Below are 288358 nucleotides of genomic sequence, written 5' to 3' on the forward strand. Positions count from 1 at the left end.
TCCAGCAAATAACAGGAATGAAATGGCAAAATCTGTTTCCAAATACCACAGTCCTGGAGTGTTTCAATATCCCAAGCACTGAATATTTTATAGTGAGAGTGCCTCTGAGATCGTGTGGTCATTTGGTCTGAATGTAGACTAGCAAAGTCTGTTGTCTACAGAGAATTGCAGACTGGAACTCATTTTAGGGACAGACCAAGGAAGTGTTACAAAGACACTCTCCAGTCTCGGCCGCAATATCTTGGAGCTCTTGGCCCAGGACTAGATCCAATGGTGGCAACTCTGTCACCTTGGACTGAAAGGCTTTGAGAGTTTGTGGGTTGCAGCAATCAAGGAGAGACATTGAGGCATACAGCTAAAAGCAGCACACATTCATCTACAGTTGTCCTCACTTGTGGCACTTGTGGATGGGGCTGCAGGTCCAAAAGTGGTCTTTGGTTCCATCTAAGGACTTATAATAAGTGACTGTAGTTCATCTGTTGAACTCAATGGGAGGCCCCATCATCAACATCAATTGTTCTTAACACAGAATCAGACTCATGAGCTGCAACAGATGAAGCTCTTATTCACATGAAAGTTCAAAAGTACAGTCCAAGTGTCCTGTTACTTCCCTATAGTGCCCCCTGATGGCTGAGTGTAGCACTGCAGTCACTCTCTGCCTCAGTTTCCTCCTCTCCAGAGTTATTGACTATCCAAAGATTCATGTGTCCAAGTCCTCTGGCTGGTCACTCTGAGTTCAATCCCTTGGGTAACAAGTCTGAATAAAAGTTTCTCTGGCCTTCAGGGCTTCTCCAAACCCTGCCCTCTAGGTTACCTTTCAGTCTCCACCTTTCCTTAAAGAGGATCCCCAGCCCTCCTGCTGTAGCTGGGTAAGTCAAGGAGTTATTAATCTTTCCTTAGGTCAGAGTCCCCAGCTCTCCCGGGTGTAATTTAGCCAGCTATAAAATGTTAGTCTGCTTCTCCTTCAGCTGGCCTGTTTTTCCTCAATTAGCCCTCAAACTTCCACTGTTGGTGTCCATCCTACTGGGAGGGAGGAGACAGCACATATGGTGGTCCCTTCTCCCAGTTGGTTGGAAGAGAAGGGAGACTTGCCTGTCCACTCTGCAAGGCTCCTGTCCACAGACCTTTAGAGACACAGTGACATTTCCTCCCAAGCACCACTTATTCTCAAGCTTCTTCCTCTCCATCAGTATCTCCTAGGTCCTTGTATGTATATTGGACTTCTCAAAACCTTAAAGAGCCCATGCCACATGAGAGGGTTGGACTGACCACTAGGAACCACTACCCTTAAGGAAGCAGAACAACCTGTCACACCATGATTGCATGGACTGTTTGATTCCATTTCAATAAATGGAATCGCTAATGAATTAATCCTCATCAAGCTGGTCATCTGCATGACAGATTTCAGAGCTTCTTTACCCCATTCCTTCTATGGATATAGTACAGCCAGATTACTACAAATGCCACTATTCTATGGCATAAATATTATGAGGAGGTAAAATAGGCAGATGTAAATAGAAATGATTGAGTACTTGCTTTCTATAAATGACATAGATGGAAGCCAAATACAGGCAGGACACTAGAGTTTGAAAAAAGTGAAAAAATGAGGCCAAACTGTTTATTAAAACTCTTAATACAGATGGGACCATGCCACTAAGTTTGAATCTGAACTGAGGTTTGAACTTTCAAGCCTGAATATGTTACCTAATATTTGCATTTGTGTCACTTTCTCATGTAGACTGGCCTCTCAAGCTCACTTGGGACATAGACATGTTTGTACAATCATTCTCCCACTCCTTCCAATACTTAAGAAACACAAACCCAATTTTACATTGGGCAATATCCCTTCTGTTAATCACACCCTATATTCAAGCTTTATCATTCAGAAACTATTAAAATATTATCTTGGATCATTTCAGTGATGTGTACCAACATGAGGGCTGTGTTTGTACAACAGAAGAGCAGTGAAAATTTACCTATTAATACAAAACTGCAGAAGGGGGGCACATTTCCCTACTGAGTTCTAATGTTGAAAGAGTTCATATTCTTGTTCAAGATAGGAAAGGCAAGAAAAAGAGAAATCCTAAGCTATTTAAGGACAGTGTCTTTCATGACACTTAACTCTCTTTCATTCCATAGGGCAAAAGCTCTGAAGGTGAAATTCTGAAAGCTGAGGTCACAGTGTGAAAAAGTATAATGCAACTTTCTTTGGGTCAGTGGCATCAAAGATGAAATTAGTAAACACATTCCTTATGATAATATCCCTATCTTGAGAGATTGTCTTGGGGGACAATTTAAAATTTCTCTGAAGTGAGACTTATTTTTGAAAATAATAGGACAGATCCTCAGCTGATGTAAATCACAGTTCCATGGACTTAAGAACTATACTGATTGACAGCTGAAGATCTTCCCCAGTGTTTACAATTATACTTAAAGTACGCTCAGTAGTGTGACTTGGTATGGTATTGAACATCTAAAATGATTGTTTACATTACAGAAGCACCTCCAGGCTGAAAACAAAATGAATTATTTGTATAACCCTGGTGCCTAGGAGCCCTAATCATGGACCAGGACCCTGTTATGCTAGGTGCTTTACAAACAGAATCAAAAGATGGTCCTAACTTCAAAGGGGTTGTAAGACAAGAGACAGCAGATGGATACCAACTGATGGGGGAACACAAGCAAACGATATTGGTCAGTATGATAGGCAGTGATCTTTGCACTCTAGTAGCCTCATTGTGCTAGGCATTGTGTATATAGACAAAGAACGAGCCAGTCACTGGCCTAAAGACTTTACAATCTAAACACACAAAAGAAGGATTCTGATCAACATTTCACCAATGGGGAACTGAGGGACAGAGTATAGTGATTTGCCCAAGGTAACAGAGTAAGTCTGTGGAAGTCTGGAATCCAGTCCAGATCTTCTGAATCTGAGTCCAGTACCTTAACCTGATGATTACCCTTCCTCACCGAGAGAAGGTCTAAGATACAATGCAGTGCACAAAAAGGAACGTGTTGATTTTCTGGCATAGGGATGAAAAAAGACCCATGTGCTAATGTATTATTTGCTCATGGCAGTGCCTATGAAGCTCCACTACATTCCTTTTTCACTATTCTCTACATCTGGTGCATCTGCACCCTTCTGGGAAATAGGGAAGGGAAATACATTCATTCCTTAGAATGGAGCAAATAAATGTCAATGACCAAAAATGGAATGACCAAAATAGAAAGTTACTGTTAGTGTAAAATGAAAATGTTGTCATAATATTTCACATAATTTTGCTCAAGATATCAACACTTTACAGGATATTTGTCAATTCGGTGTGTGTATAAATATCAATCATGCAAGGAGAAATATTGAGTGATGACAGAAAACCCAAGCTGAAATTGACCTTACTCACACAAGTGATAATATTTCATTTCGACTAGATGAACAATGTTACAGTGTTCCCCAGAAACATACATGGATATCCTTCAGTATTTGACATCCATGTCTCTCTTTAGCTCTTTGTCTATTTAGCAAATATTTACTCTTCCCATATCACATTTCTCTATTAGGAAAGTGCATCACTGCCTTGGTATAACATATTTTTCTAACCCTGTGCTTGTGTTACTAGGACACCATTTAAGACATGCCCTTTAAGAGAAAATGGTAATGTATGACCTTCTGCACAGGTGTTTTGAAGACAGAAATAGATATTTGCATTGTACCAGTTGCACACATCATCCACAAGTGTGCTGAAACAGCGGAGAATATTCCATCAACAGCTGTGATGGGACTAGTTATAGAGTAAGGTACAACTAAATGTCAGTAAGGGCAGTAGACTAGGGTTCTTATTGGGTGACTGTCCTATTTCACATTAATATAAATGACATTTTTTTTCCATAGCTAACCAGTGAATCATAAGATGTTCTTGCACTGATCACAAAGTTCTCAGTGTGGCAATCCATGTCTCAGAAATCCATATCCTTCCTATGCTACTCTTGAATTAATGAAGCAGTCTTCCTTAGCAGTAAGTCTCCTATTGTGCAATGAACATGAAATTTCATTTTCACAGAATCCAAGTATATTGTTCCTAGAGAAATAATAAAGTACATTAATTCCACTTTTGCCCAGGGAAAAATATTTCCAAAAAGACATCTTGAGACTGGAAAAGAGGGCAGCAATGCGTGCAGATTTAATACAGTAATACAGAGATAAAAAGTCACAACTGAGTTTTCCACTCCTGTGCAACAGAAATAGCATTAGAAGCAATATTTTAGGCAGGGGATAGATGTCCTCTATTACAATGGGTCCTCTAAACTTAAAAACATAAGGGGCAGATTTTCTTCTATCTTCACAAGTGGAGAAGAGCAAGAACTGAGAATGTAGCCAGGGGAACTAGTCATGCAGTAAGGAAATAATCAGTGTGTGTAAGGGGAGCGGTATCTGGCCTAAAGGATCCAATCCTTTACTCGTATAAATAATCATTTCAGTGATACTAGTGCAGAGTAGTTCATGGGAATACTCATGTATGTAAGGCCCATGCCTGTGAATAAGGGCTTGCAGGACTTTTGGGCCCCTGACAAATTGCCAAATAGACCCCTTCCATCACAAAGTGGGGAATTTGTGACATGTAGTTACTTGTAATGCAGAAGAAAGTTAAAAAAAAAGATTTGACAGATTTAAGATTTTCATTTTAGACACTGGACTCAATCCTGCCACTCTTTTTTATGCAAACAACCCATCTCACAAGTATAATCCCATTAAAGACAACAGGACTACTTCCCCAAATAATACAACATCTGAGCCCTTTTTGAGTGAAATAATGGCCCTGTCTCAGAAAATTGCTCATTCTCAAAGCAATTAGAAGTGTTCCTGTAATGACAGTGTAGCACTCTAGTACTAAAATACAGTACTTTATATAAAGCAATATCATTTTTCACGATTGTTACTTGAAGTTCTGTGTCAGATTTATATTTTTCCTGGTTGTGTGGAAAGACAGATGTATTTACCAAATGATATCAGCTATTATGTCTTAAATTTGACACTATTAAAAGTAACTCATAATAGTGCTGAAATGTTTAAGATAAGACCATATTTGTTCTTTTCTTTCTTTAAAGTAGGGCAATTTTCTGTATAATCTTGTGTCAGTTTCTAAATGTACTTAGGCTACATTTTGTTTTAGTGTCAATAGCTATGCTACTATGTTAATGGTACTCTGTTTGTAGATGTGTCTGTGCCATTATGGTCTGATACTGGCCACATTAAAGTCAATGTAAAATTCACACTGATTTAGATTTGTATACATGTAGGGCTGGAAGGGACCTTGAGAAGTCATCTTGTCCATCCCTCCATGAGGGAGCAGGATTAAGTACTTACACCAGCCCAAAGAGGAACAGTTTAGACAAACACCTAAAAGCCTCCAATGACAGGAATTCCACAGCCTCCGTAGATAGCCTGTTTCAGATCTTAACTATCCTTATAGTTAGAAAGCTTTTTCTAGTATCTAACCTAAATCTCCCTTGCTGACAATTACTTTTTGTCCTGTCCTTGGTAGGGCTTCAATAGAAGCAGGATGATAGTATGATGGGGTCCCCAGGGTGTAACCTGGACTATGGGACTGCTGAGACCTCCAAACCCACCAACCTGGGTGACCTCTCACACTGTGATGCTGATCTCAAGCTACAAACCTCTGACAGGCACTGCACTTACACAGACATCCACATGCAGGGACACACCCAACTGAGTTAAATGAATGATCTCCCAGCCACTCATGAACCATCAATAGGGAGGCCTCAGCCAATTCCCCCTAGTTCCCCAGCCTTCCACCCAAGAACTGTACTGTCTTGTACTGGTCAGAAGCCATGCCTGTGTAAACTCATTACTCACCACTTTTTCATAGGAAATTGGAAAGGCACCAGCCTTTGTAACCTGAACTGAGATTCCTTTAGCTCTTTAACAAAAAAAAATTTAGGTAAAATATAAAACAGATTGACAAAAAAAAGATAGATTTTAAATGATTATAAATAGCAGGCATAGCTAAGGATCAAAAAGAAAAATATAGCCTATTCTAATTTAAACAGACTAAGCAAGATTTGAATCAAGTAATGTCTCACCTGACCAGATGGTACAAGCAGGTTATAGTTCCTCAATACACAGACTGGACCACTTTCCAGCCTGGGACCAAAATTCCCCAGTTCAAAGTCTTTTTCTTGCAGACATTCTTCCAGGTGTTGAGATGGGTGGGAGAGGGGAGAGTCCAAGTGATGATGTTCCTGTCTCTCATTTATACTTTCTTTCAGCTTGCTGGAAAGATCTTTGCTGTGATATGGGTTAGTCCATCCCCATCGCACATGTGCCTTTTCCAAGAAATATCTGGGATAGTAGATGGGGTATTGATGAGCCATTAATGCCCATCTGGCTGGTGATAGCTATTCCTTTGTTGTAACTGAAAGGCTGGTTGTGGGTGTTCCCAACCTCACAACATATTTCAGCAATACTTAACCTCACATGTAGGGATAGCATATACAGTCCAACAGGATATTACTCTTCAACAGATTAAGACTTTTAAAACAATAACCTTACAAGGCATACTTTGTGCAAATCATATCATAATTATCTGACAGAGGTGAATATGGGTTTCCAGGGTGCTACTTTGAGATACAGAGTGTCACTGATGCCCTTTACCTGTCTGTGTTTCTAGCAAAAATGCTAGAGTTTCCTTCCTTCCCTCCTACTTCTTCTTCCGAGAATCATCGTAATCTGTATGAGCAGCGAGGTGACGGAGGGTGATTTGGTACTAAAATATCTATAGTAATACTCAGGGGAGAGCTTGTGGTGCTTCACTAAGTCTCCTACTATATGGCCTTTTGGGTGGGTAAAAGTAAATTTGGGAATTTGGCAGGGTCCAAAAAAATTATCCCAGGCAGGCCACCAATAGGCCAAATTTTCCTCTTGGTTACACCTATATAATGCCATTCTTGAAGCTCTCAGATAATGCAAACTCATTTAACTCATTAAACTCATTTAAGAAAAGCAAGTCATGCTGTTTAATCATTTCAGCAAAATTTTAAAGCTGCTTAAAGAAAACACAAAAGGAACTGTTAAAATTTAATGTGCAGTGCTTTAGCTTAAAGGGTAGGAGAGGGAGAGAATGAGATGCTTATTCTACAAAAATTGAAGAACTTATCTCTTGTGTCAGAAGAGAACCTTCTAGAAACTCCTGCCAACATTTTATATAAAAAAATCATCAAATATAGCTATCATTTTCTTCATTTCATTTTCCCCCTATATTTTTCATGTTTCTGAACACTTTTTCCAGAAGTACCTAATGGAGTTTGGAGCAGGTCCCAAATGACTTGAAAATCCCACTCTAAGTTCTGAGAGAAAGAAAGGCAAAAATATTGATTTTTTAAATCATACAGTGTCTCAGACAAAGTCTTAAAATTAATGGGAATTGGGTATCCAAGTCTCTTAGGCATCTGAAAATCTCAGTTTTATTATTTCCTTGGGTGCTAGGAACAGATTTGTGTAATCAGGGATTCTAGTGTTCCGTGATAAAAAAAACATAATTATCCTATAGAAAACCATAAAAATCCTTTGTTTTCCCGCAATTAAAATTAAATCCAGATCTTTAGTTTCCCTAGCTGCAATATATATAGGCACCAATTGAACACAATGTCTTATTGATGTACAATAGAACCCACTTTAAGTGAGTCTCCATTATTCAGCTCTCTGTATTAACTGAACTGGGGCTGACAGTCTCAGCCCTGGGTGGTGGGGCTCAGGCTGTCTGTCCTGGCAGCAGATCTCCCACCGTCAGCCCCAGGTGTTGAGGTTCAGGCTTCAGCTGAAGCCCCACTGGCCAGGGGTGACAGCCTGAGCCCCGGTTTGGTTTGTATAGAGCTCTGGATAATGGATAAATCTGGAGACTCAGATAAATAGGGTCCTACTGTATATATTTTTATATTTTCACAAAATGTAAAAACTAAAAATACTATGTAAAAATGCAAATGCCATGTTTTCCCACATTTTTCCATGGCAAAGGGATTTCTAGGATCCCTCGTAGTCCTAGAATTGTGTGGCTTTCCCTGGGCCCTGTTATTTGGCTGGGAGAATGGCCATCCTCCTGGTATCTTCACACACATTCTGGCAACAGCAGCAGCAACAGCAACTAGCTGGGAGAAGATATTGCCCTCTTTGGACAAACAATAAGGAGCACTACAAAGTACATTGCTTCCCTGAGCTGACGTGCCTGGCAGCATTGCTCAGTGACATTGCACTATCCCTCTTCCCACCCACCCAGCACACCTAACTCATAAGTTACATAGTAGGGAGCAAGTGTTGCCAACTGTCTCAATTTTGTCACAAGTCTTGTGATATTTAGCAGTTTTTTCTGCAGTCCCAGCTCTTGAAATCAGTTGACTGCCTGAGAATCGCAGCTTGCTTTCTTTTTCTAAAGTAACTTTCTAGTGCTCATGGTTGTAGAGAAACTTCAAAATGTGAATCTTACAAAGGCTCATAAACCAGAAAGCAAATATAAAGCACCCAGCATGTATATATGTTTTTTTAATCTCTTGATATGTTTTAGCCAGTCCTAGGATTTTCAGAGTTGGGGCAGTCTGAACCATGATTGTGAATGCTTGTGGTTAGGAATACCAGGGATCACACACTGATGGAACATAAAAAAAACCAACAATTTTGGCCACCCTTGGGTAAAGTGGTTATAAAAAAGAATACATATCTTTGGTAATAAGGTTTTGCTTAACTAAAGCTCTACATACATTCTTGAAACATTTCCTGAAACTATATTTTTGTAAACAGTGCATTTGCACATTGGGTTGAGTCAATATACACTAAATGCAGAAAGTGATCCAAAGGACAGAGTCCTGTTACAACACATTTCAAACAATACGTCTTATATTATTGATTCAATCTTGTGTCTGATTTACTGTACAAAGATTGCAAGAATATATACACGGTTTCTTTGGATCTGTCGCTGGCAGGCAGGCAGGAGGGGATGGGAAGATTCTAAGCAGAAGCTCTACAATGAGACAGAAAGTCTCAGAAAGTGTAGTTGAAGGGCTAATATTGTCTTCCATTATCTAAAGGTGTGTGCTCAGTGTTCGAAGATAAAGACTCTGTGATTCTTTACCATTTTTCACATGACATGGTGTCAGAAATTGAATAATTTTCAACTGGCATAAATAAGAGGTGAAAAATAAGCTGATGTTCAACCTTCCATGAGACATGAATTTATTAAATTCCCAGAATCATCGGAGGGGAAGGAGCATTTCATCAGGAACTGAAGAAACAAAAAAATGATGAAGAACACAGAATGATGAAGAACAAATCACCTCATTAAGTTATTCAATGAGGAGTGAAGATAATATTTATAGATCAAGCACCTTTGCTGAGGAAGAAAATAAGAGGAACTATGGTATCAGTCTTTAAAAACCTTATTAGTGTTCCATTCTAAACAGGTATGTAATACACAAACAGGTATGCTTTGACCAGAGAGAAAAGGAGTACTTGTGGCACCTTAGAGACTAACCAATTTATTTGAGCATGAGCTTTCGTGAGCTATAGCTCACGAAAGCTCATGCTCAAATAAATTGGTTAGTCTCTAAGGTGCCACAAGTACTCCTTTTCTTTTTGCGAATACAGACTAACACGGCTGTTCCTCTGAAACCTTTGACCAGAGAATACAAAAAGCCAGAGAAAGAGTAGAAGCATTTATAAGAGCCATAATCAAAGAAGTGCAATGTGGCTTTGGTATCAGTAAGTAAGGAACATTAAACATTGTTTAGTAGTTGGGATCTTATACAAAGAATCTATCTATCTATCTATCTATAATTAATGGCTGAGCTAACTCTGAAACTATTGGTGTAGATGCATGACTGTCTGACCTACTAAAAATGCAGATCATCCAGAAAGAGAGTAGGAGGGAAGTGGCTCAAAAATGAGCAAAGAAAGAATTCCTATGGGCCACAAAGAATCACCTTAAAGATCCTTCTTAGGGGATATTACTTCCCAGGGTAGAAATATGGTTGGCATAAGCAAAGGAGAACACAGGAAACTTGGTCGGTTGAGCTAGTGGAAGCATTTACAGGAATGTAAAGTAAAAATAAAAGGACACTGAGATTCTGTCAAAGCAGAGAAATTGGTGAGATAACCCACCCAAGAATGAGTGATGGCTGTTTATTGGGATCTGCTTCCAAAAAACAGCATCCATGGACAAGTTGGGGTGCTAATCTCAAGATTGCAAAACTGCTTTTAAGTTTAAAATTGATTCAAGGCTAGCGGTGATGGATTTGTAAGGAGACTTTACTAAAGATGATCCATCGTCCCAAAGTAGATCAGTTTGTAGACCGGAGGAAAGATCAGTTGCCTGGTTCAGTTCAAAGCCTGTACTAGTTACAAAGGGAAGGTGAGTGTATCTGACACAGTATTTGTGAGTATCTGACTGGCAGTTTCCTCCCAATTTCATGTAATCTTTTAATCTTATCACTGTTCTGTTTAATCCCTCCTCTAGATCATTAATGTTAATGCTAAACAATGCTGGGCCTAACACAGATACTTGCAGTACAAACCTAACTACTTTCTGCTAATTCATTACTCTGCCATTTGTCACAACTCTATGGTGTATACACCATTTTCCAGTCCAAATATCTACGCCCATATCTAACCCAATTTGGCCTAATTTTGAGTGTGATATTTTATGAGATACTGTGTCAAATGATGGGTAAAATCCTGCTATTTGCCACCTATTACTTTCCTTTATCAATTTTTTATTTCTAATTCTGTCAAAAAAAACCAAACACTTACACCTGGCAAGGTCTGTTCTTTGGAGATTGTAGCTGCATATTGTTCAGTTACCTTACCAACCTGACATTTAGAACTTTTTCCCCCGTCAATATTTGTTTCATTAGTTCACTGGGGATCGTGGCTATGCTAAGTAGACGGTTTATTTTTATTTTCATTACTTTTAAATTTTCCATGTTTTTTCAAAAATAATTATCAGTGGTAAAGTATTGGCTAATTCCTTAGGCTGCATCTGATCTGGACTAGCCAACTTGTAAGAGTATTTTTGTGACTGCTTGTCATCAATAGCTAAACCTCCTTTTAATTTCCTTTGCTCGTTGGTCACTCATGCAGCATTTTTTTGCTGCCCTAATATTTTTCCAGAAAGTCCTAAGTGACTCAATGCAGTCTTGGTTGGATGATCATCAGCTGGTGCCTAGAAAAATAAATCCCTACTTATAGTACTGCACAGTTAAGTCCAATGTGTTTGGGATTGTATGGGAGAGGGTAGTTCACTTTCCTTTCCTGGCATTGATTAGATAACCATTGGCCATACCAGTACCTATGTGGTTGTCCTCACCACAATTCTTGAACAATTTTATAGCCCTTTAGTGAGTGGTGATCAGTGGGGAGAGATTTTAAAGTATCCTTCAGAAATGTTAATAATGTTTATTGTAAGCAAAATGGAACAGCAAACCTGCTTCCGACCGATGCCCCATCTCACAAGCCTACTGTACGAGGTTGGGTTCCTTTAGAAACTTGGCTGCACAGCTCGCCACGCTGTTTTAGTCTAGGCTTACTGTGCATTGCAAGCCCAGAGAAAAATATGGGTAAAGTCTGCAAGTTTTATTTTCTGTGAGATCAGTACAGCCTGAATTTCACTCTTGAAGACATTGGAACCATAATTTCAGCCCAGTCTCTGGTAAATTTATTGAAGTTCTAGTTAACACTAGGAATAAAAGAGTCCATAATACTTTTGCTTCAAAGGCAGTTGCTTTGTTGTCTGGTTTGTCCTAATGACAACACAATTATTCATGGTGTGCTATACTATTTTCCTTATGCAATTCTGTTGGTAGTGTGAGCATGGATGTTTGGTTACATTGAAACCCATACTTGCACTTCTAAATTAACCATTTGACTTTTCAGTTACTTTTGTTCAATTGTTTCACAATTAACTGGTTCAAGGTTTTGAGCAAAAAATTATGTTACTGCTTTAGAATTGAGCTAAGATATGAAAACAAACTTCCTTAATGAATATTGACAGTTATTACTACAAATATACAGACTTAATCTAATAAAGGCTTCAAAAGAAAAAGGCTGGAAAAAAATGCTAGTGGTTTTCAGAACTGAAATTTGCTATTTTTCTGCAGTCAGAGCTTGAATTGCAGGACGTAAAAATGTCCCAAGGTGAAGTTAATAAAGTGTCTACACTTTTAGAATTACACTGCTACAATTGCTGTTGTCTGATTCCCAAGGTGAGTTTGGATAACTTATCAGAAATCCATCAAACAAAAATCTCCTTTCTTGTTATGGATTCAATGTATGGAACAAACATGCAAATGATCAGCGTGACACCTCCGGAATAGGCACGAAAGGACTGAGTATGCATTAGTAGTTAGTGGGAAACCAAACATATAAAGATGATTTAAGAAATGTCAGCCTTGTGCTTTTTGATATTGTCCAGGCATGAGAGCTTATATTGCTCCTTCTGCATATCTGTCCATCTAGCTGCCTCTGTTATTCATCCCTGTCTCCTGTTCTGCAGATGAACAGGAAACAGTTTGCTCTGCAGTCGAGGTCATGTATTAAACTAACCTGAGCATAATTTATGGTACTTGCCATGTTTGCCAATCTACAGGCATTGTTGACACCTCCCAGTTCAATATGCTTCAATGTATTTTCAACTATTTACTGTAGCTTGCATGCCTACCATTAAAATGGATAGCAAATACATTAGCCAGGATAACAAAATAAGACTATATTCTGTAAGTGCTAGTACGCTATATGAAATTTACAAGTAAAAATAAAATGGCTGTGCTAAGAGGACAGTTTCTTTAAATCACTTATTAAATACATTCGATGAATGAGGATTTATTATTTCAATGGTTTTATTTTCTTTATTGGAAATATATTGCAAGTCTAAAGCTGAAGTAACATACAGTGCAGAGAGGAGAAATATAAAAGAATTAAATTGGAGCACATTACAGCTGTCCTATCAATTTATCTTAGGCAAGTCCTTACATTTCAAACCCAGCAACAACAGAATGGTCATGCTGATCCACAACAGAAAACACTAATGGGAAGTTCAGCTAAAACAATTGTGGCATGTTAGCACAAACTTCACAAAATGAGAATCCAAAAAGACAGTGGAGTTTAAAGGATTATGGGGCTGGTTCACCACTGTAAAACTGCAGGTTTCAGAGTAGCAGCCGTGTTAGTCTGTATCCGTAAAAAGAAAAGGAGTACTTGTGGTACCTTAGAGACTAATAAATTTATTTGAGCATAAGCTTTCGTGAGCTACAGCTCACTTCATCAGATGCATTCAGTGGGGAGATTTATATACATAGAGAACATGAAACAATGGGTGTTACCAAACACACTGTAACGAGAGTGATCACTTAAGGTGAGCTATTACCAGCAGGAGAGTGGGGGGAGGAAAAAACTTTTTGTAGTGATAATCAAGGTGGGCCAATTCCAGGAGTTGGCTATGTAGACTCCCTCTTCAGGCCCTACGCTACCAGCACTCCCAGCTATCTTCGAGACACCACTGACTTCCTGAGGAAACTACAATCCATCGATGATCTTCCTGAAAACACCATCCTGGCCACTATGGATGTAGAAGCCCTCTACACCAACATTCCACACAAAGATGGACTACAAGCCGTCAGGAACAGTGTCCCCGATAATATCACGGCAAACCTGGTGGCTGAACTTTGTGACTTTGTCCTCACTCATAACTATTTCACATTTGGTGACAATGTGTACCTTCAAATCAGCGGCACTGCCATGGGTACCCACATGGCCCCACAGTATGCCAACATTTTTATGACTGACTTAGAACAACTCTTCCTCAGCTCTCGTCCCCTAATGCCCCTATTCTACTTGGGCTACATTGATGACATCTTCATCATCTGGACCCATGCAAAAGAAGCCCTTGAGGAATTCCACCATGATTTCAACAATTTCCGTCCCACCATCAACCTCAGCCTGGACCAGTCCACACAAGAGATCCACTTTCTGGACACTACGGTGCTAATAAGCGATGGTCACATAAACACCACCCTATACCGGAAACCTACTGACCACTATTCCTACCTACACGCCTTCAGCTTTCATCCAGACCACACCACATGATCCATCGTCTACAGCCAAGCTGTACGATACAACCGCATTTGCTCCAGCCCCTCAGACAGAGACAAACACCTACAGGATCTCTATCAAGCATTCTTACAACTACAATACCCACCTGCTGAAGTGAAGAAACAGATTGACAGAGCCAGAAGAGTACCCAGAAGTCACCTACTGCAGGACAGGCCCAACAAAGAAAATAACAGAACGCCACTAGCCGTCACCTTCAGTCCCCAACTAAAACCTCTCCAACGCATCATCAAGGATCTACAACCTATCCTGAAGGACAACCCATCACTCTCACAGATCTTGGGAGACAGGCGAGTCCTTGCTTACAGACAGCCCCCCAACTTGAAGCAAATACTCACCAGCAACCACACACCACACAACAGAACCACTAACCCAGGAACCTAGACTTGCAACAAAGCCCGTTGCCAACTGTGTCCACATATCTATTCAGGAGACACCATCACAGGGCCTAATAACATCAGCCACACTATCGGAGGCTTGTTCACCTGCACATCTACCAATGTGATATTTGCCATCATGTGCCAGTAGTGCCCCTCTGCCATGTACATCAGTCAAACTGGACAGTCTCTATGTAAAAGAATAAATGGACACAAATCAGACGTCAAGAACTATAACATTCAAAAACCAGTGGGAGAACATTTCAATCTCTTTGGTCACTCGATTACAGACCTAAAAGTTGTAATTCTTCAACAAAGAACTTCAAAAACAGACTCCAAGGAGAGACTGATGAATTGGAATTAATTTGCAAACTGGATACAATTAACTTAGGCTTGAATAAAGACTGGGAGTGGATGGGTCATTACACAAAGTAAAACTATTTCCCCATGTTTATTCCCCCCATGCCCCACTGTTACTCAGACGTTCTTGTCAACTGCTGGAAATGCCCCACCTTGATCATCACTACAAAAAGTCCTGCTGGTAATAGCTCACCTTAAGTGATTACTCTGGTTACAGTGTGTATGGTAACACCCGTTGTTTCATGTTCTCTATGTATATAAATCTCCCCACTGTATTTTTCACTGAATGCATCCGATGAAGTGAGCTGTAGCTCACAAAAGCTTATGCTCAAATAAATCGGTTAGTCTCTAAGGTGGCACAAGTACTCCTTTTCTTTTTTTGTAAAACTGCAGTAACTCAGTGGTGGATTAGGCCCTTCAATAAAGTAGGTTATGTCAGTTAGCCAAATACTATGCAGTAAGCCAAATTCAAGAAACCTACACAAGAATTCTGCTCCAGGAAGGAAAACTGCACATGGTTCTCTAAGGTTCAGTGAACATTGTGCTGTAAGGACACTATAAAAGGGGCTTCACAAGAATTAACATTAGCTTCCCACAGCAAGCTTCCAATGCAAACTCTAAAAGAAAGCAAGCCGATGCACAACGTAGACTAGAAGTGCGAGCCATAGTGCTAAGTGAATACTGCAGTTTCCCAGAAATGTTATTGCAAATAGAGGAATTCTGCTGCTATTGTTTTTGCTCACTTTCCCTGTCTTTCTGTGCTCATCTTCTGAGTTTTCTAGCTAAGAAGTTACGTAATACTTGCAGACATATTCACAGAGATTCTGTGATGTTTAAATTGAAAGCAAATGTTACAGAATATGTTTGAAAAGAGATTTTAAACCTGACTTTGAATGTTTGTGGGCAGAGACTTATCAGTGAGTATTCACATTGGAAACCTGACCCTCTATCACAAGCTTCAGTACTCACTGCTGGGGTATCTCCTTGTGGCTCATCGGGGATTAGCTAAGAACCAGTCCGATACCCCTCCTTTGGTTTCTCATCCCATGGCCTTGCTCTCTCGCTCTCTCTGGAGTCAGGTAGCTCCCTCTTCATCACTCAGCCCTGGTCTATACTAGGACTTTAGGTCGAATTTAGCAGCGTTACATTGATGTAAACCTGCACCTGTCACTGTGTTCTCTTATATTAAACAGCAACACTGTTGAATTTTTCTACTGAAGGATTGTAGCCGGAAAGTAACTGTTTCAGAATATAAAGCCCTCATGTGAAATCCCAATGTAGTGTGAGATTTTTGAGACCACTTCCAAAAGTAAAAAACCACGATACTGCAGAAGTTGGTGTTAACGGTTTCTGCTTTGACACTATAAAAAATGATTCCAAATGTGATGAAAGCCTTGTGAGGTGATGACTGTCAAGCTCTGAAATACTTAATTAAAATAGGATGCTCTCTCATGAACATTCTCCAGAACCTGATATGAGACACATGGACACAGAAAAGATATGCAGTTTGAAGCCGACTTATGGAAGAAGAGGATAAGACTAGGAATTAATAGAAGCAAAAGCATAAGCTCTGTCTGCAGGAGATAATAAAGCTACATTTCCACATAGCAGGATAGTTTATTACTTAAACAGTATGTACAAATTCTAAACATGAAAATACCGAGTAACAGAATATCATACTCTATTTACAATTACATTTGTTTTTTACAAAATGTTTTTACAAGAAGCATTTTTGCTCTAAATAACATGACAGACACACACATACATAAATAAATATTGACTTTAAATGACAGTTATAGGAACATAATTTCTACAGCCAATTTGGGCAACAGACAAGTAGTTCTGTCATCTCTGCATTATAATATCATTAAGTAAAAAGGAAAAATTATTTCACATATAGACCTCTGTTAATTACTTTGTAAATTGTACCTTACTAATATATTCAGTAGAGCTAAGACAGTCATTACACTTCATGCCTATAACTGAACAATGAGTTTGGGCATGCAAAACCATATATAACCACCATCCACATCTGCAGGTATTCATTTACATTTTTAAATAAAGTTTTTAGTTATTTATTTAAACTACATGCAACAGCTTATTAGCATCAGATTCCAGGTTACAATGCACAAGTTTGCATAACAGTATTTATACTAATTGATGTTCACAGGTACTGATAAAAATGTCAGAATATACTTGGCATACAGGGAAAGAAAAGGAATTAATAAATATGTCACTATCACAGCTACCTTTACAGATACATAGGGCAAAAATAAATTTTCTAAGAGTGTTGTACAAGGGATTTAAAACAGTCTGGACCTTATCCTTTGTTCTTTAAGGCGCTGATTTAGGACAGCACTTAAGGGAGTGCTTAAATCCATTCCTATTCAAGACAGAAATTAAGCACATGTTTAATTTAAACATGTGCTTATGTTCTATTAACATCAATGCAGTTAAACATGTGCTTAAGTTCTGTCCTGAATAGCAATGCTTTCCTGAAGCAGGACCTCTATATCCAGAACTCTGATTGATTTCAGTGAGAGTCTTGGGTAGGAAAGGAATTCAGATTAGGCTCATGGAGTATGTCAGCCTCAATCCTGCTTCCACTGAAGGCAATAGTAAAATTTCCATTTGCATTCATGGCGCAAGACCAGACCAGTGTTTCTTTGATTTTGTGCGTGATCTTGCAAGGTACTAGTGCCACCTGTGAGTCGCTGCATTGTGCCCTCAACTCCAGATGAATGCTATGAAAGTTGAGGGTGTTTAGTATCTTGCAATGCAGCCCTTTTATTTGTAAGAAGTTCTTGTCTCCTTCAGCCATATTCCCAGTGAACACCACCTGGCACCCTATTAGTATGGTTCTACCTTTCTCCTTTTAAGTTTTAAGACAGAAATATTTTCTAGTTCTTGATCTGCTCTATCAAAAATTAACTGCCATAAGAAAAAAAATTCTCATTCTTAAACAGTATTCAATGTAAAAACTAGTTTCATATGCATAAAAAAATGTTAGAGCAAAAATGGAATAATCCTATAATTTTCCATTAGCAAACAAAATATATGACATCCAGGATTTAACTGATAAATCAATCAGAATAGTATGCTAAGTAAGTTAGTAATATATGGGTGTAAAAGTGCAGCATACCTAGAAATATCCCACTATCCATATTTGATCTTTATTACTGAGAAACTGAGAAAAACTGAGAAAAAAAATCTTTAACTAAAAATCTCAAGTAGTGATTTCAAACTCCATTGCTGAATGCAATGTTAGCATGATTTAGGCTAGTCAAATAGGTGAACTGTAATATACCCTGTGCAATTAAGTAAATGAGGATTTATGAATTAGACACTAAGACCCACATCCTCAAGGTACTGAGGTGCCTAACTCCAACTGGATCTAGGCATAAAAGTCTTCAAATATATGATGTTAAATTCAAATAATTATATGAAAATGGCTGATATTTAAGAACAAACAAGATATAATCTAATGTCCCATTTGTTGATGGTTTGGTTGACTCTTATAATTTCAGGATCATTTATTCCCATGAAATTTCTATAGCTGAATGTTGAGTTGAGGAACTGATTATTAAAGAGCAAGATTAAAGTCTTAATCTGTTTATAAACTATAATCTGTTCATTCCACTCCCATGCCCTTCACCTTTTTCTCCAAGATATAAAGAGTCAAATCCTACTGGCCTTACTCAGGCAAAATTCAATAGCAGTTCTTCAATGACAGTTTTGCCTGAGTTCGGCTGACTGGTCCTATAATAAATAATTTATCTTTATATAAATATATAAAAACCTCCAGACTATTTTATAAATATTTGAATGAACTTTAGTCTCCTCCTGAAACATCCAATTAAGAAAAAATAACAAATCTAGCAAGCAGCTCAAACCATTTTGAGGAATATGGCATTCCACTCAATAATCAAGACCTTTCATATAATAATCAAGAGCTGTTAATTTGCCAATTTCTATCTTCTTGAATCCAAGGTTTGTCATAGATGTTGGCTTAAAAAAGACAGAGACACAAATTCTGCACTCAGTTGCATCAATGTGAATTCAGCATAACTTCGTTAACATCAGTCAATTTATTCTAGATTTATTCCAGCATTACTGAGAAGAGAGTCTGGCCAAAAAGTTTAGGCTGAATGTTTCAGAGAAACCTAGGGGAATTAGGTGCCACAATCTAACTCCCATAGCACTTTCCTAGCCTTACTTATGTCCTATGTAATTTAAATGTATAAGTGGTGCCAGGCATTGGTCCTATTCAAATTGCATAGACTTAGTAATTTATGTCTGAAGACCTGTGTACCTAGATGCATGTCAGATTTCAGCTGGGTGAAAATAGTTGACCTTCTGTCTACTGTCAGTTCCAGTTCCCTTCAAAGCTTGCTCACATTATGTAATAGGGAAGAGAAGTTGTGGTATGTGGGGTGGGTTTCTTTTTTTCGTTTGTTTGTTTTTTTGTAGTTCCAAAGTATGAACAGCTCTTAATACCTCATAAAGTAACTATCCAAGGCCCAAGACTTGTACCCTAAAGACAGCTTTGTGAAGTTATTTGCTCCATGGGTGCATAAATCAAAAAGGTACCAGGGAAAATAGAAAGAGAATGGTAGAATTAATGCAGTAATCTGAGTTGTCTTTTTTTTAAAAAAAAAAATTCGAATGCTGGAAAAATTGAAGGAAAAAAATAGTCAGAAATTGCAATGGGGCTCTTGACTCTTGGTATCGTCAGCCTGGTCAAACCTTTTCTATATAGATGATCTGTATTTGAATTTCTTCTGTGCTATGCTATACTGAGCATAACCATGCTCTTTCAGTTTCAAGCACATATGTTTATCTTTTTATTTGGTGTTCTTCAGAATATTTATTGTTGTTGTGACAAAGAGTATTTCCACTTCTTGGGGTATCTCAGGAAGAAGTCAAGTACAGAAACTTTATCTTTAGTCAGATTTGGGTTCATTTTTGTGGTGCTTGTTGTTGGGGGATTCCATGAAAGTATTTGTGAATTTCAAGTTACAGAAAGCTTGAGATGTATTATCCTCATTTAAAGATGGGTAATAGAATTTGCACATGAGAATGCACAGACAGCAATTTTTTGGACAAGAGGTTGCGTCATCAGGATTATTTGTAGAGAGAAATTTCCCATCATTCTGATTATAAATCCAAGCAGTTTCTCTTTACTATTAAAGACTGTCTCTCTGTGTGGCAAATTACTCTGTTTACATTTCACAATAAGGTCATCTGCATTCCCTTATGGTTAAAAAACAGGGTAACCTTCATGCTTGAATTTGAAAAATGCATTCAAATAAATTACAAGCCAATGACTTCCAGACATCAATGTATTGTCACTTAATTCTATGAGCGGAGTACCATGTAGCCAGCACATCCATTCTGCTGTTCAAAAGATCCTCGGGGAAAATAGATATGCACATCAAAAAGCCAAAGAAACCCCAAAGTAACATAACATGTGCCTTGGAACGTTCATGTCTAAAATGTGAACATTCACTATTTAGTTCTCTAACAGGGAAAATACAGAGTTCTCTTCAAAATATTAAAAAAAAAAAATGGGGGAGATTTTCAAAGGCATGTGTCCAGCTACTACAGAACGTCAATGGAAGTCAGGCACCAACTGCCATTTGTGCCTTTGAAAATCTCCCTTGTTAACACATTTTGTTAAGGAGAGAACTTCATGGTACCATTTCCACACAAAATATAGATATATTACTAATGAAATACATCAGCTAGTATGATCTACTTTTTTTGTTGCTAAGTTAATAGTAGTTTCCATTGCAGACTGAACTGCGTGCATCTATTATTGCTACTTATTTGGTTGTGCACTTATTTTAGGTAAATGGAGATCTCCTTTAATGGCAAACTGCATTTACTGTATAGGTTTAGCTGACATAAATTGGCTCAGCTCCACTGAGTTCAAGTGACAGATGCTAATTTACCCCAGCTGAAGATCTGGCCTCTGGCTTTCAAAGCTATGTATATATAAAAGAACAATGTCTCAGATATTGTTATAAAGATTAGCAAAACAAAACCCTCTGCTATTCACTGCACCCTTTCAATCTACTTTAAACCTAGGAAATAAAATGTTATTACAACAAACATACATTTGATGTTTCTCAGATGTGTTGAATTGGATGCAATCTTCACTTAGCAGAATAGGGGTGGTACTGTCAGGATAGTTGCTGTACATTTCATCCTGGCATTGGTACAAATACTATTCTTCATGCTTAAACTATGTAGAAGTAGTTACAAATCATACAGGATGATAACTTCCACTGGAAAAAAACGATTTATTATTCCTACAGATGTGAATTTTTCTGGTCTTCTTGTGAGAGCTCAGTTTTTCTCTCAGTGATTTGTTTAATTATGTGAAGCAGTCTAGTATTTTTCTGGGGGTGGCTTGTAGTGATGTGGATGGTGCTGTTTCAGATGAGACCCTAAGTAAAGAAGAAAGGGAATTCACCTTTGCTGTATAGACAATAAAATAATTAGGCCTTCATCACCGTACTATTTGAGAACCTCCCAATCTTTGACGCTTTTATCCCCACAACCCCTCTATAAGGCAGGGCCGTGCTGTTAGCCCCCTTTTACAGGCAGAGAACTGAAAGACCAGGTGACTTACACAGAATGTCTGCAGCAGAGCAAGACTAGAAGCGGAGTCTCTTACAGCCCAGTTTGCCACTGGACCATCCATCCTTTCAGTGGAGTAATTGCATACAAGGCCCTGAACCTGCAAAACACTCTGCCTGTGCTGACACACGCCCACGCACTGTTCATATGACTTCAGTGGAATTCTGCAAGGGTGGAAGGATCCAAGCAGGTCAATTATTTTGTCGGATCAGGACGAATTTCTTCGATATTTCTTGGGTTCCCATAAAATTAAGCTGCCTTATTCTAAATGCTCAGAAAATAGTATTTTGTTGTAAGCAGCTTCTTAAAATCTAACTGCATTAAAATGTGGGCAAAAATAAATGTAGGTAGCATTTATTGTCTAATGAGTAATATAATTTGCCTTTTTTGTTTATATTGTGCAATCAATTTACAATATTAACTGAAATAATGTGCAATGGCTTGGGGGCATAGTCTTTGTGGGGGAGAAGAAAATAACCACAGTTCATATATTACTATGTAAACTTCAGTTGAAATCAGTGGCAAATACTCTACAACTCAGGGCTTTGACTGGAAACATTGATAAGAACTAATTGTGCACCTCTTAAGTGTTGCATATAGGTCATCAGAAAGCCAGGACACGGTACAGGCTTTGGATCACTTCTAATCTAGTCTGGATTTCAAGATAACCAAGAAGTCAGATACTCTGTATTCTAAACCTTTGATTGCTGTAGAACCCTTCATTCCTAAATTCAGCCAGCGATTTACTGCTTGCATTTCTCTCTACAGCACCTCTGTATCCCAGATTTCTTATCCACAGATTTCTCACAAAGCAATGCACTGGCTGTGCACACGTGTAGTTTCTTCGCTACAATACTTTGCAATGGCCTCGACATGACCCTGAAGTAATATCACCAGATCACTTAAACTACCTTTTTGCAGTTTCTCCCCTCCCCCCGAAAGAAAGAAAGAAAGAAAGAAAGAAAGAAAGAAAGAAAGAAAGAAAGAAAGAAAGAAAGAAAGAAAGAAAGAAAGAAAGAAAGAAAGAAAGAAACCTGGATTTAACAGGTTTTGGAGACTGATAATCTGAGCTACCATTTTAGCCTATAATACCAAATAGGCAGATTGTTTGTTTTTAACCTGAACCAATATTTGTGTAACTGAGCATTAGATATCATAACAGAGTATTTACCAATGTCCCTTGGTTAGCAGTTTGTGGCTCTGAATTTTTTTTAAGCCATTGTTTGTAGTAAACCTTGTGCAAATTTGCAGTGTTACATTAGAGGGAAGAAAGTGATTATGAGAAACACTAGCATTATTTACGCGCTAAATATTTTAAAATTATTGGGTTCACTTTCCTTTTATATGTATTTATATATGGGGGAAATACAACAAAAACTGTGCAGTAAATATACAGTGGATGCAATTAAGAAGTTCATTCTGGTTTCAGAGCCATTAAATGTTCCAGCAGGATTCTCCATTTTAGTTATAGGGAATATCCCTGGAATCCATAATATCTCTAAAAACAGAACAGTTTAAGACTACTCACTGTATAAAGGGTTAGAGCAGTAGAACCCCAGGACTTTGTTTTAATTGTTGCGGTAGACAATGTTTTAAGAGCCTTTCTCTGCATATACATAGTCCAAATACTTTTATGTCAGGTCACAACACTTACTGTGGGATGAAGATGGCAGCAGATCAGGTGTTCGGAAAGATTTTATTGTAGCTGGCCCCTCCCCGCCTGTTGTCAGCACTTGCACTTCTAATCGGTAAAGTGTTGATGGCCTCAGGTTGGGGACAGTCAGCACATAATGATCCTAAAAATGTATGAATAGAATAAATTCTTATGTCTACCAGAAATAATAGACAATTGCTCCATCCGGAAATTGTACATTAAGTAGATACTTTTTTTTCCTCACATACATACTTTTTTAAAAACCGTGTTGCAATTCCCACAGCTTGTTTTCTTAAGGTTTTATATTAAAGATTTTGTACATTTATTATTTAGTTCACTACTCTTTTGGTTTGGTTAGCATATTCCTAAAGAGTTGGTATCAAAAAATACTTGGCAGAGCAAGAATTGGAAATAAAGCCAGTTCTCTGGTCTGGTCTACACATAGATCTTAGGTCAACCTAGCTACATTCATACCAATGAGAGAGGTAGTTAAGCCAACCGTGACCCTAGTGTAGACTCAGCTAGGTCAACGGAAGAACCCTTTGTCACTGTAGTAAGAGTCAGTGCTACCGTGGCACAGCTGTAGCCCTGAAGCTGTGATGTTTCTAGTGTAAACATATCCGTTGAGTTCACCTTTAGGATATTCCCCCCCTTTCCCTTAAAATACAGCTCTCCCTATAGTTAAGATTTCACTTGTACATTTTGTGATTCCACTTCCAGATACTTCCAACTTCAATTTTCTAGTCGGTTTCCTGAAATTAAAGTGTCAGTGCCATGAATGGAGTTTATTTCTAGGTTTTATGGTTTTCTTTCAGTTAACAAGTACATTGTACATCTCATAAAATATTTTATAGAAGCCAATGTCTGACTTTGGTTGCCATTGATTTGTAAACTCATGCCCTTTTTGAGTCAAGGGCAAGAGCCTCAGCTGGTGAAAATTAGTATAGATCCACTCAGCTACCCAGACTAATGATCTGGCCCCTAATTTTTAATCCCATTTTTGAAGTGGTGAGAGATGGAATATTAATTAACTCTGGGCCAGACTTTTTACTGCTTTGCAGCTTGTACGATCATTTACAGCCAGACAAATAAGTGCAGATTAGGTGTAAAATGAGAATGCACACTTGTAAATGACTCAAGGAAATACAGTGGAGAATCAGACCTTCAATTCAACTTCTTCCCAAGTTAGTTTGGCTGCTGAATCACCAGACAGCCATCCATCGGACTAGTCCTAGGACTGGACTAGTGGCATTAAACTAAGATCTGTGGAACCAAACACTGTACAAACACAAAGTAAGCTCCACCTGATAGCTACACCTAGCATTCCAGGAACTGGCACAGAAATATCTTCTGGCAGGCAACAGACAGAGCATTTAAAGTGTACTCAGCTACTTGTCCTGATCTAGCTCACTGAAGTCAATGTAAAGACCACTGTCTTTCTTGGGCTTTGGATCAGGCCCTAGTTGCTTAGTAGCAATCTCTGCCTCTGGTGGAGTTGGCAACACCTCTTGAATATCCTCCCTCCTGCTGCTGCTACCATGGGAGGAACTGAAGCCAGCAAAGGAGCCCTTCCAAAGAAAAGGGGGAATAGTGCAAGTTAAGTCTTCTCCCACTTTATATGAGGAGAGATCTAGTTCTATTTTGAATTGCCATTATTTAACTGTTCCTATAAGGGGGGCAGGAATCCCCTCAAGTCCCCACCAGACCCTGCTTCAGGTCCTTGCAATGTCTTTCTCCCACCTCCTGAGAGATGTCCAAGGGGCTTCTTGGAGCAAACAAACTAAAGAAAAGTTCCCTCCCTTCTTTCTTCCCTTCTGGGAGAGGGGAGTCTGTGGGAAATTAAAGAGAAGGGAGGGTGACCTTGATCTCAGTCAGTCTTCCAGAGTCAGCCCTTTCAGCTTAGTCTAAACAGGGTCTACCTCCAGCCCCTCCATGGGACATGCTGCTCTGAGGCTGGGTTGCATAGCTTCAGGAGCAATGAGGCTTATTGATATCTCCCTCTCAGCTGGGCAGCCTTTTCCTCTTCCCCCAGCCCTTCCTGAGGCAGCTTTTCCCTTTTAAGCTCCTCCCTCCCTTTCCCCGCCCACTCCAGCAGAACAAGTCTCACAGCTGCATCTTGTTAGTGTTGAACAGGTCCTGAGAAACTTGTTAGTCCCCTCTCTGTTAGTGTGAGGATGTGTCCCTTTATACCTTGGTACACATTTGCAGAAAAGGGAGAAGAGCTTTATTTTCCATGAAGCATATATCCAGATGGAGCAGAGAGAAGGTTAATACAAAGGAGAGAGAAATTATCTTGCATTCAGGGTAACTCCACTAATTTTCTCATCCTGGAGAACAAAGAATTAACAAATCCTTACTATCCTGTGAACAGAGCAGCCTGATCATCAAAAGAAAAATATCTTCTGCTGCCTAGACGATCTTTGCCTTCATTAAGGTATATCTCAAATTTGGTTGCTAATTTGACAATCACACACATTACAATGTTTGATGTGTCATCAAGATGAGCAGTTGTACCGGACATGTATCCCAAACAAGGGGGAAAAGTGAACCCATTTCCTGCTCAGACACATATGCGGAACCAGAGAAAGCAATGGTGCCTGGCAGCTAAATCATGACTAAAAATACAAAATTAGCCATGCACACAAACATGCAATGCCCCCAGCAATGAAAAGAAAACAGACTTACTGCTGGCAGTATCTGTGATTGGGAAATGATGCTGTTGGGTAAGCTGTTTTGTCTGCTCTCTGTAGTAACCTCTGCCCAGGTGACTTGAAACCCTGTCATGGGCTGATGAAGATTTGCCTTTGATATCTTCCATGAAAAGTGACCAGTAATATTTACTTCCTGAACAATGAAAGAGGCAGATAGATTCTCGGGTTTGGCCAGCACTTTAGGGAGAACTGATGCTGCAAAAATTTGAGGCAAGAGGATGAGTTAAATTTTGAGGAACAGCTGAAATATTTCAGAGTAACAACCGTGTTAGTCTGTATTCGCAAAAAGAAAAGGAGTACTTGTGGCACCTTAGAGACTAACCAATTTATTTGAGCATGAGCTTTCGTGAGCTACAGCTCACTTCATCAGATGCATACCGTGGAAACTGCAGCAGACTTTATATACACACAGAGATCATAAAACAATACCTCCTCCCACCCCACTGTCCTGCTGGTAATATTGTTAATATAGCTTGAGATCCCAGAGTCACAGTCTGCTTCTTGATGTGCATTTCTTTTGCATTTCTTTATCTAGTTTACTCAGGACTCTGCCAACTTGTTGCAACCTCTTTTCTTAAAGGTAAAGATACTTCTGAAGAGGGAACAGCATAAACTCTAATTTAGGAGAGTTTTAAGGTAACTTCTCATTATTGCATCTGGTAAAAAGTATAGTATAGTCCCATGGCTTGATTATTAACTGACTTGTATTTTGTCTGGTCACTTACCTGTGCAAAGTGAATGCAAAGTAGTATACAATCTGCCAATTCAAAATGGGAGCATTTTACACTCACTTTGGAAAGGTGTAAATAACTACATAAGGTGCAAAGCACTGGCAATTAAAACATACAGCCTTAGGCCTTGTCAGCACAGGAAAATAGTTTTGGATATAACCTAGGGTTTGAATTTAAACTGATACAGTTATTCCAGTATAACTCTCTGTGTGGACATTTATACCAGTATAAAAGTGCTTTGTTAATTTTAATTTTATTTTATTTTTATATAGCTTATTTGGGAAAGGGGTTAAGTTAAACCAAAAACAGCCACTCTTACACTGGAATAAGAGTATTCACAAGGTGGATTATAAAGGTATAACTAACATTTGTATAATTATATCTGTATAACTGATAAAACTTTCCAGCACAAACAAGTCCTTAAAAAAAGAATAGCAATATAAATCATAATACTGCTACAATATATACTTGAATAATCCCCTGAAATTCTTATCTAAGTGACAGGTTTCAGAGTAACAGCCGTGTTAGTCTGTATTCGCAAAAAGAAAAGGAGTACTTGTGGCACCTTAGAGACTAACCAATTTATTTGAGCATGAGCTTTCGTGAGCTACAGCTGTAGCTCACGAAAGCTCATGCTCAAATAAATTGGTTAGTCTCTAAGGTGCCACAAGTACTCCTTTTCTTATCTAAGTGATCAACCAATACTATGATAACCTTGTCATGTTGGTAAAACTACACCCCTATGTATTTAATTTGATTGCATTTGTAACAAGGAAAATTTTTGAAAGTGTTTGTTAGACGAATTTCCTACTAAAAGAATTCAATGACTCTTTAATGTTGAAAAACATTACTTACCAGGATATCCTGGTAATTACCTGGACATCCAGAGACACAAAAATAAGTCTCCCCTACTTATTCTGAGTCTTTCAAAACACATTTGAGAATTGCTTTACAAAACTTGTTTTTGAGTGCCTAGAAGTGCACTTGAAATCTACTCTGCAAGTGCTTCAGACCGTGACTTACCTCCTTCAGCAGGACAACTAATGTGCTTGTGGTTTTTTCCTTTAAGAGCAGAGCAAGGTGGTGTGGTAAAGAAAATACTTTCAGCCTTCAAACGACCTTTAGATCTTGCTGGCTGAATGGTCACTTTATATTTACATGAAAATGACAGGTCCTGAAGAATTATGTAGTTTTCCTAGACCAAGAAAAACAGTATATGCTGCGAATAAACCTTTTCTTAAAACCATAATGTTGGCATAAGATTAAATGGTTTTTTTTCCTAGTCAAGTGTATTTTTCTCTACATGATTAGCACATGCAAATGTGGTTTTTATTCAGAGAACAAAGCAAATATTGCCTATATTATTATTCAATTATAATCAGAAAACATTATTATGGTGGTTGGATACTTTCTTCAATCCTATACAATACCTTAGTCATGCTGCATCAAAGTAGCTAACTTCTAACACAAGGAACACTCCCTTGACATGATGGCAGTGGGGAATGGCAGTGTGAGGATGAAAAATGCTAATCCAATTAAATAAATGTAAGGAAGATTATTTAAGCTGAGATGAAAGACAGGTTTAGTCTACATTTAAGAACTCCTTTTAATGTGCATACAAATCCCAAGAAGGCCTTATACATCTTTCCTTGAGGACATCCTATTTCCACCCTTTGATATAGCACGTTATTCCTCTAAGCAGAAAAGGATCCACAACTGAGCAATAAAACACTGTTATATGTAGAATGATATCTTTAAGGTAACAACTAAACAAGAGCCCTGATACTTTTGAAAATCCCCGCCTACATGTTTTTGTTCAAAGCAAGTTTAATAAGAGAAATTCTAGCCTCTGGTAAAATTTCCAAAAGTCACCTAAGTGACTTAGGATCTCCAAGTCTCATTGATTTTCAGTTCTTTACAGTACTTAGGTGTTTCTAAAATTTTTGTACTCTGTGTTTGAAAACAGCTGAAGAGTGTTAGAGCTAAACTAAGTAAATTTTCTCATAACTGACATGGAAAGTGCATTAGAGAGACAAGGTGGGTGAGGTAATATCATTTATTGGACCAACTTCTGTTGGTGAGAGAGACAAGCTTATGCGCTTACACAAAGCTCTTCTTCAGGTCTGGGAAACTATCTCAAAGTGTCATAGCTAAATACAAGCTTTGAACAGATTGTTTAGCATAAGTAGTTAACACATATTTCAACATATTTTAACAGGCCACTTCACCTTGAATGATCCCTTAAAATATGCGTTAGCTACTTATGCTAAACAATCTGTTCAAACCTTGTATTTAGCTGTGACACTGTGAGTTCCTTTCCCAGACCTGAAGAAGAGCTCTGTGTAAGCTCGAACACTTGTCTCTCTCATCAACAGAAGTTGGGCCAATAAAAGATATTTCCTCACCCACCTTGTCTCTCTAATATCCTGGGACCAGCACGGCTACAGGAACACTGCATACATGAAAAGTGCATGAATAATGGATTACTCAAACATTCCAGTGCAGTCCTTTTAGAACAGCACTTGTAAACAAATCTCCACTTTGATGCTGAGGTAACTATTGGCATGAGTAAGTACTGTAGGACTAGGCCCCTTATTTATCACATCAGATTGCTCAGAATATATCGGAAGTAGAATATTACAGTATTAGAAGCTGATCCTGCAAACCTGACTCCTGTATTTCCTACTTAAGATTATTCAAGAGCCAGATTGTACATCTAGTAAAGTCTATGGGAGTTTTGCCATTGACATCACCGGAAGCAGGATCAGACCCAAAGGAAGTATGGTTTTCAGCATCAGGCCCTTTGCAACCATGTGTTTATTGAAGGTAGTTTCTTAACTATTTTAGCATAATATTCAATATCTCAATGTATTGATTGGAACTTACAAATAAACACAGGGTTTGCCAAATCAGACTAGACTAATCACTGTAAAATAATTTACAGGAAAACCAAAAAACCATAATGCACCTGGCCAGTTGTGCAATGCTATTCATGGAGAGAAAAAAATCTTTCCTGACCTCTAGTGGCAATAAAACTTATTTAATTATATTAGCTTTCCCTTACCTTAGCATGCATAACTCCAAATGTTGTTACTGATTACAAAATTATCTATCCTCTTTTTAAATCCATGTACAGTATTTGACTCTCTGACAGCAGTAAATTACAACTATTCCCTTTGATTTAGTCTCACTTTACTTGCCATTAACTTCAGTGAGTTGACTTCTTATTATAGCACAGGGTAAAAAAGAAAGGCTGATCACGTTTTCTTATATTGAGTTTCCTTCATTATTCACTGACTTGACATTTCAGTAATGTAATATTTGTATAACATATTACTTGAGTAGAGTGATACTAGATTGGATAATACATTCAGTAGGAAGAAATGCCATTGCTAAAATATAATTGGGATATAATATTTAATTATAGAGAACTATAGTAATTTAGAATCTTTCTCTCTTCTATTCAGGTTCTTATACTGCACCACTCATCGACTGTAAGGCCAGACGGGACCACTGTGATCATCTAGTGTGACTTACTGCATAATACAGGCCATAAGACTTCCCCTAATTTAATTCCTGTTTGAACTAAAGCATACATTTTAAAAAAATCCAATCTTCATTTTAAAATTGCTAGTGATGGAGAATCACTGTGATATCTTTGCATCTTCCAGCGTTAATGTCTAGCATCTATAATGTGAGGCTCTTTTCTTCATCTCTTGCTCTTCTCAGGGGGAGCCTTGCATATGGATCCTCTCTATGTCTGAAAACAAGCCTAGCTGCTTATTTAGATTAATATTCAGTAATTGTATAGTAGTGGTTCCCGGGGTGCTAATCATGGATCAGGTCCCTGTTGACCTAGATACTGATAAGCATATATGCATTGTACAAACAGGTTTGCCTTGTAGTGTAATATGAACACTTCAGATACCCACGTAAAGCATTTGAATGCAGTACATTCATTTAGATTACCTTTCATGTTGGTTAAATCAACAAAGCCAAATATATCACTACTCTGCAGTGAAGTAAAAAAAACCCACTCCTACTGTAGCAATGACAGGTATAAAACATTCTGCATGCTATTACATATCACTTCCCTCTTCCTTTCCCACCATACCCAATGACTGAAAACCACTTCAAGTTAAGCAAGGGACTGAATTTCAACTTACATAGGTCAGGCCAGTTGCTTTTTCAGGCCCTTTAGTTTCATTGTGCACACAGGATTCTGGGAACCACTGGACGTGATATCGACTCATACTAGTGTCTAAATGAACAAAACAGCAATACAAAAAGGAAAATATACATTACAGTAATGCTTTAGCCATCTGCAGCTTTCCTGGCTTTTCTGGATATAAAACGAAGGGATTTTAAGAACTTTGGAAGTGTCAGTTCCTTGCTGCTCAAAAGCACTTAAAGTGCCCATGAACAAAAAGAAGAGAATATTAAACATGTCAATAACTTAATCCATGTGTGAGCACAGTAAGGATGAACTAAAAAAAAAAAAGGGGGGGGGGGGTTAGCAGAAATTTAAGTGTTGATGAGAGGGAGAAAAAATCCCCATGGTATATGCTGCCAAATATCTTGGGAATGATGGGAATGACTCAGTGCCAACCATCTGTAACTGTTTACATTGTCAGAACATTGCAACGCTGCTGCATGGCACCATTCGGTAAAGCTGAGTTTGGACATGTGTGAAAATTTCCCTGAACCTTATACTTTCAGAATGTATCATGAAACCGCCTCCACATGTAGCCAACTGAAAATCTAGTCACAGCTCTTAGGAACAATACTAAAGGCTTGATCTTGCTCTCATTGAAACCAGTGGCAAAACTTCCGTGACTTCAATGGTGCAGACTTTACAACAGAAATTCCCTAATTATCAGAGTGATTTCTAGTAAAAATTCTTTGAGAGCTCCATACAGAATTGTAGTGGCAGGCATAAAATTTATAACCAATCCTCTCAATGCAGACTGTATGATAAAGCAGACTGGGGCAAAACAAAGAAAAATGAAGAACTGAGAAAGAAAACGCAACATGGTGGTACAAATGCATCTTGTTGTTTTCCTGGAGTATTCATATTTCTATGTATAGTGGATATAAACATTAAATGTCTATTATAGTAATTAACTTGTTATGCCAGAGTTACTCATGTCAAGTGCATGATTATGGTTTTCTGGAAGGGAAAAGAAATACCTTTGATGGCGTTAGGGTTGATCTGGCAATAGACTGCTATGAGCAATTTGGAAGCAGAAGAGAGGAATTACAAATTAAAGACAAAATAAGTGATCTTTGAAGCTAGCACAAATGGAGTTTGGTAAGAAAGACTGATTGGAAGTTTGCTCAAAATGGATTTTTGTAGCTGTTGTCTTCATAACAACATATATGTTAATTATTTTCATGACTGCTCTCGAAGCCCAAAAAGTTTTCAATAAGAAATGAATGAAGAAATAATCAACTGTGTTCTAATTATTTTCTTGCATATTTTTTTAAAAGGTAGGTGTTCTCACTTGAATCTGACCGTTGTGGCTTTGCCATTAGACGTACCTGTCAGAGGGAGATACACACTCACAATGCATCGGCAAGTAGGTCTCATCTGATTTCATCTGTTCTGAGTTATTCAATTATTTCCTATTCTCTGTTCGCTCCCTCTCCTGAGACAAACACATAGGACATGCAGTCCATCATCTGGCATCTAGAGACCTGAAAACTCAGTGCTATTCTATTAACCATCTAAAGTCTCTGCTGAATGACTGTATAGTGAATCTTCTTATTGATCTACTTTCTGATCATCAAAAATTTACTCTTTTAAAGTATACTTACACAAGGCAGACCACTTATAGAGCCATTCAAACTTTAAATTCAATACACTCTCTAGTCATTAGATAAAAGTATTGCTGTAGGCTTTGTCACAGATTGAGGGAGGACTGGTCACCTGTCCACCAAGAACCAGAGAAGACCACTAATATTTCAAATAGACCATTGAACACCTCCATATGAACAACCAGTGAAAGATGGAGCTGGACTTGGTGACCTCTCAAAGTTCCTGTCAGTCTTACATTTCTCTGATTCTATGAACCTTGAGGTTTCAAAAGTTTGCTTTGGTTAAGTATCCTAACTGACCAGTCTCGAGTTTAGCTAATCATCAGACTGGAAATCTCATGAAATTAGGCTTTCAACGCAATATTTAAATATCTTTCCAGGTTTTGGCCAGATAGGAAATTCTATGGGAACTGTGGGACTCTGTCCAGCTCCCCACCTGTTATCTGATCTTTCCACCTGGGCATACACGTACCCTGCTCACACCTCGTTCCTTCCTTCCTTCTTGCCTATCCATTCAGGCAGTGGCAACCTCTTTGTCTCTCTACATGGGTGGGGAAGCTAAGAAGTGAACTCAAAACACAACTTCCCAAGAGGCTTCCTGCTGCTGGATTCAAATGAGATTGTTGTTGGGCTGGTGTGAAGAAAGTCTGTAATATCTCTAATTACTACTCATGTTTTCTGTTGTTGTTTTTTTATCATTCACATTTCATATCCCAGTAACAACCTGATCACCTAGACATAACTGCCACACCAAAACCATATTCCTTTATTTTTTTTTAGTTTTACAAACAGTTATAATTACTTCAAAAACTTATCTCAACATATATATAACCAGTCATGGCTGGAATGCATGAATAGTAATAGATACAGTTAAGGTTACTCACTGTATTTCCATTCTAAAGGGCCTTTTTCATTGAGCTGATTTTCCTAAACTTGTTCGTTTGGGGATAAAACTTTCCAGGTCTTGTTTCTGGACATTTTTAGAGAGTTTGAGCAAAAAAAGAGTTCAGGCATTTTGGCTAGCAAGAAGATTGAAAGGAAATAGAAAATAATAACCCCCAAACCCACCAACACAAACCACAACTCTATAGCACATCCATGATTTCGGATAGAAAACTGAAATGTGGGAGGGAAAAACAGTCTCTAGGTTAGCAATGCACTTTTTCAATGGTTGGAGGGATGTTTTTGCTTTGGCAGAGTAACAGATATAAAAAAAAATCATGCTTTGTTTATGCAGGATACACGTTTTGTAACAACATCACCTTTAAAAATAACTATATCCTAATATATTTGAAAACAAATAGATCTAGCATAGCTGAGATATGAAAGCCAAAGTTTCTAGTGAGAAACTTTTCTAAACCTCTGAAAATACATTTCCTTTTTCTTTATTAGGGTGCTAACTGTGAGTGTAAATTGTATGACTCTAGGGTTTTTATCTATGGGTAGTATAAATCTGTGAGATTTAAACAATGCAAAAGAAATACCTAGTGTAGCTTTTCCCATCAGCAATGTGGATTGGTCCCTACTGAGATCACTACTGTACTTTTCTTTGGATTTTTTTGTTCATCTATCAGCTATAAACATGGAAGTAGTAATTCTAACTGATAATGCAATGGGCAACCAATTCAAGCTGCTTTTTAGTGTAATGGCAGAGTCACCAAGGCTCATGATTATAGACAGTTGAAGTTAATTCACTATAATCTATAGGCATGCCTGGAAGTCACATATGAAAAGTTGTTTGTGAAGTTAAAATTAGTAAGAATATCCAATATGCAGTAGGATTATTTCATTATCATAGCTAGTTTTAGCAGAAAGCCTTGCTATTCCTTGTAACTATAACTTCTGAAATTAAAGAGACTAACAAAAAGACTGCTGCCTTGCTACCTTGAATTGGGATGGATTTAAGCATGTGCTTAAAAGCTTTCCTAAATAGGTGCCCTATATCCATACCTAGATGCCTGAATAGAAGTGAGTTGATTTTCAGAGGTGCCACTGAAAAGTTTTAGATGAAAAGTCATTTAGATTTTTGCAAAAAGGCAAAAAACAAACCAACCAACCAAAGACATAACTTTCTGGGGTTTTTTTACATAAAACAAACAGAAAACAAATTTTTAACATTTTTAAACCCAAAAATGTCAGGGTTTTTTTCATTAAAAAAACTGAGTAATCAATGGGAAATTGTGACAAAAATGAAAAGAAGATTTTTTTATTTAAATTCCCAATGCCAAATAATTGGCATTTTTCAAACATCTTTACCAAGTACCCTTAACTCCTACTGAAGTCCTGGAGAGCTCCAGGAGCTCAGCAACTTTCAGACTCAGGTCATTTTTCTTCAGGAGCATAAATATGGATTTAGAATCCCAACTTTAGGCACCCAGGTTGGAATGCTTTGCCTAAACCATTAAAACCTTATTTAAATAAGGCTAGATATGGGTAACTCCAGACCTGTAGGCATATATCCTACATCTGCTAAATCTTGTAATCTCAAAACAGTGTTTGAAGCTCTTAGTTTTACTTTGAATACCAAAAGCAATTTTAGTTGATATTGTTACTACTCCTCAGCTGGGATTTTTGGTTAAAATGATTCTAAAGTTTATTGTAAAATAAACAAAATAATAGTAAAAAAAAACATACTAAAATAGTAAAACCTTAGTAAAATAGTAAAAAACCTTAACAAAATAAGTAACCTCTACTCATTTTCTCTGCCAACATATTCCATGTTTCTGTTCTGATGTGTTTTCCTCCTGACACTGGCTATGTGAATAATTTATCAAATGTGGTTTATTTTTTCTATCATGTTACTACAGACAACTTCTTTCTTTGCCTCAAATGCTTTTTTCCCTATGGTACAGTGTATGTTTTGCTGCTGAAGGGTGTCAGGTCAACAATCTAGGAAACTGAAGTCTTTTGCATAGCTAGAATAGGTATTGGGGTATAGCTTGGGCAGTAGCAGTATGACAGTCCCACCCCACCAAGTGGCCTCACTATTGTGCTGAGAGATGGCCTATAGAGTTAAAAGGGTATTTATCTCCTTGTATTTGAGCTCATGTGACCTCGTGGATACAGCACTGGACTGGGACTTGGAAATGCTGTGTTCTACTACCAGTGGTGACACTGGACTGCTGGGAGATCTTGGGCATGTCAGTTCATCTATGTGCCCTCTAGTTTACTCATCTGTAAAATGGGGTTAATGATAATGACCTCCTAGGTAAGGAACTTGGAGCTGTGTGGCTGAAAAGCATTATATATGAGGTGGGGCTTAGTATTATTATTATTTAGTTCTGTGCATGTTTGTTGACACATGTTGGTGCAAGAGTACTAATGAGTGCCAACCAGGATACTGTTGCTCTCCATGTGAGGATATTTGTTTATGAGCAAATGGACTGTGAAAACTTATTTGAAAGAGTCCATCAGACAAGGCTTGCTTGAACACAATGAACTTAGTGACAGGCTACGGCTTGTATGGCTAGCACCTCCAAAACTTTCACCTTAAGTTTTCAGAGTTTCACCAAAGCCAGTCGTAGTTTTCTGCAGACTTTTCTTTGAATTCCAATTGTCCCTGCATACCAAACTTCAATTGCCAAGTTTGCACACATTTAATGTAAATCTGTACAAAAGATTTACATAAAATTTGTTCAAATTTGGCAATTGAAGTTTGGTGCACAGGGAGAATTTGGCCCATTATATAGTTCAAAGCAGATTTCAACAAGAATAGCATAGTCTAGGATTTAAATCCAATGAAAACTCAAGCTTCAGCTACAGATCCCCCTTGTACACTAACACTGAACTGATCTCTGTGTTTGCCAGAGAATTTGGAACAATGTGGTGTGGGTGATAATTCACAGTGGAAAGAAATGTGCCTACATGTAGTTTAAAAAAAAAAGATCAAATGAAGACTATGAAACTAGAAATAAAGCAGCTTTTATTGGGGTAGCATGAAAAAATCTGATTTGGAATGTTTCAAGTACAAGTAAGAAATTTAAGCCAAATTAGTGTTTTAGTATATGATAATACTGTTGTGTCTTTCATCACAAAGGACCCCAACAAATTAGACAAATGTAACTAGCTAAATATACAGACTGTGTTGCTAAAGGGATATTTATCAGAGCTGAGCAAATTATTTACATTGAATAATGTAAAAATAAATTCAGTCTACTTTTGGAAAGAGGCAGACTGTAATTTCCTTTAATTTATTCCGTATTCAAAATTACTCAAGTCATTTGTTGTGTGTGTACCTTACTCTATAGATAGATGACAAATAGTTTGCTTCAAGTATTCCATATTATTTGAAAGGTGTTGATTGGTTGTGATTAGCCACATAAATGATGTGGTTTGGTTTTTGTTCCCTTATTAGGGGTTTGATCCTACAAGATTCTGAGCACTTTGGCCCTGATTCAATAAAGCACTTAAGTATGTGAGCAGTCCTGTTGACTTCAATAGTTAAGCATGTGCTTAAGTGGATCATGGCCAAAATGCTTGGCCTCTGGCAGGATCACGTCATGGAGGAGTATGCATCTTATTAACAGGAGAAGGGCTTGAACATGTCTCTAGGGCTTTGAGTCTCTTAGAAAGAGGTAGAAGATAAACAGGATGAGGGAAGTTAAACAATTTCCTTTCTGGATCATGCAGACCTATGCCAAGGCATTATTTCTACACAAATTAGATGACTGCAAGATTTATTGACTGGCTAAAGTTTTTAAATTTAACTGCACATCACAAAATTACATTCACACCAAGCTGGTGAAGTCTTAGTTGAAAGGGGCTTGTCTAAAGACTTCTCTAGCTTATTTAACTGTCTCTGTGGCAAGTGCTATAGCAAGAGATTTGGGGAGCTGCATACATATGCTGTGATGAGCAGTATTCCACCATCCTATATAGAATGTACTATTTTCACAGGGCTGATGGTAATATGATGATCTGCCCAGCATCAAGAGCAACACAGTGTTATGCTGCCCTTGGAGCAGCCTAGGAGGGTGATTCTGAATCTCCAAGTCATAGACTCTCTTCTTGACTTTCTGCCACTTGAGGGAGGGAGAAAACTGTGCCAGGTCCATTCCCTCACAGTATACAACCTTTGGTAAGCCAAGGCAGCTACATTGCTGAGTGGGCTGGAGGGAGTAGAGCCAAGGTTCTTCTCACTGCCCAACCCCTCCTGCACAGGGAGGAGGCATAGTGGCACCGTGGAACCTGCTTCCACACCCACATCACTACCCATGATATCAGTAGCTGGTGCATAGGCGAAAGGAGACATCTTTTACCTTTGTGACACCATGGTAGCTGGGCCATGCTTCAGCCCTGGGTGAATACTGAAACATGCAAGCTTAAAATTTACTTTTCATGAGCATTTGTATAAGTAAAACTCAACTGCTGTAATGCGCCTGGAAAGCAAATGTAAAGAAGAGGCATGAACATGGATAAAGTTCAAGTAAATACATGTGATTTTATGTATTTATTTATTCATTTATGTTGTTCCTCTTATCTACTTTTCTCTCCACTGCTAAAAGCAGCTAAATCTATGGTGACCCACACAGTCGCAACTACTTGACAGAACATAGAAACGCTATAAAATGGCTTAAGAAAGAGAGTGAAGAAACTGAAGACAGGCAGAATGTGATTACTGGTATCTAATCTGGAATTTGACTACTGTCCTACTAAAGTTTACAACACTCTTCTTGCAAAAAGTGCTGTGGGTTTTTTAGAGACTGCAAGCAAACAGGCCTTTTTATGTCTCCTGTGAAATGGTGTATTTTGCAAACATTATAAACTCTATTCCAAAGCTAGGGAACTGAAACTCAGAGGGAAAAATGAATCTATTCACTGGCTGAATTCTCAATGGCATTTCCGGTAATATTCAGGACATCCCCCTGTGGAACATATCTCAGGATGAGATCCTAATCTTAATATTCAAGTAACAAAAACTCTTTTCCTTTAGGTGTGTCCTATACTGTCCTAATGGTTTAGAGTGTGTGTGGGGGGGGGAGAGGGGGAGATCCCCATAAAAGTCCTTTACATTCCTGCAAAAATTTTGCTGCTCCTCTCCTCTTTTTTCACCTCCTATGTAGTCCTAGGTATGTTTTCTCCTGCAATTGCATTTACATGACAGTTTATCTGTTTGTTCCTTTACCCATCCAATGGCATAAGAAGAAAAGATTCCAAAATGCCAAGCAGTGGATTTTATTGTTACGTAGTTATGGTTCTCATGACAGCTCTGAAAAAAACACTCCACCTTTAATGATCACTTATTCATACAGCACAATTAAAATAAACACCAAAAGAACCCTTGGCTGGCATTTAAACTTCATTCAAATAAACAGTTCTTTCAAAAGGTAATCTATAGTTTCCTGCTCTAATATGGAATATTAGTGTTTGTGTTTAAATTGTTAAGAATTTGGTTCTGAACTCTCTGCCATTTAAAACACTCTCTCTCTCTCACACATATCATTTGGATAATAAAATGGTAATTCCCTTCAAAGAATGGCATTAATGGAAAGTGTGTAATTTAAAGATGGGCCCAAGCTACAATGTGTGTATCCACATCTGGACACATACTGCACTGATGATTAACAGTATTTGTATTCAGGAATTTGGTGTGAGCTCGGTAGAGTACACAAAACAATATATTTTACTGAGAGTTCTGTTTGCCAGCAATGTCCACAGGCACCCCACATTTTTAAAGGGAAATTTTGCCGATTGTAGAAACTATAATGCCACACTTTTCCATGTCTGGTACCATATGAAGCTAAGATTCAGGCTAACTACTCAGGGCCAAATTTTCAAAGGTATTTAGGTGCCTAAAGATACAGATGGATACTTTTGAAAATCTCACTAGGCACATAACTCTCATTGCTTAGGTGCTTTTGAAAATCCCACTAGGGAACTATCTGTATTTTTAAGTGCCTAAACACCTTTGAAAATCTGCCCTTTAGTCAAGGTGGTTAGTTAACTGCTACTGATAGGCCAAGTCTCCAAATGAGTGAAATGTTAATATCTTCATATGTGGCTTAACAGTGATTAGAAGAATTCACTTTATAGAGAGACCTGATCATGGTTAACTAGACAAGAATGAATCTGAAAAAGTGAAAAATGTAAACTGTATAAACAGATGTTACTGCGGCAAAAGAAAGATGATGTTTTTGGAAACATACCCATCTTTCTTGAACAGTAGAAAAAACTAACTAATTTGGGCAAACAGTTTGTTCAATGGTTAGCCAATACATAGGTTTTTTTTTTAATTCCTTGTTAAAATGAGTCTTCTCTGGAAATTTCCCAGCTAATGTTACATTGCATGTCTTGTCAGCAATCTTATAAAATTCCACAGTATGGTAAGCACACCCTGGACTACACTCATGGCATGTTTTGTTTTGTTTTTAATTTGCCCTCTGTTTTCTATTTGATCTTTTAATGTAAACTTGAAAGAAATTGTGCTGTTCAAACTTCTACTCAAAACAAATTATATTCTTGAAGTTGGTAGCAATAGAGATCCTTGGAAATATGTAAAAGAAATCAACAGGACTACTACACTCGGGAGCATAGGTGCCAACTCCATGGGTTTTCCAAGGCTGGAGCACCCATGGAAAAGAAATAGTGGGTGCTCAGCACTCACCAGCCACTGCTGTTTGCCACCCCTGCTTATCAGCTGATAGGAGGCAGTGCTGTTGCCAAACAGCTGTTTGGCAGCTTAGGGAGGGGCTTGAGGGAGAGTGGAGGAAGGCCTCCAGGAGGGGGCAGAGTGGGGTCGTGAAGAGGCGGAGTGAGGGTGGGGTCTTGGAGAAATGGGCAGAACAGGGGCAGGAAGAGGCAGCATGAAGGCGGGGCTTTAGGGAATGTGCAGAATGGGGACGGGGCCTCGGGGTGGAACGGGGGTGGAGCACCCCCAGGGAAAAGGAAAAGTTGGTGCTCAGGAGTGAAGTTAAATATGGGCAAAGGGTTGAAGGATTGACGCCTATGGTCTTTCACAACTACTTATAGTTTGGGGTGAGGTTCAGTCTCATGGAGGACTGGAGAAGAGTCATTATACAAGGAAGCCACAGTTGAAACAGACATGCACAGAGCATCTATATCCATGCTGAATATGCAGGCAGGGATGAGAGGTGTGCTATGTAGGTATGGACGAGAGGTTTGGGATTGAATCATGGGCAAGGGGCACTGTTTCCATGTAGGGGGTATCGAAATCTGAAGACACTATTCCAGCCCACTGTGGCCATGAAGAGATTTTGCTGCAGTCCTGGGGACTGTCTGTTTGGTGGGTGTATTGCATTCAGTGTTTCCCACCTGGGAAGCATGAATTTCACCATTATTGTTCATCTCATCCATCAATTACACATCCAACTTATATACTATATGTTTTACTATTAATTCTCTTATATGTTATTGTTTCATGGCTTTCACCAGGTGGATCTTAAATTTTGCCAGCACTTAAAGTTTAGGGATAGGCACCCAGAATTTAAGCATATAGGAAATAAATACTTTAAGTGTTGTTTAGCTTATAAAAGTATAACCAATATAACCAGAGTTGGCTGAATGCTCCCCTTTCCTTCCTCCGAATGGAGGGCAGCAAAAGGCCAGCGAGGGGAGGGTCGCTGTGCGAGTGCCGCATATGCCTCATATACCCACACTCAAAGAAGTCCCTCAACACCAGTAACATACAGGAGGGGCTCTGCACTTGTTCTGGAACTATGCAACACCAATGCCCACCCAGAGCTAGGCAGAAGCTGCTCAATGATGAATACCCCTCTGGCCCAGGTTGTTTAAATGCCCTAGCAATTTCCCACTGAGATTAATGCTGGTAAATGAGCATTGATTTCCCCATCATCACATTAGCTCCTCCTGGAAAAGGTAGGATTGCTCAGCAGTGATGAGGAAGCCAAAAGCACCATGTAAGCCAATTGGGAAACAAATTATTCAATGTGGACGGGAAATTTCTACACAGCTGGTCTCAGTGATCCCTGTAGTTGGGGCAACCTCCCCTTCCCCCCCGTTTAGTGGTGCTGGAGGTTCCTCACACAGACACACACACACACTTATTCCATAGGATCACTGTCCCCATGCTCTCATGGGGATGATGTGAGGGAAATGTGCTGCCCTAAACTTTGCTGTTATTTCACAGGGATATTTTCCTGTTGGAGGGAAGTATCTGGACCAATGTGATACTTTAAAGTGAAACTGTGTAATTGTTTGAGGAAATATAATAAAGTATCATGATAAATTAGTAAATAGCCATGTACTCAAACACTGATCTCCCTCCTGTATTAATTCTTACTAACTGAAATAATTCCTCGATGCATGGGCAACACTGCTGATTTCTCCACACTAACAAATGTATTGTCCAGTGGGTCAGATCCGGCAATCCTTACTCACTTTGCATAGTCCCATTAATTTAATGGAACTGCTTGCATATAGAAGGGTTGCAGGACTGGACCCAATGCCTGGTAGAGATCATTCTGGGAAGCATTCACATTATTTTTAACCCTACAGGATGAAAATGACCTGTTACAAACAAACCGTCTAAGCAAACAGTCACTTCATTTATCTTCCTGCACTAAGAAAGAGCTAGTTTTGTTTTCCAGTGATCTGGTTATAAAATCTTTTGTGGCAGCTTTCTATCTGCTTTGCCTTGCCCTGTGTTTTATTCTTCCCTGTAATTTAATTGATTATTCCTGTTCAGTTGATTTATCAGACAGTGCAGGAGAGATTTTTTGCCCCTCCCTGCTTCAATCCCTCTTAAGACATGCTTTGCTTTGCATTTCTGGTAAGAAAGCAAAGAATCAAATCTGAAGCCAAGTACAAATATTTTTTAAACATCTATACTTTCAAGCAAAAGTAAGAGGTAAAAAATTAAACACTAAGTGGAAACACTGATGAACTCAATAAAATGATGTTTAATATGGGGCAAATGCTATAGTCATGACTCAGGCAGAATACTAATAGAATGGGAGTTTGCCTAAGTAAAAATAGCTGTATTATCCCTAAATAAGAGTCACTAAAACATCAATTGTGTTGCAGCAATGGGTTTAGGACACAGTACTGCGACATTTTGCATTGGAAGGAAATCATTGCACTAAATTACAGTATGTTATTCTCACTGATGAGAATTACTGCAGTAAGCGATGAGACTTATGAAGTACATCTATAGCAGGGGTTCTCCAACTGGGGCTCATGACCCTTCAGGGGGTCACAAGGTGGTTACATGGGGGTTGGGAGCTGTCAACTCCCTGCCCCCATTAAATTAAATTACCCCCCCGACACACACCATTTTTAATGTATAAGGGGAGGGTCACACTCAGAGCCTTGCTGTGTGAAAGGGGTCACAAATACAAAAAGTTTGAAAACCACTGATCTATAGAGAATAAAGTTCCTCTTTTTTGATTCCATGGGAGTTATTCCCATTAACACACATCCTGAAGTGCATGTATAATTGCCATCATAAAACGGCATTCAGCCTGAATATTATTGCAAAAAGTGATCTATTTTAACACAGAAGGACAGATCCTACATTGCTTGCATGCCCCAAGTTCAGTGATATTAATGGAACATTCAGAATGAGGCCCATAAAGAGGAGAAGATCGAGTCCAGAGAAGTCAATCTGGCCTTCCAACCTCTGGCATTCACTGGCATGCATATATGTGTATATATATATATATATATATATGTATATATATATACACACACACACACACACACATATATATATAATTAGATGCTCTGAATCATAAATAGAAATATGTACTGGAGGGTGTAGTAAAGCCATCAATAAATGTGTTGTAAAATAATATATTATCCCCTACACTTCCTGGAATGGACAGAACAGAAGTCAAGTTATGGAAGGAGGCTGTCTAGTCTTCATTGCATCTTTCCTCTCTTCCCTTGGCCCACAAAGACTCTTTTGAAAGTGCCACAGAGTGATATAGGTTTTCTGTGTGGGGTTATGGTGGGCTAGTTTGGGGCTGCAGGGACAGCTGCAACAACATCACCAGAAAGTTAGAGGGTCTCTGTGTCGACGGCCTGTGCCTCCAGGAAACCACAGGACTAGTGTTGAAAACCCCTGCCGTTCATAAAAACAATTTTCTCAACACCGGCACTCCCATCTAGCACTTCCCCCCGTGGGAACAACAACAACAAATCCAAAATTCAAAGACAAAACAAAAAGACCTGAAACAAACAAATCAACAACAAAAAAACAATCCTAAGAAAGGAGAAGAGCCAGAGACACTATAAAAACCACTAGGGACTCTACTGTTGCTAAGCTATTTCACATAGAAAATATTCAGATACTACAGTCATGGGCAGCAGTAGCAATTCTTAGATAGATCGATCCATGGTTGAAGAATAAACCTGGTTTCCAGACAGAAATCCAAGGAAACTTCACAAGTCCAAAGCTGTGGTTGCCCCGCATCTACACATCAGTAACCTGCCCCGCAGAATGGTCTAGCTCATTGTAACCACGTATACAAAAACAATTTCTTAACGATTATTAATATACTGCATGAACAACATTTCATTGTTTTAAGTTTTATTGAGAGAAGATTTAATGTAATTATTTATTTAAAATAAAAGGGTTTCTTACAGATAAAAATAGTCTTTATACCAATATTTTACTTCAGTTTAACTGTCTTTCAATTCAAAGGATCCACAAAGCACCCTATATAGTAGGCACTTCATCCATCATTAAAACACAATCATCACAAACATAAAACACATTAAACACAATCATCTCTGATTTGGAGCATGAGAGCTGTTTAATATAGGTCACTGCAACACTTCACAACTTCATGATAATAAGTGAAGAAGAATACCACAGCCACTTGCACCTGCAGCGGTAAATTTCTTCTCTTATTTGTTATCTGGCCAAGACATCAGTACTAAGATCAAAATTCTTGTTAAAGTCATGAGACCTCTATTTTTACTGAATTTGTTATGCTCCTTGAATAAATTAAAATGTTAGATTTAGAATATTTAAAAAAAAAACATGCACCCAAAACCAATACAGAGTTTTGAGGGGGAGTAGAAAACTTCTGATCTATACTTACTTTAACATTTCATTCCACCGTGTGTTCCATTTCATGTCTTTTAGGGATAGACATGAGCATGATTTCTACAACTCTTTTCATTGTTATTTGTATTAAAGTAGCAGAGGCCATTCAGGAGTAAGGCACTATCATAGTGGGTAACTGCAAAACAAGATCGAATCCCTGCCCCCAAAGAACTTTCAGTTTAATTTTAAAAACAAGGAGTGATTATAATCATCAGAGCGAGGACAACAGTAACAGTGATAAGCTGTAGGTGTGCTGTGGGTGAAATAGGTCATTTAAAGCCATTATTTATTTATTTTAAATACTAAGATATAAATTCATAGGCATCCCTGACAGACAAGATGCTAGAATCTGCTGTGGTGAAGAAGAGGGAGCCATGATCACACTCACAGGTCAGGAAGATGATTTTAACCATCGCATTTTGAATTAATCTGAATGGGGGGCAAGGTGGATATTGTACAGCCAAAGAAGAGTAGGTTGACATGATCAAGTCAGGAGATGATGAACAGTTTAATTGTGGGCATAGAGTGGAACAGCCAGATCTTTTAAATGTCGTGCAGAAATAAGCACCAAGATTTGAAAGCGCCTGGATGTGAGGAGCTAAGATAAGGGTAATTTCAATGATGAATTGAAGAATCTTCAGGGTTCCTAAAAATCACTTGCAAAAGTCAAGAGGAAAAGGGATCATTCCTTTGGTAGGATGTGACTTCAGACCTGGTATTTATTTTAATGTATTTTTATGTGGACATTAATTTGAGATGCACATTTATAGATAGCTACAAGGCAAAACCACTATCATTGTTAGCATATATTCAAGTAACTGCACGTGGGGATATTGATCATCGTACTAAACCAGAGGTGGGCAAACTACGGCCCTCGAGCTCCTGCTGGGGAGCAGGGTTAAGGGCTTGCCCCACTCCGGTGCTCCAGCCGGGGAGCAGGGTCGGGGGCTGGCCCCCCCAGTGCATACTGTGACTCCGAACAGCTCCTGGAAGCAGCGTCATATCCCACCTCTGGCTCCTACATGTAGGGGCAGCCAGGGGGCTCCACACGTTGCCCCCGCCCCAAGTTCTGCCTCCAGACTCCTGTGGACTGGGCAGCACGCAGAGCCACCTGGCCGCACCTCCATGTAGGAGCTGGAGGGGGGACATGCTGCTGCTTCTGGGAACTGCTTGAGGTAAGTGCCATCCGGAGCCTGCACCCCAACCCCCTGCCCAAGTCCAGAGCCCCCTCCTGTGCTCCAACCCGCTGCCCCAGCCCAGAGCCCCCTCCCGCCCTGAACTCCTCATTTCTGGCCCCACCCCAGAGCCCTCACCATCAGCCGGAGCACTCACCCTCTCCCACACCCCAACCTCCAATTTTGTGAGCATTCATGGCCCGCCATACAATTTCCATACCCAGAGGTGACCCTCGGGCCAAAAGGTTTGCCTACCCCTGTACTAAACTGATACACTGTGTAACAATCCCTACTTGATTCTGGAAGGCAGTGAAAGCTAAGCCCTTTTTGGCTTCCAAACCTAATTAGACACTTACATTTTATGGCATTTGTCTTTTAGGAAAGATGAAAACATAAAAGAAGTTGTTAGGCGCTATATTTACTGAGAAGCAGGGGATCATAAAACACATGAAGCCAGTAAAGATTTTTCCTGCTATCAGAATGTATTGCTCACCCACATTTACTCCAGTGCATATGCTGGCAGATATTATGTTGAATCCTGGTGCATGACCTCTGTTGACAATCAGTACAGTCCCAAACTTAGGTGGAGGCAGGCCAGAAAATGGGCATATGCAGGGCAGCCAGGAAGCCCTATTCTCTCTCCATTTACATTCATTTTCTGGTTTTACTTTCTTATAATCCTGATATTAGGCCCAATCCTACAGAGAGGTCCCACTGGCTTCAATGGGAATGCCACATGCAGATTGAGGCCTTTTGGCCTCACTCAACCAAACCACTATCTACTTCAATGGGAGTTTTGCATAAGGCCAAATTCTACCCCCCGGCAGAAAATCTTACAAAGGGCACTTTAAGGGGGTGTGGAATCCTCTCCGCACCCTCAGGATGTGGAGTACAAGCAGGAGTGCCAGAACCTCGGTAGAATTGGAGGGGGGGAGGGCACAAGGCCCCACCTATCTCTGTGGCCCTTCCCCCTGCTCCTCTTCTCCCCCCCAAGACCCTGCCCCCTGGCCAGGCCGGAAGTCAGAGCCGGGCAGTGGTAAGAGCCACCTGGGGAGTCCTGGACCCTCCACCTGCCCTGGGTGGGGGGCTGGGGTGTCCCTGGCTTGTGTTCCCACCCTCTGGGGCATGCCACGCAGAGCAGGTGGAGGGTCCAGTGCTTCCCACAGCAGCCTGAGCTCCCTGGGCAGCTCTTACCACTGCCCAGATCCAGCTTCCGGCTTGGCCACGGGGCAAGAGGAGGAACAGGGATGGGGCCATGGAGAGGGGCCTGGATTCATGTCGAGGGGGGACTAAGGCCCACCTCCCTCCTCCTCCTCATCACTTTTCTTCTCACAATACATTGCATCCCTGAAACCTGTGCCCTAAAGCCCTTCCTTATATACCACCACATAGCACTGCTCTGGAGATGTGCATTCTCTCTGTGTATCCTTTCACCATCCAGGAAGAATGATCAGCAGTGGTTTCTCTGTATTTGGGCTTGCCAAGCAAATAGGATATTTTGGGGGCAGAACTGCTTGATGGGGTTCACTGTAAATATATCAGTGTTAGAGCTTCTCCACCTTTGACATAGATGGGTTCATTGTAGTCCCTGCTTAAAGACAGAACTTTCAACAAACCTTCTGTCTTCTTCCAGTAGACTTTGATCTGAAGGTGATTGTCTTGATAGAAAGGAGCTCCAATTTCAAGACGACGAGCTGGTCTTCTTCTTTGAAAGGGTGGAAGAGGATCAGCTAGTCCTTTCCGGGTTTTCCCAATTGGAGAGGTCTGTTCTTCTGCAACATACAACACCATCAGGAAATATCTTGGTTTAATACAGTGCAACCTAAACACTGAAGCATTGTGCTAATAGTGTTTGAGAGTCAGAAAATGAAACTGACAGAAACTAACCATTCTTATTTCATTGCCCAAACTGAGTGAAATAAATGCAAAAAATAAACAAAACATCAAGGATAAAGAAGCAAATTAGTTCTTTAATATTCTTTCAGTTTTAAGAGTATTTTAAATCTATTTTAATGTAAGAATGTTCCATAGTTCTATATTCCCTTCCTTCAAAGTTCTACTGTATTTATACTTAGATTTAATTTAATTTAATAAAAGTATTTACTACTTAGTCCTGCCATGAGTGCAGAGGATTGGCCTAGATGACCACTAAAGGTCCTTTCCAGTCCTACGATTCTATAATCCTAGGAGCAAGAAATGTTGATATTTGATACTTTGAGATTCTAATGGGCATTATATGTAGTTGTAGTTTTGTATAACATTTTGGGTGCTATATTTTCAAACAGTAGTTAAATACACACAAACACAGTATACAATACACAAGTACAGTATAGAATATAACCTACAGGGTGTAGGTGCTACGTTAAAATAAATATGCCTTTTTATATTGAAACAGCTTACTAACATATGTCAGTATTTAGGAACAGAATTTAAAAATACCCCAGGCATCTGCAGTTTAAAAACAGTAGTATTGTATCCAAGCTTTGAATCAACACTTTCACTACCTGAAAGTTGCAAATTCGAATTTAGGGGACAATATTTACATCTGATTATGAAACATGATGTATTTAATTAATTACAGTACTTAAATGGAAAGTAAAGATGCAAACAACCAAAAAGCTGCTGAGAAAGGAGAGGAGACTCAGGTTTGATTTATTAACTAAAATAATTGGATAAAATGTAAATTTGAAGGTTCTGCCTTATTTACAACTAGTTCTTCCCTTTCGTCTATCCATTCTTGGGAACAATCAGGGGCTTGAATAAGACTATCCCTACATATCTATCACTTCAGAAAGAGGTGTTCATGTTGTATGTTTCACAAGAATGAAGCAGACAAGCAGAGTGGAATGATAAAATAATATGTTCCTGAGCACGGAAAAACCCCTTAGGGTCTGATCCAAAGCCCACTGAAGTCAATGATAATCTTTCCGTTAACTTCAATTACCTTACTGGGCTTTGGATCAAGTCCTTTGTTTTCTGTAGTTGGTGGAACCAAAAAGATTTTCAAGATTATGAGGCTGTGGTGGGGTATCTGCCCCATACTGCCAGAAGAGGGGTTATAGCAGGTCTGGGAGGCTATACAGGAGGCAGCCAATTAGGCAAGGGCTTGTAGAGACAGCCAATCGGGAGAAGGTTTAGAGAGACAGCCAATCAGGGCCAGGCTGGGCCATATAAGAAGGGCTGCTGAACAGACCAGCTTGAGTCACTCCCTGGAGTTTGAAGAGGGAGGACAGCACCATGGTCAGAGCAGTGCTGGACAGGTCAGGGGAGCATAAGTGAGCTCCTGGCCAACCCCTGCCAGACTGAGGCCCTGATACAAGGGTGGAGAAGGTGCTAGAGCAGTGGGGAAAATGGCCCAGGGGAAAAGATGGTGGGGGTTGGAGGTGTTGCAGAGCGTGACTGCCGCCCGCCCCCCACCTTTGGCCCCAGTTGCCACTGACACAGGTGGATAGACCCTGGACTGCAGCCTGCCACTGAGGCAAGTGGCTGGTCAGAGAACTGCCGGCCCTCCTGGAAGATGGGGGGGGGGGGGACTGAGTGGGGCACAGCTGGACGGCTGTGTCCAGAAGAGGACACCGCAGTCCTGAGGGTGACATAGGTCCTGACAACAGAAATGACAGCAGCAAGATGCCACTAGATGAAAGCGCACTGGCAAACCAGAGCTAATTGCCAGGATGGCCAACAGGAGGTGCTGTGGTGTTGAGTGATGCGCTCCATTACAGAGGCATGCTCTAATGTGTCATAAATAGGTAAAATTTGGCTTGTCATCCTTGAAAAGTTATTTGCAGTGTTGGTCCGGTGATGTTAGAAAGCCAAGGTGAGTGAGGTAATATCTACTGGACCAACTTCTGTCAGTGAAAGAGACAAGTTTTAGAGCTACAGTGCTGTGTAGCTCAAAAGCTTGTCTCTTTCACCAACAAAAGTTGGACCAGTAAAAGATATTATCTCAGCCACCCTATCTCTCTAAATATCCTTGAAAAGTGTCTCTCTGGCAATGAGCAATTATAATATTTATTTAGCAAAAATACTCTGTAAATTAATGATATCTCCTTTAGAATCAGGCACTAGTGATATACCCTATAATGGGCACAGGCTGAATTTAAGGGAATGAAGCGCCAAATTCCCGCTGAAATTCAGCTCTGCTTTCTTAGTTTCATCGATTCCAAGGCTAGAAAGGACCATTGTGATCATCTAGTCTTACCTGCTGTATAACACAGACCATAGAACTTCTCCAAAATAATTCCTAGAGAATATATTTTAGAAAAAAGCATCCAATCTTGACATTTCATCCAATCTTCATTTACCTCTTCTCAGTGAATTTAGAGTAGAATACTAACAAACAACAGGAAGGGAAAATAATGCTCACAACCAAATTATAGAGGCTTTGAATATCATACAGTGGTGTTTGCTGGATCACTTTACAGTGTGGGAATAAATGGTCTGGAATAGATATTTTTCTGGCATTTTACGTACTGATTACTTTCATACACAACAGCAACTACGATATATAGTGCAAAAATCTCTGGGCTAGATTCTCAGTTGATGCAAATTGATGTAGCTCCACTTAAGTCACGAATGACTAAATAACAGCTAATCATAATATTCATGCAATATTTCACTTTCCATGAATATCCTCACACACACGTGCATGCAAGCTGTTTATGCAACTGTTCATGAAAAAAATGAATAAAGAGTTGTGAATCAAAGTGAATTGAATTGATTTGTGGTCAAAATGAAATCACAGGCTTTAATTTAATTAATGTTCTTGAATATTTGTGTGCAAATCTACTAAGGTCAACATTACTAAAGACAATAACAGAGATTTGAGACCAACCAGAAGTATAGCTCTGTCATGTACTTGGATTTAAAAAACCCTATAAAACCAGTCAAAGCAATTGCCTAAAAATTCACCAAAGTAATATGAAATAGATCATGACTAAAAAGAAATGAGATGAGATCGATAGACTTCACAGAAATATAATCCAGTCTATTTTCTGAAGCTATAGAGGGTAAAAGAGTCCAGGAGAGATTAGACTATCCCAAAGAAACTGTAGAAGAGAATTTAAAGTTAGTTGTGGTGATGAGTGCCGTTGAAGTGAACAGTAACTGATGAAACCACAAAACTCACATATGCAGTTTAGGATAAATGAACCCCTGTTGGTAAAGATTTTGTTAGTCAGTCAAATATGATCATGGGGCCGGACGAGTTGCATCCAAGAGTGCTGAAGGAATTGGCGGCTGTGATTGCAGAGCCACTGGCCATTATCTTTGAAAACTCGTGGCGAACCGGGGAAGTCCCGGATGACTGGAAAAAGGCTAATGTAGTGCCAATCTTTAAAAAAGGGAAGAAGGAAGATCCTGGGAACTACAGGCCAGTCAGCCTCACCTCAGTCCCTGGAAAAATCATGGAGCAGGTCCTCAAAGAATCAATCCTGAAGCACTTGCATGAGAGGAAAGTGATCAGGAACAGCCAGCATGGATTCACCAAGGGAAGGTCATGCCTGACTAATCTAATCGCCTTTTATGATGAGATTACTGGTTCTGTGGATGAAGGGAAAGCAGTGGATGTATTGTTTCTTGACTTTAGCAAAGCTTTTGACACGGTCTCCCATAGTATTCTTGTCAGCAAGTTAAGGAAGTATGGGCTGGATGAATGCACTATAAGGTGGGTAGAAAGCTGGCTAAATTGTCGGGCTCAACGGGTAGTGATCAATGGCTCCATGTCTAGTTGGCAGCCAGTATCAAGTGGAGTGCCCCAAGGGTCGGTCCTGGGGCCGGTTTTATTCAATATCTTCATAAATGATCTGGAGGATGGTGTGGATTGCACTCTCAGCAAATTTGCGGATGATACTAAACTGGGAGGAGTGGTAGATACGCTGGAGGGGAGGGATAGGATACAGAAGGACCTAGACCAATTGGAAGATTGGGCCAAAAGGAATCTGATGAGGTTCAATAAGGATAAGTGCAGGGTCCTGCACTTAGGACGGAAGAACCCAATGCACAGCTACAGACTAGGGACCAAATGGCTAGGCAGCAGTTCTGCGGAAAAGGACCTAGGGGTGACAGTGGACGAGAAGCTGGATATGAGTCAGCAGTGTGCCCTTGTTGCCAAGAAGGCCAATGGCATTTTGGGATGTATAAGTAGGGGCATAGCGAGCAGATCGAGGGACGTGATCGTTCCCCTCTATTCGACATTGGTGAGGCCTCATCTGGAGTACTGTGTCCAGTTTTGGGCCCCACACTTCAAGAAGGATGTGGATAAATTGGAGAGAGTCCAGCGAAGGGCAACAAAAATGATTAGGGGACTGGAACACATGAGTTATGAGGAGAGGCTGAGGGAGCTGGGATTGTTTAGCCTGCAGAAGAGAAGAATGAGGGGGGATTTGATAGCTGCTTTCAACTACCTGAAAGGGGGTTCCAAAGAGGATGGCTCTAGACTGTTCTCAATGGTAGCAGATGACAGAACGAGGAGTAATGGTCTCAAGTTGCAGTGGGGGAGGTTTAGATTGGATATTAGGAAAAACTTTTTCACTAAGAGGGTGGTGAAACACTGGAATGCGTTACCTAGGGAGGTGGTAGAATCTCCTTCCTTAGAGGTTTTTAAGGTCAGGCTTGACAAAGCCCTGGCTGGGATGATTTAACTGGGAATTGGTCCTGCTTTGAGCAGGGGGTTGGACTAGATGACCTTCTGGGGTCCCTTCCAACCCTGATATTCTATGATTCTATGATTCTATGATCTGCATTGGAATCTGAAAGCAGAAAAGTGTCAAAGCATAAAAAAGGAAAGTGAAGCAAACATTCCGCTTTCCCTTCCTCCTCAGCAACACGACCTGTTAGTGAACTCAGCAGTGAGATTGCAGAGGCTCAGTGCAACACAAACTCTAGAAGCATTTTTGGGCGCTGGTGATGTGGCAACAGTGCCCAAAACAGTGAGCCAGATTCTGACGTTAGTGAAACCAGTCTGAATCCACAAGAGGATCCACTAAACAAAAAGGAGATACTCCAGATTTACACCAATGGAAGAGAGATCACAATCTGCCCAGTGACTGTGCTGAAAACTATCTAACAACATTAAATACTAATTCATAGCATTGATATACCAACTTTCTTCAAAGAACCTCAAAGTTCTTATGAAACATAACTGACTAACAAGATGCCTCTGAAGTAGACAAGTAGATGTTATTATCCCCATTTTATAGATGGGGAAAGAAGTTTCTTGTGCAAAGTCACTCGGTGATCAAGTATCCGAGGACAGGACTTTTAGTCCCTAATCTCAGTTCAATATTCTAACTACTTGATCATGTATCATTGTGTCTATAGTTTACATGGTTAACACTGTTCTATAAAGTTTTTACTTTAATTCAAGCTCACTTGATTAGTTTTATGATCAAAATCTACTTATTATCTGCAACAGATCTGCTAAGTCTTACATAGTTGGGGTTAATTTTAAAAGCATTTTTAACCAGAATTTCACTATGATGATAATGAATTGTGAAATGTGTTTCAATTACACATTGCCAGTCCCATATTTTCTTAGAATCTTGCTCATATCAAATAATGCCACTATGAGCCTTGCTTCAGGGGACAGATAGCACAATAACTCAGAGCATTTGGCTTTTGAAGTTCTGCATTCATGCCTTTGCTATAAGACAAGCAATATTCTGCTTACATTTGAACTACCCAGTTTTGTGATCTGTTACTACAATCTGAATAACAGGTAAAGAGATTTTGCTAACAAATTCTGGGCTGATTCTGCTCCCATGAAAATAAATAGTAAAAGTTCTACTGAATTCAATGGGAGAAAGACTAAGCCCTTAATTTGCTGTGCTTTGCTAACTTCATCCAGAGTTAGCCTAAGCATTTTCATATGTTTCAGTGTTGCCTGTTCTCATGATTTTATGGCAAGTCTCACAATATTTGTTGATTTTCTTTAAAAAGCCTTAGAATCATAATATTGTGTGAGAATCTCTGCTTTCATTTTTTAAAAAAGTAAGGCCCAGATCCTCAAAGGCAGTGATTTCAATGGGAGTTAGGCACCCAAATGCCTTTGAGGATCTGGGTGTAAGTTTCTAACCCTCATGGTTGCGGAGAAAAGCTTAAAAACATGAACTCTAACAGCTCAAAAACCGGAATGGAAAAAAAACAATCCTCCCACCCCCAAATAATTACTATTAATCTCATGATTTTTAAGATAATCTTTAGAGCCTGGCATATACTTTTTGAAAGCTTGGGGCTGGCAGTTCTGGGGCCTGCTGAACAATTTTTCAACCCTTCCCCGTACCCACCCACATACACACACCAAGCACAACTTACTGGTACTCACAGCAATGACACTTTTATAACCAGATTTAGCCTGAGGGCTTGAAGAAAGATAGCAAAATAATCCTTTGGGGTATATCCAAATGTAACTGACTCATTTCATATAAAAATAATGTGTGTGTGTGTTGCAGGCAGAAGGGGAAGGAAACTCAGTTCTGTCTCTCCCTCCTGTTTCAGGAAAAGGAAAGCACCATTGCTTATAATGGGAGTTCTTGCATAGTTGTCAACCTTTATATCTCAGTATACATAGAATATATCTTATTTGCATCCAAAATGGACTGAACATGCTTGCAGAGCGGTCCACCTACATTAGCAATCAGAATATTCAGTACTGGAATACAGAATGATATAAGAGTTAGAAAAACTGTTGCAATTAATTTTCATTTTGCTTATAACATAAAAGGGAAACTAATGCAAAAGGAATGAAAGATGGGGAAAGCAAAGATGGGTAAAATGGCAAACTTTGGAAACTGTTTGTGGTCTAATCCTGAAAACTATTACTGTCATAAGCATCAGTGGTTGTATTTGGTTAATCAGATGACACATCGGCAGTTGGAAGGGCAGATCAATCTTGACCTTGACCTTAGACAAATTATTATTCAAAGAGTATTTAACTAAGATTGAGTGTCACAGTATAGGCCCCTCGGGATTTGAAGAATTTTTCCACTGTATTGTTTAGCACGTGAGTTTAGTTTTAGAAAGAACTTAATACCTCAAGACTTCATCTTGAAGGTAAGTGCTGTGCATGTGATACAAGTTTGGGATTAACTTCTTGCTAACCAGGACACTGTTTTATATTTTAAGATCCTAGTAGGAGAATCAATTCTTTGTCCGAATCCACAGGATATATAAATTTGCGCTAAGATCTGAATTTATGGGCTACTTGAAGTTGCCAACATTTTAAAAACTTTTGCAAGGGAAAATTGTACAGTTAAGCCAGTGGTCTGGGATTTGCTTCTGCTCTGTTTATTGGGAAGTTTAATGTGTATTTCAGGGAATTTTAGCACTAATATAACACTATGACCCTGATCTTGCAAATATGCACATGCTTAACATGTTTATTTTTTAAAGTAATTTTCAAAACAGGCAAGGTAGATAAGACTTATTATCCCCAATTTACAGATGAGGAAATGAAGACAGAAAACTTAAGTGACTTGACCAAGACCACAGAGGCATGCTATAATACAGCCACCTATAATGGGTGATGTATTTATTTTTTGAAATCTGAGAAATCATCAGTTAAAACAGAGCGTAAGAGGACTTTGGATGCAGTTACTTACTATTAATAGTTGTTTGAGTTGAGCTGAAATAGAGAGACACCTTGGCGCTTTTTAGTCGTACTTGTCCCCAGTATGTTACTGCCTGCAGTTCCACCATGTAGTTGCTGTTGGGTTGCAGTCCCTCCAGGACCACATAATTTTGGGACTATAGTGAAAGAGAATATACACGCAGAATAGTTATGGGATTGCTGGCTCTTATTAAATTAAAAGCAGGCCTGTTGTCTTAGGCACACAAAATTCTTCTTGGAATGAGAAAGAATTTATAAATTTCACCAGAACTCAACTTGCTTTCTTCTTTGATTTTTATTTCATACTCTCTTTCATTTGGACTCTGTTCTGTGTGTAGTTTTTAAAATGCTAAACTTAGTGATGTCTACAGAACTTGCCTGTCTTTAGTAAATATAGGCATCTGCTGTTTTAAGCCAAGACTAAATTTCTTTTTATATGTATAACCAGTTTTTCTGATGCCAAAAAGATTTTGGCCAGTGAAATCTAAACTTTGTGTTTCCCAGCTCCTGGACAGACTCAATTAGCTAAGCAACAGGAAGCTTTGTCTAGAGACAGCTAGTCTGAGGACAGATAGAACATACTGTGCAGTATATTGAACAATATTTTTCTATTTGCTTCTGTTGTTGCTAAAATACCAACAAGAGTGCTTTTCATCTTTGTTAGAGAAAGAAAAGAAACAAACAAACAACCCACAACAACTCAGTTCTCCAATGTCACCGCATGGAGAGGCTCATGAACTGGATTTTCATTCTCTAGTTAACAATCCACAAAGTAAAACAAATCCCATAAGACTGCAAACAAGAGACATAGCCTTTCTGAATTCTTTGCATTTATTTATAGATTTATTCCTAAAAATGCACCATTGTATATTATGTCAAGCACAAATTTGACTCTGCTTTTTTACTCTGAATTCCTTTCAGAGTAACAGGTTTCAGAGTGGTAGCCGTGTTAATCTGTATCAGCAAAAATAATGAGGAGTCCTTGTGGCACCTTAGAGACTAACAAATTTATTTGGGCATAAGCTTTCGTGGGCTAAAACCCACTTCATCAGATGCATGAAGTGGAAAATACATTAGAGAGGTATAAATACACAGCATATGAAAAGATGGGAGTTGCCTTAGCAAGTGGGTGGTCAGTGTTAACGAGCCAATTCTCAACAGTTGACAAGAAGGGAGGAAAAATAACTTTTGTAGTGCTAATGAGTTCAATGTAATCAAGGTGGCCCATTTCAAACAGATGACAAGAAGGTGTGAGTATCAGCAGGGGAAAATTAGTTTTTGTAGTGACCCACCCACAAGGTGCCACAAGGACTCCTCTGAATTCCTTGTTACTTGTCTAGCTTTCTTGTGTCAACTAGGAGTGGCGTGTCAACCATGCAGTGTCATATTTAACACCAAATAGTATGTTAGTACATCTAAAAATATTCAAATTAACAATCATTACTTGGTTTGTTCTGAGAGCGATTTATAAAATTGATTAAGCCTCTTGATTTCCCCAGTTCATGTAGTGGCATTGTTCATTGTAAAATATTGTAGGCCAAATTCTCTGCTGGCAATTCCACTGACTTCATATAGATTTAGTCATAAAAGCATGGACTGGGTTACTTCTAAAAGCAAAATTGGTTAAAAAGTTTGAGTGATCTTATCAAATCAGGGGAATACATCTCTCCATGTCTAGAAATGTGCAATTTTGGTTTTTGGAAAAGTTGTTCTAATATTTAATGGATCATTGATTGGAACTGACTTCAGTGGAGTTCCATCAGGGAATTTCCCCCTTTACTACTATCATTTTATAGCTTTCACAGTATGCTGTAAAAGAACAAAGCACAATGAGATACTTCTCCTCAGAGTAAAAGTAAAGTTATTCTAGGGGCTAATCTCTGCTTTTGGATGTATGTGCTTGGTTGTCATAAGACATGTTCACAGCTCTCATTGAAGCCTAAGGCCAGAACTTGGACCTACTAACATAAAAACGTGTCATCTTGTATGATGGAAAACTGAGATAATGATACTTAATCCTTTGTAAAGTTCTTTTGGATATAAGAGCAAGGTTTTATTTATTATCTGTTTTTAAAACATCTTGATGTTATACACCTTCTACTCATACATCTAAAGTGGTTTTAATTCAAACTAAGGATCCATTTCTATTTCGAATTTCCTTCCTTTTGTGATTTAAAGGACAGCCTTACTACATACCTGGGTAGGGATCCCTGGGATTTGGGGCCTCTTTGGTTGAAGATCTCTGACCTATAGTACTTTACCTGGGAACTTCAGACTTCACTACCTGCCTTTTATATGCCAGCTCTACTCCTGTGTCACCCAGTGGAATACACAGTGGTTATAAGAAAGCAGAGATACCCTGGAATGCTACCCTCATTTTCAATGTGTTTTTAACATGGGGCTTTGAAAGTGAATTTTTAATTGAAGAACACCACATAAAACCAGAGTCTCTGGTCCACTAAGTCCACTTTATGTCATGTAAAACATGGCTGGAAATAGCTAGTGAACTGCCCTTGCATAGGGGAACTCTCTGCTGGTGGAACTCTGGTGCCCCCCAATCTGCAGTGTGAGGGGAATGGGGCATGTGTCAATGGTGTTCCAGAGAGTGATTCCAGGGAAAAGAGCTCCAATATGCGTGATCCTCTGTCATAGCGGAAATTAGAGTAGGCCCCCTGCTGCTTTCACTTCCACTAGGGCCAGGTGGCTGAGGATCAGAGAGCTGAAATCACCTCCTTGTGGCCCAACACTCTGCACTACGTTCTCAGATGTAGTGAAGAATCAGGAATGTAATGTATTGCTAATATGTTGCTCAGACAAGAGTCTGTCCCATGGCCTTTAGTGGTTTCTATTTTATTACCTATAAAGCTATTTATAAAAAGAAAATGCAATGTGCCTAAGGGGACTACGGCAGCTAGTTTTTCGTTAAACCAATGCGTTACATATCAATTCAGAAGCTGACATTAATCTTTTCCTATGGAAATATTTCAGCGTATTAGTACAGTAGGATTATTTAAGAAGGATTTTGTTATTATCTTAGACCTACATGGTAACTAACCCATCATAAATTTCTCTGATATGAGCAAACATCACTTCCAGAGTTCCCTTGATATAATGAAAACTATGCTATAGATGACATTTTATTGAATGAGCATTCCATCATTCAGAGGCTTCCAGTAAAATAAGCCTTATGTTAGAGAAATAATTAGTGTTATATATTAATTGTACATCTACAATAGATTCCAGTTTATCTGGATTTAGACACTTAAAATATTTCCATCTGTATATATGGTTCAATTCTGCTGTCAATCAACACTTGCTCCTCCCTTTGACTTCTACAGAACAATAGCAATGCTTATTTCTAAAGAAAACTGGCTATAAAACTATCAGAGTGATCTTCTTGTAAATTAAAAAGGAATACACCTTTCCATCCTATTTATTTATGTGACTTCACATTTATTTGGTACAGCACAATTTTGTTTTTTAAACCAGAAATATGTTTTCATATGCCATGACTGAGTAGGAGCATTTGTGCCTCATTTTCCAGTTTGCTCCTTACCCCATCAGTAGTCTTTCTTCTTTTCTTCTTAGCTGGGATGACAGACTTGCTGCTGACTGTCCAGCTCCAGAAGACTTTGTAGTGATGCACTGGGATATCAGGTTCTTCCGGGAGATCCCAAACAATCCTCACAGTTACACTTCCATCACTATTTGTAGTGGAGTTGGCAATTCTGAGATTAGCTGGGGCTGGTGGAGCAGATGGGTCTGGAGTAAACAAAAACAAAAACACCCCCCCCCAAGAATATGAAGTAATATGGATTAAGTAAAGATGACCTTTCTCAGTAACTATTCTACAGATTTAACTGCTGAACTCATAACACCAGCTATCATCACAGTTTGCTTCATTCTTAAGAAACAACTGAATATGTTTCACCAACTTTTGTAAATTATAACACTTGGAATCCAAACTCTTTTCAAATGTACATTCTGGGATTAGGTTTAGTTGTGCCATTATTCTGCAAGTCTTGTTGAACATTTATTATGATGTTCAATAAAAAAAAAATATATTACAGATTTTACTTCTGGCTGAGATGAAAAACACATGTAAGGAACTGTATAAGACAAAAATGTTTTATAGATGGTCCAAGAGAAAAATTAACTTCCTTCCAGGAATGAAGAGTAGAATACTGAATTTTTCTCTTCAGTATCCTAAGGGAATTCTCAGGAGATAAGATCTATGTATGCCCCTATCTGTCCATCCTTCCAGGTTCTCATATCAGTGCCCAGCACCATAGTATTTGAGCATTTCCTTAGAGTAAAAACAACAAAGATACATCTCTCTTCCTTTCCTGCCAGCCAGAGGGAGTCCAAACCCAGAAAGCTAATAATACTCTATATGCTCATCATTATAATCTATGCATTCTATTTCAAATAAATAAGACCAATGAACAAATCCTTGCATCTTACAAGGCCTACTATTTTAATTTCTGGTAAGTAATGTGGATCCTGCAACTGCCTCTGTATTTGTGGAACCAAGAACCATCTCAATGATTTATATAGCCAACACGATTCTAATGTGCCTATCACCTTAAAATCTAGGCAGCAATAGCATCTTCATTCAAGGATCTCAAAGAGCTTTATGAATATAAATTAAGTCTCACAATACTTTGAGGTAGGGAAGTGCTATTCTAGCCATTTTATAGATTTGGATTTGTAATACAAATAATTTAAATAATTTAAAACAAAAAGACAATTTTAAAAATACAGCCAAAAAACAGCCTCCCCAAAACCCGAAAATAACCACAGAAATAACTATAACAATCCTTCCAATATTGTCACATTCCTTTCTCTCCAAAAACATCCTGAGTAAAGAGGGCATGCCTCAAGATTTACCTCAAGGTCAATATATGGACTATTCCTCACCACGCAGGAGAATGAATTCAAAAGCTGAATTCAAAAGCTCAAAGCATGTCCTACCAACACCACCCCCAATTTCATGCAGAGGAGGCGTCCAGCATTGGCAGTTCTGCTGTCTGCAACTAGGACAGTATGGCACGGAGAGAGTGTCAAACTATGGCCTAGGCCAGGAAGTCAGTGACAGATCCTGGAAGAGAATTAGGAGGAGGTCCTGATTAGGAGGACCCTATACTACAGGTTGGGCTGATAGCACAGCTTATTATTGAGCTTGCCTGACACTTCTCATTATAAGCAATTAAAAAGTAGGATCCTATAACTTTCCCAAACTAAGTGTTTGGGCTGAAATTTTCCATGTGAAGTGTCTGCCTCAGCCTGAATAGTTTTGCGAAATTTCAGCCCAAATGGTCCAGATGTTTCCAAGATTGAGACTAGGGGAAAATACATTGTTTAACCCTGGTTAAACAATTCTGGTAATCTTTACTTTGAAATGATTTCTTTGAACTCCCAAAGAGCAAGTGATCATGTTTGTGCTTAGGGTGGCAGTGGCTCAGAAGTACATTCCCTATAAGGTGTGCCCTAGCTGCTCAGGGGCAGTGTAAGGCCTAGCACTGAAAATGATAGGAGGGAACCGGTCTCTCCTGTACATCCAGTGACACTCCTATTGGCACCCAGGCAGCAAGAATAGTGAAGTCATATGATTTGAATTCAAAAGATAACCTTAATTCTGACATTTCCTATCTGTGCAACCTTAATTTGGCTCCCTTGTGTGTATGCATTACAAGATAGTTTTTAATTACATGATCATATACTGTTGTTTCCACAGGACTCCTGCCTCAGTCAGTGTACAGGATGGTTCTAGACTCATAAAACCCTTGGTATTATCTCCCTTTATTCTCTGAGGCACAGAGAGATTAAAGTCAAAAGTATCCATTAATTTTGGACGCCCTATTTGAGATACCTACGAACTATTTTTCACAGTACTTAGCATCACATAGTACCTTATAACTTCAAAGTACAACTCCCATTGACTTCAGTTGCAGCTGTGAATGCTCAGCACTTCTGTAAACCAGACCCCAGAGTCTCAAGTCAGGGAGCCAGAAAATGAGGAACACACAATTAGTGACCACCTGTGAAAAGTTTGGTTGAAGTGATTTGTCCAGCATCACATAGGAACTCTGAGCCACAGGGTGGGATAAAATCCAATTCACCAGGGCAGCAATCAGCTCCCTTAACCAGAAAGCCCTCCTTTTTCTTCCTGCAATCCCATCTCATTCACTACATGCTTCCCAACTTCTGCAAGGGTTAGGGCAACCATATTTCCCTATACTGAATACAGGACACGAGGTAACTTACTCGTATTCAAACAACTTCAACGGCAATCAGAACTATGCAGTACAAGCATTCAAATTAACATCGAGTTGACAGAGCACCTGTTAAAAAGAAACACTGCATAGTTGGATTCTTTTTATTTACCTTCCTTAAGGCTTTAGGGTTCACACAGGGAGGGGTCACACACACACACTCTCCCATACCCTTCTCTCACACAGGGGGGTGACTGACCGATGCAACTCTTCCTGACCAGTGCTCTCTTCCCTACATGCCTGGCTGGGCCCCTGGGACGGACCTAGCTCTCTGGGTACCTGGCACCGCATCTTCCTGAGACAACACGTGTGTGTGTGGCGGGGAGGCACGCAGGATTCTATGATAAGAATGTGGCCAGCAGCAGCCTTTCGGCACCGTGCGGGAGGGAAGGGATAGAAGCGGTTTCCAGCTGCAAGAGAGGGGAGGGGGAGAACGAAATGACCTGGCCCATGTCTTTCCAGAGTTCATCTCTTCTCCCCACATCCCCTTGGCTGGAAGCAGCTTGTCCCTTCCTGCCCGCAGTGTCAAAAGGCAGCTAACACCTCCAGGCTGCTGCTGGCCACTGACATAATCCAGCCGCCTCCTGTCCCCCGGCTACAGTGTGGGCAGAAAGGGGTTAATGCCCTAAGGATGCATTGTGCACCAGGGCCCAGGGAACCTGACTGCAGGGGCTTCAGTAAACCCAGTCAGAAGTGACTCAGCAGGTGAAGGTACCTAGGGGATGGAGCAGCCCCGTGCTCCCTGAGGTCAGGACCCAGTGTGTGTGTGGAGGGGGGGAAAATGGGTGAAGAGGGTGCTAAGTCCCTGCCCCAGGGGTTGTTGTGGAGCCTGCAGGTTCAGGGCAGGAACAGGCTGGAAATCGCTTTCCCCCACCACTCCAGAGCTTAGCTGAGGGTGGAGAGGCTCACCCATGCCAGCACTGTGTGGGGCTTTGGCACATGCAGGGCTCAGCTCCTCCTGGCCAGCGCCCTGGGCAGAGGGTCTTGGGCTTTCCCGGGGCACTGGGCCAGCTGGAAATGGGACGGGGGCAGGACCCTGCAGGCCAAGAGCCGGCACACAGTGGGGGCTGCACTGACGGACCAGCAGGGGGAGTGGCCGGCCCTGCATACTACGTCTTCGCCACACCACAAGCCTTGCATACCCACCCCCTTGTCAGCCACTGCACGCCCACACACACCGCTGGTGGGCAGGCGGCTGGTGAGCAGGGATCAGGCTAGCAACAGGACCCGCCAGTACTGATGGCGGGAGGAGGGAACTGAAAATATGGGACAATTTGCCCATTTTTAAGAAAAAGTAGGCTACCTGCAGGAGGGCTTAAATATGGGACTGTCCCATTAAAAACGGGACATCTGATCACCCTAGCTGGGGTCCTACACAAAACAACTTCCCTTACTACACACCCCAATTCATCTCCAGAGCAGGTCCATCCTGTGCACTGAATGAGGCAGAGATCCTGTGGAAAAAAAAGTGTGTGATCATGGAATTAAAGACTGTGTCATAATGCATGGGCACAAGGGGACTGAATTAAGGGAAACGACATCATAATGAAGATAATCGACTTATACAAGGAGTGAATTTGGCCAATATTTTAAATGGCAAACTCTAGTAAAACAAGACAATTTTTCCTTCGTTTTTTATGCTTGTTCTAGCCCAACATCATCAGCATCAAAACACTATGGAACTGTAAAAAGAGAAGTTCTTGATCCAGAGTAAAGCAGTGAAACAAGAAAGATTTACACAAATTTAAAAGCATATCAGCTAGAATAACACAGTTTGCCAAACGTCAAGGTATATTACTAGCTTATAACAAACAAAGTAATATGTTTGAAAAGACTCATTTTACACGTGAACTGTAAGCCTAATGAACCATCCCTTATTAGCAGAAATAAAGCTGGAGGTGTGTAAAAGGGACACCAGACATTCATTTACTGCATGATTCACCTGAGTGTTTTTATAATGGTAAATGAGCTGTTAAATGAACTTTCCAGGCACAGAAAGTTCATCAGATAATCCCCAGGATAAATGGTTTTACTGAAAAATTCCATCACTTAGGGGATGCAAACTGACATGATCACAATTAATAAGGACAGCATTTCCTATTTAAAGACTAGCAGATGTGAAATAATGAATGGCTTATTAATGTCACTAAAAAGGAATTTCAAATAATAATGGCTGCTCCTGTTCCTCACATATTTCACTCAACCACATTTTTGGTTATAAAAATTACCAAGCATACTTGAGTTATTGGACTTGGGCAATTCAAGCTGACTTTCCCCAGTAATGAGGATTCCTCATTTCTTCACGCTTGCTCAAAATCTTTCAGCTCTCTTGGAAACCAGTTTCCTTTTTTCCCTCAGGTGAAGTGTTGCCCTTATAGTCACTTCCTTAACTGTGAAGAATCCACTGCCTCAGTCTTAAGTACATAATTAATCTAGCTATGTATATTGGAAGAACAACTATGAGTGATGTATTTCCGTAGTTAATCTTAAACTAATGTCGGGGACTGTGCTCTAGTATAGTTTATTGTCTACTTTCTACATATGTTAAAACAATCTGTACATGACAACTGTCATATCACAAGGAAATTTATTGAAATCAATTAAAATATATGGTTCACAAATATACGTTTCATGATTTGAGTGCTATGTGCCAAATTCTGAATTTGTTACTAAGGACAAATATTTGATTGACTTAAAGTTTTCGCTATTTATTTGTAACTACATATTTTGTAGATTGTATGGTAGTGTGAGAAACAAATATTTTATCAGCATGAATGCTGGATGCCCTCCAAGGCACTATGATAATACCAATAAATCAACATCATCATCATCATATTGCCCATGATGGCAAAGCCATAGGTGAATTATACAGGTCATCTCATGTGAGTGTCAAGTAAACCACATGACACCATTGTATATGTTACAGAAGAATTATTTTAAGAGTATTTTAAACAGTATGTCTTTGCAGGTGGAAGGATACAAAAAAGTTATTGAGGCTATTTTTTCATCCCTTTACCTATAAAGACTGGTGGCTTCGTTTTTATAGTGCAATTGTAGAGGGCTCAGGGAGCTCATAAAAAAATTCTAAAAATGAACTGAAATAGCTTCTCTAGATGTATAACTCTGACAACTTTAAAATCTGTCATCTCGGGCTCATTAAGGGCTAGAAACAAGTGCTGTGTGTCCCTTTGGGAAGCTGGGACTCTCCCCTTCCCAATTGGATAAAGCTTCTGCTTTTAGCCTGGCAGGACTGCTGGTAATGGATATTTTTATGTATAGAAAAATGCCCGGTACCCCAAACTGAATCTGGTCAATCCTGTAAAGTGACTATGTTGTTTTTTCTTATACCACCTCCTGGGAACTTTCAGGAAACCTGAAATGTCCCTATTTTTTTTCATTTCATCAGTGAAAACATATGGGGTGAAATCCAGGCCCACTGAAGCCAAAGGCAAAACTCCCATTGAATCACAGGGTCGGGATTTCACCCAGAGTATTTTTTATAACTACAAAACCCTGGTGGAAGACATTGCTATACCAAGTAACATTTGCTCTGGCTTTACCGAAACCAACACTCCAGCTGGACAAACATGCACTGTGATGAAAAGCATTTGGTAAGAAGTGAAGAGTTGAATGGGAATAGATGCTACCAGAGCTGTTCTTTTGCTGAAATGGAATGTTAACACCATTCTTCAGAGTTCCATGAAAAACTCATTCAGAACGCTAAGTCCTAGATCCTAACTCCATTTAGGTGCCTAAATTCCTTTGAGGATCCGATCCTACGTTCCTTGAAAAAATTCTTCTTTTCTAAGGGATTTATATGTCACCCTTCTGAGTCACATGCCAGCAGTAGTGACAACACCACATATTTTCAGAGTATTCTCTTTTGTGTACCTATTTGTGGTCCTAAAAAAAAATAAACGGAGGTGACATTTTTAATTGTTATCATCCTGGACCTTGGACTTTTGGTTGGAGAAATTTCACATTTGAGGGAGAAAGAGGTAAAAATTCTCTAGACTGGTGATTTTTTAAAAAATCTAGCACTGTTTGAAGTTACTTAAAAATTTGGACTATTAGAATAAATCCTGTGAAGACAGATTAGCAAGCGGAAGGCAATATGAATACTGTTTGTTTGGACAGTAGCAATAAAATATTGCCTGGAGGTGGGGAATATTTCCTGAGATTGTGATGTAGGTACAGAACTCCAGCTGGTATAAATTGTCATACCTCCATTTAAGTCAATGGAGTCCACTGAAATTAATGGAACTATGACAATTTACACCAGCAGAGGATCTGTTCCATTTTATCTAAAGCTAACGTATCATTACTTTCTCTAATGTCTTTACATGCAAATACTGGTACCTAATTTTATTTATAGACATTTCTATGACACTCATCGCCACGACAACTGACAAAACTACCTCCATAAAAGTCTAAATATTTTGGAATCTCCCGTTTTTCTGTGATTTAAAAAATTTTTATTTCAGACAAAAGTCACAAGTGAGAACCAATAGAGGATAAGCCAGACATAGTGTACTGTGGACACAAAGAAAGTGTCATGTGAAATTTCTTAAATATCAAATACAGAACATTGTAATTAACCAGCCAGAGTGTTCTTCCCTAATAATGTGTTCCCCAATTATCTGATAACACTTTTTTCATATTCTTGCTTTTACTATTGCATTATTGAATGAAAAAGTTGTTTCTACCGGACACTGACAAGTCATATCATGGTTTGTACATCAAGGCAAATGCTAGTGGCAAAGAAATTTTGTATCAAAATAATGCAAAAAGCTTATAGAGTTCTACAGAAACAAAATACTGATTAATGTGACTACAGTGATAACCTGTTATCATATTTTACCCAAAGGGTAAAAAAGCCCCTCTCTCCTCCCCACGTGCTGGACTGACCCGACCCCCCTCCCACCCTACCCCGTTATCTGCCTGTGCGGGGCTGGCCTGGCCCAGCCCAGCCGCTCTCCCGAGCCCTCCCTCTCACACAGGGCTGGCATTGCTGCTTGCCCCCTCTCTCTCCTGAAGGTTCCTCTGCACCCTGCTAGGGGTCACACCCCACTTTTTTGCCAAAACTGTGGGTTTGTCCAGTTTGCTCTTGCCAACTGATCATCAGTTGGCAAGAGCAAGTGGGACAAACGCCCAGTTTTGCCAAAAATGTGGGGATGGCCAGGACAGGACAGGACACCCTACATGTTACCTTATAGTTACACTTCATTAACCCCTTTTACTGATCACCTTAAAATATAAATTAGTTAGGTGCACTTTGTCTTGATACCTTTTTCGAAGATGACACTATTTTATAATTCCAGTTCTGGAGTTTCTCAAATGCTTATTTTTGTTACTGTTGTTGTTGCAGAGCCTTGTGCTTACCTGAGGGTACAATCATATCTTTTGGTTGCAGAAACATTGATATCAGTGTTTGCAACGCTTTCCTTTGTGGTTAGTACTGTAGTTCAAGTAAAAAAAAAATCATCATATATACTTCAATTTGGCACACAGACCTGTCCTCGATCTGGAAATAATTCTGGGCTAAGCAACATGACAAGTAAATCACTTCTCACCTCAAGAAATGATAGCTTCATTAGGTCAAGGTTGAGGTCACCGTCACAGCACATTGGGCAAATGCTGCATTTGTCTGCACCATATCTGGCCTGTGTATCCCCAAAGAAGTTAAATTCCTGTGTTGCTGGTTACTCTGCCATCACATGCAAAACTTTGTCCCCATATCCCCCAAAAGAGGAATCCTTGCTGTTTAACTACCTCCTCCCCCATATCCTCGACAATTTTAAAAAAATTAATGTATTGCTATATTAATTATCTTTACTATATTGAAAACCACCTTACATCCAAAAGCACTTTGCAACCTTAACAAACCAATACATACAAACCATGCAGCGGGATCATTTAATCCATTACCAAAATGCAACCATTTCTTGGTCAAAACTTGGAAACTGCTTAATGTGTAATGAGCATAACGAATAAATGAATTCTACTGTCTGCCATAATGTAAAAAGGACACTAGAACTTGGAATTCTCCTTCTGACTTGTAATAATCAGAGCAAGTTTGGTTCTAATTTAGGATCTTTTTTCACTTCACATATTATATAAAATGGATCACCAAACACTGTCTTTTAAACATTTTACCTTATAAGTCTTTACAAAACTGTTGAAGCTGCATCACAGACAAGTTTCTAGCTATTAAACAGTTCCAAGGCATATGCCGAGGGATCCGTTTTGCCCATTGGAAATGGCACACATAAACCAGCTGTGCAACAGTATAAAAAAATCATTGGTCTCATAGGAGCAACAGAAGGAGTTTTATTGCTGGGAGTGGGTGTCTGTTCTGGTTTTACTAACACTCAGTAATGTATGCATGAAATCACATCCAGTATGGTACTAATGTGCTGTGAAAACAATGTTGTCTGCTTCCTTTTCTTTGGTAATTTATACTGTGTATGCTAGTAACTGCCTTCATGCTGAAGACAAAAGCCTCTAGCAGAGGGAGAGTGTTTTGGCTGTTTGTGTGTGTTTGATGACCTATATAGCCTCTTTTTGCTTAGGAAAATGGCACATTAATCTAGGAATAGGCTTGAAAAATAAATGCATTACATGACAATGTTTAATGTTGATCCCTCCAGTTAACTGCAGACCCTGTTCTTGAGAGACTAAACCTCCATTATATACAAAGCTGGATTAGGTTAATACTACACGACTAGAGCCTCAAAACACTGACCTAAATGCACTTTTGTTACTTCTGAATAAGTGAATTTCATACTGTGTCATACTAACAAGTCATATCATTGGCATCAAGCACCTTTCAGGCAGGTAACTGATCATCCACACGAGTTGGGGTTGGGCACAAGTAGCTTTCTACAATCTTCTGCACCCAGACACACACAGTAATGGAGCACAGGGATTGCTGCCTCCCAAGGAGCCCTCCTCCTTCCCATTCCAGAGCCCATTGGCACAGATTGGGGAATAGAACCAGTAAACGTGTGAGGGGAAAAAAAAATTATTGGTTTTTTTTGTTTATGATTTTGTTTATTTGTGAAAATCTTTTGTTTTGGAAAATATTAGCCGCTCAAATGAGCAAAAGATTGCAAAAAAAGTAAGTCAAAAATTCAAGATCTCTAAATCAGCTCTCTTGGGGAGCATCATTCTGATTGTTATTATTTGTATTGCAGCACCCCAGTCATGGACCGAGACCCCACAGTGCTAAGTGCTGTACAAAATGACAGTCCTTGTCCCAAAGAGCTGGGCATTCTCTCACGCGGACAAGTACCTCAGGGAGGGATTTTTTTTTTCTTTCTGTGGCACAGTCCCTTAAGGAGTTCCCCCTGGGGCAGTGCAGCTTGACTCCACTCCCAATGCAACGCCATGCATATTGGCCACACTTGAACCCTTTATCTGAGAAAAAAACCAAACCAAGCACACAAAAAACAGCTGCTCCTTTGTAACATTCTGAATATTTTATGATTGTTGTTCTCTCCAATGAGGTCACTGATTATCTGAGTGTAATAAGAAGTATTTATTTATATAGTGTTACAAACAAATAAGTGAGCTCGTGCCAAACTACCAAGTTTCTCAAATCCTTACAATATAAAGGCAGCAGGGACTACACTGTGTTAAAAAAAATCAAACCAAATAGACTCAGAATGGTCTAGAGCAGGGGTTCCCAAACTTGGTTCGCAGCTTGATTAGGGTAAGCCCCTGGCGGGCTGTGAGACACTTTGCTTACCTGAGCATGAGCAGGTATGGCTGCTCACAGCTCCCATTGGCCGGGAACGGTGAACCGCGGCCACTGGAAGCGGCCTACCTGCGGACGCTCAGGTAAACAAAGTGTCTCGCAGCCCACCGGAGCTTACCCTGAACAATCTGCAAGCCAAGTTTGGGAACTCCTGGTCTAGGGTCATTATCATTGGAACGCTTCACGAAATAAGCAGTTTGTTGTGGTTTGGTTTGGTTTTTTAAGAACAAGAAGATGGAGAACACCAGGGTGGATGCGACTCAGGTGGATGCAGTTTGCTTGAACTCTGAAGTGTCCCCCGGGGAATCCCCAAACATGGTCCCCTAAAGCCCCTAAGAAATATTGCACCCAACTATTGTGACCCCCAAGGTGCCCTCTAGCACCACATTATCTTCTCCAAATCCAAAAGCACCAAAGAAAGCACCAAAGAAAGCAAGAAAGCAAGAAAGCAAGAAAGCAAGAAAGCAAGAAAGAAAGAAAGAAAGAAAGAAAGAAAGAAAGAGAAGATCCGCCTGCCCTCCTTCTACAAACAAGATGGTGCCTGAGCCCGATGGAACACAGGTGATAACTATACTGCAACAGGTGACCATGGATACTGTTGAAATTAAATCTACATTTTCCACCCTACAGGCCACCATGACTGAAATTGAGAGTGCACTACAGCTGTAACCAGAAGGATGAGTGAAGCAGAACACAGAATTTCTGAAGGGAAAGATGATTTCAGAGAGAACAAATTACAGATTATGAAGAACTGTTATGGTATCAGGACCATTAAGACCAAGCTATTGGATCTAGAAAGCCACTCACAATGATGTAACATCAGGATTGTAGGTGTCCCTGGGGGAATAGACAAGTAAACCCTCCATATTTGTCCCTAAACTATTAAATTGTTGTATCTGCCAGTAGAGTTTTGGTTTGATATACAAGGGGCACACCAGACCCTTGCCCCCAAGCCAGCTCCAGGAAGTCAGTCTGGAGCATTGATTGTGAAGTTCATGAAGTTTACCACTAAGGGACTTATCTTGCAGAAATCCAGAGAAAAAAGAAGCTGTTATAGGGAGAACCAGCAATTAAAATACTGCTCTTTCATGATTATGCCTGTGATGTGGTTGCAATGATGTCAGCTTTTAACCAAAAAAAACCATTGGCCAGGAAGATGGACTTGAAGTATTTTGTTAATTACATGAAAACACTCCATATTAACAGTGGTGAGAAGACAGTATCATTCAGTTCCCCTCAGGAGGCAGAAAAATGCAAGCTCTTTTCTTGCAAGAGGAGACATCTACGGAATGATCTGATTATACAGAATTTATGTTTTGCTCTCTGAGATCTTATATGGCTGCTCTAAAAATGTTGATGGACAGTGGTTGATATTGATGTTAGTTCTTGTTTTTTCTTTCTCTCTGGAGTTGAAGAGTTAAAGGGTTATTATCAATTTACTACCTATTGCCTTAACTCATGGGAAAGGAACTTCAATGTAAAATTTATCATTTCATTAGTTTATATATATAAAATCATTGTTTTATTAGATGGTGCTTCTTTATGGACTAATGTATCAAGATTCTATTGGTAATAAGGGATTACTATATTAATGTTTGGGGCCCCAGGGGCTGTGAAGATCTCCAAGTTTCACCTGATCCAGCAGCCCCCTCTGGGTGTCAAGTGTGTGGTTTTGGGCTGTTTACACAGATTCTTCTTTTTTGATTGTATAGTACTAATGTGTATTTCTCTCTCCACTATCTTTTCCATGTTATTTTACTTATTTAATTTCTCTGCCACCATCCTGTTACTGTCCCATGCTAGGAATTTCATTCCTACTCTTGTAGAATAGGTACTGGGAAGTGACAACCTACCCCTAGATTATATAACTTTTGCTGCCCAGCTATGCAAGAACTATATGGCACTCAGGAAATGTTGCTATTTCATTTATTCACAAAGTGACCTTATATTTTACCCAGTATATTTTAACAATGATGGCTCTGATAATTAAATGTGTCTCCTGGAATTTAAAGGATTTTAATAACCCCGTTCAAAGAGGGGGAAAAAATATTCAATGCTTAAAAAAAGAGAATGTTGCCTTTGTTATGCTCCAGGAGACACATCTGACAGAACATGAAGCTTGTAAACTGAATAAAGCTTGGGTAGGCTTCTCAGTTTCTGGTTTGCTTTTATTCTAAAGCTAAGGCTGTTGTCATACTAATACATCAAAAGTTTAATATTAATATTCTGAGGATAATATCTGACAGTGAGGTCAGATTTGTTGTTCTCATGGATGAAATTGGCAATTCTAAAATCATCTTTGCCAATCTCCACAGGACAAAGCAGGATGATCCCAAATACTTTCATGAGTGTAAATGACATGGGCCTCCATCCTATTATTATAGTTGGAGACTTTAATGAAACTCTAGATCTAGTCCTTGATAAATCTTATAAAACCACTAATACTTATCAGGTACTTCATACATACATGGTTGATTTAGGCTGATTTAGACAAGATGTGAGGAGACTGGGCAATCCTATAGCCAAAGACTATAGGGTTTTGTTTTTTTCTTCAGCTCATCCAACAAATTCAATATTGGACTATTTCTTAGTGGCACAAGATGATTCATTCTGTCACCGATTGTGGTATTTGTACTATTATTATATATGACAGTGTTCCTATACATATGTCTTTCTTATGGAGGGAGACATAAAATATTTCAAAATAAATACCCAATAGCTGAACCAATCCGCTGAACACTAGGGTTATGTAACAATTATTTCATTCTAGACATGTTTCATCTTACTGGACTTGTGAATGTGGCACAGATGTTGTCACAGCCACAAAAAGTGCCAGCAGCCCTGAAAAATTATATAAATTCCTGAAGAGAGGTAAATTTGACTATGGAGTTGATCAGCTAACTATTCTCTACTGCTTGCATGACAATTCACATTTCTTTGTTGAGGGCTGCAGTTTAGCCTTGAAAACAGTTACTTGTGAGGGTTACAGTAACCTTTTGAACAAGGTTGATTATACTTTTTGCTGCTATAAAGATGCAAATTATTTTAGTTTCTTCTGCAACAGAATGTAAAAAGTACTCCAGGCTTTCGCTGTCCTTGTCATAGAATTCTTAGGGCTTTTTCTGCCAACAAACCAACCAGGAATAGTAGGTTATACATGCAAGCGCCGGGGAGGGGCAGAAGGGTAGGCTGCAGAAAATAGGAGGCTCCAAATATCTAAAATGTGGTCATTTTCCATGTGGGTATTTAGAGCCATATGTTCCTGGGGGTAGCACACTATGGAGTGAAGAAACATGTTAGAACTTACTACAAATCCTGCCTGAAAATGCCATGCAAAAGCCAAAACTTCATGGTTAATATGTTACATCTCTACACAATTACAGTTTTAAATTGCATCCAGACAGAATATTTGTCTCAGACTAACAAAATCCAAACAAATAATTGAGGTGTGGTGTAAAGCAGCATGAATGTAGCCAGAGAAAAGTCAACATGTTACATTTGCTACCCCAGGGGGGAAAAAAAACATTTACTTCAGAACACAGAACAAGTTACTGCTGTTCTGGCCACTAGTAGTTTGCTCCTGACAGACATCTGCACCTTGATGAGATGGCATGACTTTTAGACGTAGTCTACACTGAAAAAGATTTGTTGGTACAACTATAGCCACACAGAAAAATCCTAATGTGGATGCAGTTATACCAGCAAAAAAGTGCCCATGCCAGTATAATTTATACCAGTTCAGCAAGTAAATTAAGCTAGACCAGCACTTTCATGCCCGTATAACTACATCTGCATGAAGAAAATTTGCTGGTATAGAAATGTTGCAAAAAAATCAAAAGCAAACACACACACACGCACGCACACACACACATACACACCCCAAACAACACTGTAATACTGGCAAAAGTTTCTAGTGTATACCTTGGCCTTAGTCTCATGTTAGTGGATGTTCAATCACACAAGGGACACCTCCAAAGCATCAAGACCTTCGGATAGTTATAATGAACAACATCACTTCTCCAGTAGTTAAATTAATTGAGAACTTTTGACTATTGTCTGTTTATCCATCTGTCTAGGTATACATAGCCCTCATTACAATAGACTCTGTGCACATCTATAAATCCAAGGTATCCAACACAACAGCATATCTCCTCTTATAGTACACATAGCAGTTTATGCTAAAAGAAAAACAGAAAAAGTCGTCTTCTCGTTATTTTTTTAATTTAAACTTTCTTATGGGTGAACTCAAAAGGTGTCAGAACTAGAAAATGAACTCTTGTTTATTCACAGAATGGTGAGGATGGGCAGTGGCTTTGAAAACTATCAATATGCCTCAACCCTGACAGGCAGTAATAACGTATTCATTCAGTCCTCATACCCTTTCACTCTGATTTATTTACCAAAATTGCCAGCAATAGTACATGCCCTTGTTAACTGTGACCATGTTGGTCGCTGCTGGGCTTTATTAAGCTATACTTATTCCAGACCAGAGTCCAAAAATTAAAAGCTCCATTAGCAATGGCCCATATCAGCTATTTCTTTTATACAACTACCTTTACGTTATATAGAACACTCCAGAGTCCATTGGTAAAACACTGCATAAGTTACACATGCAAAAGCCCCATTTACTCTAAAGGGAGTCAGAAAAGAACATTAATTAACATGCCCCTTTTCATAGCATTTTATTAAACTTCCTAATGTGTTTTGTAAAATTACAATTAAAGTTAAGGAGGACTTGTGGCACCTTAGAGACAAACAAATTTATTTGAGCATAAGTTTTCGTGAGCTACAGCTCACTTCATCGGATGCATGCATAATTAAACTTAATTCATCTTCAGAAAATAGTATAACAATTGAGAGTTTGTAGTAGGTTGTGTTGGGATAAGCTGATACTTACTGACTTTGGACCAGGGGCCAAATTCCAGCTTGGGGGACATCGCCAAGAGCCACACTAGTCAATGGGGGTAAATGGAAGCATGACATCCTCTCTCTCGTTTTCTCAATTGACCCTCATTCTTCCATCTATCTTTCATTCCAATTTTTAAATTCCATTTCTCCTCCTCCTGGAGGCTTTTTCTCCTATTCCTCAGAGCATGTCTGTATTTCCATTATTCCTACCAAAGTTACCATCACAGATGAGACATCTTCCTTTTCCCTGTCCCCATTCCTCAATGTTCTCACACCTCTTCCCTTCATTTCTCTAATCAGGTTTAGCCCACCATATGCAGAAGAGAGGTGAATCCTGAAACTAAACCTGTTCAGGAACTCTTCATGCATTTAACATGTTAGCTCTACATTTACTCTTTTAGCTCACGGGGGAAAGGGATGCCATTTCTGTTGTCTGCTGAAAGCTGCTGAGCTGTGGCTAGGAAGGATCTGGACTGAGCAGTTTACCTGTGTGGTATACAATGAGTGTCAAAGTGGCAAGTAATAAAAAATGTCTAAAAAATGTCTCAGACATTGAGACATTGAGTAATAGCCAATTACTGTGACCATAATTGCTTGATTATGTCTCCATGTAACATGCTGAATATTTGCCCCACCTTCTTCATTGGAGTTCTGATGCCTTCAGAATGTTGACGCTCAGAGGACATACAGAAATAGAAAAGTATATGGTTCTTGAAGTGTGCTGCATCAAACATCACTAAAGATTTGTGTCACCTATTTCCAAAATGAACAAAAAGTCTGTCTATCTTAGGGATTTATACTGCCATGCATCACCACGTGAGTGCCTTCTATATAAAAGCAAATAGAAACCACAAAGTCTCTAGTTGAGTTCATGAAATTTCTAGCACTTCTTCCTCTTCAGAGTAAAAAGTTTGCTTGATTTATGTTTTTGATGGTGCCAGAGACCTTGTGATCCCTGCTAGGAGGTGGAAGGGCATGCACAGAGAAGCAGAACTAAGTCAAATTACTGGTGCTATAATTGCTTGAACACAACCAACAAAATTATGTGATACCGTCTGTCCAGCAAATGGCAGGAATATATTCCCTATGAAAATAACAAATATTGAGACTACTTGCAACAGCATATGCTGAGATCTCAGTTCTTTCATATTTGACTTTCAGTATCATGTGGTCAGGAGAACTTCAGTTCTCTTACTAGCAGTGTTGAAAGAACCCAAAAGGATGTTCATTAATTCTGAGACCCCCTTGCAGATAAAAGAATAATGGCATCATTAACCTTTAATCTATGTAATAACTTCAGTCAAACCTGGGCCATTCCTTAAGCTAATGACTAAATGCAGACAACCCACCCATTGAAAATCCAGAACAAAAACATTAAGAAGATTGGGTTGCATTCCATGTGTAGCCAAGATGAGGGTGAGATGGAGGAAATGAATACTAACCTTTAGAGGAGCGGAAGTGCTTACTGGGTGCTGTGAAGCCTCTTGTCCCATGCACATTAACGGCAGCCACTCGGAACTGGTACCACCTGCTGGGTCTTATGTCAGACAGTTGTACTCTTTCCTCTGTAGTCTGGTGGGAAAAATGTCATAACACACTGACTCCTTTTATTCTGAAATGTTAATCTTACTGTCTCACATCTTCTGACATACACTAGCTTATTCAGTAGGGTTTTTGAGGTTGGGGACACTGGAGAAATTGTTTTAAGTACACATAAAATTGTGAAATCATAAGTGCCGGCAGATTCCAACTACTGCACATTACTCTGGCAGCCCACCTTAGTTGTGAACTGCAACACATCTACGATTCTTAGCAAAGGCTTCTGACCATGCTAAACTGTACAAAATAGTGTGGATTTTTATTATTATTTTTTTAAAATATCCCTCAAAAAATCAGCTTAAGTGACAAAGCTTACTTTCACTTGTGACTTAAGTGGGCAAGATTCTGGTCTCCCCTTCACCTGTATACATTCAGGAGAACTGGATGGAAATGTTTTCCAATTATAATTACTGTGGAAATCAATTCAGGGGGAGGAAATCTCTATAAGGATCTCCTTGCAGAGACAGAGCAAGGATTTGTTTCCAGCAGAATACACTTTAAGGCCTATCCAAAAACACTACAGATCCTTAGGAATGCATAGGAGGCAGAGCCTTCTCTCTGTGTGGAAATGTGGCCATCCACCTGGTTCCTGAAAGTGAGGCTCCACTGTAACCATCCTGGATATGGCTGCATCCTGGACCCATTTTTAAAGAGGATCTTCACAGAATCACAGATTATAATGTCAGAAGGGACCACTGCAATTATCTAGTCTGACCTCCTGCATAACACAAACCATAGAAATTCCTTGGATTAATTCTTGTTTAAATAGACCATATCCTTTAGAAAAACATCCAATCTTGATTTAAAAATTTCCAGTGATGGAGTACTCACCACAACCCTTGATAAGTTGTTCAAATGATTAATTACCCTTAAAATATACCTTTACTCTTAAAAAGCTTGCACCTTATTTCAAGTCTAGCTTCAACTTCCAGTCATTGGATCTTGTTATATCTTTGTCTGTTAGAGTGAAGAGACCAGAAGTGGACACAGTATTCCAGCAGCGGTCACACCAGTGCCAAATACATGGGTAAAATAACCTCTCTATTCCTACTAAAGATTCCCCTATTTATTCATCCAAGGATTGCATTAGTCCTTTTGGCCACAGTATAGCATGGGAAGCTCATGTTCAGCTGATCACAAACCATGACTCCCAAGTCTCTTTCAGAGTCACCCTTTCCCTGGATTGAGTACCCCACCATGTAAGTATGGCCTGCATTCTCTATGCCTAGATCTATAAGTTTCCATTGGACCGTACTGAAACACATATTGTTTGCTTGTACCCAACTTACCAAACAGTATGTATTGCTCTGTGTCAGTGACCTCTCCTCTTCATTATTTACCACTCGGCTCCCCCAGTCTTTGTGTTATCTGCAAACTCTGTTATGGGCTTTTTTTCCAGGTCATTGATAAAAATGTTAAAGAGTGTAGGGCCAAGAAGTGATCCCTATGAGATTCACCTAGAAACACACCCATTCAATGATGATTCCTTGTTTACATTCACATTTTGAGACCTATCATTTGGCCAGTTTTAATCCACTTAATGCATGCTGTTTTGAATTTGTATCATTCTAATTTCTTAATCAAAATGTGCGGTGTCAAATAAAATACCTTGTAGAAATCTTACATCAACACTGTTGCCTTTGTCAACCAAACTCGTAATCTAATTTTAAAAAAGGGGTATAAAATTAGTTTGACAAGATCTATTTCCCATTAATCTATCTTCCCAGTATCAGATCCATTGCTGAGTTGCTGTGAAACCTGGGGTATCAAGTGCCCCAGAGGAGGTAAAGTCTGTGTGTGTTTGCTCCATGTCTCCTCAAGCTTCATAGATTCCGAGGCCAGAGGGAAACATTGTGATCATCTGGTCTGGGCTCCTGTGTAACACAGGCCAAATAACTTCCTCCAAAATAACTACTAGAGTAGCGGTTTTCAAACTTTTTGAGGCGAGCTCCCCCTACCCGCTTTGAGTTAAAATTTTTAGTTTTATCCCTCTCCGCCCCCGCTCCCCCCCCCAACCCAGACAAAAATAGACACAATACCTTCCCTTCCCAACTCGGGTTTTCAGAGTGTAAGAAGGTGCGTGTGACGGTCTCTGGGGACGGAGCCAGAGCTGCGTGTGGACGCTGCCAGAGCAGAAATAGGTGCGGCCACAGCAGATGTTGACACCCACAGGCTGGGTGGCCCGCTGAGTAAGTCAGGGGGTGCAGATGGTGCTCCCGTCCCACCGTGCAGGGCTTGTCCCAGTCCTGCCTGGGATTGCCGCATGCCCCACAGTTTGAAAACCTGTGTCCTAGAGCAGATCTTTTAGAAAAACTTTCAGTCTTGATTTAAAAATTGTCAGTGATAGAGAATCCACCACGACTCTTGGTAAATTGTCCTAGTGGTTAACTACACTCACTGTTTAAAATGAATGCTTTATTTCCAGTCTGAATTTGTCTAGCTTCAAATTGCAGCCATTAGATGGTATTATACCTTTTTCTGTTCAAATGAAGGGCCCATTATTACATATTTATTCCTCATGTCAATACTATATAAGGAATAAATGAACGAGTTGTGCTGCACACTGCCTCATATAGATACTCCTGATACCTGTGAATGTCCCAGGCCTAGTGAGCCAGCCTGAACTTTTGAGAGATGCTCTATCTATCCAGCAAAATTATTTTTAGATCACTGATCTAAATGATCAGTAATGATCACTTAAGTTTTCAGGTGGTGCCTGCACTTAAGGTGTCTACCTGTAACCAGACCTGGTAAGAGGCTACGGTCAGAGAAATTGAGATATTTGATGTTGGGGATGCGGAGCGGGCTGTCTTCTCTCCTCTCTTGCCTTATTGTTTGCCTCTCCAGTCTCTGTTTTAAGCTATTGTGGCTGTGGTACACTCCAGGCCCAGCCAGCTGCTGCTGCTGCCAGCTTTTTCCTCCATCTGCACAAATCTAGGACTCCCTTATTAACTACTGCAGCCTATGAGGGGGCTACAGACCTTTCCCTTCATAGTCTTCCTCTGCATCTTCGTCCCTCCATGATCTGCTTCTTTATTATGTAGAGAGGGACTGAATTATTCAATCAAATGAGCACCTTGAGGGCTTGAACATAGTTGAACCAGCCTTTAATGTTATCTTAATTTTATAGAGCTCAAAGGTGTGCCATTATTTCACAGGAGACAGAAAGACAGTTACTGACCCAAAAAGCTTAGAATCTAAATAGTGGCACAGGGAATGGCAGCAACAGTAGGAAAGAGATGAGGATTACAATCAATGGAAATCAGTGGGTTATTCAAGATTTACACTGGTGTAACTGGGATCAGAGATTGGACCAGTGTCTCTAGAGGTAATACATTAGTGGCAATACTGTTGAGTATTAATACCGTAATAAATACCGTTTATTTTTTAAACGTTCTGGTGAATTGAGTGGTCATAATAAGACAGTCATAGTACAGGCAGACATAACACAAAATTTCTCAGTTTCTCAGCCAAGACTTCCTGGCTCTTATCAGTAACAGTCCTGCTATTCCAACCTAGGAATGTTGGAAACAAAGACTACACAGTGATGGCACAATTAGTATTAATTATGAGAAAGAGAGAAACTGTGTCTAGGCTGAGACTGCCAACCTCATTCTAATTTGTGACTTGATCGCAGACCTACTCCTCTTCCCATTGGTTTCAGTGGCAAAACTCCTATTAGGTGCATATACAGTGCATGTAACTGGAGCTTGAGAGGTGTGATGTTGGAGCACTAAACCACTGAACCACTCAGCAACCATTCACCATTTCAACAAACTTTAACAAAATGTTAAATGCTTATGGGATATTTTACAGTAAGTTGCATTTAAAAAAAAAAAATCATGTTAACTGTGTTTGGAGCCCAGATCATAATATTCAGCATCATTTTACCAGATGTCCTATATATTAGGTAAATAAAATAGTGTGCCGTACAATATTAAATACTGTTTGGCTGAACTTCATTACACACCTGCAACACTGCCAGTGTATATGAGAGACCAACAAACAACAATGATCCTAACGCTATTATATTATATTGGACCTGTCACCCCTTAACATTCTCTTTGTGAAACTAACTAGACTGATCTCCTTGAGTCTATCCTATAAAGCATGTTTGCTACTCAGATGGTATTATTCTGCAATACCTAAGTGCAGGTGGTTAAGTTGTGAAAATGAGTAGTATAAGGTACCTTAACACATTTATGTATAATATATTTTATATGGTAATTGATCCCTGAGCATCACTTTGGTGCATTGTGTCAATCTTCTACACATCTGAAATATATTTTTCCAAAAAATATGTCCTATTATACTGTGGCAGTTTTAGAATGGTACTAGGGAAAAGATATTAAAAATATTAAAGAAAATAAAGCTCCTACATTAGTGCAATGACCAATTTGCATATGTTAAATAATGTAATTCAGCTTTGGTTTTTTGTTTGTTTGTTACGCACATTGTATGCTAATGGTTTGCAAAATGTCTTTTTTTTTTGAAGAGCAGTTTTAAAAAAATTAGTATCACACAAAACCATATGCAAAAGCAGACAACCTACATTTACAAAATTATCTTTTGCACAATTAAACTAAGAATACACACAAGGGAACAAGATACAATACATACAAATTGACTGTCATGCTGAGTCTTTCTACAACAGGCTAGAGCAAATGTTGGGGAACCCAAAACCTAGAGAAACATAGCTCAAAACTGATAGACCCTCCATTACCCTTGCTCCGCTAGTAAAAAACATGAAAAGAGATTTTTAATTAGCCAGAAGAAATACTGTAAAACTGTTTGTAATAATGTGGAAGCAGTTATCCAATACATTTTACTGCCACAAGCACACACAGGTCCGGATCCTTGGCTATGGCCTCAGTGACCTTCCATGTGCATTGAGCATATCTTCCTCACCCCATCAAGCCTGAGCTCCAAAAAGGATACCTCAACAAGCAGCAGCACCCACAACTTTCGACTAGAGGAAGACGTGCTGGGCTGGGAGCCAGGAAAAACCATGAATTCTGAGCTTTTCCACTGACTCGTGTAAATAACTCTGTTCAGGTTTCAGAGTAGCAGCCGTGTTAGTCTGTATTTGCAAAAAGAAAAGGAGGACTTGTGGCACCTTAGAGACTAACCAATTTATTTGAGCACGAGCTTTCGTAAGCTACATCCGATGAAGTGAACTGTAGCTCACGAAAGCTCATGCTCAAATAAATTGGTTAGTCTCTAAAGTGCCACAAGTACTCCTTTTCTTTTAACTCTGTTCACTTCGTCACCCAGATTATTGATCAAGGCCTCACACCCCAAATTTAGGAGGCAGACAAATATAATTCCTTCATTTTATAGCTAGAGTGAGACTAGGGCTGCATATAATCACTTCAGGTAGGATTAGGAATCCAACCCTATCTCTAATATGACAAACCAAACTCTCATCTACTCAGCCACATTGCCTTTCAGAACAAACGGGTCAAATTTGCATACTTGGCTATGCTCTCTATAACTACTAGCCCATGTTCACCTCCAGAGCCAGGCATTCTGACTCTCAATATTCCACTGTGACCTAGCAAACAGTTGCACAAGCTACGTACAGTGTGGTCCACATAGTGATGATAGGCTGTGATGCGCTATCAGTTACTCTTCTAGTTCAAGTAGTAAAATTCTACTTTGTGTGTATGTGGAAGCGCTAGGATCTATACGTTTCCACATCATGGAATTTCTGTCTTTTGAGACTGTTAAGAGAAACCACATACACACACACATACCTAGGACATTACATATCACAAACTACATTAAAAGAGCATTAATGGTATAAAGTCAAGCACTCAAAAATTAGGAAATGCCAGAATTAATGTTGCCCAGTCAACCTTAATTCCATCCCCTCGTTCATACGCAATATGATACAGTCTTTAGTGACAAGTTCACACACTGTTTGTTCTACCGGACCCCTCTGTCATTCATTTTACAAGATAACAGTAAATGAAGCTGAGAGCTGTAAGAAGAGGAAGGAAGTTGCTTTGTTAAGGTACTATACTGGGATTGAGACAATCTGGGTTCTGTTCTCTGCCCTAGACGTCTCCTGGGATACGGGGCAAGGCTCTGTGATCGTGGCATGTGCACAGGCAGTGTTCATTCTGGCACTTACTAATTTTTTGGTGCTTGACTTTACAGGCCCAATGTTCTTTTAACGTCGCTTATTTGTATGTAACCTCAATGGAGAATGAACTCAGGTCATTACAGAACTTAAACTCCTGGCTCTACTTTGTGGACTTTATTTTTTCTCCCCTCCTTGCTACCTGCTGCAAGGACATTTCACAGCTCTTTTTAACATCCACGTTTGGCTTTTCTTGTCAGCAAGGATGTGGCTGCAGCGGTTAAGATAAACTGCTGGAGTTCTGCCATACAGGAGGGCTGTCACCATGTTAAGAAACTGACTGAAACTGGGAAGGAACTAAGTGAAAATTTCTTCTCTGTTGGCTGCTTCTCATTAAAAAGCACTTGTATATGAATTTTACATATACAGTATGGATTGCTATAAGAAATAAGAGCATGACAGCATAGAGTTTGCTGAACTGGTAGGGTAAATGCCAGAGAAACTACAATTTAAAATAAGCAGACCAACAAATGTATTTTATTCTTTCTTCCACTTTGTTTTTTATTTTATTTTTAAAGACAATTGGCTTTTATACCAACTAATTTTCTACTGTTTTGATTAGACCCAAACTCTATCACTGTATGTTATGTATGGGCCCTGCTGATTTCAGAATAGGCTGGGTCTGTCATATGCATTCAGTGGCAAAATTTGGTACCTAAGCCTGAATTTTCAAAAGTGACTCATGAGATTGGATACCTTTGTTTTTAAATGCCAAACTTGACACATCTTAAAAGAATTGGATTTCTAGACAATGCTGACCATTGACCCCCTGAAAATTAGGAGCCTTTTGGGCATCTCAAGATGAACACTTAAATATTGAGCAACCCAAAATTACTCATCATTTTTGAAAATATAGATTGAAAAGTGTTTTTTAGGAGAAATTTTTACATCTTTGCTGGTATACTCATACTAACAGCTTTTTCACCATCTTGTCACCTTTCACTAGTATAAAGTGCTAAAACTGTAGCATTTGGTATTATTATATTAATACTACAAGTAATAGGGCTGAGGAAAATGAAGTTACTCTCCCATGAAAAAAATTGACAGAAAACCATGACTTACGGTGCATAGAGAATTACAATGGGACTCAGGAAACCTGGCTTCTATTCCCAGTTTGCCTCTAGTATGCTAGGTGACCGTGGGCAAGTCACTTAAACTCTCTGTGCCGCCATCTCCCCACCAGTAAAATGGGACTAATGGTATTGATCTCTTTTGTAAAAGCACTTTGAGGTCTACTCATAAAATTGCTATACAAGAGCTAGGGATTATTATACAAATGACTGACCTGTGCCACCATTTGCCAGCTGGTGGCATCATCCTCACTGGGATGGATTCCATAATTCCATCTCCTCTGCACCACATAGATCACAGGCTCAATTGAAATATTGAATTTTGAAGACCACTTAACCTCCAGTTGTCCAGACTGAAGTTCTGTGAATTTTAATTCTTTCCTGGGTTTCAATGGAACACCTGAAATAGGAGCGTACAGACAGAATGTTAAGACGTTTACAAAATAGGGTGTGTATGTGGAAGCAAATGTAGGGGGTGTTGTGGGACAATTAAGAGGGAAATGGCTGGACAGACTAAAAAAAAGTTAAGGGATTTAACATGTATGAAGAGTGGAATTTTCCAAAGTGTTCAGAGTTAGCTTAACTCCGTTCCCACTAAACTCAATGGTAAAACTGATATTGAAGTTAGTAAAGTTAATGCCGAATGCATTTGAAAAATCTCACCCTACTTCATTATTTCCTTTATCAACCACTACACTACAATCTACTGAAATTGCCTTTTAAAAGTTTACAGCAATCACTCATTATTATGGAGTATTATGTTCTCTCTGCAGTTTTGTCATCATGACTACAACACCTCTTTGCAACATTTATAACAGACTGGGGGAAGGAATTACTTTCTAGAGCTGGTCTCTTTTGATTCAATCAGCAAATCAAGTTGTTAGTTGCATTTCTATGGATACTCTTTTGGAACTCATCTATTTCAGTATCTAGCACACTTACCTCAGATCATGACAAATAAAACTGCTGCGTTGACTTTTAAACCCTCCTATCAATTTTGTCCTATGTATTTTAATTATGTTGTGACTTTAATAAGGCTCTGCACAGGTGCCAGGGTTCAGTGTGTGGATTGGTGCCATACATTGTAATTTAAATATGCTTCTACCCTAACTATCCATACACAGATGACTTCAAGAAATTACAAATAGTTTTAATATTAAGAGTTCAATACTTTTACATTAGAAATGTATCAAATGAGGGGTGTAAAAACAGCCAAACATTAGTCCCATTGTAGTCAGAGTTTTGCCACTGCCATCAATGGGGGAAGAATTTGGTTCAAAGAGCATATATAAATCAGGTCTCGGATTTTTTTTCTCTTCATATCCATAACTGATATTACTGTATAATGGGAGCATCTGTGTTTTCTTAGCAAATCCAAAACTGCCAGTGTGTAAACATAAATTATCAGAATTTTGATCCACTTGTCTCTATTTACCAAAGATTTAAATGAAGAATATCTGAGGTTTAATTGTTCCAACTCCTTCACTTCCTTAGATCAACAAACTGCCTTTTGCAGAGCTTTATAAACAGACCTTTCCCAATTACATAATCTGCTACAGTAAATAAAGACAAATATTGTAGTGTTGAAGAAACCTAAAAGCATCATGAGGAAAATTCAGCATTCAAATCCTGTTACCACATAGGTTTAAATCCTGGATATCATTCAACAGCCAGAAGTCATAATCTAATGTAATGAGCATCATGAACTATGTCAGTTCATATGTCTACATTTTCAAATCCCTCTTTAATTATGATGTACAATAATCCTACTATTTGCATGTTAAAAAATCTTCCACCTGCTTTGCATTAGGATCAGTTGGATTCACTTGATTGGAAGTAACTCAACCTCTCTGGTGTATGTAATTGTGTGCAGATGGATCTTAGCAGCACAAACAACTAACGCATAGCACAAGTGCATTTTAAAATCCTTTTGTGGAATCAGCATCATCAGTTTCATATCCAGATGTGTGAATGCAATCACTACTCAATGTGCTTTTTATTATGTAAATGCTCAGTCCCTTTAACCATTCTTGAACAAATTAGTCTTCCGAAATACAGTGTTCCAGTGAGGAATTCAGCCCATGTCTTGTTTTATATGTGGAATACCAGAGTCCAGAAAATGTGTTACCAAAGGTGTTTTTCAACTAATACGTATGTATCCGTGCCATAAAAAGTAAATATATAAACATCAGACATAAGAAAGCATACTTTTAACTCAAATGTAAGAGTAACCCAATACCTGGGGGCTGGGGAGGAGGGGTTCAAAATATATGGATATTAAGTTTATGTATCATTGTGGGCCAGGGATTGTATGTAATTTCATGTGGGAGAATGACCACAGCCCTGCAGGAACTAAGAATAATGGGGGGGTGATTAGGCAAATTAACTCACCTCCAACACCTGGAGATGCTTCCATATACCAGTTCAGACTGGATTCTCCAGAGACCAACAGACAAAAAAATGGACCTTTGGATAAACAGTCTGAGTTTAAACTAACTCAGTGCCTTCTTTCTAATCCAGCAAATGGACAAGACCTTCTGTCCAAAGTGGGGGAGGGTCAATCTTCAGGGAAGTGTTGGAAGGACTGGCACCTACCAGAGCCAAAGTTGGGGTGATCCCTTTTAAGTTTTTTAGCAAGAGTGTAGGTTCTTCTATTGTTTTTAATGTTCTCTCTAATGCTTTCATCTTAAGAACAAATGTTCTTGCTTAGAGAGGGCAGTGTGGTAACTTACAACTGCTGGCCATTATGTTGCTCAGAAGCCTTAGAAGACTAAGCAAAGTACAGATGCTGGCCCATGCAGGCAGTCTTGCTTGCTTGGAATAACACAGTGTGGGCAGTAAAATATACGGCTTGGAAATACCCTGGTCAGGAGGGAGAGAGACGTGAGTCTCTGCCTAAGACAGGTAACAGCTGGGATCTAGAAGCCTAAAAGTGGGTGCCCTTGCTGGACCATGGAGGGGAAATACAGCTGCAGTTGCCCTGAACTGTCAGCATATTACATTAATTAAAAGTTGTCATTAGATTTTTCTATGTATTTCTGTGTATTACCAATCTCCAAAGCTTGATCAACGGTGAAATTATAGAAACTTGCAGAGAGCTAGTCTACACTAGAAGTGCTACAGCAGCACAGTTGCACGGATGCAGCTATGCTGTTGTGGCACGACTGGAGAAAGCTCTCCCGTTGGCATAGAGTGTCCTCTCCCATTGGCATAATAAATCCACCTCCATGAGAGGTGGTAGCTATGTCAGCAGAAGCTCTCCTGCCAACACAGCACCATCCACTCTGGTGCTTAGGTTGATGTAACTTACGTTGCTCAGGGAGGGTGGTTTATTCACACCCCTGAGCAACATAAGTTATACTGACATAACCTATAATGCAGACAAGCCCATAGACTATTTTAGTTTCAATCTGAGTTCATTTTCTGGCTATGAGTGCTGTCAAAAAGATTAGCATGAGTATTGGATTTGTTCACTAGATCTTAGTCATGCTTGCCAATTTTGCTCTTCCTAGTGGCAGGGAGGTCATTTGCCCTTGGAGAAAATGAAAAGCAAGACTGCCCAGCTCCATCTTGTTCTTTGTTGTAGGAAGACAATTTCAAGGGCTAATGATCTGAATTCGTCAGCTGAGAAAGCAGAAGAGCATTGGTTCTGCCCTTCCTGTGTAACACATCTGTGTGCTTCCAAGCAAATACCTACTGAAGATAACTGATAAGATGTTGGAGCAGAATGTTAGTGCTACAAGTATATAATTAGACCAGACTTCTCCTTTTGCATTCATTCACCATATCATATCCTATGTATGCTTCCCTACATACAGCCCTTTAATTTCACCCCCCGCCCCGCTCCACACATGCACCAATTATGAAATACATTTGAATGTCCTCAATGAAACTTACTATATAACGTCACATTTGAGGTTTGATCCTGTAAACTTCTGCTCCCATGCAATACAGATACTGTATTACTTTAGCACCAATTGTGGGTCATTTGCATCAAAAAGAATACGAATGAGTTAATGAAATCATTCATTTTTAATAATCTTTTGCACATTAATATGTGATGTTATAATAATGTATTAAAGTCTTATAATTATATAAGACCTCATTCACAGACCATTGAAACCAGTGGAAGTCTTTCCATTGACTTCAATGAGCTTTGGATTAAGCTCTTATTGGAGGTCATCCCAAAACACTTTACATACAGTGCCTTTGTGGGTTCCAGGTTTACTGTGCTTCGGTAACTTTCGGATCAAATTTGTTTTATTTATGTTAAGTAAATCAAAAGATTTTCTAACTGCTAACGCTGTCTGGGTTTAGAAAGTCAAGCTAGAGAGACTTGGGTAGTGTGGGCTTGATTTGGTCCAGTTCTGTTGATAAAGTCCTTGACAGGAGGAGGTAGAAGTATACACTGCTAGAATCTTATTTTCTCACTAAAGTAAGGAGAATTTACTTTTAATATACACACAAACCAAGTCTGTGGAGTGAGAAAGTGCCTTTTATACAGTCACTTTTCAGTGTTAGATTCACACTTTAAGAATATTTAAGTGAACAAAAGTTATTGTTAACAAATCAAACTCTGGAATCACTCTTAGAGCCAATCATTCCATAAGTTATAATACCTTATTGTTGCATGATGAGGAAAACTTTCTTCTCCGAATTTCAATACTCCAATCAAAGCAAGTAAAAACATTTTAATAGAACTTCTTTCCTCAGCCTCTTCAAGCATTGAAATACTGCCTATATGTATTTTTTAGTATTTTTTAACTGCTTTATCTGCAAGATATCAATGCCATTGATTCAGAATATAGCACTCATTTGCTCTCCAATTGGATTATCTCTCACTATGTACTTGGTAGTGCTACCCACTTGATTCTTATTAACAAAGATTATCTCTGATTTAAGTGATTTAAACTGTTTATCTTTAAATACTTTCATTGTTGAAATTGTTCTTCTCATCTGTGTAAAATTAAGTGACACTCTACACAGACGGGCCAATTTGTTCTGCTTATGATTCAGATTCACTGTGGCCTCCTCTCTGTGATTCACTGACACCTTGTTAGGGATTCCACGAGGGAATTATTGAAGCGTAGGAGCGGAAGGGACCTCAGTAGGTCATCTAGTCCAGTCCCCTCCACTCAAGGCAGGACTACCTAATAACTAGACCAGTGACTCTCAATCTTTCCAGGCTACTGAACCCCTTTCAGGAGTCTGATTTGTCTTGCGTACCCCAAGTTTCACCTCACTTAAAAACTACTTGCTTACAAAATCAGACATAAAAATACAAAAAAAAATGTCACAGCACACTATTACTGAAAAATGGCTCTCTTTCTCATTGTTACCATAGAATTATAAAATAAATCAACTGGAATATAAATACTGTACTTACATTTCAGTGTCTAGCATATAGAGCAATTATAAACAAGTCATTGTCTGTATGAAATTTTAGTTTGTCCTGACTTCGCCAGTGCTTTTTATGTAGCCTGTTGTAAAACAACGCAAATATCTAGACGACTTGTACACCTGGTTGAGAACTAGACCATTCCTGACAGGTGTTTGTCTAACCTGTTCTTAAAAACCTCCAGTGATAGAACAATTTACAGCTACAATTATATCCTCACCATCGCCTCTCACACACACACTTACTTCCCTATAAACTTAAAGGTCTTGTTTTTCAGGCAGCTTTATTACAGGCTAAAACACTTAGCACACTAACAGTGCCTCCTAATGATCTCTACCTTTGTACAGATTTTTTGGTACTTGACATGTATGTCCACATCCATTGGAGCAGCACTTCTTCACCCCAGAACATTCACTGTCAGCCTCACAGCTTTCAACACAGGCAGCCGCAAAACCGCTGGCCTTCTCAGGTGCTGGGCAGTCTCCTTGCTTCACTGACAGGATGTATTTGAGGAATTCACAGCTAGTTAGGCATTCATAGTTCTTCTTGGGGAAAAGAGGCTAAAGGGAACATGAAACAATTGTACACGTCTTCAGTGGAAAAAAAAAATAATGCTGAAAGATTTCCAGAGATTTCTTTGGAAAGAAAAGTCAAATGCTCAGCTATTGCAAGACTATCCCTGAGGGTTTACATATCCATGTAGCTTTTAAACAAAGCTTGCAGAGTACAGAATGGTGAAATCCCTCAAACAAGACCACTGTCTTTTATGGAATTAAATTGTTTTTATATGCCAGCTTTTCCCGTTTTTTTCATATTAGCTGATTATGAAGTTGCTTCATGACAGATTGAAACCATTCACAAACGAGTCCTTTTTGGAACCATTCTGTATTTTTCCCTTTGTATTTCATGGCACTTTACCCATAGTATACTGTATAGCAGTGGTGCAGGAACAAGGGATGCTGGGAATGCTACCACACCTCTCCGCCTTGAAGTAGTAATAACAAATACCAAATACATGGTTCCCATCATCAGCACCCCTACTATAAAAATAATTCCAGCACCCCCGCTGCATAGTGCCACCCCAAATTACACAGACAAAATTTAGTAGTAATATTTTCATTTGGTTGTTGAATCACATTGACGTGAGGGGACTTACCAACATCTTTATGCTAATGTCATTTTTTTTTTAAAGGAGAGATATTTTTCAATGATCAGTTAATTCTACTTATGTGAAAAATTAGGTTCCAGTTCTACGGAAAGCTACAAAATTTTAAAAGGCATGTGCCATCTTTGTTCCAATAATGGGCTTATGGAGTTCATTTAAAGTTGCTTCTAAAAGTATTATGAATTTTCTCAGAGAATGATTTTGGAGCCCTATTCTACAAACCCCAACTCTTGTGAGTAACTCTTCCTCACACAGCTAGTCCCACTGTCTCAGTGGATTCCTCACATAAGTAAGAAATGTTGAATCAGGCCCTTATTTCCCAGTAGAGACTTTGCAAACTTTGAAACTGAATTTTTGCTTCCAAATGTTATCCTGAATAAAGAGAAATTGACAGATTTCCACTGCAAATGAGAATGGCCTGGGTTAATTCAATCAAAATGGCATCTTCTGCAGTGAGGTTGCGGGTGACAGTGAGTGTGTGTGTGAGAGAGAAGGAGGGAGAGGCTAATTTTAATTCTAAAACATCACAAATTTGCAGCTAGTTAATTAAAAAACTTTATAGCCCTTGGGAGGCATAATATGTCTTCAAGGCTTCTCTTCCGCACTCTGTTTCACAGCTCATTTTTCTGCTAGCTGCTAAATGTGCTGCTCTTCATTACTGGCCTTTGAGGTTCTAAATTTAGCTTCAATCATAAAATCACTAATCAAAAAGAGATGCTAGCACATTTTAAATACAATAGAGCAGTGTTCTACTAATGTTTTTCTTTTAAATGAAAATGTGTGAATTCAGATTTGGAGATATAAAGCCACAGTGAAGAGGGATGTATGAGATGTAAGTTATACCCACTTTATACTACTTTAGGTTTTGTCTACATGAGAAAGCTGCATGAGTTTAAACCATTTAAAGCTATGTCTACATTACAGACCTTATAATGGCACAGATGTACCGTTGCAGCTGCCCCACTCTAAGGTCTCCCGTGTAGCCGCTCTATGTAGCCGGGAGAGAGCTCTCCTGCCAGCATAATTAAACCCCCAATGAGTAATGGTAGCTATATCATCAGGAAAGCATTTCTCACCAACACAGCACTGTCCATACCAGCACTTTTGGTGGTGAAACTTATGTTGGTCAGGACTCAGAGGTGTGGTTTTTGACACCCCTGACCAACAAAAGTTTCACCGACAAAAGTAGTAGGGTAGAGTAGACAAAGCCTTAGTTTATGGAAATCTAAGGACTTGTTTACACAGGGAAGTTTTACCAGTTATGCTAATATTATATATGCATAGTTACACAGGGATAACCTGTGCCCATACAGACAAACTTATTCTGGTATAAAAATGCCTTTTTGAATTCAGTTTAAACCCCTTCCCAAGGGACATAAACTAAGCCCAAAAAAGGCATTCTTATTCCAGAATAAGAGCGGGAAGACAAGGAGAGGGAGGTTAAAGCGGTATAACTTTATCAGTTAAATTAACACATTAGATTAAACCAAAAACACTTCCCCATGAGACAAAACCAAAAGTCTTATCTATGCACATATTTTTATTAATTTAATGGAAGGATGTTTTCAAACGGATTTAGTTAAATCAGTGCAAAGCCCTGTGTAAACATTCTTATTTTGGGTTAAATTCAGTTTAGTTTAAATCTGTAAGAAACTAATAAATAAATTGATATGAACTACTCTCAAACCAAGTACGATTATCTATACAACAGTTTGCACTGGTTTAACTAGTCTATGCTAGAAAGAAAGACTTTGCTGATTCAGCTATATGGGTATAGTTATAGTGGCAGAGCCCCCTCGTGGATACACACCTTATATTTGCCTAAGGTGCAAGCCAGTATAGCTAAACCAGTTCCCCAAACAATATGCACTATACTGGTAAAAGGACTCTTGACAGCATAGCTATGTTATTTGGAGGTGTGGATTTTTTCATTCCGTTGAACCAACATGGCTATTCAAGCAAAACTTTGTATCGTAGACTTGACCTGAGGGTTTGTCTACATACAGAGTTATTCCAGAATAGCAATTCCCAAAGATCTCTTCCTGATTCAGACATTCTGGTTCTGGAATAAGACCAACTTTCTCCAGTTTCACTTAATCCACTTTGGAAGGGGATTAACAAACCAGAAAAAAGGCTTTCTTATTCTAGAATAAAAGTGTCCATACATGGAGTTAATCAGGAATAGTTTATGTGTATTCCGTTCTCACTCTACCTTATTCCAGAATAATTTTCATGTGCAGATAAATCCTCAGTCTTGCTTCATCAACCCTAGAATTGTAAAGACTTCTAGCTCATATATTAGCTCATGTGTGTTTCAAACACACTTTTTCCTATGTGTTTCAAACACACATGTGGCCTGAAGGGATAGAAGGGAGTGTAGCAGTAATAGCAACTAGCAAGAGGGATTTAACAGAACTTCTCATATTTGTAAAGTTAACTAAGCTTGTTCTAGATGGGAGACTCAAGTTTCAACTTGAGGAAAATGGTTGGTATAAAAAATTCAGTAACAAATTGTGAAAATAGTGTTTTTACTCAGATTTAATACTAAATTGTTACACTCATCCTCCCAAAATACAGGAGAATGTGCATACGTAGATTGTGTGTGTTAGCTGTCACCTTAAAGTGCAAACCTCCATAGTAGTAGGAATGAAAGAGACAGCCAGAACAAAGTGAGAAAGAATGCCTCAGGGCTGACCTACCTCACAGAAACTTTGGCAATGGTTTTTCTTCAAGTCCCAAGATTCTTTGCAGGGCTCCAGGCACTGAGGGAAATCATGAAAAAGAGAAAAGGGACTAGTCAGTAAGAGGAAAAAGTAACATTCATAGCAGACCTTACGCCTTTATTGATTGTTTGACCCATAGGAAGTTAATACGTTTCTTTAAACCACTTCTGAGGATAAGACTGTGTCATAGTCTCAGATCAAGGTCATTTTGAACCACTGTTAGATTATAGGAAATGTTTCCAATATTTCTCATTGTACTAGGCAGTATCCTTGGCTGTGTATGTGCCATCCCCTTAATTGCTGTGTTGAATCTGGATACATAACAGTTAACACCATGCGACCAGATTGCTCCATGGAGCCTAGAGACAACAGTTATTGTCTGACGTGCTCTTGAAAACTAACCCATGTCTTCTGTGCTAAACATAGCAAGTAGGCTGGCATATGGGCTCTGCCAGGCTGGGAGGAGAAGGAATCCTGCCTCCTGAGACCATGGAGTTGCGGTAGCAGAGGTTTCACCTCTGTTCTTATGCATTTGTGAGAGACAAAGCCTAAAGGTTATGTAGTAGCAGATTCATCAATCCCAAACCACTGCTTCTTCACCTTCAAACTCCACTATACAGGTATATACAGTGAGCTTAGTACCATGGCATGCAGGATGCACAGATCCACAGCACAGAATCCCCAAACCTGACCCACACGCACACCAGAGCAAAACTAGTGCCAGGCTGTCTGGGGCCCTCTATTGCCATGGAGAAGGGAAAAGATTTGCCACTTCCTAAAATCTAGACTTGCTTATTTTGGGGGTGGGTTTTATTATTAATTATTATTATTATTATTAAGGCAGAAGATCTTGGAAAATACTAATAGAGCTGAAAGTAAATTCCATATATTGTCCCTGGCCACAGGGGAAAGCTGCTTATCTACACTGGAGAATAAGGCCCTTGTGTACAGTTTAGCATTAAAATCACATGTATTCCTTAAACACATATTGCATTTTGTTTTAGAATCAAGAATTTATCATAAGAACATGAGAATGGCCACACTGGGTCAGACCAATGATCCATTAGCCCCAGTATCCTGTCTCAGACAGTGGCCAGTGCCAGATGTTTCCCAGGGACTGAATAGAGTGGCTTTCATAGGACCATGTGCATCTACACAGTTTAGAAATGAACATAAACATATAACCTATATCTAAGCATAACTGTACGTTTGTGCCATGGTAAAAAACTAAATGCACTGAAACAAGATTTGTCTTTTTTCCCTACTAGTGAAAGAGAGCTGTGAATTTGGTAGGGAAAAAGAAAATCATAAAAGTATTAGTCACAGGGGCTACAATAATGAAATATAGCTATCCCCCATTTCCTATTTTGGAGTTTTAATCCCAGCTTCTGGCAGTTTAATAACCACAAGATACACTTTAGCATAATTAGACTGCTACTTTTTAAAGCTTTCACCAAACTCTGTCAGTTTAATGAACTCCAGAGTTTTCTTGCTTCTGTGCTATAAGTGCCATACATCTGAGCCTGATTCTGCTCTCGCACCAATTTTACAACCCTCAACTGGCTTTGATCGAGTTAGTTTTGATTTACTATGGTATATGAGGGAAGACACTATGGGTGAAATCCTGACTCTATAGGAGCTCTGCCATTGACTTCAATGACCCTATACCTTTTCCTAATTCTTGCTTGGTTACTGCAGAGCCACATAAAGCTTTTATTAGTAAACAACACCAGACCTGACTGGATCCCCTATCTACATACAAAAGGGATCTTCCACATATGCCTCTCACTCCTCCCACGTGAAAGGAAGGCACTGCTCCTCCACTTAGCCAGGGGAGATGGGACAGTGGCAAGGAGTAGATTGGGAGGCCTGACTCAGGTCCTCTCCAACATGGGGATCAGCCTATGAGGGGAGTAGCTGATGGCACAAGAAGCCATGGCTCTCCAGCTTCAACTGAGTTGTATTGCTTGGGTACTGGGGAAGGAGTCGTCAGGAGCAGAGAGACAAAGTGCAGATGGGCCTGGCCTACTGCTGATAACCCAGGATTTAGGACACTCTTTGTATAGGCAAAAAGAAAAGGAGGACTTGTGGCACCTTAGAGACTAACCAATTTATTAGAGCATGAGCTTTCGTGAGCTACAGCTCACTTCCTCAGATGCAGGAAGTGAGCTGTAGCTCACGAAAGCTCATGCTCTAATAAATTGGTTAGTCTCTAAGGTGCCACAAGTCCTCCTTTTCTTTTTGCGAATACAGACTAACACGGCTGTTACTCTGAAACCTTTGTATAGGCAGTTATGTAGCCCCCATCACCATAGCAAAGGAGTGTCTCACTCACAATAATGAATGTGTATTTAGCCTCATAACAACACCAAGAGGTAAGTAAGTGTTGATATTGCCATTTTACAAGTGAGAAACTGAAGCACCAAAGTCACATGGGAAGTCCATGGCAAAGCTAGGATTTGAACCCAGCTCTCTTGTATTTCAGTCCAGGTCATTAACCACAGAGACCATCCCTGAGATCTCATGTGCTGTTTGTAGGGAAGGCAAACCTTACCCCTTTAATGGCAATGTTCAGGGGCAAATCTCAGGGAGGAGAACAGTACAGCTATTTCTCTCTGTTTATCTCTCTCCTGTGAATTTTCTCATGACAGGAATCGATATGTCTCATAGTGGCCAACCTGTGTTAGTTTCTATTAAAAAGAAAAGGAGGACTTGTGGCACCTTAGAGACTAACCAATTTATTTGCGCATGAGCTTTCGTGAGCTACGGCTCACTTCATTGCATCCGACGAAGCAAGCTGTAGCTCACGAAAGCTCATGCTCAAATAAATTGGTTAGTCTCTAAGGTGCCACAAGTCCTCCTTTTCTTTTTGCAAATACAGACTAACACGGCTGCTACTCTGAAACCAGTTTCTATTAAGGCATTCTATTTCAGTTTAAATTACAAATACGCTTCTGAACTGCATTTTATTTATTATATTTAAATAGGGGTCCCCCTTTTCTCCTCCCTGTGGCAACAGCAGTGCTCTGCAGAACACTACAAAAATAGGCTGTTTATCTGTGTATGTTCTGCAACAGAGTGATCCTGATCCCCATGTGCTGAAGTGCCTAAAGTGGGGCTTAAATTATTAATATAAATGAAAGCACGAAAATTTCTCCTCCCACACACATCTTCTCCATGACTAGCCCATCCAATCAGGCTAGGCACTCAGCTGAGGATTTGCCCCTAAAAACAGGAATTTGGCAAATGAAAGTCTTGTAAGATCAAGCCCTCAATTAATAATGCCTAGGCAGGAAGATACTGTTAAGATATGAAATATGTCACGTTGAATATTTAAATAAAGTCAACCCATTGACACTAGCAGTGGTAGGCAATATTTGCTTTTTATGTCCAACTCTTCAGAAAATATCTGAACAAAGTATGTGTGCCTTGAAATTAAAAGTCCGGATGACACATTTCAAAGATTTTGCTGAAAGTCACCAAGGGCCCGATCCAAAGTGCACTGACGTCATTTGGAGTCTTTCCGTTGATTTCAGTGGACTTCAGACCAGAGTTCATGCTGGGGAGGAGAACATACAATTCTCCTGGCCAATAAAAAGAGTTTCAAAGAAAGGCCTACAACACTCATGGGGAAAGTATTCTATCCAGCAGATAAACACTTCCTGGTTTTCCAGATTATTGTAAATGTGTGTCTGTAAAACGATTCTGAAAATTCTTCCAGGATAAGGCAAAATTTATGCCAGAAAACAGTTTTCTGCTGATTTTAACTATTTTACTTATAAAGGAGAAAAAAGTCACCTGTAACAATACCACCAGCTCTCAGCTAAGTGCAGTACTTGGAGGACAGACCACCAACACATACCAAGCTGCTGCAGGAAGTGGTTCTGATGATTCAGTCAGTAGATGGCACTGTTCCCTCCGAGTTACTACTGAACCAATTCTAGCATGATGTTGGGCACATTGTGCTGCTGGAGAGGGCTATGTTTTGGATAAGAGATAAAACTGAGGCCCGAACCCCCTGTGGTCATTAGAGGCCCACTAGTATTCTTCATAAGAGGAAAGGTGTTAACCTGCTGGCCTTGCCAAATTCCATTTTGGGTAACTGCACTATGCCTATGTTAAAATCTGCTGTAGTTTAATTCGGCCTTTCCTTTCCTGTTCTAGTCTATTTTACAGTGTTGCTGTGCACTGTTAAACAATTGCCATGTTTCAACACAGTACCTGCTTTAAATGATAACTGAAATGATCTCAGTATCTTGTATCATTCAAAACCAATGTAGGTATAAACTATGTCAATGATGACTACGTATAATCAGGAATAATGTTAAGCACTGGCTGGCACCGGCTGAGTTGTATAAATTACTGCTGCTTTCTTCAGTTTTGTTTTGCTATCCTTTTATTAAAAAGAAAAGGAGTACTTGTGGCACCTTAGAGACTAACCAATTTATTTGAGCATGAGCTTTCGTGAGCTACAGCTGTAGCTCACGAAAGCTCATGCTCAAATAAATTGGTTAGTCTCTAAGGTGCCACAAGTACTCCTTTTCTTTTTGCGAATACAGACTAACACGGCTGTTACTCTGAAACTTAGGAAATTCGGTGTGACAGCCAGGGTCCAGACACCTCAAGGAAAGAATCGAAGGTTTAACTCCCCCAAAATAAGCAGTTAAACTAATTGCACACTGTTATTTTACTGTAAGGAACATCGAGTAAGATCATTTATGACAGCTTTTCATGCACTGAACTTAATAGTTATTATGAGATATGTATACAGGTTATGGTACACAGACATGAATGTATATACATGGAAAACTGGAATTCTAACTGTGGTGCATCTTCAGCATGGCTTCACAAGAGGGTGGTGAAACAATCAGGGAGGGAGGGGCTATCTCCTCAGCCAGACAAGACTGGATTCAAGCACCTAGCCATTGTCCAGCCTGGGGGGGAGGGGAGGGGGGGGAAACAATGCAGAATTATCAAAGCAAACGGGAACAGTTTGAAATGGAAAAGAAAACTGCAGTCGTCAAAAACTAAGGGTACTTCTGCAGTGCAATGTAAGCCCAGGGTTAGGAGAACTTGAGTTAGCAGACTCTGGGTTTGTTAACCTAGGGCTTGAGTGTGTACATGCATTTGTATCCCCAGGTTAGGAACTGTTGAATTCTGGGTCCCAACCTGGGGTTCTAGCAGCTACACTGCATTATGTGAACCTGAGTCCAACCATCCCTACCCCAGACTTACTAGTCCGCTGCCAAAATGTGGCCACTGTAACCCATTGTTCATGGTGCAGTGTAGGAAAACTTGACTATCCACCAAACTTGACTGACCAGAGAACAAAGAAAGTCAGCCCATAGGATTGTGAAATACTTTTGGTACACTCCTGGAGAATTAATCCAGTGGAGCCATGTCTACACTGCAAAGCAGTTTGAACTCTGGCTCCCAGCTTAACGCTTGCTCAGACCCTCTACCTTCATATAGTCCCGGCACCCTGGGCTAGAGCCTTGTGTTACCACCGTTTGTGTGTAGAAGGGGGTTAGGCTTGAGCCTGAGTTCAAACACTGGACTTTCATTGAAGTGTAGACATATCCAAAGAAAGGAGGGAGCTTTTTCCCACTTGGAATAACTATAGTGACTGAAGAAAAAAAAAACTGCAAACCCTTTCAAAATAAAAGGGGTTTGAATTGAAGAACATATAGAACTTGGGGGGGCCAGTTTCCAGGTGGGAGGCTGTCTGTGAACACTGGATCCTTTCTATATTCTGGGTACACTGTTTTAATGCCATAGGTACTCTTATTAGAAACAGAATTTTCTCTATTATAAAAGTGTGAAGCCTGAGGTTGTGCGTTTATATTTATTTTCTGTGTAATTTGGATGTGTTTGCTTTCCCCTTATTGTTTCATCTGTGAATCTGTTTTTTTTTCTATTTAATAAAATTTTTGTTTAGTTTTATCCCAAGCAGGTCTCTGGTGTGCAAACTGGAATGTGTACACCAAAGTGACAGTCATACTTGGGGGGCTGGTTTCACACCCTGGGTGTGACAAGCTAGAGGGGAACAATTGAAGTTCTGGTAGTTAAGACCTCGGGAAGGACAGATTTGGGGAGACCCAGAGCTAGAAGGGCTGCTGATGTCACCCTCCAAAGAGTAACTGGGCTGGTGGCAGCCAGGGTGAAACCTTGGGCTGGCTACTGGTGTTAGGGAATTCAACCATGACTGTATAGCACAAAGGACCCCAAAGTTACAGGGCAGCTGGTGACGGAATCTCATACTGGTCTGGGTGGATCCAAAAATGTCACACACAGGTTTAAATTCTAAGACTTATACCTATCAAGAAATGGATTAATATATTATCTGGCTATAGCCATGAACTAAGAAGAAGCAACAATCATCCCTTTCTACCAGCCTTCAATACGAGTATCATCCCTCCTTTAACTGTTAACACCATCCCACACGAACACCTGGCTTGAGCTGTATATGTTACAAGGAAAAAATGTTTGCTCATCAAATTGAGGTTACAGACAATGGCACAGTATTCCCACATTGTTTAAAAGATCCCTGTGTTATTTTTTCATGTTCTCCTTACTTTGGTTTTTGTCCAATATTAATGCAAGAGACCAGATCCTTAGCTGGTGTACACTGGTGTAATAATCCACTGTGTTAAACTAGTATAATGAAATGGAAAACTCAGGCACACATTGTTTCTGAATATGCAACAAATAAAACACTAGAGATGGAGATGTACTAATGAACTGTTCACCTCCTTAATTCCAAGATCTCACAAGACCCAGTGAGGAATACTAAACTGTGGAAGCAGCAGCTGTCAGGCCAACTTATATCAATACACTGCCTGGGAGACCAGTGAGCATTTTGTGTGATCCATCCTAAACTGAAACATGCTTGCTCTCTGATTTTCTTCTCCCTCCCACCCCACCCCCTTAGGCTGATGAGCCAGTAGCATCAGTGATTATCTCCCTACAAACTAAATCTGAAATTTTAGCTCCCAAACCAAACTGCTGCCACTCTAATTGAGAGGGATTATTAAATATCTTTAATACTTAATACATTTAATGATTAAGTATCTTTAAAATATTGAATACATCTGTTCATGATGACAGATATAAAGCCTGCTATTAGGTACAAAGCATCAGCTCCACATGGCTGCCCTCAAGTTCTTCCTGTGTCCACATTAAAGAGCTTCTCAAGCCAGACATAAAACGGGTAACATTTCCCCTGGAAACAACAGGGTTAAATGACATAGAAGTGTTCCCAGTCTATATTGTTTGTGTTCTCACTACTGTAGGTCAGTGAGCACTACCATTTGGTAAAGAGGGCAGTTTTGTGTTTGAGTCTTAATTAAAATTAGTTACAGTTAGGGTCATTCTGTGACACTATCATGCTATCTGGGAACCCAGCTGATACTGCCTGAAAGTACTTGCTAATTGAAGGGCTGGTTTTGAATGAAAGCCAGGTCTCAGATTTTGAATGGTCACTACGTTTGTAGAGGAGATGCATGAATAGATTGTTTTGGAACTTTAAAAATACTTTAGGGTCATTAGTTGGATCCTGACTGAAATGATCCCCCACCATATTTATTATCTTTGTTCTCTAATGATGCACTGCCTTGTGTGTAAGGATGGTGCTACTGAAGCTGGAATCCATTTTATTCCAAGAGGTTATGTCTTAGAAATTCAGCCTCTTCTATAGTCACTCACTGTAAATTTATGCTTAGAAACAGAAATCCTGATATACATCATGGTGAGAAGAAAAATCCTGCCGATGCAATCAATATTCAAACATCACATTTTTTACAAAATGAAGACTGTTAATAATGCTATTCCTCACATCCCAGGGGTTAACCACTCGGGGGGTGAGGGGAGGGAGAAGGGGAACAGCACATGACACTTTAAACTAAAAATACACTGTCCCTCTATATGATAGATAACAAGTCCTGGTTTTTGTTCAAATAGTCAGGACCAGCTTCTGCTCCCCTTACTAATATTGAATTGTGCCCTCCTTCACAAAAAAGGTGCAAGGAATTTAATAGGATTGCTCATGGAGTAAGGTGCTATTTAGTGTGTATAACAGTATTGGATTCTGGCCACAAGACATAACAGGAATAGTTTCAGGCCCTTTTCAGACTCTGTTTCAGGCCCTTTTCAAGCTTTAATTTCTGAAGCCCCAGAAGACCCCAGGGAGAGAGAGAAGTATTTATTTAAACTGTGAAAAAGAAAGGTTAAAGGGGTACATTAGCAGTGATGGACACCGCCTTGTGCAAAACTCCAGTTCAAGGGGCCTGGGTCAGTCCTTGACCCAGGCAACAGTGGCTTAAATCAAATCAGCTTAAAAAAAATCTAGAGCTGATTAATAAATGGAGAAAAGGAAGGTACATTGAAAATGTAGATGAAAGCAAATGAGGAAAACCTGAAAGCTAAGGCTGTCAGTTAACTCACGCGATTACTTGAAAAAAAATTAACTTTAAAAAAATCATGATTAATTGCAGTTCTAATTAAATTGTTAAACAATAAGAATACCAATTGAGATGTATTATAAATATTTTGGGTGTTTTTCTACATTTTCAATATATTGATTTCAATTATAACACAGAATACAAAGTGTACTGTGCTCACTTTATATTTTTATTGCAAATATTTGCACTGTAAAAAAGAAATAGCATTTCAGTTCACCTCATACACGTACCGTAGTGCAATCTCTTTATCGTGAAAGTGCAACTTATACAGGTAGCTCTTTTTGTTACATAATTGCACTAAAACAAAACAATGTAAAACATTAATGTCTACAAGTCCACTCAGTCCTACTTCTTATTCAGCCAATCACTAAGACAAATAAGTTTGTTTACATTATGGGAGATAATACTACCCACTTCTTAAATACAATGTCACCTGAAAGTGAGAGCAGGCATTCATGTGGCACTTTTGTAGCCAGCGTTGCAAGGTATTTACGTGCCAGATAAGCTAAACATTCATATGCCTCTTCATATTTTGACCACCATTCCAGAGGTCATGCTTCCAAGCTGATGATGCTCATTTAAAAAAAGAATGCATTAGTTACATTTGTGACTTAACTCCTGCGGGGAGAATTGTATGTCTTCTGCTCCGTGGTTTTACCCACATTCTGCCATATATGTTGTGTTATGACACTCTTGGATGACGACACAGCATATGTTGTTTGAATTGAGAACACTTTCACAGCAGATCTGACAAAACACAAAGAAGGTTCCAATATCAGATTTCTAAAGATAGCTATAGCACTTGACCCAAGGTTTAAGAATCTGAAGTACTGTTCAAAATCTGAAAGGGATAAGGTGAGGAGCATGCTTTTGGAAGTCTTAAAAGAGCAACACTCCAATTAAGAAACTACAGAACCTGAACCACCAAAAAATAAAATCAGCCTTCTACTGATGGCATCTGACTCAAATGATGAAAATGAATGTGCATCAATCCACACTGCTTTTGATCGTTGTCAAGCAGAACACATCATCAGCATGTCCTCTGGAATGGTGGTTGAAGCATGAAGGGGCATACAAATGTTTAGCATATCTGGCACATAAATACCTTGTAATGCCGGCTACAACAGTGCCATGTGAACGCCTGTTCTCACTTTCAGGTAACACTGAATAAGAAGTGGACAGCATTATCTCTTGTAAATGTAAATAAGCTTGTTTGTCTTAGCGATTGACTGACCAAGTAGTAGGACTGAGAGGACTTGTAGGCTCTAAAGTTTTACATTTTTGTTACATAACTGCACTCAAACAAAACAAAAGATTCTACATTTGTAAGTAGTGGCCAAAAGTTTTCAGGTTTTTGGTTTTCCAAAATAAAACAAAAGTTTGACAAAAGACGACACTTTCCACAAAACTTTCTCTTTACTCAAAAAAAATTGTTTTTGAAAACCAGTTTTGATGGATTTTTCTTCATTTTAGATGTTTCTTAAAAATCTCCCCCAATCAAAAGAGTAGGCCTGAAAAGAGAAAGACCCAGGGTGCTGGCAAAGTTCTCATATCTCCTCTCCCTTCCAAGTCCAGCAATAGGGAGCTGATGTCAGCTCTGCTGCAAAGAGTGGGAAGCCAAGGTCACACTAAGCATCCTCTCCTGCTCCCCTGCAGTGTTTCCCCCCACATCCCTACTCCATCTTGTTTGGAATTTTCAGGGGGGTGGATGGAGGGGACAGGAAGGAATGCTTCTCCCCCTAAGACAGGCTGTATCACCTTATTACAGGGAGTAAGAAGTGCTCCTTTCCAGTTTCCTCACATCTGTCTCCCCGCTTACTAGGTTAGGTGGTGGGTGTTTCTTTCTCTACTTTTTAAACCAATGCAACACACTGCTATAGGATCCTATGGGCAACACAGGTGCTACTGCCCAGGTACTTGTTGTCTCCTTTTGTTTTGGGACAGAGCGATGTTATGTGTTCCAGATCCTCCCCCCCCCCCCTTCATCTTTTGAGGCCAGCTGACATTGCGCCTTTCTCTACCCTCACAGAACAGTTTGGAGAAAGGGAGGAGAGTAGTAGGTGAGCACTATGTTCCCTAGAGCTTGAGTCTGAGAAGCTGCACAGGATTATTATTAGGGCGACCACATGTCTCATTTTGGCCGGGACAGTCCCCTTTTTAAGCACTGTCCTGTACATCCTGACTTTGACAAAAGTGGACAGTTAGCAAGAGCAAATGAACAAGTGCCTGGTTTGCCAAAAAAGTCAGATGTGCCCCGCTAGAGGGGCACGGAGGACTGTTGGGGAGGGTGGTGACGCGAGGTGCTTGGGCAGCAGGACTTGGGGCGGGGGTCAGCTCTAGCCCCAGGCAACGCGGAGCTCGGGAGGTCATCCCCAGCCCCAATCCCAGCCGTGGGCAGTGCAGAACTTGGGGGCAGGGGAAGGTCAGTCCCAGCTGTGGACGGGAAGGAGCTCTGGGAGATGGTCAGCCTCTATCACAGGTGGCGGGGGAAAGGGGACAGCTCCGGCAAGCCCCGGGCCATCCCATTTTTACTTTAGGAAAAATGGTCACCCTAATTATAATTAAACATGACAGGGAAATCTAAGTTCTTTAGAGTCAAATGGGAACAACTCTGTAACTAAAAAAAGCTGACCAGCCCAAAAGCTGAAATGGCTTGAAAATATTACCTTTTCACTCACATTGTCCTTCTGAGCCTTGGAAGTCCCTCTGTTTACTGATTAGTACCACAGTAAAGTTTGAAAGAACTTTGCTGAGTGACTGTACAATACTGTTTTGAACTGGGTCAGACCTTGTTATGGGTTGAGTTAAAACAGAGTTGGCAGACTTTGGCATGCAGCCAGCTAAGGTAAGCCCCCTGGTAGGCCGGGCCGGTTTGTTTACCTCACGTGTCCGCAGGTTCGGCCGATCGCAGCTGCCACTGGCTGTGGTTCACCGTCCCAGGCCAATGGGGGCTGCTGGAAGTGGCGTGGGCCAACGCATGTGCTGGCTGCTGCTTCTGCAGCCCCCATTGGCCTGGAGTGGTGAACCGTGGCCAGTGGGAGCTGCGATCAGCCGAACCTGTGAACACGGCAGGTAAACAAACCGGCCCGGCCCACCAGGGGGCTTACGCTAGCAGGCCAGGTGCCAAAGGTTGCTGATCCCTGAGTTAAAACCTCATTCAAACTTGTGTGACTGTGCCCTGCTTTTAAGATTGCTATAAGGAATACTTTAAGGGGCCACGCCTAAAGCAAGGCGTGATGAAGTTTGTCCAGAAACTAGCACATATGGGTGGAAGGTTCCACTGGGAATTGTTCTGGTCAGGTGAATGGGCTTCTAAGGGTGTGAAAAAAGTCCAGCTGGAGGGTGGGCCAAATATGAAACTGGCAGACACTAAGAGGAAGAGAAAGAAACTAAAGCAAAGCATGAGCCTCTAAGCACAGTGGCCCCAATCCTTAGGCACCCAAGTACAAGTTTTAACCTCCACTTCAATCCAGAAAACTCCTGCTGAATGCTGTAGTGCATTCAACTCACTTAGTACCTAAATTTTCAGGGTAAAAGTTCCCTAGGCACCTATATTTCTGCCTCTGGACATGTGCACTGCTGCCTTCCTCTAGGTGTCCTGGCTCCCGTCTCCTGCCTAAGCCCCAGTGTGGTCCATGAACCAGGGGAAGATAGGAAGTTCTCTGCCTAACTCACATGTGGGGCCTGGTCCAGTGAGTGAACTCAGAGGACCCTTACTGGATCAAATACCATTCAAAGTCTGGCTGGAAGAGGCGGTGATAGTGGTCCAAGTTATTCCACTATGTATAAATTAAATAGTAATTGGAGCAGTGAGACTGGACCTCCCAGGTGGGCGTGCTAAGTACCGGGCTCATGGAGTCATTTTCTCTCTGCTCCAGTGGCTCCAAGTGTACACAGTGGAACAGCTCCAACAAACACAATAGAGCGAGACCCCCAGCTCAGTGGTTACAGCACTTGTCTGAGCAGTGAGAGACCCCTGTTCAAATCCTTTCTTCCCATCAGGTAGAGCAGGGGACTTGAACCTGGTGCTCCTACAGCCCAGGTGAATGTTCTAACCCCAGGGCTAAGAGTTAGAATGTGGGTGCTGCTGCCTGAAATAGATGCTCTAGCAATTATTTTGGAGATGTTCTATGGGTTGTGTTATGTAGGAGGTCAGACTAGATGAGCACCATGGTTCCTTCCTGGCCTCAGATTTTATGAAGCCTCTAGTGAGTGAAGCAGACACCTTACTTAATTCTCACAAGAAATTACTTAGGCATCTAAGCCTTCAGAAGAGGGGCTCCTGTTTATGGATTGCTAGCAGAAATAGGCACCTATCTCCATGAGAGGGGTGGGGCTTAAAGACACACCCCTCTCATTGCAAAGCCTAATTCCCTTTGTGGACCTGTGTTGATCTGACCCTAGGAGAAACCTAGAGAAAACTTTGGTGTCTGGTGCTGGCTAATGAGGCTTAGGGCTATATTCAAAGAAGCTATCCCGTTTCTTGTTCCTGCTACAGTGGGAGAAGTAGGACTTTGTACAGCCAAGATTGCATCAAAGAAAATATCAGACCCCATCATCAATTTCTGCTCCCAACTCGAACATCCCAAGGGCCCCAGTCTTTGACTAGCTGCTTGGATTTAAAAGGGGCAACAACAACAAACCTATTCACCTTTCTTGTGAGACAGAAGGATCTTTGTTTAAGCATGCCAGAATCCTATTTAGTACCCTACCAGTTCAAAAGGGACTGAGTGAACAAGCAGACTGTACCGACAAATATAGACTCAGATCTGTGCTGCCCATAAGCAGTGAGTTAACAATAATATTATTTGTTTTAAATCTTAGTAATTCCCTTTTCCCTTCCCAATGAACTGTCTATTTTACATCTATCTTATTTAGACTGTAAGCTCTTTGGGTCAGAGACGGTGTATATTTTGTTTTTATTGATTTGGCAATATTTAATCTTTGAGAAAAAGATTAGCGACCCAATAATAGTACTCTCCTCTAAGATCATTCCCATCTGGTTTATTTAGATCTAATAAAGTGTGCTTTTCTTTAACAGGATTAATATGAAACTTGAAATATTAATGCTAAGTGGAATCTAGCTAATTTTCATTTTGCTAATCTCTAAGTTCTACTAGGCACAACAGCCTCACCCCACTTCTCAGCCAAAATGTAATAGTCATGTAGTGAGGCTTTAGATAACTGAGGATTAAGTTATGACTCTTATGACAGTGCAGCACTATGAGATGAGGGTGGGTATACAACCAAGCAGCGGCTGCTGACGGCATTAAGTCTGTGTAGGCAAAAGCAGGTGTAATGAAAAGCATACTTCCTGGCAGCATTTGCTATACCCCTAAAAGAAAGGTTGTAAAGACCTCCCTATGAGAACTCTTGAAGATTTACTTTGACTCCATATGCAACAGTGGCTGTTTGCTCAACCGATTCTCAGTTGGTTATAAGCCAGGATTCGCATGCACTCCAATTCTGCACATGAACAATTTGATTGATGATCCCTTCTTGCTACAATTTCTGCACACAAAAAACAAGTCTTCCTCTGAAAAAAGATTTCAAAAACAATCTCCCAAATGTGAACTGAGCATAAACCAATGAAGTAATGTCTTCCTTTATCTTGTGAGAATCTGAAACAGTAGTTTTGAGAGGCGTGAACTTCCCCATTCATCTTTGTCATAAATATAAAGGGAAGGGTAAACCCCTTTGAAATCCCTCCTGGCCAGGGGAAAGCTCCTCTCACCTGTAAAGGGTTAAGAAGCTAAAGGTAACCTCGCTGGCACCTGACCAAAATGACCAATGAGGAGACAAGATACTTTCAAAAGCTGGGAGGAGGAAGAGAAACAAAGGGTCTGTGTCTGTCTGTAGTCGTTTTGGCCGGGGATAGACCAGGAATGGAGTCTTAGAACTTTTAGTAAGTAATCTAGCTAGGTATGTGTTAGATTATGATTTCTTTAAATGGCTGAGAAAAGAATTGTGCTGAATAGAATAACTATTTCTGTCTGTGCATCTTTTTTGTAACTTAAGGTTTTGCCTAGAGGGGTTCTCTATGTTTTTGAATCTAATTACTCTGTAAGATATCTACCATCCTGATTTTACAGGGGGGATTTCTTTATTTCTATTTACTTCTATTTTTTATTAAAAGTCTTCTTGTAAAAACTGAATGCTTTTTCATTATTCTCAGATCCAAGGGTTTGGGCCTGTGGTCACCTATGCAAATTGGTGAGGCTTTTTATCCAACATTTCCCAGGAAAGGGGGGGTGCAAGTGTTGGGAGGATTGTTCATTGTTCTTAAGATCCAAGGGTCTGGGTCTGTAGTCACCTAGGCAAATTGGTGAGGCTTTTTACCAAACCTTGTCCAGGAAGTGGGGTGCAGGGTTTTGGGAAGTATTTTGGGGGGAAAGACGCGTCCAAACAGCTCTTCCCCAGTAACCAGTATTAGTTTGGTGGTGGTAGCGGCCAGTCCAAGGACAACAGGGGGAATATTTTGTACCTTGGGGAAGTTTTGACCTAAGCTGGTAAAGATAAGCTTAGGAGGTTTTTTCATGCAGGTCCCCACATCTGTACCCCTAGAGTTCAGAGTGGGGGAGGAACCTTGACAATCTCAGTGTGGTGCTAACTCTGATAATGCACATTTTATTTGAATATGGTAGTATCTATTTCACTAGTTAACATCCAGTTTGATCATTCCACAAATGCAATCTGCTTTCTACACCCAGAAATCAAAACTCCCAAGTGTCTCACACCAAATCATGAAAGCCTCCAGCTTTGCTAACACTTTCTATAACAGTTATAAAAATTTTCAATAAAAAGTTCTGCAACATATTGAAAATTTAAATTATACTAGCAACATAACATAATTTGAATATAATACCAACTTAAAAAGAGGAATATTGTACTGTTTCCTTAAGTGTTCATTAATCTTCCCTGAGGAAGAAATTAGCTGAAGCACATGGGCGTACCCCTGAACTTGTGTCCAGATTCTTTGCTTTCTTTCTTTAAGTGTTTTGCTAGTGATTTTTTTTTTTCAAAAACTAACTACTGAATATATCTAATGGAAAGAAGTCCAAGTTTCCAATGGAGTCTTAACCATTAGCTCTGAGGTCTGAACTGCCCCATTCATTTGAATGAGTGCTAACTTGGATGCCAATGATGATAGTTAAAATGCCAACATTTTCAACTATTTCACTGCTCAAAGCATGTAAAAAAGGAGAGAACGTACAATGACCTGAAGATCTACACTAGAATATAAAACGGAGAGGGTCGGGGGGCGGGGGAGAGTGTCATAAAATGAATCACAGAAGATGCACAGGTCTTTAAGAACACAAGGTAGTTTTTCAGAGGGAGGCTTTGGATTGGTTTTGTTTAACTAAAGGAGCGATGCGGGGGTCTCTGCTTCAAAGGTTTGGGAAGTTGACTGTTCGGATTATATTAATCCCCTAAAACCCGACATTTTAAAAATGTATCTGAAGTTGCCACAGCATGTCTGCCTGCTTTACTGGAGAGATGCAAAGCCCAAGAGCCATGATGCAACATTTAGGTCAAGCTTGCTGTGAAGTACACAGTCTTTGTGGTAAAGAGCCAACCATATCCCACACTGCACCCAAAATTAAACAAAAGATTACATGGAGCAGAAAGTCTGCACAGGCACATGTTTTGATTTACTGATGATGAGTGTCATCAATATGGTTGTCAACGAAGGAATTCTTTGAACAGAAAATATTTAGAAAGATTACTATTTCAGTGGGAGAACGAGAAGGAACCACATCATCATATTACAGCAGCCACAACTGCTTAATACCATATCTGTTTGGAGTGACAATAAGGGTATGTCTACACTACAAAATTAGGTCGAATTTATAGAAGTCAGTTTTTTAGAAATCGTTTTTAAATACTCGATTGTGTGTCCCCCCCACACAAAATGCTCTAAGTGCATTAATTCGGTGGAGTGCTTCCACAGTACCGAGGCTAGTGTCGACTTCCGGAGTGTTGCACTGTGGGTAGCTATTCCACAGTTTCCGCAGTCTCCGCTGCCCATTGGAATTCTGGGTTGAGATCCCAATGCCTGATGGGGCAAAAAACATTGTCGCAGGTTGTTTTGGGTACATGTCATCAGGCCCTCCTTCCCTCTGTGAAAACAACGGCAGACAATCGTTTCAAGCCTTTTTTCCTGAGTTACCTGTGCAGACGCCATACCACAGCAAGCATGGAGCCCTCTCAGATCACTTTGGCAATTAGAAGCACATTAAACACCACACGCATTATCCAGCAGTATATGCAGCACCAGAACCTGGCAAAACGATACCAGGCGAGTAGGCGACGTCAGCGCGGTGACGAGAGTGATGAGGACATGGGCACAGACTCCTCTCAAAGCATGGGCCCTGGCAATGCAGGCATCATGGTGCTAATGGGGCAGGTTCATGCCGTGGAACATCGATTCTGGGCTCGGGAAACAAGCACAGACTGGTGGGACCGCATAGTGTTGCAGGTCTGGGACGATTCCCAGTGGCTGCAAAACTTTCGCATGCGTAAGGGCACTTTCATGGAACTTTGTGACCTGCTTTCCCTTGCCCTGAAGTGCATGAATACCAAGATGAGAGCAGCCCTCACAGTTGAGAAGTGAGTGGCAATAGCCCTATGGAAGCTTGCAAATCCAGACAACTACCGGTCAGTTGGGAATCAATTTGGAGTGAGCAAATCTACTGTGGGGGCTGATGTGATGCAAGTAGCCAACGCAATCAAAGATCTGCTGATAACAAGGGTAGTGACCCTGGGAAATGTGCAGGTCATAGCGGATGGCTTTGCTGCAATGGGATTCCCTAACAGTGGTGGGGCCATAGACGGAACCCATATCCCTATCTTGGCACCGGAGCACCAAGCCGCCGAGTACATAAACCGCAAGCGGTACTTTTCAATAGTGCCGCAAGCTCTGGTGGATCACAAGGGACTTTTCACCAACATCAACGTGGGATGGCCGGGAAAGCTACATGATGCTCGCATCTTCAGGAACTCTGGTCTGTTTCAAAAGCTGCAGGAAGGGACTTTATTCCCAGACCAGAAAATAACTGTTGGGGATGTTGAAATGCCTATAGTTATCCTTGGGGACCCAGCCTACCCCTTAATGCCATGGCTCATGAAGCCGTACACAGGCAGCCTGGACAGTAGTCAGGAGCTGTTCAACTACAGGCTGAGCAAGTGCAGAATGGTGGTAGAATGTGCATTTGGACGTTTAAAGGCGCGCTGGCGCAGTTTACTGACTCGGTTTGACCTCAGTGAAACCAATATTCCCACTGTTATTACTGCTTGCTGTGTGCTCCACAATATCTGTGAGAGTAAGGGGGAGACGTTTATGGCGGGGTGGGAGGTTGAGGCAAATCGCCTGGCCGCTAGTTACATGCAGCCCGACACCAGGGCGGTTAGAAGAGCACAGGAGGGTACAGTGTGCATCAGAGAAGCTTTGAAGACCAGTTTCATGACTGGCCAGGCTACGGTGTGAAAGTTCTGTTTGTTTCTCCTTGATGAAACCCCCTGCCCCTTGGTTCACTCTACTTCCCTGTAAGCTAAGCACCCTCCCCTCCTCCCTTCGATCACCACTTGCAGAGGCAATAAAGTCATTGTTGCTTCACATTCATGCATTCTTTATTAATTCATCACACAAAAAGGGGGATAACTGCCAAGGTAGCCTGGGAGGGGTGGTGAAGGAGAGAAGCACCGGGAGAGGTGGAGGAGAGAAGGACAAGAACACACAGCACTTTAAAAGTTTAAAACTTTAAAACTTATTGAATGCCAGCCTTTTGTTGCTTGGGCAATCCTCTGGGGGTGGAGTTGCTGGGTGGCCGGAGGCCCCCCACTGCGTTCTTGGGCGTCTGGGTGAGGAGGCTATGGAACTTGGGGAGGAGGGCGGTTGGTTACACAGGAGCTGTAGCGGCGGTCTGTGCTCCTGCTGCCTTTCCTGCAGCTCAGCCATATGCTGGAGTGCATTAGTTTGCTCCTCCAGCAGCCTCAGCATTGAATCCTGCCTCCTCTCATCACGCTGCCGCCACCTTTCAGCTTCAGCCCTCTCTTCAGCCCGCCACTTACTCACTTCAGCCCGCCACCTCTCCTCCCGGTCATTTTGTGCTTTTCTGCACTCTGACATTGTCTGCCTCCACGCATTCGTCTGTGCTCTGTCAGTGTGGGAGGACAGCGTGAGCTCAGAGAACATTTCATCATGACTGCGTTTTTTTCGCCTTCTAATCTTGACTAGCCTCTGATATCACTCTCCTGAGGATAACACAGGGAGATAAAGAATGGATGTTGTTTGAATGCCAGCAAACATACACTGCAATGCTTTGTTCTACAATGATTCCTGAGTACGTGCTACTGGCCTGGTGTGGTAAAGTGTCCTACCATGGTGGACGGAATAAGGCTGCCCTCCCCAGAAACCTTTTGCAAAGGCTTAGGGAGTACATCCAGCAGAGCCGCAAATGCCAGGGCAAATTAATCATTAAACATGCTTGCTTTTAAACCATGTATATAGTATTTTAAAAGGTACACTCACCAGAGGTCCCTTCTCCGCCTGGCGGGTCCGGGAGGCAGCCTTGGGTGGGTTCGGGAGGTACTGGCTCCAGGTCCAGGGTGGGAAACAATTCCTGGCTGTCGGGAAAACCGGTAGCTCACAGCAAGCAAGCGGAGAAATCTACAACTTCATCATCATCATCTTCCTCGTCCCCAAAACCTGCTTCTGTGTTTCCTCCATCTCCATTGAAAGAGTCAAACAACACAGCTGGGGTAGTGGTGGCTGAACCCCCTAAAATGGCATGCAGCTCATCATAGAAGCAGCATGTTTGGGGCTCTGACCCAGAGTGGCCGTTTGCCTCTCTGGTTTTCTGGTAGGCTTGCCTCAGCTCCTTAAGTTTCACGTGGCACTGCTTTGGGTCCCTGTTATGGCCTCTGTCCTTCATGCCCTGAGAGATTTTGACAAATGTTTTGGCATTTTGAAAACTGAATGGAGTTCTCATAACACAGATTCCTCTCCCCATACAGCGATCAGATCCCGTACCTCCCATTCGGTACATGCTGGAGCTCTTTTGCGATTCTGGGACTCCATCATGGTCACCTCTGCTGATGAGCTCTGCATGGTCACCTCTGCTGATGAGCTCTGGCCAGCGTGGCAAGCTGCAAGTGACCATGCAAACAGGAAACTGAAATTCAAAAGTTTATGGGCCTTTTCCTGTCTACCTGGCCAGTGCATCTGAGTTGAGAGTGCTGTCCAGAGCGGTCACAATAGAGCTGTATAGCTCCCGGAAGCCAATATCGCCTAATTGCGTCCACAGTACCTCAAATTCGACCCGGCAAGGCCGATTTAAGTACTAATCCCCTTGTCGGGGGTGGAGTAAGGAAATCGATTTTACGAGCCCTTTAAGTCGAAAAAAAGGGCTTCATCGTGTGGACGGGTGCAGGGTTAAATCGATTTAATGCTGCTAAATTTGACCTCAACTCCTAGTGTAGACCAGGGCTAACTTAACACTGACATCTAGACATCTGTGTAGGTTAGTTGTCTCTTATGTCAAACTTTCCCAGTAGCACCACATCTCTGAAAGGACAGTAGAATAAATTTGAGGAGTGTTTCCATGTTTCCAGTCTTTGTTGCCAAATTAAATCATGCTCAGCTATGTCAGCATAAAATTGGCTCCAAAAATACTAATGCAGCCCTGACAAATACCAATCAATCAATTTGTGGATAGTGTGGTAGGCTTGTTGACAAATGAGTGAACTGAAGCTAATACTCTTATAACTTCTTCCAGTTCAAAAGATAAGTGATAGTTTGAGCTGCCCTTGCATACAGTTCTGTTGATCTACCATTCTGGGGGATACACACACAGTGTGTTTGTGGTATAGATTTATTTCAATCTTGTTCTTTATAGCATCTTAAAATTGGCAAGTTGATCCTCAGAAATACTTAACAGTTTATAGGTGTAGCTGCTGCAAAAAGAGTCTTGAACGGTAAGTGTACTATATACCAAGCCAAATTGTCTTGAGGAAGATTTTAAGGTTGTGGTGTTTTTTGCTTGTTTTATAATTCTGAAATAATAAAACTTGTAAGTTTGGTGATTTTGTTACATGACATGTTATAGTTCTGAAGTTTCTGAAAGATTTTAAAGAGCTTGAGTATAAATACCACTATCAAGCTATGATGCCATGGTCTCAAACACCTGCAATACAGAGATTATACCTAGTTCTACCTTTTGTTTACCTCGGACACAAATAGCACTCTCTACCAACTATCCTCCTGACTGGGTGAAATAAGCACTTGGATGAAAAGAGGCTGGTTGATGTTCAATTTGGGCAAGAGGTAGGTGATGTGGATGAGTAGAGGGGAAACAACTTGAAGTCCTAGCAACCACCATCACCTTTCCCTCCATTGAAGGGGTCTGTCCCCAGATGGTCTAACCAGTCTGCAGCCTCAGTATCTTCCTGCTGGACACAAAGATAGTGACATATGCTACAAACACTTTTGTCCATGTATGATTAGCCAACAGATATAGTCCCAACTCAAACATGGACCTAGCCACAGTGCTCTATGTCTTTGTGACCTCCAGGCTGAAGTATTGCAAGTTACTAAACCTAGATATGAGCACTCCAACTTCAAAATAACTTCTGTTAGTCACGAATAAAGCAATCTTCTTCCCCAGCGACACTAGCTACTGAGAGCATATCCTGGTGCTCCACTGGCTTCACACATAACAGAGGTTCAAATTCAAGTTCTCAGTGTCAGTCCTCAAGAATCGCCACTGAATTGGTCCAAGATATCTCAGAGTGCACCTCATGATGACTTTCCCCCAACAGCTATATTCCTTATGAAATATGAAGAAGTCAGTCATCCTCAAGTATGCAACTTGTCAGACTGGGAAGTAGAGCTTTCTCCGCAATAGGGCCAAATCTCTGGAATCCACTATTGGAAGAAATCAGAATGACCACAAAACTCACTGTCTTCAGGATGACAGATAAATCTCACTTCTTTGATTTAGCTTTTCCACAGTTGCATTAGAAACAAAGGAGAGAGAATGAGGAATTGGAGGGGAAAAAGTGATGGCAAAAAAAACCGAGAGCAAAGAAATGGAGTAAAAAGAGAAGGAAAGAAAAAAGAAGCGATTAAATTAAAAACACACTAGTATAATCTTGATAGCCTCAGTAGGATCTCAGATGCTACTGTGATCACTGCCATTACAAGATCCTACTTTAATTAGGATTTACTTGTGCAAGATGAATCAAGCTTCACTGATTTTTGTAAGAGATTTAAAACCAAACAATATCTTGAAGATCTCAACATGGCCAAACCTCTTAATCTTCCCCTCCTAATTCACCAGCCTTCGTACTTTCTCAGTTACTGTGGACAACCCCTCCCCTATCACCAAGACCCATAATATGGGCATTATCTTTAATAATGATGCCTTTTTATCTGCCTTTTTATCTAGATCCTCACATCCAGACAGAGTCTAAATCTTTCAGCATAATGACATATGGTTTTCCCTATCCATTTACACAGCTAAAACTCTTGGCCAGGCTCTCATCATCTCATATCTTGTGCAATCTTGCCCCACTCATATCCACTGAAAATACTGCTGTAAAAATAATTTTTTCCACTGCATCAAGCACAAGTGAGTTCTTTCCTTCTAAAAAGATTCACAGATTATTCCTGCTGTATCTATAATCTCTACATGGTATGAATGACTCCTTCCAGTCAATGATGTTGGCCTTCATTGTCCATTTAAGTTAAGTTTTCAAACAAGCACTTTTGTGCTCTCTCATGTCACTCTTAAGGTATGGAAGGAGCTTCAGTACATATCCGCAAAGCCACCTCATTGTCATTTTTCAAACCCCTCCTTAAAGCTCTGCTTTGCTGTCATGCTTGCAAAGAACTTGACAGTGGGTAGGCGGCCAGTGTACTCTGTTTTTTTCTCATGCTGACAAGTATTGTTTCATTTTTTTCCTTGTAGTTCTCTCATCTATTTTCTGTACACGTGTGGTGTCTCAGATTGTGAGATCTGCAGGGCAGGGACCATCTTTCCGTTAGTGTATAGGTAATTTTCCTCTGTTCTAGTCCAACCTTTGCCTACCATGTCTATTTATACTGTAAACTCCTCCAGTCAGGGACGGTCTCTAATTATAAGTTTGTCCAGTCTTTAGAACAATGGGACCTCTAGGAACTACTATAATAAAAATAACCTTTACTGTTAACTGTATAAAGAAAAGGAGTACTTATAGCACCTTAGAGACTAACAAATTTGAGATAAGCTTTCATGAGCTACAGCTCACTTTATCGGATGCATGCAGTGGAAAATACAGTGGGGAGATTTTATATACACAGATTATTTTATTTATATATATACATAAAATACACACACACACACACACACCATTATGTAATGGTTTCCAGTCTGCAAAGTAATTCCAATTCAGCAGTCTCTCGTTGGAGTCTGTTTTTGAAGTTTTTTTGTTGAAGAATTGCCACTTTTAGGTCTGTAATTGAGTGACCAGGGAGACTGAAGTGTTCTCCGACTGGTTTTTGAATGTTAAACTTTCAGACCTAAAAGTGGCAATTCTTCAGCAAAAAAACTTCAAAAAACAGACTCCAATGAGAGACTGCTGAATTGGAATTAATTTGCAAAGTGGACACCATTACATTAGGCTTGAATAAAGACTGGGAGTGGATGTGTCATTACACAAAGTAAAACTATTTCCCCATGTTTGTTTCCCCCCCACACACCCCCCCACACTGTTCCTCACACGTTCTTGTGAACTGCTGGAAATGGCCCACCTTGATCATCACTACAAAAGGTTTCCCACCCCCCCCTCCTGTTGGTAATAGCTCATCTTACCATACACACTAACGAGAGAGTGATCAGGTAACACCCATTGTTTCATGTTCTCTGTGTAGATAAAATCTCCCCACCATATTTTACATTGCATGCATCCAATGAAGTGAGCTGTAGCTCACGAAAGTTTATGCTCAAATATATTTGTTAGAAAAGGAGTACTTGTGGCACCTTAGACTTTTTGCGGGTACAGAGTAACACAGCTGCTACTCTGAAACCTGTTAACTGTAGGAATCTGTATAACATAAGGTTTCAGGTGTGGTTTTACACAGTTTAAAATTTATAGTAATTATTATTAGCTCCCAATAGTGCCAACATGTAGGTTCTGGACAAACATAAAAGACACCGAGCCTAATCTTATCAGTCTTACACTCTAAGACACTGTCTTTTTCATCTGCTGTTTTCTCAGTTTGTATTGGTTTACTATTTGCCTTCGTATTCAAAGACCACTTAAAATCAAAATCAATCTTAAATATTTTGACACTTATATCTACATGTAATTTTCATCTCCAAAACATTGTTCTTTTAATCTCAAAAGAAGACAAGGAAGAAAAAATTCCACAAGCTGGCACTTTCTCCATCCAATCTGTTACAAGACAGCTTCAGATAACCAGGCACAGCCTTGTTGTAAGCACCATCTTGCTACGGTACTCAAAAAAGTGTCTGTCAGATTAGTCCTGCTCTCTCAAAGAGAAGTCAAGTTTTTTGTTGTTCTTTTATAAATGAGCTAAACTAGTGAACTCTTCAGATAATAGATGATTCTCCTTATACATCCTTTTTCAAATTCACACATACATGTCTGAATGCTGGAGCCACAACAAAATGCTCTTTTGCCTCGTATCCGCCTCAGTGCTATGGTTTTATAGACCACCAAACAATCAGAGATGGGGTTGGGGGAGAAGGCCTTCTTTGTCTAAACTGCTACTTTGTTTCTCTTCTCTGGCTTTCCACTTCCCTCCCAGCTCTACCATTGCCATCAGAAACGACATATTCCGCATTACTAAATAGCAAGAGCCATAGGGCTTTTCACTTCTAATTTCACGCCATAATAAAATGCAGTGGTTGTTTCAGTGGGGGATCTGAAAAGCCTTTCTTTGTGAGGCTTGTTTGTGGTACTTAACCTGACCATCATTCTGGCAGCAGGCATCTGAGCTTCTTCATGCAATTGTAGCAAAGGGGGAGGAAAATATACTACACTGTCCTAAAGAAAACTACCCACTAAATGTTCTACACTTAGTTAAATCTCTCACAGTTATAGTCCATCAGCACTAATGATGTTTCTCATTTGAGTCCTGATCCTGCAAAGCATCCCTGTATGTAGAATTCCCATTGAGTCCAACAGATGTTTGTGTGCCAAAGGCTTATAGGCCTTTGAGACCTGGGTCCATCTTAACCCGTATCCTATTCTCCGCATGCACACTAAATGTTTTAAATACCAAATGATAAATAATAGATTTAGTTAAATAACAGGTCTATAAATAAAGGGCATTGAATAATATTTTAAGATTGTCTCTATGATATTTGTTACTTGCCATTTGGAAGGCAGGAGGCCTCTGTATTACCAGAAAATTAAGAGGTTAAGGGACACAAAATAGCTTTCTTTTTTTCCTTTTGTTTATCATCTTGCAACACATGCTACATACCAGCAAGCATGTACATTCATACTAATCTTTTCTGAGGGGGTGTGGGGACATCAAGTCTAAAGGTATGGTTTCTAAAAACCACATATTGGTCCAATCTCTCACAAAGCCAGTAACAAGGCTTTGCACAAGTTAGGGCTGTGGTGGTGGTGGTGAATGAATACATACACGGATGGATAGTAGTCCTTCTTACAAACTGGCAGCTTCTTGCAGTTGGCAGCACAGTGGCTGCACAGCCATTTGTATGCTACATTATAGGATGTAATTGCAGCTGGGTCATCTCATGCCCCTCCCCCTCATATTGGGAGCTTTGGGCCTGCGGACCTGTACAGCATTAGATTCCTTGGCTATTTGTCTGCCTTCCCCACCAACCTCCCACAGTATCCTCTCTTTGCTGCCATGGAGGGAGACACTTGATAAAACAGTTCCATGGCACACCAGGGGGTGATGTCCTCCTACCCAGACTCTAAAGAGACTCCATCAGAAACAGAATCCATTGCAATTTCACTGTGTGTAGGATTCTCCACACCAAAAGACAAGAGCAATGTTTGGTTTCAAAATAGCAAGTAGACAACAATATGGACTAATGGCCCACCACACAGACTCTCAAACCCACACCCGTACCATTTTATTTCAATAATGAAAATAAATGAATACATTTGCTCCTGGGCTGAGATCTCGTAAGCCAAGTAAATCAGCATAATATTTCATGGCAGAGTTAGGAACTCCTGAAAACACATAAGAAAATGATAAGCTCATGATTACAACGGTGTAAACCTTAATTTTATCTGAATGAATCTATTATTCTAGAGTTAGGCCATGTCTCATAGGCACACTCCTGCATGGAAGGTAGCACGGAGCTGCCCATCCCTACAGGGAACTTCAGGAGTCAGTTCTGCCTCCCAGAATGCTCATGTGTACAGACTGCAGGTGCACTGCACATGACTTTATAGGCCATCTGAATGGCCTTAGGGTTTGCTCCAGAAAAACAGCTTGATCTTTCCTGATGTCCAGGTGAGACAGTGTTCTCTGAAGAGAAAAAGACTGAACAGGCTAGAGGACAGATATTCACAGCTGCACATGTGCAGACACCATTCAGTGGCCTATAGTAGATTTATCGATTCCAAGGCCAGCAGGTAACATTGTGATCACCTTCTCTATCACACAGGCCATAGAACTTCCTATAATACATAATTACTATTATACACAGTAATATATCTCTAACAGTGCACAGACCAGTGTGAATACTGTACATGTGACTTCTATCAATAAATTAATGACGAGCTAGTCAATGACCATGTCACCTAGTCATTAGACAATGGTATTTAATATAAGTAATGAATTTCCCCTATTTCCCCCATGATATTATGCCTCAGTTGTGATCAGCAAAGGCATGGGTACTAGATCCCCATAAATATAAGAGATGGAGTAACTGGCAGACTGCGTAAGGCCCCTGGATTGCCTTCCTGCTCTGAAAGAGTCCAGATTTGATTACTTCCATGGAACATGCAGGGCCTGTTTGATTCCCCTGGCCTTCAAAAGAGGGTCTGTAGATTTAGTGGCCAAATGTATTTTGAATATGTGCTGAGGCTTGGTAAGAGGAGCAAGATGTTTCTAATTTTAAATAACTGAATGGGTGCACAGGGCCTGGATAATGGGCTCTTTTATTTATTCTACATCACAATAAATAAAAGAATAGGGGTAAGGGGCACGACTTGTTCACCCATATTAGTCAGGAGTTTCTTTTCTTCCTGAGGAAAATTTCAGTGAAGACAAAAAACAAATGTCATTTTTCTACAAAACTAGAAAACCAAAAATTTCAGTTTTCAGCCAAAACCCAGAAGTTTAGGGTTTCTAGCCAAAACGTTTTCGGGCTTTCATTGTTTCAATGAAAACTTGACATTTTCCATGGAAAGTTGATTTTTTTTGCAAAAAAATTGTTTGATCAAAAACCCAGGCTTTGTTTCTTTCTCCCCCCCCCCCCCATGGAATTTTTTTGATTAGCCTTCCATATCACTTCCAGCAAAAGTAAGGAGTGAAGAAATGTAGCTAAGTAAAAGATAAATTACTATTTTTTTCTCCAGAGTAGCAGCCGTGTTAGTCTGTATCCGCAAAAAGAAAAGGAGTACTTGTGGCACCTTAGAGACTAACAAATTTATTTGAGCATAAGCTTTCCTGAGCTCCGATGAAGTGAGCTGTAGCTCATGAAAGCTTATGCTCAAATAAATTTGGTAGTCCCTAAGGTGCCACAAGTCCTATTTTTTTTATAATCTTTATTTGCTGTTTTAGAAAATATGTTTAGAATGCTTCGCACAAGTAGCAGCTCAGCCTTGCTGCCCATATTGGTGCCTTAATGTATTCTTTTACAATGTTAATTGGCCAATCAAAAAGCATGCTTACACATTTCACTGAACTGGAAGATATTACATCTAAAAAAAAACCAGAGGGTTATGGTGGAATATGAAGAATCGTTGTACTTTACCCAGTGAGATTAGCCCGGGAGTCGAGTACTTTGACTTGTCCACTGATTTCTAATATTATTAAAATTAATTGATCCCTCCAGTCATAAAGCACATCCCATAAAGAGAAAGACAGAGTAACATTTTTATATTCATCGTTACATGAACTGGCACAATGTGTATATGGCAGGGTGATGAAATAGGGTATAATTGAATATGCTGTGGTAACGGTGCTGCTGAGGCACAGCAAAAGGGTGAAGTGGGAGTTTGGGAAATGTAATGCTTCATCTCGCTTTCTGCCACTCATCTTAATGGGACTCCCTAGTGAGCCCTCAAAAGGAATCAAATATGGTAAAAGTGAGGCGGTGCATTGGTTTTAAAACCCTGAGGGGACAATTGTCAGAAAATGCAGTTCCTTGGAAGGCTTTTTTGCCCAGCACTCCATAGACTGACAGATGAGACTGGTAACTTTCCTTTATATGTAAATGTGTGCAAGGAAACACTAGTTAATTAAAGGTTTCGGAGTAGCAGCCATGTTAGTCTGTATCCGCAAAAAGAAGAGGAGTACTTGTGGCACCTTAGAGACTAACCAATTTATTTGAGCATAAGCTTTCGTGAGCTACAGCTCACTTCATCGGATGCATTCAGTGGAAAATTTCGTGAGCTGTAGCTCACGAAAGCTTACGCTCAAATAAATTGGTTAGTCTCTAAGGTGCCACAAGTCCTCCTTTTCTTTTTACTAGTTAATGAAGCATAGCCAAAGGGCCACATCCAGAAGTTCTAACTCAAGGCTAAATCCTCAGAGATACTAAGCACCTGCAAATGCTGTTGCCCTGGATGTGAGGGGTGTGTATACCCCAGAATGTGATCAAGTTAATTACAACCATATTATGTGTATTCAGCCACCCTGAATTAATGAAATAGAACACCACATAGGCAAGGGTTAATTGGAAGACAGGTTTTCAGAAGCAAGGTCAAAACTAGCTATAGTTTCTGCTAATCAGAACGAGAAGAGGGGACACACAAGTAAACAACTGAGACTGAAAACTTGGTGGTCAGAAAACCTTGAATCTAGATGCCTCTGATACTCAGTTTATTGAAAGTAGGAAAAGTGATGATCCAGTAGGGGTCATTATGACCTATGTGTTTTGTAGAAGTTAGTTATAAAAGATTAGATAATAGAGTGTACTTTGGAGCTGTCCTCTGAAGAGGCATCTTGAGACATTTTTCCTGATACCCTTTCTCTCCGGCAGATGAGCAACTGGCCACTGCAAACCTGCTGTTACTTACTCTATACCAGGGGTTCTCAAACTGGGGATTGGGACCCCTCAGGAGGTCATGAGGTTATTACATGGGGGCAGTGGTGAGCTGGAGCCGGTTTGCACAGGTTCGCGTGAACCGGTTGTTAAATTTTGAAGCCGGTTTAGAACCGGTTGTTAAAGGGGTGGGCAAACTCCGGCCCGCACGCCACATCCTGCCTGCAGGACTGTCCTGTCAGGCCCGCCTGAGTTCCCGGCTGGGGAGGCTCCTCTGGCTGAGAATCCCTTTTTAATTTTCACTCACCTGGTAGCGCTCCGGCTCTTCGGAGGCGGGTCCTTCAGTGCCTCCGAAGACCCAGAGCGAGTGAAGGGCCCACCGCCGAGAAGACCCGGAGCAAGTGAAGGAACCGGTTCTTCAGATTTTGGCAGCTCATCACTGCATGGGGTGGGGTGAGGGGTTCACGAGCTGTCAGCCTCTACCCCAAATCCCGCTTTGCCTCCAGCATTTATAATGGTGTTAAATATATAAAAAGAGTGTTTTTAATGTATGGGGGGCGGGGTTGCACTCAGAGGTTTGCTGTGTGAAAGGGGTCACCAGTACAAAAGTCTGAGAACCCCTGCTCAATACCATTCCAGATGTTAGGTAAATATCTGGGATGTTCTACACCTATTGCTTTTGTCTGTGTGTGCTTAAATCTAACAAACTGCAGTGTTAGACAAGAGCATGCTTTTGTGCATTTAATCCTTGATCAGACAGAATTTCTGTGTTCCTGTTGATTAATTCCTGACACAACCTGGAGTGAAATAGTTACGCTGCCCCTGCTGTGGCTTCTGAAAACCCCAGGTAACACTAGCATCGACAGAAACAGAAGCTGCAGGTGCCCAACACATCTCAGAATTCATGTTTGCTCAGTTTTTACTCAAGACTAAGTAGGAAGTTAACCTATTAACTAAACCCACAGCCCACAAAGTATGTTCTGTGTTGCTGTGGGTATCATGAGGCACAGTGCAGACTTACAGCACTATATAAAGAAAAAATAACTGTGCATTTATCTATCATTAAAATCCTACATAAATATATACAAACTAGCCACAGACCTCAGGCTCCTGGCAAATTGCCACTGAGGGCCTTGGCATTAAATAAGTTGCACTCTAAGGACCTGATCTTGCTCCCACTGACATCAGTTTTGCCGCTGACCTCAACATGAGCAGGACTAGGCTTTAAGAGGCCACATGGAGGTGGCAGGAATACATGGGGGATAAGAAAGGAGGGAAAGAGCACAAGACAATGTGTTACAAGGAGGAAGAAAACAATGCTGTGTAGGGGGAAGAAGAGAAGAGTGGGGGGAAGAGGAGCAATCTATGGTGACTTTCAATTGCTCCTAAATTTTAAAATGTGTTCCAACAAATCCATCAGTCACATAAATCCACTGAATGAATATATTTTTGCTTCCTTAAAAGAAATTTTCCTCTTACTTTGGACTCACCACAATAGTTCACTGGGTAAGAGACTAGTGAAAAAATGAATACGCATGGTCTTTCTGAAGATACCACTGGTGCTATATAAATATTCATAGATAATTCTTTTGGAGACCTCCTCAGGTGTCCCCACACCATGCAAACCTTTCATTGCCCATAGGCAGAACTGTTAATCTAATAAAGATGTTTGCAGAATGACAAAATGTAAAACAGACATGTAATTTTTGTTGTAAATGTCAGTTTTATTAAGAAAAAAGAAAAGGAGTACTTTTGGCACCTTAGAGACTAACCAATTTATTTGAGCATAAGCTTTCGTGAGCTACAGCTCACTTCATCGGATGCATACCGTGGAAACTGCAGCAGACTTTATATATACACAGAGAATATGAAACAATACCTCCTCCCACCCCACTGTCCTGCTGGTAATAGCTTATCTAAAGTGATCATCAGGTGGGCCATTTCCAGCACAAATCCAGGTTTTCTCACCCTCCAGCCCCACACACAAATTCACTCTCCTGCTGGTGATAGCCCATCCAAAGTGACAGCTGTGTTTTCAACACTCCCTGAACCTAGTTAGTATACATTTAAATTTTGGCCATTACAATTAGCTTTGGGCTTGTCTACATTTACAGTGCCGCTGTAGCACTTAGTGAAGATGCTACCACACCGATGGGAGAGCTTCTCCCATTGGCACAGGTACTCCACCTTCCCGAGAGGCGGTAAAACAATTTCTGGAATAGACCTTGCCTAATTTTATATTTTTCTTACTACTTGAAGTTGAAACCAACATGACAAAACCGTGGCACAGCATCATTAAAATTAAGCAAAAAGAAAAGGAGTACTTGTGGCACCTTAGGGTCTACACTACGGAATAAGGTCGAATTTATAGAAGTCGTTTTTTTAGAAATCGGTTTTATATATTCGAGTGTGTGTGTCCCCACAGAAAATGCTCTAAGTGCATTAAGTGCATTAACTCAGCGGAGTGCTTCCACAGTACCGAGGCTAGAGTCGACTTCCAGAGCATTGCACTGTGGATAGCAATCCCACAGTTCCCGCAGTCTCCGCTGCCCATTGGAATTCTGGGTTGAGATCCCAATGCCTGATGGGGCTAAAACATTGTCGTGGGTGGTTCTGGGTACATATCGTCAGGCCCCCGTTCCCTCCCTCCCTCCGTGAAAGCAAGGGCAGACAATCGTTTCGCACCTTTTTTCCTGAGTTACCTGTGCAGACGCCATACCACGGCAAGCATGGAGCCCGCTCAGGTAACCGTCACCCTATGTCTCCTGGGTGCTGGCAGACGCGGTACGGCATTGCTACACAGTAGCAGCAACCCATTGCCTTCTGGCAGCAGATGGTGCAGTATGACTGGTAGCCGTCCTCGTCGTGTCCAAGGTGCTCCTGGCCACGTCGGCTGGGAGCGCCTGGGCAGACATGGGCGCAGGGACTAAATTTGGAGTGACTTTCGACCAGGTCATTCTCTTTAGTCCTGCAGTCAGTCCTATTGAACCGTCTTATGGTAAGCAGGCAGGCGATACGGATTGCTAGCAGTCGTACTGTACCATCTTCTGCCGGGCAGGCAAGAGATGAGGATGGCTAGCAGTCGTACTGTACCATCTTCTGCCGAGCAGCCATGAGATGTGGATGGCATGCAGTCCTTCTGCACTGTCTGCTGCCAGCCAAAGATGTAAAAGATAGATGGAGTGGATCAAAACAAGAAATAGACCAGATTTGTTTTGTACTCATTTGCTTCCTCCCCTGTCTAGGGGACTCATTCCTCTAGGTCACACTGCAGTCACTCACAGAGAAGGTGCAGCGAGGTAAATCTAGCCATGTATCAACCAGAGGCCAGGCTAACCTCCTTGTTCCAATAAGAACAATAACTTAGGTGCACCATTTCTTATTGGAACCCTCCGTGAAGTCCTGCCTGAAATACTCCTTGATGTAAAGACACCCCCTTTCTTGATTTTAGCTCCCTGAAGCCAACCCTGTAAGCCGTGTCGTCAGTCACCCCTCCCTCCGTCAGAGCAACGGCAGACAATCGTTCCGCGCCTTTTTTCTGTGCGGACGCCATACCAAGGCAAGCATGGAGGCCGCTCAGCTCACTTTTGCAATTAGGAGCACATTAAACACCACACGCATTATCCAGCAGTATATGCAGCACCAGAACCTGGCAAAGCGATACCAGGCGAGGAGGCGACATCAGCACGGTCACGTGAGTGATCAGGACATGGACACAGATTTCTCTGAAAACATGGGCCCTGCCAATGCATGCATCATGGTGCTAATGGGGCAGGTTCATGCTGTGGAATGCCGATTCTGGGCTCGGAAAACAAGCACAGACTGGTGGGACCGCATAGTGTTGCAGGTCTGGGACGATTCCCAGTGGCTGCGAAACTTTCGCATGCGTAAGGGCACTTTCATGGAACTTTGTGACTTGCTTTCCCCTGCCCTGAGGTGCATGAATACCAAGATGAGAGCAGCCCTCACAGTTGAGAAGCGAGTGGCGATAGCCCTGTGGAAGCTTGCAACGCCAGACAGCTACCGGTCAGTTGGGAATCAATTTGGAGTGGGCAAATCTACTGTTGGGGCTGGTGTGATGCAAGTAGCCCACACAATCAAAGATCTGCTGATATCAAGGGTAGCGACCCTGGGAAATGTGCAGGTCATAGTGGATGGCTTTGCTGCAATGGGATTCCCTAACTGTGGTGGGGCCATAGACGGAACCCATATCCCTATTTTGGCACCGGAGCACCAAGCCGCCGAGTACATAAACCGCAAGGGGTACTTTTCAATAGTGCTGCAAGCTCTGGTGGATCACAAGGGACGTTTCACAAACATCAACGTGGGATGGCCGGGAAAGCTACATGACGCTCGCATCTTCAGAAACTCTGGTCTGTTTCAAAAGCTGTAGGAAGGGACTTTATTCCCAGACCAGAAAATAACTGTTGGGGATGTTGAAATGCCTATATGTATCCTTGGGGACCCAACCTACCCCTTAATGCCATGGCTCATGAAGCCGTACACAGGCAGCCTGGACAGTAGTCAGGAGCTGTTCAACTACAGGCTGAGCAAGTGCAGAATGGTGGTAGAATGTGCATTTGGACGTTTAAAGGCGCGCTGGCGCAGTTTACTGACTCGCTTAGACCTCAGCAAAACCAATATTCCCACTGTTATTACTGCTTGCTGTGTGCTCCACAATATCTGTGAGAATAAGGGGGAGACGTTTATGGCGGGGTGGGAGGTTGAGGCAAATCGCCTGGCTGCTGGTTACGCGCAGCCAGACACCAGGGCGGTTAGAAGAGCACAGGAGGGCGCAGTACGCATCAGAGAAGCTTTGAAAAACAATTTCATGACTGGCCAGGCTACGGTGTGAAAGTTCTGTTTGTTTCTCCTTGATGAAACCCCCCACCCCTTGGTTCACTCTACTTCCCTGTAAGCTAACCACCCTCCCATCCTCCCTTCAATCACCGCTTGCAGAGGCAATAAAGTCATTGTTGCTTCAGATTCATGCATTCTTTATTCATTCATCACACAAATAGGGGGATGACTACCAAGGTAGCCCAGGAGGGGTGGTGGAGGAGGGAAGGAAAATGCCACACAGCACTTTAAAAGTTTACAACTTTAAAATTTATTGAATGACAGCCTTCTTTTTTGGGGGCAATCCTCTGTGGTGGAGTGGCTGGTTGGCCGGAGGCCCCCCCACCACGTTCTTGGGCGTCTGGGTGTGGAGGCTATGGAACTTGGGGAGGAGGACGGTTGGTTACACAGGGGCTGTAGTGGCAGTCTGTGCTCCAGCTGCCTTTGCTGCAGCTCAACCATACACTGGAGCATACTGGTTTGGTCCTCCAGCAGCCTCAGCATTGAATCCTGCCTCCTCTCATCACGCTGCCGCCACATTTGAGCTTCAGCCCTATTTGTCTTCAGCCCGCCACTTACTCTCTTCAGCCCGCCACTTACTCTCTTCAGCCCGCCACCTCTCCTCCCAGTCATTTTGTGCTTTCCTGCACTCTGACGTTATTTGCCTCCACGCATTCGTCTGTGCTCTGTCAGTGTGGGAGGACAGCATGAGCTCAGAGAACATTTCATCGCGAGTGCGGTTTTTTTTCTTTCTAAGCTTCACTAGCCTCTGGGAAGGAGAAGATCCTGTGATCATTGAAACACATGAAGCTGGTGGAGAAAAAAAAAGGGACAGCGGTATTTAAAAAGACACATTTTATAAAACAGTGGCTACACTCTTTCAGGGTAAACCTTGCTGTTAACATTACATACATAGCACATGTGCTTTCGTTACAAGGTCGCATTTTGCCTTCCCCCACCGCGTGGCTACCCCCTCAACCTTCCCCCCTCCCTGTGGCTAACAGCGGGGAACATTTCTGTTTAGCCACAGGCAAACAGCCCAGCAGGAATGGGCTCCTCTGAGTGTCCCCTGAAGAAAAGCACTCTATTTCAACCAGGTGACCATGAATTATATCTCACTCTCCTGAGGATAACACAGAGAGATAAAGAACGGATGTTGTTTGAACGCCAGCAAACATACACTGCAATGCTTTGTTGTACAATGATTCCCGAGTACGTGTTACTGGCCTGGAGTGGTAAAGTGTCCTACCATGAAGGACGCAATAAGGCTGCCCTCCCCAGAAACCTTTTGCAAAGGCTTTGGGAGTACATCCAGGAGAACCACGAATGCCAGGGCAAAGTAATCCTTTCACATGCTTGCTTTTAAACCATGTATAGTATTTTAAAAGGTACACTCACCAGAGGTCCCTTCTCCGCCTGCTGGGTCCAGGAGGAAGCCTTGGGTGGGTTCAGGGGGTACTGGCTCCAGGTCCAGGGTGAGAAACAGTTCCTGGCTGTCGGGAAAACCGGTTTCTCCGGTTGCTTGCTGTGAGCTATCTACAACCTCATCATCATCTTCTTCGTCCCCAAAACCTGCTTCCGTATTGCCTCCATCTCCATTGAAGGAGTCAAACAACATGGCTGGGGTAATGGTGGCTGAACCCCCTAAAATGGCATGCAGCTCATCATAGAAGCGGCATGTTTGGGGCTCTGACCCGGAGCGGCCGTTTGCCTCTCTGGTTTTCTGGTAGGCTTGCCTCAGCTACTTCAGTTTCATGCGGCACTGCTTCGGGTCCCTATTATGGCCTCTCTCTTTCATACCCTGGGAAATTTTGACAAAGGTTTTGGCATTTCGAAAACTGGAACGGAGTTCTGATAGCACGGATTCCTCTCCCCAAACAGTGATCAGATCCCGTACCTCCTGTTCGGTCCATGCTGGAGCTCTTTTGCGATTCTGGGACTCCATCATGGTCACCTCTGCTGATGAGCTCTGCATGGTCACCTGCAGCTTGCCACACTGGTCAAACAGGAAATGAGATTCAAAAGTTCGCGGTTCTTTTCCTGCCTACCTGGCCAGTGCATCTGAGTTGAGAGTGCTGTCCACAGCAGTCACAATGGAGCACTCTGGGGTAGCTCCCGGAGGCCAATACCATCAAATTGTGTCCACAGTACCCCAAATTCGAGCCGGCAAGGCCGATTTAAGCGCTAATCCACTTGTTAGGGGTGGAGTAAGGAAATCTATTTTAAGAGCCCTTTAAGTCGAAATAAAGGGCTTCATCGTGTGGATGGGTGCAGGTTTACATCGATTTAATGCTGCTAAATTTGACCTAAAGTCCTAGTGTAGACCAGGGCCTAGAGACTGACCAATTTATTTGAGCATAAGCTTTCGTGAGCTACAGCTCACTTCATGGGAAAAAAAAAAAAGGAATGCATCCAATGAAGTGAGCTGTAGCTAACGAAAAGCTTATGCTCAAATAAATTGGTTAGTCTCTAAGGTGCCACAAGTCCTCCTTTTCTTTTTGCAAATACAGACTAACATGGCTGCTACTCTGAATCCTGTCATTATGCAAGGCACTGCATTTAGCCGTATCAATGGAGTGGAAATCTATCAACTTCATCGGATGCATTCCTTTTTTTTTTCATGAAGTTGATAGATTTCCACTCCATACGGCTAAATGCAGTGCCTTGCCTAATGACAGGTTTCAGAGTAGCAGCCGTGTTAGTCTGTATTCGCAAAAAGAAAAGGAGTACTTGTGGCACCTTAGAGACTAACCAATTTATTTGAGCATAAGCTTTCGTGAGCTACAGCTCGCTTCATCGGATGCATCAAGTACTCCTTTTCTTTTTGCGAATACAGATTAACACGGCTGCTACTCTGAAACCCATTAAAATTAAAGTATTTAAGAAAAGAAGGGACAAGTTCTAGCTAATAGCAGATAACTGCTTTCCTGAAGAAAAGTCATCAGCCCTCTAAGGCAGAAATCTGAACCAAGAACAATAAAGAAAATATTTTTCCCTTAATCTGTAATACAGAACAGTTCATTCACTGCCCCTACCATTTTCCAAACCAGTAAATAGTCTTACAAAATGTTGTGACAAGGAACTCTTTGAGTTCTTTGCTTTTATTTGTTTCATGGGTTGTTTTGGTGCATTCTGTCATTTTCCACTGCTTAAACAGGACAAAATTTCAAGTAGTCCAAAAACCTCCATGTAGCATCACAGAGGAAAAAAAAAACCAAGCAAACGTTTACCATAAAGTTTACTCACAGTAATAGCTGAAACCTTCCCCACTCACCCCCCAAAAAGCAACTAAATATACAATTTGTCATGTGTATGTCAGGAATTTGGGGCATTTGTTTTGTTTTCCTCTTTGGAAAATCCGTTGTTAATTTTTGTAAAAGACATGATCTTAGCATCAGAATTGCTTTAAGGCAAAAGAAAGACAGCTTTAAAAACAACATTGATTTAATTAACTACTTCAAAGCCACATGCCAATTCAAGCCCAGCACAGGACTTGCCATGTACCTAGTATAGTCATTTACAAGTGGATGTAAAATGCTGCCAAATTAGAAAGATTGTGTTTTACAACCACTTTGGACTCGCTGTTCCCTGATAGACATTAATACACAAGAGGCAGGGCACCAGAGAACCAGGGTCTCTACAATTCAGGCAATGAAATTGAAGCATGAATCACATGACTGAAAGAGGTTAACACATTTGAAGAATGACACTCTAAAATATCAAATAAAGTGGCATTTCATTTATCTTGATTAAAATTTGAGGTCTGATTCTCCTCTCCACTTACATCACTGTAAATCAGGAGTAATTCCAATGAAGTCAGTGAAGTTAACCCTGGTGTAAAAGTCAGTTAAGTGAGAAGAGAAGCAGAACCCAGGACTCTTTTTAATGTGAAATAGCTCTCAGGTGAGCCACAAAGTGTATCCTCTTGGTTGTTTCACACAAGAATTGAGTTTTGACTTCTTTACATCCAGCCTCCACCATATGGTTATTCACTCTCCCACAAGACAGAAAAAAAACCAACAACTGTCTTTAGACTGTCAGAGAAAAACAAAAGTGGGGGAAAAGGTGGTTAGTGTTTTGGGTTTTGGGTTTTTTTGCTTTTGTATTTAAAGGCCTGGTAGCTTCCCCCACTCACTAAAAAAGATTCCTTTACTTTACAATATCAGATATGTCAAACCTCTTCCCTATTTCTGCTGGAGGTCTCAGTTAGAGGAGCCCAGAATGTAAATGAGGAGCGATCTGAGAGTTCAGTTGTGGGGTTACCACAAGTTCTGCACCAGGGATTGCAGGTAGCTGTGCTGCCCTTGGAGCAGAGACCAGACTACGACTCTGACAATCTCTGTTCAGTCCCTAATTCCTCCTTTGATTCGGTGGGAAGTAATCTGCTACTGATTTGTCAGAGAGACAAAGGAGGATGAGGTAATAGCTATTATTGGACCAACTCCTTGGAGTTCAAGAAGATCATCCAATAAAAGGTATGACCTCACCCACCTTGTCTCTCTAATATCCTGGGGCCAACCTGGCTACAACTACACTGCACACTGATTTGTCAGTCACACACTTTCAAGCCAGAAGATGCCATTGTGGTAACCTATTATGACCTTACTTCTCCCGCTGCACTGGCAGGCACATTTTAAGCAGAATCAAGGCTGAGCCCACTCCCTGCCTCTGATTGCCATCCCCCCAGCCTCCTGTGGAGAGTAGTGGGTGGGGAGACAGGGGAGTAGCCCCTGCTAAGGTATGGTAGCCTGTCCCCATGGCTGGCAGCACTGCCAACAATCTCCACAGCACTGCACACTATGGCCTCACTGTCTTCCACATATCCCTCCTGCCCCCACCCTGCCACCATACAACCCGACTAACTCTGGAGGTTTCAAAGGGCCTTGTGTGAAGCTGCAATAGCAGCTCTACCCAGTGTCTGTATCAGGGGAATTCTCCCCTGGCCAGCTAAGAGGCTTTCTCCCTCTCCCTCACAGCATGCCGGAGCCAGGGGGGGGAAAAAAGAGAGAGAGGAGACGGAATCCCTCCTGTTGTTCCTGAAGCTGCTATTATTACTAACTTCAGCCAGACAAGTAAACAAAGGGACATATACTGACGCCAACAAAACTAAATATATAGCAAGATATAATACTGGCCAAATTGAGAGCAATGACAAAATGTTTGCGGGTGGGGGAGGAATTGTATTCTCAAGTTTCTATTATAAGAAAGAAGAGTTAAAAATTAAAACTCTAGTCAATAGTTTTCTCTTAAGTCTCAAACCAAAGCCTACTTGAGTCAATGGGATCCTTGCACTTACTTCAGTGGGCTTTAAATTGGGCCATAATTGCTTTAATCCAATCTTGAAAGATAACCAGTGCTCAAGTGCACTATAGTAACTACAGATGGTTGAGAAATTGGGACATTATTCACAAACGTTTTCTTTTTTTAATAAAAAATGAAATTCAATTTTGTTTTACCAGTTCCATAACTAGTTGGAAAAGGGGATGAATTCTTTGCAAATATTTTGCAAAAAAAAATTGTTCTTTAAACAAAAACTTCCATAATCTGAACAATTTTGACCAGCTCAAGTTTTAATTGCTTGAAATACGTAAGGATGAAATATGCACACAGCCAGCAGTCCACAGCATGTGATGGAAGGCTCCCAATACAGCAGAACCGCTGTGGTTCCACAATGGAGAGGGAAAGTTGCTACAGAACAGGCATACACACTATGCCTGGCAGAGGATAGTTCAGTGCCAACTTTTTGTATACCTGAGCAATAGTACAAAGCTGTGGGCAGCTGGTGCAAGATCCCACAGGAAGGTATACAAGCGATGAAGTGCTTCTGCAGGTCTGGGATGGGGGCCTGCCCCCCAATCCCTGAATTTCTCTCACATGCAAAACCCATTTATTGCTAGTTTTCTGAATTTCACCCTCAGTACGTTTCACATTTATCCAAGAATTAAATGTGAGCTGCCTTCTTTTACGGCAATTTTAAGATAAAAGTTACACTTCTGGTTAAGTATCAGAGGGGTAGCTGTGTTAGTAAGAGATTATTCCAATGTAAGTAATGAAAAATGACAGACTACTGTTTCCAATTCTGGGCATGTTTACAATGTAGTGTCAAAACAAACAGGCATCTGCAGTTTACATTTAGAAAATGTCAGAAATTTTACTTCAATAATTTGTGCCTGTTTTAACATTTTTTGATAAACCAGTAACTGCATTGTGGTGAATGTATGAGCATACCCTAACAGTTACTTAATGCTGCTATGAATTCACAGCTAAGTTATTTGAATTAAAGGATAAATAGCAAAACTCCTCTCTCCTAAATCTCTTCTAATACAAAAATGATTTAGATTAGCTCCTATACAAAGATAGCATTGTGCCATTTTGTTCGCCATTTTTTCAGCTTCAAGAATATTGTATTTAATTATTAAATGGGACTATTAAGTTTTATAACTTCAATAGTCTAATATATAGGTGATTATATATATATGTTAATCAGAGTTGTTCAAAGAAAATGCGAGTTGCTCCATCTACATTTCTTGATTGGTCAAGCCAAAGCAAATTAGTATTCACAGCCTGTATTTCTCTAACAGGCTTTCAAGTTACAAATAATTTGTAATTCAAAAAAGACTTTTGGTCAATAGATTCTGAGCATGCAAAACATGTTTGGCACTTAAAAATTCCAAGACCTGTTGAACACAACTTATTAGTTCACATTTTCTTTATTCCTGTTATGTTCCAGTGTAAAATAAGAAGGCTGTGTGATTTGATAGAAGTGGGAATTTTTATTAGCAATTCAGTTCAGAATAGGTTTATTGCTAATATATGAGGAAATCTTAACCTAAGTTGACCATAAATCCTTACTTTGGCTCCAAATGATGTAATGTCCTTATGGTTTAACAAAGGGGAAAGATCTTGCAAAAATTTCGTATGCAGATTTGAAAAATACCAGTCACCACTGAAGACTTGATATCTGTCTTTACAGCTAACCGTAGGTACAGCTATTGTAATATTCTTACTTCAGTAATTGATGCTACAAGTTTCAAGCTGATTTACTCATTTACATTCTATATTTCATTGTTAGATAACACTGCATTACTACACTTGACTGCATTCCTTAAAATTATGTTTTATGGGCATTCCTTAGCAAATACCAAACTATTAGTTTATAACTAGTTAAATATATAATAGTTTGTCATTTAAAAAAAGCAAAGGTTCACTAAAATGATACTCCCCCCCCCTTTGTTATATATCAAAGTAATTTAGTTATTTTTACTATTCTGGTATTTTTAGGATGTAAGAATTTTCTGTACATGTTTTGATGAGGGGTAAAATAAGTGTTTCATTGTTGGTTTGCCTGCACTTACTCTACTTTTCTATAAGAAAGTTTTGAAGAAACTTCAAAGAAACTTCCAGTAAAAAGGAAAATCCACTCTCCCCCGCCCTCCGCCCCCCAACACCTGCTTTTCAGTTCAAGATAGAGAAAGGAATAGGGAAAGAAGATAGGAGGATAGGACTGGAAACAGGGGAGATGGGAGGGGAGAGAAGGAGGGGATATATGGAAAAGAAATAAGTGAACTTTTCAAAGAGGACTAGATAAGAGTTCATCATCAAACTGCTAATACATGTCAGAAAGAGCCACATGGATCGTTAGTTCAGCAGGCAAGCACAGTGTAAATTTACATCCAATTTACCACAAACTAAATGTTCATGTAGACAAGCCCCTAAACTGACCCATTCCTTTACTTCTCCAGAATATCATTTACAGCCTTAAGAAAAGGAGTACTTGTGGCACCTTAGAGAGTAACCAATTTATTTGAGCATAAGCTTTCGTGAGCTACAGCTCACTTATGCTCAAATAAATTGGTTAGTCTCTAAGGTGCCACAAGTACTCCTTTTCTTTTTGCGAATACAGACTAACATGGCTGCTACTCTGAAACCTGTCATTTACAGCCTTGTAATTCCACTGATTCAATTAAGTTATTTCTGATTTTAAAGGGTATAACTAAGATCACAACCAGACTCTAATCTGGGCTTCTAATTTAGGGTCTGATTCTGCTACCACTCAGCTAGGTAGGATGTAGGGTTGCCATATGTCCTTGAAAACCAGGAGTGTCTCCATTTTCAGGGCCCGTTCCATTGTCCCCCATCAGTGTTTTGTCTCAGCTTTTTTAAACCCCCACAGCTCCCATGAACCCTTATGTGCAACAAGACAGCACAACGAATAAATAGTTAAAATTTTCCATGGAAAGGAGACACTGTTTGTGAAAAATATTGTGTTGAAAACTCCAATTTTCATCAAAAAAAGTGTTTGACCAGCCCTAGTGAACAATCTCTTCCCCTCAAGCCTCCACTGAGCAAACCTCCCTAACAATCACAGAATCAGAAAAGTGTAGGACTGGAAGGGACCTTGATAGGTCATCTAGTCCAGTTGCCTGCACTAAGGCAGGACTAAGTATCGTCTAGACAATCCCTGACAAGTTTCTTGTCCACTGTTCTTAAAAAACTTCCAATGATGGAGATTCCACAACCTCCCCAAACCATCCTCTGTGTGCGCACCATGACAGATGCCATGATTTTTCCACTTAGAAAAGTTGGTCATCTTAAGTCAATACCAAAACCCTAATTGACTTCAACAAGAGCAGGACCAGGACCTTCATTCTTTCAACAGAAACTGACACTTGAAAGTGGGGGGACAAGGGAACCTATGCAGCAGGGATGAACCTTTTCATTGTGAAATGTACCTGGCCTTTGGGACTGGAAGGGTTTTTCCTGAATCTAATACATTCTGCCGTTTGTGTTCATAAAAGGGGCAAAAAGTCTTCGTATTAAGTTACAAATGTCCACATCTCATTGATCTTCTATTCCACCCCCATCCCCCCACCACACAGCTACTCTGTCTTATTTCCCCCAACTTCCGAGGCACAAGTGACACCTCTTGTTAGCACATCTCAATATGCACCGTGGATGTGGGGAAAATACTTTGAGGCAAGATTTACAATGATGTACAGACAGAAAGAAAATTAGTGTGGATGGGGGTAAAGCTATAACCAACCTGCACCTGAAACTCCCTGGCTATTCTGGACTCACTGCACTCCTAATACTTAGAATACTGCTATCCCATTGTTTCTACTACTAATGGTTCAGTTATCTAGCATACACAAGGCCAGCTACTCCATACAGGTTTCAGAGTAGCAGCCGTGTTAGTCTGAATCCATAAAAAGAAAAGGAGTACTTGTGGCACCTTAGAGACTAACAAATTTATTTGAGCATAAGTGAGCTGTAGCTCACGAAAGCTTATGCTCAAATAAATTTGTTACTCTCTAAGGTGCCACAAGTACTCCTTTCCTTTCTACTCCATACAGTATGTTATGTGATGCTTCTAAGAGTACTCAGGGTTGTGAGGCACCTCGCTACCACCTGCCCTTAGAGTGAGGGAGTCTGTCTGTGCCTGCTGTGGATCACTTCCCTGAATCCACCAGCCTCTGGCAACACAAGCACTCCCTTGTGGCCTTCGCAGGCCTCACTCTCTCTGTACAAACTAACAATACACACTCACCAACCCCTAAGTCCTTCAAGAATGCCTCTGAAGTAGTCTGTAGTTCCACTGAACACTTCCAAAACTTTCAGATTCTCTAATCCTAAAGCAAGAGTACATACCAGCTTGTACAATTCAACTCAGGATCACCACTCTACTTAACACACAGCACTTTAGATAGATCAAGAATAAGTTTATTATCTCAGAACAGGTTTCAGAGTAACAGCCGTGTTAGTCTGTATTCGCAAAAAGAAAAGGAGGACTTGTGGCACCTTAGAGACTAACCAATTTATTTGAGCATGAGCTTTCGTGAGCTACAGCTCACTTCATCGGATGCATACCGTGGAAACTGCAGCAGACTTTATATACACACAGAGAATATGAAACAATACCTCCTCCCACCCCACTGTCCTGCTGGTAATAGCTTATCTAAAGTGATCATCAAGTTGGGCCATTTCCAGCACAAATCCAGGTTTTCTCACCCTTCACCCCCCCACACACAAACTGGAGAGTGAGTTTGTGTGTGCGGGGGTGGAGGGTGAGAAAACCTGGATTTGTGCTGGAAATGGCCCAACTTGATGATCACTTTAGATAAGCTATTACCAGCAGGACAGTGGGGTGGGAGGAGGTATTGTTTTATGATCTCTGTGTGTATATAAAGTCTGCTGCAGTTTCCACGGTATGCATCCGATGAAGTGAGCTGTAGCTCATGAAAGCTCATGCTCAAATAAATTGGTTAGTCTCTAAGGTGCCACAAGTACTCCTTTTCTTTTTATCTCAGAACAGAGATTCAAGTAATAGAAAGGAAGAATATTGGAAACAGATACATATAAAACAAAATTGTAACATGCTTTCTAGTGCCTAAACTGAACTCACAAGGCATTCCTCTATTTCTTGCAAAGTATCTTACCACAAATCCTTTTCCCAGCATTTTCAGCCAGGTTGGCTGAGATTCCTAATTTCATCAAATCAAGCCCACTGGCAGCTTGTCCTCATTGGTTGAAGGATAATTGAGTGTTCATCCACACCCAGATATAGTTCCAAAAAGTTGTATTCCTAAAGAGGATCCCCCTGCTGTTTGTGTTTCCTCCTGCAACCCCCAGGATCTATTGATTAGCATTTTGATCAGGCTGTAAATGGGTGTCCATTGTGAACCATACAATACCCAATTTGCACATGACCAGCCATAGATAAGCATCTTTTCCTCCGTGCCTGATAGTAGTATGTGGATCACCTTTTGGTGACCTGTCTTAATTCGTAGACCTAGAGAACATATTTTTAGTATATATACACATAACTCTTCACATTTTCAAGACACATTTTTGCAATGATCATGACAACCAATGTGATAGGCTTTCAGTAGAGATCTCACATGTCATTCTTTAGTGGACTAGTATGTAGATACCAGACCCAGGGGATCCTGAAACTCTTATGTGCCCCTGTGTCCTCTGCCAGTTGGTATCAAGAGATCCTTGGGTCACATATTAAACAGCACAAAGAGCTTTCATTTAACTAAAATTATTTTTTATTTAAATGTTACATAACAGCAACAAGAGCACGCTGTAAGCCACAGCTAGCCATGCTTTGTTCTGTACCCTGTAGTTTAGGCCCTGCCTTCCAAAACAGATGATAACTTTTACTGTCTGCTGCCATGCCCCGCAATCTTACATACCAATTGCAAAACAGGGCAGAACTGTGTAGGTATAGGAGACTGGTGGGAGATTCTGTTTTGAAATTAGTTAATTTTCCATGTAAAATATTTTCTGATTAATAGGAAGACTTCAATCAGTTGCAAATCAGGTAATGATAGGCTGTTTTATGAATCTGTAGGATTTTGAAAAGCCAACAGCAAACATGAAATATCCTAACACATTTGGATCTTTGGATATATTCCTATTGAAGTACTTATTTTACAGCTGTAATTTACTTTGTGCACTAATGAACTGAACAGTTTTATTGCTATTCTTATTTAATTTTTTTTCCCTTATTTACTGTATTTTGTCCTCTAGGCCACAGATGTTGAGGTTGTTCGCCCATCTTGTGTGATGAGAAAAAATGTCATAGAAGTGGGAAACAACAACAAGAATTTTTAGAATATTTATAGGTATTGAATATTATTCTACAGAAGTAATGTATTTTTAAAAACAATCTTTTTAAAGAAACTTTAAAAGTAAATCAGATTTGTTACGCTTCCAGATCAGTTAATTGTTTTTTTCATGTCTATTATCTGTTTTAATCATATAAACTCATTATGCTTGTATAAGAAATAAAGTTTGATTTGAAAATTAAAGGCTCATTTAAAATCTATATTTCAGTGCAATTCAATATTTAAATGAATTATATTACTAATTTTCTGATCCACACAATGTGTTTTATCAACTGTCATGATTTCATCAGACATAGCATCTACTGATAAGTAAATCCATCAGTCAATGAGTTGGTAGCCAACATTACACACTATTTCATTGTGTAACCTCCTTTATATGCTAATTACAAAAGCACAATGGCCTCTACAGATGGCTTTTGATGATAATTGTTTCCTCATTGCAACTGTCATAAGAAGTATTAGAATTGAGCTGGCAGCTGATGGAACACCCAGCCAGAGCAGTATTAATTTCAGACAGATTTATAAACAAAGTCATGATGAGTTAAGAACAAAACCCCAAAGTGCAATCATTGTTTTCAGTTTATTCCAGCTTGCTGGATGACACTCATACTGTGGTTTATTTGTCTCTTGCATGTCATTTAACAGGTACATGAGCGACATATTGCTATGGAAGACCAACGTAATACGATATAATATTTACAGGTGTCATCCCATATAATAAGAGTAAAGTATTTGCATAACTATGAACCAGTTCTTGTATCTTTTGTACATTCTACGTCCCAAAATAGCAAATACTATACAGTTGACTGCAGAAATTTTCTGAAGGTAATGCCCACCATTAGAAAGTCAACATCTGCTATCAGTTACCACACAGAGGTTTAGGAGATAAAGGTGGCGTCCCAGATACTGCCATGTGGTATCTGTCGGCAAGAGCTCACTTTTTACTGTCAGTCACTGTAGGTGTTTGATATGATCACCACAAGGAATGTCTATAGAAGATCAGTATGAACTAGTAATTAAATTTAAAATACCTCAATGGCAATTATTAGTAATTGGGGAAACTGCTTCTGATCTAATAACTTTGTTTGACATTGTTTTAACTGTATTTACTCCAGTGGATAGATTTCTTGGTGTGAGAGGAGAATCAAGCCCTTTATCTTTACCTAACTAAAGTGCTGCAAGAGCTAAATATGACAAACTTATTTCACACCTATATTCTATACCAGCATAATTTATCTCCGAAAGGAAAGAAACAAGATCTGTCTCCATGCTCATTTAATCCAGGGCCTAATTTTAGCCAAGTGAACAGATACAATACATTGTGAAGAACTAATTATTCCACAATTAATCATCGTTATATCAGCTATTACTTTATATAAAACCTTTTATGATATTTCAACTAGGACATCATCCTTTTTTCCATATAGTAGAAAGAAATATAATTGACATTACATATAAATATGTGTGTGTTTGTGTTAGGATAACTTGCTATATAGAATTGTGGTTCCTCCAACACTGCATATAGTGGGCTGTCACGGGGCCCAGACTCAGGCGGCACTGCCTGCTGCTGGTCATCAGGGAATTAGCATCCAGCCTCCAGAGCGCCTCCTTCAGGCCAGTGTCTTGCCTTGCTGCTGGCTCCCGTGTCCCTCCCAGGACCCCAGTGCCCCTTTCGCTGGGTGCTTCCCCCTGGCAGTACCCCAAAGTTCTGGATCTCCCCCTCCCAGGAGAACGCCCTACCCACTATCCCTACCTCACCTCAGTCAGAGGCTCCTGCCAGTCACCAGCTAGCCCCCGCACCCTGGGGCAGACTACAGTATGAGCCACTCATCACAGGCAAGGTTGGGTTTGGACCTGCTGCCTCTGTCTATCCGTGGCTGCCCCTGCAACCCCCATACCTAATAGACCTTACCAGACCCGCAGCCTGGGGCCTTCCTAGGCCGGAGCTCCCAGGCTCCCTTGGCCTTTCCTCAGCCCTACTCCAAACTAGGTCCTCTATTCTGGTCTCTGCAGCCAGGTCCCTCCCTCTCAGAGCTAGAGAGAGAGTGTTTATCTGTTCCTGGCTTCCCTGGCTTTGATAAGGCCCCATGGGTCTGTTTGGGGTGTGGCCCCCAGCTGCGGCTGCTCTGCCAATCAGCCCAGCTCTTCCCCTGCCCCAGCCCTCTCCCAGGGCTATCTTAAACCCCTCTGGGCCCGAGCGGGTGTCCACCCCGCTACATGAGCCAGATTCACTATTGCATTACTCTAGTTTATAATGGCATAATTCCACTAAAATGCGATATGATTTTGAATGAAAAATGCAGATTTCAATGGTAATTCATAAGTGTAAAACTGGAATAACAGAATGGTGAATTAGGCCCATTATATGTAATGTTAGAGGAACCCAGATCTACATAGCAAGTTTTTCCAATTGTTTGTGGTACAAATCAAGAATATAAACCATATTTTTCCAGATAGTCTTCTATTGCCTTACCATCTGCCCTGATACATAATATATTTTCTTAAACCATAATTCCCCTGCCCCACCTCACATACAGCTCATGTGTGCCGTCAAACCTCTGCTGTTTAGTCCACTATATAATTTGCACTATCATCAAACTGGAAATTTTAAAGGGATATGGTCAGTCCAAGAAATAACTACAAGCTTTTTTCATCCTGACCACAATAAAGCAATCAACCCATTAAAATCAGGACTGCGACTTCATAGCTGAGCAGCCCTTTAACCAGGACTGAATTTTGTTACTATTATGATCCTACCCATGACATTTGTGCACACTCATTTCATCCCTCTCTCCTTTCCCCAATGTGCACAGGACCCTAAGAGGCAGTCTTGCATTGACAGGGACACTTAGCAGTGACACTGGACAGCAGGCTTTGTCTATATCCACTGGATAGTTTATCCTACAATGACAGTGATTGCACCTAGATTACATTTGTCTCTTTAAATCACATCTACAGCTCTCTTTTCCAAGTGGACAGCTACTGACAAGTATAACCTTTTTGTTCCACGCATCAGCGCTTAGAAACTCACTGACCCAAGGATGCCCCCAGGAATGCAATGCCTGTCTCACTCAACACAAATACTTTGCAATTCTATAGCACAACCAGGGATCTCAATGTGTTTTACAAACTTTAAGGAACCAACCCTATGAGGTCAGTATGATTCCCATTTTACAGATGGGGAAACTAAAGAACAGGGAGGATAAGCGGCTTGCACTAACAATCAATGGCAGAGCAAGAAATAGAACCCAGATCTCCTAATCCTATATAAGATCATTATTATTCCCTCAGGGTGAAAGTCACCCCTGTATGGTGAGATAGCACAAGGAACTATATGGCACTTAAATCCACGTATGTATCTAAAACGCTGCTTAAGTGGGACTTAAATTATGTATAGATATTGTGCTGTCTCTCTGGCCAACAGTGAATTTCATCCTTGCTTCATACAGATTTTTATTAGCTGCCATATCCTCCATAATTATGATACATAAAATAGAAATAAATCTTTCAAGATGTATCTATAATCAAGTATTTCATTCATTTCTTACAAGGATCGTAATCATGAGCTTCTTATCTGTCTTTTCCTCCAGATACACAGGACTACTTTAAACCATATATGTCTGTATTATTAAGCCACTCCTTCAAAATGGACTAAGAAGACTATAGATACATATTTTTGGTCGACTAGTGGTAATTAGCTAGAAAAGTTTCATGAGTAGGTTTTCCTCAAGTTGAATTGAACTCTAGTCAATGATTAAATGAGTGTGATCTGCAGTAAAGCCCAGCTAACTGACCTCTGCCTACAAAGCTATGCTCTGCCTACAAGCAGTCCTTGTGAAGACAGGCTTCCACTTCCAGTTAGAGGATAAAGGTTAAATGGCAGTCTCCAGTGCAGAGAAGTGAACTGTGATAGGTCTAATCTGATTCTCTACATCAGCATTGGTTCCCTGATCTTTCCAGTACTGGGGCTAATGCAACTAAGAAAAAACAAGCAAACTGGCCTAGCCTAATGGAGAGAGTCTCCGAAATTAACCCCCGGTGGAACTCCACTGAAGTCAATAGGATCATGTCATGACAGAAAGAGGCCCAATGTTATTTTTAAAATTAAAAAATTTCAGGAAATGCACAAGCATTTCCCTGATGATTGATCAAAACTCCCTTGTCAGTCACTGCTACAGAGGCCACTTGACTCATCAATCCTATCTGCAAAACTCTTGACGGATGAAGACTACTTTAAAAAAACAAAACAAAACTGATATTTCCTTGTAGTTCCAGAAATAGCCTGTGCAGAGTTATTAAAATTAACACAGTCTTCTTCCTCAAAACCCCATTTTATCTATTCCAACCCCCCCAATCTAAATTAAGTTCCTCTTCCCTGTTGTTGTTGTTTTATATTTTTCTTAAAAACATTTGCATTTCAAAGGAAACAGAAAATCTTGTGTCAGATAAAGAAGACAATAGCTGACAGATTTTTGCTCATGTTTCACATTTCCTTACCCTTTCAGCACTCAATATTAAGATATGTACCTTAATTCATTTTTGCTGATAAAAGCATATCACCCAATCAATATAATGCACAGCAAAAAGAGATGTCTAATCTTTAAGCCATGTTTGGCAGGGCTAAGGATTCCTTTGAGTATGCCTGGTTGATTATTTTTGTGTATGTGTGTGTGGAAAATTGTTATTATTATGCATTTATTTATATTACCAAAACATCCAGTGGACTTGGCCACATCAGGGTCCCATTTTACTAGGTGTATAAGCACACATAAGAGACAGCCCCTGACCTGAAAAGTTTACAGTATAATTTAAAACAAAGATGCAAGAGATTAGTGTAAAATGCAAACAGAGGATGAGGGTAACAGTGACTAAGCAGACTCTCTACCTTGCTGCAGAAAGTAGGGCAATTTGCCAGGCTGAAATCACCTTTCAGTATAGAGGAAATGGTTAAAAGATTACGAGGAGCACTTGAAAGGTTTGACCTTTGTTTTTTTTTATTTTCTGTATTATGCATTTCACTCGTACCCTTTTTAGTTTATTTTTAAATATACATGAGATTATATTCTATCTGATAAATGACTAAGAGATGAGTTAAAAGATCAGATTCAGGATGTAGAAAGCATTAAAATAATAATAAGATATTTCAACACTTTCTGTACAATGAACTGGTAATTTCAACACTTTCTAACTTACCACCCCTCAGCCTCTGGCTGAACATTATTAACCATATAAATCCATCCAAGTTTATAATATATTTTAGGAAACAACCTCTTTTGACAGATCTGACTACAGGCTGCAGAGTCCTGCATTAAGAGGGCCCTGAAGGGAGTGGAGATCATGTTGAATTTCCCACTTTTTTGAAGGGGTGGAGGGGAGTTAATAAAGCATATGTTTTTCCTTAAATAAGTTTTAGGGACTGATCTTCCCTCTTTCTCTCTCTCTCTCTCTGTTTTTTTGGTTTTTTTCCTCCCTTTTGTGAGGACCCTTCATTCTTAGAACAAATTCCTCTTTGCAATAATTTGTCATTTCCTTCAAAACCATTCTTTGCAGCGTGGTCCTTTGTTAAAGTCAGGCAGAAGAATGCATTTGTTTTTGCAATGAGACACAAATTAAATTTCTCTTTGGCATTCTCTGTGTCGACCACTTCTTGTGCTAAACTGCAGTTTCTGAATACTAATGTGTCTGGGAAATGAAATTATTTGACACCCTTTGATGTTATATTTGGGCTAGAACAATTAAGCTGCTGTTTATACTCACATTCAACTTCTGGAGTTAAGCTTAGTTTCTGATGGTACTAAACTTGATAACAGAGTAGCTTTGGCACATGCTAATTTTCTTCTGCAAATTCACTCATCCTCCTCTTGCTCTGTGTGTGTGTATATGAGACCGAGAGAGAGATGTAGGTGTATTTACATATGTATTTATTCAGAATCTGAATTTTTTTTTCCAACAAATTGTAACCTCAGATATAAGATTGCAAACAGTGACCTTCCTTACTCCTGAACCTCTCTTATTAAACCAATGGGAGTTTTGTCTGAGTAGGCCCTACTGAACTGGATCCAAAGGACTATCCTACAGATTTCAGTCAAGCTGATCGGAGTTTACCAAGCCAGTTTTATAACTGAAAAATGTCCTGTTCTTAGTGGTCAGACCATTTGAACTGCTTCTTGTGTCCTAAAGTGAAGAAACCCTGCTGCTAATGCCCATATTTGTGCATATAAATCTCTAATCTGTCAGTCTAGTTCCCCATGAATAGTCTATTTAGGCTGGGTTTAAAGCAGTGGGAAGTTGACCTACGTGAGAGAGTTCTCTTGTAAAATGACCGGAGGTCAGTGTTATTATCTCTGTAGGCTACCAATGGTGCATTTGTTCCACCCTATGTATGAGTCATTCATTTATAACAAGCTCCACTGCACTTTGAAAGTGCTGGGAGGGATGGGTATGGAAGCTTATCTCCTGTCAATTGGCTAAAGCATAAGAAGACTCATAAAGAGATGTTCTCAGTATTTAACTGATCAACTAGAAGATGATTAACTTTGGTATAAATAAATTAAAGACAGACCTTAAACCTGAATACTGGTAATGCTATACTATAGATAACCAGTTTCTATTTTGACTGCCATTTTGCTATAGTCCGGTTGCAGAGTATCAGCCGTGTTAGTCTGTATCCGCAAAAAGAAAAGGAGGACTTGTGGCACCTTGGAGACTAACACATTTATTTGAGCATAAGCTTTCGTGAGCTGCAGCTAGTGAGCTTCCTGAGTCTTCTTATACTTCAGCCAATTGCAGGAGCTAGTGAGCTGTAGCTCACAAAAGCTTTTGCTCAAATAAATGTGTTAGTCTCTAAGGTGCCACAAGTCCTCCTGTTCTTTTTGCTATAATCCTTTATCTTTTCTATTTGTCATTCTCCTTTAATGCAGTAAGATTTTTCCTGTCAATAATTCTATTTATCTTTAATATTTTAAAAACTTATTAAAACAAAACCACGTATTAGCCATTAGGTCATAACCCAGCTACAGTATCAAGATGTGTTTTTTGTACCTCAGTCTTTTATCCACTCAATGCATGAAACTCTATAATAAAGCAAGGTTTATCATCAGACAATGAAATAACAATTCAAAGCAAATTCAATTATTTTCTATTGATTTAAGCTACACCTTTCAAAGGGGGTGCATAAATCCAACAGGAGCTGAGCATCCAGCTTCCTTCGGCTTCTTTGAAAATCCCAGTCTTAGCCATTTCAGTGGTTTACCACAGTCACTAATTAGTTGCATTAACTGACCCTTGCAAGTGGGTACCAGGACCATAAGCAAACATGTCCTACACCAGTCAACATATTTCAACAATACATCTACCTTGTAGATTCATACACAATTATTTATAAATTATAATACTAATACACTCTTTCAATGTTTGCATGTGCGACACTGTTTAAATGACAATTTTATCTATCTCAGATAATATCCTAGAGTTGCCTTTCTCTCCTTCCTAACTTATTCCAACTTGCTGAGTTCTCTTCTATATAGCCCTTTTGACCTGTTCTCTTTATAGTATGTGGCATTTTTAGATGATATACTATAAAACAAAAGAGAATTTAGTTAAGAATTTCTTAATACAAGAGAAAAAGATGTCAAGAGAGATAAAATTATGTGGCATTGCCATGAAAAGATACAGAACAATGCAACTTGGCGGCTTGACAGCTCTCCCAGGCTCTGTTTACTGTTCTTGCAACATTCACAGTAAATGAGATTCCCAATCAGACAAGGTCAGAGTGTTACATTATCCAAATGCTGGATAAAATATAATGCAGAGTGTGCAAAGTGAATTTGGTACAGTACTACGGTAGAGCTCAAGTTACTGCAGGTACACAGAATGCCAAATATCAATGGTATTAGGCTCTTATGTGAGTATTCACCACTTAGGGCACGTCTTCACTGGCAACCTGTCTCCCAGTGCTCTAAAAAACCCACCTCCATGAGGGGTGTAGCTCCCAGTGCTGGTGCACTGTCTATACTGACACGTTACAGCACTGAAACTTGCAGCACTCAGGGGGGTGTTTTTTCACACCCCTGAGCAAGAAAGTTGCAGCGCTGTAAAGTGCCAGTGGAGACAAACCCTTAGAAAGACCACCAGCCTCAATTTTACATTAAATGAATATGTGTAAGACGACTGTTAGACTAGGTTTAATATTTAGAGGCCATTTATGGAAAATGTGGTCTGTTTTCTTGAGCTATAATACAATACAAGGAATATGCAATTGCAAAGACTTTTTAAAATAAATAAAAAGAATAAATTGTTGTGGATGATAAATGCTACAAGCAGACACATTTATTTACTTTCCTGGTTGTGTGATGTTTACTTTCAAGTCAGATTAACGTGCCAAATGTGAAGTCACTTGCAAAACTGAAACAGTGCGATATAAAAAGGGGCAAAATAGGTCACAATGGTTTTGACGCCTTAACAGACTTGTCTTCTAAATGACAGATTTCCCAAACACACTGAGCTTCTTCTTCTTATTGAGCAAGTGTCACAAGTTCCTTCATTGTCTCTGCCTAAGGTTTCAGAGTAACAGCCGTGTTAGTCTATATTCGCAAAAAGAAAAGGAGAACTTGTGGCACCTTAGAGACTAACCAATTTATTAGAGCATAAGCTTTCGTGAGCTACAGCTCACTTCTTCAGATGCATATCGTGGAAACTGCAGCAGGCTTTATATATACACAGAGAATATGAAACAATACCTATTCCCACCCCACTGTCCTGCTGGTAATAGCTTATCTAAAGTGATTTCCAGCACAAATCCAGGTTTCCAGCACAAAACCTGGATTTGTGCTGGAAATCACTTTAGATAAGCTATTACCAGCAGGACAGTGGGGTGGGAATAGGTATTGTTTCATATTCTCTGTGTATATATAAAGCCTGCTGCAGTTTCCACGATATGCATCTGAAGAAGTGAGCTGTAGCTCACGAAAGCTTATGCTCTAATAAATTGGTTAGTCTCTAAGGTGCCACAAGTCCTCCTTTTCTTTCTGCCTAAGGTGTTAAACAGCTCAATGTTGTTTGATAACCTAACATCAGGCACCAAATGTGAGCAATAAAGAAAACTTCACAAGCTTTCTATAATGGTAGGATAAAACATATTTAAAAGCTTTTGAATAAATTTGCAATTTCATAAAACTACATTAATATAAGTAAGAATTTTGTAAAGGAATTTTAGATTGACTTGGGAGAAAATAGGAAGCACACATAACAGGCCATTTTGTAACCCAGCCCAACAAAGCTTCTTAATAAAAATGAAATACTCGTAAAAGGACTCATCAGGAGTTTAAATTGTACTGCTCTATTCTGATGATCACCATGGTGACTCATGATCAGAAAAACTCTTGTATTACAATTAATTGACAAATAAGCCCTTTTGCATGTTCTTAGTTCTGCTGTGAATATCTTCATTTTCTGTGGTAAACCGCACATATATTGTCTTTAATGCACCAACTCAAAATGCAAAATAGTTTCACTAGTGAAACTTTTTTCAGAGTAACAGCCATGTTAGTCTGTATTCGCAAAAAGAAAAGGAGTACTTGTGGCACCTTAGAGACTAACCAATTTATTTGAGCATAAGCTTTCGTGAGCTACAGCTCACTTCATCGGATGCATACTGTGGAAACATCCGATGAGGTGAGCTGTAGCTCATGAAAGCTTATGCTCAAATAAATTGGTTAGTCTCTAAGGTGCCACAAGTCCTCCTTTTCTTTTCACTAGTGAAACTGTAATTTGTGTTCTAAAATCAGCTACATTCCACAATGGATCAGCAATCTATGCTACTTTTTGATTTGTTCCTCCATATCTTGACAAAAGCACAGGTACTTATACAGTCATAAAATATAAACAATATACCTTTTTTACTAAACAAAACCCACCTCCCAGCTGGCAGTCATTTTGGCAAACTCGGTGAGGCAGCCAAGGATTTAAAGCAGTGGTGGGCAACCTGCGGCCTGCGGGCCACATGCGCCCATCAGGGTAATCCACTGGTTGGCCGCAAGACAGTTTGTTTACACTCACCATAGAATCATAGAATCATAGAATATCAGGGTTGGAAGGAACCCCAGAAGGTCATCTAGTCCAACCCCCTGCTCGAAGCAGGACCAATTCCCAGTTAAATCATCCCAGCCAGGGCTTTGTCAAGCCTGACCTTAAAAACCTCTAAGGAAGGAGATTCTACCACCTCCCTAGGTAACGCATTCCAGTGTTTCACCACCCTCTTAGTGAAAAAGGTTTTCCTAATATCCAATCTAAACCTCCCCCACTGCAACTTGAGACTATTACTCCTCGTTCTGTCATCTGCTACCATTGAGAACAGTCTAGAGCCATCCTCTTTGGAACCCCCTTTCAGGTAGTTGAAAGCAGCTATCAAATCCCCCCTCATTCTTCTCTTCTGCAGGCTAAACAATCCCAGCTCCCTCAGCCTCTCCTCATAACTCATGTGTTCCAGTCCCCTAATCATTTTTGTTGCCCTTCGCTGGACTCTCTCCAATTTATCCACATCCTTCTTGAAGTGTGGGGCCCAAAACTGGACACAGTACTCCAGATGAGGCCTCACCATCTAGAGGTACAGCAGCCTGCAGCTCTCAGTGGCCAGGGTTCACCATTTCTGGGCTGACCGCCGCTTCCCACAACTCCCATTGGCCAGGAATGGAGAACTGTGGTCACTGGGAGCTGTGGGCAGCCATGCCTGCGGATGGTCAATGTAAACAAACTGTCTCACGTCTCGCCAGTGGATTACCCTGATGGGCTGCATGCGACCCACAGGCCACAAGTTGCCCACCACTGATTTAAAGGGAATTACAGACTGCACTGTCTGTTCACCCCTAGAAGTTGTCCCTCCTGATTAGCTGAGGGACATCAGTGGACCAGTATGGGGAAGCTTGTATAGCAGATTCACACTGTGTACCTCTTTGGTAAATTAAAGTTCCAAACATCCTCAGTTCCCACATCTTTCAGTTGTGGCCAGAGTAGGACATAACAGCCAATATCAGTTCCCAACCTGTTAATATGGGAGCTTTCACCAACAATACAGGCCCAATCCCAAAAGCTCACTGCATGCAACTAGCCTCTTCTCACATGAATAAGGACCACTCACTTGAGTAAGGTTTTCAGGATCAGGTTTTAAATTACTTTAAAAATGGAAAGACAAATCGAGAAGACTTTAATATATGAAGAATGATTTCTAAATTCTGATACACTATATTGTGATGTGGACCTGGTCTGACAATTCTAACTCAATGGGCCATATCTCCAGGCTTCCTGCCACTCCCTCCACTCTAAACCGGAAGGCTGCTGGGACACAAGCTAGCTCAGATGCAAATTAGAGCTGCCTGAAACTGCTCTTACTTGCATCAGCAGACAATAGTTTCCAAGGAGCTGTTCTGCCAGTCATGATTGTACACCATACTTCAACACCACCCACTCTCGCCACTGAAAAATCAGAAACTGACCCTGGAATATGATCTATTCTTGAGAGGGTCCATGAGCCAGCCCTATGTTACTTCAGGGTTTTTCTGTGCTAAGACAATCCTCAGACACTGTCTCAAGGCAGCTTTGAGTTCCTTTTTGCCACAGATGCAGCACAAAGGGGACTAAGGAGAGCTGAATATCTGAACCAGTGAGTCTACATGAGTGATGTCCTTTATGATGCCAAAACATTAATACACATGAATAGTTGTTGGAAATGTGTTTTATTATCAACAGTTGTCCAAAAGGAAAATGCTTCATGGATTTCTTCAAAGTACTGTATTTACTTTAACCACTTTCAAATCTGTTATATAGCAACCTGTGTAATGCTGGACCCAAGAAATAATGAGTAAATATATCAGAGTCTTTCCCTGAAGATGATGATGACCTACTTATTTTAACCACATAAGGGATTAAATCTTTTCTACCTAATACTTTCAAACTGCCATTAACACTAGCAAACATATAAGTCAGATGACTTCTCCAGCCAATAGTTACCAAAAACAATGTTATTGAAGGTTTTTCCTATGGGACCAGCTGTTCTTTAAAAAAATATTTGGTGAATCTATGATTTTCTGAGGTAACTATGATGGACTGGGTGTTGTTTTCATTGACATAAAGAGTTATTTGTCAGTTCTCTTTGTGTCAATGCATCTTTTCCAGCTGCAACTTCTGACCCTGTCTAAAATCTAAAAAAAAAAAAAGTCTCTTACCTGCCACCCAGTGAGTGAATAATGAGACATACAGATATCAGTCAGAAGAATGGTCCAGAACCAAACAAAAATTAACAACCGTAACCAGGCTGAGCCCTTCCTGCTGGGTCTACCCAAACCTTCCCTCAGTGCTCTTGCCACCCAGAAGCAAGTATGGTTAGTTTTTATATGAATAGTGACGGAGTGAACTAGTTTTGTTTTTTAGAAATAATGACACAAGGATATGTTTTATACTCCATGGTGTTTTCTCAGGCTCTATGGAGACAGTTCTAGCAGTCCTGACATTGGTAAGTGTGCAGCAGCACATACATACGTGTCAGTAGGGCCTGGCTTCAGTCATTTGCAAGTAGACAAATAAGTTGCATGCAGTGAACATACCAACACTGGTACAAGTGGCAGCCATTATCTAATTATTATCACAGTTATTATTGATTATTAGTTAGGCTCTAATAATGTGTTTGCAGATACGTAAGATAGAAAGAAAATTCAGTTCCCTCCTTCAGCAGTTTATAGTCAAAACATCGAAGAGACAATGGAAAGCTTTAAACAACCTTCAGATTTGTGGAATTCTCAGTCATGCAGTGCCTGCCTTTCTGAACTTCTTTTAGGGACTGATCCTGCAATCCTAGTTCTGGATAAACTCCTCTTACTTTTAAAGGGTGTAATCTGTCCCCAGTTTGTTTTTTAATTTCAGTTGTTATTTCTGGGGTTATATCTACACTATAGAACCTATGCTGGCATAGCCCCCCTAGTGTAGATGCAGCCTACACCAACCGAAGGAGTTTTTTGTTAGAGTAAGGACACTCTCTCCCCGAACAACATTAGCTACATAGAACAAAAGCTCTCTCTTCCATTGATATAGCTGCATCTACACTGGGGGTTTTGTTGGGATAGATCTGTTGGTCAGGTGTGTGGTTTTTTTCACATTCCTGACTGACACCATTATGCCACATCACTTTTAAGTGTAGACCAAGCCTTTGTCTTCTATTGGTGGTAGCCATTTAATTTCCTGATTTATTGTATAAGACATAGTAAACAAACTACTGTATGGTAGCTTGAGCCAGACACTTGAATGCAGAAACAACCAGCAGAGCAGAAGATGGGAAGTACCTATGTCCACTACTATCCACACCTTGCAGTTGTAGGAAGTTATACTCTTGGGTTCACAACATCCTCTAGCAAGGAGTTCCATAGGTTGACTGTGTGAAAAAATACTTCCTTTTGTTTGTTTTAAACCTGCTGCCTATTAATTTCATTTGGTGACCCCTAGTTCTTGTGTTATGAGAAGGAGTAAATAACACTTCCTTATTTACTTTCTCCACAGCAGTCATGATTTCATAGACCTCTATCATATCCCCCCTTAGTCATCTCTTTTCTTCCCAGCCCCAAGTGTGGCAATATGTTCAGCCCTAAGCATATGATTAAGTCACATGACAGTTAAGTGGCCAATCTCATTTATGATCAGAGGCACCAGTGGTGTAGCAGTATTGATATATAGATATCAGGCAGTTGTCACTTGTTTTCTTTTAGGTGGATCTTGCCAGCCCCTCCTAGAACTGAAGATTCCATAAGTTGAGAATGTCCAAAAAGCAATGTATTTAGTCTAAACATTAAATAAATACATAGATAAAAATCCAATAAATGTCAATGGGTCAGATTCTCCACTGAATTGCACCTTGTGTGATAATTTACTCTGTGCAAAGTGGACACAGTGCAATAGCAAATCAGAACTCTCATTTGGAATTCAGGGATAGCATTTCACATCCATTTTGCACAAGTTTAAATGGCTACGCAATGCGGAAGACAGTGGACAAACAGACCTAAAATGTTCTCTTGTTATTGTTTTAGCTCCATATCTAAGTCTTTATGATCCATTTTTGGTTACTTATACACTGCAGGGAGATTATCCAGTGACTACCTTTTTCCTGCCTCTATAGGTTTAAGCTCTTCAGGCTGCTGCGATAGGTAAAATCTTATGATCAGATTAAGAACAAAAAATGCCTGTTCGTAATGCATATGGTGAAAATCTTAGTAAGGGAGAACTGTTAAGGAAGATCAGCTTTCAGATCTAATAACCTTGGTCTATATCATGCTGCTGATTTTAAGCAGAACTCTTCCATGAAGCCCAATGAGCAGATCTGCTTAGAATCAGTGGTGTGATATGTGCCTTTGATGGTGCATCTCTCAGAATCATCTCTTTTTTTGGTGGTGCTCAGTGATCTACTTAAATTACTTATGGGTTTCAGAGTAACAGCCGTGTTAGTCTGTATTTGCAAAAAGAAAAGGAGTACTTGTGGCACCTTAGAGACTAACCAATTTATTTGAGCATAAGCTTTCGTGAGCTACAGCTCACTTCATCGGATGCATCTGATGAAGTGAGCTGTAGCTCACGAAAGCTTATACTCAAATAAATTGGTTAGTCTCTAAGGTGCCACAAGTACTCCTTTTCTTTTTTTTAAATTACTTATGTGTGTGCAAATGCAGTTAACTTTTTAATGCCTTACTAAATTAATGTGGTAATAGTCATTATGGACAAAATCCTGCGTTTCTTACTTAGAGATGGACTTTGCTTCACATCTGTGCAGGTGTGTAGGGGGAGGGACAAGGAGTGTCCCTGTTCTTTGCCCCCAGAATTGAGCAGAATCACAATTTCCACACTCAGTTGAGCACAAAGACAGAGTAGGGTTAGTTGAACTAGGCACCTGAAAAAGGAGAGAGAGGCTATTGGGCAACTGTCCCCCAAACCCTACATCAGCCAGCTGTGCTGGTTAGCTGGAGTGAGGAGCCCAACTTCACTCTCGTAAGCTGTGGCCCCAGTCCTCTGTGTGCCTGAGAAGTCCTAAAGACACTGTGCTTCGTCTTTGCACAATAATAATATTTAATCTCTCCAGGTTTTTATACCTCACCTATTACTGTGGTATAAGAGCACTTCTGTGGTGAACCACCTGAAGTTCACTAAAAAACACAATCCTACCTTGAAGTCAATGGGCTTTTATTCAGGAAAAACATGCATGAAAGCCAAAGCTGAGATACAGGCAGGTATGTATTTCAGGTTCTGTCCCTATACAATGTCTTCAACATGCTTTACTAAACTATTACAAACAAGGTCAATTCAGTCATATTTCAACTTTGTCACTTAAAGACAGAGGTGAAAGTAAGCCGTTACGCCCTGGTATGGCGTACCAGCAAGAGCCGGTGCACCGTACTGGGGCAGCCCAGCTTCTGGGCTGGGAGCCCCAGGCCCCTTAAATTGCCTCTAGAGCCCTGCTGCTGGAGCCCTGGGGTAGCGGCTGCGGGGCTCTGGCAGCTGTTTAAAGGGCCCGGGGCTCCCCTGCTTTTACCCGCCTCAGTCCTTTAAATAGCCCCCGGAGCCCCACTGCCTCTACTCCAGGGCTCCGGGAGCTATTTAAAGGACCGGGGCAGTAGAAGCAGGGGAGCCCTGGGCTTTTAAATAGCCCCCGGAGCCCTGGGCTGCTGCTGCTACCCTGGTGGCGGGGGGGGGGGAGGAGAACAAAGAGGGGGGCACTTACCTTACAGGGTGGGCTGAGGATGTCTCTGACCCCTCAGCCCCGCCCCTTCTGCCCTAGGTCCCAGCGTATCGGTAAGTCGCTCAACTTACTTTCACCCCTGCTTAAAGGTGGATATGTGCAACCTAATCCTGCAGTACTTTTCTAAAAGAGGAAAGCAGGATCAGGCACTTCAACCAGAATACTCTATCCTGGTTTGGATCAAGTGATTATTTAGTTTAAAACATACACCTAAGTTTAATAAGATAAATGCAAGACTCTGATCTGAATTGCAAAGATGTAACTGTAGGATAGTTTTACTGACTTCAATGGAGTTATTAATATTCACATCAGTGTTAACTGAGTTTGCTGAACTAAAAATATTGTTGGAAAAGTAAAGTCCAAAGGACAGCTCACTTTTTTCATTTTTTCCAATTATGGAGCGAAATTTTTTTGAAAAATGAGTACTACATACTAAGTTAGAGAGACCTGGATAATCAGAGACCTGGGAAGATTGTCTAAAGATTTAAAGTGATAAATTTGTTACTTACTTTGAAGCAGACTTATTGCTAATTTGCCTTAGGTCTCAGAGGCACTGTCTGTCTTGAAAGCATCTGATCAACTCTGCTTCACTGATGATTGGGCTACTGTTAGATGCTACTTAATCAACTGCTTTCTAGATGGCAAAGATTTACAGTTGATTAGTCTGCATAGTTCAGTTGTTTTTTCAAAAGGTTCTAGGAAGGGATTATTTTTGTGCCCAAATAGCTCTAAAGAAAGGGCTTGCTCAGGGTCTGCAGTGTGAATATCCTGGATTCTGAACACAATGTTCACTGAAGCAGACAAAGCTAAGTTAAAGAAGCATTTAGTGTTTCAGAATGCCAGACTTAATAAGTATCTTTGGGGGGGCGGGAGGGGGGGGAGCGGGAGGGGCTTTTTTTTTTTTACTTTAGTGCACACATTTTTTTCCACTGATCAGGGACATGCAGATAAAGTTGGATATATAAGGCAAGATTCAAATGTTTCCTAAGGAAAGTTCCTCATTCTACTTGAAGCCATACAGTGGAATAATTCAGCTGCTAGTGACAATTCTGTGTCCTTTCCTTGGGAAAGAGGTCTAATTCATCTTTGGCAGGCCAAGTTCAACAATTCAACTGTCCAAAATTAGAACAACACAGTAATCAAACTCACTCCTCTTCATTAGCAAGTGGAACTGATACAAATGTCGAGGAAGAGAGCAGATCTGATGGGGATCCAAGCCATTTCTCTAAACAGGCTGATCCAGGCCCATGTGAAACTCCACAGAAGTCTGAATCAGGAAATCTGGGGAGGGGGCAAGCCCTCAATGTGATTCTTACTTACCCATAAAAAGGGTTTTTCTTTTTCTCCATAGGCATTAGCCATTTACAGGAAGAAAAATGTTAAATAAGTGCAAGAGGCAGTATATGTAACTGACTCAACTATAATCAATTGCCACACAGTAGATACAAATTATTTAATAAGACAATTTAGTGTTATTCCCAAGGGAAAATACCTGTCTCTCCAAAGTTTATTCTGTGCTTGAAATTGAGAAGTATTTTAATTTAGGCATTTATAATCATAAAAGGAACACACCGAGTTATAGTATTAAGGATTTTTTAAAAATTTGAAACCAGGAGTTGGGAAGGGATATAAACCTGCATGCCTCAGGCTTAAACCAAGCTCTGCCTAATGGGGTTTAGGAAGAAATTTTTCCTGGTGACAGATTTTTCAAAAACTGCAGGGTTTCCCATATTTGCCTCTGAAGAGTCTAGACCTGGCCCCTGTTAGAAACAGGATACTAGATTAGAAGGACCACTGGTCTGATCCAATATGGCAGTTTCCATGTTCCTAATCCAATCATTCTTGCCAGTCTTTACTTTCTGATACCAGAAATATTGACATTTACAAATCTAATAGAGTGATCAACTGTAAATATCTCCCACATTTAAGCCTTCTTTTCAAGAGTTCACTGAAGCAGTGACTTCTTTGCTCTATTGCTGTCTTGATGGCTGGCATCACTGCACCATTATATACTAATGTCTGCATGGAAACAAAAGCTAAAAAACAAAACCATTTCATTACAAAGCACTTTCGGTTACTTCCAAATCAAAACCACCCCGGAAACTTCAGTCAACCTATTTCTTTTAACCAATTTAGCTCTAATCTTCAAACCATTAATGCTCTACCAGCCCTATCTATATTATTGTGGATAAACCCATTACATCTGTCAGGACGTAATCACTATATAATGCATCTACCTCCAGATTTTTTCATGTGGTCAGGATTACTTCATATATTTTCCATATCATAGTCCACTCAAATGCCATCAACTCTGACTATACTGAACGGCTTTTCTTAATCTTTCACAAGATGAAAGAAAACTCCTTGTTTAGGAAAGCAAAAGCAGACATGTTCACACTTTCCTCCTAATTCCTCCTCCTTCCCTGCCCCTCCCCCCCCGCACACACACACCTTTTAAAAGCCTAATATCAAATGCACATTATCTCAACTTCTTATGGGTGGTACTTAAATCATGATAGATTTACCCCATGAATACACACTATTTCTCTTAAATCTTACAAAACAACACATCTGTGTTGTAAGTTTATAGTGCACATAACAGTGGCTCAGCATACTTTGCAGCAGAGAGATGAGTTTCCAGGCTAAGAACCCTGGAATGTTCCCGCTACTGCAGGCTAATGATCCTTCAAATGCACACTAATATGTCTGATAAAAGTCTCCCAGCATGAGTGCACAGAACGCTTACCATAAGAATGACAGTACTGTGGGCAGGGCAAATCACTGACATCATTTCAGGCTGAATTGGATGCTGGAGGCACAAATTAAAACAGTGAGATTTCATGTCAGTGGGCTTTGACAGATGGAAGAGTGCATCAAATCTCTAACTGTTTAAACCATTAACTCATCTTTCCACCTGCATTATCTCTGGCAAGAACTCTGTTGGAAGCCTGGAAAAAGTGCTCACAGAGAGAATTCAGAAGTGTGTGTTATCCTAAAGAGAAATCAGCCTTCTCTTTTGAGACAGAATGTTTATTTTGCTGCTGCATTTGTAAACTTATTTATCTTGTCTTTCACACATCCTCTCTATTCTGAAAACTCAAAATGGCCTTTCAGCTTCACAGTTGGATCAGTCAATCAAGGGCTACTGTCTGAGCCTTGGCTGCAGTGAACAAGAAAGTCAGATTGAGATTCACAGTGCATTATGATGATTCCCATTTATTTCCACTCCTTGTAAATGCCACTGCACACACAGTACTAAATTAAGCCTGCTGGTCTTTTGAACTTCAACTGCTCACGAATTCTGAAACTTGCTGAAGGATCTGTAACAAAAATGACCTGTACTTAAAGAATCCTTTTGAAATGGTTTTCCCTGTAGTATAAGATGCTCATCAGGGATAAATTCTGCTTTCCATTAAACCAGTATAAATCTGCAACACTTCACCATTTCCACGAGTCACTCTTGATTTGCACTGGTGTCATTTATTATTAGGGTTTGTTTGTTTGTTTGTTTGTTTTAATGTATGGGAACATCCACCATTAAATGTTCAGCACTTTCCAAACACATGAGAAAGTTGGTCTCTGCTTTGAGGACCTCACAATCTAAGAACAGACATGTAGACAGAGGTTATGGGAAAGGGAACAGTAAAAGGCAAATTATATACGATGTATATACAATTCAATTTGATTTGTTGTAAGCAGCACAGCAGAAGTGGCCTGTTAACAGGGTTTATATAAGGGTTTATGTGGATGAGTACAGGGAGGCCATACTGTGCATAAGGAGCATTTATAAGTAGAAGGCAGGGATGTGATTGGGTGAGCAACAGACAAATGAACTGGGAGCACTGGCAGAGCAAAGGGGACAGGGAACAATGTGAGGAACCTGAAAGGAGAATAAGGAGGGAAAGGTAGAGTTACGTAGAGCTTCTAAGTTTAAATTTGATGTGATAGCAGATGGGGAATCAGTGCAGGTATTCCAAGCAAAATTAAAGCAGAATCTTGTCCTGTGTGCAAATAAAGCCACTTCAGGCCTGACACTGTCACCCTTATTCATGTTGACTAGTTCTTCCTTCACAACTAGCCTCATTTGGTCAGATTCTGACAACCATGACTCACACTGAATGACACAAATAGTTCAATTTACTTCAACAGGACTATTTGTTCAGGAAGGTACTAGGCAACAAAAGTAAGGTATAAGAATCTGGCCCTTTGTGTTCAGTGGGAGTACAGATGGAGTAAGGTACTAATCAACATAAATAAACGTGGCAGAATTGGGTACTTAATTTGTGTGCAATAGATAGAGGTGGCATTTGCAAGAAAAATTACGCCTCACTTCCAGGCAACGGGTTAACATGTATCATAGAAGATTTCAGTCATGAAATGGAGGAGAATATTTTCTCTTTTACTCCCACACCCGTTAAGAAACCTGTATTTCCTCTTGAGGATGTGTATAATGAAATTACCAGATGAGAGCAGCTATTCAAAGAATAAATCAAGCATATTATTTTCCACTGTCAAAAACACTGGGGAATTACAAGTGAAGATGGAGAAGAATAACCTAAGAAAAACATGCATACAGTGATTACTGTAACGGGGCAACATCCTTCTCTCTGTGCTGCAGACTTCTACTGGGGACTCTGTATGTAAAATTTCCACTGATGTCAGTGGGAATTCTGCTGACAAAAAGACTGCAGAATCCACAACTGAGATCAACACTTCAAGTAACAGATCCTGAGCATGGGACTTTTGTCCCTGAAGTCTAATTTTAGAAATATGAAAAGCAACTCACAGAACACTGATAGCTAGAAGGTGTTGCCTTTAAGCCAGTCTTCCCCTTGATGCTTTGAGGGTCATGCTAAGAGGGGGAAAATATAAGATTGCTAAACTTTTTAAGAAAGATATAATAACCTTTAACACAGTGCCCTGTTGTTTTCTTTAGCCAGCAAAGTCTAAACCATAGTAGACAAAAATATACAAACATCAGGTACCACCAACAACAACAAAAATGAGTAAACAGCAGACATTAAATATGCAGTTAATAAACATATGAAATATGGCAGAAAGTCTCAAAATGTACTAAAATGGGGGAGAAAAGAGGCACTGCTAGGAGCTAAAACTGTAAACATCCCCCATCCCCCTAACCCCAGGAATCTATAATTGTGACAGGCAGAATGCAGGGAGGCAGAACTGGAAAGGCTGAAATCACTGAGATCAGATGTACCACTGCTCCAATACTAAATAGTACAAATGTCTGACCTGACAGTGTTAGGTATTCTTTCTGTCTAGTCATCTGTACATTGCAATTCATGGGTTTTTAAACAGGAAGATTTTTTTTTTTTGCCACTGCCATCATAAGAATAGATAAAAAGTGAATTATTTTTTGTATGTAGAATGTAGATTATAATTCTTAGAATGCTAATAAGGGTTATAACCACACTCAAAGATGAATAAACCTTAGTGCTGGGCATGAGTTGAAACTTGTAGAATCACGTATTGTTTATTTTAAGCTACAGTGCAGCTACATAAACTAATTGTAATTCAAAACTTATATGTCTTGCTTTGGCCATATCCAACATGCATAATTGCATTTTGCCAATCTAAATCTCCCCTTCAATTTCATTTGAATATTATATTATCCTTTATTTCCTGTCCTAAAATGCATATTTAAAATTTTGTGATCGTTACTGGAGGCTAACTATGTCAGGACCCTGCTGTATAAATATGTATCAAGTGACAGTCCCTGCCCCAGTAATGTCTATGCCCCGTATACATGTATTTATTACACACAAAATAAGGAAGTTAATAGAACATTTATTTAGACTGAAAAGTTAAGCATTCAAAAGTCAGAAGTGCTAGTCTTAATTCTGCCTATATGTACTCTAATCTGGGCACTGAATGAGGGTGGCAGGTGATGATAGCCTTCTCATGATCTGTCCTGTTACATGCTAAGGCACAGCTAATGCCATCAAATCCACATCCAAACATCATTCAGTAAAGTCCTGGATTGAACAGCAATGGAAACGTAGGCCCCCACTCCATGCATTTGCCAACTGAACATCAAAGTTATGTCCTGATCTAAAAGCTACGACCTAGCTTGTGACATTCAAGACATGATTGATATAACCCTGCAAGAAGCCCATATCAAAGATGATGCCCAAGAATCACACTGCCATATTGCTGGCTACAATCTCATTGCCTCCCTCCATCACCTAAAACACAGCCTTGCCACATACATCAAGCAGGTCATCCTGGTAGATGCCAGGAGCAACCTCAGAACCATCTCAATAAGAAAAGGAGTACTTGTGGCACCTTAGAGACTAACCAATTTATTTGAGCATAAGCTTTCGTGAACTACAGCTCACTTCATCGGATGTATACTGTGGAAAGTGTAGAAGATCTTTTTATATACACAAAGCATGAACAAATACCTCCCCCCACCCCACTCTCCTGCTGGTAATAGCTTATCTAAAGTGATCACTCCCCTTACAATGGGTATGATAACCAAATTGGGCCATTTCCAGCACAAATCCAGGGTTTAACAAGAACATCTGAGGAGGAGAGGAGAGGGGTAGGAAAAAACAAGGGGAAATAGGTTACCTTGCATAATGACTTAGCCACTCCCAGTCTCTATTCAAGCCTAAGTTAATTGTATCCAATTTGCAAATGAATTCCAATTCAACAGTTTCTCGCTGGAGTGTGGATTTGAAGTTTTTTTGTTGTAATATCGCAACTTTCATGTCTGTAATCACGTGACCAGAGAGATTGAAGTGTTCTCCGACCAGTTTATGAATGTTATAATTCTTGACATCTGATTTGTGTCCATTTATTCTTTTACATAGAGACTGTCCAGTTTGACCAATGTACATGGCACAGGGGCATTGCTGGCACATGATGGCATATATCACATTGGTAGATGTGTAGGTGAACGAGCCTCTGATAGTGTGGCTGATGTTATTAGGCCCTGTGATGGTGTCCCCTGAATAGATATGTGGGCACAGTTGGCAACAGGCTTTGTTGCAAGGATAGGTTCCTGGGTTAGTGGTTCTGTTGTGTGGTATGTGGTTGCTGGTGAGTATTTCCTTCAGGTTGGGGTGCTGTCTGTAGGCAAGGACTGGCCTGTCTCCCAAGATTTGTGAGAGTGTTAGGTCATCCTTCAGGATAGGTTGTAGATCCTTAATAATGCGTTGGAGGGGTTTTAGTTGGGGGTTGAAGGTGACGGCTAGTGGCGTTCTGTTATTTTCTTTGTTAGGCCTGTCCTGTAGTAGGTGACTTCTGGGAACTCTTCTGGCTCTATCAATCTGTTTCTTCACTTCCGCAGGTGGGTATTGTAGTTGTAAGAATGCTTGATAGAGATCTTGTAGGTGTTTGTCTCTGTCTGAGGGGTTGGAGCAAATGTGGTTTTATCGCAGAGCTTGGCTGTAGATGATGGATCATGTGGTGTGGTCAGGATGAAAGCTGGAGGCATGTAGGTAGGAATAGCGGTCAGTAGGTTTCTGGTATAGGGTGGTGTTTATGTGACCATCATTTATTAGCACTGTAGTGTCCAGGAAGTGGATCTCTTGTGTGGACTGGACCAGGCTGAGGTTGATGGTGGGATGGAAATTGTTGAAATCATGGTTGAATTCCTCAAGAGCTTCTTTTCCATGGGTCCAGATGATGAAGATGTCATCAATATAGCGCAAGTAGAGTAGGGGCGTTAGGGGACAAGAGCTGAGGAAGCATTGTTCTAAGTCAGCCATAAATATGTTGGCATACTGTGGGGCCATGCGGGTACCATAGCAGTGCCGCTGATCTGAAGGTATACATTGTCCCCAAATGTAAAATAGTTATGGGTAAGGACAAAGTCACAAAGTTCAGCCACCAGGTTAGCCATGACATTATCGGGGATAGTGTTCTTGATGGCTTGTAGTCCATCTTTGTGTGGAATGCTGGTGTAGAGGGTTTCTACATCCATAGTGGCCAGGATGGTGTTATCAGGAAGATCACCGATGGATTGTAGTTTCCTCAGGAAGTCAGTGGTGTCTCGAAGGTAGCTGGGAGTGCTGGTAGCGTAGGGCCTGAGGAGGGAGTCTACATAGCCAGACAATCCTGCTGTCAGGGTGCCAATGCCTGAGATGATGGGGTGCCCAGGATTTCCAGGTTTATGGATCTTGGGTAGCAGATAGAATATCCCAGGTCGGGGTTCCAGGGGTGTGTCTGTGCGGATTTGATCTTGTGCTTTTTCAGGGAGTTTCTTGAGCAAATGCTGTAGTTTCTTTTGGTAACTCTCAGTGGGATCAGAGGGTAATGGCTTGTAGAAAGTGGTGTTGGAGAGCTGCCGAGCAGCCTCTTGTTCATAATCCGACCTATTCATGATGACAACAGCACCTCCTTTGTCAGCCTTTTTGATTATGATGTCAGAGTTGTTTCTGAGGCTGTGGATGGCATTGTGTTCCGCACGGCTGAGGTTATGGGGCAAGTGATGCTGCTTTTCCACAATTTCAGCCCGTGCACGTCGGCGGAAGCACTCTATGTAGAAGTCCAGTCTGCTGTTTCGACCTTCAGGAGGAGTCATTATGCAAGGTAACCTATTTCCCCTTGTTTTTTCCTACCCCTCCCTCCCCCAGTCATTCTGGTTAAACCCTGGAGTTGTGCTGGAAATGGCCCACCTTGATTATCATACACATTGTAAGGAGAGTGGTCACTTTAGATAAGCTATTACCAGCAGGAGAGTGGGTTTGGGGGGGAGGTGCGAGGGGGGGGGTGAGAAAACCTGGATTTGTGCTGGAAATGGCCCAACTTGATTATCATACACATTGTAAGGAGAGTGATCACTTTAGATAAGCTATTACCAGCACGAGAGTGGGGTGGGGGGAGGTATTTTTTCATGCTTTGTGTGTATAAAAAGATCTTCTACACTTTCCACAGTATGCATCCGATGAAGTGAGCTGTAGCTCACAAAAGCTTATACTCAAATAAATTGGTTAGTCTCTAAGGTGCCACAAGTACTCCTTTTCTTTTTGCGAATACAGACTAACACGGCTGTTACTCTGAAACCCATCTCAATAAGAATTGGCAAGATAATGGTGGTTAAGGTGTATAAACCATCAAATACAGACTGGCTTTCTCCCCCATTACCAACAGCCTATCACTCAGCTAAAAGAAAAGGAGTACTTGTGGCACCTTAGAGACTAACCAATTTCTTTGAGCATAAGCTTTCGTGAGCTACAGCTCACTTCATCAGATGCATTCAGTGGAAAATACTGTATTTTCCACTGAATGCATCCGTATTTTCCACAGTATGCATCCGATGAAGTGAGCTGTAGCTCACGAAAGCTTATGCTCAAAGAAATTGGTTTGTCTCTAAGGTGCCACAAGTACTCCTTTTCTTTTTGCGAATACAGACTAACACGGCTGCTACTCTGTCACCCAGCTAAATGAGTGATCATTTCTATAGCCACCACAGAACACGGGCTATAATAGTAATGATACTGCAGAATGTCCATCAGACAAAGACACACACCTTCTTTCCAATGCAAAGGACAGAGGCACTTTTCATTCGGCCTGTTGGAACAGAGATTGGTTTCGGGCACACAGCTCTGTTTCCTCACCAAAGACTAGTTTGGAACCCCTCAGAATGCCTCCAGAACTATTCTTAGCAACTCCCCCCCCAGACAGCATTGACTGGTGATCATCTACATTGATTGGCCCTGAACTCCCAGCAATCCTAGCTAGGATTAACTGTGACCGGTGAGGCCACCATACACGCAATCCCAACAACGTTTTGATCATATTACCCAGTTTGTCTGAAGACCTGCAAGAAAAGTATGTGTCATGGGTATTAAAAAGGATAATCCCCATACTGGAAACCAGAAACAGAAAGGCTATTAAAGGAATACCAAACGTCTGGTGACCCAAACACTGCAACACGCCTATTCGAGTCACTGAATACAGCGTACCATCAAAGATGGATCGAGCTCTGGACTTTACTCACTCCAGCCACAAAGCTTGGCTCTTGCTGCCTCAGCTTCAGGCTGCAAACCCAGTGAAACATCAAAACCCTGAATGCTCCTTATGAATTCAAGCCCACCAGGGGACAAGTCTATTAAGAGCAAAGTGCGCAGAGACCGCACTGCCTGCCTCGTCCCCTCAATCACTGCCCTACATTGTTGAGGAGGTAAATAAGGCCCTCACTCACGAAAGCCAGGAAAGCTGCAGTGCCTGAAGGTGTCTTCGTGGAGTTTCTGAAAAACCTCAGAGCCAAGGGACAGGAATGGCTCGCAGCACGGTTCTCCGATATCCATTCCTTAGGGCTTGTCCTGAGGATCTGGCATAAGGCTATGGTCACTGACATTGCCAATCCCTCATTGTACTGGCCTGTATTACTCCTCTGCACATTATATACGCTCATGGAGAAAATATTACTAGCAAGAATTAGGCTGCTTGTCAAAATGTTACCAAATGAACAAGTGGGTTTCTGACCAAGTATTAGCCTTAACAAGTGGGATTCCAAGGAATTGAAGTGGGATTCCAAGGAAAACTCAAGTCAGGGGCAGTTTTCTTACACTTATCTGCTGTATGGAGCAATGGCCTCCTCTTGAAAGCCAGCAAAATTATCCTATGCAATGCAACAATAACATTATTCTGATACATTCTGACCAATCATAGGTTTCATGTTGTCCTTGATGACCCGGTCAGCAGGCCATATGCTATTAATGATGACCTACCATAGGGATCAGTCTTAGCATGATTTTGTTTCATATTTTCACCAGCCGCCTTCCCCAAAATCATTATGGAAATTTGCCTATGCAGTTGATGATGCTTTGACCACACTGGCATAGTATTTACCTACCACAGAGCAAATCCCAACTGAGGATCTTAAAATCATGGAAGAATATTTCTTATATTGGGAGCTAAAACCAAACCTCACTAAAAGTGTCATGTCATCATCTCATCTAAACAGCTGAAAAAGGCCAAAACTACACAGGAATTTCTGTCACCAGCAGATAAGACACAATCACACCCTGACATATCCTGGATTGACATTAGATGAAAACCTCACATACCACTAGTACCTGAAAAATATTCAAGACAAAATAAAGATGTGTGTAAATCTCATACAGAAGTCGACAAGGACAGCCTGGGGAGCTGATGCAAATGCTCTACTACCTCTTTACTGGCCCTTGTCCACTCTTGTGCAGAATCATCCATTCAGGCACATAGCTCACACACGTCACTTGTCAAATCTCAATTTAACACCTTCATGCAGATTATTATGGGCACAATAAAATCAGTGTCACAACCATGTCTTCCCAACCCAAGTTCACTGTGACATGAGAATTCTTCCGGAGTTCTATTATATTTTAGGGAACAAGGATCTTCCAATACGCAAAGACCTAAATAATATATCAAGATTCCAGCTCAATCCAGAGAACCTTTTTTGGTTTTAGTGCAAGAGCTCAAACACTCAGGGTTTTTCCCCCCAGAGATTAATGGTGAGCAAGGTAGAAGGTTGCCAGTGTCCCAAATAAACACCCCATCAAGGAACCAACCAAAGACTTTCCATGGAAAATATGGTCCACTTTGAACTATATCCACATATTACATGGCAAATGCTTCTATCTTCTCCATAAATGGGGACTGAGACACAATCCTATTTGTGACTGCAGAAATGGACTTCAAACTATCATAGAATCATAGAATATTAGGGTTTGAAGAGACCGCAGGAGGTCATCTAGTCCAATCCCCTGCTCAAAGCAGGACCAACACAAACTAAATCATCCCAGCCAGGGATTTAGCGAGTCGGGCCTTAAAAACCTCTAAGGATGGAGATCCCACCGCCTCCCTAGGTAACCCATTCCAGGGCTTCACCACCCTTCTAGTGACATAGTATTTCCTAATATCCAACCTAGACCTCCCGCACTGCAACTTGAGACCATTGCTTGTGGTTCTGTCATCTTCCACCACTGAGAACAGCCTAGCTCCATCCTCTTTGGAATCCCCCTTCAGGTAGTTGAAGGCTGCTATCAAATCCCCCCTCACTCTTCTCTTCTGCAGACTAAATAACCCCAGTTCCCTCAGCCTCTCCTCATTAGTCATGTGCCCCAGCCCCCTAATCATTTTCGTTGCCCTCCACTGGTCTTGCTCCAATTTGTCCATATCCCTTCTGTAGCGGGGGGACCAAAACTGGACATAGTATTCCAGATGAGGCCTCACCAATGCTGAATAGAGGGGAATAATCACTTCCCTCAATCTGCTGGCAGTGCTTCTACTAATACAGCCCAATATGCCATTGGACTTCTTGGCAACAAGGACACACTGTTAACTCATATCCAGCTTCTCATCCACTGTAATCCCCAGGTCCTTTTCTGCAGAACTGCTGTTTAGCCGGTTAGTCCCCAGCTTGTAGCGGTGCATGGGATTCTTCCTTCCTAAGTTCAGGACTCTGCACTTGCCTCTGTTGAACCTCATCAGATTTCTTTTGGCCAAATCCTCCAATTTGTCTATGTGACTCTGGACCCTATCCCTACCCTCAGCGTATCTACCTCTCCCCCCAGCTTAGTGTCATCTGAAAACTTGCTGAGTGTGCAATTAATCCCATCATCCAGATCATTAATAAAGATGTTGAACAAAACCAGCCCCAAGACCAACCCCTGGGGCACTCTGCTTGATACCGGCTGCCAGCTAGATATCGAGCCATTGATCACTACCCATTTAGCCCAACAATCTAGCCAGCTTTCTATCCACCTTATAGTACATTCATCCAATCCACACTTCTTTAACTTGCTAGCAAGAATACTGTGGGAGATCGTATCAAAAGCTTTGCTAAAGTCAAGATATATCACATCCACCACTTTCCCCATATCCACAGAGCCAGTTATCTCATCATAGAAGGCAATCAGGTTGATCAGGCGCGACTTGCCCTTGGTGAATCCATGCTGACTGTTCTTCATCACTTTCCTCTCCTCCAAGTGCATCAACATGGACTCCTTGAAGACCTGCTCCATGATTTTGCTGAGGACTGAAGTGAGGCTGACCGGTCTGTAGTTCCCCGGGTTCTCTTTCTTCCCTTTTTTAAATATAGGCACTATATTTGCCTTTCTCCAATCATCCTGGACCTCCCCCAATTGCCATGAGTTTTCAAAGATAATGGCCAATGGCTCTGCAATCACATCAGCCAACTCCCTCAGCACCATTGGATGCATTAGATCTGGACCCATGGACTTGTGCATGTCCATCTTTTCTAAATAGTCCTTAACGTGTTCTTTCACCACTGAGGGCTGTTCACCTCCTCCCCATACTGTGCTGTGCTAACAGTTTTTAAATTGCCCATCTATTAATATCCAAGTGGGAGAGCGTCTTCAAATAGTGCTCTTCAGTTTTATCTTGTGAAATAGGTCACTGGAGATATCATATTAGATGAAATCATACATACAAAACCAGTGCTACATATCTTGCCATTCATAGTCATGCTTTTGTGACCTGTTCCATTAAAATAACAAAAAATAAATGGTCATTTGAGACTGGGATAACTGGTCCATAGTTGGTCCTGTGAGAACTGTAATCACTTCTGTTCATTACCTTTGCATCTCTTTGAAAAAAAGAATGGTTCTTCGATATATTCAATTTACATTTCCTGTTTTCAGGCCACCAAGACTGTCCCACACATTGGTATTAGCGGTTATTAGTATAATATCATTCTGTAACTTCAGAGTTATGAGATAAACTATATGAATTTCCATTGTATTTTAATTACTATGTTGACCTTATAAAGAGCTTCCTTAAAAAGAAAAACAGCAGCATTAAAGGTGTACACAATATTTCCTTAGAATGGCAATAAGCTGAATTTTTGTTTAGATACTATATATACACAAAATGATGTAGAATGTTTATGGACTCAATTTTCAGCTGTGCCACACTACTACTAGGAGGAATTCAGAAGAGGAATGGGGGCCAATCCTAGGCCAACCAGAGGCCAAAACAGGGATCCATGGCCTTTTCAATGAGAAAACTTGATAGAATGATTTGGGGAGGGGCATTTTCTTCCCCAAAGCTCCCACATGTACGTTTTACCACAAGAGAGAATGATCTGTCCCTACAATGGAGAAAACTCTAGAAAAATATAAGATAAGGGAACAATCCTGATGGGGAGACAAAGTGGAATATTTAACTGTTCTCTTCTATCTCTTATTTTTTGCATCCTACGTAATAGATTTTAAATAGTTAGGAAATTGTAAGTTAAATATTTGATGTAAAACATCTAGGCAGTAAGGAATGCACAAGTACAAAACACAATGGATATGTCTGATCATGCCAAGGCCTTTCAAATCTCTTGTTTTTACTACCCAATTTCCTTTTTCTTTAAAATTGTCTACAGATTTGATGAAAAAAAACTTCACTAATTTAAATAATAGAATGTAAAAATAAATCAATGAATTAACCACACAGTCTCTCAGAGAGATGCCATGTGCTACTGACATGATTTCTTGACAAACTTCTCTGTCATATATTAGTTGCAAATAGTTGTGGTGGCCAATGATGTCATTTTAATGTTCGACTATCTGAACGCACATGCTTACGAGGTAAAAGGTAACATCTATTGCCATCGCTTGTGCCTATAGTTATTTGCCCCACAAAACTGTGCCCTAAGGACTGTGCGAACAAAACTAAAGGTGCACTGTGAAAGTTGGGTGGTGCCCTTTTAAAAATGTGTTCTGAAATGTTAAAAAATTGTCTTCACTTTACACCCTTTGGTTGAGATGACCAGAGCAGTGGAGGAAATATGGATAGAAGATGTCTGGCAAAATCCCCTGCACTGCTTTGAAATCTCAGCTTTTATGTAACCCACCTATTTAATTATAAATTGCAAAATATGATGGGGTAAAACCTTCTGGGAAATCACATTTCCCATGGACTCAGAACCACAAAGAATACAGTCTAATACATATTTATTTATTTTCCTTATAAATGGCAAACCTATTATTGTTATGCAAAATATTTATGTTACCCTCCTACCTACTAGGGAATGATAAGACAAGCTATTATGAGCACTCTAAGCATTCAGCAATCCAAGATGTGAATAATAGCCATGTTTTCAGTTTAAAAAAAAAAATCTTAACTTGGAACATTCGGTCTTTCATCCTTTCAAGACAGTAATTCAATCTAAAGGTTGCCCTCAAATTCATGCTAGATAAGACATATGTTGTATGGCTGCTATGCACTTGGCACTGACTCAAATGGATGTTCATTTAACCTCTGCCTTGCTTTAGAAGTTGGACCACATTTTTATTTGTTTCCTTCTTTTTTCATGCAGACAAAAGCCATTCAGTGAGTTTCTTTCAGAGATTAGCGGAGGTACAGTATCAGCCTCAATAATAAAAAGGGAAAGCTATATCAAGATCATTGAAAGGATGTGAAAGTCCCTGCATATTCTTAAGGAGGTGATTTAATTATGATGTATCACATACTCTGAATGAACCTCTTTTATGGGTGGTGAGGTTTCTCTGTAACAGTGTAACAAGTAGAACCTGTTTCCCTGAGAATTCAGGATGGCTGAGTATTGAAATTGAGAAGAGCTAGTAGGAATATTTTTCACTCTTTCTTCTGATACCAACATGCTACTGTTCATGTGCAGGCAATGTAACTTACAAATATAGCTTTTTTATCATTGATAAGACTGATAATCATTCTGTGGTGTATTTTGATTTTCATGCAATAGCATACTCAATAAGGGACTGATCCTCCAGTGTCATCAATTAGAAAAATGTCACTGTCTTCAAAGGGAGCTGGATTAGCTCCTACATGATCTAAAAGTCTTACTGTGGAAATGTTGATACAATATATACCAAGGATCGCCATATGCTACAGCTAATATTAGAATGAGCTTTTAAGCAAATTATGTTAAAACAGTAATGCACAAACCTTTTTGCATATGGGGAGTCTGGATTTCATAAAACAGAGTACACTCAGCTACGTCAACTAAACAATGCACCTCTTTAGTAAGTGATCTATTCCATTATAATGCCACTGGGGTTTGACCCCATTCATAGTCAATCTATCAGGGAATAAACAGTGAATATAGATCACTACATGATACAATGCCTAAATTATTGTAGGCCTACATCATCATGGAGATTTAGGGTCTGTGGCCTTTTTTCCACCGTTCCTCATTGCCCATTCTTCACAGTTTTCAGGTGAATTACTAATGCAGGAAATGGATGCATCTAACATTGTGTGTTTATGAAAAGAGCAGTCAGTGACTAGACCCTGTAGTTCCACTTTCACCCTCTAATGCTGCTGAAGCATTGTTGCTTCTCTCCAGGCAATCTAGCAAAATTCTTGTCCAGCAAAATAAGTTGGTTATCAGCTCACTTACCCCCTAAGCTTCTGGGGTCAAAGAGTCAGCTTGAGAAAGGGTAACACTGGAATTTGTGAAATAATTTTGTCCAAGAAATTCAGTCCTATGCTGTATATTAAGCATCCAACTAAATGAAATGTCTAATGTTGGAGTATCTGAGAGTTATTGAATGTACACTTTAACAAGATTGGCTGCTTCACTCGCTTCTCTAAAACATTGTGTCAAACAGAAATTATGGGTAAGATTTTCAGTCGGTGTACACTGGGATAATTCGACTAACTGCTGCAATAGGCCTATTCCCATTTCCACCAGCAGAGGATATGGCTCTCTGGGTGCTTTATCTTCCTATAAAGATCACAGGACTATGTTTTACCATAATGAGTGTTTTTTAGAAGAAATCTTTATCAGCTCCTTCGGAAGACAAGTTTCTTAAAGTCAAAGACAAGTTTCATTTCCAAAAACCAAAGTGTAAGCTCCCGGGTAGTTAAAGAAGCACTTACCTTTGAACACTGTTTGTGATTCTGGCACCAAACAAGGGAACCATTGTTCTGCAAAAGAAAAAAAAATGATATGTTAATATTAAATATGTCATTAAAAATTGCCCAGATTATGCCATCAGTTTTTAGACTGAACTTCTCTTCTAATTCTGTTTGGAAACTGATGTTACAATGTAAGCCCAGTATGAGTAACAATCCCGACAATTGTTTAGTTGTTATTGGGTGAGGTCCTCATCCCTGCCTTGGCCCCTTTACATTGGGTAAAAGGCCTAGTATGGCATAAAGGTCCCTTAAAAATCCTGGTTACAACTGGGAGAAAGTTCCCCCAGCATAGGCACAGAGGAACCCAACCATAAGGCTGCCTTCTGAAGACCCCTTCACCCAGCACTGATCGTAGAGGCATGCTGAGGAACAGAACTGAGAACAGAAGGAACGTGTCAGAGCATATCAGGCAGGCAGCACTGTGGAGATTCTAGGCAATGCTCCAGTTCACAGGGCAGCTTGGGGAGGCTGATGTAATTTTGACAAGCTTGTGGGGCAATCTAAGTTATGACAGGGGTCTCTACAGCCCCCAAAGTCGCTCAGGATTGATAAAATGCAAAGGTGGATTAAAACCACTATTGTCCTTCCTCCCCCTGGGGTGCAAGTTTACCCAAATTTCCAAAATCTCATCTATTATTTTTCACCTACTCTGTATAGTGGGGTCTGTGGATAAAAGCAGAGGAAAGAAAATTATTTTGTCCATTTTTTCCCTTAAAGCAGACACAAAGGCCTTGATACAGCAAAAGCACTTAAAACACGTGGTTAACTTTAAACACATGAATAGTCCCAGACATCAACAGAACAACTTGCATGTTTAAAGTTAAGCACATGCTTAAGCGCTTTGCTGGGCTAGGACTTGAATTACAAACATTGATTTCCAACTTTCTGTGATCATAATAGAGAGCTGAAGGTGGTAGGATGCAGTACATGCCCTTTCTGAATTTGGACCTGCATACTTCTGGTGACCACATAGCAAATGTGAAAAATTGGGATGGGGGTGGGGGGGTAATAGGTCTCTATATAAGAAAAAGCCCCAAATATCGGGACTGTCCCTATAAAATCGGGACATCTGGTCACCCTATGTATACTGACACGTTTCACAGTAGGAGCCGTGTTAGTCTGTATTCGCAAAAAGAAAAGGAGGACTTGTGGCACCTTAGAGACTAACCAATTTATTTGACATCTACCAATGTGGTATATGCCATCATGTGCCAGCAATGCCCCTCTGCCATGTACATTGGCCAAATTGGACAGTCTCTACGTAAAAGAATAAATGGACACAAATCAGATGTCAAGAACTATAACATTCAAAAACCAGTTGGAGAACACTTCAGTCTCTCTGGTCACTCGATTACAGACCTAAAAGTGGCAATACTTCAACAAAAAAACTTCAAAAACAGACTCCAATGAGAGACTGCTGAATTGGAATTCATTTGCAAACTGGATACAATTAACTTAGGCTTGAATAGAGACTGGGAGTGGAAGGGTCATTACACAAAGTAAAACTATTTCCCCATGTTTATTCCCCCCCCCCACCTGTTCCTCAGACGTTCTTGTCAACTGCTGGAAATGGCCCACCTTGATTATCACTACAAAAGGTTCCCCCCTCCCCCTGCTCTCTTGCTGGTAATAGCTCACCTTAAGTGATCACTCTGGTTACAGTGTGTACGGTGACACCCATTGTTTCATGTTCTCTGTGTATATAAATCTCCCCACTGTATTTTCCACTGAATGCATCCGATGAAGTGAGCCGTAGCTCACGAAAGCTTATGCTCAAATAAATTTGTTAGTCTCTAAGGTGCCACAAGTACTCCTTTCCTATGTGTACTGGACCTGATCCAAAGCCCACTGAAGTCAGTTTAAGTGTGTCCATTGATTTCTAGGGGCTTTGGATCAGGCCCATTCTGAAGTACAGGGACAGACGTTAAAAACACTGAATTAACAAGAATTACACTTCTACTTTACAAGCTCAATTAATGCAATTAAAATTATGTACATGCTTGTTGGAGATGAATATGGTAGAAGAGAGTACCTGCACCTGTAGGTCAGGAAATCCCACTTAGTTCCAGTAATGAATTTTAGTTTTGTTTATTTTTATATGGCAGAGTAGATGTTTTTAGCATCACAGCTATTTGGTGGAATAACTGAGAAGATGATATATATAAAGATGAGCAACCAGTACCCCACTTATCCAAAGCTCATTTTAATAGCAGTCTTAAAAGGCTCTTGACTCATATAATTTGATTTCAATATTTTATGTGTATTTGCCTTTCCATCTTCCCAATTATCTACTATAAAGCCACTCCTTCATACATACAATCTCATACTTAGCTGTGATTATTTTAGAATTTTACTAGCTACAATGTTTATAGACACAAGAATAATTAAATATGAAAAGAGAAGTCATGCACAACTCCTTAAAAAGACATAAATAGTTGAAATAAAACTTTAGGTTCTCTATAAAGAACACACACGAGTGGGAATGCTTTAGTGTTATCCTCAATGTCAGTCTAGAATGTAATGGTTCCCTTTACAAATCTAGCCAGGGGCAATATTAAAGCAATATTTTACATGCTACTTTCATTTTCTTACTTCTTCATGTAAAAAAGTAACAGAAATAGCAATGATTGCAATAACAGATTAGTAGCAATTTATTGTTTTACATCCTAGTGAGGCAGCCCCTTCTACTGAAACAAAAAAAAACATTCTTGCTTTTTAATTATATCTGGTACTTGGAACAATCCCTCAACAAATATCCAGATGGATGCCTTTCCTTCTTTTTAATGTTTTACATCTACAAACATTTGCATTTTCCTACTGTATACTAGTATGTGCTCAATTAAAAAACAATTCTAAGTTCAGAGCCACATAAAACCATCACTTAGCAGAGTCAGCTGCATACAAACTAACATGTACTGAATGCTATACTTTATAAGGTGAAAGAGAAAATTTTCAGTGCTTTATTTGAACAATATGGAAACTAGAATTCTGAACCCTGATTCCTCTCCTTTTGCAAATGACTAATACAAATATCATTTACATTCGAGAAGTGATTTTTTTAAATGCAAACCCATCTGGATAGAACTTTATGTTTCAAAGTATTTGAATTCCTGAATTTTAGCTTGGACATTTTACCTGCTAGGTTCCCTTGCATTATCTGTATTTCTACAGAGCCAAATCCAGGTCCCACTTAATTCTGTGGGAGTTTTACCATTGATTGTAATGGGACCATGATCTGACCATTGTACTTGATGTGTAAATTTAAAGCCAGATTGCCTTTGAAAATTTACTTCTGAATTTTACAACAAATGAACCGCAAATGCAAGTGATTAGAAAGTGAAAGATGACAAAGCCATTTGCCCTGGAAACATTACAAGTATATAATTCAAGCTTATGAGATAAAGATATTTAGATGCATTGTTTCTGACAGGTGTGCATGCACACTGCACTATCGAGTTGCCCAGCCAGTAACGTCACTGGGCATGATCCTTCAAGATGAAAAGCACAGGTGTTCTGTGCCTTCCACTCCATATTTTAAATGGACACAGAGGGAATCCAGCAGTGTACAGAAAGTTCTCAGCACCCTGCCGGATCAGAAGATTTGTAAGCGTGCAAAGCGCTGAAAAGTTCAAGAACCTTGTTTATATCCATGGCCTGGAACAGGGAAGTACTTTTAACAAGTATTATCACAATGCCCCTCCAAAGCAACTGGAAACTGTCAGCTATGGATGCAAGCCATGACAAAAATAACTTCCCTCATTGTCATCTTATTCCCTAATTTTCCATTATGAGGTTTCTTGAACCTTCTTTTGAAGTATCTGATACCTGACACTGCTAGAGATAAGAGGCTGGGCTAAATGAACCACTTGTGTGATCTGTTATGACAATCCCGATGTCTCTATTATCGTTTTTGAAAGTCTGTTCCTTTCTGCAACCTTTGATTCACTTTTGATTGAAACGCCTATTCTTCAAAAGCTTCTTCTGTCAAAAATGAAAACCCCACAAATGAAGTGTAGAAATAAGTCCTTCATATGACAGCCTGTCACCTGCATGAAACAGAGCTACTGAGTAGACAGACCTATAGCTGCTGCTAAGGAACACAGTAAGGGGATGACATGAGTTAACAACACTACAAATGCAGCTCATACAGGCATCTTATTCCCAACATTTTTCATTAACCTGTCAGCAGTCTCTGCAGCCTGAACATTATAGGCTGTGAAACAGCACTTTCTCCTAAATCTCTCTCTCTCTCTCTCCTGATACCACACTCTCCCAGTTACTAATTAACCATGTTTATGGTGTTTGCATGTATATCTATATGCACAGCACAGATCAAGTAATGATAATTTCTTACAGGGTCTTGGGGATTCCTTTTTACCTAACCAGAAATGACAGGCAATACATTTTCAGGAATATGGAAATGAATCCATTTGAACAGGAAATAACATTCTCTGCATCCATTTAACTTCCTGTAATTTGCAGAAGCTGGGATTCAAATTGCATAGGGAAGGAGTTAGCTATCCGTGTTTAATACAGGCCTGGGGTAAGTTTCCCTTTTTAGGCTTCTCCTCCTCCAGGTTCAACAAGCCTTGCAGATGCACCTTGTTAGCACATCACAGGCTCAGGATAGCTCATTAGCCTCCTCTAACCCAGTGTGAGGGTGTGTCCCTTCACATACCTCTTCCCTCAAGATGGGATGGCCATTCACAGAGGCAGGGGGGTTGACTCCATCCCCGATCTCTTGTGACAAGAAATCAGTGTTAGTGTGGTCTGTTGTTCTACTCAGAAATTATAGGAATGTAATGCAAGATACCATCTCATTAAAAGAGGGTTCTTGTCCCTCATGGTTTGAATCCAGCGTAAGGGTGGATTCAGATCAGCAATTAGGGAGAAGTAGCTACACAACAGGTAATACCTGAAGGCATCTACCGCCCATTTGATCATTAATGCCTCCTTTTCAATAACGAAGTATGACTTTTCTCTAGGGAATAGCTTCCTACTTAGGTATAGGATTGGATGTTCTTCTCCTCCAAAGTCCTGTGAGAGGACAGTGCCGAGACCGATGTTCAAAGCATCTGTATGTAGTATGAATTCCCAAGAAAAATCAGGGTTGAAGAGCATGGGTGCACGCCATAGTCATGTTTTCAGTTCCCTGAACACTTCCTTGAACTTCCCATCCCAGTAGATCTTCTTAGGGTTGCTGCATTCCTCAGATTCTCCCTGGTGAACATCCCTATGTTTCTAATTTTCTCTCTAAACTCAGATATATTCGGTCATACGTAAGGCCCCCACATCTTGCTCTTCCCACCCTCCTCATAGCAAGTCCAAGATGCCTCGTGGTTGGCAAACATACAGCAACTCGAATAGGAAGAGCTCTGTAGAGGTTTGTGGGATCTCCCCAATGCAAAAAGGACTGCTGGAAGTAGCCAGTCCCACTGCTTAGGGTTGTCATTGACAAAGCGTTTTAACTTTCCCTTCAGGGTGTTATTAAACCACTCTACTAGACCATCAATCTATGGTTGGTCTACCATAGTTTTCAGCGACCTGACCTTCAGAAGGAAGCATAATTCCTTTATCAGTTGGGAGCTGAAGTTAGTCCCTTGGTCGGTTAATATCTCTTGGTATCTCTGCCACCCACTTATACCACCACTCTGATTCCATCTTGAGCAGAGCAGCTGGACTCTATCCTCTTTAAGGCTTTTTTAAAAAAACCCTTTGTAACAGACATAGTTTGCCCACATTCTCCACCATTTGTGGGGAAGGGCAGGGCTCCCTAGGCCCCTCCAGGTCCCACTATCTGTTGTTTACCCTCTCTTCTACCCTTGCAGGTGTGCCTTGTTAGTGCAACACAAGCCCAGAAGAGCTCTTTATCCTCCTCCCACCCAGTGAAAGGGCATGTTCTTGTATGTACAGTGTCTAGTTTCTCCACTAAGGACACATATCCTTCCTGGACACTGATGACCAGTGAGCAACTAGCGGACCTGCCTTTTGTTGAGGTTCTCAGTGTTTCTCTGTGGGGAGTCACAGGATGCCAGATTAAAGAAGCTTCTGCAAGATCTGTGTTCAAGAAACTCTCTCTTGACACTAAGAGAATGTCTTCAAAGCAATTAAATGCCCTGGGCTGGCCTGTGTCAGCTGACTCAGGCTCACTGGACTCGAGCTATGAGGCTGAAAAATTGCAGTGTGGATGTTCGAGCTGAGACAAGAGCCTGGGCTTTGGGACCCTCCTCCCTCACAGGGTCCCAGAGTTCGGGCTCCAGCCCAAGCCTGAACATCAACACCATAATTTTGCAGGCTCACAAGCCCAAGTCAGTTGACAAGGACCAGCCATGAGTGTTTTATTGCTGTGTAGACATAGCCTAACAGATCTGCTAACTACTGATCCGTATCAAACTCCCATTTTCACAAAATGTTCTTGGGCCAGTCATGTGGGGGCAATCGAGGTTTTTAAGAGGTTTTTAAGTTAAGTGGGGCAAAATACAGTAAAACATGATTGTACTTACTACTCGGCTGAAAATCAATGAGGAGCTGCATGTTGTTGATGATCCATAACACTTTCCTCTTTGGAAGTGAAAATCACTTCATCTTTTAAATTGATACAATGCCATGGATGAAATAAATGATGACAAGAGCTGCCTTTGAATTAAATAAGTCATGTAATAGACCGAAACCCACAAGGCCAGATCCTGGAATCCTGCTTAGGGCTCCACGTTCCCTTCCACATACGTATGTGCATGGAAGGGGGTCTGTCACTGCAGAGGAAGACAGTTTTGCCTCTGTGGTATGCCTCCCCTACAGACGCCAATCCTGCAAGAACTTCTTGACTGGAGAGAAAGGGATGGGATAGGATCCAGCACTGCACATTTGGAGATGGCAAGGAGGGAGTGGGTGAACAACCTGGGCTTCTCTCCTAACTGAACCCAGTGATATAGGCTGTGTTAGCTTCTACTTGCTTGTCCCTCTTGAGGGTAATTCTCAGGGCAGCATTTAGAAGAGCCAGCACAGAGGCACAAGACTTGCATACGGTGGTCTGCCAGAATACAGAGCCATCTAAGATACACTCAGATCCCAGGGATCTGATGGTTTTGGGGGCTGGTCCCCTGCCGTCTGCCATGGGGAGGACGGAGAACCCAGAAGAACTGCTAGGAAACTCCACAGATTGATACCCACAGACTTTTCTCTTTTCTACATAGGCTGTTCTTTTACTGTGAGTTTTGCCTCAAATAACAACTGATTAACTATGGAGTAAAGGCTCTGTATTTGGCCTATTGAAATTTGGTCTAATAAGCAAAAGAAATAACAAATGTAATTATCAAGGTTCAGTGACCTGGTAAGTTGTAGTGTGAGAGGGCAAATAATAATGAGCTTTAGTTTTAGGTATTATTTGTGTAAGGAAATAGGAATGATTGTGACTGATATTTAGGCAAACAGGAATGAAGTTTGTAAAATAAAATCATCACGGCCTCCTTTACCTGGCATTTCTTCTAGAATCCTTTAAGTAAATAAAAAAGAGGGATTAGTTGTTTGTCTATTGCAGGCAACTTGGGGCTGAGATTCCCTGGGAAGAAATCCAAAATGGTAGCCCGTACTTTGGAATACATATTTGGAGTGCAGCTATTGCTTTGAGTAGGAGAACTCTGTATACCGTGTAGCCCTTCATAGCAAAATGAAATACACATATTTCTGAACAAAACCCATAGCTATGTCACAATTACCTAGGCTGCAGAAAAGTAAACCTGGATTTTCAGCTAACCCAGTAGACTGAAGCTATAAGGATCATTGCTTGTCAGAAGTTATGAAGCTTTGACATGTCTAATGATCTGTTTTGAAGACTTAATTGCATCCCTATAAACACAAACCAAAATTCAATTGCCATGGATAACATAGAGCCTAACAATATATATGGAATTTAATTATCTAGATTAGCCACCAATACTATTTTAGGAAAAACTACATCCCAAATTATTAATCAATGTCAAATTACGAACAGTGTTGTTATGTGCAGAAAGTATGAGCCTAATTTCCCTATCATTTACATTGGTTTTACACCAATGCAACTCTGTGGACTTCAGTGCAACACTGGTATCTATGTTTCACTTTTATAGACAGGTAGGAAAGAAAATGACAGTAAAATAGCCTCTCCATGACATTATACTGATCCTATGTAATTCCTATGAATGATTTCAAAGATTATTCTTACTTTACCTAACAGACTGTGTTTATTTAAGTTTATAGTGAAATCTGTAAAGCTACAACCCATAATGCATCAAAAAGATATGATCCAGCAAAATAAAATTGATAAATATTTTCTGAGTGATTTTAAAAAAAAATAAAGTCAAGATCTACTGCTACAGAAACTCCAGAGACTTCAGTGTTTCTTGACTGGCCATCATAGCTAATAATCTCCTGGAGAGGCAGCTGTCAAAATCTAAACCACATTAACAGAAGAATGAACAGGAGATCTGTAGTCTTAAAATTATATACCACACATTGTTATGGTTTAATTTAGGCCTTTAATGGAGATTACATTTCTTCTTTCTACCACAGTGTCTACTAAAAATGGACACAAAAACTACTAGATAAACAAAGCTGTATAAACAAATGAGCACAAACAATCTTTTTGATTTCCGCAGCACTTGTGAGTTATGACTGCCTTCTTGTGGTATTACAAACTACTCCATGACACTTTCTAGAAGTCATCCCCTACCAATGAAGTTTTACTTTATTCAACAGCAATTTCAGTCACATTATGAAAGAAAATTTTAGATTTAAAATAAAGTTCAACAAGGAGTATGGGACAAAGAACCAGGAGCAAATAATGATAACTTGAAGGTAGTATACGGAATCTCATATTCAAAAGCATTTAATATGCATTGGGACAAATCCTGCTTGCTTTACTCAGGTGCATAGTCCCACTGAAGTCAATGGATCTACTTGCATGAATAAGACAACCAAGATTTGTCTTACTGTGCACTTGTCTGTAAACTATGTTTCCTCAGGATACATAATGCTTCCACTTTAGCTTTTCCATCAAGGTGCACAATAGAGTTTATTGGATCTGAACAAATAAACTAGCAAAGTAACGTTCGTCTAGAATCTACCAGGATGTAACCTCCTGGAAATATTTTTTGTACCAGAAGTAAAAACAACTACATACATTTCACAAAATATAGCAGTCATATTTGGACTGTATTAGTAATCACATTAAAGTCTGACTGAGCCACAAACTAGATATGTTTAAAAGTTCAGCAGTGTTCCATGTCTGGGCAACATTTGTGTGCAACCTATATTGCAAATTAATTTAATTTTGTAAAGGAAAACATGATAATATATTCTTTGATTGTACAGCTTCAATATATAATATACATAATATCATTAATTATGGACCTCGTGATACATTGCAAAGATACTTGGAATAATATGTATTTATCATGTACTGCACTACCCTGCACTTTGCCCACTAATCCATTTCTCCCAGAGCTACTTCCAACACTCCAAACAGCTGAGTAACGTCTAACATCTGCCGTACATATATCAACATGCAAGAGAAATTTCCCATCATTCCTCCAGGCTCTGACATTTTCCTCTGAAAATTACAATGGCCTGAGGCTCTGCTTGGGCAGCATTCATTCCTGGATCAATGACAGGTTTAAGGTTCCAGTATGTTGTGCCCTTGTGGAGCTAAGGATACAAGAAACAGTGGTGATCAAATATTTTGAAATATTTCTAAAACAGTTTATCTGTAAAATATAGAGCATGTAAGAGCACATGATAGTGTTGTATAGCAGAAAGGTTCTATTACCATGTGTTTGGGTTGCTCATGTTACTGATTGCAGGACGGAGCCTGCTGGCGCAGCCTAGCTGTTAGTGTTGTAATTTAATTCCAAGCCTCTGTAAACCTCAGCAAGTTTTCACCTTTGGTCTATTCCATTATACTTCATCAATTAGCATGCTAAATACAATGTACTACATGGTGGCCATATAAATGACTTTCATGGACTCTGTTTAACTAGCATATACAGAAAATTACTCAGTACTACAGGGTGCTTCACTTTTGTCTCTCAGGTTGCTGTGAAAAGAGTCTGATGTTATATTGTGTTAAATATAGAAATGAATTTAGGGAACTATATACATACACATATAATCTTCCCTAAACAAACACTATGCTAAGAGAATATTATTAAAGTTGCAAAACAAAGCTCTCAAAAGTTGGGAAATGCCAGTATTAAAGTAGCCCATGTAACTTTAATATGGCTCTCTTTTGCATATGTATTACAATGCCTGCTTTAATTATATGATCACAGGCTTTCTTTTCCACAGGAACCCTGCTTCATTCACACAGGATGAGGATGAGAAGCATCCCATCAACCAGGTCTACCAGTTTCCCAGAAATGTTTGGAAATGAATCCTAACCAATTTGTGGTAATTCAGGAACCAAAGAATTGGGTATGAATCTGCAGCATAGCCCATCTTCACTCTGAATATTTGGAAAAGTTCTAAGAGTAAACCCAGAACTGCATTGTGCATGAAGTGCTATTTACAAAGGCTCAAAGCCTTAGTCAATTCCAAACCAGTTTTCACCAGAACACTGAAAGACACTTTTCCTCACTGAGGGCTTTCTCCAGGACAAATTTCAATTGTTAAACTCTTTCTCCCTACCCCGCCATTTTATTGCCTTAGCTGTTTTTAAAAGGTCATGTCATTTTCTGATCATTAGAAAGGTGTTTCTTTTCTCCTTTTCCTGCTCTTCTCATGCCAATATAGCTGAAACATTTTGCTGAAACCATACAGGAAAAAAAATCATCTATCCTGGAAATAAAACCAGAGGGCAATTCTGGAAAAAAAAATCAACCTGAAATGTGAAAGTTTCAGAAAGCTATGAGCTATTAAAACAATGGAACAGAATGGTAACTATTATGCAAGCCTGAAGTACAGGGGAGCTCCCAAATCCCTCTATAATAATGATTTTCAGTGGCAGAAATCAGAGGAAGGATTAAGTTAGTATTTCTCTCTATCATATTCTGATAAAGCTTTCTAGAAATCAGAATTTACCAGTGGCTCAGAGGACAGTCTAGCAACTGGTAAATGAGGATGTACTATAAAAAGAAAATATCTATCCCTTCAGGACAAGACTGAAATATTTGACACTGACACATCCCCGGTCATCAGTGGTGTAACTGGTATATAAAGGAATCATTTACTGACAAGTCATGTTTCAAATGTTTTTGGCATCAGGTAAAGGAAGGGAAAAATAAACAAGCTCTTTTGTGCTCCAAATGTTGGAAGCTTTGTAATGTTTTAGATCTCAAAGCCACCTTTCAGTTTAGACCTTTGCATGATCCACAGCATTTTAATGGCTTCTGAAAAATGCAGAGTTGGATATAGAATTCTTTGAACCAACTCTCAAGTCTGCAACTGTATTATATATTCTTTCAGTGGTCTCAACCCAAACTTCCCAATACACACACACACACACACAATATAACTTGTGCTCAAATGCAGAAAATTCAAATCAACTCAAATTCCCTTTTTCCAACATATTGCAGCTCTTGCTATCAGCAGCACTTGATACCACAGACCAGTACTTTTTCCTTAAATCATCCAACCCTGTAGCATTATATAATGCTACAATGGCTCCATCTTTGGAAGGTCCCAGGTATTGCTGTTAGGCAACTTCTTATCTGCCCAAGAACCCTCATCCCATTCTATTCTATTCAGATTCTTATACCATGCTCATCACTGTAGTATCTGAATATCTTCCAGTAGCCCATTAAGCAATATGACTAACATCAGTCATGTGTTATTCCCCATTTTCTCCCATTTTGTCAATCTTCCCACATGTATGAGGCTGGTAAGACAGATAATGAGGTGTGTTGGGTTGCAGCACTATCACTATGTTGATGACTTTTAAATCTATCTATCCTTTTCACTGGACCTAGACAGTGTGGTCTGTTTGCTGTCTTCATGTCTGGCACTGAGAGAGGCTTGGATGAGAATGATTTGGCTGAGGCTTCATCCTGACAAGATGTATGCCAGAGGTATGGGCAAGCATCTTAAGGGCATGAAGGGTTGACATCCACCCTCAGGGATTTGCATTTGTTGATGAGGTTTACAATTTTGGAATGTTTCTGAATCTGAAGGCATCTGGATGCACATGTTATAGTAATAATCATAAACCAGTTCCTATTTCACTTGTGCATTAAATTTAAAGTGTTAATCTTGATTTAAAAGTCCTGAATGGTGGCTCCTGGCTATCTTAGAGGCAACTATTCCCCCAGTCTACCTAACTTGTGGGAGATAAGACCATCTGGAATTATTTCTTCTAACGCCCTGTCCCTTGATTCAAATTTTGGTGCTATTTTCAGAGACTATGAAATTCACTCTCTCTGTTGGCCCAACAAAACCATCTTTGATTTTATCTTCATGACATGTCTTATGTTCATCTATTTATTCTGGCCTTGAACTGTGGAGGATGATGTGAGGATGATGCATTAAGATGGCATTGAAGGAATTCATTTTACACGTCATTAATCAATATATTGTTTCTTGTTGTATTTATATGTACACTTGGGCCTACAAAGTGTACTCTAAGATCAACTGTGAAATGATGCAAAAGTTAATTAGATGTCACAATAGCCTGTGACTTTTTGCCTGCCTGAGAATTAACCATGTACATCAGAAGCAGGAAGCCTGCTAAACAACCAGTGCGGCCACTGGATGATTGAGATGCTAAAGGAGCAATCAAGGATGATAAGGCCATTGTGGAGAAACTAAATTAATTCTTTGCATCAGTCTTCACGGTTGAGGATGTGAGGGAGATTCCCAAACCTGAGCCATTCTTTTTAGGTGACCAATCTGATGAACTGTCCCAGACTGAGGTGTTGTTAGAGGAGGTTTTGGAAGAAATTGATAAATTAAACAGTAATAAGTCACCAGGACCAGATGGTATTCACCCAAGAGTTCTAAAGGAACTCAAATGTGAAATTTCAGAACTACTAACTGTAGTCTGTAACCTATCATTTAAATCAGCACCTGTACCAAATGACTGGAAGATAGCTAATGTGATGCCAATTTTTTAAAAGGGCTCCAGAGGTGTTCCCAGCAATTACAGGCTGGTAAGCCTGACTTCAGTTCTGGGCAAACTGGTTGAAACTATAGTAAAGAACAATACTGTCAGACATATAGATGAACATAATTTGTTGGGGAAGAGTCAACATGGTTTTTGTAAAGGGAAATCATGCCCCACTTATCTACTAGAATTCTTTGAGGGGGTAAACAAGCACTTGGACAAGGGGGATCCAGTGGATATAGTGTATTTAGATTTTCAGAATGCCTTTAACAAGGTCCCTCACCAAACGCTCTTAAGCAAAGTAAGCTGTCATGGGATAAGAGGGAAGGTCCTCTCATGAAATGGTAACTGGTTAAAAGATAGGAAACAAAAGTTAGGAATAAATGGTCAGTTTTCAGAATGGAGCAAGATAAATAGTGGTGTCCCCCAAGGGTCTGTACTGAGACCAGTACTATTCGACATATTCATAAATGATCTGGAAAAAGGGGTAAACAGTGAGATGGCAAAATTTGCAGATGATACAAAACTACTCAAGATAGTTAAGTCCCAGGCAGACTGCGAAGAGCTACAAAAGGATCTCTCAAAACTGGGTGACTGGGCAACAAAATGGCAGATGAAATTTAATGTTAATAAATGCAAAGTATGCACATTGGAAAACATAATCCCAACTATACATAAAAAATGATGGAGTCTAAATTAACTGTTACCACTCAAGAAAGAGATCTTGGAGTCATTGTGAATAGTTCGCTGAAAACATCCACTCAATATGAAGCAGTAGTCAAAAAAGTGAACAGAATGTTGGGAATCATTAAGAAAGGGATAGATAATAAGACAGAAAATATCATAGAGGCTCTAAATCCATGGTACGCCCACATCTTGAATACTGTGTGCAGATGTGGTCACCCCATCTAAAAAGATATACTGGAATTGGAAAAGGTTCAGAAAAGGGCAAAAAAATGATTAGGGGTATGGAACGGCTTCTGTATGAGGAGAGATTAATAGGACTGGGACTTTTCACCTTGGAAAAGAGACAACAAAGGGGGGATATGATATTAAAATCATGACTGGTGTAGAGAAAGTAAATAAGGAAGTACTATTTACTCCTTCTCATAACACAAGACCTAGGGGTCACCAAATGAAATTAATAGGCAGCAGGTTTAAAACAAACAAAAGGTAGTATTTCTTCACACAACACACAGTCAACATGTGGAACTCCTTGCCAGAGGATATTGTGAAGGCCAAGACTATAACAGGGTTTAAAAAAGAACTAGATACGTTCATGGAGAGTTGGTCCATCAATGGCTATTAGCCAGGATGGGCAGGGATGGTGTCCCTAGCCTCTGTTTGCTAGAAGCTGGGAATAGGTGACGGGGAATGGATCACTTGATGATTACCTGTTCTGGTCATTCCCTCTGGGGCACCTGGCATTGGCCACTGTCAGAAAACAGGATACTGGGCTAGATGGACCCTTGGTCTGACCTAGTATGGCCGTTCTTATGTTCTTATGTTCATGGAAAACAGGTGAAGTTGTTTGTAATAAATGAATGTTATGAACAGGTGCAAGAAAACCAGACAGAATAACTAGATTAGTCCAAACAAAAATGGAATATTTATATAAGTCTCAAGGACTGTAATGAGCTCATACTTAGTAATCAAGAAGATGTGGAAGCAAAGTTACCTATGCCAAGTTGCCCTTACTGAAATGTATTTAATTGGTAGGCAAAATAATAAGGATACAATATGCCACCCACTTTTACTCCTTTTCAGGGTTCTTAAAAAGAGACTTTGGGGAAAAGAAAAAAAAAGAATCATCTTCCCTCCAGCTCATCCCCGAACCTGCCAGCATTGCATCTCATCTCGACTAATCTCAGCTTCCTGCATCTCAAGTCAGAAAGAACAGACCTGTCTAAGGGGCTTTCTTCCCAAGAGGAAGGCTGCCTGGCCTTTCTCTTGTTTAAGGAACTTTGTTTTCACCTGCAAGTGCTGAAAGTCATCACATTATCATGACATCCAGTCCTCAGTCCACCAGTGGGGATATCTAACTATCCACACCACAAAGGTGACAGAAGATCCTGTACTGGTTTTCCCTTCCCTTGTTGGGTTGCTTTCTGCCCCCAACGGTTCTTTCCTCCTATGCGATCTCTCAGTCTCCTGGCTTTTCACTGAATCCTGAAATCACCTATACTCTATTCATCCAAGCCTGCCTTGCCTGTGGAGATAGGATCCAATGAGATGACATCCATGACCAGAATGTGAACCACGGTCCAAGCAGCAGATATCATGGTTGACTTGCCAGCCAAAGCATCCAGTCGTAATTAATCAGCAACACAGTGTTCCAAAAACATCAACAAAGCCATGTTTCACGCATCTTTTCGATGCTATCTCTCTTCCACCTTGTGGCTGTGTGTTTGTTAAAAACAGGATATATGAATGTCCTTCACACATCAGGACTGAGAATAAAATGAATGTGTTTAATCAAAGAAAGGTTATTAATCAAAATAAGAGACTGATATTTTAATGCCAAAAGGAGAGAGAATTTGATAGGGTCTGACTAAGTTTGGTTTACATAGTCACTCAATTTCAGTTTCAGTATACATGCTTGTTTCCTTTCTTGCTCTTTTTGTATTTGACCAATAAACTTTCAATTTTAGAATGGGTGCTTTCTGGTGTTTTCCAAGAAACCAAGTAAATCAAGGTCTCCATAGTAAAAACCCAGACTCCTCACTGTTTTATGTTGGTTTTATAACACCTTTAACTCTTTTGACCCTTGAAATTAATATAACACTCATAATGTATTTTTCAAAAGCAGTCATCATTGGTCTAAGTCAGTGGTCTCCAACCTTTTTACGCACAAGATCACTTTTTGAATTTAAGGTCAACCCAGGATCTACCCTGCCCCTTCCCCAAGGTCCACTCCCCTTCCCTGAAGCCACGCACCACTCACTCCATTCCCCTCTCCCTCCGTCGCTTGCTCTCCCCTCACCCCCACTCACTTTCACCAGGCTGGGGCAGGGGGTTCAGATGCAGGAGGGGGTGCAGGCTCTGGGCTTGGGCCGAGGGGTTCGGAGTGTGGGAGGGGGCTCCAGGCTGAGCCTGGGGCAGGGGGTTGGGGTGCAGGAGTGAGGGGTGCAAGCTCTGGGAGGGAGTTTGCGTGGAGGAGGGGGCTCCGGGCTGGGGCAGGGGGTTGGGGTGTGGGAGGGGGTGCAAGATGCAGGCTCTGTTCAGGAGGCACTTACCACAGGCAGTGCCCAGCCGGAAGTACAGTGGGGCTCAGGCAGGCTGCCTGTCTGCCATGGCCCCATACCACTCCCAGAAGCATCTGGCTGGCGGCACATCTCTGGGGGCCCTGCAGGGGAGGGGGCCAGTGGCTCTCCATGCGCTGCTTGTGCCTGCAAGTGCCGCCCCCAGTTCCTGGCCAATGGGAGCTGTGGGGACAGTGGTGGGGGCAGGGGCAGCACGCAGAGCCGCCTCCCCCACAGGGGCTGCAGAGATGTGCCAGTAGCCAGACACCTCCAGGAGCGGTGTGAGGCCACAGCAGGCAGGCAGCCTCCCTGAGCCACACTGTGCCGCCAGACTTTTAACGGCCTGGAGATCACGATCGACTGGCAGAGGCTCCAGGATCGACCAGTCGATCACGATCAACGGGTTGGTGACCACTGGTCTAAGTCTACTCCAATTAAAATCAATTAAAGTTTTTCCATTGACTTCAAAAGGACCAGAGTTCATAGAATCATAGAAGATTAGGGTTGGAAGATACCTCAGGAGGTCATCTAGTCCAACCCCCTGCTCAAAGCAGGACCAACAGAGTTGGCCAACATTAAACTCTTCTGAAAATCCCACTATCAGAATCTTAAAGATGGGGGGCATTTTATAAACTGAAAATGAATAAATAAAAATCAGAAGAAAAACTGAAAGACCAGAAACTGTAAAAGAGTTACTGGCTGTCAGTACCCAGCAGTCTACAGTTTGTTAGAGTTTTTACATAGGTACACGTTAATTTATCTAAAAGTAATGGTTTTCATCCCTTGAACGAAGACAGCTGGCATGAATTTCACAAACTATAAATACTTCCTCCTTTTGTGGTTTAGCAAATGGCTGAAGTTTATTGTTTTAGCTTGCAGGTCTGGACCAGGTTGCTGCCTTTTTGCCTAGAAGAAACTAGAGAGCAGTAAGATTTCCAAAATGATGGAAAACAGTTAAACTATTTTCTAATTATAAATAACTGGCCAGGGTTTGATCACCAGTAAGAAAATTTTTCCAGGGCTTTTCAGTACTAAAGATTTGAGTGTGTGTGTGTGTGTGTGTGATTAAATGAAACTTTATGATATGATAAGCTAATATGCTAGGTATATATCATCCAATACCATTCACATGCTCCTTGCTCATTAAGAATTCATTGGTTATTGGATGGAAGATGTGTTTACACAGCTGACTTGCAAATAGCCTGTTGTGTTTCCTGCGGTTTTAAAATTCAAAAAAATATGAATTATGAAGATCCAACGGCAGGCTGCCACCTGCCACTAGGATGCAACAAAAACATTCCCTTTCCTTAATTACTGTGTAAAATGTGTCCTGTAGCTGATATTCAGCACTGTGTAAAGAGACAGAGGGATACAATCTCTTTATCAAAAGAGTTCTTCAACCTGCTTCTGTCAATTTACCCAACCCCACATGCTTCTTTCACCAGCTGCAGATCTACAGTGATCAAAGGACTGCTGGTTAGTTCATGATCTATTAGCTCATAGCGGCATAGAAATAAATCACTAAATTGAAAAGAAAATGGGACAGCTCAAGGTTCCTATGTGCAGTTCTCTTGACAGAGCTGCTATGTATGGATCAAAAGTAAACATATTATATATACACTTTGTGACTAAGAAAAATGGGGAAAAACAGATTATGGTGTGATTCACTACCATGTTACTCCAGTTTTACACCAGTATAACTTTTTTTTGCAGGGATGAATCAAGCTGTATATCGGATCTTAAATTCTAAAAAAGCCATGACTGAAGCTCATTGTGCTAGGTACTGTTTTTACTGTTACCTCATCCTCCCCCTCCCCAGCTTTCTTCCCATCCCTATCTTGCTTGTTTCATTCCCGTGGTGTGGTCTATTGTAATCTAAATTACAAGATCTTGGGGCAGGGACTTTTCAATAAGTGACTGTATAGGTTCTAGAACAATGAGGTCTTGATCTTAGGAGCCCCAGTACTACAAATAAACAATAACAAAAATAATAACAGATTAGTGTGAATTACAGGGCTCTGTCTCAGGAAGGCAGTGGCAATGCCATATCACAGCAGTGTGTCTCAAGTGTAATTACTTGTGAAAGCACAGCCTTAAAGTGAAAAGATGTTATTTTGGGGGTTGTTCTGTAATAAAACTGAGGGGTAGGGATCCAGGAAAAAAGAAATAGAGACAGAGATCTATATATTGAGAAAAAAATAAGCAAGGAGAGAGGAGTCAGTTGTTGCACTAGCTTGAGGTAAGATGCTATTGCCATCCTGTTCTCGCTACCAAGCTCAATCTTTGTTTCACTTGTGAATATGAGCAGCAGAAGTCTCATCACAGAAATTCAGACATCTGTTCCTTCATCCATGCTATACTATTATTGGATCCACCTGAAAACTTGGCAGCTGGATTGTAACATCAGCTGCCTAAAGAAGCACTGGTGGAAAGCATGTGAAAGGATGAGGTCTTTGCTTTCAAGTAGACTTTCCTAAGTTGGTGGTGTGACATCACTTCACTACATTACAAGGGCCAGAGGATGTCACACCTGCAACTGTTTGTACTGTACAACAATATGGTTAATAATACTCTCAATAGATTTTAGCATATTAAGGCACTACCATATCTGGTACCCCCACAACTACCTCTTTTCCTGGAAGACTTATGAATAATTTTCTCTATTACAATGCTTTCATAAGCTGCAAACACATCTTATACTGCTACTGCAATCCAAACATGCCATGGGCCCAATGAAGTCAATGGGGGGGTTTCTACTGAAGTCAATAGGGCCAGGATTTTGCCCCATATCTAGAGATATTTGGGGGGAGGAAGTGGTGGTCAATATATTAATCATCACCAAAAAAAAACTGTGGTTTTTTTTCTGTTTTTTTGGTTTTTTTAATTGGGGAAGAAAGGGATGATACTTTCAAGTCTCAGATACCTGAAATGTAACATTCAAATTTCTAGACCTCTTTCCTTGTCCTCTGATCTCTGGGGCATTAAAAGACTGGAACAGGGACAGAAGGTTCACAGTGCTCTTCTTCTTGCTTGACAAAACAAGTATCAGTGGTTCTGTCTGATCTGACCCAACTGAAATCAGTGGTAATCTTTCCATTGACTACAGAGGGCTTTGTACTAGGACCATAAGGCCCAGCAGTGGGAAACATAAAATCATAGACTCATAGTTTGTTTATGAGAAGGTCATGCAAGACAGTTTCAAAAGCCTTATTAAAATCAAGATATACCATATCTACCACTTCCCCGCCCCCCATATCTACCAGGTTTGTTGCCCTGTCAAAAAAAGCTATTAGGTTGGTTTGACATGATTTGTTCTTGACAAATCCATGCTGAATGTTACTTATCACCCTGTTATCTTCTAGTTATTTGCAAATTGATTGCTTAATTATTTGCTCCATTCCCTTTCCAGGTACTGAAGTTAAGCTGACTGGTCTGTAATTCCCCGGGGTTGTCCTTATTCCCCTTTTTATAGATTGGAACTATATTTGCCCTTTTCTAGTCCTCTGGAATCTCTCCTCCATGACTTTTCTATGATAATCGCTAATGGCTCAGATATCTCCTCAGTCAGCTCCTTGAGTATGGACATATGTCATCCAGTATTGGTGACTTGAAGACATTTGACTTGTCTACGTAATTTTTAACTTCTTCTTTCCCTATTTCCCACTGATCCTACCTCATTTTCACTGTTATTCACTATGTTAGATGTCCAATTGCTACTAACCTTTTTGATTAAAACAAAAATAAAAAAGTCATTTAGCACTTCTGCCATTTCCATATTTTCTGTTATTGTTTTCTCCCGCCCCATTGAGTAATGGGCCTACAATGTCCTTGGTCTTTCTCTTGCTGCTAATGTATTTGTAGAATGTTTTCTTGTTAACCTTCATGTCTCTAGCTAGTTTAATCTCATTTTTGTGCTTTTGCCTTTTTAATTTTGCCCCTACATACTTGGATTATTTGTTTCTATTCATTCTTTGTAATTTGACCTAGTTTCTACTTTTTGTAGGACTCTTTTTTGAGTTTCAGATCATTGAAGATCTCCTGGTTAAGCCAGGATGGTCTCTTGGCATACTTCCTGTCTTTCCTACTCCTTGGGATAGTTTACTCTTGTGCCCTTTCAAAAACTGCCAACTCTCTTGAACTGTTTGTCCCCTTAGATTGCTTCCCATGGGATCTTACCTACCAAGTCCCTGAGTTTGCTACAGTCTGCCTTCTTGTAATCCGTTATCTTTATTGTGCTGTTTTCCCTTCTACCATTTCTTAGAATCATGAACTCTACTATTTCATGATCACATCGCAGAATGCAGCTCCACAGTATTATCTCCTATTCTGAGTTCTGTTTTGCCAGAAGATTTACACCTGTTCAGAGAACCCACTAACTTATTCATTGCTAAGTATTGAATAATTAAGTCAATATAAACAATGTTTCCTCTCTTTCATTATACCCTGTCTCCTAGGCTACACCCATTAGTCATCATTTTGCCTTTAAAAATATGAATTCTAAAAGATTATCCTGTCTGTTTACAGAGTTGGATCTCTACTAATTCCAGATAACAGTGGAAGCAAAAAATTAACATGATTTTTATGTCACAAGAGAGGAAGACCAGCTTGTAAATAATAATCTCCTTTCACAGGCCCACAAAGTTGACATTCACTCCTAGGAAATTTGCCCTCTGCAAAATTACAAATGTTCAACATACAGGAAAACCATTCTGGTTTTTAAGCTATCATAGATGCTTATTGACTTTTTCTTCATAGGAAGCTTATTAAACCAAATACATTTTAAATGCATTTCAGAACACAAGTTAATCACAGAAATATTCCTTATCCAGATAGTGAATGATGATTTAATAAGTTAAATTTAAAATAAGCACTTCATAGATTAAGCCCTCCTTAACCTTTAGCACGCTGCTACAGACTGCAAGAAAAAAAGGTATCTCTTTACTTTTTAAAAGTTGAATATTTCTTTCTCTGAATTACATTTCCAGATTTAATAATAACATCAATACTGGGCCTGATGCAAGCTCTGCTAATGTCAACAATACTCCTATTGACAATGTATTTTTGCATCATGTCTGTAGATCAGACTCTCTAAAATAAAATGAAAATGGTTTTTGAAGGGCATGACAGTAAAAGTATTATTTTAAGAATGTTTAGGCAGCCACAAGCAAAATGTAGCAGGATGGAAGTACCTTGCCAACTTTTATTCCTCAATAAATCCACTATTTCCTTATCTTTCTGCATAGTTAAGTTACACTTAAGACATGATCAGACAAAAGTACTTCAAATTTAAAGGGACACTATCCAAACTTAAAGGTCCCAAATTTGATCAGTCAAAATTGCAGGATTATAAGGAGCAGATTCAGCCCTGTGGAAAGTGGGCAAACCTCCCATTGAATCCCATTGACCCATATCACAGAGCTAGATTCTGCCTTAAAGCTTTAATTCTGTCTCAGATCCATAATTTGGTTTTCCAACATTTTAAATGATTTGTGCTTATGATGTGCTTCCATCAGCCTCCAATCTAAACAGTTGATCCACTCAGATTCTGTCCTCCAAAAGGATCATATTAGCATATCTGTACGACTCCTGAGTCTATGATCATGGATCTCAACAAGGGGATTAGACCAGATATAAGACTAGATAGCCAAACCAACACTGAATTCTATATGATACAAACAATCTAGTGAAAAGAGGATTTGGATTTTCAAAAAGCCTTTGAGAAAGTTCCTCTAGAAAGGGGGAAACTAGGTAGTCATGGGGTGAGAGGTAACATTCTATCTGGAATTAGAAACTGGTGAAGAAACAGGAGACAAACAGTCTGGATAAATGGTAAGGTTGTGTACATGGAAGAAAGTTACCACTGGGGTGCCCCAAAGATACCTGCTAGGATCAGCATTATTTAACATAATTAATTATCTTGAAGGGGATTTAAATATTAAAATGGCTAAACTGGCAGTTAACACACATTTACTTGGTAGTCTAAAGAAGACTGAGAAAGCTAAGGAAGACCTAACAAAGCTAGATGAGTAGACAGTCTGTGCAGATTAAATTGAATGTGGACAAGTGTGAGTGCATATTTACAGCAACAATTTGAGCTTTTCAGAGAGATCATTGAGTTTGAAGTTAACTGTAATCATTCAAGTAAAAGATCTAGATGTCACAAACTAGTCAGAAAAGAATACAAGATGTAAGACCATATTAAGAAGCAGTTAAAGAATGAACAAAAAACATCATAATGCTATTATCTATATCAGTGGTTCTTAAACTATGGAGCAGGCCTCCTAAGGGAGGCACGGGAATGTGTCAAGGGAGGCGCAAATTGTGTGGATTTTTTTAAGAGCTCTGGTTGTCAGCCCCAGGTGGCTGGGGCTCATGCAGAAGGGGCACGCACACCCAGGAGGCAGGAATAAAGGGGACACCCGGAGTCCCGTCGCACTGGGGCAAAAAAGCCGAAGCCCCGCTGCCAGGCCTCTCCTTCCCTGCCCCCCCAGTCCTTCACTGGGAGGCAACCCAGGTTCAGGCTCTCCTTCCCTCCCCACAATCCCTCACCTGCAGGTGGCGGGGCTCTGGCTGTCAGCCCTGGGGTAGCAGCAGCAGCGCAGAAGTAAGGGTGGCAGTGAGGCTATAAGTCTGCTGTGAAAAGTGATGACAAATATCATTTTTCACACTGCCACCCTTACTTCTGCGCTGCTGCTGGTGCAGTGCTGCCTTCAGAGCCGGACACCGAGCCAGCACTCTGCCTTCAGAGCTGGGTGCCCAGGCAGCAGCCGCTGCTCTCTACTCTGCCTTCAGAGCTGGGTGGTGGTGGTGGTGGTGTGTGTGTGTGTAAACTATTACAGACACAAAGAAGGGGGTCCCGATCAAATAAGTTGGAGAACCACTGACCTATATAAATGAATGTATTCTCATGCACAATACTATGCTAAGTTTTGGTCACCGCACCATATGAAGCATGGAGCGGAAACTGGAAATACCCTGAGAAGTGCAGTAACAATTGTTACATTATACTGGCAGTTAACATTTGCTCTCCTTTACCTCTGCAACAGAGCACTGTGGGCCAAATTTGCTAAGGGGCCTCAACCTGGCCCTACAACTTTTGCACCTACAATCAATTAACATTGAAATGTGTCAAGAGCTATCAATTTTGGGGTGGTGATCATTTTTAGGCAGAGGTGGTGGCATTTAGATAACTAGCTACCTGATTAGCGCGTGCAATCTGGTAGCAAGATATCTAAATCATATCACTTGCACACATAATTATTTGTACCCACAAGGGACTGAGCATGCAAAATGGGAGACTTTTTTTTTTAATGTGCCTTATTTGGTCTGCCAAAAACTCTAGCTCTCCTAAATTCATTTGTTGATAGGAGAATGGTACATTTGAAATGATGAGAACATTCTCTCACCACAATGTAATTATTGTTTACTGAATATAACAAATGTTTAGACTAAGTGACTTAATTATTCCTGATTAGAACTTTACAAGATTATACATCCTCCTCCTTGAAAATACAAATCTTCTCAGCTATTATATTTAAGGTAAACTGCAGAACCAAGAAAGCCAGGAATCTGGCCTAACATATTTATGTGGCTTGCAGAAGCATGTAGACATATAAGAAGTACATACATGTGTGGAACCGTCTTCTCTGCTACGTGCCTATAATTTTCAGTACACCGCCTAAGTACAAGGATCCCAGTTTCTTAGCCCTTAGAAGAACAGGATTCTTTCAAGTTTTGGTAGAAGAGAACAGAGCAAGACATTGTTGATAGGAGAATGGTACATTTGAAATGATGAGAACATTCTCTCACCACAATATAATTATTGTTTACTGAATATAACAAATGTTTAGACTAAGTGACTTAATTATTCCTGATTAGAACTATACAAGATTATACATCCTCCTCCTTGAAAATACAAATCTTCTCAGCTATTATATTTAAGGTAAACTGCAGAAGCAAGTAAGCCGGAATCTGGCCTAACATATTTATGTGGCTTGCAGAAGCATGTGGACATATAAGAAGTACATACATGTGTGGAACCGTCTTCTCTGCTACGTGCCTTTAATTTTCAGTACACCGCCTAAGTACAAGGATCCCAGTTTCTTAGCCTTTAGAAGAACAGGATTCTTTCAAGTTTTGGTAGAAGAGAACAGAGCAAGACATCTGGAGAAACTCACGAAAGCTCATGCTCAAATAAATTGGTTAGTCTCTAAGGTGCCACAAGTACTCCTTTTCTTTTTGCGAATACAGACTAACACGGCTGTTACTCTGAAACCTGCAGTGGTTTGTGTAAAACTAACTCCTTACCAAGTCAACTCCTTAGCTCTGGTAGATCATATCAGCCAAGAAGCTATTTATAATAATCACAGGCTCGGATCCACACAAGGATTTAGGCATTGGAATGCTGAGCATTGCAACACCTAACTTTTAGGCACCCAGAAAATCACAGGAACAACGTGATTCACAAAGACTGAGTTAGAGCCCTAGGCTCCCTATACAATGAATGGGGGGAGAGAGTCACCTAAAGAATGCAATCCACAAAAGCCAGCCCACTAGGCAGGGAAAATGTGTATACTCGCCAATGGTAGATGCTGACAAAAAAGAGTATAAAACAGGCGTAAAAATTTTAAGGCTCCTTTACATTTCCAGAGTGGTGTAAAGGAGCCTTATTGTAAAGTGCAGTATGGCCTTATACATGCTTATGGTGCTTTAGCGTTTAGAACTGGTCTACATATTTGGACTGAAAAAATTACCTATCAAAATGTGCTCCATGAACTGTTTGCGACTGACCTTTTTGGAGATGGTCAGTAGCCAGTATAAATTGTGAGTTTGAGTCCCCAGCCCTCACTTGCTCTTCAGTTGCCTATGATGTAACAATGAGCATATGGCTGCATATATTTGATGACTAATAATTAGAAGTAAGGGTCAATACTAGCTATATTACTATTAGACAGAGGGGGGTTGGTGATTTCCTCCAATGCTTCCCACTTCCATTCTCCATCCATTGTATTGTAGTTTAAATAAATTACCAAAATAATTGAAACTAGCTGGATTATATTGCATTATTTTGACAAAAAATGCAGAATTTTAAAATACTGTGTGCAGAATTTTTATTTTTTTGGTGCAGAATTCCTCCAGGAGTAATTTATGAAGACTATTATCAGGTCCGCCCTCAGTCTTTTTTTCTCAAGACTAAACAAGTTTTAAACTTTTCTGCATAGGTCAAGTTTTCTAAACCTTTTATCTGTTTTGTTGCTCTCCTCTGGACTCTCTCCAAATTGTCCACATCCTTCTTAAAGTGCGGTGCCCAGAACTGGACATAGTACTCTAGCTGAGGCCCTACCAGTGCTGAGTAGATTGAGACAAAAATCCCATGTCTTAGATAATGCATCCTGTTAATAAACTCCAGAATGACATTAGCCTTTTTCACAACAGTATCACATTGTTGACTCATATTCACTCTGAGATCCACTATAACTCCCGCATCTTTTACAGCAGCTCTACTTTTAGCCAATTATTCTGCATTTTGTAGTTGTACATTTAATTTTTCCTTCCTAACTGACATACTTTGCACTTCTTTTTATTGAATTTCACTGTGTTGATCTGACCGATTCTCCAATTTGTCAAAGTTGTTTTGAATTCTAATCCTGTCCTCCACAGTGCTTGCAACCCCTCCCAGTTTGGTGTCATCTGAAAATTGTATATGCATACTCTCCGTTCCATTATCCAAGTCATTAATGAAAATATTGACTAGTACCACATCCAGGATTGACACCTGTGGGATCCTACTAAATACAGTCTCACAGTTTGACGGTGAACCATTGATAACTACTCTTTAAGTACAGCCTTCCAACCAGGTTTGCACCCACCTTATAGTACTTTTGTCAAAACCATATTTCCCTAGTTTGCTTGATTTCCTTAATTTGCTCACTGAAGATTGTGAGGTGCTCATACACATCATAAGTATGGGGGACACATGATAGAACTTGCTAATGTGTATGAAAACTACAAATTGCCTTTTCTTACCAAGGGTTTTACCACACATTAGCTAAAACATGGTTAGAACACACTTTCTTCCCAGTGAAGGTGCACCCTTCAATGGGTATGTGGGGCTGCTTCATCGGGGTATCTGAGATGTCAGACACCGCTCAGAGGTAGTTAAATATTATTATTTCCATAGAGAAGTGAGGCAGTGAAGTTAAAGAAAACAGAGCATTTCAACTGCCCATCAGAACCTGAGGTGATTTAAAGAATGATGAAAACAGTGATAACAATTCCATTTTCTTCACGAAAAATATAGTCAAAAATATCGACTAGCTCTGGGCAGGACAATGGGGAAAATGAGAGCCTGAAATTATAGAAATAATCCTTACCCTTCACTGATTTCTTCATTGTTCAGATGACTTGATATTTCTGCTATCAGACCCTAAATGATGTGTTTTTAGAACCCTCCACCTCTACAACGCAAGACTGCCCCCAGGAATCATGTGTCATCCAGAAGCAGCACCGCTCACCCCCGTGCTCCAGAGCTATCTGGCTGACCCCCAGCTACTGCGTGACTGTAACCGAGGGGATGAGGAAAAGCAGAGAGTCTTCTCAAGACAGGCACTGCACAGTACTTAATTTGTCCCAGGCCTCTGGCCCAGCAGTTCATAGTCCTGGCCCTTCTGCCTTGCTGCAGCAGTTATGAAAGTAAAACAATTGCTTGAGGCCCAGCACCTCTTTCATCACAAATTAAGCATTGGCACTGCCTGTTCTTCATGTGGTCTTTAGTGAGACAATCTAGAACCTTACTCTTGCTGTTGGGCTGAGTTAATGTTTGGGTCACTTCAAAGGCTGAGTCCGATAATGAGATAATGTGGCATCCTCTGCAGTGAAATAACTTCAGCAACTGCTACTTTAGAGATGGTAGTTGAGGGTAGTTCTCATCATTGAATAATGTCGCCTAGGTATGACCTTGTGGTCTATTATGCATATCAAACAGTGAATGCACCCTATGAAACAGTCCTTCCTTTTTTCATTAAAAGACAATGGGAAGCTTAACTTTTATAAGCGAGATCGTTTTCTTCTAAACATTACAGTCGTTTACAACCCAGGGTTAAAACTCCGAGATTTGCAACTGATTACAAAAAAAAAGCGGCCCATTATTGAGCCCTAACTGAGTAATTTGCAGTTTATTTCACCCTAGCTAATTAAAATGTAATCAGTATTGTTTGGCAATGTGCATTCTGTCAGCAGTTTTACTTCGGAAAAGAAATCATGCCAAGAAAAAAACAAAAAAAGCCTTTCACTAGGAATTGGCTTGATCTAAACTGGCGCCTTAGCCACTGAAACTCTAAAACAAATAAGTTACAACCGGCTGACAGTGCAAGCCCATTCCAAGATAAAGAACTGTTTTACATGTTTTTCCTGCTTTCGAGACATTTTCTGAGACGAAGACATTTTCATAGCAAGCACTCTGCAGTTTCAAAATCCAGGACAACTTCAGGTAAAACCTTGGGACTGCACGTGCTCTTTGCCCCACACGCGAATGTGCAGGTTCAAATACTTTCCCCTTGCCCTTTCTGTCTGATATGGACAGTCAGTAGCGTACCCCAAGCTCTCCACACACACACACCCGTTTAAGAGGGGCTCTTTTGCATTCCCAGGCTTTTTATTCTTAAATTCAGCTACAGATACGAGAAAGCTCTTGTTGCAGTCGAGACATCAAAACATTTGGGTTTTATTTTCCTATTGAATTTAAAATATGTACCGGTGATCCGGTTTTTAAAAAGCCCAGCATTTCAGGTTTCAGAGTAACAGCCGTGTTAGTCTGTCTTTGCAAAAAGAAAAGGAGTACTTGTGGCACCTTAGAGACTAACCAATTTATTTGAGCATGAGCTTTGGTAAACTCCTTTGCTTTGGATGAACAAAGCGGCTTTAGGCAACTATTTCCCTCGCAGTTTGTGTTTGTTTCAATGCACTCTAAAAGCACAGAGAGGAGAGAAACACAATCACTTCCCTCTCACCTTTTCCCCACCCGTGTTTTGGGACAGATCTCTACAGTGCTAATGGCTCCCTCTGTCCAAATAGGTGGGAGGCCAGTTTATTAAGGGGAGAGAGGGCTGTTGTTATGTGCAATTTAAAGTGTTTTCACCATTTCCTTCTGGCCGATGCAGTTCAGTCTTTACATCACCACCGAACAGGTGTGGGGGGGGGTCGGAAGAGATAGTCTAGAGGGAAGGTGTGGACATACCGAGTTGGAGACACGATTTCCTAAGAAGATCTCGTCCGCGATGTCCTAAATATGCTTTTTGACCCACCAATTTAGGTGTGGTTCATTTTACTCCAGACAGGTCTCGAGCTCATGCACCTCGACCTATTTCCCAATGTCTTGTCCCATTTCTGCCCCACCCCCCATCATCATCATCATCTCCGCCACCACATAGACATTTGTCCCGCATAGCTTGTCGCCTAGTTTGTAGTTCTATTATAACCACCAACTCCCCATCCGCTTTTATTCTGGCAGATCGGAACAGAGGCTACAAACTCTTGACCATCGCCCTTAAGAAAACATCCCGAATTTTCAAGCAGAACGTAAGAGAAATCCAACTCCAATGATGAACTGTAATAAACACTTGCTTCTTAACATCAGAGCAACCAAAACTCAGATCATCTGCCCCTCAGACTTTCTTCAGCATTTAAACCCCCCTCCACACACACACACACACACACAAAGCACCAGTGTCTTGTCCTACTTAGTTTTCACACCGCTCTTAAATCTCCTAAAAACCAGAGACGTGCGCGCTTAGCCAACCATGCCAGGACATCGCCTGCCGCCCGGGCATGAATTCAGGAGCCCTCGGAGGCTCTGGGCTGCAGGTCCTGTGTAACAATCAAAGGAACTACCAGAGACAGGTTTCAGAGTAACAGCCGTGTTAGTCTGGATTCGCAAAAAGAAAAGGAGTCCTTGTGGCACCTTAGAGACTAACCAAACTGGGCACCTGTGAGAGGGAAGAGAGCTGCCTTGCCTGCATAAGTCACCTTCCCCGGCACAAACTGCCCGCTTCAGTGAAAAACCCTGCCAACAAATCCCTGCACAAACAACCCCAGTTCCAGCCGCGCTAGGACATTTACAGATGCAATTAATAGTCAATGGGAGCATTTAGCGAAACACGCGGCAAGCACAGCGATCTGCCCCGGTAAGACCCGGTGCCGGGATAAAAGCCTGGTTTGCACAGCGTGAGGACGGGTCCGAAATACCACTCATTCTCGTTCTGGTCGCCCCGGGGGTTCCTTGTGTTGGCGGTAAGGCTTTCCACCTGCCTAAGCTCTGGGGCGATCGCAGGGGCTGGGGGGGGGGGGGGAAGATGTACACCCTGCGACATAAGCAGCCCCTTTTGGGAACTCCCGCCCGGGAAGTTTGCAAAGAAGCGATGAAGACCAAGCCGTCCCATGTACACCCACTAGCACCCCCTCCCCCACCTCACAGCACCCCCCACCCCACCCTGAACGTGCACTCCCCCAGACCTGGGCAACACTGCCCAGCGGCGTCACCGGGCCGAGGGCTTGCACGCGTGGAGAGCGCGTGGAGAGCGAGGGGCGGGTGCGGGGTCTCTCTTCCCCTATTGCGCTGCGACCGTACCTGGAAATGCTTGAAGAAGGCAGATATGCGAGTGATCTGCAGGCTCAGGCACCTGGAGGTGCATCTGGCTCTGTAGACACTGACAGTGGAGAAAGACTCGTCCTGCTTGCGAGCAGCAGCAACCCCAGCAGCTGCAGCCAGGCAGCCCCAGGAAGCCGTAATCCAAAGGAAAAGGGTCAGAGACCCGGCGGGATCCTTTAGCACCATCGCTGTGCGCTGGGTGGGTGCTGAGGAGAGGAAGGGGTGCCGCAGAGAGCAAGAGACGCCCGGATAAGCCCCCCTGCACCGATCTGGTGCTAGACTGGACTGGGGGCGGGGGGGGGGACCTCAGCGCTGCAGAAACTAAACAAGAAAGTTCAATCATTCAACTCTCTTCACCCCCCTTCCTCCCCTCCCCAGCACACACCCCTCCCCTTACTCCCAGGAGGGGGTGGGGTGAGGGTGACAGGAGGCTGTGCCATTGGCTGCAAGAAATGGGAGTGACAGCAGAGCCGGGCTGCCTGACCGCAGGCAGGGGACAGAGAATGCGAGGGAGCTGGTGAACTTCTCCGAGGTCCCCTGGACACATGCTGTGTACACCCTGGGCTGCTGCAACACACTGGGACACAGACCCTGCACAGTAACTCCCCCACCCCCTTACATGACTAGCACTCAGCCCAGCCTACACGGACCCTCAGCTGTTCCTAAATAGACACCCCAAACACAGACACCCCTAGCACACATGTAGACTCGGGCATTCCTAAACACACACACACACACACGGCTTGACGGTGCCAAGTGCTGAGCCCTGTTAGCTCCCACGGACATCACAGGGAATTGAAGACACGCAGCAACCTGCCGGATCTGGCCCTTAAACAAGTACACCTACTTATCCTCGGATACAAACATGCCTAATGCACCCAGGCAAACACAAACACATCCACAGACGGACTAAGGCATATAGACCTAAATAGACACACCCAGTATGCACAGAGACATGCACACCCTGGGGTCTGTTGATTTTTCACTGTCAAAACTCATATTTACTTTGTTCTATTAATAATATTGCTGTGTTCATATGCCTTATTTTGACTTATGAACTCAGATATATTCATTCATAAATGTAAATAAAGCTGAGAAATTCAACTAATGGACAATTCCTCTAAGTCTCTTTGTTAAGGTCTAAAAAAGTGTAGTGAAATTGCAGCTTGGGGTTTACTGAAGACTGGGAGTTTTCCCATATTAAAATCCCAAGTCAGTACTAACCATTTGTTCCAGGCTGGAGCTTGCATAAAATTTCATCCCATAAAATTTCATCCTAGTGTGTTATTTAAAAATTAATTTTTATAAGTCATTAGTCCAGTGCCTTTAGGTAATAACTACAAAATTAAAATGATTAACATCTTGCCCTGTTTTAAACAAAATAGCTAAAATACACATACAAGAACTATTCTCTTTCTGTTTTCTTTTTAGTTTGCATATTTACAGTGCATGTACGCAGTACAAAACACATACATTACATTATGCATTAATTTTAAAACACTGTATGTAAACTCCTATTGCTGCAATAAACCATACGAATAGAAGGAGTAAATGTTCTTTTCTAACAGTAGTCTGTGGATTAAATCTCCCAAACTAGGTGATCCCAAGCTTGTATCACTTGTCAGAACTGAGATTTGGGGCCATTACAGGAGGTGTAAATATCTCTGCTGTTGAAATAATTTATAAATTATTATGTCAATGGTCTAGAGGCTGTTGGAGTCTCTTTTGCTGAATATATTTTAAAATGCAGCTAAATACACAAATTGGAAAAATCTCCTTCAATGAAATTAATATATAACAAGGGCTGTGAATAATCTCACTTATACTAGTTTTACACCAGTGTAACACCGCTCTCCTCACCCCTAGATTGACACCAGCATAATGTAAGCAAGAAGCCCAAGGAGATTTTTTTTTCCCCTGAACACATGCAGGCAACTTCCATTGTCCACAGCAGGCAATACACAAGTATATCAAGGGAGAATCAAACCCTAAAGACTGTTGTTAAGCCTATGAACCAAGGACATTGTTAAGCCTGAAGCAAGGACATTCATATCTAATGTTATAATTCTATTCAATTTGGTGCTGAGCATGATATAAGAAATTGAATAGAAGAAAACAGAGCTTGGACTAGGTGTTACAATCCACAGGAATTTGGTAACATCAGACACTAGTTTCAGTCAGCCACTTGCAATATGTAGCTATAATAGGGGTGGAGGAGAGTCTTCACTTTTAATTTTTTTTTGTGGCCTGAAGTACTTCTGGATCAAATTCTGCCCTCGGGTCACTGGCAGAAATCTGGGGTAACTCAATAGACGTCACCCTGTGAGTGGCTGGGGAACAGCAGTTACAAATTTCCTCCTGTGCCTGAGGGAGCTGCGGTGGCAGAGGGGGACTGGTCTGATGGCAGTGCTATCACAGCCTACCGAAAGGGGTTCAGCAAGGGAGGCACGTTTAAAAGCAAATTGGTGCAGGGTGCCACTGGGGTACGTCTACACAGCAATAAAAAACCTGTGGCACCAAGTCTCAGTGCCAGGGTCAATTGATTCAGTCTCCCGGGGCTTTGGCTGTGGGGTTAAAAATTGAAATGAAGGCTTTCGGGCTCAGGTAGAGGCCCAGGCTCTGGGACCCTCCATCCCACAGAGTCCCAGATCTCAGGGTCCAGCTGGAGCCCAAACCTCTACACAGCAATTTTTCAGACCAACAGCCCGAGACTGAGTCAGCTGACCCGGGGCCAGCCACGGGTTTTTTATCCCCATATAGATGTAACCTGCCACCCACCCTGCCTCACTGGGTTTCAGAGCCTGAGCTCCAGCCTGAGCCCAAATGTCTACAATGCAAGTGTTAGCCCAGCAGCCCAAGGCTTGCAAGCCCAACGCAGCTCACCCAGGACAGCCATGGCAGTGTCAATATACCCTAGAAAGAAGTCCAGAAATGGAGGCTACTTTGGAGATGCACCAAGTAAGCTCTGGAGCTGTCCCAACTACCTCTCCAGAAGACTCCACACACTTTGTGAGCTGTGATGGCCAGCCCTGATCCCCTCAGCTGAGTGAAGGCTGGTGGTGGCTTGTAAACTGTGCCCCACTTCTAGTAGACTTCCTATCACTGGAGGACAACATCCTGGGATCTACTAATAACAGTTGGTGGAATCCACTGAGTCAACATGCACAATGGAATCTGGCCTGTCTGGCACCCCAATAGTAGTAAAAAAATCACCCTCATTATGGAAATTATGGTGTAGACCTAGCAAGGCTGCTAAAGGCTGGAGCTACAGCCTTACTAGTCAGAGGTGGCCTGGTTCTGCCTATCCAATTCAGAAAATGTCTGTTTCTGACCCATTTAGTCTGTTTTAGGCTTGACTAACAATTCTGCAATTCCTCAGCGACACCCCAGTCTAGAAGGGAACAGACAACTGACAAAACCCATTACCCTTGACTGATTAATTATGTTTACAAGCATACCAAATGCTTTCAACTTTTGCCACAATTTTATTAAATAAGTATGGCGGTCTGAAAAAATCTGCAGCCATCTTTAATAGTGGTATTTGGTGCTCAGATATGACGGGTATGGAAGACAGACAGATTTATTCCCAGTGTTAGTGCTATTGTACTACTAACCAATCAATGCTGCATATTAAAACTAAAATAACTACATTAAAGTCCATGAATCCTGCTGTTTTGTTGGTTTTTTGAAGATTGGTAGCAAAAGGCACAGAGCCCTTAATCATTAAAAAAGTTTGTGAATACAGTTTATTCAGTTGCTTGTGTTGGAAAGGTCACAGTTACAGAGATCATCAGGGTAGTCTCTGAATTCCTTTTAAGTGAGGCTGAGTTGGTTAGCACACAAAAGAATGGCTGTTCAATGCCACTAAAACCAAATTCGCACAGGACATGTTTCCCTTACAAGGAGATTAAGAAACTAAAGAAACCCAGGGACTATAATTCAAATACTTGGTAAACAAGGTTGGCAGTCAAAAACCTGTAAGGACTAAATATATACCTGATTGTTAGAAAGAAATTACATACACATATAAATGTAAATATATGAATGTGCGTGTCTGTATGTTATAGGGAGAAAGTTTACTAAGTTTCTTCATGGAACATGAGATTTGGAAACAAGTAGGATGCACAAAGTAACATGTTTTTTGCAAAATTCTGAAGTAAACAAGAGATTGTTTTAGTTTATTAAACACACACAACTTATAGACATCCATGGAATAAAATTAGTAATTTGTTAAAGCAAACACAATTTTCCTTTTGGGTGATTTTTTCTGCTGACTACCTCTAACCACTCTTAAATTTCTGCTTTTAAAAATCCTTTTTCTTGTGAATTGTGTTACTTTGATGCAGTACATGTCTTTTTCTTTTCCACAAACTAAAATATATTGATCTGTTTTTGTTTACTTGGTTTTTGGTTTTGGTCCTCACCCCCCAATAAACTAAAAAAAAGTAATCTCTCAGCATTAAAAACATTAAAAACTCAAGCAAAAATAATCTTTAAACGCATAAAGCATTGACCTCATGCTACTATGAAAACACAATTAGTCCTTCTTCAGTGTTGTGCTGTGACATTTACAGCTGGCAATGTAAACACTAGCTCTCCTGAAGACCAGCTTTGTGAAAGTCAGGGCTGTTTTTTGACAGGAGACAGCGCCACATACTGGTTATGTGAAGTGAGATCTGCAAGTGACTAATAGAATGTTACATTGCACAGAATTAATCTGATTTTATGAGTCACTTTTCATCAATTTTAAATAAACCTGAATGCCTCTTAAATAATTACCTCTTACTATCTAGTAATACTGACATTAAAAACCATGCCCAGTTGGGCAAATAAAGATGATATTGTTTACTTTAACAGTATTTGCTGTTTAAATATGGGGTACCAGAATTCACTGATTTGATTTATTATATTAAAAGGCCCTGTTCCTGCAATCTATACTCAAGCATAATTCCCATTAGCTTCAATGATGTTGCAAACAGAAGATTATGAAGGTCAAATAAACAAAACACACATAGAAGTTCTTAAAACAGCCCATTTACAACCATATTTCCCATATAATAAAAAACAGAGAGAAAGCAAAATAGAAAATATAATACATATAGTCAGTATCATCTCCAAACCAAATGTGTGCCATAGTTTTCTCTATAGTTGTCAAAAGATCTTTCTCAGATAAAAAAATATTTATTTAATGTAATAACACAACTATCTATTTAATCGCCTTTTCAAAAGTGGCAAGCTGCTTATAATTGTTCATAAGGAACTGATAATGAGTCAGACCTTTTTTTTTCCCTTTTCCTTTACCCCTTTTACCTCCAATAGTTGTTTGGAGTCCATCTGTCCTGAATCCCATTAACCAAATATTTCCTTTACTGGGATGTCAGCATATTCATGTGGCATTTATGGTACATTAAAAACACAACAGCAAGAGGTCCAATAATTTAAAATCAATGGTAAACTAGGCAGTTTTGTGTTTTGAAGAGTTAGGAAGAGAAAATCCCAGGCCACCAAAAAGGATAGAACTGTTTAAAAATACACTACAGGACAGAGCAAGATGAAAATTTATTTGGGAAATATTTGTGAGTTTTGTAAGAGGCCTCATTTATCTGGGATATTGTCTTTCTTCTGTTCTTGATTGTGATTTCCTACTAGCACCAATGGTGCCAAAGGCAAAAAAAAAAAAAAAAGTAAACAAAAAAGCAATAGATGTTTGTCCTTAATTTACAATCTGAGTTCTGGGTAGAAAGTACTGTCTATTTGGAGTTTATCATTCCCCAAGGGAAGTTCAAAGCAGTTACAATGGAAAATGAAGTCACTTGGAAGGACAGGTCTATTAAATCAATTCTTTTTGCAATTCAAATTATGGGGTGCACAACTGAAGTTAAATTTCATAATGCAGAATCTTGACTGGACAAAATGGAAGGCATCATGAATTTATGACAAGAAATTATGCAAGCTATAGGTCAGACTGTCCGTGCCCTAGTAAATATGGCAGGAAGGATAGCATCAGAAGCCATGCCTCTACTTTGCACATTCCACCCATGGACCAACCACAATCATAATTCCTACACTACTGGTATCACGGAAATTCATGTTCTTCAAAGGTGGCCAAAAGCAGGGACATAGCACTCCACTTGCATATGCAAGACTGGTGGAGGCAAAATCCCTCCTGGAGTTCCTTTTGAAGTTGTGTGGCTCTGTATACTCCCAACTCAGGCCTGTGGCTAGATGCCAAAAGCTAACCCTATGTCTAATAAATGTGATACTTTCTAAGCTTAGCTTTTGGGCAGAAAACAAGACTCAGGGAGGACATGATAACAGTCTTCAAGAACATAAAAAGTTATTATAAAGAGAACATAGGTAAATTGTTCTCCTAAACCACTTGTCATGCTGTCTGGAGTGGCTCATGAGCATGAGTGCCTACCTCAGGGAAGACTGTCAAAGCAGGGCAGACACCCCAAACTGGTGGTGTGTTCTATAATTAAATTTCACCAACCCAGTAACAAATGTGAACTCCTGCATCACTGTAACAGTCTTACCATGGAGTCACAGACAGTCCTCTTAGACTCCCCAGTCTATCTTGGTACCCATGGAAGCTGGACTTAGTGCTAAATGGTCATTTGTACCAAAGATCACAAAGTATTCAGGTTATTTCCAGTCATGTACCTCAGACCAATTTGTATCTCAGAACTCGCACCAAAGATAATGCTTGTAGCCAATTCTGTAATAAACTAACTGAGGGTTTATTAACTAGGAAAAATAAATGAGAGTTATTTACAGGATAAAGCAAACAAACATATACACACAAATGAGTTACCATCTATGGTTCCTAAAGATGACAGAGATGTAGTAATCTGTCAATTCAAAATGTCTTTCATGGCAGACCCAGGGTTAACCCCTGAGGATCTCTGCCTTAATTTAGTGTCTCTGTTCTCTGTTAATTTAGAATTAGAGTTCAAACAGCAAAGAGATGAAAAAATTTCTTGTGACCCTGTTTTATCTTTTACTTTTAGCCTTCCAGTCCATGAGACAAACGCCCTGTCATATAACATTTCCAAGGTGTGATAAGGCCATTCACCAATTCTTTGCATTGTCATGTTCCTTATAGCCCGTTTAATCTTGATAGACCTCCTGAATGGGCAGGGGGAGATGAGTCCCATGCCTAGGGCCACAAGTTCAGAGAAAATCTTTTCAAAGTTATACAACAAAACTTACATATTTCCTTATAGCATGGAATACAGACATTACAAGGGAGATTAATGCATGCAACACCTTACAAGCATTTCATAGAATCTAAATATATTTTTATTAGACTACTACCTATTTTGAACAAAACTAACATACAGGTGAGCTGGTTTGGTTTCCAACTATGAGTTTGTCAGTTCTTAGCTAATGCCCATGACTGTGGCAAGAGCTGGCATTTCATTTACTAGCATCACACCATAGAAAATAGAGCAAGAGATAATGGGTTTAAATTGCAGCAAGGGAGATTTATGTTAGACTTTAAGAAAAACTTCCTAAGTGAAGGGTAGTTAAGCACTGGAATAAATTGACTCGGGAAGTTGTGGAATCTCCATCACTGGAGATTTTTAAAAACAGATTAGACAAACACCTGTCAGGGATGGTCTGGATAATACTTAGTCCTACCTAGGTGCAGGGGACTGGACTAGATGACCTCTTGAGGTCCCTTCCAATCCTACCTTTCTATGATGCTATGATAACTGCTGCACCCCAGGAGCAGCCCTGGGAAGGGGATCTCAGAGTCAAAGTTCCTTCCCTGTTGCCCCTATCTTGCTTCAGGGCAAGGGAGAATACTTCAGCCTTTGAATGAATGCAAGTGCCTGGGACTCTACTCTGTCCTTTATGTCGGGGGTGGAGTCAAGACTCCACTCACTCCACACCCCTCTCTGCCACTTGCTCATCGGTAGGGCATAGGTGAGAGCAGGGGCTATCCTCCAAACCAGATCGTGACCCAAGATCCACGTTATTGCCCTTCTCGGTCAAGGAAGACAAGGGCACAGTCTGGTCCTTCATTATTTAGGGCCTGATTCTGCCACTCATGTTAATCTGCATCTGATCCTGCAAGCAGTCCCTTTGAAATCAATGGGAACATTTATGAAACAATAAGAGTGGCAGAATATCTTATTTGTTTTAATTTATAAAATGTTTCTATCCCAGGTGTGTGTGTGTTGGGGGGGTGTTATTTACAAATACATTTATACAAAATTGCATTCCAAAAATATCTATTTAGACTGAATCTCTTAACGAGCCATTCTGCTCGGAAAAGTGACTAAAAATGGTATTTTGAGCTTACTTGTTATTTTGTCTCTTAGGGCTAGATTGTGACCTTAGTCACAGCCTTAAGAAAGGGATGCTGCATAAACTGCACTCCCCCAGGATTTGTCCCAGGAGACACTGTGACTAAAAGACACTCTTCTGAGTCTAAATTTCCCTCCTGCTTGCCCCTTGCCTTGGAGAGGCTCATAGATTCATAGATTTTAAAACCAAAAAGAACCATTATCATCATGTACTCTGATCTCCTGCATAACACAGGCCATAGAATCTCGCCCAGTAATTCCTGCATCAAGCCCATATCATCTGGCTGATCTCGAGCATAGTCTATAGAGCCCTTATCACTGGGCTATCAAGTCAATTTCACTCTCTCTGTCTCTAGCCCAATAACTATTTAAGCACTTAATACGAAGTGGAAGAGCTTTAACAGGAAAGACTGAGAACACAACCCCAAAATGCACTCCTGTAGCCCAATAGTGTGAGCATTCAGGTGGGAAACCTGGGTTCAAGGCCTTGCTCTGAAACAGACAGAGGAGAGATTTAAACTGCTGCATCCCACATTCTCACTGAGTGCTCTAACCACTGAGTTATTAGTTTTAAGGGGGTTACCTCCACCACCTCCTCTGACTGTGTTTTGTATGAGGCCCAGTCTGATAGTGGTCTAAGATCATGCATGCTGGACTGGATCCTGCAGCTGAAATAGGTGGGGAATACTAGTTTATTAATCCTATTGGGGTTTAGGAGTGAAATAGGTGCTGAGCTTCTTCGTGCTGTCAGGTCTCAGGAAGCTTTGTGCGCACCCACCTGCAGAAATGTAGGTGCCTAGGGGACTTTGCTAATGGAAATTCACCACATATAGAATTAGGCAGTAGCTAAACCAGTGGTGGGCAACCTGCGGCCTGGGGGTCACACGCGGCCCGTCTGGGTAATCCGCTGGCAGTCCTCCAGACAGTTTGTGTACATTTGCACGGCCACCCGCAGCTCTCAGTGGCCATGGTTCACCATTCGTGGCCAATGGGAGCTTTGGGAAGCGGTGTAGGCCACAGGGACGTGCTGGCCGCCACTTTCTGCAGGTCCCATTGGCCGGGAATGGTGAATTGCGGCCACTGGGAACTGCAGGCTGCCATGCAAATGTAAACCGACTGTCTGGGGGCCCACCAGCGGATTACCCTGATGGGCTGTGTGCAGCCTGCGGGCTTCAGGTTGCCCACGACTGCACTAAATGGTGGTTTCATGAATGCCAGTGGTCCTAAATGTTGGACTTAGGTACCTAAAGTGATGGTTAGGTTCTTAAGTCCCCGTTGTGAATCTGTCCCCTCTTAATTTTTTCTTCAATAAATTAAATAGACTGAGCTGCCTATGTGTTTTGCTGTCAGCATGTTTTCCAAACCTGAGAACATTCATATAGCTTTCACCATTTTTTGGAGTGTGGTCATCAGAATTGGACACAGTATTCTAGCAATGGTCTCACTAATGATGTAAACAGAGGAAATACCAACTTCCTACTCCTGCTCAATGTCCTTTGCTTGGACCTTCAAGAATTGCATTAGCCCTCACAGGATCACACTGGCAGTTTATGTTCAGTTGGTAACCCCCAGACCCCAAAGGCTTATACAGAGTCACTGCTTTCCAGGATATGCTCTCCAAGACCTACTTTCTTTGTTCCTAAATGTACAATGTAGCATATGGCTATATTAAAATGTGTGCTGCTTAAGTGAGCCCATATTATGAAATGATTCAGATTTCTCTGTATAACTGACCTGTTCTTATGATTGTTTACCACTCTACCAATATTTGTGTCTTCTGCAAGATTTATCAGCGATGATTTTCTTTCAGATCATTGATAAATAAATCATTGAATAGCATAGGGCCAACAACAGATTCCTGGGGGACCATATGAGGAACGGCCCTGTGGATGATGATTCTCCCTTTATAATTATTTTACATCTATGAGTTACCCAGTTTTTAATTCATTTAATATGTGCTACTGTGAGTCCATGGAAAGTAATTTTTTAAATCAAAATGTTATATGGCACTAAGTCAAATGTCCAACAGAAGCTTAAGTCTCTTATATCAACATAGTTATCTTTCTCAACCAGACTTGTAATCTCATCAAAAGATTAGATCGGGCTTGTTGGACAAGACCTCTTTTCCATAAAACCACGTTTGACTGGTATTAATTATGCTACCATCCTTTAATTCTTTACTGATTGTATCTTGTATCAGCCTTTCTATAATTTTGCCTGGGATCAAGTAGAACAGACTGTAGTAGTTGTTGTTAAAAATAACAATAATACTCTTAGAGAATCCAAACAAGGAGTGGTCTCCATTGTGCTAGGCACTGCACAAAGACATATTAAGAGACGGTCTAAATAGAAAAGTCAGACAAAGGGAGAGAGAGGTGAAGTGACTTGTTCAAGATCATGCAGTGGCTCAGGGAAAGAGGGAGAAATAGAACCCAAGTCTACTGAATCCCTGTCCAGTGCAAAATTTCTTCTAATTTTTTTCACTATTTTCGGACCAGTTCTCCCAATTATGTGAAGTACTCAGCTCCTGATGAAAAGTACTGCGTGTCCTTAGTTCCTACTGAAGTCAATGAAAGTTGAGAGTAACTGGCATCAGTGAACATGCACTCAGTAGCTCATAGGCTTGGGCCATAAGTGCTGGAACGAGGAGTGCTGGGGGTGCTACTGCACCCCCAGGCTTGAAGTGGTAATAACCCATATACATGGTGTACGCCTTCAACACCCTCAGTATAAAAATTGTTCTGGCACCACTGGCCTAGGCCCACAATACGCAGAAGGTCTCACACCAAATTTGAAGTTTATTGAGGAATAATATAACAGTGTTTCATAATTCACTTAAAAAACCCAATAAATGAACCTTAAAATCAAGCAGAATGTTTCAAAATATACTAATATGCCAATGAGAGTCTAATATGTGTGTGTGTGTGCGTGTGTGTAGGCATCATAACAGTGAAATTCACTTCTGTTGAGAGGACCATCACAAGGTCTACACTTTAGCCCCCATTATGCCCAATCTGAATTTAAAAAGAAACCAAAATGGTCTCAAGACCATCTATTGCAGTATTTTGTCAGCATTTGTTACCACTGTGGGGTTTGAATGTGGGCATTGGATGAGAGAAACTAGTGCCACATTTGTAATAATTCTGCTTTGTTAGTCTTAAATTTAAGATCCAGCCTGTTACATGACAAAAGTAAATTAACCTGGACCCAAATCAACGTGAAATTTTAACACCAAGTAAATTTTAAGACTTATTAGCAGTACATTTAGAAATGAGGATTTCAGAATGATCAAAGTCCTATAATACCATGAAATGTTCATTATGAATATATCAGTATTATATCTATATATTCATAATATTCTTATTGAATATCTCCATGCACATCATGTTAATTTAAAAAAAAAAACAAGCCTATTTTATACTGCCTTCTGCCACTAAGGATAAAGACATAGTGTATGAAACCATTGTTCCCTTGAATTAAGTTGAAATATTTTGATACACCCTTGAGAGGTTGTTGTTTGTACCGTGTGTCCTTCAACCTCAACTAAAACAGAACATGCTTGAATGAAAAATGATGACAATTAAGGAGAAGCAAAACCTGAAATTTTGTTTTTATGGATTTTTCTGCTGTCATACTAAAATGTACCTTGTAAATGTTAACATTTAAAATAGAGAATCATTCAGGTTTTTATTCATAGCTTTTTCTTCCTGGTTAATTAATTATGAAAATTCAGTTAAGGAATGATACTATGACATTTGCCTTTGTATATGATCCACTATTAATAATACTGAAAATTTATTATATATATATATATATATAGAAACGGCCCATTTCAGTAACCTTGTTTTTCTTTTTCCCCACAATTGATTGGGCTAATAATTTTCAGTCTATCACTGATTCTCTGTGTCACTCCGAAGACCAGAGATCAGGCACAACTGTACCATTTCCAGCAATGCCCAGACCATAGACTCATGTACCTAATTCAATATTAATCTTCAGCCATAGTACTTGACTGAAGTATAACACAAATACAGATATCAGTACTTCATTATCTAATCTAATAAACAGAATTATAATTTAATATCTCAATTTCCTCTCTTCTTGGTAATTTCCTTGTCTCAATATCTTCCTGCCAACACCTTTTCCCCACTGTCTTCAGTCATACTTAACTGTAAGGGTAAGCAGGAACTTTTCTAGTTATTAGTGACCTGCAAGCATTCTTATCCTTTTGTGCCTCCCTAAGTATAGTTTTAAAACAACATGATTTTCTCCTACTTTTAGCATCTGGTGATTTGTTGTTTGTACATTTCTTCAGCAATCTCCGATATTGCAGACCCTCTATCCATTTTATTTCCATATTCAGACCATTTGTATTTATCTTAACTCAGATTGGAATATTTGAGTCCCAGTTATTCCACATTACCTACACTTCTATCAAATGGTATAGTTCACGAGATATCCTTATACGAGGGCACAGTTTCTGAGACAGGTGCCTCCATAACCAAATAGTTTGTTCAAATGTTTGTATTTGTAGGCATTAGTATTATTATTATTCTCTGTGCCTTCTTGTCTATGCCACTGTGTCATGGGACAGGCCAAAGCAGAATGTCTCCTCTTATCACAGCTTCCGTGCTGCCGCTTGTTGAAGAAATAATGCTCTGATTAATAAAATAGAATAGAAGCATAGAGCTATGTGATTTGCTGATGTAATCTCTCAAGGTTTGAAGTCAGTAAGATTCCTAAGTGAGTGGACAAAGATAAATGAATCCATCACCACGTGGACCACCTCTAGCGCCTGAGGTTATATGCAATAAACTCTGTTTTTCTCCCGATTCCCTTCCATGCTTATGTTGAACTGAGGGTCTTGAACAACCATTGCCCTGGACTCCTGAGAAAAGCCTTTAACTGAGACCAAGTGCTCAGATAATACAAGACAATTTTCTTTTTAAGTTTTTAGTTCCTCAGAAATATACATTCAATTGTGTGCCTAAATTTGTGTGCACAGTTGTCACCAGTTTGTATGTAAATCAGACAATTGTGCACTCAAGTTGTTAAGAACTAGATACTCAGCCCCATTAAGACTGTTTTGGGGCATATCTGGGGGCAGGCGTGAGTGACTGGAGTGCCCATGGATTTTAGCAAACCCCAGCCTGAGAAATGGCCCTTGGAGGCTGTTGGCATTTGATACAATTTAGGGGCAACCCTGACGCTGCTGTAAATTATTCTGGGGATTGGGCTGGCACTACGCTGCTGTCTAATATTGAATGGTGCTTTTGGACCCTCTCTTCCCAGCTGCCCCCAGTACTAACAAGGTACAGCTGAGACCCTGGTCCTAAATACACATACACACACACAAATATTTCAGTGTTTGTTATTGTAAGGGCAAAAATCTACATTCCCCATCATGGTCTTCACTGGGAATAGTCATTTTCCTAAACAGCTTCAAATTACTTGCATAACTCTCTTGTCTATTAGCTGTTCAGCAATAATATGAGTTGCTAGAGAATCATTGAAAGTAAAAGAGATACATTTGCTTTTAAGTTTCAGAGTAACAGCCGTGTTAGTCTGTATTCGCAAAAAGAAAAGGAGGACTTGTGGCACCTTAGAGACTAACCAATTTATTGGAGCATGAGCTGTCGTGAGCTACAGCTCACTTCATCGGATGCATACTGTGGAAACTGCAGAAGACATTATATACACTCAGAGACCATGAAACAATACCTCCTCCCACCCCACTGTCCTGCTGGTAATAGCTTATCTAAAGTGATCATCAAGTTGGGCCATTTCCAGCACAAATCCAGGTTTTCTCACCCTCCGCACCCCCCCCCCGACACACAAACTCACTCTCCTGCTGGTAATAGCCCATCCAAAGTGACCACTCTCTTCACAATGTGTATGATAATCAAGGTGGGCCATTTCCTGCACAAATCCAGGTTCTCTCACTCCCTCACCCCCCTCCAAAAACCACACACACAAACTCACTCTCCTTTTAAGTGTTTCCCAAGTCATGTCTTTGAACCATATGCATTGAACCCCTACTGAAATCCTAATGATAACTTAGAAATCCTAATGATTTCAGTGGCAGTAATGTGCAAAATCAATGGCAGGATGTGGCCTTTTAATTTAAGATAGTATTTTATGATGATTATAATTAAAAATAATGAAAAAAATTCTCTATTGCTCTCTAAGGTGTAATACACCAGAAGCCTCTACAAATCTACAGTGAGATAAAGTTAATGGTTTTCTTTTCCATTTGCCAGTTCTTCAAACCTGATCAATGCAGCACCCATCTCAGGATAGAGTGTATTTTGGACTACACATCAAAACTAAAAGCAACATTTATGCTCTAATACTTTGTACCACTGGTATGTAAATATTCAGTGGTTGTACTCTGATAGATAACTTCAGGCTAAACTTTCAAGATCTCCTCTAATCCTTAGTTAAAAAATACCTTGCTCTTAGCCTTTAAAAGCCCCAGTGATTCTTTGACTGAAATGCTATTAATTTTTAAAAGGCTATCATTCTCAAAGGATTGTTTCTCTAATGGATTTAGTCACCTTGTTTCATTGTTTCCCTTTTGATCACCACCAGCAAGCTAAGCTAACAGACTGTTCAGGCTCTTAAAAGAAAAGTTGGTGACTTTGATGAAGCAAGGTCATTTCTAATGAGCGAATACATTGTGACAGTGTGCTGCATGAAGTTTGAAATACTTCCTCACGCAAAGAATCATCTCACCAGTCAACTAACAGCAGCCTAAAGACTCTTTTCTCATGGTTGTATCAAACTTGCACACTGAAAATAACAGTGGAGCCACAATGATGCAGGTGGCAGGATAGACTAGTCACCCAACCATATACCTAGGGTGTCTAACAGGATTGTGCATATGGCAGCTAACCTTATGGCAGCTAACGATGATCCTGCTACACTGCTATTATTAGTGCACTGGCTCAATGAAAACCAGCATGCATATGTCTCTCTGAACTGGATATTACAGCTCCAGCTCCAGGGTAGACATACTGAAAAGGTTTAGTTGAAAGGAATCAAATCTAGAGAGTTTATTCCTTAGCATGCTTAATCAGGGCATGTTGTCACCTAACCTATCTATGCATCAGTTTTCCCATTTCTGAAATGTGCTTTGAGGTCTATGGACGAAAAGTTGTATACAAGTGCTAAGTAATGTTATTATTCTTGCTGCAAGAGAAGGATGTCAAGTCTCGAGTTCCAGCCTATTATTACGTATTTAATTGTTAAGTAAAGAGGAGTGCAATGGGAATGCTCTAAGTTCAAACCTGGGCTCTGTCAGCCTTAGGCCGTGTCTACACTACAAACTTTGGTTGATGCAAATTACGTCGGCATAAAGCCGACATAAAGCCGACGTCGGCATAAAGCCACCATTAGTTAGCATACTGCTTGTGCACATGCATAGTCGGCTCTTTGCGTTGGCGCTGCACGTACTCACCAGGAGTGCTTGGGTCAATGCACAGTACGGTACACCACAGATAGGTATCCCAGGCCACAATCTGTCACCATCCAGCGTACTGTCTTTTGGGAAGTTTTGGCAATGAATGGTGGGACCAAAACAACTTGCACAGGGTCTGTTTGTTTGCCTCAGGGAAGCCTGGCTGTTTGAAAATAGCCAGAGCTTCGCGAACCAGCTGAGCGGCGGCGAACCAGCTGAGCAGCAGGGGACAGCAGAGCAGCTCACAGCAGGAGTTTGCCTGGGACTGGTAAGTATCCGAGTGTGTGTTTGTTTGCTTGCTGAGGAAGTGTCCGAGCGTGTGTGTGCTGGGAGGGCAGTGTGAGAGCCTGAGTGAGTGTCTGATTGGCTGCTAGCCTGCAGGGGGCGGGCATTAGGGTGTCTGTTTGTTTGCCTCAGGGAAGCCTGGCTGTTTAAAAATAGCCAGAGCTTCGCGAACTAGCTGAGCAGCAGGGGACAACAGAGCAGCTCACAGCAGGAGTTTGCCTGGGAGTTCACCTGGAGTGAGCCCAGTGAGACTTACGTCTTGCAAACTGCTCTGAGGAAGCTCATAGTAGGAAGGTGATATGGAAGGGGGGGGTTCAGCTGTTGTGACCTGCACTGGATGTGCCATGTTTGTCTTTCTTCCACAGGACAGAAGCGACTTTGTCTGTACAAAGTGCAAGCTGGTCTCCATATTGGAAGAGAAGATTGAAGGTCTGGAGCAACAGATAACAACCCTGCGTTGCATACGAGAAACTGAGGATTTTCTGGACGAAACTCAGGATAGGCTTCTAGGGGCACAAAGCTCTACAGATATAGAGCAGGTTGCACAGAGGAGCCAAGAGGCCAGTGAAGAAGCTTGGCAACATGTGACCTCCAGAAGAGGTAAGCGGAATGTCCGGGTTCCAGTAACACAGACACAGGTAACTAACCGCTTTCATGTTCTCTCCACAGGTATCATTGCGGAGAGTGGACCAGATGATATGTCTGGGGCAAGAAAGCAGAAGGAGACTCCGCTGGTTGGAAGGCATGAGATGCGATGTCCTGAGGTTGGGGGTTCCACGACCACCACTCCCAAGAGGAGAAGGCGGGTGGTGGTGGTCGGGGACTCTCTCCTCCGGGGGACTGAGTCATCTATCTGTCGCCCTGACCGGGAAAACCGAGAAGTCTGTTGCTTGCCAGGGGCTAAGATTCGCGATGTGACGGAGAGACTGCCGAGACTCATCAAGCCCTCGGATCGCTACCCCTTCCTGCTTCTCCATGTGGGCACCAATGATACTGCCAAGAATGACCTTGAGCGGATCACTGCGGACTATGTGGCTCTAGGAAGAAGGATAAAGGAGTTGGAGGCGCAAGTGGTGTTCTCATCCATCCTCCCCGTGGAAGGAAAAGGCCTAGGTAGGGACCGTCGAATCGTGGAAGTCAACGAATGGCTACGCAGGTGGTGTTGGAGAGAAGGCTTTGGATTCTTTGACCATGGGATGGTGTTCCATGAAGGAGGAGTGCTGGGCAGAGACGGGCTCCATCTCACGAAGAGAGGGAAGAGCATCTTTGCCAGCAGGCTGGCTAACCTAGTGAGGAGGGCTTTAAACTAGGTTCACCGGGGGAAGGAGACCAAAGCCCTGAGGTAAGTGGGAAAGCGGGATACCGGGAGGAAGCACAGGCAGGAATGTCTGTGAGGGGAGGGCTCCTGCCTCATACTGGGAATGAGGGGCGATCAACAGGTTATCTCAAGTGCTTATATACAAATGCACAAAGCCTTGGAAACAAGCAGGGAGAACTGGAGGTCCTGGTGATGTCAAGGAACTATGACGTGATCGGAATAACAGAGATTTGGTGGGATAACTCACATGACTGGAGTACTGTCATGGATGGTTATAAACTGTTCAGGAAGGACAGGCAGGGCAGAAAAGGTGGGGGAGTAGCACTGTATGTAAGGGAGCAGTATGACTGCTCAGCGCTCCGGTACGAAACTGCAGAAAAACCTGAGTGTCTCTGGATTAAGTTTAGAAGTGTGTGCAACAAGAGTGATGTAGTGGTGGGAGTCTGCTATAGACCACCGGACCAGGGGGATGAGGTGGATGAGGCTTTCTTCCGGCAGCTCACGGAAGCTACTAGATCGCATGCCCTGATTCTCATGGGTGACTTTAATTTTCCTGATATCTGCTGGGAGAGCAATACAGCGGTGCATAGACAATCCAGGAAGTTTTTGGAAAGCGTAGGGGACAATTTCCTGGCGCAAGTGCTAGAGGAGCCAACTAGCGGGGGCGCTTTTCTTGACCTGCTGCTCACAAACCGGGTAGAATTAGTGGGGGAAGCAAAAGTGGATGGGAATCTGGGAGCCAGTGACCATGAGTTGGTTGAGTTCAGGATCCTGACGCAGGGAAGAAAGGTAAGCAGCAGGATACGGACCCTGGACTTCAGGAAAGCAGACTTCGACTCCCTCAGGGAACGGATGGCCAGGATCCCCTGGGGGACTAACTTGAAGGGGAAAGGAGTCCAGGAGAGCTGGCTGTATTTCAAGGAATCCCTGTTGAGGTTACAGGGACAAACCATCCCAATGAGTCGAAAGAATAGTAAATATGGCAGGTGACCAGCTTGGCTTAATGGTGAAATCCTAGCGGATCTTAAACATAAAAAAGAAGCTTACAAGAAGTGGAAGGTTGGACATATGACCAGGGAAGAGTATAAAAATATTGCTCGGGCATGTAGGAATGATATCAGGAGGGCCAAATCGCACCTGGAGCTGCAGCTAGCCAGAGATGTTAAGAGTAACAAGAAGGGTTTCTTCAGGTATGTTGGCAACAAGAAGAAAGCCAAAGAAAGTGTGGGCCCCTTACTGAATGAGGGAGGCAACCTAGTGACAGAGGATGTGGAAAAAGCTAATGTGCTCAATGCTTTTTTTGCCTCTGTTTTCACTAACAAGGTCAGCTCCCAGACTGCTGCGCTGGGCATCACAAAATGGGGAAGAGATGGCCAGCCCTCTGTGGAGATAGAGGTGGTTAGGGACTATTTAGAAAAGCTGGATGTGCACAAGTCCATGGGGCCGGACGAGTTGCATCCGAGAGTGCTGAAGGAATTGGCGGCTGTGATTGCAGAGCCATTGGCCATTATCTTTGAAAACTCGTGGTGAACCGGGGAAGTCCCGGATGACTGGAAAAAGGCTAATGTAGTGCCAATCTTTAAAAAAGGGAAGAAGGAGGATCCTGGGAACTACAGGCCAGTCAGCCTCACCTCGGTCCCTGGAAAAATCATGGAGCAGGTCCTCAAAGAATCAATCCTGAAGCACTTGCATGAGAGGAAAGTGATCAGGAACAGCCAGCATGGATTCACCAAGGGAAGGTCATGCCTGACTAATCTAATCGCCTTTTATGATGAGATTACTGGTTCTGTGGATGAAGGGAAAGCAGTGGATGTATTGTTTCTTGACTTTAGCAAAGCTTTTGACACAGTCTCCCACAGTATTCTTGTCAGCAAGTTAAGGAAGTATGGGCTGGATGAATGCACTATAAGGTGGGTAGAAAGCTGGCTAGATTGTCGGGCTCAACGGGTAGTGATCAATGGCTCCATGTCTAGTTGGCAGCCGGTATCAAGTGGAGTGCCCCAAAGGTCGGTTCTGGGGCCGGTTTTGTTCAATATCTTCATAAATGATCTGGAGGATGGTGTGGATTGCACTCTCAGCATATTTGCGGATGATACTAAACTGGGAGGAGTGGTAGATACGCTGGAGGGGAGGGATAGGATACAGAGGGACCTAGACAAATTGGAGGATTGGGCCAAAAGAAATCTGATGAGGTTCAATAAGGATAAGTGCAGGGTCCTGCACTTAGGACGGAAGAACCCAATGCACCGCTACAGACTAGGGGCTGAATGGCTAGGCAGCAGTTCTGCGGAAAAGGACCTAGGGGTGACAGTGGACGAGAAGCTGGATATGAGTCAGCAGTGTGCCCTTGTTGCCAAGAAGGCCAATGGCATTTTGGGATGTATAAGTAGGGGCATAGCGAGCAGATCGAGGGACGTGATCGTTCCCCTCTATTTGACATTGGTGAGGCCTCATCTGGAGTGTCCAGTTTTGGGTCCCACACTACAAGAAGGATGTGGATGAATTGGAGAGAGTCCAGCGAAGGGCAACAAAAATGATTAGGGGTCTGGAACACATGACTTATGAGGAGAGGCTGAGGGAACTGGGATTGTTTAGCCTTCAGAAGAGAAGAATGAGGGGGGATTTGATAGCTGCTTTCAACTACCTGAAAGGGGGTTCCAAAGAGGATGGCTCTAGACTGTTCTCAATGGTAGCAGATGACAGAATGAGGAGTAATGGTCTCAAGTTGCAGTGGGGGAGGTTTAGATTGGATATTAGGAAAAACTTTTTCACTAAGAGGGTGGTGAAACACTGGAATGCGTTACCTAGGGAGGTGGTAGAATCTCCTTCCTTAGAGGTTTTTAAGGTCAGGCTTGACAAAGCCCTGGCTGGGATGATTTAACTGGGAATTGGTCCTGCTTTGAGCAGGGGGTTGGACTAGATGACCTTCTGGGGTCCCTTCCAACCCTGATATTCTATGATTCTATGATTCTATGACTGGGTGCAAGTGGTCAACTTCCCAGTGTTCAACTGTCTCCATCTCACAATGTCATCTGTATCCCATAATTTTTGCACCTTTTTAAAAAAATCCCACAAAGCTGAATGGACCTCCTCAGTATCCACCGTATCTGACAGAAGCTCTGCCCTATTGTCATAAGCATTGCAAGCACAGGACGCACAATCCTCTAGCCACAAGAATAACCGAATCAGCAGGGAACATGACAATTTCTTGGAGGACAGATTGCTGTGGTGCATAGAGTGAACCAATTCAAGGTTGTTGGTGCTGTTCATGGAGCAGCTACAGAGAGTGTCGTGCAGCTTCTGGGCCGGAGAAACGAGCCCTGTCCGGTGGGATTGCATCATAATGCTGGTTTGGGATGATGAGCAGTAGCTGCAGAACTTTCAGATGCACAAGGCCACATTCTTGGATCTCCGTACCAAGCTTAACCCAGACTTCCAACTTACAGATGCCAGAATAAGAGCTGCTTTGACAGTGGAGAAGTATGAGGCAATCACACTGTGGAAACTTGCAACGTCAGATTGCTACCAGTCAGTGGGAAATCATTTTGGAGTTGGAAAATCCACTGTGTCATGCAAGTGTGTAGAGCAATTAATTGCCACCTGCTATGCAGGACTATGACCTTCGGCAATGTGCAGGACATACTGGATGGATTCGCAGAAATTGGGTTCCTGAACTGTGGTGAAGCAATAGAATGCACACGTATCCCTATTTTGGCACCAGACCACCTTGTCACAGAGTACATCAGCAGAAAGGGATATTTTGTATGGTTATGCAAGCACTGGTGCATCCTCTGGGCCACTTCACTGACACGTAAACAAACTGCTCTGCATGGGGCCCCATACCTAGAGGAATGCAAAGCAGATCACAATGTTACCTCTCTTTGTTATACCACTATCCAGCGCTGGGTTTACAATGGCTCCTCTCAGCCCCCTGGCCAGACTCCAGTGCACCTCCGGCTCCAGGCAGTCTCTGCTTCCCACCACCTGTGGGGACCCACCTGTCTCCCCGGAGCTGAGCCGCCTGGGACTGGTGCAGAAGCCTGGTCAGTCTCATGCAAGGATGTGTGTGGCGGGGGGACAGTGTGGGGGGCTTGGCTGGGCCCCTCCAGGCAAGTGCGTCTTGTGGGAGTCTGGCCAGGGCAGGCACTCGCCTGGCTGATTGCGCCACTCCTGAGTGGCCAGAGTGATTCCTGGCCCTGGGACCAGCCTTGGCTGCTCTGCTGGCTCAGCCCGGTAGACACAGTCACCTCCCAGCAGGGCTAGTGAGTGCAGCTGGGAGGCAGGGCTTGGGGGAGTGGGTCTCGGGGGAGTCTGTGCGGGGGTGGGTGTGCTGGGCTGTGAAGGGGTGGGGAGGATCTGTGTGTGTGTTGGGGCACTAAAAACTGGGGGTTCTGTAGGGGGTGCTGGGCAGTTGTGATGGGGCTGTGGGCAGGGGTGGTGTTGTGCAGGGTGCTGTGCATTTGTGGGTGGGTCTGGGCAGGGTGCTGGGCATAGTGGGTCTGGGGGGAGGCTTTGGCCAAAGGGAGTCTGGGGGTGTTGGTTGGGGGGGTGCTGTGTGGCATGGAATGGGCCCATCCCCAAGGGGATGCTGGCAGCACAGGGCTGGGCAGGCCACTGTGCGTCTGGCAACTGCCGTTTTGTAAATAGTGCCCTCGCAGTGGACGGAGTTGGGCTGCCCCTGCCATGCCATGCCCTATTGCCTCTGGCTGGCCCCTTGCTCCAGGGACTGACCTCCCTGCACCATGCTCCATTGCCTTCATGGAGGCCCACGAATATGTTTGCCGCCAGGCCCACAAAAAGTTAATCCAGCTCTGCCACTATCTCTTCTAGTAGGAGTAAATTTTTAATGCAAAGTTGATAGCTGCGTCCTGTTAAGTTGGGGGTGCCATCACTGTAATGGGAAATACATTTGCACACTTAGCCGAGGATCCTTCCCTTGCATCAGGCTTGTCTGTGCTCAACTGCTGGGACTGACTGGACTGCGGAGGAGTCTCAAACTGGTCATGACTAGTGGTATGACTGGACCCCATCCTTCTCTTCTTTCTCCTCCTCCTCCTTGCTGTTCAGGCCAGGGGCCCATGGCTTGGGATCCTCAGATGTATCCCTGGTGATCTGTGAGGTGGGGGTGGTGTGTTCCCAAACTATGGCACACAGCTCTTTGTACAAGCAGCAGATCTGTGGCAGTGGATCGACTGTTGGCCTCCCTGGGCTTCTGGTATGTCTGCCACACCTCCTTAGCTTTCACATGGCACTGCTGCTGGTCCCTGTCATATCCCTTCTCCTGCATCCCCCATGCTATCTGCTCATAGCTGTTGACGTTTCTACAGCTGGTCCATAGCTATGCTTGCACAGCCTCTTCTCCCCACACAACCAGGAGATACAACATCTCCAGTCTACTCCCAGCCGGAGTGCATCTGGAACATGTAGCTGGCATGATCAGCTGGGCAGTTGTGCCCAACACTGGAGAGCTGCTAGGTGTGTTCCCCTAGCTCGACAATCAGGAAAAGGCATTTCAAAAATTCACAGGGTTTTAAAGGGATGGGGGCCCTTCTGGTATACGTATCCCCTGGGCAGTGGAGTTCACAACTGAGACCAGAGCGGTCAGTGTTTTTTTTCATTGTGAAACAGCTGCTGGAGGACTGTTAGGATCAACCAAAGTGATGCAGTGTTTACACTCACATTGCTTCGAGCTCAGTACATTGATCATGGCTCAATGCTTCTGAGGGAGGTGGTGTTACTAGGTCGGCAGAACGGGGTACTTTTACATCGTGGGTGACAAATTTAAATGAAAACACATGCACTACTAGGTCGACACAAGGCAACTGATGTTGACCTAACTGTGTGCTGTAGACCAAGCCTTACAGTCCCCATCAGAAGTAGCTACCACTGGTATGTATGGAGCAAGAGGCAGTCTCTCAGATAGCTGAGTCTGGGTTTCGACAGACAACCAGTGTTAGCATGCAAAATATTGGAATAAGGTTTTCATATCTTTCTGCCCCGCCAAGCAGTGAGTGTGCAACCAATTGTCATTTCCATGTCATCTTCAAGGTAAGCCCAAGAGAGCTTTGCAATAACCAAGTCTTGATGTGACAAAGGCATGTATTCCTGTGGTTGGGTCTGCATTTGAGAGGTATGACAGAAGCCTCCTGGAATAAAGCATTTCTGCCAATGTTCTTCTATTTGGATGTGTTTGAGCAGTGATGAGCCAAAAAGGATCCTGCACCACCTCGACCACTGGAGGGAAGGCACTCTCCAGTGAATGAGGCAGGGATCTTGTGGAAAAACACACAAGGGGCAGGATTAAAGTTTCCTGGGCAACTTTAATTCTGACATTTCCTAACTTTAGAGTACTTGAATATATCACCTTTTAAAGCAGGGTTTTTGAATGTAATATGCACACACAAAAATAACCACAGCCAACAGTTGTCTTGTACCTTTCACAACCACATTTTGATTAATGTTACGAAGCACAGCTGTTGCATGAAGTACATGGCAATAAATGGGACAGATGTGGATTTGTTTACTAACATAATAATTCCACCAGGAAAAGACTTGCTTTAATATTATGAGGAAATCAATTCTCTGTCCATGACTTATATGTGGGCATTTTTTCTCTGAAAGGACAATAATTCCATGAGTCCCAGCTGGACAGTTAGAACATTTGGAGTATTCTATCACAGTAATGACCTGGATACACGCTTTTTCCCCAAAAACGTTCGAAAAATAAATTTTCAGAAATGAGCACTGTGGTCTTTTATAAATCATTTTGATATGGTTATACTGAGCTCACACCAGACAATTAAATATAATAGTATATACTCACACCTGTGCAGTACAGAGCAGTGCATACTAAACAAATCCAGGAGATCTGAGTACAGTAAAAGTTCAGCTGTTCTGAAGGAAAGATGGAAGCTTTTGAGGAATTTATTTGAAAACTCAGTGCTCTGTGCAGTTTAAACTTCATTTATTTTTAATACCATTTATTAGGTCAATACATTGCGCAATAATACATTTTAGCAGTTGGATTCCCATTTGTAAAATATTTAATGGCAGAGGAAAAGACGGGCTAGTGAAGGAGAAATAGAGCTTCAGAATAGGTTTGCAGAGTTGGAAAATGAAGAAGGGGCTCAGCAGGTAGTCACTGAAGGTGACAGGGCAAGGAAGAAGAGAAGAGCGGTTAGTCCTATAGGAAAAGGGGAAGAGTTAATGGAGATTACACCAAATATGAGCCCCAGGAGGATACAGGATGGGTTAAAAAGGATTACAAGGGAGAATGGGAATGGAAAAAACTTGCAGCCAGAGGGAACAGGGGATAGACTGGAGAATAGCACCGTCACTAGGAAAAGGCAGGTCTATGTGATTGGGGACTCTTTATTGAGAAGAATAGATAGGCCTGTAACCAGAGCTGATCCAGAAAATAGGAGGGTGTGCTGTCTTCCAGGTGCTAAGATACGGGATGTAGACCTGAGGTTAAAAAGGATTCTAAAGGGAGCGGGAAAGAATCCCCTAATTATCCTTCATGTGGGAACAAATGATACGGCTAGATTCTCACTGGAAAGTATTAAGGGAGACTATGTTAGGCTGGGGAGGACGCTTAAGGAAATTGAGGCTCAGGTGATCTTTAGTGGGATTCTGCCTGTTCCTAGAGAAGGGCAACAAAGGTGTGACAAGATTATGACTATCAATAGATGGCTTAGGCAGTGGTGCTATAAGGAGGGCTTTGGGATGTATGGCCATTGGGAGGCATTCATGGATAGAGGACAGTTCTCTCGGGATGGACTTCATCTGAGTAGGGAAGGAAATAGACTTCTAGGATGGAGGCTGGCACAACTGATTAAGAGAGCTTTAAACTAGGAATTTGGGGGAGATGGTTGGGAGATGTCCAGGTAATCTCCACGCCAGAATTTAGCATAGAGTGGAAAGAAAATGAAGTAAGAGTGGATACAGCTGTAGGTAGGAGGAAGGGCAGTGTAGATACAAGTCTAATAGGTTATACTGGTAGTAAAATAACCGTGCCTAATCGGGTACAGAATGTGAGTGAGGCCAAACAGCAAAAATTAAGATGTTTGTACACTAATGCAAGGAGCCTAGGTAACAAAATGGAGGAACTAGAGTTACTGGTGCAGGAAGTGAAACCAGATATTATAGGTATAACAGAGACCTGGTGGAATAGTAGTCATGACTGGGCTACAGGTATTGAAGGGTATGTGCTGTTTAGGAAAGACCGAAATAAAGGTAAAGGTGGTGGAGTAGCACTGTATATCAATGATGAGATAGAATGTAAAGAAATAAGAAGCGATGAAATGGATATGACTGAGTCTGTCTGGGCAATAATTAAATTGGGGAAGAAAACTATTAGAGCCTCCCCTGGGATAGTGCTTGGGGTGTGCTATAGACCGCCGGGACCTAATTTGGATATGGATAGAGCCCTTTTTAATGTTTTTAATAAAGTAAATACTAATGGAAACTGTGTGATCATGGGAGACTTTAACTTCCCAGATATAGACTGGAGGATGAGTGCTAGTAATAATAATAGGGCTCAGATTTTCCTAGATGCGATAGCTGATGGATTCCTTCAACAAGTAGTTGCTGAACCGACTAGAGGGGATGCCATTTTAGATTTGGTCTTGGCGAGTAATGAGGATCTCATAGAGGAAATGGTTGTAGGGGATAATCTTGGCTCAAGTGATCATGAGCTAATTCAGTTCAAACTGAATGGAAGGATTAACAAAAATAAATCTGCAACTAGGGTTTTTGATTTCAAAAGGGCTGACTTTCAAAAATTAAGGAAATTAGTTAGGGAAGTGGATTGGACTGAAGAATTTATGGGTTTAAAGGTAGAGGAGGCCTGGGATTATTTTAAATTAAAGCTGCAGAAGCTATCGGAAGCCTGCATCCCAAGAAAGGGGAAAAAATTCATAGGCAGGAGTTGTAGACCAAGCTGGATGAGCAAGCATCTTAGAGAGGTAATTAAGAAAAAGCAGAAAGCATATAGGGAGTGGAAGAAGGGAGGGATCAGTAAGGAAAGCTACCTTATTGAGGTCAGAATATGTAGGGATAAAGTGAGACAGGCTAAAAGTCAAGTAGAGTTGGACCTTGCAAAGGGAATTAAAACCAATAGTAAAAGGTTCTATAGTCATATAAATAGGAAGAAAACAAAGAAAGAAGAAGTGGGACCGCTAAAAACTGAGGATGGAGTGGAGGTCAAGGATAATCTAGGCATGGCCCAATATCTAAACAAATACTTTGCCTCAGTCTTTAATAAGACTAAAGAGGATCTTAGGGATAATGGTAGCATGATAAATGGGAATGAGGATATGGAGGTAGACATCACCATATCTGAGGTAGAAGCGAAACTCAAACAGCTTAATGGGGCTAAATCGGGGGGCCCAGATAATCTTCATCCAAGAATATTAAAAGAATTGGCACAAGAAATTGCAAGCCCATTAGCAAGAATTTTTAATGAATCTGTAAATTCAGGGGTTGTACCATATGATTGGAGAATTGCTAACATAGTTCCTATTTTTAAGAAAGGGAAAAAAAGTGATCCAAGTAATTATAGGCCTGTTAGTTTGACATCTGTAGTATGCAAGGTCTTGGAAAAAATTTTGAAGGAGAAGGTAGTTAAGGACATTGAAGTCAATGGTAAATGGGACAAAATACAACATGGTTTTACAAAAGGTAGATCGTGCCAAACCAACCTGATTTCCTTCTTTGAGAGAGTAACAGATCTTTTAGATAAAGGAAACGCAGTGGATCTAATTTATTTAGATTTTAGTAAGGCGTTTGATACTGTGCCACATGGGGAATTATTAGTTAAATTGGATAAGATGGGCATCAATAGGAAAATTGAAAGGTGGATAGGGAATTGGTTAAAGGGGAGACTACAACGGGTCCTACTGAAAGGTTAACTGTCAAGTTGGAGGGAGGTTACCAGTGGAGTTCCTCAAGGATCAGTTTTGGGACCAATCTTATTTAATCTTTTTATTACTGACCTGGGCACAAAAAGTGGGAGTGTGCTAATAAAGTTTGCAGATGATACAAAGCTGGGAGGTATTGCTAATTTAGAGAAGGACAGGGATACCCTACAGGAGGATCTGGATGACCTTGTAAACTGGAGTAATAGGAATAGGATGAAATTTAATAGTGAGAAGTGTAAGGTCATGCATTTAGGGATTAATAACAAGAATTTTAGTTATAAGCTAGGGACGCATCAACTAGAAGTAACGGAGGAGGAAAAGGACCTTGGAGTATTGGTTGATCATAGGTTGACTATGAGCTGCCAATGTGATATGGCTGTGAAAAAAGCTAATGTCGTCTTGGGATGCATCAGGAGAGGTATTTCCAGTAGGGATAAGGAGGTTTTAGTACCGTTATATAAGGCACTGGTGAGACCTCACCTGGAATACTGTGTGCAGTTCTGGTCTCCCATGTTTAAGAAGGATGAATTCAAACTGGAACAGGTACAGAGAAGGGCTACTAGGATGATCCGAGGAATGGAAAACTTGTCTTATGAAAGGAGACTCAGGGAGCTTGGCTTGTTTAGCCTAACTAAAAGTAGGTTGAGGGGAGATATGATTGCTCTCTATAAATATATCAGAGGGATAAATACCAGAGAGGGAGAGGAATTATTTAAACTCAATACCAATGTGGACACAAGAACAAATGGATATAAACTGGCCACTAGGAAATTTAGATTAGAAATTAGACGAAGGTTTCTAACCATCAGAGGAGTGAAGTTTTGGAATAGCCTTCCGAGGGAAGTAGTGGGGGCAAAAGATCTATCTTGCTTTAAGATTAAACTCGATAAGTTTATGGAGGAGATGGTATGATGGGATAACATGGTTTTGGTAATTAAATATTCATGGTAAATAGGCCCAATGGCCTGTGATGGGTTTTTAGATGGGGTAAGATCCAAGTTACCCGGGAAAGAATTTTCTGTAGTATCTGGCTGATGAATCTTGCCCATATGCTCAGGGTTTAGCTGATCGCCATATTTGGGGTCGGGAAGGAATTTTCCTCCAGGGCAGATTGGAAGGCCCTGGAGGTTTTTCGCCTTCCTCTGTAGCATGGGGCACGGGTCACTTGCTGGAGGATTCTCTGCTCCTTGAGGTCTTCAAACTACAATTTGAGGACTTCAATAGCACAGATATAGGTGTGAGGTCTTTTTTAGGAGTGGTGGGTGAAATTCTGTGGCCTGCATTGTGCAGGAGGTCGGACTAGATGATCATAATGGTCCCTTCTGACCTAAATATCTATGAATCTATGAAACTCTTTTTGCTTGGTGAAGATTTATTATATGATTAATAAATGCAGCTAAGCACTTTGGCATATTATATTTTGCAGCAGTAGTTTGTGTACAAGGAGTATGCTCTTTTACATTTACAGGGTAACCCTGTACATAGCAGTAAACCAACGTGCCACTTCAGCACATGATTTTCAATTCTTTTAACGCTGTGTTTATAAAGCTGGCTGTTGTTCTGGAGTTGAAAAAAAATGCCAGGACCATATATTAGAAATTCAATGAAAATATTCCTTCCAGGGTGTAATCATTCTCATATGCACATAAATTTATGAACAGCGTATTTAGGCCCTGGTCCTGCAACCATTTAGACCTTTGTTTATCCACAGTGAGTAATGCCATTTCCTTCAGTGAGGCTACTCGTGTGTCTAGCTTAACATCCACTTAAGCGTTTGAAGGATCGGAAACTTAGTAAAGGGGGAAAAACACAAAGCGCCAACAAAAGAGGGGAATTCTCAGCTGAACATGTAATTTTTTTTATCATCATAGCGCCTTGGTGCTCCAGTCATGAACCCAGACCCCATTGTGTTGGGTGCTGTATAAATACAGAACAAAGACAGTTCCCGCCCTTAAGAGTTTATAATGAATTTTTTGCACCTCTTCAGCATCCAGGAAGGCTCAGCAGAAAGAATTAAACCCAGCATTTCCATTGATATCCATTGGCTTCTTGGTCAGACCCTAACAGTCTGAAGGAGATCACAGATTTAATTGCACTGTTAAACAATAGAATGTCAATTGAAATGTATTAAATATTTTGGATGTTTTTCTATATTTTCAAATATATTTACTTCAATTACAACACAGAATACAAAGTGTATAAGTGCTCACTTTATATTATTCTCTTTGGAGATCTCTACTTTTACCTATTACTTCTACTCGTATGGCACCTTGCACCTTCAAGACCTCTTTGGAGATCTCTACTTTTACCTATTACTTCTACTCATATGGCACCTTGTACCTTCAAGGTGCTGTACAAACACAACTCCTGACAAGAGCAGTCCCACTGAAGTCAGTGAGGTTACTCATACACATGGGGTATTTGTGTGAGAACTGTTTGCAGGTACTGGCTCCAATTAAATTCCATAGCTGAGATTAAAACACATCTGCCCTTGTTTTGAAAGCTCATGATAAACAATATGGTCATGAACCTACTGATTCTGAAATTACTACAAACCACCTGATCAAATAAACAAACAAATTAATAAAAAGAGTAAAACATTAAACTAAATAACTAGGCCTTACACTATGACATGAAGTGCAGATCCTAGTTCAAAGGTCAATAGGAGCAAGTTGATGTGAGAAATACATGACTGGGTTGGGTCTGAATTCAAAAGGTAGGACTGAAGGCTTCTGATATAAAAGCATTTCTGTGAGAAAGTTCTTCTTTTAGTCTCAGGAAATACATCTACAGGCATGCACCTTTCCACCCCATATCAATTATTAAAATTAGGACTGTCAATTAACCTCAGTTAACTCATGTGATTAACTAAAAAAGTTATTTGTGATTAAAAAAATTAATCACAGATTTAATTGCACTGTTAAACAATAGAATGTCAATTGAAATGTATTAAATATTTTTGGATGTTTTTCTATATTTTCAAATATATTTACTTCAATTACAACACAGAATACAAAGTGTACAGTGCTCACTTTATATTATTATTTTGATTACAAATATTTGCACTGTAAAAATGATAAAAGAAATTGTATTTTTCAATTCACCTCATACAAATACTAAAGTGCGATCTTTTTATTGTGAAAGTTTAACTTACAAATGTAGATTTTTTTGTTACATAACTACACTCAAAAACAAAACAATGTAAAACTTTGGAGCCTACAAGTCCACTCAGTCCTACCTTTTGTTTGGCCAACCACTAAGGGCTTGTCTACACTACAAAATTAGGTTGAATTTATTAAAGTTGACCTGTAGCCTCTGATTTTACAAAATCGGTGGTGTATGTCCCCACTATGCACATTCCGTCAATGGAGTGCATCCCCACTACCATGAGTAGCATGACTTACGGAGCGATGCACTGTGGTCAGCTATCCCACAGTTCCTGCTGCCTATTGGAATTCTGGGTTAGGCTCCCAAAGCCTGATGGGACAAAAACATTTTTGTGAGGTGTTTTGGGTACATATCATCAGCCTCCCATGATGCACTTGTCTCCTCCCTCCCTCCGTCCCTCAAAGCAATGTCAAACAATCATTTTCGTGCCTAAGTCTGGGTTACTCTTGCAAACGCCATAGCACAGCAAGCATGGACCCCACCCACAAACACCTCACACATCGTCCTGTAATAGTTGCAGTGCCTAGCCAGGACCAGCTGCGCAGAAGAATGTGATGCCATGCAAATAGCTGTGCTGGAAGCCATGGAACGGAGAAATTTGCACATACTGGCAGTGGCAGCCAGACTTGTTGACACAGTGGAACGCCACTTCTGGGCCAGGAAAACAAGCACTAACTGGTGGGATCACATCGTGATGCAGGTATGGGATGAGGAACAGTGGCTGCATAACTTTTGAATCTGTAATGACACTTTCATGGAACTTTGCTAATTTCTTTCCCCAGCCCTGAATCGCAGAAATACCAAAGTGAGACCTGCTCTGACAGTTGAGAAGTGAGCAGTGATAGCCCTGTGGAAGCTTGCGATTCCAGATTGTTACCGGTCAGTCGGGAATCAGTTTGGAGTGGGTAAATCTACTGTGGGGGCTGCTGTGATCCAATTAGCCAGGGAAATCAATTCACTTTTGCTAAGAAGGGTAGTGACTCTAGAAAACGTGGAGGATATAGTGGATAGCTTTGCCGTGATGGGGTTCCCTAACTGTGGTGGGGCGATAGATGGAACACACATCCCTATCTTGGCACCAGATCACCTTGCTAAAGATAACATAGACCGAAAGGGCTACTTTTCAATGGTGTTGCAAGCACTAGTGGATCACAGGGGCCGTTTCACTGACATCAACGTGGGATGGTCGGGAAAGGTACATGACGAGCGCATCTTTAGGAACTCCAGTCTCTTCAGAAAGCCACAAGAAGGAACTTACTTCCCAGATCAGAAAATTACCTTTGGTGATGTTGAAATGCCAATAGTTACCCTTGGAGACCCAGCCTACCCCTTGCTCCCATGGCTCATGAAGCCGTACACAGGTACCCTGCAGAGCAGTAAGGAGCAGTTAAACCAGAGGCTGAGCAAGTGCAGAATGGTGGCAGAATGTGCCTTTGGATGTCTAAAGGGGCGCTGGCGCAGTTTACTCACTAGGTTAGACCTCAGCAAAAGCAATATTCCTATTGTTGTTGCTGCTTGCTGTGTTCTACATAAGATCTGTGAAAGTAAGGGGGAAAAGTTTCTGGCGGGGTGTGGGGGTTGAGGCAGATTGCCTGGCTGCTAATTATGAGCAGCCAGACACCAGGGCAATAAGAAGAGCACTTCAAGGTACACTGTATCTCCGAGAGGCTTTGAAAACCTGTTTCATGAATGATGCAACACTGATGTGACAGTTCTGTGTGTTATTCCTTACCAACCTGCTCCCTTTTTCGCATGTACTGCTCTGTAAACTAGACCTCCACCAACCATAGTGAGCACAATGAATAAAGAGTCTCTTGTCCTCAATTCATGCATTTTATTATGCTAACAAACATTGAACAGAGACAGCCATGGTCAGCTGTGGTGGTGAGCTCTCCACGCTGATCAAACAGCAAATGAAATTGAAAACTTCCCAGGGCTTTTCCTGTTTACTTGACTGAAGTGCAGTGGAGTTGAAAGTGCTGTCCAGAGCGGACACATTGGAGCACTCTGGGACACTTCCCAGAGGCCAAACAAATTGAAATACACTGTGCTGTGTCTACACTACCCCTAATTCAACCTGGGACGATTGAATCTAGTGCTACTCCTCTCGTTGAGGTGGAGTACGGACATTGATTTTAAAAGGCCTTTAGGTCAGCGGGAAGGGCTCGGTAGTGTAGACACACACATTATAAATTTGTCCTAATGCGGGGAATGTCAATCTAATGATGTAGAGTAGACCAGCCCTAAGACAAACAAGTTTGTTTACATTTATGGGAGATAATGCTGTTTGCTTCTTATTTGCAATGTCACCTGAAAGTGAGAACAGGCGTTTGCATAGCGCTTTTGTAGCTGGCATTGCAAGGTATTTAAGTGCCAGATATGCTAAATATTCCTATGCCCCTTCATACTTCGGCCACCATTCCAGAGGACATGCTTCCATGCTGATGATGCTCGTTAAAATAATAATGCATTAATTAAATTTGTATTCTGTGTTGTAATTAAAATCAATATATTTGAAAATGTAGAAAATGTCCAAAAATATTTAAATAAATGATATTCTATTAATGCTTAACAGCGCGATTAATCATGTGATTAACTGTGATTATTTTTTTAATTGCTTGATAGTCCTAATTAAAATATATATGGAAGATCCAAGCAAATTCAACTGATATAGAATATAATTATCCACTTGCTCTTTGACTAAAACTAAAATTTGCTCTTTAAAGATGTGCTAGTGACCCAAAATAAGGGCTACAACAAAAGAACAGTAAAGGAGAAAAAGTAAAGGTGGTCTGGAAAGGATTTTTTTATATAAATATATATGGCATGGAAAATATTAGGAATCTGAAAGCTGGTCTTCCCAGTTTCTTTCTTTCTTTATGGGATGTTTATTATGAACTCCCCCACATTAGAGGAGTTGCCTCTGTAACAAAGATATCCTTTTACCAAAGAGCTCATTAGTCATTAGAATTTAAAAGGTGATAACAAAAAAATAGAGTGAGTTATTGTCAAGGTTCCTCCCCCACTCTGAACTCTAGGGTACAGATTTGGGGACCTGCATGAAAAACCTCCTAAGCTTATCTTTACCAGTTTAGGTCAAAACTTCCCCAAGGTACAAAATATTACACCCGTTATCCTTGGACTGGCCGCTACCACCACCAAACTAATACTGGTTACTGGGGAAGAGCTGTTTGGACGTGTCCTTCCCCCCAAAATACTTCCCAAAACCTTGCACCCCACTTCCTGGACAAGGTTTGGTAAAAAGCCTCACCAATTTGCCTAGGTGACTACAGACCCAGACCCTTGGATCTTAAGAACAATGAACAATCCTCCCAACACTTGCACCCCCCCTTTTCCTGGGAAATGTTGGATAAAAAGCCTCACCAATTTGCATAGGTGACCACAGACCCAAACCCTTGGATCTGAGAACAATGAAAAAGCATTCAGTGTTTTACAAGAAGACTTTTAATAAAAAATAGAAGTAAATAGAAATAAAGAAATCCCCCCTGTAAAATCAGGATGGTAGATATCTTACAGGGTAATTAGATTCAAAAACATAGAGAACCCCTCTAGGCAAAACCTTAAGTTACAAAAAAGATACACAGATAGAAATAGTTATTCTATTCAGCACAATTCTTTTCTCAGCCATTTAAAGAAATCATAATCTAACACATACCTAGCTAGATTACTTACTAAAAGTTCTAAGACTCCATTCCTGTTCTGTCCCTGGCCAAAACGACTACAGACAGACACAGACCCTTTGTTTCTCTCCCTCCTCCCAGCTTTTGAAAGTATCTTGTCTCCTCATTGGTCATTTTGGTCAGGTGCCAGCGAGGTTACCTTTAGCTTCTTAACCCTTTACAGGTGAGAGGAGCTTTCCCCTGGCCAGGAGGGATTTCAAAGGGGTTTACCCTTCCCTTTATATTTATGACAGTTATACAACCAAATTCCATGTCCCTTTCCCTCTTCATTGCTCTGTTTTCGGTCTCTTGTGATGTCATAATTTCAACAGGTCTCCCAACTTCACAGAGCTTTCCAGGGTAGACATGACCTGACTTCTTAATGTAAAAAAAACAAGCAGAAAAATACTTTAAAAACATAAAAACCTTCCAAGTTTTCTTTATAGAAGAACAATACCATTTTTAATCACTTGCAGGTCAATTTTAAAATTATAAATATTATTTTCATTAGCATGTATAAAGTGTAAATTTTCCTATAATCACATAATCAGGAGGTAACCTGTCAACTATTTACATTGTTGATAAAACCAGATTTGTGTAAGCTAGAGGTGAATTTGAGTCTGAAATAAACAAAATATGAATGTGGAACAGCTGTGAATTGTGATGCAAGAACCTTATATTTCAAAGCAAGGCACAGCTCAGTATTCTTAGTTACAATTTCTGTCAAAATATTCCTGTATCATAGGAAGAGTCTAAGGAAATGAAACACAGAAACAGTAAGGATTTTAGCTGCTTCATTCACTGAAATCTGTTTTTTATTCCATATTGATTTAATTGCATTACAACAGAATGAAAACAAAATACTTATCCATGAGAAAATTTGACTGCATTTTAATGCAGATTAGTGATTATTTGTTTACAATTCCATATTTTCCTACTTTAAAAATGTTTACAGATTTCACTAGTTTGATTTCAACCTGTGCATGTGTGTTTGTGGAAAGTTTGCATTACATTCTATTTTAGGAATTGTGTATACTACATATGTGGGGTAAGATTATTTTTCCTAGATAAAAAAACCTTATTTTGCAGTAAGTTTTTGTTCCTGTATTCAATGGAGTCAGTTCCCTCCTGCCCAGATGTATAGCGTTGCATCTGAAAATAATTTCGGCTATGGCTACTGAGAAAATATGGAGGATTTAAATTCATTGTATCAGAAGAGAAACTCTGTATTATGTGTTGCAGAGTAATTCACACAATGGCCATGGCAGCTGGGGCTCAATTTTAGATAGAGCTGAGAACTGACCCAGCCTGTGCTGAGGGCCAAATTTTTTCCCAGCAGTGTTATACAACATAATATTGGAAACCTAACTCCTGTCCCCAGTCCCTTGCACTGGGCTCGGCTCTGGTGCAGTGGATGAATCAGGGCCCCCAACTCAGAGGCACTCAGCACCCCCTCAGATGACTGTGTGTGTTCACTGGTTAGGATTCTGTGGTACGAGCATAGTGTTGCTGCTGTTGATTTGATTCCCCGACCACCATATGGTTACCATGTGTTTTTATTGCTATCAACATGGAAGAACAGTCAGCATTGGAACGGTCAGGAAATAGCTGGGGCATTTGCCCCTGACAGAGTACACTTGCCACCAGTACACTCCACATGCTGAGGGCTCCTGTGATGGGTAGGGCTAACGAGCTGTCTAGGGCACACTGAGTAAAGAAGCACTACACAAGCGATATTTTCCTGATAGCTTTGGAGCTGCTTGGCAGCCACTTTGAGTTGGCACAAAGGGGCTGATGAGCAATGAGGAATCCAGCCCTAGAATCCTGATTATCACGGCTTTGTACCTTGTGTGGTCGTTTAAACCTGCTCAAAATGAGTGTGAAATGATACCCAATCCAAATTATCCAGTCACCTGCACCAGTGGTGCTGTGCTGTACCCACTTTGTGTGGCACACACAGTGGAGTGAATACTTCCAAAAGTGGTTGGTCAAAATTATGCAGATTTCAGTGGGAGCAGCATGCAGCTAATGCTGAGTGCATTTGAAAATCCCTCCCTAAATGATCATACTTCATGCCAGGCAACAGAGAATCAGGACCATTGTATGCAACATAGCTGAGTCTACTCAAGGCGAATATGAAGTCTTTAATTCCAGGACATAAAACTGGGGAAAGTTTTATGAAGGAGTTTTAATGAGGAAAGGCTCTTTCCAGATGTGTAGCACAAAATATCCATAAAGATGAAATATTCAAGGAGGTGACTTGAGCATGAATAGGGTTTTCCAATGTTTTATAACCAGTTTTTACAGATTTTTCATTATATGCTTTTCTTTTTGCTGTTATTTCTTTTAACCTTTTTCTTCTACCTCCCTGCATGATGACTGCATGTGGATTATAGACATTCTCCAAAATTCCTGTTAGCTGACCAAGCATGAAATCCTAGCCCCACTGAAGTCAATAGGAGTTTTGCCATTGGCTTCAGATTTTACCCCAAGTGTTCTTGGCAAACCTTCAGGCACCTAATTCATGGAAATATTGTCACCTTTCCTACCACCTAGCAGGAGATAGAGTGTGCTTTCTACCAGTGGGAATAAGATCTTTTATCACGTTGCAATGGGGGCACTCCTAATGGCTGGATGTGGTATTGCAGTTCTTTTCTCACCCTTGGTGCTTCCTGGAGGCTGTCGGCTGACCTGGATGGGTCTTCACTGCTTGGCCCTCCAGCCAAGTCACAAAGTCCAAATGAACCCCTTCTGTGGTAATAAAGAGCCCAATAAATGAACAGTCCCAGTTGCCCTCACTAGGGTCTTCAGTCCCAGCTTTGGGCCCTTTAAATTCAGCCTTTTGTTCAGGCTTGCAAATAAGCCCTGTCCCCGTCTTGGGGTTTATGTCACTGTGGCCAGTGGGGGAACCCAAGCCCACCCACTACTTTGGGTTCCAACCCAAGGACCATATAAACAGCAGCTACGCATTGCTCAATTTCAGTTTATTGCTGCTGCTTCCCTGGTCCTCTTCCTACGTGGCCCCTTTTAGCTCCTCCCTTCTATCAGGGTTAAGGCTCTTATGTCCTCTCTCCCCCTGCCCCCTGCAAACCCTTCTTAAGTAAATGCAGCCAGACCCAAACTCTGCCAATCCCTTAAGCTACTTTGGCCAGAGAAGAGCTCCCTGCCCTGCCCTGCCCTGCCCTGCCCTGCCCTGCCCTGCCCTGCCCTGCCTTGCCCCACCCCTCTGGTCCCAGCCAGGAACTGATGTGTTAAGGCCCTGCAGCTCCTTTTATCTAAGCCTACTGGGCTCTGATTGGCTGCTTCTGTAAGGCCTCTTTAGACAGACCCGGAGGATCCACCTTCTCTGCTCCTTTCCATCACTTCAATACTTCCTGTGTGGGGTATAGTGGGGCCCAGGGTCCTCATGTAGGAATCCACAAAGTCCAGGTGTACCCCTTCACATACCTCCTACAGAATAACAAGTATCTGAAGCATTTAATATTTCTAATCTTTATTACTGCTGCCACACTGCTGTTGCATTGACTGAGCTATAGTCCCATCAGTGGATCAGCCTAATAAAGGCTTCTCCCCCTTCCCCCACACAGGGAAAGAAATGTGTTAACTCTGAAAGTCAGAAAACTTTCCTTTACAATATGGATGTTTTTCAAGATTGCCCTCATATTTACAGATATGCCTATGATAGTACTTTCACAAATCTGTTGTCCCTCTGTCTCCAGATACTTTTCAGTTACAGTATTCCTAAGAATGTTTTGCAACATTGTAATTAGCAAAATCTCTCTCTCCCACTGACACACACTAATTTTTCTCTCTCTCTCATTTAATAAACTGCCTGAGAAAATTAAAGCTTATTATAGGGACAAAGCCAAGATTGACAGGCACCTAATGACACCTACCTCAGAAACATATATTTCTAAAAATTGCTTCTGAGGTACTGGCAGGGAAAGGAAGAACTTGAGTGCGCTGGGTTCAAGTCCTTGATCCACCACAGGCTTCCTGCGTGACCTTGGGCAAATCACTCAGCCTCTCTGTGCCTCATTGCCCCATCTGTTAAATGGGGATGATAGCACTTCCCTACCTCACAGGGGTGTTGTGAGGATAAATACATTCCAGACTGTGAGGTGCTCGGATGCTACAATAATATCGGCCATGTAAGTACCTAAGATAGACAGAGAATTAACTTCCTTGCAGCTATGCTAAAGATGAAGGGTGGGGCAATTAGGCAAGGTGGACTCCTGAAGGTTAGTGAAGTGCCTGGGGTTAAAGCAAGTAGCTCTAAAGAAGACAGCCTCCCTCAGGTTTGAAGGTGAGAAGCTGCTGAGGAGGAATTATAGAAAGGGAAAAAGGGTTGTTAAAGAGCTGGGTTTCTATTAAATCTCTTTTTGTTTATTATAACATGTGAATCTTTAAATCTGAGACCAAAGCTCTGGACTAAACATCTTGCATGGTAAAGGCCTTCAGTGCTGTTAGACCCGGTTGACCCCTTCTAGCAGCTTACACTTACTTCCATTTTGATCCTAATAAATCTATCAGCTCTCCAAGGCGAGGACTGCATTGCTGATAAAACTCCATCTCTCTCCCGCATGTCCCAAATATCATGCAGGCAGGGCCTATGCTTATTTTGCTTATTTTGATCAGAAGCTTTTGATTACCTAGTGCTCTCTTTGTTCTGTTCTGGTAACCATGCAAGGTGTGAAGGTTACAAAAAGCTTACTGTCTATGGTACTTGTGAAGAACGGTACTTATATATTTCAATATCTTGCTTGCATACAAGGAGAGAGGGTGAGGAGAGAAATATGGCTTTGTGCACACACCAGCCTGCAACCCAAACACAGCTGTTAGGTCTAATTTTAATGTAGCCTTGAGATTGCCCATTTAAAGTGTGATTTTTGGTCAGAAGAAGAGTCTCTATAAATATGACACTATCAGTCAGCTGATCAGCTCCCTGGTACACAGCTGCTTACTCTGGGCCAACTTCTGATAACCTTATACATGTTTTGTTGAATAGCACCTTACTCCATAAATAGCCCTCACTGAAGTCACTGGAAATATTTATGGAACAAAATGCTACCTAACATGAATAGGGGTAACTGAGTCTGGCCTTTTTCTTTCAAAAAATAAGTTTCTATTACTTTTTACTGCTTTTAGGACTTCACTGTCAGTATAGCTATGGGAGGGTGAGTACCACCCTACTTTGGCTAAAGTAGAAGTGCTTGTATCACCTCTAACTTGGTATGGCTTGCGGTTTTATGGTCCCCATTTTAAGTCCTACTTCTGCTGAAGCCCCTGAGAGCCAGGGCCCCCAGGAAGTTGGAGTATCTGCAGGTGCCTAGGATCAGTTCTTTATAAGCACAAGCTGCTAAAAGTGCGGATTTGACCATTTTCAGCTAGTTAGGTCTTGAGCTAGTTAACTTTAAATATATTGTCAGCAGAGCAGTGAACAAAACATTCCTGTCCTATCAAAGAATCAGAGTTTTGTCAGTTTTGACTTTTTTTTTAACATTTTGCAGTTTCATTTAAAAAAAAAACCTGCTCCTCTGCTTTCTCCTACCCTCTCCCCCCCCCCCCAAAAGGCAATTTTGTATGTGAGAAAGATAGTTTCAGACAGTTCTAATCTTGAGACTAGATGTGGGTTTCAGCTGAGTAAAATGGCATAGGCCTAATTTTCAAAAGAGCTGAGCACCCATAACTTGAACTGAAGTCAAAGGGAATGGCAGAAGTTCAGTCAGAAAATCAAGCCTTGTATACAGTTAAGTGGGTTTGATACCTTGAAAACACTCTGACAATGTAATTTCCTCATAGGTTTCAGGTGTTACATGCACATTGCAGTTTAATGGGTCAGCTCTTCATGGCACTTTGTGTCTCCAATATATTACTGAACCAATATGAACTGAGAATATTATGTCTTCCTCAGTCCTGGTGTACAGAAGTGGGGGAAATGCAATTCAAAATCACTACACTTTGTTTTAAGATAAAGTGCACAAATCTGTGAAGCTAATGTGGGCTCCAAATCAGTTCAAGAGCAATAAACAGTAGTATTCAGCCCTTAGATTTTGTTTTACTAAATTCTGTTAATTGATATGTTGAGTGTGTGTGTGTGTGCATGTGTGTATGCATACCAGGGGAGAAACATTTGTTTACCACATAGTGAAGGGTGCGTCCACTGCAGCTGTATGGAAAATAAACTCCATGACATGGAATATATCTGGCATCCTCATTGTTGCCCCAGAAGACATATCATGTAACTATTATTTTGTGGGAGGAGAGGTAGATAGGCAGAATGTGCAGCATATATTTACACTACGTTTAAATCATTTCTTTAGTAATACTGAGTGGCAATCCACTGATAAAATGCCATTCTAAAATGACCCAGATCTTCTCATCTTTGGAGCTAATGGGCAGAGAAGTACCACATACCCAAGGGAAATTCTATACCACTCACTGTATCCCTGTACCTTCCCAGGTACTAAACCCTGAGGACAAACTGCATATCATTCTCAGACACTCAAACAACTTCAATCTAAACTAAGTCCATACATTTTGGGTACTATCATACTTATTCCATTCTGACGAGATTCACTTTTCCCATTCAGGTCCAGATCATGGCCACCACTCTGGCCCCTTTGGATAAGTCTCTACTGCAATTCAACACCCACAGCTGGCCTCTGCCAGCTGACTTGTGCTTGCATGGATCAGGCTGCAGGACTATAAAACCACAATGGAAATGGCTGGGCTCAGGCTGGAGCCCAAGTACTGTGGCCCCATGTAGGGGAAGAGTCCCAGAGCCTGAGCCCAAATGTCTACACTGAAGTTTTATAGCCTCATAGCCTGAGCCCTACAAGCCCAAATCAGCTGACACAGGCCAGCTATGGGGGGTTGATTGCAGTGTAGACATAACTTTGTGTGCTCCTGTGGCACTAAGAGGCTGGTAAACTGGTATAAATAGCCAACAAGGAGAAATCTGTATACAGCTGGCTGTTAGAGCTGAACAAAAATCTTCAGCAAACAGCATGTTCATCAAAAATATGCATTTTGGGATGAGCCCTAAAACTATTCACAAATTCAGTTTGTATTTGGCAAACAGTTTCACTCAAAAAAATTTGAAAACACAAATTTCCAACTCCCCCAACCCCCACAAACCAAGCATTTTGAAAGTGTTTAATCAAAATGACAACATTCAGCTTTTTATTTTGAAAACATCATTTTTGATTTGACATTTCATTTCAAAGAACTATTTTGAATCAATATTCAAAATGTTTTGTTGTGACCTGAACAATCCCCCCTCCCACCCCCATTTTTCATTTTGCCAAGAAATTGAGAAAAATCTGTTTCAGTTCAAACTTAACCACATTATTTTCAGTTTGGCCAGTAAACCTAGAAATCAATTTGTTCAGTGGCTGTAAACCACTCCCCTCCTGACTCCCTGGTGCAAAATGGCACCTTCCAAACAGACCTCTGGTCCAACTGAAGATCTGAGCCTCTGATCCTGAATTTAGATGTGTAGATAGGTACAGGGATATAAAAATGTTATTTACACATTTTATTGTACTTCCTTGATACAAAAGGCGGCGGGGGGCGGGGGAAGAAGTAAGTTGGGTAAAGTATGGGGGAGAACAGCTGTGATGACTGAGGACTCGATGAGAGAGGGAGTGTACCCAGACTTTTAGTTCCCCAGTTTGAATGCTGCTTAAAATGCAAATTTATCATAGGATTCTCAAGACTTATATTACTGGAAACATGTTAGCTTCCAGTTTCTGGGAAAAGACAATAGCCTGAGACTTATCCTCAATTTTCCCCCTGTTTAGTATTTCTCTCTTGGTTCTTTGTCCTAGTGTAACGTCCACTAAAACACAAGCAAGCAATCTGGTGAGTTAAAACAGAAAGGTGATGTCTGCGCTTAAACTGCTACACTGCTGCAGCTGCTCTGCTGTATTTCAGAGTAACAGCCGTGTTAGTCTGTATTTGCAAAAAGAAAAGGAGTACTTGTGGCACCTTAGAGACTAACAAATTTATTTGCGCATAAGCTTTTGTGAGCTACAGCTCACTTCATCGGATGCATACTGTGGAAAATAGAGAAGATGTTTTTATACACACAAACCATGAAAAAATGGGTGATTATCACTACAAAAGGTTTTCTCTCCCCCCACCCCACTCTCCTGCTGGTAATAGCTTATCTAAAGTGATCACTCTCCTTAAAATGGGTATGATAATCAAGGTGGGCCATTTCCAGCACAAATCCAGGGTTTAACAAGAACATCTGAGGAGGAGGGGAGGAGGGGAGGAAAAAACAAGGGGAAATAGGTTACCTTGCATAATGACTTAGCCACGCCCAGTCTCTATTCAAGCCTAAGTTAATTGTATCCAATTTGCAAATGACTCTCGCTGGAGTCTGGATTTGAAGTTTTTCAGTTGTAATACGGCAACTTTCATGTCTGTAATCGCGTGACCAGAGAGATTGAAGTGTTCTCCGACTGGTTTATGAATGTTATAATTCTTGACATCTGATTTGTGTCCATTTATTCTTTTACGTAGAGACTGTCCAGTTTGACCAATGTATATGGCAGAGGGGCATTGCTGGCACATGATGGCATATATCACATTGGTAGATGTGCAGGTGAACGAGCCTCTGATAGTGTGGCTGATGTTATTAGGCCCTGTGATGGTGTCCCCTGAATTGATATGTGGGCACAGTTGGCAACAGGCTTTGTTGCAAGGATAGGTTCCTGGGTTAGTGGTTCTGTTGTGTGGTATGTGGTTGCTGGTGAGTATTCACTTCAGGTTGGGGGGCTGTCTGTAGGCAAGGACTGGCCTGTCTCCCAAGATTTGTGAGAGTGTTGGGTCATCCTTCAGGTAGGTTGTAGATCCTTGATAATGCGTTGGAGAGGTTTTAGTTGGGGGCTGAAGGTGACGGCTAGTGGCGTTCTGTTATTTTCTTTGTTAGGCCTGTCCTGTAGTAGGTGACTTCTGGGAACTCTTCTGGCTCTATCAATCTGTTTCTTCACTTCTGCAGGTGGGTATTGTAGTTGTAAGAATGCTTGATAGAGATCTTGTAGGTGTTTGTCTCTGTCTGAGGGGTTGGAGCAAATGCGGTTGTATCGCAGAGCTTGGCTGTAGACAATGGATCGTGTGGTGTGGTCAGGGTGAAAGCTGGAGGCATGTAGGTAGGAATAGCGCTTCAGGTGTAGACACTGGGAGAGGTTCTACCATCACTGTAGTTAACCCACCTCCCTGAGAGGCAATAGGTAGGACTTCTTCCATTGACCTAGCACTGTCTACACTGGAGGTTAGATCAGCTTAACTACATTGTTCAGGGGTGTAGATTTTTCACATCCCCAAGTGACATATCTGGATTGATGTAACTTTTTAGTGTAGAGCTGGCCAAAGAAATACCCTCTTTCAAACCTAAGGATCTGATCATCCTTACCCTGAAATTCTTCCATTTACTTCTTTGGGAGCAAGATTGTGCATTTCATCATGGAAAGGATCAGCTGACTTATCTTGGTGTTAGTTGATGACAGGCAAAAGAAAAAAGTACTAATCCTTCAATGTAAGGGACACTGTAATTGCAGAACGATGATAATGACACATCTGTCTCACAGAATTATTTTTAGTTTTGTAAAACCTCTGAGGATGAAGAGAGCCATAGAAGAGTTAAGTATTAATCATTTATTTATTATTCATATTGTTAAATCTTCAGCAGAAAAGAGACACATTGGAAAGCATTTGATTCACATAAGGTCTCAGTTAAGTTTGAAAACCAGAGCCTTTCAACATGATAAAGTTTCTATAGCTCAAGAAGGAATCTTAGTTTAATATATGGGATGTCGGACTAAATAAAAATGGCTCTTCCTAATTCTGGTAACTGATTCCCAATACTGAATAACCCTTTACATAAATGCACATTGCTTAGGCTTTTCTATTGGGTTTTAAGGATTTAAAATGAAGAATATGAACCAACAAATACATTGCAATATCTGTCACACAAGTTCCTTCACAACCCTTACAATTATTTTATAATCTCACAACCTGTTAACTGCAGAGCTAGAATGAGGGCATCTTAAATAGCTAAACTCACTGAGTTTCTTACCTAGAATATAAACACATGATATGATATTCTAAACCCCCCAAATGTTCTAATTGTCATCTGTACAAGTCTACAAAATAATGCAATTTACTTTATCATACAAATGAACTTTAACTGAAAAAACTATATTAAAAATAATCCAGCCTACACACCTTCTGTTTCTGTTTCCAGTGACTGATGTTCATACGCAAGTGTCAGATAATGAATATGTTGTTTGGTCTTAGTAATGAGCTGAGAATGTGCAAAACAGCAGGAGTTTAATTTATAAAATGCTTTTCTAATGTTAAAGCCAACATTTATTTATTTACTTTGGTTGCTTATAATAGTAATGTAGTTAAGCAAATAGCAATCAGCCTTCATTCACATGTCATTCAATGTGACTACAGATTCTGAGATGATGGCTTAAGTATTAAGGTTGTTTTAAGCATTTTCTCTAGGAAATACAGTGAGATCATATACCACAAATAGCGTATCAAGTCAACTGTCAGCTTTCAAAAGTTGTATTCTTCATAGGAAATTACTGCCTTATTTATTATGGGCAAGATTCTGCCACAATCCCTCACAATGAACAGTGCCTCACTCCATGACAAGCCCCTTTGGTTTCCATGTGCGTACTTGCAAAGTAAAGTACTCATTGGTAAAGTCTTGGCCCCATTGAAGTCAATGGCTAAATGCCCACTGACTTCAGTTTAGCATGATGAGTATACGTAGGGTTGCCAACCCTCCCAGATTGTCCTGGAGTTTCCAGGAATTAAAGATTAATCTATAATTAAAGATTGTCATGTGATGAAATCTCCAGGAGTTTGTCCAACCAAAGTTGGCAATGCTAGTAAATGGGGTAGACTTGGGTCCCAAGAGAGAAAATGGAGCATTGTGTCTTTTTATAAGGTATTTATGGCATTCTGATTAGGGCTAAGGGTTAGATTCTGTCCTTTGGAAGACCAGTGTGATTAAGCCAGGAAATATAGCAGATGGGGGCAGCAGGACTTCTGCAAGACTAGGAGTTGCACAGTAGTAGATGGAGGACCTGTGTGACGCACATTGGGATATAAGTTGTCTAGATCCAGAATATCTTTGACATTTTAAGGCAATGAAATCAGTGAGGCCTGTTGAAATTACACCAAAATAAGGGGCTAGATGGCCCAAGCATTCTCTGAAAATGATGAAGATTATAGAATCATAGAAATGTAGGACTAGAAGGGCCCTTGATAGGTGATCTACCCCAGTCCCCTGCACTGAGGCAGGACTAAGTATTATCTAGATCATCTTTGACAGGTGTTTTTTAAGAACAGGTTAAACAACCTCCAATGATGGAGATTCCACAATCTACCTAGGTAATTTGTTCCAGGGTTTAACTACCTTACAGTTAAGAAGTTTTTCCTAATGTCTAACCTAAATTTTCCTTGCTGCAATTTAAGCCTATTATTTATTGTCCTGTCCTCAGTGGATAAGAACAATTTAACACCCTCCTCTTTATAAGAACCTTTTATGTACTTGAAGACTTATGTCCCCCGTCAGTTTTCTCCTCTCCAGATTAAACAAACCAGTTTTTTATAATCTTTCCCTCATAGGTCATGTTTTCTAGACCTTTAATCATTTTTGTGGTTCTCCTCTGGAGAAATTCTTCCAATTTGTACACATCTTTCCTGAAGAGTGGTGCCCAGACTTCGACCCAGTATTCCAGCTGAGCCTTTATCAGTGCTGAGTGGGTTGGAAGAATTACGTCTTGTGTCTTGCTTACAACACTCCTGCTAATACATCCCATAATGATTTTCAGTTTTGTTTGTTTGTTTTTTTGCAACAGTATTATATTGGTGATTCGTATTTAGTTTGTGTTCCAGTATAAGCCCCAGATCCTTTTCTGCAGTACTCCTTCCTAGGCAGTCATTTCCCATCTTCTATTTATACTATTGATTCCTTCCTAAGTGTAGTACTTTGCATTTGTCCTTATTGAATGTCATCTTATTTATTTCATACCATTTCTCTAGTTTATCAAGATCATTTGGAATTCTAATCCTGTCCTCCAACATGCTTTCAACCCCTCCCAATTTGGTATTATCCTCAAATGTAATAAGTGTACTCTCTAGGCCATTATCCAAATCCTTTATGAAGATATTGAATAGAATCAGATCCAGGACAGATCCTTGCAGACCTCACTCAATATGCTCTTCCAGCTTGACTATGAACCATTGATAACTCTAAGTAGTTTTCGAACCAGTTGTGCATCCACCTTACAATAGGTTTGTCTAGAATATATTTCCCTGATTTGCTTGTGAGAAGTTCATATGAGATGTTATCAAAAGCCTTACTAAAGTTGAGATATATAGAATCTACTGCTTTCCCCCAGCCACGAGGCTTGTTACACTGTCAAAGAAGGATGTAAGGTTGGCTTGACATGATTTGTTTTTGACAAATCCATGTTGACTGTTACTTGTCACCTTATTATCTTCTACATGCTTACAAATTGATTATTTACTCCATTATCTTTCTGGGTGCCATGACTTGATGGAATCACCATTTGATGGAAGTGAGTATGGCATTGCCTGGATGCAAGTGTATGGCATAGCAGTCAACTTCTTCCCATCACACTGCAGGTGAGAGCTGGTGATCTATGGGTACATAATTGGAAGTTTCTGTTTGAATTGAGTGGTGGGTGAAGATCTGAGCTCTTTTCTTTTATTCAAGCTACTGCGATCACCCTGAATATACATATAAAAAAAGTATGGCAGTTGCACAAAGTGCTATAAAAAGGGAAAAAATTGAAAGCTGAATGAAATACTGTGGGAAAGTGAACAATACCAGTACAATAATGATATGGAGGTATACAAGCAACTTCAGAAAATGAATTGTTCATTTTATCATTTAATTGTATCATCCTGTTGTCATGGTTAACTCATGCTATTTCATATGTAATCAATGTGTGATAAATTGTAGGTATAGGAATAGATAAGTGGGATAGGATTATAAGAGTATAAGGATGACAAGTGTTTAGGAGTGATGAGTGTGTATTAGATATATAAGTAAAGCAAAGCTGTAATGCAAGACCTACAGGCTAAGGCCTGTAAGATTTCAGATTAGCTACTCTAGGCCTCAGACTTAAGGAGGCTTGACATAGGTAGATGACCGAGGAATGACTCTATGCCAGTAAAGTTACCAGAATACTGTAAAGGATGTGCCAATAGGTGATGCTCTGGAAAAATATACCAAAAGGTACCCATCTAGACTGCAAGACACCTGACTATAACATCACGGAAAGTTCTGTTCAGATTGCAGGTCACCATGGAAGCATGTTCAGCACGTTATTAACATTTACATAATGAGAATAAGAAAACAACCTATGAAAAGCGGGGCACCCCAACATTTATGGGATGTGGAAGTACAGATAAGGACAAGGAGGTTGGAACCCACATGTATACGCATAAGGTTCTTTTAACCATGCCTAACACAAGATAAAAAGAGTTCCCTGGTATGGATAGGGTGGGAAGACCTTGAGGTAAGACCTCATTATGAAGACCCCAACAGGAACCACCCTTCTATTAATCACCAGCTGTTGAAAGAGCCACCAGACTCTACAACATCTTTGAGTATGTGAACATGAATATAGCAGCAGCTATTGCATGGGCTCCCTCAAGTTTTGTATACGCATGTGTGATTGTAACCTTTATCATCTGCTTAGTAAAACTTTTTACTTGTGAGTCTGTGTGTGTGTGTATGGTCACTGTCTTCATTCTTCGTGTGTTCCTAGAGTTTCCAAATCTAAGAGTGATTTCCACCCTGTTGATCTTAAAACTGTGGCAACACAGGAGCTGGACTCCCTATGATTTAACACAAAACTATCAATTCAAATTAAATAAAGGCTACAGAATGGAATAAAGACTTGCAATCACTCAATACCAAGTGGAAGGCCATAGAGCAATAAGTTCCAAAAGAAAAAAAAGAGAAAACTCTGGCTGCCATGTTTCAAAAAGTCAGTAATGACTAAGATCAGAGGATAGAAATTAGGGAAAGGAAAAGAACATTCCCCTTAATGATAATGATGAGATGAAGAGAATGTGGATCTTATCTTAAATGAAAACTTCTGCATGAGGGAACTCCAAAAAATGATAATCAGTAGCAACAGCACCGCACCAAGCAGCGATGAAATAAGCTTTGAAATGCTCAAACACCTAAGTGATAAAAGCTGGAGGTAAATACAAAAATTATACAAAAGAATATGGAGGAAAGAGAAAATATCTAGGGACTGGAAACATGTTTATTGTACCAGTGAGGAAACCACGCAAGATGTGCTGTAGGCCTGAGGCATACGGACCAATTGCCCGCATGGCATGTTTAGGTAAAACTATGGAAAAACTGGTGACAAAGAGATTAATAGCACACTTAGAAAGAAATAGGCTCAGAGATTGAACACAAAGTGGATTCTGAAGAGTAGGCGTGTGACAGACCACACCATATGGATAGAGACAGAAGCACAAAGCTTGAAAACCAAAGAACACATTATAGTAATCTTTCTGTATATAGAAAAAAGCCTACAGTGTGTTAGGGGGAGGACTATTGCATAAAAGTGGCAACCCTAGATACTGCAGGAAGAATGTACACATGGACAAGGAATTTTCTAAGCACAAAAACTATACAAATCCAGGTAGAGAAAGCCTTTTCCATCATGTATTCCATTACAAATGGAACCCCACGGGGGAATGTCATTACCCCAACCCTCTTTAACATCATGATAAATGATCTTCCAAAGGAATTGTGTGCAGGGTGGGCATCAGATTTGCTGATGACTGTGCCGTATAGACCAAAAGTAGAAACCTTGAAAGTTCCTATAACAGGGTGCACACTGCACCCCTCTGGATTCGGGCCCTTAGTCCCTCTCTTCTGTGAATCGGGGACACTTAAGTCTGGTTCAACACCTGTGTTCTTTATTTGTGATCCATTTCCCAATACCAATTTCCAACTATATACAGGCTTTGCAACTGCTTGGCCTACCACTGGCCTGGCCAGCAACAGACTAGGAGGCTCCTATTCCCTCGGAGCCTACCCTCCTGCTCTTAGGCAGGTAGGTTCGTGTGTGGTGTGGTGTTTTGGTTTTGTTTTGTTTTGTTTTCCCCTCTACCTCACGTTACCTCACACCACATTTCCTTCCTTCCAGCCTTATAGCTCCTGCTAATGAGGCTGGCAGGTGTGGTCAGTTACCAGGCAAACATAGGGTGGTTCACCTAGCCCCAATCCATTCTCCCTGGTTGGGGCTGGGGAGTGTCAGGAGCTGATTACGGGCTTCTCCAGCAGCACAGTGCCACCAAAAAAATCAAACAGGTGGGGCTTCAAGTTCTCCATTAACAAAATTAAGGGAAAGAGCTTCATAACATGGAAGATTCAAAAAGAGATAAAATTATGTTTTTATCACCAGGAATAGGCATAGTGAAAGCACAAATTCTATGATATTTGATAACTAGCTCACCTGAGGTACTGTACTGAAAATGTTATAGCAAAGGAAAAATAAACTTACATAAAAGTACATTTGGAGCCTCCTGGGGAGTAGATAAAAAAACTGTGATAATGCTATACAGAGCACTAATCAAGTATGGCTGCCAGGCCGTTAGGCCAGCATCAAAAACAAATCTGAGAAAACAGGACTGTATTGAAGCATGAGCATTGCATAGCATGTGCTGGCTTCATTACTATGCCTCTGTGTGTAATGCAGATAACAGGTAGAGAAATGCCTGTCACTCTTAGAATGAAGCACCTAGACCTAATCTTTTGGGCCAAGCACTAGATTATAGTGAAGATGATAACACTAAACTAATATTGTTTAGTTGGGATTTATTATTACTAATATTGATTGTTGGGAGTTAAGTGGAAGACAAAAATATCAAATTTCCTCATGCAAGTAGGATAAAGAATCTCAATGAGAAGAGAGGGTTAAAAGAGGTCAAAGTCTATAGCTACAGGAAAATATCCCTGGAAACCCCTACCCTCCCTCCATCCTCCAAGATAGACATGAAATGATATAATAAAATAAACAAAAGGAGAAGAATGATGAAAATACGAGATATAGCAAATGAAGATATTTGTGGTAAGTGGGGACACTATTTTGTCCAATGTATACTGATGGCTTTAAAGAGAAAGGAATGGGTAGAGTGGGAATTGATTTCTGAGTGCCTACATTTGGACTCAAGAAAGCCATAAGGCTAACTACTTTTATCTTTGTCTTGACTGCTAACAACCGAATTGGTACAGCTGGATGTGACCATAGTAATAGCATGGATCCCAACACATGTAGGGACAGCTGGCAAGGACTTGGAAGACAAAGAGGCAAAAAATGCCATTAATCACAAACAAGTTGACCTAGAGATCCCCATAAGCAAACTGGAATTTAAACACTTAGTCAAAAGTAAGCTATGAGAGGAATGGCAAGAACTGTGGTACATGAAATGAAAGGGAAAAAATTCCATGACTTACGCCCAGCAGTTGAAAATGTTGATATAATTTTACTCTGAGTGGAAGAGCGAAGTGACTCTATTCAGAATTGTAACAGGTCAGTAGATTAAATAGTAATCTATTTCTAATAAATAAACATAAGGGCCAGGAAAAAATAGATAGTCTTTACAATTCCATAAGAGTTTATCAGTGAAAGGAGATATTTGGATGGAGAACTCAGAAGCCTTAGACTAACAAAATTTTCTTTGCAACACCTATCCAGAATACAAGGAAAATGGGGCCCTATTGAAAAAGTTATTGTACAATTCTTTAATTATACTGGGAAAGGTGACAGACTTTAAGTCATAATCTATCTACGAAGTCAGTCATAGACTCAGGAAGTTAGGCTGCTGCACCACAAAACACAAGAAGAAGAACTGCAAGGAAAGAGGGAAAGAACTCTGTAGTTCTTCTCCACTTACTAGAGAGTGAAGGAAGGGCCTAGAGAGAGGCAGATGTATAGTAAGCCCAGGGAAGACTGTGGGAAAGGGCCTGAAGAAAGACCAAGGTAAAAAAAATAGCCCAGGGAAGCAGCAAAGAGCGTGAGGGAGCAGACCTCAGCTGCTTGCGACGGGGTCACTTGCCTGGAACCCAGAGGAGAGGGAGGTCCTGGGATCTCTTACTGACCACTAGAAAAGGTAGTAAAGAAACATCTTGATACAAGTGGGAGAAGGACTATTGAGTCTGGAACTAAAGCTCTAGGGAGAAAGTCCTGGAGGTGTCATTTTGCACAAGAGCGGCAGGACAGCTCTGCAAAGCTGAGGAAGGGGTAAGACAGAGCCTGGGTAGGGGTGAAGAATTTTTTTTAGTTTATAGTTTAGTTGAACTGGACTTCTTGTTTACCCTGGAAGAGGAGAGACTTCAAAGTGTGATCTGGCTGGAGGACTGAGTCACAAAAAGGGGGACTACAGCAGAGCTGTGATGGCATGAGGAGAGAGCTGCCATTCTTGGTGACAAGGGGGCATGCCAGCAATGAGTCCACTTTCCTACAGTTCCCATACTGCTGAATCTCCGATACCACTGTATTTCCTTGTACTACAAATAGAGTACAGTTGCAATATATCTGATATAGCTTCATGGTAACTGGGAATAAATGTGGACTTTTAAATGCTGACTACTGTAGTAATGCATTCCCTAAATGTCTAGTGCACTCAAGCCCAAAAGAACCTCAGAATTGTATAGGGTGGTGATGAAGTTTATTCACCCTTTTCAGATATGTAAGAGCTATTGTATATATTAGATAGCTTCCTGTAAGTTTATTTGAAAGAGGAAAAGAAAGAAAAGACATTTTTATAACACAGGGTGCATATTCTCAGCATCTAGGTGGCACATTACCAGTAAGTCTTCTGCACATTATGGGGCAAATCCTTTCCCCCAGAAACCTGTTTGGAGTGGCCTAGACCAGTAGAACACGTGAAGAGGAAAGATGTCAGGAGCACTTATAAGCTCATCCCATGTGAATCCCATGGCTGGGCTCTAAAATTTGCTTCCTGCATCACTGAGTGCAGCAGTTCTTTAAGGCCTAAGTAAAGACAGTAAGGGAGTGGGGCATGAGCCAGACTGGTAAATCCAACACTGCACCCATCAGGGATAGTAGGACCATGGAGCAGGTGAAGCAGGTCCATGGCCTTGAAACAAGAAATTTTGCTTTTAGTTGCTTTAAAAAACGCTTGCAGCACCTAGGACAGAGATATTCAGAGGAAAGCAGTTAGAGGGGTTTAAAAACATAAGAGAAATTATCTCTCCAAATTAACATAACAGTGGTGGTGGCAATATCATAATGCTTTAGCTTGCGTGAAACAGTAGTTAGTTTTAGAATTAAGCCTTTAGACAAGGAATACATAGTGATAGTTGAGAGCTAAATATCCAAAATGGAGGTCACAATGATTCTCTATTAAAAAACATCAAAATGAAGGACACAGATTGAATTGACCAACAGCAGATAAGAGATAGGGTTGAAACAGAGTTCAACAGGCATGACTCAGCTTCCTCTCCAAAATGCCTGAAGGGTGGAGCTAGGAGTAGGATTTATGCTAATAGCTAGAAGGAGGATCTAGACAGGATTAGCGTGTATGATACTACATTTAACATGATTGGCTGAGCTGGTACAATTAGGCAGGGAGGAGGCTGAGCTTAGAAAAGCAACCAATCAGAGGAGGCTAGGGACTGGCTATAAGGCTGACAACCAGCAGGCTAGTGTGTATGTAAAACCAAGCAGAGAAGATCAACCAGCAAAGGAGAAGTGAAGCAGCTACCTGAAGCAGCAGCAGCAGCAGCAGCAGCAACAACAACCAAATCTTTATTAACAATCTGGAGGATGGTGTGGATTGCACCCTCAGCAAGTTTGCAGATGACACTAAACTGGGAGGAGTGGTAGATATGCTGTAGGGGAGGGATAGGATACAGAGGGACCTAGACAAATTAGAGGATTGGGCCAAATGAAATCTGATGAGGTTCAACAAGGACAAGTGCAGAGTCCTGCACTTAGGACGGAAGAATCCCATGAACCGCTACAGACTAGGGACCGAATGGCTCGGCAGCAGTTCTGAAGAAAAGGACCTAGGGGTGACAGTGGACGAGAAGCTGGATATGAGTCAGCAGTGTGCCCTTGTTGCCAAGAAGGCCAATGGCATTTTGGGCTGTATAAATAGGGGCATTGCCAGCAGATCGAGGGACATGATCATTCCCCTCTATTTGACATTGGTGAGGCCTCATCTGGAGTACTGTGTCCAGTTTTGGGCCCACACTACAAGAAGGATGTGGATAAATTGGAGAGAGTCCAGCGAAGGGCAACAAAAATGATTAGCAGGCTGGAGCACATGACTTATGAGCAGAGGCTGAGGAAACTGGGATTATTTAGTCTGCAGAAGGGAGTAATGAGGGGGGAATTTGATAGCTGCTTTCAACTACCTGAAGGGGGGTTCCAAAGAGGATGGAGCTAGACTGTTCTCAGTGGTGGCAGATGACAGAACAAGGGGCAATGGTCTCGAGTTGCAGTGGGGGAGGTTTAGTTGGATATTAGGAAAAACTTTTTCATTAGGAGGGTGGTGAAGCACTGGAATGGGTTACCTACAGAGGTGGCAGAATCTCCTTCCTTAGAGGTTTTTAAGGCCTGGCTTGACAAAGCCCTGGCTGGGATGAATTAGGTGAGTGTTGGTCCTGCTTTGAGCAGGGGGTTGGACGAGATGACCTCCGGAGGTCCCTTCCAACCCTGACAGTCTATGATTCTATGAAGACAGAAGCCACAGAAGCGGCAGACAGCACTCTGAGGCAGCGGTTGGAGGCAGCAACTGAAATGACATAGCCTGGTCAATCATGGACCTTTTGTGTTCAGACAGAGTAGAAGGACCAAAAGACAGTTCAGAGGAAGTGTGAAGGCATGTAAGTCTGATTTTTTCCCCTGTCTAATTTAAAAGACTGTCTGGGTGTGCTTGTAAATAAAGCTGGATGTTTGCATCTGAGTGCTATTCACCCCACCCCATCCTATAACCATTTGATCATCTCTCACAGAATGGTAATGTTAAATTGTAACAAGCGTATAATGCTTTCCTATATGTATGTATAGAGGCGCCATCTGCTACACTGTAATAAGTATAGTATTTGTATCAGCATTGTAGTAGGGCTTGTATACATATGTATGCAGGGTCTTTGTGTATCACATTGTAACTGTTATATGATCTGTGTATGCTATGTATTCTGTGGAGTCTGTGTCTTTTCTTTATTGCACTCCTTTAATGTATAATTTCTAAACAAGAGTTAATAAATGTTTTACTATATTTGGTGTATTATAATGTTCTCCCTCTTGCTTTCTTGAATGTATTGTAATTGCTTATTTCCTTTAAATAAATGATACTTTGTTTTCAAAAAATTACTGCTTGGATGTCCAGTCTGTTGAGTGGAGGGTTGTATCCGTGTCCTCCCACAGGTTAGCAGGATTAGCCTGCTCTGGGGAGTCCTCTGCAAGTTAAAGACAAACCCCCTGGTAACTCCAGCATTTCCTTTAGGATGGGCTACAACCTTATTACCCATTTGGGCAGAATAAATTGATCAATTTATGGTTATAGGCAAGCCAGTATTGGGGTCCAAATTTTGGAGTAACAGCCTTGCAGGAGGATTTTTTCCACTCCGCTCAGGTTATTTGTTCTGAGTGATGAGCACAAGATTTTTTCCTAAGAGCTGATATACAGTAGTTCCAGCCAAAGGTCTGGATGAGTCATTAGGATAAATGTATGAAGTTGTCTGTGCAAAAGGTCTGTGACTGTACTGCATACATTTTTTTTCCTCTTAGAATCTGTCCTCCAAACTAAATTAAGTACTGTTAAAGTTATTACTCTAGCCATTTTAAAAGATTCCACAGTAATGGAGGAAATAGTTGATGCAGCACCTGGTCTGCAGTCTGAAGAGCATATCACTGTGTAGTGAATTAAGGATTATTCTAGTGCCTCTTGCGATGCATGAAGGTACTTTTACAGTCGTTTTGAAAATACAACCAAGACTACTAGTGACAGGAAATTCTGACCTTTTGATGGATATTCAGTGGCCTAGAAAGTAAAATGATTTCTTCAGTGAACAAACGTCTAAATTCCAAAAAATTGCCACTTCTGAGCAGCCTTGGGCCAAATACTTGAATGGTATAAATCAACATAGCTGTATGGACTTCAGGTGAGTTATGGCAACACAGTCCAGCTGAAGCTCTAGGGTGAAGTCCTGGTCTCACTGAAGTCTATGACAAAACTCATATTGGTTTCAAAGAGACAGGATTTCACCCCTTGGATTTAACTGACATGGAGTCAAATTCTTAGTATTATTGGAACAGGTTTCTATATAGGGTTCTATAGGTTACATAGGGACACAGGGCCCACTCACTGCTAGGACACCTCCACCAGGCCACTCTGGGATTAGCTCTTTTCAGGTCTGACACCCACTTCTGCGCACGCACGCATGCTCGCTCTCTCTCTCTCTGTCTGTGTGACTCAGGGTGCTGTCTCTTTGTGGCTTGGCCCTCTGGCTAGGTTACTGTAGTTCTCCCCTTCCAGGGTATCAAAGTCCCTTGCTACACACTGTCTTTGGCAGTCTTCCCATCCACTGCCCAAACTGTGCCACTTCCCCTGTGGCTGGTAAGGGAACCCAGGCCATCCTCTGACAGGTTCCAGCTCAGGGACCCTCTAATCAACAGCTAAGTCTCCATCCTGCTTAACCTTCCTACACCCTCTTCCTTAGATTTCCTTCCCTAATGTCTATAGGTGGGCTACAGGCTCCCCCTGCTACAGCCCTTCCTAGTGCCAGCTTCCTGGCTTTATACGAGCCTCCTCTGTTCTGTCTCATCCAGGAGTTACTTAGGCCACCTAATTCTTATCCAATTAATTGACCTGTACTCAGCCTCATTAAGCCCTTCGAGGCTAGTGTGGAGCGAACACCCCATCACACACAGTAATATATGTGTTATACTATATTATCTGTTTAGAGTTGAAGCCCTTCTTTCAGTCAGTAATACAAGCCTGATGCAGATGTTACTGAGTTCTATTCCCTCAGCTATGTGTGTGTGGTATTCACCTGTTGACTCTGCTGAATTGGTTTGTGGCTGGATGATTTGTTAGATTGGCATCTTCTGTTAGATTTGAACTTCTGTGAATCCCTTATGTTTTGAATAACTTAATTTCCAGATGAGTAAGAAACTATTCTTTGTTTAGAGATCCTATTGGAACAAACTGAACAAGTGATGCTAGACTGAGTGCAAATGGAAATGGTACTTTGCAGTGGAAATTCTACCAGTATGCAGCTATTAATTTTGCACTGAGGAATTTAAAAAGACTTCAGTTTTAAACTATGTGTTGCCCCCTATTGATCGTTAAAGATTTAACAGCCCAAATCTCATAAAAATCATTCTCTCAAAGTTAAATATATTGATCAGTTAAGTCTATAATATACCATACTTCATAAATTATACACCACCTGTTCATCTACTGTATATGAACTTCCCCTCTTTTATGACTATGTTGTGAATTTGTCTAGAAATAGAAATGCTTTCAGGTACAAAACATTGGGGGTCAGAGGTTATGCCTATTCATTTTTTCACAGTACCTAAAAACCACTTGCTTTAAATGTTACCCTGTCATTTGTTTCCAGTCATGACCTTTGTTAGTTTGACATTCTAAGGGAACCAAAAATCATTTGCAATTAGAATAACTTCTAAAAAATCTGTGCAAAGCGTAATTCAGCTGTGATACATTTAAAATATAACTGTTTTGAGTTAGATGTCCTCATAACATAAATATTCTGATAGGTCGTATCAGATCATGTATGGTCTGGATTCACATAGCTGTTTGTTTTAGTTGATCTATTTACATTAAATAGACTGTCCAGAGATCTCATCTTCTAATAAGTTCCCTTTCTGACATGTTTGAGGAGTCTCAGCCCAGCTAAGTAGACAAATATGCAGCATGCTTAAAGAGTTGTCCCTATCTGTATGAAGCAGAGAGAGAGAAACTTCCAAGAAGAACTGTTGCAGAAATTATTTTCTGCAAATGTTTACATTAGTATGAACATTAATATCAGTGGTACTAAAGGAGCAATGTCTATTGAAAAGTGAGCCTCACTGGCTTTCTGGCTGGTGTAATTCAAGAATATATTAAGTGAAGAAAAAAGTGACTGTCTCCTCACAGCTATAATTTGTACAACAGTGGAGCCTCACCAAAATGCTAGTCCCTGGTTAGAGCACTGCTTTCCCCAGCATACACGTTTGTTTACCTATAAATGATATAAAACACCTGGACAAATATGCAGTGACACTTACACACTTACAAGCCCATGCAGATGCACCAAATTTTGTCACTCTATATATGCAGGGAATGATGTAAATTATTATTGATGATTAACCAGATATTCTATTTATTCCAAGACAAAAAAGCCATTAAGTTGTATTAAAGATTGTAAATATGTATCAAAATCAAAAGAGAACCTGACCAGTTCTTCTGAGTCCTAAATTAGAGCAGGTTCTATGAAGGTGCCATATTCACAGTGGTCCTGCTAAGGAATTTAAGCTGTAAACATGCATTGCCATCTCAGTCTGTAGAACTGTGCTAGACTATTTTGCTTTGCAGGGGTCCTACAAGCACTTTCTTCTCTTTTGATCATTCAGCTCTGTTCTGAGTTTGGGGTTCCAACACTTCAAGGCCCAGTTATGGAATGCTTAAGCACTTTACTACTGGCTATAGCTCCCATTAAAATCAGTGATGTCATGCTGACAGTAGTAAAGTTAAGCATATGTTTAAGTGTTTGCAGGATTGAGGCCTAAAAATGTCAAAGTGGAACTGAGTAAGAAATAACTGAGTTTCACATTTTTGTTTCCAAAACATATAAAATCACAAATTTTCCATGTCTGCTGCAAAACCATACAGCAGCTAGATTCAGTTGGGATTGGTCCTGCTCTGGGCAGGGGGTTGGACTAGATGGCCTCCAGAGGTCCCTTCCAACATGATAGTCTATGATTCTATGATTCACATTCAAAACTATGCTTGGCTTTACTTGAACCTTAGCCAGTCATTTGACAACCCTCGTCTGAGCTTTCAGTTTTTAGCTAAACTCTAAACCAGGAGAGTTTCATGTGATTTGGGGTTTTATCACAAAAACTGCACATAGCTCCTCCTGTTGGATAATAGAGCTGAAAGAAAAATGGAAAAATAATTACATAATAAATGAAATTTTCAACATGGTTTCCATTGTGAAGGATTGAAACTGAGAACCTAAAAATGTTCCAATTTTTCAAACTTTTGAAACCTTGAAGTATAAATCCCCCCCCCTTTTTTTTCTTTTTTTTTTTTACCACTCTGCAAAAAAATTAATAATGTCCAATGGGCTTTCTCTCTCTTTTTTTTTTCTTTTCTCTTTTTTTCTTTTGCCATTCTACCTTTTCCAAATTGAGGAAGTTTTAAAAAGTTAGAGTGGAAAAAGGAAAGGGGAGAGGAAGAAAAAGGTGAGGAACTAGACATTATTCATTCTCTGGCATTCTGTGATGAAAACGGAAAAAGGGTGAATGGGCAGGAGAGAGAAAACAAAATGTTAATTTTTTTTTTGTTTTCAAAATGAAAATTTTTCATTTTGCTTTAATTAAAATCTTCATTTCATTTGTTTTATTTGTTCAGAAATTCCCCCTCAAGATTTTGAAAAGCTTTGTCAAAAATGACATTTTCCTGTTCATAATCTCATTTTTCTTTGAAACCCCATTTTTAGCAGAAAAAAATGTCAGTCAAAAAATGCTGACCTGCTCTATCAGATATGAGTTCACAAAAGGAATGACAGGAATATGATCTTTTTCAGTAAAAACTGACAAATTAGATTCCTAATTATTTATTTTCTTGAGAATTTTAAAGTGATTTTCTTCAGATGATTTCACTAAATAGCAAACCTACTATACAAATGTACTTGAACTCCGTGGAACTGATTGCATACTTCAAATTAAACATGTGTCTAAAGTGTTTTATTGATCAGAGCCAGTCTGTGGGGTCAGTTTGCCAGAAGTTTTTATTTTTATATTTTATTTTTGAAATACAAATTTTAAAATGGACAGTGCAATGGTTTTGCATTTGAAATGCAGTCGTTTAATTTGTGCAATATCTACCAGCCATCAACAGTTTCAACTTTAGTACATTTGAATGCCTTTCTGTATATCAGAAGATATCAATATCTTCATTAATGATCTGGAGGATGGTGTGGATTGCACCCTCAGCAAGTTTGTGGATGACACTAAACTGGGAGGAGTGGTAGATACGCTGGAGGGTAGGGATAGGATACAGAGGGACCTAGACAAATTGGAGGATTGGGCCAAAAGAAATCTGATGAGGTTAAACAAGGACAAGTGCAGAATCCTGCACTTAGGACGGAAGAATCCAATGCACCGCTACAGACTAGGGAACAAATGGCTAGGCAGCAGTTCTGCAAAGAAGGACCTAGGAGTGACAGTGGACGAGAAGCTGGATATGAGTCAACAGTGTGCCCTTGTTGCCAAGAAGGCCAATGGCATTTTGGGCTGTATAAGTAGGGACACTGCCAGCAGATCATGGGACTTGATCATCCCCCTCTATTCGACATTGGTGAGGCCTCATCTGGAGTACTGTGTCCAGTTTTGGGCCCTACACTACAAGAAGGATGTGGAAAAATTGGAGCGAGTCCAGGGAAGGGCAGCAAAAATTATTAGGGGACTGGAACACATGAGTTATGAGGAGAGGCTGAGGGAACTGGGATTGTTTAGTCTACGGAAGAGAAGAATGAGGGGGGATTTGATAGCTGCTTTTAACTACCTGAAAGGTGGATCCAAAGAGGATGGATCTAGACTATTCTCAGTGATAGCAGATGACAGGACAAGGAGTAATGGTCTCAAGTTGCAGTGGGGGAGGTTTAGGTTGGATATTAGGAAAAACTTTTTCACTAGGAGGGTGGTGAAACACTGGAATGCATTACCTAGGGAGGTGGTGGGATCCCCTTCCTTAGAAGTTTTTAAGGTCAGGCTTGACAAAGCCCTGGCTGGGATGATATAGTTGGGATTGGTCCTGCTCTGGGCAAGCGATTGGACTAGATGGCCTCCAGAGGTCCCTTCCAACTCTGTTATTCTATGATTCTATGATCAGATCTTTAATTCAACTCTAAACAAGATATTTGTGGTTTAATATGCAACTCAGGCATTTTTGCTTATAAATAATTAGATCTACAGATGCTTGTGATGATCAAATTGCTGTTAAGGCCTGAACTGTCTTCCAATATGTAATTTATTCCACACGTATAGAGCGGCCAGGCTTGTGGCATGTGACCAAAAGATATGATTTAGAAAGGTAGAATAGCATATGCTTGGAAATAAGTAACTGTCAGATTAAGGGGAAATGACTACTTTATGTTTTAATGGCAACATGTGAAATCTGTAGATGGTACCACTCCACCAATAATTCATCTCCCCCCGCCCACCCCGCAAGCTTGGTTTATCTAATAGGACATGAGTGTTTTCTTATTACAATGTATTGATTCATGTATCACTGACTCCTCTTTAGTGTCTCAATGGAACATGCTCTTTTGTCTTCACTTACTTCAATTTCATCTTCATGTTAAAGCTAATAATGGATTTTAGACATGCATGCGAACTATTAAATTGTCTGCATTTGCTGTTTGGGTAATGATCTGTGACATGACATGTATTAATGGATCATTGATGCAAGCCCAGTGTAAGCTGTGAGGCATCAGGCCAAAGGCTGAGTAACTTTTAGGCTCTCAAGACGTACATATGCTTTTGTCCTTTAATGCATAATGATGACCTTTAGGGTCATATCTGCCATCGAGCTTCAATCATCGAGCTTTTATTTGTGCCTGCACAACACTGAGTGCCCAAATTATCTGTATGTGCGGCTTGTGGCCATTATCATATGTGTTCATCCATAATTTTGCCTGAAGTAGCATCTTGTATTTAGGGGTAGGAAGGATACACATCTTTTGTGGTAGCTTTGGGGGCATCTTCCTCTCAGTTGACTTTCTGCCAGTTTTAACCAGTCTGTTCACCTCAAGGTTGCAACAGGCATGTTTTAGAATTTGCAAGTTGAATAATATTGATCCTTTCATGAAAAAAAAATCATTTATATTTCTGATTTGAAAGACATGAAAGAGTAAATATCACCTATATGGTAAGTATCCATTAGTTTTTGTACATTAAGGCCTTCTCTTCATGGCAAGACTACAGGATGGATGTAAGATAAACTTTTCTTCACTCTTGTTGTTTGCTTTCTATTATTTTTAAAGTATTTTTATATTGAAGGGTCACATGGAACACAAACAAAAATGACTGCTTGGATCACTCACATGCACTCTCGAGTCCTCCTGAAATTGCCAAGTTTGGCAAATATCTGGAAGTGCTGACCCGCAACATTAATTTGTGCCTGACCAAAATCAATAACTGGGAAATCAGAGGGTAATTAAAGGTTTGAGACACACTCGCCTAACAAGAGCCCCAGGTCAGATTTAGCAGCACAGCAACCAGCTCACTCTCAGGAAATCTCAGTACTTAAAGATTTCCTGTCAGGTAAATTGGACAAAATCTCAGAAGACATATAAACCTTATCCAAGGATCTGTGTGCTGTAAAATCTAGATTAGAAACACTTGAAAATGTAATACAGATGATAACAATGGAAAATAACGACAAGTCTGAAACTGCTTTACTGAAGCAGAAAATAGAAAATGTTGAGGGAAAACTAGATGACCAAGCTAACTGTTCATGGGGAAATACACAGCATGATTAGATTCTCAAGGTAATTAAAGTAAGGAAGTACATGACACGGAATGTGGCTAAATTTACTTTAACTGGACCTGAATCTCTCCAAGTTGGACATACATGCTGGACAGTGGGATTCAGAGAAGATGAGGCCATTTATCAACAGGCTTTTTAGATTTACTAATGCATTCCTGAGCTGAGTAATATGGACGTTTCCAAGGTGTTGAGCGAAATTTCCTATTGACTTCAGTGGAACAAATCGGGCTCTCCATGCTAGAGGATTTCAGTCTTCCCTAATTTGTCAGCGGAGTTAAGCAACCTTTCAATGCTACCTCTGTGCTCTAAAAACTAAAAATGAAAAAAATGTTAATAATAAAGCCTATAATTCTCCAAACAATGCCCTGCAAGTGTCTTAGCTGGTATGACCAATTATTACTAAGAATGATGGAGGGATATGAGCTGAGTACTAAAATATCTCACCATCTATTCTTTCATCTTTTCCCCTATCTGGATTAACTGATCATCCTTTCTGTGACAAGAATTTACTCGTTTCTAGCAGCTGTCATCCAGAAAGAAAAGAGAATAGAGAAGAATGCATGCACTGAGAACATTCTCAGCACACAAAAAAGGATATTGATACCATTTCCTCTTCAATCATTACCTTTCCAGTCTAGTTTCATTCCTTTTGATGTGTTTTGTCCTTTTAATTATTTCTACATTCTCCGAATGCCTAAATCTATTCAATCATGTCTTTCCCTTCTCTAAAATTAATTGCATCGCTACTAATCAATTAAATGGAGGAGGAACTAGCATCAGTAGCACTCCTAATGGCTCTCAAGAAATTTTAGTAATGGTTACATGAGAAAATGATGCAATATGAGAAATAACCCCTTTTGGCTAAATCCTGGAACACAGAGCAAAGTCTCAATTAAAAGGATTTGCTCCATGCATAAACCCAGTACAGTGCTACTAAGTAGAAGGGAAAGCCCAAGATGCCAACTCTTCTCTACAGAAGCAGGACCAAGGCTATTACTGCAGGTTAGTGGTGGAGTAATGAATTCAACCCACTTCTCCTTGGAATACGGAAGTCTGGACAGAGAACACTTTTGATAGAATCAAGTGGCTTTACTGGATGCCAATCTTATGAAAATTTAGCTTTGGTCCAGTATTTCTGAATTACATTCTCATTCTGTCATCTCTCCTGGGGTTTCATTAGTGACCAATGGCCCATCTCTAATTCATGTACTCTTTCAACTTCCCCAGTCACTGGTTCAGTGTTGTCATGTATGTATTGCTTAGTATCTATAAGCACTTCACAATTACATTTGACTACGCATTGAAGTCTGATTTATCAGCACAGTCTGGATCTGCACTGGCTTCAGCTTTCTAAAAGGCTTAATATCAGATTTATTCTAAGAAGTGCATACATTTTGTGGTTTGTCACTTCTTCCACAATTCAATTAAAATGTTTTTTTGTCTGGCTGGCTGGGGGGTTTTGAGTGGAGGCTAACTGTTAAAAGAGCTACAACGTATAAGTATGTCATGGTATGTTTGGATCCTTCCCTGACGTACTCTGATAAGCATATTGTGCTGACCCAACTCTCATTGAAGTCAATGGGGGGAAATTCTGTTGCTTTTTTTAAGGGGTAGTGGGGGGACCTGGATCAGGCCAATAGTGTACAGTTATTACAAAGCTTAATGCTGCCTTTTGACTTAATCATTGTGTATAGGCAAACAATATCCAGTAGTTCTGTCTCCCTGTTATTGATTTCAGAGAAGTAATAGGCAATGCAACAACAACTGATTTCTGCTGGCTGCATATGATCTCTAAAATGTAGGCATCTATTCCCCCGTTGTGTGTGTTGAAACAAATAATTATTTTATTTTTTGCCTTTATCCCATTTTTAATGTCAGCCCTTCGTTGCTGCAGTTCTGTCGTATTCTGTTTTACTTTGTTATTTTATTGCTCGTGAAAAGTTCTGGACTGACAACCATGATTTTCTGCATTGTATCATAGAAAAGGTGCAGTACAGGCTGTTTTCTCATCAGTGTACCTGTACCACGCCCTCAGTAAGAGTGTAGTCTCTATTGTCCACATAGTCCTTGGTCTCCCTGCTGAATTTGTCTTCAAAAGAAACATTTATGATGGTGACTTCTGTTATGTAGACACTTATTCACTGAAATGAAGCCATCAACTTATCCACATAGACCTCGGAACATCTATCAAATGGCAACAACATTCAGTCATGACTGATCTGAACTGAATGTGAACCAGTTAACTACAGATTGAAATCCTCTTCTAATTTCTCAGCCAATGCCCATTAGAGATCTCCTGGGTCATCCAGTACCTTATAGGTACCTTATAGATAGTATAAAACACTAACTGTTTTGAAAAGGTTCCTGCTACTCTGGGGCTTTTCCCAGTTACATTAACACTGTTTTGTTTTGTGTTTGCTTGGTTTTTTTACATGTAAAATTTAAAATGGGGGACTAAAGGGAGAAAATAAGTATAACTGAAGTGATGCATTTTTACAGAGGATTACATAATACAGTATTTTTTTTCTTCTGCTTCTATCACATGGCAGATTAAAACAGGAGACATGAATTTCATTCCTCAGAATTAGATAATTGTGACATGATGGATGAATGAATAGGAAATAGAAACCTTAATGGAAGCATAATCCCAAAGTTGAAATCTATTTGTTTACAAAACTTTTTTGGCTGAAACCTTAAACTCCAAGACATATTGACACAAAAGCCCACAAGCCTCAATTCATAAAGATTTTCAGGTTTTGGAGGGAGGGGTTAGAGAATTCATAAGGGAAATATCTTCAAATGACTATTTCTTGTTTTATGCCATGTTGTAGACATGTTGGTTCCAGGATATTAGAGAGACATGGTAGGTGAGGTGATATCTTTTGTTGGACCAACTTCTGTTGGGAAAGAGACAAGCTTTTACACAAAGCTCTCCCTTAGGTCTGGGAAAGGTACTCTTCATCTTGAACGGTCTTGTACAATATGTGTTAACTACTTATGCTAAACAATCTGTTCCACCTTGTATTTAGCTGTGACACTCTGCGTATGTTTCCCAAACCTGAAGAAGAGCTCTAGGTAAGTCTCAAAGCTTGTCTCTTGCACCAACAGAAGTTGGTCCAATAAAATATATTACCTCACCCACCTTATATTGCTTGTTTTATTAAGACCAGAAGCCATGGTATTCTGTGGTGACAGTATCAGCTTCTGCAGCAAAGGGAAGAGTGTTTTCAGGTGTAGTTTAATATTTTCTGTAACAGTAATAAATTTGTGCTAGCAGAATTCATTGCAGTTTTCTGGATTCTGAGGAAGCTAACACTTACCTCATCTGTTGTTGTTTATATCCTACAACTAATAAATATGTGCAAACCCTACACAAAGCAAAAGTAAAACCCTCTCATTTCATGGATCTGTTGTTCTAAGAAAGTCTTCTTTCACTACCTAACTTGACTCCTAGGAAATATAACTTTTAAAAATTGGTTTAAATAGTGAAAATAAAGACAATGAGTTCCAATAGCATTTACCTGTCAATTTTATCCTGTACTCTTTTCATTTAAAAAACATTTTTTCCATATTTCAAATGTAAGTGAAGCCTATTTAAAATAAAAGTCCTGGTGTGAAACCAATTCAGAAGTTTAACACATGGTTATCTGTGTTATCCGTTCACTATCTGTAGTTCACAAGAAAAAGATTGTTTTATGACATGTATCTTAAACATGGGTAGTTATGCTTTGCTTTATCATTCAATAATATCTTTCATTTAATGGTCTCCAAGCGCTGTACGCACATTAATGAAACCTCACAATTTCCTTGCAAGTTAGGAAAGTTTTTGTACACCCTTTTTTGTTGGATAATCAAACTAGGGTGCAGTGAGTTAGCTTCCACATCCAAGTCCCACAGCAGTTCAGTGGCAGGACTGACCACAGAACTAGAAATCCAGATTCCCCTTAGCCTGGATCTTGGATTTTGAAAATTAAATTTGGTTTTGAAAAGAACTGAGGAGGAATATGCAAAATAACAAACAAGCAATCCACCACTTTATGCCTCATCTCTGAATATGTCCTGTCCCTGTCCCTTTCCTTTTTATTATACCCTGGTAATTGAGACCCAGTTGGCAAGTCTGAGCTGCTGGTTCTTCAGATCTTATATATTTTTGTCTAGGTATTGGAAGCAGGACATTTTCATAGGAAGGCTCTCAGCTTAAGAACTTACTCCCCCTTTGATATGATACAGCCTTAGTCTCTCGATTTCAAAATGTGCTGCACAAACCTGCCTGTTCTTCCCAGCTTTTACTGAGGCATTGGGTTGAGAGAGGATGAGTCGGTAACCTTTAAAGGACTCATAACTTTCTTCTTTAACTCTAGGTCCAAGTGGATTTTTTATATATATTTTAAAATACTAATATACATAGTGTAATGTCCAAGCACCAGAGCCTAGGATTGGTGCCTATCATAAATAAAAGTAAAATAAATGCCCTTAAAAATAGCACTGTCTGCCCAGACATGGAGAGGGGCTTGCCCACAGTGAGCATTGCTGGGTTTCCAAGAGGCCATCATAAGGTCATAAGCCTTTGTGGGTCATGCTGTCAGAAGAAGCATAGTGACTCTCAAAGGATGGGGCCCAAGGCATAAGCTATCTAAGGCAGCTGTTCAGTTTACAGGCCAGATTCTCCGCTCTCTTACTCCAGTTTATACTGTTGTAACTCCAATTCAAAGGAATTACACAGGTGTAATGCAATGGGGAACCAGGCCCTGTGTCTATATAATAAAATAATTGCTGAGAAGTGGGTAGTAAAAATATTTTATGAAAGGAACGAAAAGTTTGGGATATTTTTGGATTTTCTATTATGAGGTGTTTGCTCCCAGAAAAGAACATTCCTGGTATCTCTTCCAGGATCGGCCTTATGTTGAGAGAACCGTTTCTGGGTGATAGTGCTGGTGATGTTTGGTTTGTTTGTTTGTCTGTTTTGGGGAGAATAACAAAATACACACAAAAAAGTCATAGAGAAAAGCAAGGTACTGGACTTAGGGTTTAGCCTTATAAGCACAGGCAGGAAAGAGCCATAAGCTTATATGACAACATTTTAGAGGTCAGTGGTTTTTATGTATTAAATGGAGAGTACGCAGGGGGTGCCAATCTACATATTATTTTCAATACGTTTGTCAAAATACTTCCAAATTTTGTTAAATATTTTCCTGCTTTTTCCCACTGCTTTGGGAACTGAACCAACTGTTCTGCTAAGCTGTACTTTTCCACTTTCTTAGTATAACCCCGTTAGCCACAGTTAGTGTAGCAGAGACCAACTTCAAAGCAAATGAGGAGAAAGGCCAAAACTGCTACTCTGAGAGAAGAGGAAATTCTTTTCCAGATGCTGATCCAAAAATTTTTAACTTTAGGAGTCCAGACAAGAGAATGTTATGTGAGACAGATTATCAGGTTGTTTTTTTCAAGTGACATGCCCTGAAACTGTTGTTCAGGTCAAATGTGCCTTATAGATTCTCTCAGGTGTCCACTAAAACTTATTAAGAATCTTCTTTTGAAATATCTGAGGAGTAAGCACCCCTGGTTTTGATGTAAAATGTGCTACACTTTGGCACTGATGCATTATTGCCTCAGGGATTCCCTTGTCAGCTTCTGCAAAAACTTTAACAAACTGCTTAACTCACCTGAATTCCCAATGGGATGAGTTCAGTTTCTCAGGACTGTAACAAGAGGAATGCACCTGACTTGCATCCTACTTGTAAATGTAGAAAGTAAGGTAGCTGACAAGCAAAAATATATAGATTTATATAGATAAGGCTTGTATTTTTTCTCAAGTCTTTTTCCACATAATGCTTCCTACTATGTATCTGTGCAAGCATGTGAACTACACACACACACAAACACAAAGGGTTTGCACATTAATAACTAGTATTAGCAAAGTAAATGGGGCACTCTATTTGGAATCAGGAGTTTGGAGATGTATATCTGACTCTATCAGTGACTCACTGGGTGACCTAGGGTAAGTCATTCAACTTCCTTGCATTTCAATTGTTCAATTAATACAGTTGGATAATGATACTTATCCTCCTATGTTAAGTGCTTTGAGCTCTTTGTGCAATGCCAAGTATATGACTATATCTCTAGATTTTGTGGGAAATAGATCTTGTCAAACCAACCTGACTTAATTTTTTGATGAGATTACAAGTTGTGATCTATCAAGGTCACTGTGTAGATGTAATACAGTTAAACTTTTGTAGGGTATTTGACTTAGTACCACAATTCTGATTAAAGAATTAGCAGCATGCAATATCAGTAAAGTACACTTGGAATGGATGAAGAACTGGCTAACTAATAGATCTCAAAAGGTAATCAGCAATGGGGAGTCATCACTGAACAGGGCTATTTTTAGTGGGATTCCACAGGGATTAGTACTAGGCCCAACACTACTCAATATTTTCATCAGTGAAATTTGTGGATGGCAAAAGATTGGCAGAGTAGCAAATAAAGATGAGAACAAGGCAATCATAGAAAGTCATCTGGATGGCTTGGTAAGTTGGGCTCAATCAAACACAATGTGTTTTAATAGAGCCAAATGCTAATGAATACATCTAGGAACAGGGAATGCAGGACATATCTACGGAGTAGGGGGGCAGTATCCTGGACAGTAATGATTCTGAAAAGGATCTAGGCAGCTTAGATCATGTCTACATGGGGAATCAACAAAGCTGCAAAGTCAATGCATATAAGTTAAAGTGTATTAAACACCAGGTGGATGCTCTCACTAAGGAGTAAAGTTGCCTTAATTTGCTGGAGCTTTTTCTTCCTGGTCAAAACCACCACTATCATTATAAGGCAATTATTGGCATGGGGTTTAATAGATACCCAGAGTAATAACTGCAGCAAAGTTAAAGTTGAGTTGGTTGATTGAATTGGATGGGGTGATCTTACCCGACAAGAAATTCTATACCAGTGGGGAACTAGTTTGCTCTTTTAACAGTTTGCTTCTACACTTTTTACAGGGAGGGTGGTGATGTCAGGTATCAGGGCCTGCAGTAGAGGTTGTCTCCTGGCAACCCCACAAGCACAGCTGGTTTGCATCAGCAGTATTGCCCACACAACCTGACTGGTCAGAAGGGGAAGCTGGCTGGGTCTTAGCCCAGCAAAAGCAGCACTCTGGCTTCGCGGTGTGTTCTCACCGGCAGCCGTGAGTCTCCCTGTGCTTGTTGCTCCTTGTCCTGTTCCTGCCTTGTTCCCCAACCTTGCTCCTGCTCAATTCTTGCTCACTGTATTTGGCACTAGTGGGGCCACACCTGAAGTACTGCGTCCAGTTTTGGTCCCCCCCACTATAGAAAGGATGTGGACAAATTGGAGAGAGTCCAGCGGAGGGCAACAAAAATGATCAGGGGCCTGGGGCACATGACTTATGAGGAGAGGCTGAGGGGACTGGGCTTATTTAGTCTGCAGAAGAGAAGAATGACAGGAGTTCTGATAGCAGCCTTCAACTACCTGAAAGGGGGTTCCAAAGAGGATGGAGCTCAGCTGTTCTCAATGGTGGCAGATGACAGAACAAGAAGCAATGGTCTCAGGTTGCAGTGGGAGAGGTCTAGGTTGGATATTAGGAAACACCATTTCACTAGGAGGGTGATGAAGCACTGTAATGGGTTACGTAGGGCGGTGGTGGAATCTCCATCCTTAGAGGTTTTTAAGTCCCGGCTTGACAAAGCCCTGGCTGGGATGATTTAGTTGGGGTTGGTCCTGCTTTGAGCAGGGGATTGGACTAGATGACCTCCTGAGGTCTCTTCCAACCCTAATCTTCTATGATTCTATTATTCTAACTCAACTTGCTCCTGGCTCTGGCTTCCTTGTCCTGACCCTGGTTCTTGACTCCAGTTCTGATCCTTGGTGTGGCTATTAGATTCTGGTTCTGGCTCTGACTCCTGGCATGACTACCGGTTCTTTTCCAGGTGATTGAACATGTCCATTCCACTGTAGGTGTGTGTGTGTGCCTCGTACACAGCTGTTAGAGATTTTTCCCTCAGCAGTACCTGTCAGGGTGACACAAGTGCCTCGGGCCACAGAGCACAAGTATAAAGGGAAGAGCCCCACCCTGAACCCACACTCAGTCCTTCCTACCACCCATGACAGTTGTTGGAACTACTATCCTTGCATTTGCAAGTCCTATACTCTTTAACGTACATAATACCTGTTGTGTTAGTTTTAGGCTAGTTTAGAGCTTTTGTACATAGTTTTAGATATAAAATTAAGTTCAGGTTAGTAGTTGTTAGTAACTTGGTTTCACTGGTTCCCATTTGGGTTCCTGTACTGGACTCATGCTCCATTCTCCTGGCTTCAAGTCCTGTCACTCAAGTAACTGGTCTTTTGGCAGTGAATGACCCACACCACCGCTGCCTTAAGTGTCTGGGGGAAGAGCATATGAGTGACAAATGTCACATTTGTCACGGGTTCAAACCCTGCACAAAGAAAGACAAGACAGCCAGACTCAAGGGTAGCTTGTGCCTTATTAGCTGCCTCTCCAGGTGACGGGCTTTGAGGCAGATTAAAGGGACCCTCTTCAGTTCAGTTGGGAGACTGAGTGCCTGACTGCAGGGACTACAAAGGCTTACCTACAGTAAAGGTATGTGGGTAGCAGAAAGTGCTTAGAGGCTACCTTCAGTGGGACCAGGGATGAAACCTAGGCACAGAGACTCCAGGAAGGGCTGTGGGAAAGGACTACAGGCAAGCTTTTGTAGGAAGTGTCCAGGAAAGTGAAGCAAGGATTCTAAGGAGATTGACATTTTCTGCTTATTATAGGGTCCCTGGGCTGGCACCCAAAGTAGAGGGAGGGCCTATGTTCCCCTACAAGGCTTCTAGGAAGGCAATGAGGAGCAGGACTTGAGCCTGGAGTTGGACTGAAGACCCAGCGTAAGGTTGCTGTATGTCTGTTTTGTTGTGTTTGACTCTTATTTGTTAATTCTGGAAAGGGTGGCCTCAGCTGGAAATCTAAGTCATATCAGAGGTCCAAAAGTGCTAGCAGCTAGAGGACCACATGGGGAGACTGAGTTGATCAGTGTGGGTAAATTGAGGCAGACATATGGCCAGAAGCAAAGATAGGTAAGATGCTCTTGTTACAGTGCCAATGTCATACTTGTTCATATATGGGTATATATAGATAGATATGCAAGTCCAACATATAAAATGTGCTGCATATATAACATTCACAAATACTTTTCTTCCATGATGAAAATCTGGATCCCATTTTATGAGACTGGAGATGAGTATGGAAATGTGAAATGTGCAAAGAATATTACCAACCCTGACTGATAATAGGAGTTTGTGTTTCTGATTCTGTGTCTAGTGAATGGATTAGTCATTTGACTTGAAGTGCTATAAAGAAGAGAATTACAATTGCCAAGGTGAGAGATGGCATGGGATATGAATAAGAATTGAGGCAAAGAAGTCCTATGTGGGTAATGTTTTGGAAGTGACAGTTGGTAGTTGTATAGAGCTGGATGAATTGAGAAGTAGGAAAAAGTACAAGGTCAAACTGAGGTCAAGGTTGCTGACTCTAGAATCAAGGAGAGAGATGGTGAGGTGAGTACTTTGTGGCTGTTTTGTGACAATGTTTTATATACAACAGTGCTGGTATAGGCTGCAAAGTTGCCCCTTCATGTTATGCTGTCGGTGAAAGGAAAAGTGTAAATAATATTGCAACAAAGCAGATGAATGAATAGAAAGGAGAGAAAACAAAATATAAATACAAAGTGAAAACAAGTTTGAGAACTTTAAAAAGAGTTTTTGTGATAGGAAAACAGTAGAAAATAGTCTTTCATAAAGGTAATTTAGTTTTAATCTTAAATCAGGGAAAAAAGTGGGGTGGAGGTGAAGGAGAATGGTATTCATACCATTTTCAGCCAGACTTCACCAAAGAGCAGACTAATAGAGCATAAATTTTCACATTCTAACTACAAAAAAGAACTTGAAATACTGTACACTTCTACTGGATATTGACACCCAGGGAAAAATCAAAACCTGATGCAATGCCATTAAGGTTGATGGAATTACATCTGGTCTGTACGGCCCCCAGACACTAGCACAATGCAGAACCTTGAAAGGGTGGGATGAAGGAAAATACTCCTTTCTGTGCAGGGTAGTTATGACATAGCTGATGAGGCACAGCACTGTGTGCCAGGAGACCTGGTTCTGATGCTTCATACTGTAGCTAACTTGCTTTGTTACTTTGGGCAAGTCACTTGGAACCTTTCTCATAGTCTATTTGGAGTTTTTCTGTTGACTTCAATGGGGGTTGGGTTAGCTCCTTTTCCTGTCTCTGCTTCCTCTCCCCACATCTGTAAAATAGAAAGGATAATGCTTATCAATATTTTTGTAAAGTGCTTTGAGATTTTCAGTGAAAACTGCCATATGCAAGTGCAAAGTATTATAGATCATCTTCTCGCTCCATTCTCACAGGCTTATGACAGTAGTTTGCCACCAACAGGGTACTATATTTGGTCACTTGCCCTTTTGGGTGTTGGCTTCATTTAATAGGAAAATCTATGGCATAGTAGTTCTCAGTGTGTGGGGAAAGGTGACTTTACATAAAGTTGTAAATGTAAAATTCTGGCATGAATAAAGGTGCCCCCGTGGGAGAGTTTGAATCATTGCATGTGTTAGCTTCTGAGAACCAGGCTGCACCTGCCAGCACACACCATTTACATTAGAACAAAAACTACTCTTAAAAAGTAGCTCTTCTCCCACTCATTTTTCCAAATAAGGATCATGAAATATTGCGTCTCTTGTCTTCCACGTGTTCTGTTTTTCTAAATACCTACTAAGAGAAACAAACACAATGAGGTCAGACATTTCAGTTTACTTACTGAGAGTGGACCATATGCTGATCTTAGTTAAACCAGTGTAAATATAGAATACTTCATTCATGTCACTGGAGTTACTCTGGAGTATTGAGATCAGAATATAACCAAAGTCAGTTCTGAAAGTGAAAATAGTTCCTTGTCACAGAAAGTTGCAGGACTGTGTCTAATTTAAGAATGGTGGGGAGAAGAGTGGGGGTGGGGGGTTATTACTCCCTCTCAAAGACTTCTTGATATGCTTTGGATATATACGTCTGTAACCCACACACTTCCTGGGTGTGGTGTTCTGTCCCATCTAGTGGCACCGAGACCACTTAGAGAGAGGGAGAGGGAGTCTCCTCTACAGCCTTAGCTAACAGTTATATGGCTTTTAGCTCATGCAGTAGAGGCTCATGCATTTAGTTCCAGAGGTCCCAAGTTCATTTCAGCTCATCGACGATTCGGGTCTGTTGGCGTTACAAGTGACATTTTGGAGGCACCTCTGGGATCCCTCTACCACCTCCAGTTCTGCTGCAAGAAATCATTTAATCTATTTCTTTATGTTATTGAAGTTCTGACTATTTTCCTGAGCCCTACTGGATTTTAAAGAACTTTGTTTGTTTTAGTAAACTTTTTCTCTGCTTGTCATGGATCATGACAAGTTAATGTCCTGGTGTAAAGAGATAGGATGCCACTCAGCCGAGCACTTATACTGGATAAAGTGCCCATGCACACTGAGGATGCTACTATCTATCAGGCAACTATAAAAATCTTTGGGAAGACCACAATTTATGGTCACCGTGGTGACCCTAACAGTCAGACTGTGTCTGTACTGGTGAGAGTGACTGCTGAATTGGACCCACAGTGTGTACCCCAGGAGTTTGGCATTGTGGGTGGAATTGACACCGGCCCGTGTATCTGCCTGGGAGTGCCCCAAAGGAGCGGGCAGTGAACTCCATTTTTGGGAAAGGAGTGAGATCGCTGCTGTGGAGCTCTGTCCATACCAGGAGCTGCTGCTAGGAAGCCAGAAGCTGCTGCTGAGAGCCTGCAGGGGCTTTAATCGAGCAGGGAGCCTCAGAGACTATTGGTGGCTTCCCTGGAGCCAGGACAGAGACTGTTGCTGTGCCTAGAGCTGACTGAGGTGGGCCTGCAGTGAAGGAACTGTGAGTAACCCCCACTGTTGTTTGGGAAAATACTTGCAAGGGAAGGGGCACAGCAGAGAGACTGAGTCTGAGGAGAGGCAGAAGGATCTTCCCACCAAATCAGGACCCAGAGCTGCTGAGATTTGGTGGGACAAACGCCAATCTCCAGGCGGGTTGTGCAGCTTGTTACCTGGGCTGGACTGATACGCAGAACTAACAGAGCACTGTCTCCAGCTGCAGATCTTCAAGCGCGGGCACACAAGCAAGTGTCTAAGACTCTGAACACCAGAGTAGTGTACACTCTGGGGTGGGGTAAATGGTGGCCACGTAAATACCAGTTAGATACGTTTCATTTATTACTGTACACTATATTTGTTAATTGATTTTATTCAACTGCCCCCTGTGGATTTAAATTATTAATGACATGTAATCTTAGTCTGTTATACCCTGTTTTTTAAAAGTTTTTAAGTAAAGGTGTGTTAACTATAATTTAAGTGTATTGGATGTATATTATTTGTAATTAGTATTTTCGATTTACACCCATGCCACAGATTATATTATTATTATTTATTATTAGAAGAGGTTTATTCCTGGAGGTTCCCAAGGCACACCATTGAGTGTGTACAGGGGCCAGCCAGGTGGAGGCACCACCAATTTTAAATTCCTTTAGAAGTAAAGGGACGGCAGCAGAGGGGTGGATAGAGGATTCCCACCTATCCATCATCATCACTGGGTTACTCAGGATCTTCCTGAATGTCAGCAACATCAGGTGCCCAGGCACACAGGTGAGGGTTACACTTCAGTAAAACATAATTGAATGGCTCTGACATGTACTGTGGAAGGAATAGTCAGACTCCATCATTTACTTACCCGCATCCATATAAAGATACCAAATATCTTTATAAATGCAGATACCTAGACCACTAAATCGCTCTGTTACACCAGCTTTGTACCAGTAAAAAGAACGAGGAGTACTTGTACAGACTAACACGGCTACCACTCTGAAACCTTTGTACCAGTGTAGCCTTATTGAAATCTAAAGCTAAAAGCAAAAAAGGAAAAAAAACAGTGGAGTCATATTGCTAAAAAAGTGGGTGTAAAGGAGAAGATAGTCAGGAACACTGTGTCTATCTTCACTATCAATTTACCTGTCCTTCTAAGATTTTTTAGCTCTCATGCCAGAGGTTACTGTGTCTGGGATTGCTAGATAAGTCTAGTAGTTAATATTCTCAGAGCTGGATCACAAGTTGCCCTGACAGCAGAGTCACATATCACTATAAAGAAAAGATTTGTATACTTTTGTTTACTCTTTGCAAAGTTCCTTTTTGGGAAATTGTCACCATAAAACAAGTACATTAGGCTCAGATACACACACAGACACACACAAATACTGTCTGTGAGTTAAACAAGATGTTTCTTTTCCTAAGTAGATCCATGGGTGTGACTTAATTTCATGCAACCTCATGCAATCTTCACATCAATAGTCTATATAAACAACTTTGCCACATCTGTTTTTCAGATATTGTCTATCTCAGTGAAGTGTGATCCTACAAACCCAATGCTGTAGGCTACTTAGCATCCTAATTCAGCAAGGCACTTAAGCATGAACTTAACTCCAAGCAAGTGCATAGCCCCTTTGACTTCAGTGGGACAATTAACATATTTAAAATTAGGCACATGCTCAAGCACCTGGCTGAATAGGGACCCTACTTTATAACATAGATTAGTCCTAATCTCAGACAAAAACATAGGCACAAGTTTAAAGAAACAAACAAAAACTCAGACACCTATCCATTGCTTTTTATGACAATGCAGGGCAGCAGCATTGGGAACATGAGTGACACAAGTTACTGAGTATCTGTCCTGTCAAAAGGGAGTGTGCCAGATGGTTACATCCTGCATTGCAGTTACCCCATTTACAACCACAATTTTGAAGTTTAAGGCCTAAAGAGTTTTAAACAATATATATTTTAAATACATGAAAGTTTTTGTAACACTGCAAGTTAAAAATTTAAGAAAATTATTTCCACGTATTATAGGAGGCAGAAAATTGTACATAACTCTTCACCAGAAGACTAGATTGGACAGCATTTAATGTCAGTTTATACACAAGGTGGCAGTCTTTCCATTTTGCTTGCTGTTTTTGTTGCTGTACCAGCCCAAGAAAACAGGTGCCTGGGACGAGAGCTAAAACACTAGAGAGTTGGTCTCTGCAAATGGATAAAATTACTGAAATTAGTGTATGGATTTTTATTAAATTCTACCAATATGTTTACAAGGAATAGGGTAGTATCCCTATACACTACAACAACCAAATTCATTTTTATCATATGCTGCATAATCCAGTAGCCTGTTGGTGGTGTTTTCAAACACTAGTTTATCACTGTTGTTTTAAAGACTTGCTTGTCAACTACAAACATTTAGGAGCAGATTATGGCTTTATGCTCCTCTCTCTGTTGTGGGGGAGGAGACAAGCCCTTACTTTTGTGACAGCTCAAATTGTGGCCACGCTAGGAATCTCCAGAGTTAAAAGCATTCGTCTTTACAGCTTGAGCAAAAGACCTAACTTCTCAAATGGAGAGCTGTCACTCTCAGGTTTAGAGGAGACATATAACATACACTGACCAGCAGGTTATATGTGAACACAATTCTTGTCCTCTGATCCCTCCCTCAGCTCCCATTCTGCTTCCAGTGCCTATTCCAAGGTTTGATTGTGATCTTCAAAGCCATCATCGTGTCAGGAGCCAGCCACAAGAGGATCAGAGTGTTGACCTGGCAACAGAGTCAGATTGAGAGCCACTGTAGGGTTTGGATGATTGTGGTAATATGCATCTCAGTCTGCTGCCAGTGAAGAATACAGCTGCATTTCTTGGGAAGAGCATAGCTCTCAAAGTTCAGGCCAAAGTATATAATAGCAGAAGAAACTGCAGTCATTTTAAGGTGTTAAACTGTGGAACAAACTTGCAGAGGAGGTCAGCTGCATCCAGAATATGAGTAACTTTAGAGAATGGTACATGATCCTCCTTTATGAAAGAAATTTCCCACCATAACCAGACCAATTTGAAGGAAAGCAGGGAGTGTTCAAGATGCAGACTGCGTCCTAAACAATCTTTTATAAGCGGGAATAGACACGAGCAGAAAACTTGTGACGCAACACCATTCAAATCAAATGTACTTGGATGCACTTGGTTTTTACAATACACAGTATATGACTCCCTTTAAAAATTAATATATATGACTTAATACCTACTAATCACCAAAGTCTGCTTGTCTCTGTGGAATTTAGGCTTTATTTTACAAGTATATTTTCCTCTTGTCTATTTTGTTTGGATTCATTTGACATTATCCTATGCCTTAATTAGTGCCTCCTAAAGTCTTTGCTAAGAAAAGTGTTGTATTACCTGAAGCTTCCGTGTTGTTTTTTTCTGAGATAATTTACTTGAATGTTTCTCATCAGTAAAGTCAATAGACTGCCCTAATTTTCAGTGGAATCAGTCATAATTTCCATGAAAGACAATACTAAATCTACAAGTCAATGCTGTATGATAATCTGGGGTACAAAGACAGATTTCGTCTCACCCTCATGGAATCTTTTTTCTTTTCGTATCAAAAGAAGATAGTCAACGTTCTTAATTATACTGGTGACATTTCTACAATGCACGCTGTCTACAGCATTCAGATTACTTGTTCAGTATAGGCTTCAGAAGTTCATTCATAATTACTGTCTTTCAAAGCTTGACTTTCAAACATTTACATTTGTCATCCTTAAATCTCTCTGTGACCAAAGCTAACAGAATAATTGCAAAGGCCATTGTTTACCTTGCTCATATCTTTAAAGTTATTATTCTAATAGGCTTAAATGCACATATGTGTAAAGCTAATCTACAGAAGATAATACTCCACTGAAAAGTCTTCATAATAGGGAAGGCAATTTTTCCCTAAAAATGCTAATTTGGGCACATTGTAAAAAAGTTGCTCTAAATATTACTATATTAGGGCATGTGAATCCCAGTGGATTTCTGCCATTTGTATTGTTTCATGACATTGGTTCATTGTACATCTCAGAATTATCAAGCCTGGATATAACACATCTGTCCTGTAGACTTTAAGGAAGGTTACTGGCCAAGCATGGCCAGTGTCTGGTTTGGCCTTAAATAAGTGCAATATAGAGGATGTTGTCTTGGGGGACTGATGGGAGGTGTATTCCAGGAACCAGGTTACTGGGTTGGGACTATATAAAGAAAGCTTCTTGATGAGCCTAGAGACATCAGGGTTAAGGCAAGATATGGAATTGGCTTCTCTATTAAGAGAGCTGGAGAACCAGTCTAGGAGAAGCTGGGGAAAAGGTCTTCAAAGAGGTCAGAACCCCAGCATATGGTCCATTGTTCAAGGCTTAGCCTAGAAGAACTAGGAGGAGGCCTAGAGACAAGCAGAATATGGAAGGATTCCATGGAGAAATGCAGGGAGAGGCTATGGGGAAAGGAAACATTGAAGGCTTGGGATGGGAATCAATTGCTAGCTTCCTCTCAGGAAATCCCATTGCTGGAACTTCCAAAGAGTGGGGAAGGAAGCCCTGCTCCAGTTCCTGCATCAACAGAGTGAAGACTAGCATGGGTCCCATAAAAGGATTATCGAACTGTTTAGGCTCAGAAGGGTGAAAGAAGGAAGGAATTGTTTAGTGTGTTTAGTGTGGGGAATTGTTTAGTGTGTACTGGCTACCCCTGTGACAAAGGGGATAAAAGCTGCAGCATCAGATAGTTACAAACATACTATGGCAGTAAATGCAGTATTTCAGTGGCAAAAAGATGAAATTATTTTTAATTAAGTGGGAATCACAAATTACTAACCAAACAGATACGAATGTATGTCTCTGGTTCACTTGTTTACTCGTGAATGTGCTGCCACTGAACCATACTTTAGTACAGCACGAGCTCAGTCCTGCTGTTTTTCCTCAGGGAAAATTCTCATACAAGCTCTAAGAGTTTTGTCTAGCTTGTGTTAAGCAAATGCCATCTTTTTCTGTAAAAATGCACGGTAGGCTAGTATCTAATTATTATTATTATTAGCCTTTTCAAAGATGAATAATTTTTGCAGGTTACATGAGCTTTGGCTCAGTCAAAACCACAGACTGGATCAATACGAAAAGTACTGAGCAAGATAGGGAAAGTAATGGCTCTGGCCATGTTGGGGTGTGGGGTGTGGGGGAAGAATCTATACAGAGATAACCCAAAAGCTTCTCTTTTCCTGAATAGAATACAACAGTTAAGGAGACACTCAAGCTAGAGTTCCCTCAACATAAACGAGAGGACGCTGCTGACAGGACATACTCTGTGAGGGGTCCTTGTGGTGGCTTGGAACTGTTACAAGCTGTCAAGGTTCCTCCCCCACTCTGAACTCTAGGGTACAGATGTGGGGACCTGCATGAAAAACCTCCTAAGCTTATCTTTACCAGCTTAGGTCAAAACTTCCCCAAGGTACAAAATATTCCACCCGTTGTCCTTGGACTGGTCGCTACCACCACCAAACTAATACTGGTTACTGGGGAAGAGCTGTTTGGATGCGTCCTTCCCCCCAAAATACTTCCCAAAACCTTGCACCCCACTTCCTGGACAAGGTTTGGTAAAAAGCCTCACCAATTTGCCTAGGTGACTACAGACCCAGACCCTTGGATCTTAAGAACAATGAACAATCCTCCCAACACTTGCACCCCCCCTTTCCTGGGAAATGTTGGAATAAAAGCCTCACCAATTTGCATAGGTGACCACAGACCCAAACCCTTGGATCTGAGAACAATGAAAAAGCATTCAGTTTTTTACAAGAAGACTTTTAATAAAAAATAGAAGTAAATAGAAATAAAGAAATCCCCCCTGTAAAATCAGGATGGTAGATATCTTACAGGGTAATTAGATTCAAAAACATAGAGAACCCCTCTAGGCAAAACCTTAAGTTACAAAAAAGATACACAGACAGAAATAGTTATTCTATTCAGCACAATTCTTTTCTCAGCCATTTAAAGAAATCATAATCTAACACATACCTAGCTAGATTACTTACTAAAAGTTCTAAGACTCCATTCCTGGTCTATCCCCAGCAAAGACGACTATAGACAGACACAGACCCTTTGTTTTTCTCCCTCCTCCCAGCTTTTGAAAGTATCTTGTCTCCTCATTGGTCATTTTGGTCAGGTGCCAGCGAGGTTACCTTTAGCTTCTTAATCCTTTACAGGTGAGAGGAGCTTTCCCCTGGCCAGGAGGGATTTCAAAGGGGTTTACCCTTCCCTTTATATTTATGACACAAGCTATTACATTCAGGTTTTCCAGTCCTGCTTGCAGGTGAAGGAGCTCTGGGGTGAAGAGTGCAATTGGAGTCAATCTGCAGAAATCCAGCCCACAGTATAGTGGGCTACATTGTGCTTCTGTTTTTTAGGGAGCAGCCTGCTTTGTCTCTCTCTGTTCTGTATTCTAAGAAAGTACATTGCATCATTTCCAACAAGAGCATTTTGTTTTTAATTGAACTTCTGTGGTTAAATCTTTACTTGGAGTTCAGGGATATGATTCCCTGCTTGAGTAGGATACTCATGATAGTTCTGATTAAGCTAGTGCACTAAACATAGCAGAGTAGGTGTTGTAGCATGGGAAGCAGCGAATGGCAGGACAGGCTAGCTGCCCCAGGTGTATATCCACAGGATCTGGGTGGGTTTATACTTGGGGCAGCTAGCTCATGCTACCACAGCTACATTACTATATTTAGTGTGTGAGCACAAATATGTGTACTTGAGCTGGGAATCACACTCTCAGTAGAGTGTGGCTGAGGTAGATGTATTTATGGGCGGACCTTAGTCTATGTTACTGTTGTAACTTTTTAGCTTATATGAAAGACACTTAGAACACTGCATGGGTACCTATATATGTATATTAAAACTTTGAAGGAATAAATGAATGCAGGACAGATGCTGATGGGCAATCTAGGCTATTACCTGGGAAATACCAAGCTTTGGAGCAATTCTATTCTTTAACCTTTTGCCACAGCATCCTGATAATATATCAGCCTCTTTTTAGTCTTAATGAGGCAATTGGGTTTCTTCCATTTCTGTTGTTTCATGACAACATCAATTCATTATAGATTTCACAGTTGCCAAGACTGTCTATATGTAGCTGCTGATGTGACAACATCAGGAGGCTCAAAGCAGTCAGGACGCATAGTACTGTGGTTAGGACACTAGCCTGGGCATTAGGACACCTAAGTTCAATTCCTTGCTCCACCTCAGATTTCTTGTGTGATCTTATGCAAGAACATTTGGCTCTCGGTGCCTTACCACTTCAGTATATCAAAGAGTATTCAGAGGATAAATACATTAAAGATTGTGCTGTGCTCAGATATGTGTACAATGAAGGCCATATAAGTATCTAAGATTGATAATGAAGACAAAGACTTCTAAATCAGCCTGGCCATAATTTTGGCTTGGCAAGGAGGTGGCATCCACAATACTAAACTATGAAGTAGTTATAGAATCAAATGCTTAATCATTTCAGTATATCAGAAGTATTGTTGATAAAGTAACATAGTGAACCTTTAGAATAGAAGTACAACAATCCTTAAATAAAAATTTAACAAACTGTTTTATTGTTTAACGTTAGTTTTTACTAGAACCAGTCAAAATGTGGAATTTCCACTCCAAAGGAAACTGACACTTTGAAAAAACTTTTGTTCCAAACCAGAATAAAATTAATTTCCCATGAAACAAAATTTCTGAACAAAATGTGGGGGTAAATTAAAATGCTTTGTTTTTATTTTCATATATTTATATTTATAAATATAACATAAAATACATTATCAAGCAAAATTGTTTTGAAACAAAAAAAAATAAAAAAGTTCCATGCCAATAAGATACAAATGGAACATTTTGACCTTCTCAAAATGCTGCATTTTGATTTTTTTAAAACAAAATTTCATGAAATAATCATGGTCCTGCAGAATGTTTAGATTTTGATGAATTAGCATTTTCTGATGGAAAATATTGTGTCAGGAAATTATCAAGCAGCTCTTGTTTTTCACAGTGGGTTCTACATACTGCTCAAAGAGCAATAAAATAATCTTTAAAAAAAATAAAAGGCCTTGGTTTGGGATTTTCAAAAGTGCTGTGGTGGGCAAACGACGGCCCGAGGGGCAACATCCGGCCCGCGGGACCATCTTGCCCGGCCGTTGAGCTCCTGGCCGGGAAGGCTAGCCCCCGGCCGGTCCCCTGCTGTCTTGCCTCCCCCGCAGTCATGCCACCACGTGGGCAGCAGGGCTGCGAGCTCCTGCCACTCTGAGCGGCATGGTAAGGGGGCAGCAGTGGCGTGTGCACATGGCATTGGGGGGCTGGGTAGGAGGTCTCAGGGGACAGGGAGCGGTTGTATGGGGCAGAGGTTCTGGGGCGGTCAGGGGTCGGGGAACAGGGGGGGTTGGATAGGGAGTGGGATCCCGGGGGGGGCGGTTTAGAACAGGGTGTCGGGGGAGGGGGTGGTCAGGAGACAAGGAGAGCAGGGGAGGTTGGATGGGTTGGAGGTTCTGAGGGGGACAGTCAGGGGGTAGGAAGTGGGAGGGAGCAGATAGGGGGTGGGGCCAGGCTGTTTGTGGGGCACAGCCTTCCCTACCCGGCCCTCCATACAGTGTCGCACCCCGATGTGGCCCTCGGGCCAAAAAGTTTGCCCACCCCTGAGTTAGGCCCATATTAGATAATAATTATTGGGGGCGGGCGGGTGGAAATCTCACTTTTAATGTCTCTGGTTTGTAAGTAAAGCTCGCAAAATAATAATACATTTAAATTTTATTTGTTGGGGAATTCATGAAAATTTTTGGACAAATATTATTTCTCTATGGAACTGTTTGAATAGAGCAGAAACTTCATAATGAATAATGTATTCAGCAATTCACAGTAAAAACATGCTGACAATGTCATTTGTGAGTATTTCTCAACCAGTTCTATTTCTGAGTGACCCATATTTTATTTTCACGATTTAATGTTGCAAGGAGAATAATATGATGACACTGGAGGAGAGCTAATGTGACGCCAATTTTTTTAAAAGGTTCCAGAGGTGATTCCAGCAATTACAGGCTGGTAAGCCTAACTTCAGTACTGGGGAAACTGGTTGAAATTATAGTGAAGAACAGAATTATCAGACACATAGATAAACATTATTTGTTGGGGAAGAGTCAACATGGATTTTTATAAAGGGATATCATGCTTCACCAATCTACTAGAATTTTTTGGGGGGGTCAACAAGCATGTGGACAAGGGGAATCCAGTGGATATAGTGTACTTATATTTTCAGAAAGCCTTTGACAAGGTCCCTCACCAAAGGCTCTTAAGCAAACTAATCTGTCATGGAGTAAGAGGGAAGGTCCTCTCGTGGATCAGTAACTGGTTAAAAGATAGGAAACAAAGGATAGGAATAAATGGTCAGTTTTCAGAATGGAGCAAGATAAATAGTGGTGTCCACCAGGGGTCTGTACTGGGACCAGTCCTATTCAACATATTCATAAATGATTCATAGATACTAAGGTCAGAAGGGACCATTATGACCGTCTAGTCCGACCTCCTGCACAACGCAGGCCACAGAATCTCACCCACCCACTCCTGCGAAAAACCTCTCACCTATGTCTGAGCTATTGAAGTCCTCAAATCATAGTTTAAAGACTTCAGGGAGCAGAGAATCCTCCAGCAAATGACCCGTGCCCCATGCTACAGAGAAAGGTGAAAAACCTCCAGGGCCTCTTCCAATCTGCCCTGGAGGAAAACTCCTTCCCGACCCCAAATATGGCCATCAGCTAAACCCTGAGCATATGGGCAAGATTCACCAGCCAGATACTATAGAAAATTCTTTCCTGGGTTAATTCAGATCCCACCCCATCTAACGTCCCATCACAGGCCATTAGGCCTATTTACCATGAATATTTAAAGACCAATTAATTACCAAAATCATGTTATCCCTTCATACCATCTCCTCCATAAACTTATCGAGTTTAATCTTAAAACCAGATAGACCTTTTGCCACCACTGCTTCCCTTGGAAGGCTATTCCAAAATTTCACTCCTCCGATGGTTAGAAACCTTCGTCTAATTTCAAGCCTAAATTTCCCAATGACCAGTTTATATCCATTTGTTCTTGTGTCCACATTGGTACTGAGCTTAAATAATTCCTCTCCCTCTCTGGTCTTTATCCCTCTGATATATTTATAGAGAGCAATCATATCTCCCCTCAACCTTCTTTTAGTTAGGCTAAACAAGCTAAGCTCCTTGAGTCTCCTTTCATAAGACAAGTTTTCCATTCCTCAGATCATCCTCGTAGCCCTTCTCTGTACCTGTTCCAATTTGAATTCATCCTTCTTAAACATGGGAGACCAGAACTGCACACAGTATTCCAGGTGAGGTCTCACCAGTGCCTTGTATAACGGTACTAAAACCTCCTTATCTCTACTGGAAATACCTCTCCTGATGCATCCCAAGATCGCATTAGCTTTTTTCACGGCCATATCACACTGGCAGCTCATAGTCATCCTATGATCAACCAATACTCCAAGGTCCTTCTCCTCCTCCGTTACTTCTAATTGATTCTAAGCGTCCCTAGCTTATAACTAAAATTCTTGTTATTAATCCCTAAATGCATAACCTTACACTTCTCACTATTAAATTTCATCCTATTACTATTACTCCAGTTTACAAGGTCATCCAGATCCTCCTGTATGGTATCCCGATCCTTCTCTAAATTGGCAATACCTCCCAGCTTTGTATCATCCACGAACTTTATTAGCACACTCCCACTTTTTGTGCAGAGGTCAGTAATAAAAAGATTAAATAAGATTGGTCCCAAAACTGATTCTTGAATAACTCCACTGGTAACCTCCCTCCAGCCTGGCAGTTCACCTTTCAGTAGGACCCGTTGTAGTCTCCCCTTTAACCAATTCCTTATCCACCTTTCAATTTTCATATTGATCCCCATCTTTTCCAATTGAACTAATAATTCCCCATGTGGCACAGTATCAAACGCCGTACTGAAATCTAGGTAAATTAGATCAACTGCAGTTCTTTTGTCTAAAAAATCTGTTACTTTCTCAAAGAAGGAGATCAGGTTGGTTTGGCACAATCTACCTTTTGTAAAACCATGTTGTATTTTGTCCCATTTACCATTGACTTCAATGTCCTTAACTACTTTCTCCTTCAAAATTTTTTCCAAGACCTTGCATACTACAGATGTCAAACTAACAGGCCTGTAGTTACCCGGATCACTTTTTTTCCCTTTCTTAAAAATAGGAACTATGTTAGCAATTCTCCAATCATACGGTACAACCCCTGAGTTTACAGATTCATTAAAAATCCCTGCTAATGGGCTTGCAATTTCGGGTGCCAATTCCTTTAATATTCTTGGATGAAGATTATCTGGGCCCCCCAATTTAGTCCCATTAAGCCGTTTGAGTTTCGCTTCTACCTCAGATATGGTAATATCTACCTCCATATCCTCATTCCCATTTGTCATGCTACCATTATCCTTAAGATCCTCTTTAGCCTTATTAAAGACTGAGGCAAAGTATTTGTTTAGATATTGGGCCATGCCTAGATTATCCTTGACCTCCACTCCATCCTCAGTGTTTAGCGGTCCCACTTCTTCTTTCTTTGTTTTCTTCTTATTTATATGGCTACAGAACCTTTTACTATTGGTTTTAATTCCCTTTGCAAGGTCCAACTCTACTTGACTTTTAGCCTGTCTCACTTTATCCCTACATGTTCTGAGCTCAATAAGGTAGCTGTCCTGGCTGATCCCTCTCATCTTCCACTCCCTGTATGCTTTCTGCTTTTTCTTAATCACCTCTCTGAGATGCTTGCTCATCCAGCTTGGTCTACAACTCCTGCCTATGAATTTTTTCCCCTTTCTTGGGATGCAGGCTTCCGATAGCTTCTGCAGTTTTGATTTAAAGTAATCCCAGGCCTCCTATACCTTTAGATCCATAAGTTCTTCAGTCCAATCCACTTCCCTAACTAATTTCCTTAATTTTTGAAAGTCAACCCTTTTGAAGTCAAAAACCCTAGTTGCAGATTTATTTTTGTTAATCCTTCCGTTCAGTTTGAACTGAATTAACTCATGATCACTTGAACCAAGATTATCCCCTACAACCATTTCTTCTATGAGGTCCTCACTACTCACCAAAACCAAATCTAAAATGGCATCCCCTCTAGTTGGTTCAGCAACTACTTGATGAGGAATCCATCAGCTATCGCATCTAGGAAAATCTGAGCCCTATTATTATTACTAGCACTCGTCCTCCAGTCTATATCTGGGAAGTTAAAGTCTCCCATGATTCCATTATTATTTACTTTATTAAAAGCATTAAAAAGGGCTCTATCCATATCCAAATTAGATCCCGGCAGTCTATAGCACACCCCAAGCACTATCCCGGGGGGGCTCTAATAGTTTTCTTCCGCAATATAATTTTTGCCCAGACGGACTCTGTCTTATCCATTCCATCGCTTCTTATTTCTTTACATTCTACCTCATCATTGATATACAATGCTACTCCACCACCTTTACTTCGGTCTTTCCTAAACAGCACATACCCTTCAATGCCTGTAGTCCAGTCATGACGACTATTCCACCATGTTTCTGTTATCCCTGTAATATCTGGTTTCACTTCCTGCACCAGTAGCTCTAGTTCCTCCATTTTGTTACCTAGGCTCCTCGCATTGGTGTACAAACATCTTAATTTTTGCTGTTTGGCCTCGCTCACAGTCTGTACCCGATTAGGCACGGTCATTCTACAGCCAGTATAACCTATTAGACTGGTATCCACACTGCCCTTCCTCCTTATATACATTCCCCTACCCACGGCTGTATCCTTTCTTACTTCATTTTCTTCCCTCTCAATGCTAAAATCCGGCGTGGAGATTACCTGGACATCTCCCAACCATCTCCCCCAAATTCCTAGTTTAAAGCTCTCTTAATCAGTTGTGCCAGCCTCCATCCTAGAAGTCTATTTCCTTCCCTACTCAGATGAAGTCCATCCCGAGAGAACTGTCCTCTGTCCAGGAACGCCTCCCAGTGGCCATACATCCCAAAGCCCTCCTTATAGCACCACTGCCTAAGCCATCTGGAAAAAGGCTAATGTAGTGCCCATCTTCAAAAAGGGAAGAAGGAGGATCTGGAGAACTACAGGCTAGTCAGCCTCACCTCAGTCCCTGAAAAAATCATCGAGCAGGTCCTCAAGGAATCAATTCTGAAGCACTTAGAGGAGAGGAAAGTGATCAGGAACAGTCAGCATGGATTCACCAAGGACAAGTCATGCCTGACTAATCTAATTGCCTTCTATGACGAGATAACTGGCTCTGCGGATGAGGGGAAAGTGGTGGACGTGTTGGTCCTTGACTTTAGCAAAGCTTTTGACACGGTCTCCCACAGTATTCTTGCCAGCAAGTTAAAGAAGTATGGGCTGAATGAATGGACTATAAGGTGGATAGAAAGTTGGCTAGATTGTCGGGCTCAACAGGTAGTGATCAATGGCTCCATGTCTAGTTGGCAGCCGGTATCAAGTGGAGTGCCCCAAGGGTCGCTCCTGGGGCTGGTTTTGTTCAATATCTTCATAAATGATCTGGAGGATTATGTGGATTGCACCCTCAGCAAGTTTGCGGATGACACTAAACTGGGAGGAGTGGTAGATACACTGGAGGGCAGGGATAGGATACAGAGGGCCCTAGACAAATTAGAGGATTGGGCCAAAAGAAATCTGATGAGGTTCAACAAGTACAAGTGCAGAGTCCTGCACTTAGGACGGAAGAATCCCATGGACCGCTACAGACTATGGACCGAATGGCTCGGCAGCAGTTCTGCAGAAAAGGACCTAGGGGTGACAGTGGACGAGAAGCTGGATATGAGTCAACAGTGTGCCATTGTTGCCAAGAAGGCCAATGGCATTTTGGGATATATATGTAGGGGCATTGCCAGCAGATCGAGGGACGTGATCGTTCCCCTCTATTCGACACTGGTGAGGCCTCATCTGGAGTACTGTGTCCAGTTTTGGGCCCCACACTACAAGAAGGATGTGGAAAAATCTGAAAGGAGTCCAGCAAAGGGCAACAAAAATGATTAGCAGGCTGGAGCACATGACTTATGAGGAGAGGCTGAGGGAACTGGGATTGTTTAGTCTGCGGAAGAGAAGAATGAGGGGGGATATGACAGCTGCTTTCAACTACCTGAAAGGGGGTTCCAAAGAGGATGGATCTAGACTGTTCTCAGTGGTAGCTGATGACAGAACAAGGAGTAATGGTCTCAAGTTGCAGTGGGGGAGGTTTAGGTTGGATATTAGGAAAAACTTTTTCACTAGGAGGGTGG

The 288358-nt window shown here is 40.9% G+C and overlaps 1 protein-coding gene across 1 annotated transcript; it reads right to left on the reverse strand.

The window, feature by feature from the left end:
* Positions 1–18038: 18038 nt before the first annotated feature.
* On the reverse strand, positions 18039–200386 carry ANOS1 (anosmin 1). Its single transcript, XM_073327881.1, is given in 15 exon segments — positions 18039–21353; positions 23201–23342; positions 25886–26106; positions 27666–27837; positions 30809–30903; positions 47282–47437; positions 55265–55409; positions 58829–59034; positions 75657–75786; positions 83244–83428; positions 88764–88986; positions 92291–92353; positions 170049–170096; positions 200023–200343; positions 200345–200386. Coding segments are annotated over 15 exon segments (2208 nt in total). The 3' UTR covers positions 18039–21294.
* Between the last annotated feature and the right edge of the window lie 87972 nt (positions 200387–288358).

Source organism: Lepidochelys kempii, chromosome 1, assembly GCF_965140265.1.
Source record: "Lepidochelys kempii isolate rLepKem1 chromosome 1, rLepKem1.hap2, whole genome shotgun sequence".
Taxonomy (NCBI): Eukaryota; Metazoa; Chordata; order Testudines; family Cheloniidae; genus Lepidochelys; species Lepidochelys kempii.